The sequence below is a fragment of the Gavia stellata genome, chromosome 17, assembly GCF_030936135.1.
Source record: "Gavia stellata isolate bGavSte3 chromosome 17, bGavSte3.hap2, whole genome shotgun sequence".
Taxonomy (NCBI): domain Eukaryota; kingdom Metazoa; phylum Chordata; class Aves; order Gaviiformes; family Gaviidae; genus Gavia; species Gavia stellata.
This window is the reverse complement of record NC_082610.1, coordinates 17,200,642-17,448,656: the sequence shown is the minus strand read 5'-3', so window position 1 is coordinate 17,448,656 and position 248,015 is coordinate 17,200,642. Positions and strand designations below refer to the sequence as shown.

General features: G+C 44.3%; 6 protein-coding genes and 2 non-coding genes across 13 annotated transcripts; 1 reads left to right on the top strand and 7 right to left on the bottom strand.

Moving 5' to 3' along the window:
* The first annotated feature begins 12,818 nt into the window (after positions 1 to 12,818).
* SLC22A18 (solute carrier family 22 member 18) lies at positions 12,819 to 76,015 on the top strand. Its single transcript, XM_059825968.1, has 10 exons — positions 12,819 to 13,001; positions 15,048 to 15,145; positions 17,841 to 17,986; positions 18,751 to 18,883; positions 50,105 to 50,220; positions 50,712 to 50,822; positions 56,186 to 56,286; positions 66,109 to 66,210; positions 69,951 to 70,071; positions 75,828 to 76,015. Exons 1-10 carry the CDS (start codon positions 12,819 to 12,821, stop codon positions 76,013 to 76,015), a joined length of 1,299 nt encoding a protein of 432 aa, XP_059681951.1.
* Positions 76,016 to 77,582: 1,567 nt separating this feature from the next.
* Positions 77,583 to 78,987, bottom strand: PHLDA2 (pleckstrin homology like domain family A member 2). The gene is made up of 2 exons (XM_059825996.1): positions 78,558 to 78,987; positions 77,583 to 78,018 (listed from the first exon to the last, which is right to left on the bottom strand). Exon 1 carries the CDS (start codon positions 78,980 to 78,982, stop codon positions 78,584 to 78,586), a length of 399 nt encoding a protein of 132 aa, XP_059681979.1. The 5' UTR covers positions 78,983 to 78,987; the 3' UTR covers positions 77,583 to 78,018; positions 78,558 to 78,583.
* Positions 78,988 to 97,081: 18,094 nt separating this feature from the next.
* NAP1L4 (nucleosome assembly protein 1 like 4) lies at positions 97,082 to 125,501 on the bottom strand. 3 transcript variants are annotated; one of them, XM_059825830.1, is made up of 17 exons: positions 125,451 to 125,501; positions 123,644 to 123,684; positions 121,436 to 121,467; positions 120,172 to 120,233; positions 118,514 to 118,613; positions 117,451 to 117,592; positions 117,257 to 117,343; positions 115,575 to 115,700; positions 114,748 to 114,819; positions 110,834 to 110,973; positions 109,159 to 109,304; positions 107,585 to 107,607; positions 106,827 to 106,946; positions 106,503 to 106,532; positions 105,114 to 105,170; positions 103,913 to 103,950; positions 98,304 to 98,341 (listed from the first exon to the last, which is right to left on the bottom strand). In XM_059825830.1, exons 3-16 carry the CDS (start codon positions 121,447 to 121,449, stop codon positions 103,945 to 103,947), a joined length of 1,125 nt encoding a protein of 374 aa, XP_059681813.1. In that variant the 5' UTR covers positions 121,450 to 121,467; positions 123,644 to 123,684; positions 125,451 to 125,501; the 3' UTR covers positions 98,304 to 98,341; positions 103,913 to 103,944. The 3 variants fall into 3 exon arrangements, with proteins under 3 accessions (XP_059681812.1, XP_059681813.1, XP_059681814.1); XM_059825829.1 differs by lacking the exon at positions 103,913 to 103,950 and having other exon boundaries at positions 97,082 to 98,341; XM_059825831.1 differs by lacking the exons at positions 98,304 to 98,341; positions 103,913 to 103,950 and having other exon boundaries at positions 105,130 to 105,191.
* Positions 113,420 to 113,540, bottom strand: LOC132318562 (small nucleolar RNA SNORA54). The gene has a single exon (XR_009484337.1). It is a non-coding gene; the product is annotated as a small nucleolar RNA SNORA54 (small nucleolar RNA).
* Positions 116,908 to 117,036, bottom strand: LOC132318563 (small nucleolar RNA SNORA54). The gene has a single exon (XR_009484338.1). It is a non-coding gene; the product is annotated as a small nucleolar RNA SNORA54 (small nucleolar RNA).
* A 5,739-nt stretch (positions 125,502 to 131,240) lies between the features above and the next one.
* Positions 131,241 to 166,580, bottom strand: CARS1 (cysteinyl-tRNA synthetase 1). 2 transcript variants are annotated; one of them, XM_059825708.1, is made up of 23 exons: positions 166,548 to 166,580; positions 160,318 to 160,563; positions 157,350 to 157,441; positions 156,431 to 156,519; positions 156,023 to 156,119; positions 155,464 to 155,562; positions 154,311 to 154,460; positions 152,948 to 153,088; positions 152,125 to 152,213; positions 150,849 to 150,970; positions 148,869 to 148,981; positions 148,203 to 148,331; positions 147,857 to 147,986; positions 147,430 to 147,533; positions 146,332 to 146,429; positions 144,677 to 144,866; positions 144,104 to 144,172; positions 141,230 to 141,311; positions 137,201 to 137,281; positions 136,747 to 136,814; positions 135,296 to 135,355; positions 134,128 to 134,211; positions 131,241 to 133,059 (listed from the first exon to the last, which is right to left on the bottom strand). In XM_059825708.1, the coding sequence occupies exons 1-23, from the start codon at positions 166,570 to 166,572 to the stop codon at positions 132,925 to 132,927; spliced, it is 2,493 nt and encodes an 830-aa protein (XP_059681691.1). In that variant the 5' UTR covers positions 166,573 to 166,580; the 3' UTR covers positions 131,241 to 132,924. The 2 variants fall into 2 exon arrangements, with proteins under 2 accessions (XP_059681691.1, XP_059681692.1); XM_059825709.1 differs by lacking the exon at positions 160,318 to 160,563 and having other exon boundaries at positions 166,548 to 166,572.
* A 300-nt stretch (positions 166,581 to 166,880) lies between these two features.
* On the bottom strand, positions 166,881 to 177,351 carry LOC104253080 (tumor necrosis factor receptor superfamily member 10A). Its single transcript, XM_059825799.1, has 10 exons — positions 177,320 to 177,351; positions 175,850 to 175,949; positions 174,873 to 175,004; positions 174,559 to 174,670; positions 173,896 to 173,969; positions 173,024 to 173,119; positions 172,003 to 172,037; positions 168,948 to 169,283; positions 168,424 to 168,472; positions 166,881 to 167,616 (listed from the first exon to the last, which is right to left on the bottom strand). Exons 2-10 carry the CDS (start codon positions 175,938 to 175,940, stop codon positions 167,321 to 167,323), a joined length of 1,221 nt encoding a protein of 406 aa, XP_059681782.1. The 5' UTR covers positions 175,941 to 175,949; positions 177,320 to 177,351; the 3' UTR covers positions 166,881 to 167,320.
* Positions 177,352 to 179,926: 2,575 nt separating this feature from the next.
* On the bottom strand, positions 179,927 to 241,064 carry OSBPL5 (oxysterol binding protein like 5). Of its 3 annotated transcripts, XM_009812070.2 has the most exons (22): positions 240,911 to 241,046; positions 234,683 to 234,761; positions 233,968 to 233,971; positions 224,452 to 224,532; positions 223,687 to 223,788; positions 221,909 to 222,112; positions 215,901 to 215,985; positions 207,303 to 207,474; positions 201,902 to 202,121; positions 198,416 to 198,600; positions 196,974 to 197,055; positions 196,246 to 196,344; positions 195,187 to 195,283; positions 194,145 to 194,243; positions 192,800 to 192,897; positions 190,678 to 190,767; positions 187,747 to 187,883; positions 184,857 to 185,042; positions 184,188 to 184,326; positions 182,362 to 182,491; positions 181,594 to 181,696; positions 179,927 to 180,538 (listed from the first exon to the last, which is right to left on the bottom strand). In XM_009812070.2, exons 1-22 carry the CDS (start codon positions 241,044 to 241,046, stop codon positions 180,403 to 180,405), a joined length of 2,664 nt encoding a protein of 887 aa, XP_009810372.2. In that variant the 3' UTR covers positions 179,927 to 180,402. The 3 variants fall into 3 exon arrangements, with proteins under 3 accessions (XP_009810372.2, XP_059681677.1, XP_009810373.2); XM_059825694.1 differs by lacking the exon at positions 233,968 to 233,971 and having other exon boundaries at positions 182,374 to 182,491; positions 234,688 to 234,761; positions 240,911 to 241,064; XM_009812071.2 differs by lacking the exon at positions 221,909 to 222,112.
* Positions 241,065 to 248,015: the final 6,951 nt, after the last annotated feature.

Below are 248,015 nucleotides of genomic sequence, written 5' to 3'. Positions count from 1 at the left end.
GTAAGTGCATCAGGAGCATCTTCGGATGGATCCCAGCGCACGCCTAGAGGAAACAAAACCTAAGAGTAGGGAAAAAACCCCAAACACTAGAAGATGCTGGAAATCTGACCATGAAAGCCACAGACTTGCAAGAAGTGGAGGGTGTCTAAAGGATCCTGCTGATAAAGACCTTAAAAACCGTTTCAGGGGAGAGGAAATGAGTCCAAGTCTTCACTGTCCCAGTCGTGTCCCCCCCCGCCGCCCCGGCCCCCCATTCCGGCGCGCTCCCGTGCTGGCCGGGCCCCGGCGCGGGCAGCCGAGCCGGCCGAAGGCAGCGGGGACCCTTGCCCCCCTCCCCACCCCGGCACGCTTCTGCCCCCCGCCTCTCCTCGGCTCGGGGGGCCGGGCCGGCCGCCCCCCCCGCCGCCGGCTCTGCGGGGGGAACGGGGGGGGGTGCGCGGGGGGCCGGCCGGAGCCGCGGTGCGTCCTCACCCTCCGCCAGCCTCGGCCTGGCTGCAAAATAGCGGAGAAGCAGGGCGTGCCCCCCCCAACCCCGGTTCCCGTGCCCGGCCGCTCCCCCCAAGCGGGGGGCGGACTTGAGGCAGGGCGGTGGCGGCGGAGCTGCGCCTCCCGTGCCCTGTGCGCGGGGCAATGGTGCCCTCTAATGTCGGCCGGGCCCGGCTGAGGCGGGCGCTCGCCCCGCTCCCCCCCCCGCTCGCCCCCGGCAGCGCGGCCTCGCCCCGCCGCCGCCCCGCGGCAGGGGTGGCCTTCCAGCACCGTGTGCCGCCCCCCGGATTTGCAGCCGGTTGCCTTCCCGCAGCTCGGAGCCCCCTGACTCGTTGGCGTGTCCGCCCGTGGGGCAGCTCCGGGGAGGCGGCTCTCCGCAGGCAGCCCTGCGCAGCCCAAGGGAGAGCCGCTCATTGAAACGGGGGGATTTCAAGTCTGCCCGGCGTGCACACTACTTCTAGCGTGCTAAAATACATCGTAGCTAGATTTCACCATCCTCTGGATTTTTCAAGTTGTTCTAAGTCCGAATGATTCCCTGACAAGATTTATGAATAGAAGAATGCATTCACTTTATTCTGTGAAAATTCAGGTTAAGGTCTAGCTTGGCAATCGTCATAGAATGGTTTGGGTTGGAAGGGACCTTGAAGATCATCTAGTTCCACCCCCTGCCATGGGCAGGGACACCTTCCACTGGACCAGGTTGCTCAGAGCCCCATCCAACCTGGCCTTGAACACTGCCAGGGTTGGGTCATCCACAGCTTCTCTGGGCAACCTGTTCCAGTGCCTCACCACCCTCATGGTGAAGAATTTCATCCTTATGTCTAATCTAAATCTACCCTCTTTCAGTTTAAAACCGTTACCCCTCATCCTATCACTGCACGCCCCGATAAAGAGTTCCTCACCATCTTTCCTGTAGGCCCCCTTTAAGTCATGGAGGTCACTATAAGTTCTCCCCAGAGCCTTCTCTTCTCCAGGCTGAACAACCCCAACTCTCTCAGCCCATCCTCACAGGGGAGGCTCTCCAGCCCCCTGAGCATCTTCATGGCCCTCCTCTGGACCCACTCCAACAGCTCCATGTCTTTCCTGTGCTGAGGACCCCGGAGCTGGATGCAGTACTGCAGGTGGGGTCTCACCAGAGCGGAGAAGAAGGGCAGAGTCACCTCCCTCAACCTGCTGGCCACGCTGCTTTTGATGCAGCCCAGGATACTGTTGGCTTTCTGGGCTGCGAGCGCCCATTGCTGGCTCCCCGTGCACAGAGGTGAGACTGACCAGCCTGTAGCTTCCCGGGTCTTCCTTTTCATCCTTTCTAAAAATGGGGGTTATGTTTGCCCTTTTCCAGACACCGGGAACTTCACCAGCCTGCCACAACTTTTCACATACGACGGATCGTGGCTTAGCTTGATGGTAGCTCAGACCCTGGAAGTCCAAGAGATGGAGATGCAGTTGTAGAGGGTGTGGACCTCGAGACACATACCTGGTTTTGTGCAGGGCTGGCGTGCCTTGGGGAGCCCCAGGAGCTTTGTCTCCTCTACATCTTTCTGTGGCTGGTTCCCTCCCTAGGAGCGGGTGGCAAAGTAATACAGTGCTTTGGGATCTGGCTGGTCCTCCCTCGCTCCCCAAGTTGGATTCCCTCTTCTTATTTGCCTCTCCCTCGGGGCTTGCTCCCTCCTTTCCCTGCGATGGGGTGTTGCGATATCATACGATGACGCAGCATGATGAGGTAATTTCTCCCCCCTCCCCACCCCCTGGCTTTCTTGTTTGTATTCTTTAATTAATTTATCTTCTCGCCTACAGCTTTAAATTTGCTTTTAGCGTAGTGCTGTTCTGAGGACACAACACTAAAATTTTATTTGCTTTTAATCTTGAAAAGCAATCATTTTATAATCTCCCTGCTAGATTCAGCATTCATTTTGCTGCAGGCTTTGAATGTGGACCAAACATAACCCAGCCAGTGGTGAACCTGCGAAGGGAGTGGTTCGATGAGCTCCCTTGGGGGAGTCCATCACGTTCGTTTTACAGTCAGTTTAACTGTAATAAGGCTGCCCTGCCCGCAATACGGTATGGATTCCTCCAGAGCAGGGCGCTAATTGTACCTGGATCCAGTAGCACACTGTAAACATGTTTATGTCATGCAGAACAATTAGTTCTGTGACTCATTGCTGGGAGCTCAGCCTATGTTATATATGGCAGCATATATAATACTATATATGTTCCTTTTCCAAGTTAAGTATAGGTGGCCCGTCCACCTGAGTAAAGGCCAGTAATTAGTGTCTTTTAATGAAACAGATGACGCGTCATGATTCCAAGTCCCTTGTCGTCCCCACATACTATCCCCATCCACTGGTGAAATACCACCACATTTGTCAGGCACAATTTGCCCTTGGAGCCATGCTCTCTTCATGGAGTCTCATTGCTTTCTAGGTCAAATGCACTTGCTTTGCAGATGGGAGAATGGCTTTTTTCCTAACCGCCAGCCTGCACATTTCATCTAGAGCCTTTCCTTTTCATGCACCACAACCCTTAAGCCAGGTTTTCCGCTGACCTGTCCCTGCAGTCCTGACGAGGTCCTCAGCCCCTCTGCAGTCCTGCGGCTTCCGAGGGTGCCTCCGGTGGGATTCCAGGCGGTTGTCGCTTCACCTGTGCAGAGACGGCTGAATTTGGCAAATTATTTCATTGCTGAGGCTCAGGAGGAATACAACCCAGCACTCCCCTGGCTGTGCTGGGCAATAAATAAAAGGAATAAATCCTTATTGTTTCATCTTGAAGATAACGAGGAGAGAGCCTGGGCAGAGCTGCTGAGTAGATTGGTGTCAGTTTTAATAGGAGTCTCCAGGACCCAGCCAACATAGGAAGCCAGGGGGAATTTCTTCCTAGCACCCCTCCCTGGGGCAGTTTGACAGGGATAACCCCATTGCTGTCTGGTAGGGCATTAGTAAAATGAGCTGGAATAGATCCCTTTTTCTGGTGGCGCTTTTTCTCTTTCTTTGTTTCAAATATCCTAATTATTTGCAAAATCCTTAAATCCAGTCTCTGCTTTGGCAGGACCGGTTCTCAACCAGTTTGGATTGAAAATTTGCAAGACTTGCTTGATCTCTGGAAAAGCCAGATGATGGATCCTGGTTTTAGTGCATGGAGACTTTGATGTAGGGAGTTGTGTGTTCCAGAAGTGGACCACATAAACCGGGGAGCAGAGCTCCAAGTGAGCTCTTCTTGGGTTATTTTCACCCTCTCCAGAGTGTGAAAAGATTAACGAATGCCAAATGATACTGACAGTGGCAAGTCCGGCCCAAGACCATGCAGGCATTGCTGTTTTATGCCAGCCTTGCATTTGGCCTTAGGAATGGCCTAGAATTGGCAGCAATATCAAAGCAAAAAGCTTCAAAACCAAATATTGTGACAGAAAATGTTTAGCACATCCTGGTCACAGCCATCACCCTGCCCTCCCGTGAGCAGCAGCCCGCTCTGGTTTGGGCTGGCAAACTCTTCTCCTTTGGCAGGTTTAGAAGCGCTAATTCCCTCTCTGTGCTCTTTCCAGGGCATAAACGCTTTTGCCACTCCTTGCGGAAGAGCCTGGGTCTCTCCTTCTCCGGTGGCAAGTCCACGGCAAGTGTTAATACCTTTGCCAAATGACAAAGAGTCAGGGGCGTTGTAAGCCTGCAATCATTTTGGGGACAAGCTTTAAAAATGATTTTAAAATATTTTTTAAAAATATATAGCTCTTAGGGATTTTCTTTTAGGAAAACTTCTGTGTGCCACTCATGTCCCACTTTAAATTGCTCCTGATGCCAGAGCTGGACCCTAACAGTGTGCAAAGTTTGCTCTGACTCTTTACAGAGAGAAAAATTTTGTTCATAGCTCCTGGTGTTTTTCCAAAGTAAGTCTGAAGAATTGTTGTAAGCAATGAGCTTTCAAGAGAGCGCTTTAAAGACACAGTTGAGCAGCTTTGGGGTTTTTTTTTGTGTGTCAGATATACCTGCAACATGTTAGGAACACATCCTCATCCTTTGCTCTGAAGAAATGCCGTGCCTATAGAGATTGAACTGGAAAGAAGAGAAGCGAAAGGTACCATGCAGGTGCTGGCCTCTTAACAGCGACGTTTCACATGTATTTGAAGTGGGACTTAACTTGTATACACAATAGATTGACTGTAGGGATGTGTCTTCTAAACTTTTCCACCTCTTATCTATCTGTCCGTGCTAGAGTTGTATTCAGTGTTCCACACTGGTTTAACTGAATTACCTTGAAAATTTTCCCCAGACTGCTGTGAAGATACTTGATCTCCCACTCGAGAGCCATCGGTGGGTCCCCTCTACAACCTCAGCGTTAAGGAGCCCACGAGGAAATTCCATCTCCAGCAAAAGAGGTTTGATTTCTTTTTGTCTCAGGCGAATTCAAGTGGAGGGTGGATGGGAAGGGCAGGAGGAAGCAGTGAAGGGTCTCCAAAGCCTTCTGGTGGTTTGAACAAAAAACCAGCAGTCTTGGGACTGTCATCCGTCTTGTATTCCTGACTAAAATCAAGATTGTAATCGTTCTCCCCAGGTAGACCTGGCTACAGCCTTTATCACCGATGCAGGCAATGCAGACCTGGCTGGTGGAGCGAATACTGCTGAGGGCTAGTGTCTCCTAGAGCTTTAAAAACTGTTTTTCCAAGGTGAGTTGGATGACGGGCAGGAGTATGCGCTCTGTTCTGACTTGCAACTGTGCGAACTCGGGGGTTTGCTCTGATCGTACAAATCTCATTCAAGACTTCAGCTGAAATCAAGTGGTGTTTGTTAGAAGAAAAAAAACAAAGACCTTGGGTGAGCTTTGAAAGGCGTTCAGAGTCCAGGTATATCAAGAGGTGTCCAGCCACCTTTGGGATTTCGTCACCACTGAGCTGCTGATAAATGCAGCCCTGCGTGACTATCTGCAACGTAGGGTTGTCTCCCATTCATGTAGCGGCTGGAGCCGGCTGGGCACGGGGGCAGCCGTCCCTTTCCCTCCACATCCCGTGTTGGCTCCACGCAGGTCCCAAGTCCACGTGGAGAAACCAGCCAGCCGAATGGAGCAAGGCTGGGAGGGAGGGTACCTGCGTCTCCCCCGGCCCTGAGCAGATGAAGATTTGTCTGAGGATGTAACACAGACCCTCCTCTGTGCGGGGAAGCGTGGCTGGAATGTGCAAGGTTTTACAGACACATGCTTTGCCCTTCTCTAATTGCTTTATGCAGAAACATACATTAGCAGAAACACTGAATACACATCCGTATTTTGTTTGTGCTGTGTATAGCTTGGTCGGAAGGCTAACCGACAGAGAGATTCTTGTTACATTGTGTTGCTGGTGGTCTCCTGAATGCTCAAGAGTTATAAATCAGGCAATTGTTTGATTCTGACACAGGAAAATGTTTTGGTAAATGCAGGAGGCTCAAGACTAGCTGAAAATGTCTGGGGCTCCCATTGTGTGCAGAAAGTAATGTGTGCAGAGGAAATCTGCAGCATTCCTATGGCAAACCACAACAAGAAGCTCCATACAGCCCCAATCAGTTACAATTCTCATATAAATTATAATGGCTTAAATGTTATTTAAATGATAAACAGCTTTTGCATTCCAGACATTGCTGCGATTCCAGAAGGTGGCTGTATAATACCAGCTGAATGAAATATTGCATCTTGCAGGCGAAGTATGAGGCTTTATTTGTGTGTGTGTGTAGCCATTTTTGTCACGTCTAGCATATTCTTTGGCTATAAATGTTGGACTTCCAATGCACTGTGTGTATCTTGGAGCTGAGGGCTTCATCCATTATCCAGCAATGAGTTGTCTGAAGGTCGGTCACGCCAACATGCCAGTAAGCTGAAGATGCAACCACAGAGGCGGCAGAAGTATCCATCGCTTCTGAGCCGTCACCATCCCTTATTAGCGTGTGCAGTTTTGCCTGGACCCTGCTCAGCAGCAGATGGTATCACCACTCCTTTAATCACAGTTTCCTACATAGATGGCCATGTGACGCTTGCTTAAAACAAGTGTGGCTTGAGCATTAGGAAGAAGAATGGCAAGTCTGGGGGAGATCATCCCTTGCCCAGGAGAGAGCTCACCCAACAGTGCTGGGCTTTCACTGTGGGAAGTCATTTTTTTCTTGCCGGTTCATCAATGTCCTAGCATAGCGGATCACTAGAGGCTCGTGGCATTTGCTGGCTTTTGATGCCTTCACTTGAAGAAGAAGGTCAGAAGCTGCTCTCCAGGCAGCCCAGCAGCCCTTCTCCACCGCGTGGCAGCAGCTCATTGAAACTGGAGGAGTTTCTGTTTGCCCAGGAGAGATTTTGGGGCAGAGGTGGCCCACAGCCGTGGCAGCACCTGGGAGATGACTCCGGAGCTGGTCCTCTGGCTGAGTTGAAATACATCCTAAGCAAGGTGCCACTCGGTGTGAGCAGGCACGAGAGACTCCATCTCCGGCGAGGTCCTGCTGGAGCCAATGAGGCTGGATGGGTACAAAGAACTGAGCTTTTTCTTCCTATTTGGTCATGTTATTCTTGGTGTAACTCTCTTGAATTCAGGCCACGGGATTTTTCCAAAACGCTTTTACAATTGACACAGTCTCTGCCCCATCTGTATATTTTGTTGTCAGATTCCAGCATTGAGAAATGTTCTCTTTTGGTTCAATTTTTCCAGAATATTAGAGAGGAGAAACTGCCCTGTGGTTAAACAATGGGACTTGCATCCAAAGGATGATGGAGGCTGACTCCAGCCTCTTACACAGACTTCTTCTGTGATTTCAGGCGAGTCGTCTTACCCTCTGTCTGTTAGGGTCCCATCTGCAAGACAAGGAGGATCTAATTCTTTTCCCTCAACTGAGTCTCAACCTCTTTTTGTGTTTGCAGGGTACCAAATGGGGCCTCGACATTAGTTAGAGCTTTGGGGCTTTACCATTCAAAAGTTAATAATAACCAGCCATATTTCAGATAAAATGTGATTTGCAGTTTAATATGCTAAGTAACAAAGACTTTACCAAAAGAATGAACAATAGCCTTTTCCATTTCACAAAATAATTTGCCAGGCAGAATAAGCACACCAGCATTTTTATAAAAGCAAATTATAAATAATTGCTTTTTGCAATTTAATACACACGTAGAAAGAGCCAAAAGAGTTCAGCAGCCACCGGGAATCTGATTTCATTGCCGATTTGGACTCTCTCCGTAGTTTTTATGAAAATCCCTGAAGACTGTGCTATTTTGTAAACTAAACATGGCTTTTTTTGCTGGCCATGTGGAGTCTTTTTCCGTTCATTACTGAGCTGCTTTTTTCGTGAACACAATTAGACAAAGGAATAAATCAGTCAACAAACATGGGACATAATTTTGGCAATATCGGGCTGTCTATGCTGTTATTTGCTTAACTGTATAAATCTTTCACCAGACTACAAATGAGACCAGTTCCCTCAGCGTCGGGGTCGGGGGAAGAGAGGGATCGTGCCAGATCCTGTGGATTTGATGGCCTGTGCCGACCATGGCTGGTGTTGAGCCGTCTCCCTCATTATGGCAATTCAGCATTCCCGCTATTGGGAAATCGCTTTGGGATATTTCTTCCTTTTCCTCTCTTGTATTTCAGAGCGTAGAAACATCACCAGGATGATAGCTCCCTGAGGGCTGTGTCTCCGTAAAGGGTTTTTATGTCTCTCCTTGCCCGAATGTCTGCATGCCTCAATGGTTTGGGTGCAGTGTCCTCACAGTGCTCTTGTAAGGAGAGGAAGGTACGCTCATAACTATTCATCCCGCACCTCACGTCCCTCCTGGCACCCCCCAGCATGCAGCCCATAGAAATGACGTTTCTCTTTGCAAGGAGAAATTAAAGCTTTGCTGGACCCAAGAGGCAGCAATTCCCTCCCAGGCATTCCCAGCCAGCTCTCCTGCCTGCCACAGGTATGGGTGCATACCCCCAAAGGCAAGGATTTGTGAGTGATCTGCACTGGAGCAGGATTTGGTTCATCCTACTAGGTTTTTTGCGTAGCTGGAGCAACCTGCCAGCTCACGTTCATAGAGGATTTGAGGCCTGAGAGATGCCCTTCATCGCTGGGCAGCACGTCTGCACTTCTATCCCTCTTCAAGGCTCTTTTGAGGATGTGAAGTTTGTTTTGACCCTCTGCAGACAGGAGAATCCCACCCAGGGTACCTCATGTTGGTACAAATCATATTAAGCTTCCTCTGTGAAAAAATACAAGTTGAGAGAAGAATTTGAGATTTATTTCCCTGCACTTTATCCTTTTTCAACCAACATTTTCAACTTCTGGTATTGCTGTGGGTGGATTTCCCCTCCCCATGCATCTGCACTTTGAGCTGGCCTTGCTTCCTATTTCCAGTAATTTAAGAAAAGATTTCTGCCCAAGTAACATAAACAGTAAGTCTTTATAAATTTTTTTTGTAAAGATGTTCTCAGGTTTCCCACTCTGTTTTTCCAGAGATCACCAGATAAATAGGCCTCAGGAAAGATATACCGGGGAAGGCAACTATAAATACTCCAAAAATGTTGAGAACAAGTGTCAAGACTTAATGCATAGCTAATGGTCTAATCTGCAGTTTCATCACAAGACATTTGTCTCCCTGCTTGCTTTCACTATAGTCTCCCTGGAATATCTGTCCATTTAAAGTTTATTTATCCTACCCAAGAAAATTCATTTCCTGTTCATAACCTATTCCTCCCCAGTTTTTAAATTAATCTTTATTTTTTAAAGATGGCTTGTCAGTGACTGAGCGCTACCTGTGTTGAAGTCTAAAATTGAGCCAGAAGGAGCCTTTAGGTAAAAATTCACCGCCAGCCTATGCCATCTGTCGTTAATGGTGCATTATCGCTGAACTGGCCCCTGGCTGGATGAGTACAAACACAGTGTTCAGCAGGGCATAGCTGGGAACAGAGCTAATCTCCATCATACTTTGGCTCCTGCAGGCGTTTTCAGACAGGCTTCTCACTCAGGGGAGGAGGAGGATCTGGCTGTTTTTCCATCAGTGCTTGTGCTGCCACGTTTAGCCCCTAGATCAACTGATTCATGGGGCGAGATATTAAAAATCAGGCACTGAAAGTCAGGAAAGTCCAAGTTCCTGCATGAAGACCTTGCGGAAGGACGCCAAGGTGATTTGGGGCTGCCAACATCTTGGCCAAATTTGGAGAATACAGCTCATCCCTGCGTCCTTGGGGCCAGGGCAGCATGGACATGGCTTAGCTCATGGCTTGTAAAGGTGGTTTAAAACTGCCACCCCGCTTCCCTTTGTCCTGTCTGTGCCAAAGTGCAGGGATGGGGAGATAAAGATAGTCTCTCCTGCCCAAAATAGTCTCTCCTGCCCAAAGAGACTATTGCTAGAAGAGGATTGCTGAGTTGGGCCCAGAGCACTTTCTTACTTGCAGCCTGATTTGGGATGCTAAGGAGCAGGCTTGGGCACCGACCCGTCAAGAGGCATCCAGTGATGCACAGGAACCAAGTCCGGTGATCGTAGCTCATTCTCCGTGGTCACCTCCACACCAGGCACTGAGTTTAGGTCCCCACTTCTCAGAACTGTGTCTTTTGCCCCAGAGGCTGAAAATTAAACTCCATTTGTTGGGTTTTTGTACTCCGTTTCCCTTGTCAATGCCAGTAAAAAGAAGCTAAATCTGAGTGAGAGCATGTGGCTGGTTAGCTGTCTGCACTGCATGCCCTGAGCAGGATGAGGCTCGTATCTGGTGGAGAGTGGCTCCATCTGCAAGTCATTGCTTCCCTCGGTCGCCTTGCTGGGATCTGTTTTCAGTTGCTGCTGAGACAAATTCACCAGTCAAAATATTGACGCTTTTCAAGTCCAAGTCAGCAAGTTTCCCATAAGCATTGCATTTGCATGAGTTGCTTTTTTGGTTGTCTCAAAACCTCCATAAACAGAGTTCTGTCATTAATTTTACTCTTCTATTCAATGCCGGTAATTTGTGCATTGTGCCTGTCCAGCGCAAACCAGGGAGTGACGATGTTAGTGCTGTGCTGCAGGACGTTCAAAGTGCAGGCAAATCCATTGTTTTGCGCTGAGATGAACCAAATGTTGAGCACTGATCCTTTGCTAAATTGGGATACATGCTGGGTAATCTTCCTTCTTCGGTAACAAATACAACTTCTAGGCCATTGTGACTTGAGTCTGTTTGAGCGCTGGTATCGCTCTAGGAAAGTCATTCTTTAAAGATGCTTTTTTACTCATGCTCTGGCTGAGCTTGCGAAAGGTTGTTTCTGTGCAGCCTCCAGCGACACGGCACCCGCCCCTGGTGAAACGTTAAACCTTTGGTCTTCCCCCTCCTTTGATAGGAGTTAGAGCCTGGCAGCCCTCACCAAATCCCGGGGCGCTACGGCGACGTGTGTTGAATATAAAGGTGTGCCTGGACATCTTACAGTTCCCTCTCCCTGGGCTTGGCTGGAAACCTGGGAGCCCTGACAACCACTCTGGATCCAAACCAGCAAACCTCATTGATGTGTCTGTGTCAGCCTTCACGGCAAGTCAAGACTCCGTGTCTGAACAGAGGTATTACTAAATTAGAGGGACTGGCTGACATGGTCAATGACGGAGCCTCAGGCTGGAAGCTCTGCATGAAACGTGAGAGCTGGATCAACCAAAACCTCCAGGTTTTCAACCAGTTGAAAGTGGTGACAATTTGCCTCAAGCCTGGGGCAGAACACCCACCAGCATCAATGCCGGCTGGAGACCGACGGGACATGTAGCAACCCTAGCGTGAGGACTGCGGGCCATGGCGATGCCGTGTGAGCCAATGGCGCACACTCATCAGCAATAAAGCAAACCATGTAATGGGCCATTTGAGGAGGAACATGGCCAGGATGTCCAGGGAAGTTATTACTCCCCTTTGCTTGGTGCTGGTGAGGCTGACCCAGTGTTGGGCCTCCCAGTTCAAGAGGGTTGTGGACAAACTGGATGGGACGCAGGGGAGGGCTACCAAGAAGGTCAGGGGTCTAGAGTACACCATCTTTGAAAGAGGTGGAGGGAATTTGGCTTGTTCAGCCTGGCAAAGAGGAGGCTGGGGTGATCTAACAGCAGCCTGCAACTACTTGAAGGGCAGCTCCAGAGATGATGCAGCCAGACTCTTCTTGGGAGTGGCAGCTGATACCGTGAGAGACAACAGCCACAAGCTGCAGCTTGAGAAATTCAGGTTGGACATTAGGAAAAACTTCTTCCCAGATACTCAGGGAGGGCACAAATCTCTTTTCTTGGAGATTTTCAAAGCTTGTCTAGAAAAAGCCACAGCTGAGCTGATGTGTTCAAGGGATCTCCTGAAGTCCCTTCCTACCAAAAGTCCTGTGATTCTACAAAATCAGGGCATTGGGATCTCTGCTTTCTTTTTCTCTTTAGAATAAAGATAATGCTCAACCAGACTTCCAGGCTTCAACGAGTAAGAAAACAAACAAACAAACCCCCAAGCAAACAAGCAAGCAGACAAACAAATAAAACCCTAAGTAAACAAGGAAGCAAACAAACAAAACACCCAAAGGACAAGTGAGTCTTGTTTATTTAATTCCCCAGTTTGCAGTCAGCCTCATGATTTGTGTGGATGTAATACTCTTTTTTTTTCTTTCTTTTTTTTTTTTTCTTTTCTTTCTTTCTTTCTTTCCCCCCCCCCCCCAGTGTTTTTGGCATTGGCTGGTAATTTGTAGTCTGAGTGGAGTCACATGTGCCATTTGCTAGCTCAGTCTCTGTAAATATGCAGCACCTGGTGAAGGAGAGAAAGTGGCTTAGAGGTGTTGATGGGAGCAACTCTAACTGCATGTAAGACCTGTGCTTGTTCTAGGATCTGTTTAAATCTACTGCAAGAAGCACGAGGACTTGGAAATAGCTGTTCTGTTGTAAGCTTCACTTGCAACCTCCAAAAATAAAATCAAAGTGCCTTTCATGAAGAACTACAACAATCATGAAGAACTACAACAATCATCTCTTCTGAGCCACCAGAGGCGATAAAAGTGAAAGAAGTGAAACAGTTAAAGAGTTGAAGAGTTTGTCACGTGCTCTTGTTTGGGGCAATGTCCGCTTTCACCCCGCTGGGACTCTTAAGCTGGTCTTTGTTGTGATGGTACTTGAAGCAATAAGCCCACCTAGGACAAGGCTGAAGAAGGAGATCCGTGGTTTGATGCGTGGTTACTTTTGATCCTGCTTGGCAAGTAAGCAAAGAGGAGGAAAAAAAAAAAACCACAAAGAAAGAAAAAACAAATCTCTGGCATGCTGACTCAGCACCTTTCACATTGTAAGCTTTGAACTGTACACACAGCTTCTGCACCTTACCTGTGCTCCATGTTCCCAGCTAGAAAGCACCTTTGTGTCATTTTTCAGCCCGTCAGCCTGCAGTAAGTCATTCCATGAGTGCTGTGAATGCAAAAGCCAGCTCTGGAGGTGAGGAAGAAGCCTTAGGAATGAGGAGCAAGACCCCGGGGGAGAGTGGCCGCTCAGGAGAGGTCAAGAGGGGACAAGTGATCCTTGTGGCCTACCTGATTGCAACCCTAGAGCTGACCTTCCTCTTCATGCAGATGGGAGTCATGCCCGTGAGTATGGGTTTTCCTGCTTCATAGCACATCCTGCCCTCAACACCAGGCTATGTAGTTTTCCAGCAAAGTCAGAAGAGAGTTTCTAGCAGGAGAGAGGAAAGTGTATTCCTTCCTAGCAGGCAAGCTGTGACTGTGTTCAGGGTATGCCCAGGCAGTAGAAACTGTTTTATTAATTGTACCGCAGTAGCAACTATAGCTGTTCCCTGGCCTGATGGCCATGGGTGAAGCTGATACAGTTTATGTCCTCTTGCTTGCACTGAGAGAGTGACCCCACAAGCAGGCAGTAGAAATCAGAGGTTTCAGATCAGAGGTGGGTTTTTCTGAGGGTGTGATAACCCAGCTGTGAGTGGGAATCATTGCTTCTCACTTACTGGACTCTTCTGTCTGGTTTCATAAAATCGTAGAATCATTTATGTTGAAAAAGAGCCTTAAGATCATCGAGTCCAACTGTAAACCTAACACTGCCAAGTCCACCACTAAACCATGTCCCTAAGCACCACATCTGCACAGCTTTTAAATACCTCCAGGGATGGTGACTCAACCACTTCCCTGGGCAGCCTGTTCCAATGCTTGACAACCCTTTCAGTGAAGAAATTTTTCCTAATATCCAGTCTAAACCTCCCCTGGTGTAACTTGAGGCCATTTACTTTTGTTCTATCATTTGTTACTTGGGAGAAGAGACCAACACCCACCTCTCTGCAAACCCATTTCAGGTAGTTGTAGAGAGCGATGAGGTCTCCCCTCAGCCTCCTCCTCTCCAGACTGAACATCCCCAGCTCCCTCAGCCGCTCCTCATCACACTTGTGCTCCAGACCCCTCACCAGCTTCGTCGCCCTTCTCTGGACACGCTCCAGCACCTCAATGTCCTTCTTGGAGTGAGGGGCCCAAAACTGAACACAGCATTCGAGGTGCAGCCTCACCAGCACCGAGTACAGGGGCACGATCACCTCCCTACTCCTGCTGCCACACCATTTCTGATACAGGCCAGGATGCAGTTGGGCTTCTTGGCCACCTGGGCACACCACTGGCTCATCTTCAGCCGTCTGTTGACCAACACCCCCAGGTCCTTCTCTGCTGGGCAGCTTTCCTGCCCTTGTGAGCTCCTGGATCTATGATATGCCTGTCCACCCCTGTCTCTGGTGAGCCCCTGCCTTCTGGGAGATCTCCCCGCTGGTTTTGTGCCTCCAGAGGCAAACTGCTCCCTCCTTCTGGGGCTAAAGCAGCCCGCGGTGCCCTGAGCCTCTAGGCTGAGAGTTTATTTATGGGAGATCAGTGTAGTCGATCACCGATCAATTACAGGGGGTTTGGGGACCTGGGTGCGGAGCATGTACCGGGGAAGTGGGCAAGATTGGGGCACCTCCACACCTTCTGAGAGCTGAACTTGGCTGAGAGTTTTAAACAACCCTTAGCAGGTGGCACAAAACAAAAATACGAATCAGAAATAGCTGTCCCTTGAGGATACAACTTTTAAATAAAAAAAAACCCCAAAGGATTGTGGCTCTTCAAGGTGTGCATCTGTGTTTTTCTGCAAGCTCAGGTTGTGGGTGTACCATCCAGATTATAAGTAAGGGCAGTATTTTGCCATATTGTGCTTGCATTGATTCTGGCTTGCTCAATCAAACAACAGCTCTGAGACCTTACTGCAGTCATCTCCTGATGGCGCTGGGGCTGCCCCGGGTGCGGGGTCTGGAGGCAGGAAGGCTACTTAAAATCCACCTCATCCCCCTTAGCAGTAGCCAAATATGTTCTGTTTTGTTGGACTGCAAAGGTAAAGGGCGGTTCAGATTTGGCACCTGGTGCAAAATCGATGGGTTTGATCACATCCCGGTGACCTTCATTAGTGGATGGTGTGGGATGGAGGCTTTTGGTCTTAATTAAGCAGCCTGTGGCTGACCCAGCGAAGATTTCATCTGTACATATGGGGAACTGAAGGAAGTGTTTGTTTGGAGCTGTAGTCCTCTCCACACAGACGTTAAGCTCTTTGTTCAGAAATACAGCATACTTCATTTCCCCTGACCTGGTGGGTTTTTTTTTCTTTTTTAGTACTTGGCAAAGAGCCTAGGTTTGGATTCAGTGGGGTTTGGCTACCTCCAGACAACCTTTGGTGTCCTCCAGCTTGTGGGAGGTCCCATTTTCGGAAGGTAAGTGAGAACAATTCTCATGACCCTTTTCATAGCTGAAGAAGGCCAGGCATTTTTATACTTTAATAAAAAACCATCTAGTTCTAGTTCATGGTCCTGTTGAAATGTTTGAAGATTTCATAAATGGGCAAGGGGAAAATAAATACTATAATTAGAAATACCGCAACATAGAAGCAGCCTTTATATTAACTTAGCTATGTTTTAATGACACACATTTAAACGTAACAATATACTGGGAACAGGCTTAAACCATCAGAGTCCTCAGAGCCCAGGTCCTAATGGCTTAACCCTGCAAACGTTTTATAGCCATGTGTAACCTTAGAAGTGTCTTGTGACTGGGAAACCTAAAAAAAGAGCATATTTATTGATGTTAAGTAGAGCTGTCAATGAAAATAATTGAGGGTTGAGTTATTTCTACAGCTGAATCTCACTGTATCTACATCAGTGCTTAATAAAAAGCTAGACTTGCATGAATCTTTAAGAACTGGTGCATCTATAAGCTCATCTATCAAAATAAGAGAAGAGTGGAAGACTCAGGTTTTCTGCCTCTCTACCTTATGGGACACACGCTCCTGTTCCTAATGAAATGTTACCGGCCCAAAAAAAATCAAGTGGTGGAGGAATGCATTCCCAAAAAGCAGAAAAAAAATTGAAAGAGCAGTGTAATCCAGTGATAGGAAACTGAAATGAGGCTGAGAAAATCTAGTTTTTCTTCTTAGTCCTGCTACTGATCAACAAAGTAATAAATGGATATGGAGCTGGCGTGTGCCTCGGTTTTTCTGCATGGGATTTACCATTCTGGTAAATGATGTAGATTGTGAGCTCTACAGGATCCTCTGTACATGGTGTGTAGCACTTCAAGGATCTGATCTTTAAAAGCACTTGGACACTACCATAATACACATTTTAAAATTAATAACAGGAACATTAAATTCTCCGGGGCAGCTTGGAAGAAAATATGCTCCTAAGAATGGAGATGGTGCAAAGGGCCCAATTTGAATGCTTTTTCTATTAATATACAAAACTAGAGTAATATTTTGTTTCTGGATCTGGTGCCATCTGAAATCTGGTTTTCCTCTGTGCATGTCATTCACTGATATCCAGAAGAGATGCTGAAGGGAAGGAAAATGGCAAACCACAATCCGGCTGGGTCTGGACTCCCACTGATGTAGATGGGACCGAAGGTGTATATTGCCACATTGAAGCCAAAATTTGCAATGAAGATTTGAGATAAAAAGGATTTTCCTAGATGTGAGGCTGCTTTGACCCTAGTGTGAATGTAGATAAAGACAAAATGGGAATGAAGGTGATAAGAGGGAGAAAAATGTGTTGTTTAGGTCAGTTTTCCTTGTTCTTCTTGCCTGGTGCTGCTAAAGAGCCACGAGAAGATGAAGCACTGAATTTGCTCTTAAGAAACAAAACCATAAAAAGCCCTGGACTATCTAGTTAATTGTGGTCTTTAGGTTACAAACAGCTAATACAAACTTCCCTGGCTTTCACTTAAACAGAGAAGCTTTGACCTGTACCTCTTCCTCAACACCAACCCCTTTAATTACTTATGCTTAACTTTGTAGACCAGTCTTGGCATTTTTTTGCGTTGTTTCTTTTGGTGTAAGCACAACTAATTGCTATGCGAGGTAACATTCATCTGCTAACTGTAGTACGCAACTTCAGTAAAAAGAAGGAGGGAGGAATTGGAGTGAAAAACTTTATCTAAGGTCTGTTTTGTGGTCATCTTAGTCCCAATTGCTCTGTGGTCCCAATCCTTTCTGTGGTACTCTTGGACTTTGTCCAACTTAGATTTTTAAAGTATCTTGGAGTTGAATAAAACCTGACCCAAAACCTCATCTGGCTGGTTTGGTTTTTTTCCTCAAATAGAAGCAAATTTGAGTCACTATTGTGAAGTCTTTATTGAACCTAAATAGAAAGCTATCTATTTATTTTCTTTAAGTGGTGCTGAATGAGAAATGTTGCTTTGAACATCCTCTGGAAAGACATTGGAATAACTTCTATTGCCATTGAACCTGAACTAAAAAATTAACTAGCCTGATTCTCTGGTCTGAACCAACTCTAAGAGTTGCAAAGTAAAATTTGAGGGTGCTTTGTGCTCTGAAGTGATAATATTGAATGAGTTGCTGAGCTGCTGTAACTGCTTCTGCCTGTGGCTGGTCTTCAGCAGCTCAGAGGTAAATCACTTTTATTCATTGAAACGCCAGTGGAAGGGACTTAAGCAAGCACATGTTATCTTGTGCTTGCACAAGGGGTCTGGAGACAGGCCGAGCGGTGGCCGCTGTCTGCGCCTTCCCCTGTTACACCAAAGTGTCAGTGCCCGCGTTCCCAGGTGGGCAGCTGGTGCTTCGGCACCGGTCCTTGCGCTCCTCCTCCAGGCAAGGCTTCCAGTTCTGGGGGGCTTGTTTTGGGGTATTTTTTGGGGGGTTGGTTATTTTTTTTTTTGCAAGGCAAAGTTTTGTATTGCCAGTAGTCAGCAATGAAGAGAGGTTACCCAGCGAGCTGAGTTCCTCTGAATATCTAGCTCTCTTTTGGGAACAGAGCACTTCTGAGAATCTGATCAGCGCTTCCCATGGTGGATAAATGAGAGTGAGATGACCGCGCAGCTCCGTCCATCTGGGTGCATCACGCTTGTAATGACCTGCACGGTCCCACTTCTGACAACCTTGTACCATTTCTGTACCAGGCTTGCAGATCAATTTGGCACCCGGGCCGCCTTAATTCTCTCCTGTGTGTCTGGAAGTGCCTTCTTCCTGCTCACGTCTGCCTCCACCAGCATCCCCCTCCTCTTTCTCTCCAGGCTGCCAGCAGTGTTCATGCACGGGCTACCAGGTAAGGTCGGTCAGGGCTGAGTGACTTTCCAAATTGCTTTTATTGTGTGATTCCTCTCTTCTTCCTCATGTTGCCGGGTGTCAACAGGCTCAACAGCACGAAGGAAAGCAGGAGGAATACTTGGTGGTTATCAGGGGTGAAACAGTGAGAACATGAAGCAGCCAGGTGTATTGGTTATGAAAAGCAGGGCTTGTAGCCTGTAGACCCAGGTCCGTTCTCCTGTATGATCTTGAGCAAATTGACTGGGCTTCACCATTCAGATGCGGGCGATGAATATTTGCTGGCAGTAGTGCTATCCCAAACTTCTCAGCTGCCTTCTTGTAAGCACAATATTTTATAGGAGAGCTTTTCCCTTTCTCCTGGTAAAATGAGCATATTAGTCAAAACGAAACGTGGTTACAAAAATAGCTTCCATTACTCACCAAGCTGTTCTGCTTTAGCTGGCCTTTCCTAGATGTTTCTAGTAAAAACCATACAACAACCTTTAGCTCCTAGAAGTCCGTGTAACTCATGCAAGAGGACTCAAGTTGATAGGGTGTTAAGCCTCTTCCCGCCACTTGAAGTGGTTTATTTGAGTGGTTTGAGTGTTTTGTTTCCTATGACTGACGGGCTGAACCAATTCCACTCAGCAGCGTGCACGAGCATTTGCCCCAGGGGTTGTAAGGACTGTTTTTGTGGCAGGCACTGTTTCTGTGCCCTAAAAATTTACACCCGCTGCTCAGACCCTGTGGCAAGCTGCTTTCAAGGGATTTGTTTCCCTGCAGGTGCTCAGAAGGTTATTACTGACCTGACTACTCCTTCCCAACGCGCTGATGCTTTGGGGAAGCTGGGTCTTTGCTTTGGAATAGGCATCATCATCGGCTCTGCCCTGGGAGGTGTCCTCTCCACCAAATTTGGGTGAGTGGTCCACTTGTTCTGTGTCGGCTTTGTTGCAACCATTGAGGGAGCTGCTAAGGGGTAATTCGCTTCCCGCCCAGCTTTTGATGATATCTTACTGCTGGTGGCAGTAGAGGATCGTACCAGAACTCAAAATTTTGCTTTCTATACTGCTACAAAGAACTACTCCCACTGTTTTTAAGGGGACCTTGTTGAAAATCTCGTATGTCTACTTAAATTGATTTAAAAGCAAGTTGAAGTGAGAAATTGGAGTCTGTCTGTCTCTCAGTTGTCTTCTCTTTGCAGCTGAGTGCGCTGAAAAGCAGCCCATATTGCATCACTTTTAAGAAACAGTGTTGAACAGCTGAGGAACGGAAATCGGGAGCAGTGTGAAGCTCGTGGGGAAATTGGTGTGCTTGGGGGATCCTTAATGTAGAGAAAGACCTCGGGAAAGGGGAAAGCAAACTTGGGACAGCGGGGGAAAAGAGTGAGGAGGTCTGGCCCTGTCACGGCAAGATGAAGCACATGCTTGCCGCTTCCCTCTTTGCTTTCCACAGCCTGGCACGTTGTAGCAGGCTGCCACCTTCTCCTGTGTGCTGCGATAGGAAAGAAATGCCTGATTTCACTGTATTTACCAGTCTCTGCTCGCTATTAGCAAAAGAAGCTCAAAGGTGTGGTGTGTCAGGGAGCTTTGCAGGCAGGGAAGTGCACGTGGCTGTGATCTTCCTGGAAGATTCCCCAACATTTCTCCGCTGGGGGAAGAAAAAAAATCCCTTGTGAACTTTTGAGCGTTTATTTTGCTCTACTTCTTTTATTATGAAAATATTATTCTATTATTCTTTTATTCTATTATTATTCTATTATTCTTTTATTCTATTATTATTCTATTATTATTTATTATACTTGCTTCTACAGATTCAGGTTAGCATAACTTTTTTCAACCTTTGTGAGCATTATAGCTGCTCTACAGCATAGGGTAGAGGTTAAAAATCATTAGGGGAAGCTCTGGTTTTTGGGAATTGGGCTTGTCCCAAAGGGATTGGTGTCGCTGGCAAGCGTCAGTGTCTGCCGGGTGTCACCATCAGCCTGCCCGCCAGCGCTGCCTGCAGCCGCCTCTCACCCTCACAGCGACCCACGGCCGCCTCACCAGCGTGGGTCCCACCTCCCCTCATTTGTACAGCAATGCTAACTCATCAAAAATCAATTTTCATGAACTTCAGGAAGTGAAGTCAAATGTCATTGATTTTTTTCATCATCCTTTTCCCAGTGCTGTAAGCACTGCGGACTGTATATGGTGCTATGTCACCTGGGCGTTTTGCACAGGGCGCGTTCAGTTGCAGTGTTGGGCATCGTGCGTTGGTCTCTGAACCCTGTTGTGTGTCCACATGCATTCAGGTGCTGCTTTGCATCTCAAATTTTTGCAAAGGTTAATTGAGTAGAAGACTTTACCCTTGCTGCCTTAGGGAGTTGCCCCTGAAGACTCTGTTTGCTGCTGTACCTTGGTAGGGTTGGGCCAAATTAATTGCTGCAGACAGTCTCAGGAGTTTTCTTCCTCTTGCTTGAAACCTGAAAAGGTTTTCCTTAATTCTTTTGGGGTTGGTGCCTGTTCTGCGTTGGCCAATTGACACAAGGCTGGCTAGGAGAATTCATTTTGTAGTTGTTAAATGGTTACGTAAAATGAAAATTGGGGATGTACCTAATATTAACTAATTCAGGTTTTAAAAGTATTTATAGGTGTTGATGGTTGAGTGGGGTTTTAATAAGTATTATTTTTAATCAAATATGGTGATTATATGCCTTCTGTGTGTTAACTGTCTGAAAGTAAAGGTCACCTCAGTTCTCAGCTTAATCTTTGGTTATATGCCCATATTTAAACATCAACATTCAAGTAGCGTTGTTATCCAGCAAAAATTTATGGGGTTTTACTTTCCAGTGTGTGCATCAGTCGCTGGTTTATAGAAAAAATCAGCAGTGGGAGAGAATTCCCTGTTTCAGTTAATTAGAGACACTTGAATGCAGTCCGGCTTTTGGATGTCAGGGCTTGGTGCTGTCAGACAACGGGGTGCTTCCAGGCTCCCCAGCTGGCTGCGTATTTTGAAAGCTGCTGGCCCTTACGTTTTGTGCCTGCAACAGAATGCTGAGAAAAGTGAATGTTGCCCTGAATTGCTGGAAAGTAAGGGACCTGTACCCCAAAAGCTGCGTAGCTTTTGGCTTTCCCATGGCAGCGGGCTGTTTCCCGTGCACCCGGCGGAGGGCAGCTTCGGCTCGCGGTTCGCCTGCTGCCGCCGGAGCACCCCAGGGCGCCGGTTTGGGGGCTGCTCCTGCCGCCCCATAGCAGGACTGGGCGAAGCAGCCTGTCTGCTGGCAGCGTTTGGGTTTCTCCACGAGGATCTGTGCATCCCCCTGGAAGTATGGCAGGAGTTCTCGTTAACAAGGGATAAAGCCCAGCGCGCTGGCAGGACCCTTTGACCACCCTGATGTGCAGAGAGTTGATTTGATTTTATAAGCAGCAGCTCCAGGCTGAAGGACTGCCCAGGGAGGCCACTCTGGGCATTTGGTAGCCACCTTTGCCGCAGCCAAATCCCACCTTTGCTCTGACACCGTGCTTAGCTCCTCTGCCAGATTTCAGCGCAAGGATTAGAGGAGCAATCTACCGATTTTTAGCGTTTTGGCTGATACTGGTAGTGAGCGGGAATTCAGCCCTGTGAGCAGGGGAAGACAGTTCTGTGCCACAAAAGAGCCCCCGGAGCATCCCCAGTGCCCCTGGCTGCGTCTGCAGCAGTGCCCTGGGGGGAAAGGAGTGGGTTTCGCATTATGGACCTACCTGAGGCTCCCTGGCCCTGTTGCCGTATCCCACAGACTGGCTGTTAATCATCCCTCCCTGTTTCCCACATTTGTGCAGGAAGGCTCCAGCTGTGCTTGGAGCTGCGTAATTGCTTCCATTTTTTTCACAGAAGAATGACACAATCTCCTTCCTTTGAAAATAAGCATTTCTGCCATGTCATGGAAGAGCAAAGCTGGAGATTTCTGTCCACTCTACATTCTTCGCTCTCCCTCACCACAAAGCTGGCCAGCGTTCCCCGTCTGTTGTTGACAGCATTATTCATATGTTAGCAGTGGTTTGTTTACAAGAGAGGGGGTAGAAATCAGTCTCAGTTCCTCAGCTGATGTCATTTTGGTATTATTCCACTGTATTGTATTTACCATTGATGTACTTGACCTAAAGAGCTGGTCTGTTGTTGTTTTCATTGTTGGAATAATATTTGTCAACTCATATTTATTAAGGGAGCCCCAGGGAAGCTTAATGGCTTGTTCTGATTTGCAAAAGATTTTTTGGATGTCAGACTCTCACCTCTGCACCTAAGCTGCAGCCACGAGCTCCAGCCCTTCCTCTTCCTCTCTCTGAAGCACTACACTTTTCCCCCATGTTTTCCAAAACTTTAAATGAAGCTGTAGCAAAGGAATTGTGACTTTTAGTCAGACCTGGACATGTTTCATCTGTGAAAATCAAGGAGCTGCTTGCCAGCTGGCTTCAAACTACCGAATTTAATTGCTGGAGACCTTGCTCTTAATATATTGCCCACTCACCTCTGTACAAACAGTGTGTACAGCTGTGAAGAACATGCTTTCTACGGGCAGGGTGAGGTCAGGCAAATTTACACTACCTGAGGATTGGGTATAAGCCAATTTATTAACGCATCAGTTGTCATCTTAACCATTTGGGAAGTGTTTTCATGTTTGTATGCTTTTTTTTTTTTAATTGGTGTTTTCTGGTCATTGATCAGTTGGATTGGGATTGTGGATATAAAATACCTAGCTTGAAAATAACTCCTGTAGTTCAGTCGAGGTCTCCGGGTTCTTGGAGAGCCTGCAAACTCCATCACACTCATCCATAGAAGGTGACTAAGAAAAGGAGCTCTGGTTGCTCCCTGCACATGTTCCCCCCCTCCCTGTACACTTACTGGAAAGCTGTTAGGGGACCCCGGGCTGCAGGTGAGTGTGTACCCCCGGAGAGAAGTGATACAGTATTTGTAGTAGGCTTTTGTGGCAGCGCTGTGGGCGAAGGGTGAAAGTAGAAGGCTGGATTAGTCTTCAAAAGTGGAAAGATGAGCCTAGGTAGGTAATTACAGAGATTTCATCCTTTCTTCTGGGACTATGATTAATTGCATTTGGCTTCTTTCTTCTTTCTTTCTAACAAGGACATACAGAAGCTTTGCTGCATGACCCAAGATTTGTTTGCTTTCTATGGACAAGGAGAGGTTTCTTCATTTTAGTGACTCAGCTGTAGGCTTAAATCTCTTGGAGCAATTATTCTTTTGAACTTGGGATTTTCCTGGCCAAACCCCTTTGGTCTCTTATTTAATATTATTACAGCAGGCTTTGGGGATAGTGTTGTTTTTTTTTTTTCCCTGGCTGTGCTATTATCCTTCTTCCTCAAGGGGAAAAGAAGGAGCTTGTTCGCCCGGAGTAGGGAATTGCGTTTCTTTTCAATAACCCATTTGAACAATGTCCTCTGGCAGGGAATTTCTCATCGCTTCGTGGCAGAGTGGAAAGACCGTGGGTGTTGAAAGGGCTGAAGGTTGGGAGCTGGGAAGGCGGGTGGGAACATGGCAAAGGGTGAGAGGGTTGCGCTGCGTTTCAGGACAAAGCAGGGCATTCTGCTGCTGGGAGCTGCTTCTGCTCACTTCCAGTAGAAACCGTGGTATTTCTCTGCCTGGGATGATGTCAATTGACGAAGCAGCATGGATCGGTGACGCTTGTACAGGCATTGCTTTGTCCTTTGTATCAAGGGACTTTGGGGAGAGGGAGGTGGTGTCTGTTTGTCAGCAAGTCATCCACGAGCTGCAACATGGTCTGTCACCGTCGGTCGAGCTCTGTGGTGCCTTGGGAGAGCTGAGGAGGGAATAGTGAATGGGCTGTTTGTCAAGGAGCTGATGGTTTGGGGAAGGCGCAGAGGACCTCATTTGTGGCCTTCTGTGAAAACCAAAAAACCAAAACAAAACAGGATCCAGGGATTCTTCTTCTCATTTACTCTGCATGACAACAATCTTAGTTTTGGAAGCCATGGTCCCAAAGATTGTCTGTAAGGTCTATGTTAACTGGGTCTGGGTAGAGGATCATGTACATCATCCCTCCACAACTTGTTGGTTCAGAGTTCAGGTCTAGAGCAGTTTTCTCCTGTCTGCTATTCCCTTGTTTAACCTATTCTTGAACCAAGAAATGCCTCAGTGCACTTTGGGTGGAGTTCACCTAATCGTAGACATCTACATCTGGAGACAGCTATGCCTAGATTTGCTGTTCAGACTCTGTGTGGTTGAGGGAAGCACAGGCACTTCTACAGCACCATTTACCTCCTCATGAAGTGGGGAACAGACTGCTTAACAAGCTTTCTGCTTGCTCAACACCTGAGTCCCAAAACACTAGCTCTTGCCATCAGCACGTTGTGCCTGTGGTCACAGTCCTGGAGTTTGATGCTGGATCGTGAATGTACCAGAAGTCGCCAGGACACAGGTCCTGAGCAGTTTCCCCTGTTTGTGCTGCCTTCATGCAACAGACAGGTCTGCACTAAGCTCATTCCCAGCCCTTCCTTCCTGCACACATCTACCCCACCTACTACTTCTAGGCCACCAATTGTAGATTTGGGTCCACTGGCTTTCTCCCGTTTACCCATTGGAAGACCACACTGACACTGCAAAGGTGCCCTCGTTCCCTCTTTGCAGACCTTCAGTAAACCTGCCTCTTCCATCCTCTCCCTACAACCCCCGGTCTGAACTTCCATGGAGAGAGGCATGATGATGGGGCAGAGAGCTCCTCTTTGGTCCTTCACCCACAGGTGGGGCCCTTTCCCAAGGGAGGAAGAGTGGGGTTCAGGGCAGGAGCCAGCAGCTCATGGGAGGGAGAGCCCATGCCTTGTGGCTGCCCTCAAGGGTGTGGGGTATGGTTGAGGAGGGCTGGGCTTGAGTTCAGCTAACGGGGTGCTGGTTGGCAGCCCCTTCCTCAGCCTCGTCAGGAGCTCCCCATTTTCCTTCAAAACCCTCATTCCCACTTAGCTTTCTGCAGGGATTTGGTGGGAGGGCTGTGAGTGCGGCTGTGCCAGCTCACAGGGGATGTCCACCTGCCCGTTCTCCCCACAGCACCCTCCTTTCTCCTGGGCATCTCTGCCCTTTTGGGTTAGCTGCTTCATCTTCCCAGGGAAACCACGATGACAAGGTATTAAAAAAAAAATAAAGAAAGGGAGAAAGTCTCCAGAACTTCCTTGCGTGGCTGCTTTGTGCTGCTTAGACAGAAAGCTGAGGTTTGGGTGCTGTGGGGAATTGACTTGCACCAGAGCCACGGGAAGAGGGACTGCTGGCATGGTTTGCCTGGTGTCCCTCCATGGGTTGACAGCAGTTACCCCAGCAGACAGACAGTTAGGAAATAAAGGTGGTGGTGGGGAAATATCTGTGGTGGAGCTAAGGAAATTTCCCCGCTGCCTTCTCCAGCTTTCATCGCGCCTGTGCGCCGGGGGAGGCTGCCCTGCCTCGCCGCCCCGTGCCCGAGTCAGAAAGCGAAGGGGCGGCGGGTGAGCGAAACCCTGTTTTGCGCACGTGGTGGCTAGATCGCAATCAAAAGCGCGTGTGTTTGTGAAGTTACCTCTGCTAAACAATTATGGCTGTTTGAACACCGCTCCCCTCGGCCAATGCTTTGCAAGCGCTGGGTTTCTGTGCCGCGCGGTGCCTCGCCTGCTCGGCTGTTAGCTGTGTTCCTGCAAGGTTGTGTAGAGATGGTGGCTGATTTTTCTTGTCAAGCCTGGCTTAACAGCCCCAAGAAATAAGTGTAAAAAAATGGAAAAAAAAACCGAAAAAACCCCAACAACTCTAAACCTGGGATTTTATGGAAAGGCACAATATATTTTGGGTCTGGCCTCGCTAGCAGAGGCAGCATCGGAGGGCTGAACATGACCCTCGCTATGCAGGTTGCACAATAAGGCAGCGTCTCCTTATGACTCACTGGAGCTTCATCTGCTCTTCCCACTCCTGGAATGTTTCACAACTGGGCAGCAAATCCAGCAGTATCACTGGGGATCAGAATTCAGGGAAATACTGTTTTCTTTGTTAACAGAAAATAGAAAGCACAGAATAGGTTGTGGTTAAGTCCCTGAATTGGGATTTGGGACTTGGCTCTGCTGCAGTTTTCCTGTGATGCGAGTGAGTTGTCCCGTCCCACTGCACTGGTGTTCCTCATGCATAATATGGGGCAATGAGATGGTTTTTCCTTCTCTCTCCCAATACATTTACAATATTGCTATTTAGATTATACAGCCTTTGGGATGCAGACTCTCTATCACAAGGTGTGCTCACGCAAATATCTACTACCTTGAGGGAACGCATCCAGCTTTTCCTGGATGAACCCTCTTCTTCATCCCCTGGTGTCCTGGGCAGGCAGAGTCTTTGTAAGCCCAGCTACCATCCCATTTGTTTGGCTTGTTTCTTTTTTTTAAAATTGTTTATAAAAAGCAAGTGTCAGCTTTTTGCTGTTTCAGAAAAGCAGCAGAAAAAACCGAGCTCAGCCAGCCGTAGAGCTCACGGGTGGGGGGGTCCCAGAGGTTGGGGGCTGAAGCGCGGGGCTGCAGAGCTGAGCCCAGCAAGAGCTAGCAGAGGGACCTGGAGGGCAACATGGGGTGGCACAATCTCCCTCCGTTTGCGCCTGCACATGTTCGTATGGACAGCTATCTATCTCCTTTACATCTCCTAATCCTTTCAATTCAAAGGGTCACGCTTACGTTTTGTTCTCATCTGCTTTGGTGGTGAGCTCAGGGCAGGAAGGATTTGGTGCTTGTGTGGGAAGGTCTGTCAGACAAGGGAGGGAGGGAATGTCGGGATGAACGGAAATGTGCGGATTTGGCATGTGAAGGGTGGACTGGGAGGAGTTAGGGCTTGGGGAGCTGAGGAGTGAAGCTCTGCAGGAGAAAGGCTTAGTGCTTTTACATGTATTGGGTCATCTGGGGCAGTACGTTTGGGGCATCGAGGGGCTTGGGCTGGAAGGAAGTCCTATTTCCAAAATGGACCTTCATTTGTCATGGGAGAGGAAAGGGAAAAGCCCACCCACAGCTGCTGCTTTCCCCCGTTTTCCTCCTGCCTGAAATACGGCTGCTGTAAAGGATGGGTGGAAAAGCAGCCGTTTTGGAGGAGTTTGGGCTTGGGTATTAAACCCTGCCTGGTGCCTCTCTTGGCCATTGCTGCCGGATGGATGGGACGAGCAGGACCTGCCGGGCGGATGGGGACATGCGACACCCCCTTGTCACGGGGTGCCGGTTCACCGTGGCCCTGGGTGAAGGCCAGGCTGCTCGGATGGGGTGCTCAGAGGGAAATAAAAAGGGTGTGAACTTTGCATGAACTACACCAGCTTCCGCGGCCCCACCCGGGTTTTTGTTTCCTTGCAGTCTCTGAATGAAACCCGGCTCACAGCCACTCCACCAGCTGGCAAGAGCCAAAGGTATGTGAAGCATCCCAGCAGTGAACGCAGCCAGAGGGCAAAGGACTTTCTGAATGGCCATCTCCAGGCTAACCCCAGCGTTGTTGGGGCTTGTCTCTTCAACCTGGCAAATCATTGGTTATCACAGCCAAGGGAGAAGGTATTTCCAGCATCGGAAACTCTCTGTAGCGTTCAGATTGCAAGCTCCCGACCGCTCGGGCTGCGCCCTGTTCTGTGCCAAGTGGTGCAGCGAATGCCTTTAAGCACCACTGGCAAGCAGGGATGCTGATCCGAGAGGAGGGCAATGCTAATGGTGTGCTCTGAGAGGCCCGACACCATGGTGAGGGTCTACCAGTGCACGGGGCATTGCACTGTGTGTTGAGCCAGCAGTGGGTCTGTGCCATCGCACACGCAGAAGCACCCCCAGTTTGCCCAGCTGGTGTTTGCAGGAGGCAGGGCAACATGCCCTATAGGGTCGTATCCCATGTTGGGGGATATGGAGCAGCAGCTTTGCAGGAGTAGCATATTTCATTGGAATCAACTATTGCTTGGGAGGTGGCTTGGGTGGCCTGGGAGAGACACAGACCCGATACGCTCATTAGAATAATTTGCTTTGCTTTCCGAACGCGTAAGGGGCTCCGCTCTGCTCTCCAACTGTCCTCTAAAGCAGAAGCACAACGATCAGACTTTCCAGAAATGACTGTGATTTTCTTTCGGTCTCCCAGTTGGGGATGTCTAACGTGGATTTTCAGAGGATAGGAATTTAGCACTTTTAGAAATCTGGTCCATTTAAGGTAGTTCAAGATATGAAAACTTTGAATATTTTTGAGCATCGGAGGTTTTCTTGTTTACTTGTTGTTACAGCAATTGTTGCTTCGATTTTAATTTATTTTTCTTGGTGGAGAGGGGATTATACATCTAATCCTTTGTGGTCTGTATGCGGTATTAGCTTTCTCAGTCTCACTAAATGTTCCTTTATTTCATTATATTCTAGGCTGAAACTTTTGGACTAATTACTTATTGACAAAACTTCACTGTGAATCCTTCTGAAATCTGCACCATCTTTATTTTTATGGGATTCGGTTCATTTCTCTTTTATGCCCAGGTCTGTGTTCTGAGAAGTATTGAAGTCATTGGAAGTGTTTCCTTTGAGTTTGATTTTAAATCAAGCTCCGGGTAAAGAAATTTGTAGAGGAAGGAAGGAAACCTCCAGAAACCTAAAAGATTCCTGCAGGATATTTCTTCAAAAAACCACAAATAATTAGAAATACCCTTGGAAAATCCATCTGGGGAGCATCTGAGCAATGCTTATGGGAGGCCAGAGTCTTAAATGCTGTTCTCAGACTTTAAAAAAAGGGGAGATGAAAGACAGTAATGGTTATTAAAGCTGAGGGTGCTCACGCGTCAGATGTTTACTTCCTGCAGAAGCTTAGAGAGGCTCTTCCCAGCTAGAAAGCTGTATAACAGATTATCTGTATTGTGTGTGACGGGTTTCCTCCCCTCCTCTTTCTGACTGTCCAGACACAGTTGGATATGAGACAGATGAGGGATCGATTCTTCTGGCTGATGTTTTCCGGTGTAGTCCTGGATGTTTCCCAGTCTTCCAGGAATTACTTTTCATGGCAGAAAGAGACCTACTTCTAGGTGGACCTATTGATGTTTAGAAAAGAAATTTTGAAACCATTTCTTGAAGAACTCCTTTAGGGTAACTGGAGGAGCCTGTGGTTGGTGACACCAGGCTCACGCCTCGCACTACACCCACGTGTGTTCTCATTGCATGCGATTACACGGTCTGGGATGTCTAATTGCCTGATTGTAATCTGTCCACCCTACAAAAAGTTGCGTCATTTTGATTTTGCCTGGGTGGTGTGTGGCAAGCACTCTTCAGGTGGAGTCTCTTGGCCCTTGAAGGATTCATAAAGTTTTTCCTGTGCTTTTGTATAAAGCCTGATTATTATTTTTTTAGTTATTTTATTTCTTGAGGATGGAGGTTCAGCAGTGCCAGGGAAGAATTTGCGATAGCTAGGAAAGTACATCCGTGGCACAAATCTGCTCTGAATAGCAGTGGAGCTAAATTGTTCAAGAAGTTTCCAGAACAAAAACGCTGCCCTGACTATTACAGCATCCAATGTGAGCAAATCCCATTTGCCCTTCTCCAGCTGTGCCAATTCATCCCATTCCGTGCTGGTGAGAGGCCGGGTGCCCACCAGGAAAGGGAAAGCAATCAAGAGCCATGTGCATTAGTCACCTACCTCAGCCTAACAGGACCCAAGGTCAGATGATGCAAAAATGACTGCCAAATACCTACCAGGAATAATCCAGCTGGGAGATAAGGCCTGGCCTATCTGCAGGTCTGCCCTGAGAGGGGGACGCGGCAGCGGGCTCGGCGCCGGGCGGTGGCGGCAGCCGGTGAGAGGGGAAGCGCAGGAATGCAAACGGCATGCCGTAACGGGGCAATGAAGCTGTCTGATGGCACGCCCGGGTACTCTTTTATTGTGGACAAGGATCTATTTCTGGGCTTTGGAAATGAGCCATCCAAAAGTAAACGTTTAGTCAGCTTTGCAAGCTGTCTGAAATGCATGACGTGCCTGTGACAGGGCAGTTTTATGGGGATGGGGCTGACTTTTCTTTGCCAAATGTGATTCTGCTATAAAGAAAATCTACATTCAAAAGAGACGGTAAAGTGTGGGTGAAGTTTAGTTTTCTGTCCTAGAGAGCTGAGCTGTGAGGGAGAAAAGGGAGTCTGCCACTTCTGCAAGGATTCACAAAGGGCATGGAGGGCTCTCCCCGCCATGGAGGTTGTGCCCTTCAAAACAAGCCCTGACTCTGCAGCTTTGGCACAAAACTGAGGATCGCTGTCAGTATTTGGCTTGCAGGCATGAGTGGAGCCACTTGACTTTGTGTTGGGGCAGGAGCTGCAGCTGTAGCCTGCCAGGGCAGGGGGAAGGCGGTGCAGTGAAACGTAGGGCTCGGTCACAGTGGTGGGGATGCCGTGGTCGCTGGAGCAGATGGGGACGTGCCGTCAGACACCCAACAGGCATCTCCACCTTGAGTCAGTGAGCCAGGGGCATGCTGCCAAGCAACAGCTAGCTCTGGAGTGGGGCAGAATGGGCGCCCAGCGGGGCACTGGGCGGCGTGGGGTGAGAGGGACAGAGGGCACCCGCAGCCGAGCGCAATGGCTTGGCCAAAACCTGGTTGAGCGTAGAAAGCCAGATCTCCAGGCTTTGGCTGGTGGAGACCTGCCGCTCAGACTGTGCGATGGTTGGGTCTGGGTTTTAGTTCGTTTGGGAGAGGAGCAAGTTACAAAATGAGGATCTGGGTTCAGGTTACAATTCTGCTCCCCAGGGCTATTCCAGGTGTTCAAATATGAACCTTTGGCCCAGGCCCATCTCTAATTAGGCGTATTCTTTAAAAGTATTTTCCTTCCTCGGCTCCTGTGCTCTTGGCTTGTCTCCACTAGCCCTCTTTGCTGTGCTAGAGCACAGTTTGCTGGGTATATATTAATTGAACTGTTTACACACCTGGTTTCCTGCAAGAATAGACACCTAGCTCCTTCTTTTGAAAAGTCTAGCCCAGAGGCTGTAAACAGGAATTGTGCTATGTCTGGAAAAGCTGAACTGCTGCTTATCTGCACTCCCTCGGGCTGTGGGAGCAGCAGCAGCTGCAGACATGGGTCAGTTGAGCATGGAAACCAGCTTGCACACTCTTCCCACCAGTCCTGTCCTCCTGCCTGGCTCAGGCCCTCCAGCAGCTGAGGAGCCACCTTCTCCACAGGGCTATTCCCTTTTATTGTGATGGTGACAGAACGGGCCCCGCATTTGGGTCAGCTCAGATGCGTATTTTGCCTCGTGTATGAAAGCTGCGGGTGTCATCCTGGAGTTATGCCCTATGCAGAACTGCTCATGGGACCTTTCCTCTCTTCTCATGGCTTTACCTTCCAAGGTTAGTTTCTGTCCAAGCTCCCCAAAAGCAATGCTGGGTCTGTCACCCCTTATATACTCTTCTAATCATGGCTGAGGGGTATCTTTCATAACCTGTTGTGTGGCTCAAAGAATGATTGTGGAAAGAAAAGGTTGTTAAGGCTGTGTGGTGCAGATCAGATGAAACGGTCCCTCGTGGTGTCTTTGGGCTTAAAACATATAAGCATAAACGAGTGCCATTGCACAATTTTGATTTCAAGGTATAGGAGGAGGAGAAAGGCAGCACAAAGTTACTTGGCTGATACTGTCAAGGATTTCTTCTTCTGAGCCAGGTAGAATTGGAAAACGCCACAGAGCTTCCTCAGGCACTAAACCAGACCTTCAGACTCTGCTGGGGAGTCCCCCTTCACATCAGTGTGCACTCTGTACTGCCTTAAAATACACTGACTTTGTGGACATGCTATCAGCTTCTGAATCCCACTTTGCAGCTGTTGTTTTACTGGGTGACATTGAGTTTTACTTTGCTCCTTCATTTCTTTGCTGAACATTAGTTGAATTTCATCTGGAAGATACCGGCTAACCTCTGTGTAAGGCCATGAGTTGGGAGGGTTGGTGTACTGTGCTGTTGGTGGTCCACAGGCTATGGAGTGTGGTGCTGATGTGCTGGGCCTTGGCATCTTTAACCTTCTGTACTTCTTGAGGTTTCCGAAGCACTGTGGGTGACGGCTGCTGGAGGAGTCCCCCCAAGGCAGACCCTTGGGAAGGGGCATGTAGATGCCGGGGCTGGGAATAGGGAACAGGAAATCAGATGCACTTCAGGGCAAAATTTGCTATCCAAATTCCAGTCCAGCTAGGAACGGAAAGTGCTGCTGTTCCCAAAGCACTGGGCTGGACTGGGATTACTCCAACAAGCCCCCAAAGGGGACACAAAGACATCTAGTAGGGTATGAAAGAAGGCATGATAATTAGCTTTCGGGTGCTCATGCCATGGGAGAACTCCAGCAACTCTGTCCAGGACCGGCACAGCTCCTGATCACCCAGCAAGCAGTGACTTTGTCGTTGAACTTTATGTTGGCGTTGATTCCTGTTTGGCTGCTGAGTGTTGGTTATATGCCATAAGTGTTACGAGCTGTAAGGGCTGGGAAGTCTCGGCTCTGGAAAGAGGCCTGGAAGGACGAAGGCGGCAGGTGCTTTCGTCCAGCTTGCGTCAAAACCCTTCATGGAGGAAGAGGAGAGGGCTTACACTATCACCCTGCCTCCCTGTTCCTCCTGCGTAATTGTGCCCCTCTGCCAAAAAAAGAAATTGGGGCTTTTGCTAGAAACCAGTGGCTAGCTGGATCCAGCATGAAGCGGCATGACCATTCGTGCTGCACTCTGTGCTCCTGCTAATGGTATCAAATCAAGCAGGAAATTATTTTTGGAGCAGCGAAGCATGTTGAAACCCAACAGAAGGCAGCTGTTTGCGTAACCGGAGTTGTGGGAGAGCTGCCTCCCTTGTTGCCAAGCGCTTGACTTCCTATGCTGGTGAGAAACGTTTTCCCGCTCCCGGCGGCGTGAGCAAATCCCCTTAGGCTTGGGAGGCTGGGTTTGGTCCAGCATCCGTCATTCCTGTAGTGTCTGCTTCGTGGCTCTGAAAGTCCCCAGACACTTTTGCACGGGGGTCTGAACTACCTGATTCTGACTCCTCAGATCACCGCTCAGCCCTCTCCTTAAAAACAAATGACCTGCAAAATTAAAGGGGTTTGTTCAGAGTTTCAAATGCATTTCGGTTAACTCTCAGCAGAGGTCCACATCTGGCAAACAGCCCACGCTGGAAGTGAAACATTAGTTCTGCCTCAGTCGGAGCATCTGTGCCGTGTTTTTACACTCCGGCTGGGTTTCTAGCCCCGCTTCGGTGCCCCGGCGGTACCCGCAGTGCTTGGGCTGCCTTTGCAAGGGTGCGTCCTGGCATGCAGCTCCTCTGGCTGCGATTCAGCAGCTCCTTTTCAATTTGGCTCTTTCAGCAGCTCCCAACTGTCTAATAGGGGCTTGGTTTTTTTGTTTTTTTGTTTTTTTTTTTTTTTTTTTTTTTGAGGGTGAGTCTTGGCATGCTGCTGCTTTTTCACTTCCTGGCAATACTGTTTGAACCTCTTCTTCCCACTCCATTGCTGCACGCTGGTGTCCAGGCACTGGCCTTGCTTCTTGGAGGTGGCTCCATCCATATGCTGATGGAGCTCCTATGCAAACAGGTTTGTCTCCCCGGGTTCTGCTTGGCTCTTTAACCCCTCATCCCAGAGCAGAAATAAATCCCTTCAGTCCTACAGCAAAACGTCACGCCCCATAAAATAGCGTTGTTAACGTGGGTCATAGGATTGCGTTAGCCAGAAAGAATGAGATAAAGCCATGGCTGCAGAGACGGCAATTGGCCTGCTGCAGATGGGGCTTAAATTCCTGCCCCCGAAATGTGATGCTTTGGCATAGAAGGGAAGGACCAAGGCAACACTGAGAGGTTTCCGAAGCTGCCATGGGGGTATAAAGCCTTTTTTGTTTGCAGGCTTATTATGTCATCCCTTGGTCATGCAAACGTCGCCCCAGAAGAAAGACTTTTTCACATTACTCCCTTGTTCTGGAAAAGTCCCTCCCTGATTATTCATGACTGCTGACTCCTTCGGCCATGTGCCCCTTTCCTCAGGGCTGTAGGGTGGAAAGAAATTCCCTGATGAAAGGCAGGAAAAAATCCAGTGCACCTGGACTGAGTCAGTCTGAAGTATTTACAGCTTTCCAGTTGGGCAATTAGGTTTTCAGGCAGTCCAGTTATGGTTAGAAAAGTTGTCTGTCCTGTGCCGTTTGTCACCGTTACACGAATGTACGTCGGCAATGAGACCCCAGAGCTGGGGTGGTGAGCAGGGTGATTTCCATACTCTATAAAAGTCTTGGTGAAGTCGATTAAATATTGATTTTTAAAAAAGCTGTTGTTTCACTTTATAGTAACCTTTCAACGTAAGCGCTTGATGGTTTCTGGGCAGTTTGGTAACAGATGATGGAGCCTTCTATTTCTGCCTGTCCCATCCATGTCTAGGATCGCAGCTGTCAAATATTTCACTGTCTAGGGCTGTTTGGTGTCTCATGGTTTTAGTTGCAAATCCAATTATTTTCCCCTTGCCAGTTAATTGCTACCTGTTGGTGTCGTTATGCCCTGTGCCTTGGGTTTTGCTTCACTTGATTTGGGAGGGAGACAGGACAGGGTGGGTGTGCCCTCGGAGACCTCCCAGGTCCGTCCCGAGCGTGCCCCCTGCCCAGCCTTTCAGCTCGATTTCTTTCCTTCCTCACGCTAAGCTGACCCTCCTTTGGCCTACGTCTTTTGTGCCCAAATGAGGGGTTAAAGGAAAGTGGTGGAAACGCCCTGTTTGGTGGCTGCTTTAACAGGTCCATCACGCTTTGCATGCTCTGAAGCCATCCTATGGTCTACCGTGCTTCTGCCCAAATTTCTTGGGACCTAAACGGAAGCATTTATGATGTTGTACCCCCAAAAGGGACTCATATTTCCTGATAATAAAATACTATCCATCCCATAAAATGAAGTTAGTATGAGCCTTAGAGGCTAATATTCCTGCAATGCAAAGGAAGGAAGCAGCTGCAGAGTTTGAGGAGCAGTATATTAAATTAATCTCAGTTTGAAACCACTAAGGTAAGTCCCATTTCCTCAGATGAATGCCATAGTTATGTTTGAAGCAGTGCCTCTATTTCTCTGCTGATATTTTACCGAAGGGTAGCTGTAGGGAAGGGTTTAATTTCTTTTGTCGCCTTATCTCTGGGAACCATTTCAGTTCCGTTTCAGTGACGTTCCTGCAAAGCATAAGACTAAAAAGGGGTTTATTGTCTCTTTGAACTGCCTTTTGCTCTGAGGAATGAGGATATAATTGTAACGTAGGAAGTACAAACTGAACATGTTCAGGCTTGTCCTGCCTGATCTTTCCCCATTTCTTTTCTTCTCTTTTTTTTTTTTTTTCTTCCCCTTGCAGCTAGCACTCATGATTGGGATTTTCCAACCGATAAAGTCTTGGCTAGCCTAGGGGCTAATACGCTCTTAGCTAAACGAGCTCTGGACGGCTGATGTGCGGTTTCTTTTGATGCCAGCCAAGACCAGGGTTCGCCACTTTATTCGTGTTCGCCACCAGAGCATCAATCTCTCACTGTTCGTGTCTGCGGGATGAGTGCAGAGGGAGTCTCGGGCAGATGGCTTTCATATTCCCCCTGGGATAATTTTTTCCACATGTTTAGTGATCTTTCAGTACTCTCTTCTCTTTTTTGGTCATGTTTGGATTTTATGAGAAATAGGTCTGCGGAAGAAATTAAAGGCAAATGTTAACCGGACTTAAAGCAACCCAAAAAGAACATCCCTAAAGCCTTCAAATGCTGTGGTGTTTTGCTTTTAGGAAATCTCATTATTAGTGTAGTTGAAATACAGGCTTTGTTGGCTGTATCTGTAAATATATAAGTTGTGCTTAGTTTGTCTCATTCAGTAAAAAATTGCCTTTGTCTGAGGCTAGTTTAACTACTAGCCTTGGTCTGAAGCAGGGACTAAAGATAAAGGTGTTGGTACTGAACCCATGCCATCTTTTTTCCTCAACTGCTGCTTCCTGATGACTTCTAAAGAGAAATGTATTTCAAGTCCTTTCCTGCTGTTAATCCATATTGCTGTTCCATGGCTGGGCTCTTTCTACTGGGTGCTGCCGTTTTGGTGGGTTTTGGCAGCCGTTGTATCTATGCTGCTGATGTTGGGCCTGATCCTGTAAACCATTTTCAGCCTTTACTGACTTGGCATCTTTTTCATGATGCTCCCAGTTGATCTTTTCCAACCCCTTTTCCATTATGCCCCTGGTGCAGGCAGGATTGCAGCATTTCTCAGTCATTCCTCAGGATCTGCATGGCTTGTTTTACTTTGACCCTGTGGTTTTTACTCAGTCCTTCCTCAGACAAGTTTCCACTGACTCAAATTTGTGCTTTAATTGAGTCAGGGCTCCAGGATGCATCCCCGGGGCGAAGTCTGTTTCTGGGGCAGCTGGTTCCCGTGGAGCTGAGCCGGCTGACACCGGCGCGTGATGGCAAGGCTCCTCGGGAGGAATTCTTGAAACAGTAATAGGGATGTCGCACACTTCCAAAATCCACGTAGGTGTGCTTCTCCCACCAATGGTGCTGTAATACGCAGTGCTGGAGTTGCGTTGTCAGGGTGCTTGCAAGACGCAGCGAGTTGTGGGTTCCCACTGCATCAGTGTTGTGGCTGGGGCAGCAGAAAAAGCTTTTGGGGGATCCAGGGAATAGAAAGAGGAGAGGAAAAGTGTGGTCCACTGGTCAGAGGACTAAACTTGCGTGTGAGAGACCTGATTTTTAAGGCTTTTTTTCCACCATGATCTTTATGGGACCTTACCGGGGCACTTAGGTTTTCTGTGATTCGTTTCTCTGTGAGTACATACAGGGTGTTTGCACCACCATCACCCACGTGGGGTTGTTATGAAGATAAATAGTGAGATTTAAAGTGTGAATTTTTCAGCTGCCACTGCATTAGGTCTGTCCGTGTATGTAAGAAAGGAAAACTTTATATAAAGGCTATTATGAGGACCGATGTGGATCCAGGTCTGGAGAGCCTTGTACTTTGGACACCCCAGTGTTTCCTTGGTCCTGTACAGATGTACATGCAATAGGCTTGGGAGCACTTTGAAGTCCATGTTTTCATGTTTTCCCCCTGCTGAAAATAGAATTGAATTGAACCGAAAACACACAATTCTTTTTCATTGTGCACTGAAAAGAAAAAAAACACAACAACCTGCCAGTCACCCCAAAAGGTAAATAATTTCTTCAGCAACCAGTTTGTTTATGTGGACATATTTAGTGCACTGAAAGCAGCCAGCTTCTGCAAGGCTTCAGGATATCACAAGTGTCAGTCTAAAATCATTGTCGCTGCTGGCCACTAAAGAACACAGCCCGGTGCTGCCTTGAGTTACCTGGTTGTAGCATCTACACTTGTACAATACAGGTGTTCCCTAAGATGTCCTGCCAAAGAAGTGTGTGGCCTCTGGCTCTTGCAACACCAGATGGCTTGAAATGTAAGTCTTCTAGGTACAGCAAACCCCAAGCGTGCAGCGGGCCAGCGCTTCGCTCATTGGAGCTACCAAAATATGTAATCGGAGGTTTCCAAACTCCTCTGCAGACAGCTGGCTGCTCACACACTGCTCACCCCTCCTTGTTTCCAGCTGCTAATTTGCAATTAAACGCAACTAAAAATACAGTAAACGCTCTGCTCGCAATTTTCCGTGCGAGTCCGTCAGGTACCTTGCAGTTGCCGTCATTTGGCGGTGAATGGAGCAGGGTTCTGCCGTAAGCGTGTGGCTGGGTGGAGAGGCTGCCCATGAGGCTGCCTAAGATGTGGTTCCCAGCGAGTGCTCCTGTAAATACCAGTTCAGCATAATGCAGCTGATACCAACTGGCATCCCTGTAGGTGGTCTCAGTAGTGGGGCCAAGATGAAACGTGGTGCGGAGAATGAACGAAGCGCTTTTTCTCCCTAAGGGGAGTGCCTCCAACTGAGAGCAAAGGTGTGTTAGGCGGAGCTTGAAATGCAACCACTGCATCAGGTCTGCAGGTAAGGGATGTTCTCGTTCGGGGCTTTGGCAATGCTGGAATCACTGACATATGAAAGATGCATAGAAGACCCTGCAATTACATTTGACTGGTATGAAGTACATTAAATCTGTTTTCAATTCATTGCTCCAAAAAGTGCAAGCAACTTCAGTTAATATTGAATGTGCTTTTTAACCCAAACAAATTATTTTCTACTATGCTAAGCAAAGTAGTTGAAAATACATCATTCAGTGCAAAGTTTCTTAGCTGTTCCTCAGCTAGCGTTTGTCCTACAACCTGTGTAGGGGAGAAAACTACTACAATTTGCAAATATGAAGCACAGAACAACATCCTTTCTGAATATATTCAACATGCAGAAAACGTTGTCATTATGGGGTGAGGGAAACCAAATACTTAATTGGGGGAGTTCAGTACATATAGTAACAGTGAGACCACTCCTGGTTTAAGCGTAGGAAGCCTGCCCAAGCAAGCAAACTGTGCACCTTTAATTAATGGTTTCGCCCATTATTGAAATGGAGTGACTCACTCTTCTCATGCGGATGCCTCCTTCTGGGGTCACACTCTTCATGAAATCAAATCAGCTGCGCCACAGCCCTCAGGCTCCGTCTTTGCTGGAGAAAGGCTTGTTTTCAAGGGGTCTGTTGTGCAACAGGCTGGAAAGCCTTCCACCTGACATGTGAAATGTTTTATCTGTGACTTTTGGGTATTAGCGTTCCAACATTGCTTCCTGTACAAAATTAGCCCTAACGTGTCCTATTTCATTAAATGGTCTTACTAGACAAAAGGCGCTGGTGCCCTTGATGCAGCACAGCAAGATTTTTCACACCTCGAGGTAGGAGGTGTTGGCTGCCACTACTTGTTCCAAGGCAAGATCAGTCTGTGCCGTACCTCTGGTAGGATGCTACGTTTACAGTTACTTACCTCAAGGTAAAGAAGTAACTTGTTTTGCCAGGGATTACGTAGCTTAAAAATGTCATTCACGTGAACACTGTTCTGGTAAGAGACGAAATTTAAGTGTCAGACTTGGCTAGTCAATGACTTCGCTATTTACCTCATTAGCCTTTGGGTGTGGTGTGTAGAGGGAGCCCTTCCTTTTGCATGACACGAGCATTGCTCTCTCAGATCGTTGCAGTAGCCTCGCCAGTGCCCTACTTGCAAAAGGGATTGGCAGAGGAAGAAGCTCGAGTCCTTTGGTGGGCCAATGCCGGGACACCTCCAAGCATTGGCAAAACATGTAGTTGCCTGTGGCGTTGGACTGTCCGCCCACAGTCCTGTCGTCTACTTGCCTGTGCCAGAGTGGCGAGAAGGCATGTTCACTGAGAAAAGCCAGAGCATCTGGTGTCTGGGTCTGGTTTTGGAATGTGGGAGAGGTACTCTTGCAAGTAGCAGTCACCGCCTGTCTTCTTAGTGCCAGCAAAGGCAGTGGTCCTGGCTTGCCAGAGCTTTCTTTGTGCTTTCTTTCCCAGCCAAATCCTACCCCTTCCCCTCGCAGGAACTACCCAGACCCCACCCCTCATCCTTGGGCAGCAAAATTCAGCTCTGCCCACGCGTTGCTTTGAGCCAGCTCTGAGTAAGCGAGTGCATCACGATTGGTGAGAGGTAACAACTCTAGCCGATGCCAAATTTGTGGATCCTCCAAAGCCACTGCCGTGAGCCAAGACCTGACGTGCCGGGAGTGTAGCCCAGGTTACTATAGCAAATCCTCAACAGTTTCCTGCCCAGCTGAGTCTTTTGGAGGCTGAAGCGTTGTAACCTCATAAAAGCTAAAAAAAATCTTGAACTCATTCAAAGATCATTTCACACCACCTACAGTACTCTATGAAGTCAGACATGCTGTAACATATGATTAACGATGCGTTCGGTGGTGAATCACCAGGTAGTCTAGCAAGCACTGCGCACCTTCTAACCAGTCTGTGCATGGGAGTCCTTACCCAGCGACACACCCAAACTGAGCGTTTTAGTAATTTACCACATTCTGAGCTTAGAAGAGCAGTTTTTGTTGCTTAATTAAAAAAAAAAAAAAAGAAAAATAATTACTTAAAGGTTTTGCCACCTGTTAGGGAACGAACCTCCACCATGAAGAAGAAGAAGGTGGCGGACACCCCAAATAACTATTCTTACTTTGTATGGTTGGAGTATCCAAGAAAAAGACTGGGAAAAATCCGTGTTTAAGAGATGGGGGATTGCATCTTTCTGTTATATTAAACAGTCACTTGATAAGATACATGAATATTTCTTGGACTGAAATGTAGCATTACCCTTTCCCAGCTGACTGTCCCAAGTGCAAAGTGAGAGCTGTGGATATTCTTATTTATTATCTGGAATGTTTAAGGACTGTAGGAAAAAAGTAGCATTTTCCAGGGAATGAGCAAAAATGAGCCTGTCTGGTTTGCGAGATGGTGGTGGGAGACACGGGTTTGATTCCTGCTGCGGAGGAGGAAATGACCCTTGTGTCTCAAGGTATCCTTTCACCAATAAAAATCATAGTAAGAAGCCTAGGGAAGAGAAAGAGTGGGACAAACTTGCACAATACCTCACCAATTACTTCTCCAGCCTCCGACTCTTTTCAACTCAGGGGATTTCCTGACATGAATGAATGTGGTTCGTGACTCTTTAGTAACCTTCAAGAGATCGTTCTTCCAAGTGCTTGCCCAGCCTCTCCTTGTGCCTGTCTAAACCTTTTGCTTCCACAACACCAGTAGCAACAAACTCCGCTGATCTTCTACATGGTGTGGGAAGAGTTAGGCCTTTCTCTTTGTTTTGAACCAGTCTCCGACAGCTTCATTTGGTGCTTCCCAGTTCTTGTGGTGGAAATGACCATGCTAGTCACTTCCTAGCCCCCTGCTCCAAGTCCCTCACAAACTTGTGGACCTTTATTAGATGTCCCTTGGACATCTCCTTCCTGCAGTGAAGATTCTCAGCCTCCTCAGGCATAAAACCAGTCGCCATGAATTGTTCTTGTTGCCATCCTCTGAGCCTCTCCCACTTCTTAGATACCTTTTGGAGAGGAGGAGACCAGGACTGCTTGCAGTATTCAAAGTATTGGTGAACCAGGAGTTTATACAGTGGTCTAATGAGGTTCTCTTCTCTGTTCGCTTGCTGTTTTTTTCACGGTAATCCCTAATGCTTGATCAGCTGAGCACTGAGTCGATGGTCTTGTGGAATAGTCTATGATAGACCAAAGGTCTCACTCCTGCGTAATAATAAGCAGTTCAGAAACCATCATTTCATATGTGAATTTAAGACTTGTTTTCCCTGCATGCCTCACTTTTAAATTTGATCTGCACTGACTTTCAGCTGCCACGTTATTTCCCAATTCCTCAGCCCTGTAAGGGCCGTATGCAATTCCCCAGTGACTGCTCTTTTCCCCAGTACTCTTTTAGTTGCATGTCCTCAGCAAACTTTCTTACCTCATTGCTGCTCCAGATCATTCACAGATAGATTGAACAGCACATGTCCCAGCCTCACGGGTGGGATGCCTCTGTTGTGAGAACTGACCACTTACACCTACTTTCTGATGCCTATCTTGACCTGCCCCAGCTCATCCAGTATTAGCAGCACTGGGATCAAAGCCAAATGTTGCAAGCCCCCGTTCAGGGTGTGCAGCTCATACCTGGTCCTTGTCTAGACTCCTCCATTTCTAGACGTACAGGGTGATACCGCAGAGCGTGAGGCAAGCAATGCCTTAGCCAGCCAGCTGGCTAAAATCTTTTGCGGAGTGCAGCTTATTCCCCCATTTGTTATAAATGCATGTAAATGTGCAGGTGCTCGGCGCACCGAGATGCCAGTGGGACTGTCTACGCCATGCAATAGGGAAAAGCAATAATCACACATACAAGTGCAAGCTTTGAATTAGAAAAGTGCAGTATTTTGTAATAGGGTGTTTCACCAGAAAAGAGCGCACAAGAATGAATGACACTCGAAATTAGTGGCAGGTTATGGGCAAAGCTTGCAAATCCGCCCACATCTTATTGAAGCGTAACTGATATGCCTCTTCTGGCAATTAGCTGGGTTCCTCGGAAGAGCGCTGCGTTGGATCAGGCAGCAGGATGGGCTGGCACAGGCAAGCTGCTCCAGCTGCCTGGGAATTAGCATCCTACCGCAACCGTCCCCTTCACGCCCCGGCGGCGGGACCTGCCGTGCTTCAGCTGGGGCTGTGGTAGGGGCCGGTCAGTTTGAGCTGCTTTGCGTTGCTGGGGTTTTCTCGGCAGCAGGCGCTCGCAGGGGACAGATAGCCTTTCTGCTGCGAACCTGATTGACAGCCAGCCTTATCCGTTCACAAAGAGCACCGCTTACATAGGGAGCTCTGCCAAAGGAGGATTTTCCCTGTGGAAGAAGCCCAAGTGTTTTTATTCAATGCCCTGCACTAACCTAAAGTGTTTTTTCTGCAAGGTTGAGTGTCACGTCCCACCAGCAACCCTCCTTACGCTGGGTCAGTGACACACACAGGAGTGAATGTCCCTTAAGGGAAGTTAAGCCACGGGTAGCTCCGATGACTTTGGGGATGGCTATGAACTCCCGGCCCCATCCCACGCCTGCTGTCCCCAAGCACACAGCAGCTCTGACGTGCCTTTGCCGTTTCACTCCTGGCTCTTTGCCCTGCTAATGCACCAGTGCCACTCTTCAGCACCCCTGCCTCGCCCAGTTCTGATGGAAACGGGTGCTGCAGGATGCCCATACCCGCCTGCATCTTTTTTTCCTTTCCCACCACCCGGATTTTTCCACACGTGGCTGCCACTAGAAATAAGCAGTTGAATGAGCACTTGTTTCCGGGTGACTCATTCTCGCCCTGTGAGGGACACTGTGGAGGGCGCGGACACAAACTCTCACCACCTTCTTGGACAGCCTGCAATGATGTCAAGTTCACCGGAGTGAAAACAGAGCCTCCTGCTCTCCCCGAAGCAGCAGCAGCCAACTTCTGCTGCTCCTCATCTGAAACGTGTGGCAAAAAAGGACACCCTGGTCATGGTTTCCAGTTGCATCAGGGCAGTGAACTCCCTCCTCTTCCTGCTGATGCATGGGTGAGGGTGGGTATCTGCGCAGGTGTTACATTCTGTCTCTAGAGAAATCCCAGGCTCCCAATGAAATAATGGGAAAATTGCAACCAAAGGAGTCCCCCTGAGGGGCTACAGTGAAATATGGGTGATTTATCCCAGGTGATCTCTCCTACCTCTTGTGAAGTACCTTCTACCTGACCACGAGGAAGCAAGTGAGAAAGGGCATCTTTCTCCAGCACATGTCCCTTGGAGGCTGTGTTTGTTCCCACTTGGGATTTAACACTCCTTCAGCTGGCATTAACCTGCGCTCCTCGCTTCGCATACTGTTTTCATGTGGGCATTTGCTTCGACAGGAGAGCCGGGGGAAAAGACTCGTGCCATGCTTCTTCATGCCTTTGTGTGACGTTTTTTCCATGAGGACAGGGAGTAGGAGCTGTGGAAAGGAAGGTTTGGGGTTTTTTTTTTGTTTTCCTCTCAAAGGCACGGATAATGTGCTGGGTGGTACTGGCTGCCCTTCACTGGCAGGGCTGCCTTGAAGCCTGCTGAGCACTGGGTTGTCTACGGTTATTTGTGTTATTGCGCCGTTTCTTGCCCTGGGCTGTGGAAGCCGGGCTATCACTGTACATTTGCATGAACGTCCTAGGAAATGTGTGAATTTTTTTGAGGCTCAGATCTATTTTTGATTGAGGCTTTTGTGGTTTTGTTTCTTTAAGCAGCTTTGGTGAAATTTTGTGCTTGCTTTTTTTTGTCTTTAGAAGGAATCTCAACAACATAGAGCAAACCATGATGGGTGAAAGATGAAATACATTCAGCAAGCATTGCCAAGGCAGTAAAACAAAGTTCCTTGAATGAAACCATCAACTAATTTACGATAAGTTATGCACTAAGCTTATGTATCATTAAATTATCAGGAGCACGGTGGCCACTGCTCACTTTCTTACGGACCCAAAGCTGTTTACTGGAGAGCATGGTTTGGTGCCATGTTTTCACCTGAGCTTTTTTTTTTCACCCCAGTTTTTTGCTTTTCTTTTCTTTTTAACTCACCAGCTGTTTTTCACCCATAGCTGCCCCTCTAAGGGTGTGAGTGGATGAGTGGATAGTGTGGCCAGACTGCAATCAAAGAAATATTTTGAGAGTCCTTTCAGAGCTCCTTAAGGAATCTGGGCCGGCTGTGAATGCCGGCTTTATGCAGTGCTGTTTTGAAGTAGGAGTGAGTCACTAAAAAACAATTTGTGCTCTCTCCATGTTCAACTTTGACTTTATTAAGAAAAAGAGAAAGAAAACAAACACAATCCCATTCACTGGCGAAATACACATTGATCCTTTAATCCCCAGGGAATCGTTGGGAACTGCTTCCTCCTCGAAAGAATCGCTGTATTGACGCAATGTTTAATTGTGCAATTACACACGCGCGTTTTTCTCCTGGGCTTTGCAGAGCAGGGCTCTGTGGCTGGAATGCTAATCAGAAAGCGATTGATACCGTCTCGCGGCACACACAGCCTGAATGCAGCCTCCCGGCTGGCAGCAACCCTTAGGTACCTTCCTGGGTCTGTCCCAGCCTTTTCAGGCAGGAAACCAAAGATGGGAATCACAGCCCAGCAAGGTCAGAGCAAGGGCTGGAATTTGGGCTGGAGCCCAAAACTGTGTCCCGTATTGGTTTGTTGTAGCCTTCCATGGTGGGTGCGGGAGGCTCCGGAGCCCACCCCTCCTCGGCAGTGCTGGGGGCTGCGGCTGGCAGGTACCAGTGGGGACTCTGTTCAAACACCCTCATCTACAAGCTGAAAATATTACCTGCCTGCAAATGCCTGGTCAGTGGCCTTCCTCCTGCTCCTGTGCCACTGCCAGATCTCCACATGGTGCACACGCCTTTGTGGGATTGAATTGTTCATGGAAGTTTTGCTTCAAAGCTACTGGGAAATGCTCTGCATATGTATTTGTACGTACATATCTATGTATATACACCCACACATACTTGGTTGGCCAGGTCCGTTTTCCAAGGTCTGTGTTTGCTATAAACTCCACCAGATTTTTCTGATGCTTCACATGTGCCACTTCTGACTTCAGGGGCATGCGACACTTGGGGCAAGAGCTGCAAAACATCCCTTGCAGGAGCTGGGGAGCTTCTGGGAGCCCTTGCTGTCCCCTGTGTGACTGCCTCACGTCTTGGTTCAGAAACTGAACCCTGATTGCGCTCATTTGCCTCATTCTAATTGACCCTGATGGGAGCGGGTTGCGAAGGAACGTAGAGCGTGTCCTCGCTTCGCCTCACCTGGGAAGCGTGGTGCACATCGGGGTTTAGGGTTACCTGCAAGTAAATAGAGAGGCTGGTTAAGCGTTAGATGGGAAGAAATGCAACCCTCCTCCAGCTGGCTTTGAATGCTAGTATTTTCTTTGGGTTTAATCTGTTTACCATCACATTACTATTAATGGTTTCTTCATCAATTCTGCTTTCTCAGCAGCATTAAGGATGGAGTTTCCAGATGGGCAATCCTAGCTGTCAGCCACTTGTCCCTTATCCATGGCCACAGGCTACCAAGTGAGCCTTGTACCTGGCCACACCATCAGTCCTGTGGCAAGTGTGCCCTGGGCTCACCATCCCGCCTTTTGAAACCCTTTAAAACTCTTTTAAAGGATGCTTTTAATGCATCTACCACACTTGCCTAATGGTCTCAGGAAAATGTATAGAAAAAGCTTTTGTTATGTTGTTAAGCAGCGTTTGGCTAATGTTATGGGCTCCTGGCCTCCAGGTCCCGCTGCTCATGTTTTCTTATTTCTCTGAAAGCTTTAAGTCAGGGCAAGCTGAGGCTGCTCCTGTTGGCAAAAACTAGCAACTAGTCCTCCTCCTCCTCCGAGTTCGGCTGTTTGCTCTCTGCAGACGATTGCTCTGCGCCCTCCTGGCAGCAGGACCTTGGGGCATGGCAGTCCCATGCAGGACAGGGCAATGCATTTTGTTCCTCCCTTTCACAGCAAGGCTGAAAACACGCGAAGAAGAGTGGGCAGCTGTGGTCTTAGCTGACAGCCTGAGAGGAGCTTTGCTAGCGGAAAAGCCCAGGGAACAGCAAGGAAGGCTGCTGGCAAAAGTCAGCAAGGGACTCTCTCCAGATGCAAGAGAAGCAAAGGAATTATAAGTAACATGCTGAAGTATGCAGATAAAGTTTCCCAAGTTATTTTGACCATAAAGCCCAGGACTGTAAAGGCTCTTAACCTCTATTAATCAGCAAGAAGCTGGAAGAGGCCGCACAATGATCTCAGCTGCCGAAGCTGCTGCGCCCTTTTGCTCCCTTTAATTTAATTTTATTAGTCCTGCCCGCGTCCTTTGTTCTTCCGCCCCGCTCAGGAAATCTGCTGCTGGTTTTGGCAGGGCTCGCTCTGGCTCCACATGGCTGGTTTGCGGGCAGCCAGGAGGGACGAGAGGGAGGGCAGGAAGGGGAAGAGGATGGGAAAACGTCCCACAGGAGCAACCTGCTTAATGTGCCTCATTTGTCTTAATAGTGCCACCGCATCCCTTCCTGGTGAAACTTCCTCCTGATAAGACAAACAGGCAAAATTGAATGCAGAAGGACTCCCACTGATTTCAGCAGAGATGAGATTTCGTGCTTAAATCTTAAAAGAAAGAAAAGACCAGTGCCCACGAGCCAGGTCTTGTGCAGCAGGAGCTGCCAAGCCAGCGATTGTTCCTACCGCCAGCCTTCGGCTACGCTGAGGGGTCTGGGTGTCTCGCCTTCAGCTTAGCTGTTCTCGTTTGTACCACTTGTTCGTCATCAGACTGGTAAGAAATACGAGCAACAGCTTAGCCCTGGGTCCTCTATTTGCTTAGCGTGCAGAAAAGGGTCCAACGAGCACAGCGGAGGGATTATCAGTGCTACCCCCGGCTGTTTTCTCAGCTGGTGGCAATAGCATCACCGTACCGCTTGCCAAAAGCCCTGTTCCTCAGGGCTGTCGTGGGGTGCAAACCCTCCCCTGCCATCCTGCTGCTGCTGGACGCTTCCAAAGCATCACCGCCTCCTTCCCACCCACCTCGGCAGGGCTGCAGCTCCCCTCCCAGCAGCACCCAGCGGGGTGGGTAGAGTATTCCCTGGTGCCGGTGACATGGAGCAGCTCTGGCTGAGGAGCCAGCAGCATCACTGTAACTTCACCACTTTCCCCAGCAAATGCGTTGGCCTCCGGTCTCCTGTTCAGCATCGTTGCAAGAATACTGTCAGCTCAACCTGGTGGCGTTTGTCTTCCCTGCTGCCAGAAATAATGATACAGCACGCGCACACTGGTTTTAGCACTCATGTCCCTTTACATGACAGCATGAATATTTCTGTGTCTTCATATAAGAGGGAGCGATGCTGTCTACAGTCCCTCACCTACCCAAGCCCCACAGCAAACATACTGGGGAGTTCAGAGGTGATGATGTGTCAGGGCTTCAGGAAAGCTGCCCTGTGCTGCTGCTTTGTAAAACAGTTGCCTTTCACTGCAGGAGCAGGAGGATGCGTCCCACTGATCCCGTACCGGAGGGGTGGACCAGGAGGTGTCATCACGCGTCATTCATGGGTTGTAACGGAAACATCAGAAAAAAAGAAACGAAGATGCATCAGAAAAAAAGAAACGAAGATGCATCAGAAAAAAGATGAATGACCTGCTGTGTTGATACGGCATTTTTTATGACCCTTGGCTTTACTTCATCTTTCTTAAACAAGCAAACAAACAAATGCGAAAGGTGGTTTCCTGGACACGGATGTGTTATCTCCAATTCCAGAGTTTGTCCCTGCCGTGTAGGACAAAATAGCGGAGCAGCTAACCCAAGGGTGTACCTTCATCACCTTTCCATCAACAAATGATAATGCTTAATACGTGGAAAAAGATGAAGCACTTACAGGAAGCTGTGGCTAAGAAGAGGGGTTTTCAGATGACTTTGAGTGCTTCAGGCTTGTCTGGGAAATGTGATTTTGAGCTCTATATTTTACTGGCTTTCTCTGACTTCAGAGTCCAGCTGTAAAAATGCCACAAATCCATTAAGGGAAGCCCAGGTTTCTCCCAAATATGTAAAATGTCAAGGTTGTCCTCGCCCTTTCACAGCAATGAATTATCAGTGGTACGCTTGCAGTGAAGTAGTACATCATTTGCTTACTAGTTTTATAGGGGGATCCTTCCCTCTTTGCTTGCTGTAATTCTTCTTGGATCCGAAGAGTAAAACATATTTACGTTGGCGTGTGGGAGTTTGGAAAACCTTAGGAAAAGATAGGACTGGAAAGGAAGTTTTTCTGTCCAAGGAAAATTTTTGTGATGCTTTTTTTCCGTATCAGAATGAAAGCTTGAAATACAGAAATCCCAAAAAGCATGGAGTTGATTTCAAAAGATTGGGAACTGTTTGGCAGATAATTTAAAATCAGAAAGTGGCAATCTGCTGCACTAAAAATAAAAAATAACTATCCAGTAAATGACTAATTTTGTGGTCCAGGGGAATTAGCGGAACAGCTTGGCGGATGGAAGGCAGCAGGTCTAAATTACTGCACTAAGTCCATTCACAGGAAGATATTATCTGACTTTGTTGTTATTAATAATAATTAATGAGAATTAAAATACCCAGCTGGGATTTTTGCCGTTGCGGGAATACATGTGTATATATATGTACTTGCTCTTTGATGCTTTTCTTAGTTGTTTGCATCTCAATCCTTGACTGTCTTGCTCTGGGACTTTAATAATACTCTAGAAATTATTCAGACCGCACCTTTGTCTAGCACAGAGGAAACTTGAGGCTTTTACAATTAGTGCTGCTGGTTATTCCACAAAAAAACACATGCCATGGTCTGACAAGGAAAGCAGCAGTAAAAATTCAGGCAACAAGCAGACCTTTGTCAGCAGGCTCGCAGGGAGCCTTGGTTGGTGGCTCGCAGCTCGCTTTTGCATGCTGGTTTTGCAGCACAGGTTGCTGGGGACGCAGGGACAGCGCGGTCTCCTCCGAGCCTGCAAGGACTCGCACGGCTCCAAAGCCTTCTCTGGTGAAATCCAGGCATTGTTTTGCTGAAGTCCAAGGTGCTTTAATTTCGATGCCTCGAAGAGACGGTGATGGTCACTTAGTCTTGTCCTCTCCGTGACACCAGCCTTTGGCGTTTCTGCTGGGCATTGCCACCCCAACCCTGCGTCCTGCGGTAGGTTTTAAGCACACGTTTTATGAAACTCTTCGACTAACAGGGTTCCGATGGTGGGGAAGACTTTTAATGAGCTCATTTAGTGGATAATTGCCCTCACTGTTAAAGACAAAACATGTTTCTTGCTTTGTTTTCAGCTCAACTCTCCTGAGTTTCAGTCTTCCAGCCCTGGACTTTGTTCCACCTGTGTCTGGCAGAGTTAAAAGCCTTCAGAGCCTGCAATCTTCCCACATGCCCTTAAAGCCTAGGAGGAGTCATTTCCTAATCTTCTCTTTTAAGATGACAGTGATAATTGAGGACTTATTATTGAGTCTATTGACTTTAAGTGGTTTGTGTTTGGGTTTTTTAGATAAGTTGTAATTGTTCCTTTTTATCATTGTAAAACTACTGTTAATAATTGCTCTTCACTGGGTCTACACCTAAGGATGTGGCCCCACTTCTGTTAAAGATCCAACATTTGGGGCTCTGATAGGCAGTTGAAGGGGTTGCTGATTTGGTTTTGGGCACCTTTGGAGAAAAGTAGGTGCATCAATCAAAGTGCTGTTTGTAAATCGTGTTTGTTATTTTGAGCAGCTCCTTTTCAAGTGGCGTTGTATCTCCGGTGGTTTCAGTTCTGTTTGTAGACGGGACTGTATTCTACCAGCCCTCATCATCTTGAGTACTTTCTTCGCTTCCCTTAACTTCATTTGATTTTGCTGAGAAATTTCAAGGAGTGAGATGATGCTTAGACGAATGAAACTGGGGATTAGATGGGCGATTAGATGGATCCTAACAAGCAGTTGCTCTGCTTTCCGTGGAAAGATTTCTCAGCTTTATTAAACTAAGAGGGGCTCTTTTCCCCTGACCCTTACAGATTTAGAAGCATTGTATTATATATACACTCTATTATTAATACAAATTATAAACTATCTTGATGGCAATAGCCATCTTCTGGTGAAATTTCAAACCGTGGTCATACCCAAAGCCCCCATGAAAGGATGTGAGCTCTTTTATAGCCTTATGTATTGCCACTTCAAGGGGATTGTTCCTCATCCAAGTGCCCAAGCCATTGCAGGCCAGAGGTATAAATGTCTTGTTTATGCTATTTATCCACTTACCTGTGTTTTTTCTGTTTGCAGCATTTTTGTTCCTACGTATGTTGGGCTGGTGGGAAATCTCATAAATACCATGATAGCAATGGTTTGGATCCCTTTGCAGGCTAAACCGAAGTCAGACCATCGTGTGATGGAGCACAGTAAGTATTTAGTGTTTCTGATAAATAGCAGATGAATAGGGACAGGGGACTGACATGCTGTAAGGACTCTGCTAAAGGACTTGGGATTGCATTTAAGGGCAAAAAGGTGCCAAGCTTGAAAGCTTAGGCACTTTAATGCCTAAGCTGTGCTTGTGGAAGAATATTATTCCCTACCTCCTGACCACTCTTCTGTGCAGAATTACAGGCTTCCAGCCCAGTGCTCGCCACACATCTCAGAAAAGGTGAACGTGGACCCATTGCTGGGGGCTAGTTTGGCCCGGCATGAGAGGCAGTCCCGGGGGTCCCTGGGTCCTCCGCACGCAGACCCAGCACCAGCTCCCAGCCTCCTGCCGTCAGCCCAGGACTGGTGCTGCAGGGACTCGCCTTTTTGGAAAGGCGGTGATGAACCTAAGCAGACGGTCTCAAAGTTTCTTGCTTCCTGCCTCTAACCTATATAAATAGAGTATTAATCAATATGTCATCTTCTGTAGGCACATCACAGTCTGGCAGCTTGTTTAGCATCAGAGAAATCCTACGCCTGATGAAGTTTCCAGGAGTAATGGAAGTTTTCATAGTGAAGGTCTTTGCTGGACTTCCCATAGGTAAATCTCACCCATTTCCCATGATTGCTGATGTATTTAAAATAAGAGGACACACACTGTAGACCAGGCTTGTCTCTAGTTACTGAAAGCACGTTGCATTTGATCACAGAGCAGTGAGGATTCAGCTCCTAACTCGATGCTGGATGCTTTCAAATGCTCTCAGCTACATAGGGTCAAAAACCTGGGACGTAATGTAAAACAGACTATTTGCCACAGGCTGCTTCTGCGACTTTTGGCAAATCACTTAATCTCTCTACCCCATCCCCCTGGCTGTAAATGGTTTTTTCCTCTTGTCTGTCATTTCTATTTTGGCTGTAACCTCTTCAGAGCAGAGGAAAATTGTTTGTACTCTGCCAGAAACACTGAGGTCCTTCCTGATTTTACTTAATGATTTTAAGGGGTATGTGTACCCTAACCTTTTTCCCAACACCTAAAAACTATTGCCAGATGAGAGGCTGTGGCTGCTCTAACTGTTGGCTGCATGCAGGGGAACCACAGCATGTTTCTTCCCTTGCACGCTGATGGTGGTGCTTGTTCTTCTCTTCTTTATATATTCTGCTTGGGTTTTTTGTGTCATGGTAGGAACCTGCTGCTACCTCAAACCCATCCCAAACCTGCCTGTTTCCCTCTCCCTTTGAGTCGGTCGGTCCTGGCATAGTCCACATCTCCTGATTTGCCTGGTTGTATGTATCCTTGGTCACAATTTAATAATCTTTAATTTTGCCTACCCTCCAGCTTCTTTCCCCCACCGCTTGTCTCGAGAGAAGCCAGCATGTCAGCCTTGTTAGTGGCAGTGTAAGGAAAGGGTGATGTTCTCTGCCCTTCCACACCGAGAGCCTTCACAGCTCTTTTCCCAGTCAAACCTAAAAGGGCAGTTTCTCTTGATTGCAGTTTCAAGGATTGAATTTTGTACACATCAAAACATGCGCACATCATGCATCTCAACAAACTAAGGCAATTCCCTTCCGAACAAGGACCCTAAGAGAGGATTTAAGGTACCTTAGCTATTATACTTTGCATCTTTTCCTAATTCGTCTGTGTCTGGAGAAGCCCTTGAAGTTTAAATAACATGAAACATAATTTACAAATTAAATTCTAATTTGTAAACTGTAAATTCAGTTTACAAATGAGAGTAGATTTGGCTGCGGAGAATGGCTGAATTGGAAGAGGATGGCGTTTCTGGGCTTGGCCAGGTTCGTCTGTGGTTCCTTGCTAAGGCTCTGGGGGAACAAGTCCAACTGGAGCTGTAGAAGACCATGCAGGGAAGTAAAGGACTTCTGATTTTGTTTTTCTTTTTCTCTTTTTGTGCGTAGCTGGCATTGGCCGAGATCATTAATGCCAGTTGGTCCTACCACCACCGCTGGAGACAAGGATGCAGTCTCGATGGACTGGCGGATTGCCCTAATAGTGCACTTTTTAGGGTCTTCTGAAATGAAACTTTTAAAAAGGTGTTTTTGAAAGTGTTTATAAAATGACAGCGTTTCACAGAACGAGATAGTCAAGTGATGTTTTAAGAGGGTTTTCTTTGCTGATTCTGGCTCATTTCTCAGCTTAAAGTAGCATTCATTTCTCTCCTTAAAAATGCCATCCTGAGACCGCATCCATATGCAATCTGCACGGGAACTTCCTGCGGGCTCTCCTTTCTCCAAAGGCGGGGTGAGATGCACTTTGTTTTAGTCATCCCTGCTGAAATGCAAATTCCTCCCTGTTGCAGAAGACGTTCTTCTTTTACCGTTGCACAGCAAAAACGCTCACCCAACCAAAATAAACACCTCCTGCCCAAAACTGCAAGGGAACTTCTAGGCAAAGCGGATGGAGACAGTGAAGCTGAGAGTTAAGGCAGGACGTGGGCTGACCGTGCCACTGAAATGGCTGGGAGTATTTTGGTGAGAGTAGGAATGGGTTCATCTGAGGCACTCCTGCTACAAGTATAGTGCTTGTACTACAGTGAGGAGGGATCAAAATCCTAGTGACTTCTCTTTGTGGGTCTCTTTTCAGGTTACTGACCATACGATGGCAGCTGAAAGGGGATTTGGCCATCACCTACTTCTCTGCAGCTCAAAGCTGGAGGCTGAGCTCCTCACGAGCTCATTTACCTTTCATCTCCCGGCTGCAACTGTATAATTAATTAGATCGCCCAAATTACAGACCGTTCTCTATTTACTTTGTAAACAAGTTTGTGATATACACAGAAGAAAATCTTCTGTTCCTTATGGATCTCATTGTTGTCTAAAATTAACTTGTTTAAGACCGAAAGAGCCTCCCCAGTAGGGCTGCAGGGCTGGGAACCTCCTCCCTGTGTTGCATAAAAGCAGAGACATAGGCTGTGTGCCTCTTGCAGGAGGGTAGCTGCCAGGGGATGGATGGATGGATGGATGGATGGATGGATGGATGGATGGGCGGGCAGCAGACTGCTCCAGCACGGCCAAATTACATCCTCAACTGACCTGGGACAAGCAAATCTCATTGCATTGCAGTAGATAAGAGATAGAAAAGAAAACACGAAGATAAAAATGTCAAACATACCTCTTTCTGACCAGAAATCACCAGGGCCTTGAAAATACTGATAAATAGCTGCTTGTATGAACCTTTGGCTGCCTAATCCCTTTGGAAAACTTGGTTCAGCACCAGCATCCCATTTTTAAAGGGACTGTCTTTCACACGCAGAGCAGGACTTTGCAGTGGGCCCTGGGGCTCTGCATCCCATTGCGTTTGCAATCCAGCGTGGGAGCGCTGAGACGGCTCCCAGAGGCCGTGCTCGCCTTTTCACACCGGCTCTTGGTAAGGATTGCTAAGCTGGCCCTCCCAAAGCCACGGGCTGCTTTTAGAAATGTCATGTCTTTTTTCTTTTGAAAATACAGTTTGCACTCCTCTGTCTCCCTGGTGCTTTTCCTCCTCTTTATCGCATCTCACAAACCATGTACCTGCCTTCTGCTCCATAACCCTAGTTACTCATCCCTCTGGTGCCAGGTTTTCTAAGGAGTTCACCCCTTCTTTAGACCCGCCTCCAAAAAAGGCGAGGTTTTTGAGGATATTTTTTGTTATTTTCCTTTTTTTTTCCCTGAGCCTCACAGTGTGGATTGAAGCTTCTTCCCGCAGCTTCTGTGTGGGGTTTTGGTGTCCCCAGAAGAGCCCTCCCCGGGGGTACGTCACTCTGTGCTCAGCCGACCTGCAGCCTGCCCAGGTGGGACCTGCTGAGGTCTTTGTAAGAAATGCTTGTGCATGTTCAGATGAGCAGAAAATCTTTTGAGTTCAATCCCTCCGGGTTTCGCCAAGAAATATGTTGCCAGTGGGAGACACCCCCTTAGCTGTGGAAAGCGGAGGGAGCAGGGGGGTCTCCCTTGTCCAGGTAGCTTGAAGTGACCATGCGGGCAGGGGGAGGTGACACCCCTCTAAAGAAAAGACCTTTGCGTCTCCAAGGGAGCCGTGTGATGTGTAATGCTAATTAAAGAGCACAGCCTAGCCCCCTGCTCCGAAAGAAATCAGCTCGTTTGGAGGAGAAAGATCCAGATCTGCCTTAACTTGGGGAGGGACTTCAAAGGGGAGAGGAGCTGTAGAAGCTGGCGCGTGGTACCAGGAAGAAGCGTCAGGTATGTAGGAAGGTCGAACCCCTCCTAGGTGGTACCTGCAGCGGGGTAGCAGGATGAAGGGCGAGCACCCGCTTCGATCTAATCTTCCTGCAAGTGAAACGAACTGTGGTTTTTCTTTCATTTCTTCACGTGTGCCTGTTATAAACATGTGCAACTCTGTTGCTCGGTTTGGGTGTTGTGAGTAAATACTGTTATTTGCATGTTACCTTAAGCTGGCTTGAGCTAAGGGTGATTTCAAAGTAACTGGATAATGACGGGGTGCTCTCCATGGAGGGGTGTGGTGAAGCCACAAATCTTCATAAGCCCCAGCTCCCCGGCACCTTCTCCAAATATCCAGAGAGCAGGAGAGCGGGGTGCCCTTCCTGCCCCCCATCCCTCTCCCCCAGTGCCACGGGACCAGCTGGGGTGCAGCTATCCCCATTAAGGGGGGAAGAGGTGTCTCCAGTGGGGTTCAGGAAGGCTTTGTGGCAGGTCCTGGGGAGGGAGGGTGGTGGTCCCCCCAGGCAAAGGCTTGGGTTGCTTGGAGGGAGGTCCTTGTTGCTGCAGGTGCTCCGCTGGTAGCAGCGCCGTCGGGCTGCTGGATGTGGTGGGGTTGCGCTGGTTTGTTAGGGTGCGAGTCCTTCATGGCATTTAATCAGCAGTTTGGGATCGCTCTCCTCACGCTTCCGGGAAATGCTAGCAAATCCTTCCCGTGGCACAGGGTTAGTGACTCACTTTGCCAGGCCACAAGCTCTCTTCTCAGTCCTCACACGTTGCCTCCTGGGGTCTGTTTTCTTCAGGAAAGGGAGGACCGCAGCTCCCTGTTTACCCAGTCTTTCTACCTCGGAGGATCCTACGAGGAGGGGCAGGACCCCTAAAGGTCATCTGCTTTCTTCTCCTCTCCCCAGCAGGATCAGCGCTCTCCGATGGACACGTTGTGGGGATGTTCACACACAGAGAGCCCCAGTTTCCTACTGTCTTGGTCCATCTGAGGTGCAGAAGACATTAGGCGAGGCAACAGCCTCCTACCCCATACCAGCTCTTTGAGAACAATGTTTTGTCATAATGTTTTTGATGGCTCTTTGTGTACCATGGGAGCGTGTGTATGCATGTCTGTTTGTGTATGTTTGGCATTGGGGGAAACACACACTATTGTATTTTCATGTGAGATTAAGTGAGTGGGCATTTTCCATTATGCAGCCCAGAAATTGCCTTAATTGAATAGCAGACCCAGCCTGTGCTGTTTCTCTCCGTATTTTTCCCAACTGCCTGTGCTGACACTGCTTTCGGTCCAGGAGAGCAAGGGATTTCAGATGCCACCGACGTCACTGCCGAGGTGCGCAGTGAAATGCTGTGTTTAGGCTGATGTCACTGAGTTGTTTCCCAGGCAGTGTTCCCCATGGTGAAAATCTAGAGTTAGGCAAAAGGGGTGAGGAATCCAATCAGATTATTTTTATGGTTACAGTCTTGTCTGAACAAATGTTTTCTCACTGCCTTAATGGTTAGTTTGGCTTCAGTGATAAAAATATTTACCAGTTTATAATAAACAGCTGAATCTACAGCCTACATAGTCACATTATTTTAAAGATGAAAGTAAGGGGGATAAAAAAGTTAACATTTAAAGATGAAATTACTACACTGACTTTGAATAGGATTCTGCTCATGTTTACATCCAGTCCCAGTAACCCCAGGGAGAGCTACTGACTCATACTGGAGGTGACTGGGAGCAGGGTCTTGGCCACTATATGCAGTGCAAGTATATTGATGTATGCTTTTCACTAACTCTCCCTCTAGGTTTGTTCCTGATTATGTTTTCCATCATCTCTATGGATTTCTTTGGCTTGGAAGCAGTGGAGTCTGGATACCTGATGTCATATTTGGGTGTCCTCCAAATGGTAAGTGAAGTGGAAGTCCCCCTCTTGCCACACTGCTATCTAATTTGCTACCTTTTTGACACATGCTCTCTCAAATCCAGGCATAATATTGACGGGCAAATCCTACCTCTGCCGTGTGGCACTTGGCTTCAAAAACTAGAAGTGACTCCAAATTTATTCTGTTTCTTGGAATGGGAAGAAATCAGAGCAAGCAGTGTCCTGAGAGCTGTCTTCCCCTTGTCCCTCTTTGCAGCTCTTTAAGCTGTGGAGCTAAAATTTCCTTGGACTGACATGTTGTCCTGGTTTTTGTAACAAAACTTACATTGAAGCTAAAGTGCCTTGACTAAGGTTTTCACTGGTGCAGGTTAACTGATTTACATTTACTAGTAGCACCCTGTAAATTTATGTAAGCGGCCGGTCTTACTGGCGTTTTCACAGATGCCTTCAGTGTTGCGGAAGGACTCATTTCTGCCACGTGGAAACAAGCACAGCAAGTTTATAATTTAAAAAAAAAAAACAATTAAGGATGGGCAGTGGTATGTGATTAGGAGACTTGCAAAATGGGTAAAAGGGAAAAGTCGGCTGAATTAGGCAGTAGCAGGGCCAAAAAAATAAGATGCTGTGTTATAGCAGAATTTTCCTTTTGGAGGAAGAGGAAGAGGCTAATCATTTTGCTGAAAGAGCAACAGATGGTTATAGGCAAGCCTCAAGGTAGGAATGCACGTTAGGCAATATCCTGAAGGAGGGTGGTCTTGTTATTAAATCCGCCTTCATTTCCTGGGCATCGCCACAGAGTCCCTGTGGGATCTGGAGGAGGTTCACATCTGGGAAATGGCAGCTTTAGTTCCTTCCCTTGTGATTTGGATTTGGCATAGTGTTACCAGTCGCTTGGGCTCTGCCCTTGTCTCGCCAGCTCTGGGTGCCTTGGTCACCAGCCGACGAGCATGGCCATACATCAGCAAGTGGAGTCTGCAGAGTAAACCGGCTGGAGCTGAGGAGCTGGTGCCTTTGCCATGTCCATTCTGGGAGGGTGGCTTTGGACCAGCTGTCACTCAGTCCCGTGAGCTCAACGTCTGCTACCAGCTGGATGCACCCTCCCATCCAGTCTCGTCGGAAAGAAAACCAGTTTGCTGCTCCACAGCATGGAAACAGCGTGACAAGTAGGGTGATCAGCAGCTGCTTTCCAAAGCATGCATCTGATCCAGACTTCACTGCTAACAGAGGCTTTCCCTACATTACTCTTTGTATGCCCCTCCTAGAGCAGGATCTGCGGGAATCACTTGGGTTTCAGAGGGGGTGGGTGCTCTCTGCTGTCTTCTTCCCCATTTGAATGTAGAGGGACTTCCCAACAGCTATGCTCTTACCTTAGACCTATCATCAGTTAAATCCCTGTTACATACGTCTACACTGAAATAAAATTTGGGGTTGCAGCATGGATACGGTGTGCTGGTTTCGAGCCGGCTAATGTGGGCAGCAATAGCACAGAAGGTAAAACCAGCACTTGTACAGCCGGGGCGGGAGTGGCTTCGCGTTGCTAGATGGAGCTTGGACACTGCTGTTAGGCCCAGGATATCTGTCTTCAGGACACTGCTGTTAAGTCTGGGATATCTGTCTCTCTTCAGTGCTATTGTTTCCCAGGTTACTTTGGTTGAAACTACTGGAGATAAGATTACCTGTGCTGCCATGCCGGTGCACCCTATGTATAGATACAGCCCTGGAAGATACAGGAATCACAGCGTTCACTCTGCCTCCTAACGAATAATCAGATGTCAGTGCTAACCAGGGACCTGCCCCTTCCCACAGTCACAGGGTTTCATCCTGCAGAGGCCAATCAGAGCTATTACCACGCTCTAATCCCACAGTGGCCTACGGGCTCAGGTGCAGCATCTGCTTTGCTGGGGAGTCTTTGCCTCGGGATGTTTGGCACAGAAACTAGCTTTTGTCAACCAGGCAGTTTTCTTTCATCTATCCGTGCAGCTTCTGTCCATGTTGCTACGTATATTCTACAGCACATGACTCTGGACATCAGAAATATAGGAGGAGTGAAGCGGTCATAGAGCACAAACTTCTCTTTTTCATGATGCCGCGTTGGGGTTTGCTGTCAGAACACCAAAAAGGAAGGGGAAACAAATGCTTTATTTTTTTTAATAGCTCAGGACATCTGATTCCTGGTGGCAGCAAAGCCGGCTTGCCCGAGAGCTTGCAAAGCACTGCTTTCTGCTTTGTTGCTTGTTCTTTCTACTTCATCACTGGCAGTTCCAAGCTCTGCTCTGGTTTATGCAGGACCAGATCCTCAACTGGTCCAAACGATGCTCTCACCATCTGCCTTTTAAATTATTGTGAAACATTAGAATTTGTGTCTTTACTTTCAAATCAAGTCTCTGGCTGGAACCGCCTAAGGGTGTCTCTTGCAGATAGTGACCGGATTAATATTTTACGGCTGCTTGCTGTTGGGGTTCCTCCAGTGGAAGATGTACGCAGGGAATGCAATGTCTGCCGGCTCTGTCCTGCCGAGCCCCAGAGCTGCTTGTGTGCCTTCCTCTTCCCTCAGCTGGCATTTCAGATGCATTTGTTTCTGTTGTACAGTGAATTGATACTGCTGGAGATATAAATGCAGATTAAGGTGCAAGCAAATTCCACCAGTCTGGATGGGTGAACGGTGATTAATATCTGCTGACTGGCTTTCCCACTTCACTGAGTAAATTATAGCTTTATTCATAAGGAATATAATGCCCTTTTCAATGAATTTCATCAACCAGATCCTCAGCTTTGATTTCTCATTCCTTAGTTTGCCTTTCCATAAAATATTGGGGTTTTTTTCGCATTCTCCTGCACTTGCCCTGAGCCCCCCTCTTTGCATCCCTCCCTGCACCTGAAAATGGGTCACGTTTAAGGACTTTTACAGATGGGAGCAGATGTCACAGAGATAAAGGGAAAAATAAAAATCGAGCCATGTCCTGTTTATTTTAAACCTCGCTGTAGACATTAAACACAGTGCCTGGGCGGTTGCACAGCACAGCCAGCTGATATGCCCAGTGCAGTGTCCCAGTGCTCCCAGTGCTCCCAGTACACGTTGTATGCACCAAGCAGCTTCAGAGGTGCACAGCAAGCAAGGCTTAGCTGAGCCCTTTGCTCAGCTCTTTCCCAAAAGTCACGCACCAAGAAAAGTATTGCCCAGTCTGCCTATTCTTGCCAACTTTCAGTAGTATTGTTGCTTTGTGTTATCATAGTTCCTTTTTTTTTTAATGGGATCTTCTAAAAACAAACTTCTTCCTCTAGCACAGAAGGTGATGCTGCAGCCTCCTTTCCCAGCCCGATCAGTAATCCCAGAAGGACTTGAATAGCGATGGTCTCTTCCCGCTTTCCTCTCTTGCCCCAAGGACATTATGCTCCAATTGCTTAACCTAATTTTTCAGCTTCTCAGCCTCATTTAACCTACTGTGGTGAGAAGCGGCCAATGCACTGTAAACATCTCTGTTTCTTACTGTTCCTCCCATTCAAGCCAGCTGCAGAGTGCCTGGAGATTTTAAATGGCTTTGGGTCAGTCCACATAATTTTCAGTAGGCAACTCAAGTACTTTGTCATCAGTATCTCAAACACCTCTTTGCGTGGAGAGATCAGCACAGAAACACTGACCCTGCGGGAGGCAAGGCATGTGCCACCTTTGCAGACGGAGGATATCAGTGACCAGCCCAGCTAATTCAGGCAGCCCTCCTGAGGGATCCCAGCTGGAGCTCCTCAGCCTCATCTCATCGTGCTTGGTTCCATCTTGTCACTTTATGACCCCGCAGGACCCCAACATATGGGGGATTGCCCTGTGCCCAGCCTGAGAGGATCCCTGCAGGTTTGGAAGGCAGATTTGGGGCTGGTTTTTGGAGCCTGGGAGCCTCATGGTCTTTGGCTGGCCACTCCCCAGAGCACCTCTCTTGGTTGCTGCCTTGCTGAGCATCAGCTCCGTCCACATGGGAACGGTTCATGGCACTTGCCAGCAGTGAAGTGGCTCAGCTGGTGATGGTGGTGGGTTTTGTCCTCACAACGCCGTGCATGTAGCACCAATGACCACCGCTCATGGCATGGGGCATCCTTGGCACCCTCTTCCCTTCGCCAAGTTGGCTGCCCGCAGCATGGTCACCCTTTACCCCAGCGCTGGTAGTACATCTCCTTGCTGCCGCTTGCTGCGTGGAGGGACGTAGGTTGCCTTGCTGCTGCTCCTAGCCTGTGTCCTGGAGACCTGTGGCCCAAAGTAATATGTCTGCTGATGTATTGTTGTAAAAGTTCCCATGGGAGTACCTGTACGCGGGAAATGGGGGCTTCCCGGCTGTCTGGAAGCTCCTGGCGCCATTTTACTGTTTGTCGTTAGACAAAGAGCATCATCTAGTAGCAGAGGCTATTCGAAAGTGTGGGGCAGGCTTAAGCGCAGTGGGGGTGGGAAGGAGACTCAATTCTGGGTCAGGACAGAGCCAAACGAGGTCAGAGAAGGGTGTGTGGGAAGGCAGTGTCATAGCATTGGGACAAAGAGCTGTCATGAAGAAACAAAATCGTTGCTTAGAAAATAGAGTATCACCGAGGCTGGAGCGGGCTGATGGGGAGGTGAAAATAGCAAGTGGGGGGTAATTCGAGCAATCCAGGGCTCTGCAGTGATACTTGAAGCATCCTGATAGTGTGGGGCTGTCTGATGAGCTGGGACTGTGCCAGCCTAATTCAAGGAGGAGGAGTCGGGTGGGAGATAACGAAATGAGGAGGGGAAGGCAGACAGCGGGAGGGGTACCTCTGCGCCGGGTGTCTTGCGTGGCAGAGATTCCCTTGCTCATGATATGTTTGAAGCATTTTTGTCTGATTGCCGGTGGGTCTCCAGGCAAGCGGTGTGATGGCCCGTCAGGGACGCAATCCCGCTGTCCTCCGGGGCTGGGCTTCCAGAGTCCTCTCATCTCAGAAGCCATGCGAACGAAATTTCCCTCAGAGTGAATGCCTGGGAGTGTGAGATGCCATTCTGTCTCCCTCCAGAGAATAATTAATTTCATAATAATTTAAAATAATTTAACTTTGCATAATGGGCAGAAGCAGGCCTAGACTCCAGGGTTTTTTTGGAGTTGCGAGTGCAATAGCATGGAGAACTTCCAGGCATAGTATCTGTCTTGGAAAATGCTGCCGGAGGATTAGGCAAGCGAAATACCTGGAGTCCCTGGTTGATATCTAAAGTCACATCTGATGCTTAGATTTCAAACCGTGGGAGGGGCTGGGGGGAGCTTTCCTTTAAGAACTTTTTCTCCAAAAAACCAAAGCAAAACGCACCAAACAGAAAATCTGGGTGGGACAAAGGGGTAGATATTTATTACCCTGAGGATCAAGAAATCATAAGACATCTGTTGTATTTACTGTGTTTAAATTTGTATTGTTATACAAACTCCACCTCTAGCTGTGCAGTTTCTGGAGGGACAAGTTGGTACGGAGTGATCCTGAAAAGATGAGAGAGATTCCTGGAGGAGAGATTTACATTGCGTATTATCTTATCACCAGTCTGTCCCTCTTTCTTTTTTTTTTTTTTTCCCCTGCACAGCAAAAGAGATGATTAAAGAGCCGGGGATTTAATTACAGCCAGGTATGCCTAAGGGGAAAACCCACTCGGTGAAAGGACCTTGCAACAACAAACAGAAAGTTCTCCAGTTTCCTGGCTTTGAAGGATTTAAATCTGTGGAGGGGGGCTGGTTGGAGGGGGAAAGAAAGGCTGGAGTTTGCAAAACACACGGTCCTCTTCCCCCGTTCAACAAAGTGCTGCCTTCAGCAGTTTGGTCCTCACCGTCAGCTCTCCTTCCAAACCCACCACCCTCCTGCTCCTCTGCAAGACCTGAACTACTTCTCAAGCGCTTTCTGGCATCGCCGTGTCAGTAAAACAACTCCCTTTTCCCCCACCCAAGGTTTTGCACCACCTTCAGCCAGTGCAGAAAAGCCTCCGTATTTTTGTTGCCCGCTGCGGTCTGCCCCAGCCGGTGCCCACCCGCGCGTCCCACCCCAGCCCGCGCTGCGCCGGCCCTGGGAACTGCCAGCCGGGCACGATTTCAAAGGCGAAAGATACGGGTCCAGTGCGTGGGAGGCTGCCTCTGATGTGACTCATGCTATCTGCGCTAGGGATGGGGCCCTGCATCTTCTCTGCTAGGCTGTACCAGCTTATCTGGCCTGCTGCGCCTGCCTCTCCGACCTTCTCGCATCTTCTCATTTCCAGGCTGTTGGGTGAAAGGGAATTTGTTTTGTTGCTGGGCTCTGTCAAGCTTTCGATGGATGCTGGTGGAAGAGTCTGTAGAAACAGTCCTGTGTCCGCTGAGCGCGGAGGACCAGCCGAGCATCTGTGCAACAGCTCTAGCCTCCACCGGTGATGTTAGTTACTTTGCAGGTGCCAGTCCTGCTCGGCAGCGGCTCCACGCAGCAAGGCTAGTGCTTCACCGTTCAAAAGTCTTCCAAAAACTAGCACCTCAAACAGCAGCAATCTCTTCCATCCTGCAAGGGATTTCTGAAATTTGTTAATGAGGTTAACAATAAAATGGGCAATTGGCTCTTCAGAGCAAATGGGAGCTGCTGTCTTCCCAGAAATCAAATGTGGTGATAGAGGTAAAGAGTATTTTTCTATGCGATCAGCTGAACTAGTGTAATGAATCCCCAGTTTGGTGAACCCAGCATAACGACAAGAAGAGATTTGGCTGTTCTTATGCATTTATTGGGAGACTTATTTGCCTTCAAAGAAGGAGGGGGGGGAAGGAAAAAAAGATGAGTTGGTTTATCCTGTGACATGTGTACACAGCCACGGGCAGTGCCTGTTATTTCACTTGCAAACAATTTCCTCTCTCTTTTGTTTATTGATGACAGAAGGCATTCCAGCCAGGTACACTGGCTCTTCCCCGACTTCAAAGGAGGTCAGGTTACAAAGGCAAGTACCATCCAGGCAAAATTAAATGCAGGAGGGGAAGGCCCATCGCAGTCGATCTCAATGGGAGGTTGCATGCAAGGGAGAAGCCCAGAACGCGTCAGCAGGAATAAAAATAAGGATAAATCCCATTGCTGCCTCTTCGGTGCCACCAGGGCTTATCCATGGGAGTGATGACGGCCAAATCATCCGGGATGCCCCCGCTACCTCCTGGCAACAGCAGCACACGTCCAAAACCTTACATGGGAGAGTGCACATGAACCACCTTTTGCTTCCTCCTTCCCAAATGTGCCTGTGCAGGCGGCTGCTGCTCATGCAAACCAGGGGACTGCGCGCCCAGGGAAAATTGCAGGCTGGAAGTAATGGGTTTTCAGGTCTCAATTCAGACTGGAAGTGAGGCTGGAGCTCCTGGTGACTGGAAGCATTATCCAGCACCTAAATCAAGGCACTGGTGTTTGATAGTGTCCAAAATTAGGGTGATGGGCCTTGCCTGCCTGTGGCTCACGGCTGGATCGGCAGCGACCTTGCTGGGGAGGGAGTCCGGCAGCCCACATAACCAGTGGGGAGGCCACAGTCTGTATAATCCAAGGATGGCTGCTCAATCCCAAAGGGAAAGCAGGTGACTTGGATTGATGCTTGCTCTTGGAAAAAGTCCCAGCACCACGCTCAGCAGTGGTGTTCTACCTCGTGCTCATATTGCCCCAGTCTGAGTGATGGGGAAGCCCGTGCTGAATGCCAGCCTTAGCACAAGGACCATCCTCCTGTCCCGCTCACTCTGGGGACAGCCCTGGTGGCCTCCAGTTTGCCCATCTCCAGGTCCTGCCTGCTTTGCTGCAGCAGGGCTTGTTCCCCATGCTCAGGTGCTCATGTGTAGTGATGGAGACGTTTTGGGTACTCCACTCCCATGGCCATTAGACCGGGCTGCTCTGGGATGTCGCCGATGACCTACCCCAATGACTCAAGGAAGGGCAGGAACCAGGCTGCACCACACAGCGTATCCCGATTAAATATGCCATTCAAGTCCAGGCAAATCGAGAAACGTTTCCTTTCCTCCCATGGCTCAGCAGAGCCGAACTGGGGTTCAGGTGATGCCACCGCTGAGTCAAGCCATGCCCTGCGACAGGGCTCAGCCCCTGTTCCACGTGACTCAGCACAGCCCCGTCCGGGGTGAGCCGGCGGGAGGGACTGGGAAGTTGCAAAAAGTTAATGACGATTCTTCATTTTAGGAGCACTCAGCTTAATGAAGCGTTACTCAGCGGCTCCTCCACCCACCCTCCGAGTAGGAGCCGCCGGGGCTGGTATCAGCCTCCTCCTCCCGTGTCCGTGGCAGGGCTGTCAGCTGGGATGACTCAGGTCACCCCATGCATCGTCCGAGCATCGCACCGCAGCAGGTCCACCAGTGTCCCCGAGGCCACTCAGCGGGTGACACGACCCGGGAGAGACACGCAGGGCCCATGCCACTGTCACACAGCAGCCGGCCACACGTGAGCCGAGCTCTCAAGCCCTGCCTGAGGGTTAGGATGGGGACAAAAAGGAGGCAAGAAAAGCGTTTACTGGGAACCAAAATGTCTGCTTGGCGTGTTGTGCCCTCGTGTCAAAAACAGCTTGTGCTCTGAAGCAACGTGAAGAGTTGAATTTTTTATGTTTTTTCTATTAAGTTGTAGCTTGTTGGAAATATATTCAATTTGTAGCTATTGTTCTTCATGTCAACTTTATTTTATTTTCACACTATTACTACTTACTTTTTGCTTTTTTATTTTATTTTAATAATTAAATCACTTTTTCTGCATTGCTTGTCATAGATTAATGTTTCCTTTCTTTTTAATACCTCTCTTATTCATTGTGCACTCATTTCCTTTCAGTTGAGTTTGAGTTTCACCCTCAGGACTAGCACAGCAAGGTTAAGCATTGCGTAGCATCGTTCCAGGTCCAAGCAGAGCACTTGGACTTGAGGGTTTTCTCTGAGCTGGACTGCCATTGAAATGAAACCATCGCACCAAACAAAGCATTTTGAGCGAGAACTCTTCGTTCAAGTCACGGAGAGGGGGGTTCACTTGGATCAAACAAACTCTTTCAAGGCAGGGAAAACTTGGTAGATTCCTATCTGTCCCTCCCCTGAAACACAGTCGGTCAGGGTTTGTTTTCAAAATGATGTCTTCCAGTCTCTGTCCTCTCATGTCCGCTTGGGCCAGCCTCACGTGAAGTATGGGAGATGCCAAACAGAGAAATAAAAGAGGGAACCTTTGCTCTGCAAAGTGCTGGAAAAGCCAAATACTTCCTGGGATTTAAATTTTTTTGCTCCTCCTTCCCTCCCCCTCTCCCCCAGTTTTTATTTAAAATCTGTAAAACCAGTTCCCCGTCCTCACTTCTGTGCATACTGCTGGGGCTGGGTATTAGCATCTCTGTCGTACTTGTTTCCTGTCTAAAAACGATGAACCACCCAATTTGTATATTTATAGTTTACAATAAGGGCAAAAGAAGGTACAGAAAAGGAGGCATTTCCCTCCTCTGCATACAAATGTACGGTTTTGCTTTGGGAGGACTTGCCAAGAATGAAGACCTTAGTATTAATTGTATTTCACAAAAACATCACAAGTTAGTTAGAAAAATTCATTTGTATCTGCAAGCGTCTTTAGAAAGTTTCAATCACCACTGGTGAATAGGCAGTGATGGTTAACTCAAGCGTGCACCCGGAGTAAAGCTGATGGGATGGACCTATCTCTAGGAGGCAAAATGCTTGAAATAATGGATTGTGTCTTCCAGCCATTTGCCGTGACAGTGAGGTCCCTTTTTCTCCAAAAAAAAAAAGCAGAGGAATAACCCATTTGCTGCCTTTCCTTTGCTTGAAGCACTGTAGCAGTTCTCTTTTGAGCTTGTTTAAATTGTTACACATCGGGCTTAACGGTGCTCCTGTACTTCTTTCCCAGGTTGTCCAGGGTCTGGTTGTTGGAAAACTCACTAACCATTGCACGGAGAGGACCCTGCTCAGGCTCAGTGTCTTCGTCTTTGCCGGTGTGGGCCTAGGCATGGTAAGGCTCGGCGTGACATCATCCATGGTGCCTTTTAATAACACAGTGGCACGAGGTCTGTGAGACCTGGCTGCAAGCTCTGCCCCTTGAAATGCCACCACCAGCTTTGCTGGGTCATCCTCGGGGCGGGGGGGGAACCAGCTCTCCTGGGCCACGCTCAGCGTAAGCACCGCGCCAAATAACGATAAAAAGCCGCATGAGTAATAGTTACAGGGATTTAAAAAAAAACTAATCTCGCACAGAAACTCGTTAAGTCCCTCCTGAGTCATTGGATTTACATAGAAATCCTGCCCTTGGTCTTGTCAGCGACTGCATTTCCTGAACTACCCAGAAAGTAAATGAAGATTATGGGGGGGAAAATCATTGCGGTTGTACGCTGCTGCAAGGCAGCAGAGGTTGTGTGCTCTTTTTGTGGGGCTTTATTTTATTTTTGCCTAATTTCACCAAGCTGAGAGTATTTGGGGAAGGAGGTAGCAAGGCAGTAATTTCTGACTGATGTTACCCATGGCCGGTTGTGTCTGCATGGGCGACCATCAATGCCGATCTCAAATGGTAATTGAAAACCAAGTTGACGTAGGCAGCTCTGCCGGTAATCGTGTTTGCTCAGATAAGCCACGCTCGGGGACCTGATAGCTCTGCCCAGGCGATGGGGACGGAGGAAGGGTGCGCACTGATGGGCCCAAAGGACAGCCAAGCTGCGTCAGCCTTTTGACGTTCCCTGCAGGATTTGGCCTCGAGCCTTGCTACCAGGGTGCCGGTGCTCCCGCCGGCACAGGTAGGATGGTTGCCATTCCCACAATCACACCGTAGCCATGGGGAGGTCAGGGCCAAATCCTGGAGGGTATTGAGGCTCGTGGTTCCCAGATGAGATGAGGCACCTACGCACCTTTGCTAATCTGAGGCTAAATCGCATGTCCGAGATGAGGCTGGGAAGGGAGGATGGATGCAGACAAAGGGTTGGCTCTGCACATGGAGCACGGTCCCGCTCTCTGGGATTTTGGGGCTCGCGGAGATGCTGCTGGGTGGTGGGATGCTTGGGAAGGGTCCCTCCCAGCTGGTGTTGCGTGGTTTTGGATGGCATCAATGTGCCACCTTAGCATGAGACATCTGCACAGGGCTTGGTGTTCCTGAGCATGGCCTGGGAACGGCTTTGAAGGTCTCGACGCTGTTTTTTGGTCATGGGTGGGAGCAATTAGGTGGGACCAAGGTGGACCTGGCCCATCTGGAGACCTGAGCACCCCTAACTGGGCACAGGGCAGGGTGCTGCTGGGGCTGGCTCCCCGTGCCAAAGCCCAGTACCACAGCAATAGGCAGAGGAGCAACCATGGAGTAAATGGCTTTTGTGCACCACGGTCTCACTGAGGGGGAAGGCTGGAGGTGGCTGGAGGTAGGAGAGAAAGCCTCGATGGCAGTGGAGGGGCACATGGGGCGGCATGGCTTGCAGCGGCTAATGCCCCAGCGTGGGGAGGCTCATGGCGGCTGTGCGGGGAAGGGAAATCGCTGCTGGAAGTTCATTTTAGAGTTGGCGATTACGCCAAGCCCGGAGGGCTGTGGACATCCTGACAGCACGGGCCTGGGGACAAGGGTCAGCAGTGACTTCCCACGAGAACTATTCATAGGCAAACGCAGCTGCGATCCTCCGCACCGGGGATGCCTTATTAAAAAGCGCTCTGTTCGAGCGGCTGCCGAGAAAACATCCGTTTCTGGGGTGGCTTTCCGTCTTGGTGGGGATGAGTGCCGTCACAGCAACAGGCCCCAAATGCAGAGATTAATGCCTGAAGCTTTTAATCCTGCACAGCCACCGGTGGAGGAGCATCCCGCCCGCTGTGCCCTTGCTGCATCTGGCCTTCAAAGGAAACAGATCCCCTCCCCAAAGGGTGGAAGCAAGGAGAAAAGCTAGCTGTTCATAAAAGACACTCTGAAACCCATCTTCATATCGCCAGGAGGTGGGCTGAAGTGTTTTTGGGAGGCGGGCACCAGCGGCAGCAGACAGAGAGACAGACAGTGGTGCAGCTGGGAAGAGGCTGCAGGATGTTCCCAGCAATCGGCAGCTGGAGAAGGGAAGGGGTGGGCTGCGAGCTTGGCAATAACACCTGGAAAAGGAGAGGAGGGGAGAGCCGGTGTCTGATCTGCAGATGCAAGCGGGGAGCGCGTGGGCAGGGGTGTAGGAGGGCTTGGCGGTTGCGACGGGGAAGTTTTTCTCTTTGTCTGAAGGCACGGCTGTGCCTCGTCCTGCCTTGCTGCCTGCATTTCCCAGGCATTTGCTTTTTGAGCCTGTCTGCTGAAACTCCTGGTTTGCCTCTCTCACCTGAAATGCCTTCAGATCTGCTCAGGTCAAAAAGACTGCTGCCTGCCCGGCTGAGGAGCAGCAGAGACTGGGCTCTGCCTGGCCCCATCCTTTCCGAGCCCCAGGGGAGCGAGGAACCATTTCCCCTGGTTTTACAGGAGGCACAGAGGTGGCTCAGCTCTTTTCTGCCCACTTGCTTCAGCCCATGAGGGAATTCCTACAAGGCAGGGGGGGGTTAAAGCTGTTTTTTCCTATGAGCTCTGCAATGTTGTCCTGCAATGACATTTGCCCTAGCAAGGAATTATTCTCCCTCCGTTTGAATGTTTATGTACCAAATACCTGTTCCTCTGTCTTTGTTCTCCGATTCCTTAATCAGAAGTGCCTAGATCTTAACCAAAACGTAGGCAAAGAGCCCCTCCAAGGAAAGAAACCTGGCTGTGTGTGAGTCTAGAAGGAAACTCGGAATAAACCTCAGTATTTCCAAGTCATTAGTGAGCAATGTCTCTGGGCTTCTCCATCTTCTGTAGCCAAGAGGCAGGGACCAGATCTTAGGAGAGAGAACTCCAGAGAATGAAACTTCTGGCTAAACCAGCGACAGAAATGTTTTCCAGCCGCAATAACACACCTCGAGACATGGGTGAGGGCAGGAGACTTGCAAGAAGGGGGGAATTTCCTTTCCATGCCCCAGAGAAATCCATTCATTTGACCAGCCTCTTGTGAGTGAGCCGAGAGCCGCTCTAGCCCCACGGCTTAGGGAGCCTCACCACTTTTGTTTCAGTATTAAACAGCTGGAGGGATGTCTCCGCTAAGAATATGTGCAATAACAAAATCATTACTCTCCCTAATTATGCTCGCTAATGTGCACTTACGGCCAGAAGACCTATTCCAGATTACTGAATTTGGTGACTTTATTAGCAAGGAAGCAGCAGAACAGGATTAGAAATCCCAAAGGTACGGCGTTACATAATGCACTGTGCTCATTTATTTTGACAAGCTCAGTTTAGTTTTAATTATTTATGATAATGAACTGAAATGCCTTCTCTAGGCTGTTTTGTATAAGTAATGGAGGCTTCCTGAAGTACACCACATGCCTTTGCTGTTCAACGTTTCCTCGGGAGTTGGACAAGAGACAGAAGACAGGGGGAAGGGTGCGGGGACGTCACTAATTCCCTGATGCTAAAAATACCCACAGCAGTGCCGGAGAAACGTGCTGCTGCATTGTAGGGTATCGTTTGCTACTTGCACTGCATGCTTGGAATAATTTGCTACAGACAAATGGTGGGCTCTGAAAGACCCTGCAATGGCCAAAGACGCACCATCGTGTATCAGTTGTGGCTCCCACAATTTTCCTGTCATGAGTTTGGCTCGTGATGTTTTTCTAGGATGTTTCTTGCCCCAAAGTCACGACTTGTGCTCTTTAATGATCCATGGTCCATTTTGTCCTGTTCCTTAGGCCCTGATGAGGACTGTGTGGCACTACTGCATCGTTGCTGTGCCGCTGGTGTTTGCCTTCAGCACACTGGGCACCATCACCGACAGCATCCTCACCAAGGCCGTCCCCTCCTCCGACACTGGTAAGACTCATCAAAAAAGATCAAACCAGTCTTTTCTTGTTTTTGAGTCACAGAATCACAGAATCACTAAGGTTGGAAAAGACCTGTAAGATCATCAAGTCCAACCATCAACCCAACCCCACCATGCCCACTAAACCATGTCCTACAATGCCTCGTCCACACGTTCCTTGAACACCTCCAGTGATGGTGACTCCACCACTTCCCTGGGCAGCCTGTTCCAGTGTCTCACCACTCTCTCAGTAAAAGAAATTTTTTCTAATATCCAGCCTGAACCTCCCCTGGCGCAACTTGAGGCCATTTCCTCTTGTCCTGTCACTTGTCAGTTGGGAGAAGAGGCCAACACCCACCTCACCACAACCCCCTTTCAGGTAATTGTAGAGAGCGATGAGGTCTCCCCTCAGCCTCCTCTTCTCCAGACTGAACAACCCCAGCTCCCTCAGCCGTTCCTCATCAGACTTGTGCTCCAGACCCCTCACCAGCTCCGTCGCCCTTCTCTGGACACGCTCCAGCACCTCAATGTCCTTCTTGGAGTGAGGGGCCCAAAACTGAACACAGGATTTGAGGTGCGGCCTCACCAGCGCTGAGTACAGGGGCACGATCACCTCCCTACTCCTGCTGCCACACTATTTCTGATACAGACCAGGATGCCGTTGGCCTTCTTGGCCACCTGGGCACACCGCTGGCTCATCTTCAGCCGGCTGTCGACCAGCACCCCCAGGTCCTTTTCTGCGGGGGAGCTTTCCAGCCACTCGTCCCCAAGCCTGTAGCGTTGCATGGGGTCCATCAGGTGCTTCCCAGCTCACACCGCTGCTATCGAGTGCTGGGCCACATTCATGGTGAATGCCCAATTTCCCAGCAAATCTGACTTGGCATTGTGTGCAGTGGGTGTCAGCAGAGCGGATGAACAGGGACCGGTGGGGCTAATACAGGATGAGCTTGACCAACACTGAGCAAGCATCCTGTGACCCAGTGCTCCCAGTCCTGTGCCACCTGCTGACTTCCATAGTGCCAGATGCAGTAAGGGAAGCCTCTCTGAAACTCTCCTTTCCATGTGAACCCAAGATATATTCAAGAAAAAAAACCCCAAAAGCTGCTTTTCCACCATGAGGGTGACGGAGCAGACTGTTCATTCACGCCTTTTAACTTACGGCATCTCAGGAGGGTATTCTGGATCGCTCTTTGGAAATATGTTTTGCCTGATGCAGTAATTGTCCCCCTCTCTCCATTTTGGCCATGTTTCAGTCAAAGAGTTACTGTATTTCTCAATACAAGGGGGCTGAAATGCAGCGCTAGACATACAAATCTTTATACCCGGGTTTTTTTCTTCTGTCGAAGAAGGAAACATGTCTACGTTACTGTCATGGGAGCTTTGCTGAGTTTGTCCCAGGATGGAGCTGGCTTAACCCGGTTTGGCGTCTTTTGCTCAAGCTCTTTCAGAGTTTGCTCCCCAGTCCACGTTCACCAGGTACCCGAGAGTTCCTCTGCTCTAGCTGAGCCTTTCTGGGATGCCAGCCTGTACCCTTCATCTTCCCTAGCAGCCGTCTGAGCAGATACCTCTGCACAGACCCTACCGAGAATGGGAGTTATGGTTCACACAGCCCACTAGTGAAGTTTATAAATCACTTTTGAGATGCTTCTGGATGAAGGGCTTTTCTAAATGTCACTTCAGTAGTTTATTTGCAGAACTGACCACTGCACCTCCTACAAAGCCTGGGAGCTTGCAATTTCCGAGTGCGGTACGTCTGCCTGGGACGACCACTTAGTTCCCAAGGAGATGAGGACTGGGGATGTCCCAGCCCCTGCACTCGGATGAGAAGAAAATCTGCTGTTTCATAAGTTGGAGCAATGTTTGTGCGAGGAGGGAGAGCCAGGGGGGAAGGGCACCAAGCGGCTTTGGGACGTACAGCCAAGCTGGAATTCATCCAGGCTCTTCTCAAAGGGGCTTTGTGAGAAAAACCAGAGCGTTGCTTGGCTTTTAAAACCCGGAGGCAAGCTTCGGTCAAAGAGGAAAATGCGTTTAGTTGCCTCACCCTGCTCCTCGCTGGCGTATGTTGTAAGGTCAGCTTGCGCCTCGGCGGGACAGACGGCCTCCGCATGGCAGGGCAGGATGGCAGGGCGGGACGGAGGCAGCCCACGGAGCGGCGTGGACAGTCAGGAGGGGGTCGTGGGACATCAGGAGAGCCACGGGCTATCCAGGGCTGTCTTCTGCCCGTCCACCCTGGGCTGATGCCGTGCCAAGGGCTACTACAAATTGCAGGTTATGGCTGACTCGAAACTGGGCGTGCCAAGGAGGGATGCTGCTGGCACGGAGGATGGTGGCGCTGGGGGAAAACCTTGTCTCCACCGCTCCTCCCTGGCCCTCGCCTTTCAAACGCTGCTTCCTCCTTGCAACGTTTTCGAGGGAAGAGGCATCTGATGGTTTTCTGCTTGTTTTGGACGCACCCGGGCAGGGGCCGGGGCGAAGGCAGGAATGCCTGACACAGCAGAGCCGTGTCCCGGCGAGCTGCCTCTCCGCAGCAGCTGTGGCAGTGACGGCGTGGGTGTCTCGCAGAGAAATGCGGCTATTAAAACGCCTGCCATCTGTCTCTGGCCGTGGGTGGCACCCCGCAACGGCTGCTCCACCCGTACAGCAGCTAAAAGGCCGCTCCTTCCTATGCAAGCCCGAGACTGGCTCTGCAAAGCGAGCATTTTGGGGGCGCGTTAGAAATCCCCGCTTTTCTAAGAGCGTGGAAATCTGGCTGTATGAAAAAGCTCGCTGTTGCCACGTCAAAAACCTGAGCGCCAGCTTGCAACGACTTTTAGTTAATGCAAGGAAATCACACATTGCGAATTTGCCTTTGGAACCACCGCTTTTGAGCCCTGCTGCTGTCTTTTCCTGATTTTTTCACTAGCCTGGGGCCGGCAGAGCCCGTGGAGGGTTTTTTTTGGGGCCAGGGAAAGGCTTTCCGAGGAGCTGGAGGTTGGGCTGAGCTCAGGTGTCCGTCTCATTGCGGGGCTGGAACGGATGGGGCGTTGCAGGATGATAACCTGTCCGCCCTTACTAGACACTGAGTCACTCATCCTTGCCTTTTAAATAGGTGTCTCAGAAAGGGACCAGCGGGACGTAGGATGGCACCATCCCTTGCACCCATCATCCTGCTTTCAGGACCGATCCAAGATCACTTCCTACCGAGGCTGATGAGTTTACCACTTGCTCTTTGCTTATGGCTGGGGCTTTGCACTGAAGGGAAGAGAGCGGAAATGATTTCATTCATTTCCCTTTGATATTTTTTTTCCCCTCCCCTCATCTTCAAAGGCAGGAAGAGAAAATTCTGTCCCACGTGCAGTTCAGCTGGGCGCGCGAGCTGGTGGGAGGGCAGCCCCGAGTCCAAGGGGGACTTGCATCCGCACAAGCACTCCTTGTCAACCCCGGTCCCTCCTCAAGAATGGAGGTCTTGTTTCTGCGCAGAGCCCCCCGCCCTCGGGGGAGAGAGGGAGGAAGCCCACCAGAGCCTCCCTGCATAACGGGCCCACGTTTCATGATTTTATTTGCATGTCAGACACGAGACTTTAGGAGGAGAGCTTGCAGCCAGGCAGGGCTCAGCACATTGAACCCCCCAGATTTGCTCGGGCTGTTCTGGTTTGAAGGCGGCCGCTGGCGGCGATGACCTAATTGTTAAATTAGGGCCCCGCGATTGCCCCGCGGGTGCAAGGCTGATCTGGGCCAGCACCATCATCTGAGTGCGGCAACAGGATGTGAGCTGGAAAGGAGGGCGAGCCGGGACACCCCGGCACAGCGGAGGGTGGGAGGAGGGACAGAGCCGCCCGGCTTGGGGAGCCTCCAGCACCCAACCCTGAAACCTGTGGGAGGAGAGGAGGGCTGGACAAGGAGAGGAGGACGGGCTCCCGCCCGGGACAGGTCATGCAGCTATGCGAAAAGGGGGAAAAAGCTGGGGAGGTAGAAAAATTGGCAGGGAAGGTTCAGAAAGTGGGATAGCTGTGAGGAAGAAGGTGAGCATGTGTGTTGGCAGAGCTGTGCAAAGCGACACAGGAATTTTTCTGCTGACACGGTGACTTGTCCCAGATAAAGGTCTTGCCCTAAATGAGATCCATGACATGCGCAGCTTTGCAGCAGAGCTAGGGCCCTGCTACAGGGCCGAGATTTACAACGTCCCAAAGCTCGAGGGCATCTGACACGAGGGATCTAATTTAAGCCCATTAAGTAGAAATTATCTTTCTCAGCAACATGTTGGAGAAGTGTAGAGGGAGAGCCTGGCCTTTTTAAGAGGATGGATTTCTGCCCCAGAAAAAAAAAAAAAGGAAAGGAAAAAAAGTGCCTCCTCAATCATAAGAGCCAGTTTGGCAATTGTACGTAGTAATTAGTTTAATTCAAATACCTAGAGGGGAAAAAATAATTGCAAAACCTGCCCAGAAAGTTTGGTGGTTGTGGGATGGTTCCCATTGGCAAAGGGTCAAGGCGAGGTCCCACCCATCGCCTTTGTGTTCCCATGCGCGGGAGGAGCGCTCGGCAGCGCTTCCTGGGAGATTTCCCTCTCCGCATGGCTACGCCCAGGGCTCGGGCTCATTGCACAAGTATTTTAAGCATGCTGATAAAAGCCCAGCAGTCGCTGGCCGGCATTACACGAACACCTGGCTGCCTCTTCTCTCTCGGAGCCAGGGATCATTTCCCCATGGCTGCCCATGTTAAATATCGCACTCGGCTCCACATCTTCTTAGATGCGGGGCAGCATCCTCCTCATCCTTCCCAGATGCTGCTGGCCTTGTGCAGCAACAATGCCTCAACACATGTCTTGGTGGAAAATTGATGCCAACAGCCCAAATAATCATACTGACATTAAAAAAAATAATTGCGAACATCATTTTAGAGCAGGGCACAAGTTTCTTGCCTACACTGCCAGCTTGCCCTTCCTCCCAGTGTTGGGGCTAATGAGTTTCTGGCCGGCCAGGTATTTTCTGCTCCCCTGAGCGTGATAGCCATCCTGCACGAAGACCGCAGGGCAAAAAGCATGCTGGGTGCTTGGGGGCAATCCTTGTGTCCCATCGGACGTCCTGGCCGGCTGTCTGCGTGTGGAAAAAAACCTGCCTTTGCCAAACTGGAGGTGCTTCCCCGTCCGCTGGGATCCTGTTAACGATGCAAATGGGAGAGCTGCTGGAGGGGGAACCGGCCCAGCCGGGCGAAGGGCTCGCATTTCCATCCAAATTGAAATATCCGTTCTTTTTGCAAGGGGGGTGGGGGAGTATCTCAAGGGGATTCAGTCTTTATCTGTGGTTTTATTTATTTATTCTTAAACACCTAGTTAGACCTAAGCCTTTCGCTCCTGCTGAGCCTCGAGAGCTGTTCCTCTGTCCCACGTTAGAGAAGAAATGGCAATAGCAGCTCATGTGGGACAGGGCCCTCTCGGGTAATTATGACATTGGAACAATCTGTGTGATTTGCTTGGAAGTCCTGAACATGACCCTAGAAATTACGTCTCCATCCCTTACCCCATGCAGTAGTTACCAGCCTGTTGAGTGCTCAGTAAAGAGCTGAGCTGGCTCGTGGTAGAAACTAGTCCCCATGCCTCCAGGAGTCCTGAGCCTTAGCGAACCCTAATTGGACCTCAATAAATTCATGCAAGAGATTATTTGAAGTGATTTGCTACTACCGTGGGGGAACGCCATCAGGGATGGAGAGGATCCCACACGCTCTTCTCCACTTTTCCATCCCAAGACTTGCCCTCACCCTGATGTCTGCGTGTCTCTGCCATCTCTCCTAGGTACTATGCTCGGGATTTGCGCCTCAGTGCAGCCCTTGACCCGGACGGTGGGCCCAACCATCGGTGGAGTTTTATACAAGCAATTTGGAGTCTCCTCCTTCGGCTATTTACAGTTAATTGTCAATACAGGTTTGTTTGCTTACCTCTTAAAGAGTAAAATCCCACTGAGAGAGGTGAAAAGTCAATAATTCAGTTGCAAGGAAGTAACCCCCTTACTTTTTCCATAGAAATAAAGATGGTCTCGAGTTTTATTTTTGATTTCATAAACATGGAATAAAACCTTTTGAACAATACCTTGCCTTTCATCAACATTTGCATCTAGCGTAGGGGACAGATCGGTTTGCAAAGGCCTTGGAGCCACGCTGGAGCAGCTGGCGGCCGCAGGATCCCGGGAGTTATCGGGTTCCTCCCCGCAGCAGTGGCTGTCATTGCAGGCAATAGCTCCAGATCCTCAGCTGTTGTCAGTCAGCATTCCTGCTTGGATTCACCGCAACTAAGGGGATTCGGAGCCAGTGCCTCTGCTCTGTTTTGGCCTTTTATTTCAGCCCCTGCAATGACACCAAGAAAAATCGAGGTAAAACACATCTGCTTTGGAGTGTCATTTTGCTGCATTAATTGCACCTCTGGCATTCCTGTGCTAGAGGGGGATCGAGGCCAAAGGCTTTCGAATACTGTGGCAAAGGTTTGCTACATCTGCAGCTCAAGCATGTGCAACCCTGCCTCTGCACGAGCCCGGCGGGCGGCGGCGCGGCTGCCAGCAGCGTGCAAGGAGGATACAAAGACACAACATAGCACGCTGCAGTGCCGGAGTCTCCCTGCTGCTTCCAGAAACGGGGGCCAACCCTCTTTCCAGGCTTCCCCCCCCCCGTACTGAGTCTCTCTTGCTCTTACTACAGGCTACTTAAAATTACATACTTTGCAACTTCCTCTAGTACAAAGTCTCTGCAAGAATTGCACTGATACTGGGAGGGGAAATTACCTGATTGATGATTACCAAGTTTGGAGCATTAGTAGCGAGTACTTTGCCTGCTAAGCTCATAGTCCTGACTGCCGGAGCTGAGTCATGTGCTGCAGCATTGCTCTCGAGGAAGCCCAGGTTAGTTAGTGATACTTGAGCCTCACAAGATAAAACTTCAGTAGTTTTATCCAAAAAAAAAAAAGCTGCTTTTTTTCCCTCCAAGCTTCTTGGTCTGGGTGCTATCAGAAGAATACCATCTCCGTTCTTCCCAGTTATCCTGTAGAAAATGAACTCAAGCTAGAGACTGCAGAGGTGGAGGAAGAAGAGAGAGCGAGGAGTTCAGCTTGCTTTGTTACAAAGCTGAAGAATCCCATGGAGCGTTGGCGCTGTGTTATTCCGAAATCAGGAATGCAGTTTTCTGCCTTAGCACAGCACTAAGCTATGGGGGCCGGGGGAAGGACGCGAGACGTTAACAGCGTTTTATTGTCGCAGGGAGCTCTTGTGCCTTCTGTAGCCACCATTACTCAATTATATGGGAAAGCGCTTCAAAAACGGTACTTGTCCAGGTAGTGGTAAGCTTTTCTATTATTTCCACCACTGACCAGAATGGGACCTCAACACACTTTCCCTCCCTGGTCGGGAGACGAGGTCAAACACAAATGGGTTATCTGGGCTTTCTCCACCTCCCACTGCCCAGTCCAGGGCACCAAAAAGCTGAGCTTACCCACTCTTTTTAAGCCACTACACCACTGCCCGCTCCACAAACATGCGTCAACAAAAGTTACTGCAGCCCAGAGTGTAGTAATAAAAAGGGAACATTTCAAGTAATTTATTTGGAATGGACATATTAATGCAAAAGCAATATTAAGACCAGTAACTGCTGAAAGACATTCATCAAAATAAATACAAATATAGATACTACAAATAATTTAAATTGTGTTTAACACCACCAGTCAGTGTTGAATCTTCCTTGCGTCTCATAAATAGAAGATAATCGTTCGCAAAGCTGTGCCACTCAAAACACGTGGACGCTTCACTAGAAGTCCTTTACGAAAGTCTTTGGTTTTTCTTTAAATGCATCTCAGGCAAAGCTCAGGGCTCTTTGCTCAGCAGCCTCAACGGGCTCGGAGAAAACCAAGCTGCTTCCAGCTCTCTTCTTCGCTTTCCTTCATTGGTACCCTGTCCCATTTCAGTCCAAGACACTTGATCTGGTTTATCATCCAGTGGTATACTCTAAAGGCAGCAAGAGAAAGCAGGTTAGTTAAATGAACAGGACAGCGGGGCAGGAGAAAAGGGGGGGCTTTAAAGCGAGAGAAGCGCTCAGCATTTATTTTTGCCGATATTGTCTTTTTAGCAAATTCTGTAAGGAAAGCACTGCCAAGTGCCGCTCCGATTTCCTCCCCAATAGTCGCAATTCTCAGCGCCCTGCATAACCCCGACTCCCACCAGAAATTCCCAGTGCCACATCAGGAAAGGGGGTGCGAGCCCCAAAACTCCTGCGCTGAAGTGGCCAAGCAGTGCGCCCCGGTTTCAGGGTGCGGCCAGGCACCCTCGTGGGCCAGCAGCGAGCCGGACAGCCGGCGGCGGTGGGTGCCGGGGGTCCCTCTGGCAAAAAAAAAAAAGGGGGTGAGCGGTGCAGGGGGAGCCCCCGCTGCCCGTCCCCGTCTGATTTCCCAAAGCAGGTGGCGGGGGTGGTGGTGGGAATAATACAGAAAAAAGTGAAAAATGGGAAGCCCAGGCCGGAGCGGGTTAGGGGCCAAGGAGGGGCTCACCTGGGGCCGGGGAGGGCGGCGGTGGCTCAGGGCGCCCGGGCCAGCCGCCGCTCCTGGGTGCCCGCCGCCTGCTCCATCTCTTGGCGGCTCTTGAAGTCCTGGATGGCCCGCTTGTTCTGGAAGTCGATGAGGGCCATGGTGATGGAGGCGTTCCAGCAGCTCTGGTCCGGGCACCGAAAGTCAATCTCCTTGCGGTCCTTGGTGACGATGGTGAAGTAGATGTACTTGCCCGTGCGCTCCACGCAGTCCACCTTGAGGATGGAGCCGAAGCCCAGCTCCTTGCCCTTGGCCCGCTTGTGCCCGTCGGGGAAGAGGCTGAGGCTGTCCTTGGTCAGCACCACCAGCTTCTTCTTCCACAGCTGGAAAAGGCTGTCGCTCCGCTTCTCCAGCTCGCCCTCGCGGATCACCTCGGCTTGCATCTTCATCCTCCCTCCCCGGCGGCTGCGGCTCCGGCTCCGGCCCCAGCCCCGGCTCCGGCCCCAGCCCCGGCCCCGGCCCCGGCTCCGGCTGTGGCTCCGGCTGCGGCCCCGGCTCCGGCTCCGGCTCCGGCTCGGGCGGCGCTGACCGAGCCCCGCCGCGCTGGGAACAATTTATTGCAATGAATCAGCGCCGGGCGCCTTCCGGTGCCTCCCCCGGGGAGCCCGGCCCGCCGCCCCCTCGCCGCCCCGCCTCCCGCCCGCCCCCCCGGGCCGCGCTCCCCGCCCGCCGCCTCCCCTCGGCGCTGGGCTGCGGGGAGGGGGCGGCGGCGGGGGGTCCCCCGGGAGCAAAGGGAGGGTGCTGGGTGCTGCCCCGCCCGGGCGGGCGGCCTGGGTGTGGGCAGGTGGGTGCTCCCCCGAGGGCCCCATCTCTGTTGCCACCGTGGGCAGGAGGACAGCGGCCGCCCCAGGAGGGGACCCCAATTCTGCCCCCCCCGCCCGCCCCCGTGTGTTCCCTCTGCCCAGCAGGGATAGCCCCCCCGGTGAGGATGGGGCCGCTGCGACCTGATGCACCCCCATCTCGCCCCTCTGAGCACTCCCTGCCCCATCTCAGGTCCACCCTGGGGCACGCGACGCCCCCAAAACCACATCCCTGTGGTCCTGGGCCCGGGCTTCTCTGCCGCATTGGGTCCGCCCTGGCACCATCTCCACCCGGCACAGAGGGGCCTGACCCCCGCCTGTGGCAGGCACTGCCGTCACCCACGGGCACCCCATGGGCACCTGGCTTGAGCCCCAGCCCCTGGTCACCCCAAGAGGCTCAGCCAGGGCCTGGCCAAGCCCACCAGCCTCATTTGAGGCCCCGCATCCAGCCAGCTCTGCACCATCACCATCAGCCCTTCCTGCATCCTTTCCTCAGGCCGGTTTTGCATTAACGCTGCTCACCCTTAAATTTTTTGTTGTCCCCTGTAATCACCGGATTTATCCCATTTTCTTCCCCCCAGCCCACTCCCCCCTCCCAGGAAAGGCACTACAGTTCGTTATAGTCTGGCCAGTGCTCAGCGCCACGGGGAAATCAGTAAAGGCTGTGGCGGCTGGAAGTGATATTTAAGAAGCACATGCAAGCCTGCAGTCCCTTCCTCCTGCGTACCATTCACTTTGTCTCCCTTTTACGATAGTTGACACAAGGCTGATCCAGCTTCCGAGCCGCTGCCTCGACACTGCAGCCAAGGGCAGGGCTGCTGCGCTTAATGGACTTACTCACGCCGTTTCCAAAGCAGTATTTGCTCAGCTACATACGTTGCGCAGCATCACCCTTTGGACTTTGAGCCCTATTCCCCTCCATCATCTTTCTTGAATGACCGACACCTCTGTAGGTGGTTGTAAGCCAAACCCCAGAGGTGAGTTTACAAAGTGAGGCCTGGCCCCTTTGAAGAGCTTGGCGGCGTTCCCAGGGACTCCGGCAGGGTCAGGAGCCCATTCCCGGGAACAAATCAGAGCTACAGCCAAACCCATTTCCGCTGCAAATCACTCATCGGCTGGAGTATACGGCCGCGCTTTGATAATTCACGGCAGCGTGCACATCTGTGGGGAGGGCCAGAAGAAAGGTGGGGTCTGCGCAACGCTCTCGGGGTTGATGAAGGAGCCAGGAATGGTTTGCCTGAGCCCCTCGGGGTGGGCTGGGCTGGGGGAGGCTCTGGGAAGACCATGCTGGCCATCGCTGCTTCTGGGGTGGGGAAGCGGCCGCAGACCATACGCGTGAAGAGCTGCAGGCTTTCCCCTGAAAGCCAACACTATAGCTCAATTTGTAGTGTGATTTAGTTTGCTTTGATTGACTAACCATCAGGCTGCACATCTACATTTTCTGGACAAATGCTGGTCTGCTCGGTAAACCAGCAAGTTCCTGCCCAAAAGGCCCCATAAGAATAAGGGAGCTGGAGCCAGCCAGGAGCAGAGCTGGATCTTAAGCAGAAATCGTTATGATATTTTTAATTGGGCTCCAAAATACAACAGGGAGTCGTCTTTGTGCACAGGAAATGGGACACCACTTCAAAAAGACAAAAAAACAAGGCAGCAAGTCAGGAGCATACAAGGAACATCTGGAGGACGGCTCCCGGTGTGGAAAGGCTGCAGGACTTGGCATGTTTGTGCACACCTTGCTTCAAAAGGTCCGGTAAAAAAAACTGAATTTGCTTTTAAATGAAACTCGCATCTGTGGATGCGGGGTCAGCAGCCCGCTTTGGTCTCTGTCTTTCCCCTTTTGCTTTCATCTGAGTGATTCTTCTTATGCGTTTATCCATCATTTTGAAAAATTCAAAGCCTCACCCAGCTGTCACCTCAGTCAACTTGTCATAGCACTGGCCAAATTAGACAACTGATAGAAAAATAAAAGATTAATAGGAAAAAAATGTGAAAAAATAGCTCACGGTGTCAAAAAGGTAGGTTCTTGCAGAACCGGCACCCTAGTTTCCCATGCATGTCCATTGTAAGAGCTCTCCACTTTTTAACATAGTATGGGCTTGTTAAGTGGACAACCACATAAAAGGAAAGTCCAGTGCATTAAAATACCATAATTTTAGGTCTCTGGCATTGTCACCATGCAAAAATTCCATAAAATAGGTCTTAAAGTGTATTTACCTTTACTGAGACAGACAGGAAAGCAAAGGTGATTCTAACTGAACCCAGCCTGGGCAGCGAAGTCGAATCATTGGAAATCTCCTACAGGAACACGTCTCGGGAGAGAACGGAGGGCTTTGAGGAGCTCAGAGCAATCTGACCTGGGAAACGTGGCAGTTGCTTACAAGTAAGTAGTGCAGCCCTAATCCTAGTGTATATTGTGGTATCTGGTCAGTACTGTTACAAGTGTATAGCACTAGCTTTGCTTGGAAAAAGAAAAAATATCTATATTGCCTTATATTTTAAATAATAAGGGTTAATAGCTTAGATGAGGAGCTGACAAGGTGAAGGAGTTGATAGCAGAGCGCTAATTTCATCTCCAGTGCTCGGGGAGAGGGGAAGGGATGCGATGCAGCCCTGCACTGTACCCTGGCACCGAAGCTTAGGACTTGTTAGGACAGCTTGGGACGAGTGTCGCAGGGCGGTTTGAGTATGTGGAGGCAGTGGGTGGCTTTGCTAATTAAGGGCCACGACCCAGCTTTAGCTAACAGGAGCTCTGGGCGATTGCAGTTCGGGAGACTGCTGCTGTCTCTGTCCGAGCCTGGGCTGGTGGCTGGGAGAAACCTGTTGCTGCCTTTAGTTTAGGTTTAGTTTAGTTTGGTTTATTCATGTTCCCAAACACAGCGGTGAGAGCAAGAGAAGAGATTTTTTTTCTTGCAACCCAGGACATCACCAAGCCTGTGCCTCGGCAGTGCGTGACCTCCAAATACAACTACAGCGGCTGCCGTTAAAAAAGGTCGTCAGGCACCAGCCCTTCGTTACCCGCCCTGTACACAAGAAATCTGCAGGATTTTGAAAATTTAGGAATTTGTCTCTCTTCTTAGAAAGAGTGAAAAAATACCACGGTGTTAACCAGCGGGAGGCAATGGGAAATGCGCTGGCATTCATTCACTGGAGCCTCGTCCCACGTGGCTGTCTCCCTCTTCCCGCGCTCACCAGGGATGCTGGTACCACCCTTCGCTTCGCCCCAAAGCAATTTCTATTCTAGTAAGGGCATTTTTAAAAGCCTATGTGGCAATTCGGCACAAAAGCGTGGCTTCAGCCCTCTCCCAGGTGAAGGGAATAGCATTGGGTCGCTGGTGAGGGGGATACTTGTACGTGCATGTGTGTGTGTGTTGTGTATAGGGATTTTTTTACGGGTGTGGGATGGAGCGGCCACGCTCAGCCAGCTGGATGGGCTGGGGTGCCAGCTTTTGCAGGCTGGGTCACTGGCTCTGCCACAGCACATGTCCCTCAAGTGAGTGCCTGCTCCGGAGAAGGGATTTGTTCATCATTTTAGAGTCTGAGGCGTCATGTACCCTGCTGCTGGCAACGTCGGGTTGCCTTAGCTACGTGAGTCATGGTAACACAGCACAGCAGACACGCAGGCGCTGCCGGGAGGACCCCACGGTCTGAGGTCAAGGCTGAGGACGGGTTGGGCTCACACGGAGGAAAAATGCAAAAAAATGGGGTTTTGACAATTTACCTCCTCTGCAGCTCTCCCCACGTGCCCGTCGGTGGGACCTGCTAGCTTTTCTGCAGAATTTAGCAATGCATTTAGCCTGCCGAGGTCTCCGGCTGGCCCTGACATTGCATCTCCCTCCCAAGAGATGCAGGAGCTCATGCTGCAGCTATCAGCCATCACAGCGTACCGGCATTCCCGCTGCTGTCATGTTTTTATTCCCGTGGTCACTCTGTAATCCCAGAGACATGCTTCTCCTCTCTGAGGGGTCTGTCCCTCGAGAAGGACCCCTAATTTCACTGGCGTTACGCCAGCGTCTCAGCAGCAGGGGAAAGTGGAGACTCAAGGCTGTGTAACTTCTTTTATTATAATGATTTAAACACGACATCTGTAGGGAAAAAAGCTGGTTTGCAGGATTGGCATTGTAATCCTGTCAGCTGAAGTCAATTAGTAACAGAGAAACATATGCTCTTGCATTGTAAACTGTTGCCCTCCAAGTTCCTATTAGGGCGTAGCTGTATCCGCAGGCATCAGTACAGTGACCACCGGGTCTCCTAGGAAACTTGTGCTCAAAAACCCCTGGACAGCCGTAAGCTAAGGGTGTGGGTTGCTGCTGTGGAAAGGTTGTGAGGAGCAGCAGTTTTTTCACGCTTTTATTTCCATTTTTTCACATTTTCATACTCCTTAAAATTTGGGGTGTGTTTTTTTTTAATTAGACTATTCCAGAATATCTCCGGGAAGTTTTTGGTTATAGCTCCTTATTATTCTCCTCCTTCAGAAATGTCCTGGGACAAACCGGTGCCATTGGGTCCCCCCAAACCCCACTGGGTGCTGGTCCCTTCTGCAGGCAGGACCTGCTGGAGGGACGTGGAGCCCATCAGGGGCAGCTGCCCAAGATGGAGACACCCTATGAGGGGGCTCAATCTCGCTTTGGGGGTGTTCAGGTCTTTCCATGAGCACAGAGGGAGCTCAGGTACTTCACTCCAAGATGGCCAAGTTCGGGTGAAGAAGTTCTCTTAGGGGCAGCTCACTTAGAAAGGTCTCAGCCAGGGAGACGAAGGCCACCATGGCTGTTTGTTTAATGATGACAGCAAATGAAACGCAGCAAGGCCGGAGCTTTTGGGTTAATTTAAACAAGGGCACCAGCGGAAGCATCTTTGCTCAAGCTGTGAGAATTTTTTTTGCACTGTACGCAAGCCATGCATTAATCAGCAATATCACGTAGCTCCGCTTGCTCAATTTACTAATATTTATCTGACTAAGACTCTTTTTTTCCTAAGCAGCTTGAAATGCCTCATCCCACTGACTCAGTGTGTTACCATTACATGTTGTAAACTGCCGCAGACAGTCATGGAGCAGGCGTGAGGGGCTGGGGAAAAAAGATGTCATTTCCAGTAAGCCTGTCCTTGGTTGTGCTCTGAAGGAGACAGCCAAATAAGGGTGGGTATGTGCCAACTCAAACCTGCTTAGGAGGACTTCAGGCACTGAACTTCAATACTGGGATTACAAATCGGAGCGGCGGGGGGGGCGTGTTTTGTGCCGTCTCTCCCCAGCAGCCTGGACATGACCGTGTGTGTAGCATGTTCCCCTCTCTTGGACATTGTGTAGGGGTTTGGTTTGGTTACCAAAAAAAAAAAAAGGAAAACAGAGGCTTGTGTTATCTGGTCTCTTGAGCTGTTGGTCACGCAGTTCCCTGCTCCGGTCCCCCACCTAATACACGTACCTTTCAGCCTCGCAGCCCAACTTCAAGCCCATATGGCAGAATCACAACGGGTGGAGAGTTGCTGCAAGTTCCGTGCGTAGCTGGGCACGGCGCGGCTCCCCGCTCCCCGGATACATCCTCACGCAGGCAAGGAGGGTGTTGACCCAACAGGTTGGGTTTGGTCCAGGGCTGCTGTCTAAACGCCGGCAGACCTGGATTTAGCCCATTCTCACAATCGCCTTCACGAAGCGGCTTGCTGAGCATCACAGGGGGATCCACGAATACCTTGAGACTTATGTCAGCGGGGAGGAGAGAGGCCTATTGCATGGCTGCCGTGGGACCCATGGTGACTCAGTACTTCCCCTTTAATAAAGACTTCTGCCGAGAGCATGGGAAGACCAGTGGCTTGCCAAGCGCTGCCCTGAACTATGCGGTTATTTACTGGCCCCTTTGAACACCATGAACGTTTTTTCATGTCTAATGATCTCAGGAGATGGTTTAGGGCACAGCTCATAATTTTAAAATGATGGGACATCTCCCCTCCAAAGTCTTCGATTTCCCAAACCAAGTCTGTGCAAGATAAATATTTGGGATATCTTTATTTTGTGTCTGAGACCTCAGCCCTGACTGACGCTGCTATGCTCTTTGCATGTGAGGTCTCCACTGATTACAGCTCATGCCATTCAGCCTGACATTGCCTGTCTGCTACCAGCCAGCCTTTTATTACCCTGGTGTGCTACAGCAATACATTTACCGGAGATTACGAAGGGCCAGGCCTTGTAGTAATATGCTGACACCCCACGCCGAACTGAAGGTCACCACTCCAAATAACCCGCCCTTTCGAAATCTGCAGAGACCAGTAAAGTGGCTGTTAACCATCTTTTCCCATTTTTATCTAGGTGTGGAGACTCCGGTGGGTCCAGCACTGACAAGCGTGTATGAGCGGGATGTCCTGCGTCACATCCAAGCGCATCGCTGGGCTGCGCTGCCTGGTGTCGGTGTGGCACGTGGCCCGGCCGCCCGGCCCGGCTGTCCCGCCGGCGGATGGCTGAGCTCCCTGCTTGGCGCATCCTCCGGGCCCTGCTTTCTGCTTTTCTCCTTTTTTTTTTTTTTTAACTACCAGTGTGTAAACTTCAAGGGTAAACACTGAAAGGTGTCGAAGGACGGCCCAACCACAACATCAACAAACTTGAGGGAGTCTGGGGGGGACGACAGTGATGAGGTCATAGTACTGTCCAGATTTGGGATGTTCCTTGTCTCCAGCACATCGTTCCCAGCAGTGGCCAGGGCCGGGCTGCGGGGAAGGGCTGGAAGGGGAAGAGCATCCTTTCCCTCCTGGGCAGCCAGCGTGTGCGAGAGGACATGGGTTAGCGCTGCTGTCGTGTTTCACATCATCCTTTGGCCGCCAGTTTTTCTTTCTGAAGCCGGGACACTGCACTGCGGCAGGCATGAAGGGTATTTGGCACCGGCTGTCCTCTCCTGAGGCTTTCCGCCTCCTTGCTAATGTCCCCACTGCCATGAACTTTACCCGCTATGATTTCCCTGCTGCTCCCTCCCAAACCCGCACCCACGGCCAGCTCTCCGCCCGTGCAGCCAGCGGGAGCTGAGGATGCCACGTTGCCTCACTGGCAGTGCCCAGGAAAACTGGAGGGAAACGGGTGACTGATATGGTGGATTAAAAAAGAAAATAATAATAAAGGTCTCCATGCTTCGGCTTCAGGTGCTTCAATGAGACCTCTAAAACTATGGGACAAAAAGGAGAAGGGGAATCAGCAATATGTATTTTTCCAGTTTTGGTTGACTTTCCCAAATCTAACCTGTCACCGATTTATTTCCCCACTCCAGCCACCAAATAAAAGGGAATGGGGTGAGTTCAACAGCCCCGAGCCATAGAATTTGGTCTGTATAAACTCCAGGTGCCACCCAATTTGTACCTGTCCTTTGCCTTTTGGGTCATATGGCGGAGGATAACGGCAGCCCGCTTGCTCCGTGGTGCCCAAACTAATATTTGCTGATGGGGCTAACATGTAAAAGCCAAACTTTCTTTTTTTCCTGCCTGTTACTCAGACTGCCTCATATTCGAACACCCTGCCTCACCTTAGCAAATATTTGCAATAAATAGCTCAGGGCATGTCACAGCCTTGGGTCCTGGAGACGAGCCCAGCTCTCCTGCCGTAACTCGGGCTGGGTGGGGAAAGCAGCGAGCATCAATGACGCCGTTATTCTCCTCCTGACGGTCCCCGAGCCGATCGGCTGAACCAGGACATGGGAAAGGGAAATCATAAGTCATACAAAGCTGAGCATTTGATTTTTTTCCACTCTGTTAAAGAAACCACTGTTTGGTGGCAGGGAGAAACGGATTTGCAGAAACCTCTGTGTGTTTTGTGCAGAGAGCAAAAGCCGGCACTTTTGGCGATGGGCACGAGCCTGGTGGCCCGGTGGTCCGGTGGCCTGGTGGCCCAGTGGCCAAGGGGCAGCCTGTGCCGGTGCTGCTGGAGGCACCGGTGACCGCAGCCTTTACGAGTGGAAAAAAAGATGAAGCGAGAAAGTTTGTGATAAAGCAGGGAGGCAGTTATGGGGAGGAAATGAGGGCGCTTGGCACGTAACCTTGGCCAGGCTCTGCTCCCCGGGGAACGAGCCAAAAATAAATTTCCCGGGAGGCAGGGCAGCCAGCGCCCAGGTTGAAGTCCCTGCGTGCCGTGGGGGTGGGAAGCAGCCACGGCACCCACGGGGGATCCGAGGGGGCAGAGACGTATTGCCCTGCTGAAGGCATCCCGCTGCTTTACTGGGGGCGGCTTTCTCCCCCCTTCCCGGGGGATTCCTTGGGAGCCTGGCACCCACACTTCCCCCTTCGCGTGCCCTCCGTCGGCTCAGTGGGCATCCAGCCCGGTGCCTGGTACAGCTGCGGAGGAAAAGTTATTGTCATTGAGCTGAAAACACAGAAAGCTGTGTAATAGCTTAAAACACGGAAACCCCCTTAATGTGGCACAATTTCTGAGTGCTCACTGGGCCAAATGTCCTAAAAGTATAGCTATTAACCCCAAATTACTGGTGTCCTTTAGAAGAGGGTTCCCTTCTGCGAGCAAAGACAGGTAGCACTGACTGGCATTTACCACCCCGGGATGGGTTTATCTGAGCTTTTCTGGAGCTGTTGTAACCAGAGGGGTTGCTACAGCAGGGATAAAATGCTTTAAATTCCTAATTTCTCAATCTATTGGATATTTGAAGTATTAAGTCCTGCTGGCTGGCTGGCCTTCGGAGCTGGGAAATAACCTGCAAACGGAGGAAAATGAGTTAAATGGCTTGGCAGGCAGCCAGGATGACTAAGTCATTCTTCCAGCCTTACTGGAGCAGGAGTCAAAGTCACAGAGCTGGACACATTTCCCATAATTGGAAACCCTTGGTCAGAACTGCGGGATACGGGGCTGCAGCAAAAGCGGTGCTGGGCTCCGAGCGGCTGGTGGGGCCACGGGCAGGGCAGCTCCGGAAGGGAGATGCATGTCTGTGAGTGTGCGTGCTTTGCAAAAAAGAAAGCAATGAACAGAAATAGCACATCATGCATTTGGGCAAAATAGCGGCAAACAAGGCTGGAGTTTACGACATGGACACTGCCAGCCCGGTTTCATTCCCAAGGTCTTTCTAAAAGCCTCTTTGGGCTTGCACAGGGACCTCTCAATCCTTAACTTTTCTTACAAGACCCTGAGGTGCGAAGCTATGTGATAGCAGGAGGAGAAATGTTTGATTTCAGTGAGTCCACCTCCTTTCTTCCTTCTCCTCCTCCGGCCACGGAGGAGGGATGCGGCAGCGCCTGCTGTTTGCCCAGCCGTTGCCGGGATCGCTCATTCCTTTCCCTTCTGGATGGGACTTGTCTGCAGCCACTCCAGCAGTGCGTGACAATAACCAAGCACCCCGTGGGGAGCCGTGCGGCTGCTTCACCACCCACGACTTCTTTAACTGCCGTATCGGCGCCGCTCGGCTCACGACACCACCAAAAATCGTCATCATCATCGGATGCTGCTGGGAAACGGGCAATGGAAGAAGAAAACCAGGCGGTCACTCCCGGCATCCCCCGGGCTGGTCCCCTGGGCAGCGGTCTCCCCGGCGCTGGGATTTTTGGCTCCGGCTGCCCTCTGAGCACATTTCTTCGCCGCACGCCCAGCCCACAGCCCGCAGCCCGGCCTGTCCCGTGGCTGATAAGAGAAGGAGCTTGACCTTTACCTTTGGTGACTCATGGCTGCTCCTGCTTCACCTGTGCGTCAAGGGCTGGTTGCCTCCTCCATGGGAAAGCTCCTAAGTGTTGACCAGGGGCAGGAGGAGGACAACCACACCTGCACCCAGAAATCCCCTTTAGCCATGGTCATTCAATCGCTTATCGCCCTGCGGTGCCTCGCTCGCTGCTTCTGCTGCTCCTCTCACGGCGTAAAGCAAGGCTGTAACGGTAGTGCCGTGGGAGAGTTTGCTTTACCCCTGCTCAGAACTGAATGGCAATTGCATTGGCATGATAATGAATTAAAAATAAAAATCCTCTCTTATTTATGCCGCAGGCCATCACCAGCTCACCAAGGTCTTGGGTGGTCAAAGCCATCGCGTCTTTCCCAACCCCTGAAAGGCATCTCTGGGTGTCCCGGTGCCGCGGGGCAGCTCATCCCCATGCTGCCCCCAGTTTGGGAATGGGGACACCTGGACACGCCACCTGGCCGTGTGGTGCTGGGGACTTTGGGTGTTTGCCAGTGGAGGGAAAGGAGGTCCCCAGGTCGGGGTGGGATGCTTGGGCGCACCACGGCCCTGTGGGATGTGTGGGGTGCTGTGTTGCTGCAGAGGAGAAACACCCTCCCAGGCGTGGAGTGTGCCCCGTGAGTCGCCGCCCCACACTGCCACCATGATGGGCAGTGGTGGGAGATTTTTGTGTTTCCTCCCAGGTTTCTTACAGCCATGTCTTCTCCTGAAGGCTATATATTTCTGTGTACATACACATTGCGGATGCGCAGAGACCGGCGCTGTGCACATGGGGTACCAAGGCAGGAGCCCGGGACCCCCTTGCCTACCCTTAGCTACACCAGCACGCCAGCCACAGGTGATGGCCATGCACAGATGAGGATGAGGATGAGGATGAGGATGAGGATGAGGATGAGGATGAGGATGAGGATGATGAGGGGGCTGCCCTGAAGGAAGGGCAGCTGCTTAGCACCGCTGACACACAGCACCCTGCTCCCCAGCCTGAAATGCAGGAGGGTGGTTGTATTTTCATTCCCCACAAGTGGTTGCTACAAGTCATCTTGAATCGTAAGGGATTTCTCATCTGACAGCAATGAGGGGAGAAGAGGGGAAAAAGGCTTTAACCTGGTGAGAAAGCTGGGAAGCGGGATGGGGATTCAGTCGTCCCCACGGGAGTGGAACTGCATTTCTCCGGGAGATCAACAGGTTGTGGGACGCTGCAAAAATGTCCCCTCTGCAAAGCCAGGCCGTGATCCATGATTGCTGCTGGCATCCAGGACGATGAGCCTCTGTCGAGCATCTGGGACCCCGGGGCAAAGGGAGCGGGAAGGCAGGGAGGAGGTTTGTGTTCGTGGGGGCTTTGGGGAGCCTGGAGCGGGATCTCAGCCCCGGCCTTCGAAGGGAGGAGGCTGCTGGCTCGGCACTGACTGATGGACCCGACCCAGCTCTTGGATGTTGCTCCCATCTGGGCGTTTAAAAAAGCAGGTTTCACTTCTCCCTGGTTAAAGGCGCCCTTGTTCTCCCATCCGGCGCAGGGCTGGGGCGGCCGGCCGGCAGCGGCGGGTGACTCAGCTCACCCACGCAGCAGCCTGCCATCCAGCCTGGCTACGTTTGCCGAGCAGGTGAATCAATATTGCACAGAAAGACCTTGGACCTTGACTTCTTTCCCTTTCCCCCCCCTTTTTTTTTCCCCTTCCCCTCCCTGGGGCCGCACTCCCTTGAGCGGCACCGGCCGGGCGGCAGCCCCGGCTCCCTGCCTGCCCAAGGCCGGGGCTCTGCGGGGTGGCCACGCGTTGGCCATCCAACGCCCGGCCGGCAGCTCGGTGGTCCCGGGGCCGCCTGCCCCTGTGAGCCGAGGGCAAGCCCAGCGGCGCCGGCCAGGGGCGGAGGAAACGCCGAGGGTGTGGTGCAGCCACAAAGCCGCCGGCTTTTTTTGTAATATTTTTTTTTCTCTCTGGCAGGAGGAAATTGTAAAGCAATTACGTTTCATTGAAACCTGAGGAGGACGGACAGTCCAGCGCACCGGACCCAGTCAAGGCCAAAGCTCTGGCCTCCCGGCTGCCAGAGAGCAATAAAACGCAGAGGCATCGTGGGACTAAGCCAGCAGTTCGGCCCCTGCAATTATCACTCTTTCCCAAGGGAGATTTCTACCACGTGCTGCCATTTTTCCCTCCCTGGTCATGCGTTAGGACAGACAGACAAGGTGGTGCCTACAGGAAAAGTGCACACGTGGGCTGGATGGGTTAGTCCCACCTTGGTGCTTGCTGTGTGGGGTCATGGGGAGGCTGTCTCTATCAGAGCACGGCTGCCTACTGCTTGGCATAAAATAAAATAGAATAGAATAGAATAGAATAAAATAAAATAAAATAAAATAAAATAAAATAAAATAAAATAAAACAAAACAAAGTAAAATAAAATGAAATAAAACAAAGTAAAATAAAATGAAATAATTACTTTTTGAGGTCCTAATTGAGGCTCTGCTTTTGCTTTCAGACACTCATCCCACCCCAGCAGCTTGTCCTCTATCAACAACCACCCAGTATTTTATCCAGGAGGCGTTTCTGGCTGGTGCAGTGTGTGGGGAGGGCTCGGTTTGGCTTCGGAGGGTTTTTTGGGTTTGGGGTATTTTTAAGCTGTTCGTTGCCCCTTTGATGTGCTGGCTCCAACACCAAAAAAAAGCCTATTGCAGCTTGCCTGGGGGTGCCGGGGCGGGATCCGAAAGTGCCGGCAGCGTGGCTGGGAGGCTGTCGGCTTCGATCTGGTCCCACCAGTCACCCCAGAGCTGCTTGCAAAGCCCTGTCCACCCTGGGGGGTGACAGGGGAACCCCCCCAAACCCTGTTGCACACCATGCCCAGAGATCTCCCATGGTGCTACAGACACGCTCGAAGGGGGCCGGTCCCCCCCTCCCCTGCACCGCCATCCCCTTTAATTAAAAACTGAAATCGTGTAATTGCCTCTTCATTAAAGCCAATTAAAACCCGGCTGACGAGGGAGGAGGTGGCACATTTTGCAACTCGCCGTGGAGATGAGAAAGCGCGCACCGCAATTACGGTGTCTGTTTGCTTTGCCTTCACCCAACGTCTTAATCAGGGCTGGCTTTGAAATCAGACCCCGGGTGAAACGGCGCTGGCGGGTTCCTCGCGCCCAGCAAACCCCGCGTACTGGTCGGGCCGGGTGCTGGGAGAGGCCGCTGCGCATCGCGGTGGGAAAGGGAGGCCAAGCTGCCTCCTCTTCTTCCTCCTCCTCCTCCTCCTCCTCCTCCTCCTGCCCTGCACCGGCAGACTGGGCCACGTGCGGAGGAGGGATGCTCGGGGGGATGAGGGATGGAGAACAAGACTCCCCCATGCCCGGCTGAGGAGCCCCCGGCGCCAGGGGCTTGCTGGGCCAGTGCCTGCAGCTCTGCCTTTCACTCTCCATCGTTCAGGGGTCCATCCCCCCTTCTCCTTGGCCAGCAGATCCCGACACAAGACAAGCCATCTCTGGGACTGCAGGAGTTTCCAGCCGGAGCACCTCTACCAAGTCTACAAGCGCAGAGCCGAATACACAGCAGCAGCGGCGGCGCTGCTCGAGATGCCGGCTCAGTGATTTACTCTCTTGCTGCCCGGCTTTGAAACGCCTGAGCAAGCAGCCCTTGCGAACGCTTTGTTGCACACACCGCACTTGCCTACGTTTTGACCTGAACCGTGCTTATTAACCTCTTTTTTTTTTTTTTTGGTATAATAACAGTCCAGCGTTCTTTGTAGGCGATCTTTCTTCAAAGATCTCCTTTTTGATCTTTTCATAGGCTAAGCAACAATTCATCCTATATAAATCTCAGATTGAAAGTACATAATTTGTTTTTCCCTGCTTTTTTGAAGCGGTAAGAGATGAAACGGCTTAGGGGAATGTCAGCAGCAGTTATATCTTAATTGGTTTTTCTCTGCATCAAACTGCCTTGAACTATTCACTTGTGTGCAGGAGCTCTACGTGACCTTTACAGCAAGTGCTTTAACTCCCCTAACAAGTTATATCCCATCGCTGACTTCAGGAGTTTGCTTTGGTAGTGGCTCTGGTACTAATTTTGTACCCAACCCTCCTTCTCTCACGCTCTTTCTGTCCAGGAAAATCAAAGAGTTTCAAATGTGCCTTAAGTCAGGAGCGTGAAAAGGAAGAAGGAAGACTAGATAATCGGGTGAAGTAAAAAATAATATAAAAAAAGGAAAAAAACCCAAACACCTCCTAAGTGTGACCTTACCACTGTAGGCCCAGTAGATGTTAATGCTAAAACACCGAGGCACGTTCCTCCTTTACCCCTAACAGGTGGACAAGCACTGACTCAGCCACCGGCGGGGTGAATTTGCTTTGCGAAAAGATCAGTTTAACAGCTCACAAAGAATATTTGCAGGGTGCAAAGACTGTTTGCATCGGTGACAGACCAATAGTCCTTCTTTTCCAGCACTATCCTACGTTCTTTGGTTTTTGCCCCAAGTAGGGGCAAATTATTATTTTGTGGGTTGTTTTTTTTTTTTTTTGCCCCCTTTGGGTTATGTTGCATAATGAATTAATTCATTTCCGTACCGTCTCCCTTCTCTTCAGCCCTTTTCTTAAGCTGGGATGGGTCTGGTTTCGGTTATGTTTAACTTGCAGATGCTGGGGGCAAGCAGTGAGGCAGGGGCGAGTCAACAAGCGGCCACTGCACCACTGACGACGGCTCCTTTGGGAACGGAAAATTTGCTAGGAGGGGTTTTCTTTTTTTGCAGCGCAGGACTGTTACCAGGAAGGCTCGTAGGAGCTGGGAGGCTGCGCAGAGCCGCGCCGGCAATTGGAGCGCTCGCTCGCCGGGTTGTGTTAGCCCGGTTTGGCATCCCCACGAGGTGTCCGGATTCCCACGGTAAAAAACGGAGGGTAAGGCAGCTTGTGCAAGAGGCGAGCGCGCTGCTGGGTGGAGCGCGCATTTTTGCTTGTGTAATGGTGAGGTGAACAAGCAGAGAGGAAAGCCGGTCTGGAAACAAAAGCTGGCACTTGGCAAACAGCTCAGCCTTCATTCACATGATGCTTCATTAACAGCGCACAGGCTTGGATTTTTATTTTTTTTAATTTTTTCTATCCTTTTTTTTTTTTTTTTTTGACGCTTGGCAAACCTGAGTGACTTACAGTGTTTATTATTTGGCTTCCTGGTCCTGGCCCACGAGAGGCTGGAGGTATTTAGGACAGCAGTATGAGCATATGGAAAAAAAATAACTCTGCCTGTTATTAGCGTAATGACTGTAAACTGTTTGGCAAAGGCAGGATGAAGGTTCGTCCATGCGCAGGTCACAGCTATGGCGACAGAGCTGTTCGCATACCGATTATAGTGAAAAACATGGGCAGCAAAGGTAAAAACTGTGAGGGCTTCAGCTTCAGGGGAGAAGTCCTGAACAGTTATATTGACCCAAGATCAACGCCTCCCAGACTTCATTTGGGAAATAATAGATACTTAGCCGTAGGAAGAGGCAGAGGGTAAAGAAGCATGAATGCAGCACTTTATTTTTTTGTTTACTCATTGCCATTTACAACAGGCTATCGAGAGGTGATTTGCAGGAGCCCAAAGTAAACTTCTTCATGCTTTTCCAAAAGCCACATATTGGCGGACATGAAGAGCCACGGGACCAGGTGAAGTTTAGCGAATCCAAGGCTTTGGGGCACATAAGGTGTGCTCCAGCAGTGGGAGAAGCAAGTCTCCCATCTAGCTTGCATAGTCCCCTACTTGCGCTTATAGGCTCAACTAGAAAGGATGTTTCTTCCGTTTTCTGGCTGAGCTATAATTGCTCCCAAAAGGGCTCAAGCTAGGATGTTTCAGAAGGTGGTGCAAATTTCAAGCGCAAGTTCATAAGGTTGTAACGTCAGGCAGCCGGGGCATGTCTCACATCTTAAACTCGCCTCCCGAACCACTGAGCACGCAAAGAGCGAGCGATTTCCTCGTGCCGTAGCTAGTCCGACCTCTTTTTGCGCGCTCCTCTCCAGCGTGGGCCTCCTGCGGACCGCGCTGTGCTGAGCTGGCTTCCTTGGCGAGACCTCATTTGCTTGAGGAACTGCCGTCAAGGCAGCATTTAACTGAGGATGAATTTATTACGAGTCTCCTTTATTTTGAAACAGGAAAAGCCTGTTTAATGAGGAGAGTGGAAACACGCAGAGAACATTTTAATTTTTCCAGCTACCACAAATCCTAACCAGATAGCAAACCCCAGATAACTGATATTGGACCGAAAGCCTACAGCTCTCGGTTATCCCAAATACCAAGCTCCCATGAAGGTACCTTAACGCTGTGCAAAAGGCTCCTGAGAAACCACAGCCCGTCCCCAATTTTCAGCTGGAAGCAGCATATTTGCCATTTGTTTCTGTATCAGATAGGGGTAGTACCTCCAAGGCTTTCTTCCTAGACAACCGAGGAGCTGAGAAGCTGTTAATCACGCTGCAGCCCGAGTAGGCGACACGCCAAATTAATCTCGCTTGGACCACTTCCAGCTGCTTCAGCTTTCAGACCCAGAAATGGAGCTTTTTTTTTTTCCCCTCAGATGAGAAGCTACCGACATGAAGACTGCATCAAAAGAGCGTGTTCCCACAGATGAAACTTCACAGTTTCTTTTAGCAGGTTGCTGTGATGGTAATCAGGCATGTATGCATGTAGAGTCACTTCTCTGGAATCACCTCACCATTTTTAAAACTTCCCACTTTCATTTTGCATAGGGCCCCCAATTTATTTGTCCTAAGACATGGTCTTCAGAAAACACCAATATTGACCTTTTTAAGTTTCTTTTCCAACAGTTAATCGCTCTTACCTCCTTTTTGCACACCCACACTCCCTCTATTTACCATCCAGACTGTATTTGCCAAGCCGTGACATTCTGACAACCCACCCATCAGTTCTTGATACTCTTTTTCTGCTGAAGGAATGAGCTGAGCTGTTGAAGTACCTGTTCGTTACTTTTCCTGTAGATAAAGTCTATAAATGACCATCTGAAAGCAGAGAAGAGTCCTTGAAACGCTCATCTCTGCTGTTATCAGCTCCATCTGTAATGGCAAGAGCACAGCTTGGTTTTGACAAGATCTGTTTTCTGTGTCAACTGGAGTTAACTCTGCTTTAACGAACCCAAGCTCAGCATTCCCATCGCTTTCCCGAGGATGAACATCTCGCCAGGCAGCTTCCTTACCCACCCATCTCATTTGCGCTCCCCGAATGCTGGCACATTTGCTCTCAGAGTTCTGGAATTTCCCGTTTTGTCAAAATTAAAGTTAGCCTTTCAGGATTCATGCACATAAATTACTTCGGTGTGCTAATTTGCAGATGTTTATCTCCAGGTAGCAGCACTCCTCTTTAACCATGTAATGTAAAGTACTTCTTTAGGATGGTGAAACTACTATTCCATTTCTTTTGATATAAAAAGAAAAAAAAATAAGCCGGTCAAATAGCTCTATTTGATGTGCCTGACATCACTGATGCTGTTCTGTTATTAGCCAGTTTGCATGTGTGCAAACTCCGTTTGTTATTCCTCCCCTTGTGAGACATGCCTTTATGCTCTTCTCTGTGCCTGCCACAGTGCACTACAGTCTAATGACTGGTTACAAAAACTTTGTATTTAAATGAAAGTCCAGAACCTATTCCTGCCTTAACACTGTAACATGTCACCTGAGCATTAGTGCCACGCATTTTCTGACTGCAAGGTATTGATGGGGGAATATCTTAACACGTCATAAACCAGCTGATGTCCCCCAGCACCTTATTTAGTCCGTGACCAAATTGCATAGAACACAGGGAATCTTTAACAATGACGTTGCCCCCAAAAAACCCAAATCCCACAAACCATTCCAGACTGTTTACTTGCAAATTGAGCAAGTTTGTTCTGATTTACATCAAAGAACTCTATAATGCCATATTCACAAGGGCTCATTTTCTTTGGCTTTTGACAACAAAGGAATCTAGCAGGATGTTCCGACAAGAGCTGTTCGAGGCCAAGCAGCCAGCACAGCCCTTGTTAAACACTTCACCGTTCACTACCAGAAGTCAAAGGGATATTCACTTAACCTAGGAAGCATTATGGACCAGACAGGCACCAACGATCATGTTTCACAACTTTAATAGAATATTCTATCTATTCTGTACAAATTGAAAACACCGTATTAAGTTACAAATGTGTAAGGTAAGGCTGGAGCACTCTACATGCCTGGTCACAGTGTTGATACAGCTGCTATTCAACTGCTGCCAGAGGTTGGCAATGGATGCTGAAACTAGAAACGTGTACCTGGAGTGCCACACAGCAACAAAAGGTCATTTTGAAGACTTCAGAGCTTTAAATAAAACAAACTGTGGAATGGAATAATTTCAGTGTTGCAAGTAAGACACCAAAGCTTCAGATTTATTGAACTGAATTTTGATAAACTTCCGTGTTCATAGTGAACGGTCCTTCCATGCTGGACACTAAGCAGTAAGACTACTGGAAATTTTCTGGTTCTTTGGCTGCAACCCACTTCCATCAACAGCAACAGTTTGGCCTTTGCTTTTTGATCTTCATCCAGAAGAGTTGTCATTTTGATGTGAGTTCGTTTCTTCTGTCTAGACTACTACATTGAGACCAATTCAAATTATTTGTTTTACAAGTACCCATATTGTATGCAAAAGAGGAAAAAGATTTTCAAGTATATTAAAAACTATTAAAAAGCACTAATTCTGTCAAAGTACTTACAAACATGAATAAATAAATAGTAAGATGAACAACTAAGTCTCAAATATGACACCCCCTTCAATTGGTTTTACTGAGATAATAAATATGACATTTAAAGCTGCTCAAGCACTAGTTCAATTTGTAGATTGCAAGAAACATTAAAAAAGGGGGGAGGGAACTAGCAAAAAAGTCATATTGCTCTATCTGTTTCAGCTACCATACATGAAATCCATTTACTTTAGCCTCTCAGCACATTGCTATTCCACAATTTTCAATGTTCAACAAGAAAATGGATAATCCTCACTTGGTAGTCTGGACTATTCCCCCATGCCTAGGGCAAAAGGCTCTAAAGGCCTACTGACATACTTAGCTACAGTGTACCAACGGCTGTAGAGTGTGCTTTATTTAAACCTCCTATTTCCCAAATGCATTGAAGTTGCCACTGTACATGTTAAGCAATAAAGAAAAGTTAGTGAAAATCATGCATTTTTAAACAAATTAATTTTAAGCATTGTTAATAAGATTGTGCTGCAGCAATGGAATATCCTGAACTGCAGGCCAGGTATCCAAATATTTGTTACAAGTTGTTCAAATGTCACTTCCAAGTGGTATTTCCTTATTACTGTTGTTTGCATTCAGCAGGTTGGCTGGAATCTTTCTGTATAAAGGGAAAAAGAAAAAAACTGTTAAAAATCAAAATGGCATACAAGAAAATACTTCAACAAATAAAAGAAGTTGGCTATGCTGTTTTGAATTAGCTAGAGATATCATTAGCATGTACAAAAAAGCTACATGTAAACTCAAGCTAGATGATAAAGGTCTGAACAGCAGCCACCGTATTTATTGGGTGTGTCCCCCCCCAACTGCTTGGTACCCCATAATATATTTAATCTACATTTGTGTTCTTTACACTCCATCCAGTAGGCCAAGGTTCAAACAAACAAGAAAGCAAAACACCTTCTACTCCCCCCAACCAGAGGCTCAATTTGACTTTCAGTGCCTACTAAGCAGTTTAACAATAAACTGCCACCTCCTCAGTAACTCTGAGGAGGGAGGAAGGCAGGGAAGGTAGGCTGCTTATTCTGCAGCACGTCCGAGTTTTTTCTTAGAAGCCTTGCCCTTTCTGCTAAGGTGATAAAAATGTAATTAATGTGTTGATTTCTTCTAGGTTCTGCATCACCAGCAGGTAACTATTCAACAGTTTAACACTGGGCAAGAAGTCCACATGTTAATTTGAGTATGTAAAAGTAGAAACACCTTCATTAAGTAGTAAAACAACTTCCCCTATGGCAAAAGGAAGTGTATTTGGGAAGGAGAACAAGTACTCAAACAGCTCAGAACTTCACATTTTACACTGCACTTGTTTTTTGTTATAAAATCAAATTCTTAGAAAGCAGGAGAATTTATTCGGTGTTATTTCCTGTTTGCTTCTCCCTTTACCATTCTTAACATAGTTTATTATAAACAAATAGCAGTCACAGAAACCTGCTGAATTCTAGTAAAGAAAAATACGGGTATAAAACATGACCCCTTGAATGTCATTGACCACAAAGTAAAATGTTTCTTAGTAACTATCCTAAAGAAGAGCTTTATGTGTTGTAAAAGAAGCAAACATGCAAGAGTTCATTATACATCACGGGACCAAGAGCTAAGACAACTTACGCATTCTGCCTGTAGTGAGGAAGGACAGGTGCAACTAAGATTCCTTATCATAAATTATCTTAAGCCCTTGATAATCTGCACTAAGCTCAGACTATTTTTCTCTTCCTCACCTAAACTGCTCTAGGGTTATAGCGGTCACTATCATTCCCACTGGAAGTCTGGATTAAAGCCAAACACTGTCTCATCTGCACAGATATGCCAAGGACCTTTCACACTTCTTCCTTGTGGTTCTCCTCCCCAGCACATCTGGCTAACTTAACTTTGTACTCTCTCATCTGCCTGGCCTTCCAAATAACACTGATATGAATTAATTTTCACTGATCTGGGACTAAATGCAGCACGAATTCCCTCTTGAAAAGGGGATATGTTTACACAGAACACAAATTAGCATTCCCTCTTAAAAAATAAATAAATGAATCTGACTGCCACTGGTAATATGTTGCATGCTATTCCTTTTCATTTAGAGGCAGGCAAAAACAGGCAACACTTATCAAAAAGCTTTCCAAAAGTATCTATTTTTCTTATAGCCTTTGTATTTGAACATGGTCAGAGTCGTGCACACCATCACTTGCCCTCCCCCATGCATTCTGGATAATAGCCATAATCAAGTCACAAACAGTTATTAGGAAGTACTTAAAAATCTTTCCATCTCCCTCCTTCCTTCCTATTCACCTGTTCTATTTATATCAGACACACTTAAGTTGACCACTGCAACCATTTCAGCTGAATTTTAATTAGTTATCAACCAACCCACTTATATTTTCTAAACTTCATTATCTTTTATTTATACTTGTCTTTATTTCTGTAAACATTTGAATCATATTATTGCATATAACCTTTATCCTGTAAAAACTGAGTCACAGGGATTACAAAGTTCCTTAAGGACCTTTCAGTGGTGATTACTGCTCTGAGGCAAAAAATACAGTTTAAGGGGTTCTCGGATATAAGTCAGTTGTTGGAGAATTTTGAGAGAAATACTGCTATTTTTAGCTTACAGTTGAGGGCATATCTATCTTGACCATATATATGAAAATGCTTAAGCAGGGCATAAGTAATACAGCAGTATCTCAGACCCAGACTCCAACACAATCAATTTTCTTCCACCATTTCAATAGCACAGCACTTGCTCCTGCTGAGCAAGCCAGCACGTGAGCTCCATATTGCCTTCAGTTACCCGTCAGCCTCACATAAAGCATCTCGCAGTCTAATCCCGAGATGACAACGGCACAGGTAGACGACTACAATTTTCTTTAACTTACAGCTGTCTCATCAGGCACACGCATGTTGAAACTTATCTTTGGCCTCTAATGGCTCCCGCAAGACTAGGGACCAGACCCCAAGCTGCAGGTGTGATCGAGATACTACATCCATACTCCCGCAGGCAAGGCTATTAAGCTGAGCCTGCTCTTCCGGCACTGCCCAGGCTGTTGGTGACACTTGGTCAGCCAACCACTGCCAATCCATTTATTTGCCTTAGACAGACCCTGTGCTATTTTTCTCCCCGTTCTAGCAAGATTTCCATTCATGCTGTATTTCCCTAAATTAACTTCCCAAGATATCTTAGAAATGTTGTTGAAGTACATCAGCCAGGCAATAAAGACCAAACAGAGACTTTAACTGGCAAAGATAAGGAGGAATTGCATCTTATTTTAAAATAAACTTAGCAGCAAACACATGTACTGAAGTTCACTACCAGCGCTGTACAGAGACAAGTAAGAATTCTTGTCATAAAGAGATTTTCTATAGCAGTCATGAACAATGACTTAAGTTCATATGAAAAGTGGTAGAATTTTTTATTTTTACATCTTTTAATATTTACTTATTCTGCGCAAGGAGTTTAAACTATTCTGGGCTTTTTGATTCCAGTTTGAGACGCTGTGCCAATGGAGATATATAAGCTAAATGAGACTCCCACCTGTTTTTTTTCCTAACAAGCATTTTTGCCACTACCTTTTATTTATTGCATCACTTGTTCAGAATTTAAAAAAATACTCTTGCTACAATGGGCATGAACATTTTTCTTCTGGCATTTGACTACCCAGGAGAACAATGCAAGAAACTTGAGCTAATTAGCTTACGTACAGACCACTTGCTCAGACATCAGCAATTACATCAGCTAAACTGCATCAGCTGCTTATAGACACAGAAGACATGCATCAAATTTCAAGAGGGAATTTCACCTAAAATTTGCAGGCTCATAGGGCTAAAATGGAGAAGAAAAGCAGGTCTGAAGTAATATTGCTTTCATGACTTTCATAGACACAGCCCACCAGCCAATTAATCTGGTGTCCTAGAGGATGGGGGCAAAGTATCCATGCCATTTATCTTAGCAATTTAATCCTTTCAAACCAGATCTTTTTCACATAAAGTTACTGCTGAAAAAGACACTGAATTTCTATTAATCTTCAATGTTTAAACAAATTAGGCAGGACACATTCCTAGGTGATTCAAAGAGCAATCGAGCCTTTACCTCCTTACTTTTACAAATCACTTTTTGGGAAGCTTCCCATCCACTGAAGAAGCACAGGCAAGCCAGTCAAGATCCCACCTGACTCTCAAACAGACTTTGCTGCCAACAGTGGGATCAATGCAGGCAGCAGGCATTAAAGCTGATGTCCTTTCCAGCAGAGGAGGAAGAAAGCCTTTCAATATTTCAGATGTCCTACCATGAAATAGTCCAGTTAGGGGTCCTAAAGCTAAACCTTATCTTTGTTCATTTTCTAATCTATGTTATTGAATGAGAAAAAGCAAAGATATCAAATACATACACAGGAAGTAAACCCAGAGCTAACTGGAGCTAAGCAAGCAAGCGGTCCAAACTGCCTCCTCCACAACTGTACAGAACGCTTCAAATGTTCTGAATATGAATTTGCTGCTAACAGGCCCTTCTGCCACTTTTACTTAAAAGATAGACTAAGCACCTTGAAGCATGTGCAGTCTCTCCCCACAGCAGCTTTTTAGTTCATAATTCAAAACAGCATTCTATATTACATTGTCAGCTACTTCTCTTTTCAAGCTTAGCGTCAGTAATGTGAAATAAAGGCAGCTAAAGGGACAGGGCATGCAAGCACACAGAAAAACTTACTAGACAAAACAAGCTACATTATCTGTTTTTGTAGCATCTTCTGAAGCTACTTCCAATGCCACAACTTATCTCTTACACAAAGCACTGATGTTATATATAATGACCAGGTTCTAACTGAACTGAAACGTACTTGAAACTGACAGGAGTGAGAGGAAGGAAGGATGAAAAGTTAACAAAACAGAAAGCGTTGACATTTATGTAGCAAATGTAGTATGACAGTAAAGGAGGAGGTAATATGGAAATGACTGAAGAGGAGAAATTGGATTTGAAAGGAAAACTATTCTATACATAAGAAAAGCCGCGGGTGGGGGGGAACTGAAAGGCAAAGAGGGGCAGGGGACAGGGAGAAACAGGACCAGAAAATGGGATGGACAGAAGAAGGAATGGAAAACAGGATCAAGGGGGGTATGAGTCTTAAAAGACAAAACCCAGAATTCCAAGTTGACCTGAAAAACTGAAGCCAGTGGCTGACAATGTTTAATTGTAAGAAAGAGAGACAGCCGTGTAACAGACTGCAGCAGGACGACACACAAGCTGTTGTGACAAATGGATGTTCTACAATTGCAGGTGAATAAACAGTGCAAGTATGTTGAGGCAGGGTGGCTGGCTTCTCGAAGCATATCAGATTGGAAATAAAATAAAAAAAACAAAACCAAAACACAGCTCAATTTTGAATATAACAAAGGCAAAGAAGGGCATTATCTATGCAGAGAGGGAATGAGTTGAAAAGATTACAGCTTCTCCTAAGTAGCCAAAGGGAAAAAAAAAAAAAAAAAGAGATACAAGTCTAAAATACAGGAGAAAAAAGTATGGAGCCTGTTGCAGGCATTGTTCTCTATGAGGCATGGGATGAAAGGTGAAAGATGACAGCATACCATAGAAGGAACTTTTTTTTTCCTTTTAAATAAAGAAATAGATGAGCAGGCGAGCAATACCTGTTCAGAATGATGAGCTCAAGAAAAGGCCTCTAAGAGTGACTGACTGCCTTTGTCAGGCAGCATAGAACAGGAATAATGTTGGAGAAGACATACTAAGCAAGCTGATGACTTACAAGAGTTCAAGAAGAGTAGAGAAGATATTTAAGAAATAATTTGCAAGTATACTAGAAACAGTAAAGAGACACAACATCAAATCAGAAGCAAGGAAAAGATAAAGTCTGACAAGTCTCAGTATCTTCTATCATGTGTATATAAAATACAATTTGACTGCTACAAGGGCAAAGCAGAAGTTGTGCCAGGAAGGCAGAGAGGTCATTCTGAAAATTCTCATTTAATTACAGGATTTAAAGGCATTCATTTCCATACACATTTTTTTCTATTTTTTACTAAAAAATCCTGAACTCTGAAGTCACTACTCCCCCATTTCTTTTCCCCACACAAGGAAAAAACAAGAAACAAAACAGAAAACCCTAGAAAGCAAACCACATTGCATGGCTACAAATGGGACTCTTGGAAGTTAGGTATGAATGGAATTCCACCTTACCTAGAAATGTATGAATGATAAACAGACTTAAATTACACCTAAATGGGAAAAAATTGAAAGGAACTGTCAGCATGAATGAAAAGTGAAATGTACAAAATAATACAGGAGGCAACAACTATAACCTTCCAAGATACCTTAAGCTTTTTTCTACAGAATACCAAATCCTTTAAAAGGATATTCAATACTTAACAAAAACATACTTCAACTCAGAACTAACATTTTGTTTCTCAGCTGTCCCACTTTTTCCCATTACAGGTGCACCACTGCATTTTGATCCTGCAGCACACTCATTTCTGCCACTCTAGTCCCATTTGATCAATCTTTCCACAAGACAGACTTTCTTTAGTATACAGGATTTCTCATTAAAGAAAAAACAAGCTCAATTCTTGATACGGTGACAAAAAGCATTTACTAGTGATATGATGATGTATACAAAACTCTGTGTCAGAAGAGTGACTTGTTAAGCTGCTGTTACGACTTTCATCCAAAGATCAAGCAGTTTTGCATGCCTTTCACTTTTTCATCTGTGTCTTAATAAAAAATTAAAAGCTGATGTTTTAAGAACTAAATGAACACAAGTCTGTCATCAGTGCCCCAGCTTCACTAAATGTAAGCGTTAACTTTACCGTGACTGAAGGACTGAAAAATACCTATTCAGAAGAAACACTAACCCTTAAGGCTGAATTTTAAACCAGGTCTTATAAAGTTTAAAATTCAAAGTTGGGGACTAACTTTTTTGATTTCTAGCTGAGTACAGACATGTGGAGTCTAACCTGCAGCCATCAGGACAACCAAAAAGAACAATTTAAGAAAAAGAAAATAGACAAACAAGCTAGTTGAGACTTGTCAGACTCATTCTAAGTTGAAGTCCAGCCACAGAATATTTGAAATAAGACCTTTCTAAGAGAAAAATATGTATCATTATACAGAGATACCATTAAGAAGTAAAGGCACACAGTTTGGAAATTATCTTTTTCTTGGTGCAGGTTGGAAGACAAAACCTACATTTTCTCAATTTATGGAAACATTAAATTTTCTTTTAAGAACAATTTGAGTGCTGAAGAAGATGAAAACATCGCAGTCAGAAGCTAGCGTGGTTTTTTGTTTTTAATTTATTAATATTTTAAAAAACTATTATAGCCTTAGTTACACTGTTCATGATTATAGTCTGCATTATGACTAAGCACGCAAAAATCCTTACCTTAGGATCACTCTCTGCATCTTCCTCCTCTTCTCCCTCCTCTTCCCCCTCCAACTCCTATGACAAAATAGAGATAAACTAACAGAAATTAAAACAGGTTAAAAGTGCAACTTTTTGTAATGGAGAAAAAACAAAATAGCAAATTATATCACCACTATATTTGAGTGTTTCAGATGTCAACGTTAAAACTACTTGGGCTGACTTAAAAGAATTCAGCATCTTCAAAATCTTAAAGCAAAATCTTTAGAAGAAGAGTTAAAACATAGATTTAAAAGATTCAGCATGGCTTAAGGCAACCTTCCTGCATAAGGTGCTGCAGCCTCCCAGCAATTTTTTTTAACTTCTACCTGACCTATTATTTGGAATTTTATAGTTCTGGTAATCAGTATATATACACACACAATTTTGTTCTTTGTTTTGACCTCCTTCAAAAGAGTCTCTATTTATTTGGATTACTGTGGACAGGCTACACATTCTTGCACATGATTTTGAAGTATTTTCACACTCTGTTGTACACACACCTACATCCAAGTAGTAACATCTGGCATTGGAGACAGAATAAAAATACACATACACTTCTATCAAGATCCAGCTTAAAAAAACAGAAGTAAGAAAATGTTTAGTCACTCAAAAGCCTAAGCCCAGAAGTCTGTATTGCAACTTGCAAAGAGAGAAAAAAGACTGCATGCTGAAGGCTGCCAGCTCATGTCAGACCACCAGCTCAGTAACTTCTGATGTACTCTACTACGCTGAGCTTGATGACAGCCAGGTATGTACTTTTAACCAATTAGCAAGAACACCACAGTAAAAGCAGTAAAATAAAAACACAATTACCTGTAAAGGATGTTAGTTCATTTAAGTGTGGTATCATTCAGTGGTTTTGTGCAAAGCCTTGCACACTATGTTTGTATTCATACAACACTACTGTAAATGGACCAGAGCTCTTGGTATACTAGAAATTCCAGCCGAAATTAAGCCTTTATCCTGAGCAGTTGCTCGCTCTCCCGTTTTTACTTTACATTTAGCAAGGCCCAGTATTCAAGCTTATGACAACTAAAAGCTGATGGCTGAATTCCACCTACTGCCTAAGTTAACAGACATTTAAAAATAAGACTGAAGGTTCTTATCATGCAGCACTCAAGAAAAAAGCTCATCTGTAATTGACTCATGTCAGAAAGCAGCTTTTAAAATACTAGAAAAAAATGGGATAAATGTTCTTGCAGAAAGTACTGTTGTGAAGAAGAAAAACAGCCATAGATTTTGTAAGTCAGGAAGGCTGAACTCTTTTAGAAAGTATCATACACATGAGCATTTATGAACAACTATTTTCTGCTCCATATAGGACAGTAGGTAATTAGTTATCTAGAAAAGATACAGTATGCATCTCACCTCCTCTTCACCTTCTTCACCTTCTTCAAACTGAAAAACAAACCCAAGGTTTTATTAGCTCTGTTAATATTTGCTAGACCTATTTCTGCAGAAGATTTTATGCATATTAAAAACACAGTAACTGAAACTAAGCCCCTTCCAGAAGCAAGGATTAACAACTCATAGCAAGCTGAATCATTCTTTCCTATTCCCAAGTAACAGGAATCTCTTCAGGTTTTTGTTATTCTCATACAATTAATACTACATACTAGTCTAATCAGAAAAGAAAGAAAATGTTTCTATCTACATGGTGACTAATAAACAAAATGCTGATAGCATACATACGTTATCATCATCCTCAATAGCTTCCCCAGTGAAATAAAGCACAGCACGAGGGACTATCCTTTCACGGAAGAAGTGTCCAATTTCAAAATCTGCTGCTAAAGTAAACTCTGAATCTTCATCCTGTAAAGCAAGTCAGTTTGACTTTTCTACTAAAAATGCGATGTGCTACAGAGGAGCAAACAAAAGTATTTCAATGTTACAGGTTTGAGAAACACACTGTTATCAACACCAACCTTCAGGTCGCATGTACTTTCAGTACACTTAACTTTGTAACAATAAAAGAAATATTGCAAGTCGAAATCCAGACTTGCAGAATCGAGATTTATTTTAAAAGTTTCCTGCTTTCTACATACAGGCTACTGGCCTGCTGAAACACCTTCTATTAAAAAGGCTCATACAGACTTCACTGGTTCTGACATCTGACATTACAGAATTGTTCAGACTGCTTCAGATCCATTTTTTAAAAAATCAGACACCAGCCACGCAGTAGTGCTGAATGGCTAGAGAAAATGACCTCTTCTCAACAGTGATCATTATAGATGTATCGGATCAGCAAAATGTGTAGCAGCAAAATGTCAATGGATTACTTGGAGAAGTCAACAGTATATTTTATCAAGATGGCAAAACTTTGGCAAAAGCAACAATAACAATAAAAATACCCAGAACTTAATAAAAGAACCTGAGTAGTCACTATAGAGATGTTTAGCAAAAAAGATATGGCAAAGAGCAATTGTGCCATTTCAGAAATCTAAACTTACCAATGACTCTCCATCACCGGATACTGCAAAAAGAAAAAGAGTGTAAATTTAAGAAAAGTTTGTATAGTCTAGCCCACTTCAATATTCAAGATGACAAAACACAGTATAAATAAAGACCTTGTCATACCAGAAAACACTGGGGTTTATAAAGTCTTCAGAAGCTAACTATTAAACTTTTAAAGACAATTCCGATTTATCCTAAATTAAACCCACAGAAATTGCACTTGCAAGAATTTTATGTGCTGTAATAAGAGCATCAAAGCTGCCATTTTAGCACGCAGTTCACATTTCTCCCCTCAAAGAACAACACGTTTTGTTTCTATATTAATGCTGTAATTACAATAGCTTTATTTTGCTAGAGCACTACAAACCCTCTCCTCTCCCCAAACACAGATGCTACCAAGTAGATTAACATTTTGTCATGAATTTGCAAAGCATTGTTGAAAAGAGGCCTGTTACTCTAACCAGTAAGGAACAAGGTGGGGTCTTTTGTTTGCTTGTTTAGGAAAAAAAAAACCAACAAAGAAAACCCCATACAAACAGATTTCCCTTCTCTACTTGGGTGCCATGGTACTGCGATCCTACTGTGAAAGTGATAATTTGGCTCAATCTGTTCTCAAGTTGAAAATGCAACTATCAACTGTCAGCAGACGTCATAGTCTTATCTTTCTTATACGGCTGCCTCCAGAGTACATCCTTTAATTACTTCAAAAAAACCCAAGGTAAAACCATTATGAGACAAACAAATCTCCATCCCTTTCTGAAAGCAGCAACTACTTGAAATTAAAAAAAATTAATGAACTTGTTTAAGTTAAAGGACATTTCTGCACCAAACTCCAACTTTGGAAATACTTATCACTTGTTTCTTATCCCCATGTACACAGGGATTTGCAGTGGTATTTAGAAGGGACAGGTAGTTCATAATAGCCCACGACTGAATCAAGAACTAATGTCCATTTTGTTCAGTACATCTCTGAAGTCCAAAGTAAACTGCTTCTTCCATCCACGTTTGGGAAAAAAAAAAAAAAGAGTACAATGGGAGATGTATCAAGAAGAAATAATGTTGTTAAAATTGTTTTAAATATGTGAGTACACATCTAACGTTAGATAACTAGGAAAATTAGGAAGGTATGTATGGAGCATTAGGGATCACTAATCACAGAAGAAACCACAGGAAGTTCCATCACTTAACACAAAGGTTTAAATGAAACCAATATACTAGAACGTGACCAACACTGGAAGATATTTCCTTCACACATTAAAGACCTCAAATAGATGCACGGAGCCATCCTGTGGTAAAACAAGTCAACTTCTTTAGGAGACTCTACATAAGACTCTCTCCAGACTACAAATCCTGTTTACACAGCACACCTAATGGCCAAATTCTACAGAATCATGTCAGAACAAAATGATCTGTTTGGATGGACTGCAGTTTGCTATCTTCCTCTAGTAAGAAGAAAGTATAAAATGCAGCAGCATAAATGGTTTGTAGGTTTAAGCTGTATAAATACAAATACATATAATTAAAACACAACATATTTTAAGAATCCTAAATTCTCATTTTCCAAGCTTACCTTTTATTGGGCTGAAGAAGTTAAAAAAAGAATCATTAGGTACTTGTTTAGTAATTGTTCGAACTGTGCCTCGACCCTTGTGCTTCTGTTTTTTCTTGATTGTTTTAACTGTAACATTTTTTCCCTTCTTCCAGTCAATAGTACACCTAGAGACAACATGTGGGAAACAACATTTTAACACAAGGCATCAGTGAAAATAGGGAACTGAGCATTAGAGCAACAAACATCACAGCAAAGATGGCTTATCATTCTCTAGATAAAACTAGCTTTACACACACTGGCAACTGAATCTACTTGTCAAGATGTCAAGTAGATGCATAGTAGTGCTAGAGACTATGTGTATGTTGGATATATCAAGTATTTCCTTAAATGAAAAAGCTAAATAGTTTGTCTTCGCAGAGTAATCACTGCCCCCACCCCACCCATACTTTAATACCTCTTTGCTCCAACTGTTGGAGTTTTGTAACCAAGGACATGATTAAGCTATTCCAGAAAAATCTCAACAGCTGAGAATTATTCTTCCAACAGTCGGACCAACAGAAAACAATACTTTACATCCTCTCACTACAGGCCAAGGCAGCGTCCAGTTACCTTGGAGATAAATGCAAAAGGAGTGGCCAGGCAGAGGCACATTTTACCTCTCCAAAGAGCAGTGCCCAGACCGATTTGGCAGTCAAGCACAGCAAGCTAGGAAGAGCTTACTTTTCAGTTCCTTTCTGCTACTGTGCTAACTGACACTTTTATATCAATTAAAAATCTTCTTAACTAACCCTTTCTTAAATGTTAGTTTAAAACAACAAAAAAAAACCCAAAACCACAAAAACACCCCTCCCATCAAAACCCAAACACACATCCTTCAAGGGAAAAAAAAAAGGCAAACAAAAAATAACAGACAAAACAGCAAGGAAGCAAAATAAAATCAGGTACAAAAGTATTTTTTAGTTGTGTCAGCTCTGCTCTGGTATGGCACTGAACATCAGTTATAGAGCAGAGATCACTGATGGGAAGAGAAAGTGTTAGGTTAGATGGAATGATCCTTTACCCAGAGAAAAACTCTAATGTGGTGTCCAACTCACTAGACTTCCAGAACAGAGATGAGAATACACCATCCCACAGTCAGTTTCTGAACACATTTTGCAAAAAAAAAAAAAAAAAAAAAAATCACTGCATTAGCCACAACTGCCAGAACCAAACTGCGTGGCCAGTATGTTCCAGCCTCAAAACAGGCTGAAAGAACAGATCATACATATGACCAATTCCTGCCAGATTCAAAAGTACTGCTAGAATAAAAATTGCTGAGGAGATGAGCAAGAGTCCAAGAGCGTCTAAGGCTACTTATCAGACTGAGGATGGGGGGGTCTATGAAATGTAATGATTAAAATTAATTTACCCCGCTATCTGGAAATAAAAGGCTTGTTACCTCATTAGTAATCTATTAAACTTGAAAGGTGTAATATTTAAAATGCACACTATGTTAAAACATATTTATATCTATGTATCTGTTACTTCTGCATGCTGAGGCTAAGATCATCATCCCTACAAACTCTCCCAGTTTTTAAGTCAGCAAAAGCTTTATTTTATCTTCATTAATTATTATCACAGTAAGAGAAAACAGCATCTAGAAAATACAGACTATTACTTCAGAGGGTTTTTTTGAATTTCAGGTTTTCCTTACCCCTCACAATCAACTATTTCAGGTCCTTCAAATGAAAAGGGATCTGTCTTGTCTGGCTCCGACTTCATCTTGTATGTTTTTGTCAGGACTGAATTAGAAAAGTAGTCGTTGGGCCCAAAGTGGAACTCTAATGAGAAAGACTGGAAGAAAGTTCCATTACAATTTTATGTTACCACTAATTTTTATCTTTGAAGCAGTGCATCAGCAGAATTACCATTAATCAAACCCTGAATACAGTAAAAAATAAGAATTTGATGGCAAATATATCTTTCAAACTACAGCAGAAGCAGGAAATTAAGAATGTCAACCAATTCTGAACATGCAGGAAGCTAGAACAACCTTGGCTAGTATTAACATTCACATTATAATCAGGTAATTACTACATTTCATTCACCTTTACGTATATAATTGCTATTTTAAAAGCAACCTTAGAAATAAAGTACTTTCGAGAAAAGCCTTGGTTTCATTTTCTATGGAAGCCTAGTCATCAACCTTTGACTAGGGATGAAGAAGTTGCTATTCTGATGTCAGAATGACTTCAGAATAACACCATCAGGTTCTGTTACTCCCCTGACTCGGATCATTAAATGTCATAATCTTGAGAGACTAAAACAGACTTTGCTTCCAATTAAAAAAAAATTAGATTGCAGGAGTCTGTATTTAAACAGTGCACTCCACCATGAACCAGAGGGTTTTTTTTCATTTGATAATAGAAAATCCTGCAAAAGAACACCGACTTCATAAACTGAAGCCTGAGATTACACAGGTCTTAACAGATTACAGCCTGAAGCAGGTGTTTCTGCTTATGTTTGAGCCTCCTGTGGCACCTGAAAGTTGTTTGCAGAAATTCAGTTTCTTACATGGAGAACAAAAGGCTCCGGTTATGGAAAACTGCAGCACACACAATGCATCAATTTTCAAATCTGTAAAGCTTTCAAAAACTGCTTGCACAATGCTATATATATATGCCCACTTCGCACTCAGGATCAACTACGAACTATTTAAAAGTAAAACAAAACACAAACTGCCTTGGAACTGGGGAAACAATAAAGGTTTTCAGCAGCATTGCTTTAGTTACTTGAAGGGGGGAAAAAAGTCTGCAGGTCATTTCAACACAGAAGGGTTGAAAGTCAAAACCCGCAACATCATCGTGTCTACTGCACAGCCACAGTATGCCTAACAGTTACCTTAAAATATTTTATTTACTCCCCCAGCAATATGCCATAAGAACTAGACTTAGTGTGCATACAAAACAGATTAGATAATTGCAAAAAACACTAGGCTTGAATATATTTTCCCAGGCACTCTTCAGACTCAGGCCAGAAAATCATCTGTTATCACCCAAGTCTGCCTTGCCATCCTCTCTTTTTGAAGGCCCACCATGTGCAGACGGGATGCATAATGCTGGGGACAACAGCATATTCAAAGACATTTATCCCTCACTCATCTCCCACAGACCCCTTAGTCTTTCTAAGATCCCATGAATCTCTTCACGTAATTGAAATCTGGAAAGACAGCGGTCAAGGAGTTATGAAGACTAGCGGCAACAGCAGCCTTCCCAACTCACATGCTCACAGTTTAAGGAAAGGAAGCCACTGGGAACCACATGTGCACTGGAATATCTGTGTTGGCTTCACGTAGTCTATTTCACCTTTACTTCCATTTTAAAGCAATTCGAGACAGCTAGTATGGTTTGGAGGGTGTCTTCAGCTAAGGCAAATCTCTCTCTGGCAAACATGCTCAGGGGAAGAGTTATAAACTTAGCTAATCCACCACCAGTGACTAACACTCGTACTCAAATAATCCCACAAACCATCACTGGGATTATAAATAGGTAACCAGTGGCACTACCCAGCATGCAGGATCCCAAGGACTAGCAAGACAAAAACATCTGCAGAGACTGCACTTCAGTATTTCGTGCTATACCTGCTAATTAGGAGACAATAAGAAGAAGCTTCAAGTTTCACATTCTATTTAAAGCATTGTAATAACTTTTCCAGTAGTCTTTATTTGGACATCTTCGCTTTTGATATCAGCTTACCTTTCTAGCATGTATTTCTGGATCTTCCCTGTAGTATGAGATGTTCTCATGAAGTTCAAAAAAGAGAACTTCCCTATTTTAAGCTACTTACTTAAGTTATAACCAGATGCATCATCCAGGTCTGAATTTGCTAGTTAAATATCCTGATGTCCAAATAAATACATAAGTAGAAATTATATTTATACAAACATATGTAAGTTTATTCATACGATTATAAATTAATAAGAGCAAAAAGTAAGGGAATCACTTATATTTTATGCGGATAAAAGTTTATATATACAGGCTATAACAAACAGAACTTTGAAGCACCATTACTGTAGCCAGGTAAATCTACTTTTGGAGGACCGTAACTACAGTTAATCACTTTGGTCAATGGTAAATCAGAGAATTCCTAACTATTACGTATTTCTTTTAGCGGCAAAACCTAATCCCCAGCAGAATTATTGTTATTTATGCACCAATTTTCAACAGTCAAGAGAATTTCAGACAAGACAGTCACATATAACTGGATAGCACGTTTCACTCAAGCAGTCAGGAATGCATCCTTTTGTCTCCAAATACAGAAGGGACATGGAATTTGTCAGCCTTCCATTACTGGATTTCATGTAGCACTGGAATGGAACCCATTCACAGAAATATGCTGTCAAGAGGTTACGAACAGTGCAAGACAAGATAAACCTATTGATGTTTTAAGAGCAGTTCTTCAACTTGAAGTACTGTAAAACAAAGCTGAATGAGAACACAAAAATGCTGTAGGCAAAACCAACTATTCCCAAATCAGTCAAATGCCACCGAATAGATAAGCTTCAAGATTAAAACCACCAACTTCTTAGAATACTTCACTTTGTGCTTAAACAATTCATTTTCTTCATAAAACTCATATCCTCTCCTTCAGCCCTAGCAATATTTAGGAACTTCATTCCTAATTTTTCCTCTGTCCATACTAGTTCTCTTGCCGATTATCAGCTCAAGTGTTTTGATACTAATAGGAGAAAGACAATGACGACTAAAGAATTTTGCCTCAGATGTTATTAACCTTTAAAAGGTATTTTGAGAAAGTCCTTCCACCTTTCTTACATGAATCCTCAATGAAGTATTTCTTGCATTTATTTTAGACTTTGTCAGAAGACTGTAACTCCATAAGACAAAATAAAAAATACCAAATGTAAGGAAAAAGCCACAAGGATGAAGTTTAAAGAAAGGATGTGTAGGCTCAAATCCCGTCCTTCTTTCTCCCTGCTGCCCCCTCAAAACAAGTTCAAGTGTAGTCTGCATGAATTAAATAAGCAACAGAACAACTTATTTTTAACAAACACAGTATCTGTTTCTCAAGAAAACAACTTCCAAAAAAAAAAAGGCAAAGTTCTACTTTAAAAATTACGCATTAGGTACAATTTTAAAAGACCATCTAATATATTTCTCTATCCTTTTCAATAGGCACAGTATCCATCATAATTGTTTTTGATTAATATTACTGAGTCACATCTCTTCTTTTGATGAAATAGTCAATATAGAAGGTAGCACCCAGAATTTTTTCCACAACTCATTTTCAAACCAAAAGCAGCCATGTAACTTTACTAGTAAGAGTAGCTAATTTGGAATTTGAGACAAGAAAAAAAGTGAAAACTAAACAGTATTGAGCCAGAATTTTAATCTGGAAACTACAATGACGTCAGAGTTGTCCAGGCTAAGGAATAATGAGCAAAGGGTCAGGAAAGCTGTAGATAAATCTTTAAAAGGCAAAGCATGAAGATAATAGCCTAGAAAGAAACCCCACACACACACTCCAGCCAAAGAGAATGGAATGAAAACTTTGAAATGCTGTTCACTTCATTACTACAATCTTCATGAGAAACAATCAGAGAAAACTCACCATAGGCTGTCCGGGTTCAGAAAACTTAACTTTAATGTCCTGCAGATATTTCAAGATTGGTTCATCATATTCCTCAGAAGGAAAAAAAAAGAAAAAAGAAATTCCTATTCAGCAGACAATATTTAGAAGAACAAAATTTTAACCTAGCTTGCCTGTTCAACCTGTTCTTAAGAAAGAACCAGACCTTGTAATTATTCAACAATTTCAGCTAAAGTTCAGATTTGGATCCAAATTTCTTAATTGTAGTTGCAAATACCACGTACCAAATTCTAAATCATTAGGCCTCGTCTTCACTAAATACAGCTGCTACCATGCTAGGCTGAATGAACATTACTGAAAATAATTTCATTCAGGATCTTTATTGCCGGTGAGATTCACAGAAAGATATGCTTCAGGGAATTCTTCCTTAGAAGCATTAAAAGCAATTAATATAATTGAGGGCAAAACTACATAAGCTATTTAATACAAATTCAACCAATCCATGGATATGCTTATCATATCCTTGCAAAAATAATCCTTTATGGACTAAATGAACAAAACTACAGGGGAACAGCTGTTGTAAGCAGTACATAAACTTGCATTTTCGTATCTACAAAGGTTGTTACAACATCATTTCTTAAACAATCCACATAGTGTTTAGCAGTTTGGGTCAGCTGTTCTGCCTGTCCATCATCAGCCTTTCAAGCACCTTCAGGAATATTAGGGATTCTGAAGACTCAAAGATTTGGTCTCCCACACACATTCTAGAAGCACTCACTATTAATCAGAAAAAGTAGCAATGCATTTGACACATGACAGAAGTTATTCTTTTCAGAGGAGAAACTTACTTGTACTAATTCACTTAGCATATCTACGTTCCTAAAGATAGTAAACCAGAAGTCTGGAATTCCTTTGACATTTGTCTCTTCGGCTTCTGCTTTTTCTTCTATTACCACTACGTTTTTCAGGTCTCCCTGTGAAACAAATACAGAAACATTTAAGAAATTAAATCACAACTTCTTAATATATTTAATGAACAGACGTAGACATACAAAACATTTGCCATCTCTGAAGCTGTGTTTAAGGAACATTTAAAATTTACACTGTTTTTTCTCTGTAAATGAAGTTAAGAGACACAAGGTTTATTTACACAACTAAAAACATATATACATTTAATTCAGATTTTTCAACTCACTTGGAATTCTTCTGTACAAAAACTAAACAGACCAAGTGACAGTTTCATTGACTTGGCAAACAGAAATATCTTTCTACAAACAAAAAAAATATAAATACATTTATTTTTCTATCATCTCATTCCTATAGCTTCTTGTGCCATTTACAGTGTTTCATCTAAAAATTTAAAATTTAACTTTGCCCTCTGAAATACTGTTTTAGCTTCCCAAATTTGCAGAATACTTGGTAAAGTTGGTTTTCATGGTTATTTCTCATTACCACACTGTCTTCAATTATTAATCTTTTGTGATACAGGATTCCCTACACATAACTGATGTCAAATGTTATAAAAAAGAAGAATGACTAAGTCACTTCTTCATCCCAAAAAAACAGGAAATTCACAGTCTGAATTAGTTGTGCTGCACCTTTCCTTTTACACCACTAGATAGCAGCAAATATATAAGATCTTCTGAACAGCAACCACTTGGGTTATGACTAGCCAAAAATATGAAGCAGCAGTTTCTTTGCCATCTGGACATGTTTCTGATCTTATAATTGCATGGAATATGGCTTGTCAATGCTGTATTTACACAAAGCCTAACAAACCTTTTTTTGCTTATGCACATGGAGTACTGTGTCATGCTAAGTCTCATGAGATCAGTAAAAACAAAGAGAACAATTCGCTTTGTATACAGAACAGTGTCCAAAGGAAACTGAAGGAAAAGGGGCCAAGGGAAACATGCAAAGAAAACCTGACCGAATGGCAGACACAGCATTGAAAGCAGGTCACTTCTTTGAGGAAAAGCAGCAAGCCACGAGTATACATCTCCAAAAATGAAGACAGGAGAGTCAGAGGCAGCCTACAGATTATATTATCCCTCCTAAATCTAGATAGCTCTTACTCAATAGACAAGTAGGAATCCACTAGCCAGGACACATTTTATTAGGCCGATTCCATTTTATGACTAGGTGACATGTCTAATCCGTATCTATGGATATGAAAGCTAATTATGTCCCCCAAAATAAAGGGGACAGGCAAACAAAACAGCCAGCCTTCTATTATCTTGGGGTATCATGTAGCACTGGAATGGAACCCATTATCAGAAAGATACTGTTAACAGGTTACGAACAGTGCAAACAAAGGCAACTTTTCAATTCATTCAAGTTACAATTTTGAAAAAAGGCTAAACTAAAAGTTTAAAAGCTTTCACTGGACATAACAGTGTATTCATCACAAGAGCACATTACTGATAAAACCTTTATTTCCAAAAGATGAGCCTTTCAATGGAAAACACTGTACAGCAATTAATTCTGACAATCCAATATATCTCTAATTCATTACCCGGCTTGTACTCACAGCTAGTTTTTCTTCTTCCTCATTTTCACTGTGCCATTCTGACTCTGCATCTGTGGGTTCGGCTTCCCCATTAATAAACTCTCTTCTCTGTGTTAGAAAAATCAAGAATGTCATTGAAGATACAAAATTACATATATGCAAACAGAACTGACTCAGCTAGAAGGAGACAGAGATTATGTACATAGTCTTCCCACCTTATCAAAAAGGGGTTGATAGAGTGCTGCATATTTTCTCTCTAAATCATGTACTTCTTCATAGAATTTAGCTTCTATATGGGCACATTTCACCTGGAGCTGTTTCAAGGCATCAATTCTTCTTTTCACTGCTTTTGGTAAACTAAAAACCAAACAATTCTTTAAGGTTAAAAGTTAGTTGCCTCAGCATTATTTAACATATCACTGTGAAATAGGCTGCTTAAAACTAAATGCAATTTTTAAATAAAAGGCTAATGTCAAATATACATACTGCTTCAAAACCTATTTCAAAAAGTTGAAAGAATCCTCTCCTACCCAAGTTGTTCTCAAAGGTGTTATCTTCTGTTCCATTCCCTGGGGCCACCACCCTCCCCGTGTAGTTCAGAGATCTGAAATTAATACCTTCATTTACACCTAAACTTTGAGACTAGAGTTGTACTGATCCATCTGTGAAAAATAAGAACTGTGCATTCTACAGGGGAAAATTTTGATTCATGGGTCATACTCAGAAAAGTACATATTGCCCACCCGTACTTTAAATTATTAAGCTAACTTTTTATAGCATTCTTTTTTTTTTTTAAAAAAAGAGGTCTACCAGCTATTCCCAGTCAAGAAATAAAAGCACAAATATCTACTACAGGCAAAATTTTAAAGTTTAAGTCTACTCTACAGTTAATATAAAACTAAGCTTCAAACTAGGGTTTTACAGGTCCTGAACTTTCCACTACATCCTGGACAGCAATTTTATATAAATCATCATTCAATGCAGCACATGCCCTGACAGGATAAGGGTCACAGAAGGAAACAAGGGGAGGGGAGTAATTTCTAACCAAAATAATAATAGTCAAGAAAAATACTGAACTGGACAAAATTTTGTTTGCAATTTTGTGTAAGTAAACTAAAACTTGACTCTTCTTTTCAGAAGTAGGCCACTATGAATCAGGGATTAAGTCAACCATTTTTCTTTATGAATCATTTGTTCTAATTTCCTACCTTAATTATACAGTAATAAGGTTCTATTATGCTTTTAGCTTTCAAGAATTTTATTATGCCCTGTACTTACGTTTCAATGTAACTTGAAGGAGTAAGCGCCGTGTTGTCAAGACGTTCCTGTAGAGCTGCCAGAACTTGTGGATTTTGCATCACTTGGTCTGCTAGCTTTTCTATGAAGACAGAAAACCACTTCTAAAACAAATTTGAATATATTTATAGCGCTTTTGTCATACTGTATGTCTTAGAGCAGTCACAGTAAAAACACTCACTATTTTCCAGATCTCAAATAGCACCACTATAGTTAACTAGTAACTCAAGCAAAATTACTTCAGGATCAGATTTCAGAAAGATAAAATTGGATAATGATAGAAAATGCACCTTTCTCTTCACAAATATATCAAATCTTTGCTTTTAGAAGCAAGCAGTACATTGATGACATAAAAGGGAAGACGGGAAACTTGCTTATGTACGAAAGCGCAAAATAGGAGTTTCTCTATTCTCCCTCTATAGTAGCTGTAGCTTATAAGCCACATATACATTTGCAAGAGAAGAACCACTGAATTATACTTCCAAGACATTTGTAAAAGTGTTTTCCAGTTAGTGTGACTCATGAAAACAACTGACGAAAACGCTGTCTACTGTACAACAAAGCAGCATAGCACTATGACCACTTCCTTGACAACTCTCATTTTTTACTTCAAGATACATTTACAGTCTGTAAGACTCCTCAAACAGCCGCCACAACAGTTCACGGATGACTATTTTTATGGGAGGTCAGACCTAAAATGCTTCTGGGCAGGAGTTAAAAATCCTTACCAATAACTGCGCCAGTAAGGCGGTCATAGTGGGAAGACATTTGCTTTTCAAATCTTTCCATGCTTTCTCACTGCTTTTCTCTCCAGACATTAAAAAACAATAAGTAGCATAGCACACACTAACTTGCTGAAGCTTTTATATAGGTGGGTTTGTGTGTTGTTTGGGTGGGTTTTTTTTCCTGCTTGGTTTTTCTTAATCCAACTTGACTACAAGAATTATCCAGTGGCGTCTACCAGTTTATCTGTGATTTCCAACCGTCAGTCACAAAGGCCTTCTTAAAAAAAAAAAAGTGGTGAGACCTAAAGAACATTCAGTGACCACATATGCGAAACATATTTCACTATAACTTACAAATTTGAGCATTCAGGTTAATAACAATGGAACCGTAGCTTTTTCCACACAGAGAAGTATTAATTTGAAAAACATTATTCAGCAGTTATCTGTAGACTTTCCAAATGAAGAATAAAAACCTCAAGAGGATGTATTGTAAAGATGCATTTTCCTACCAACAAGATAGATAGTAAAGAACTAGCATGCATACATACAGGACAGCTCATTTTAATAATTAGGCTGATAAAGATTACATGTTGTTCAAAGCTAGTCTATGCAGGCCTTATTGCAACTGTCTAGTGGGTTATTTCATGCAATAGTGACACATCCTAGTCAGAACATATGCAAAAATACTTTCACTCTTACGAAAATATAGCCTTTATCTTGCTCTTGCCCGCAATAAACATGGAAAACATCAGAAGTGAACAGTTAGCCTAGAAACCATTGCTTTGCTTTCCACAGTGAACACATCTGTAGTTTTGACTGTAGAGGTTTTGGAACTGTATACAAAGAAGCTTCAATACACAAGACAATAAGCTTATTCCACCTCTGTAATGTTACCTACTACTATGTATTTCTTACCTTTTTTGTCGCTTGCATTTTTAGCGGCGTCCACCGAATCTGAAGCAGTATCTTCTGTTTTACTAAAAGAATTAAAAATGTAACATATTAAAAAGGCATCACTTCATAAAAATGTGAACATTTAAGAACAAAAGTATTCTGAATTTTCAGTGTATACCACAGGACAAGTTTTATAAACTAGTATCCCACTAGAAGACATGTATTTATGTCTTCAAGCTTCTTAAAACTTAAAAAGTTTGGATATGAAACTAGTTATCCTAAGATGAACAGGATGCAAAACAAGAGAAACCCACACGAAACCCCAAAACAAAACACAAAAACCCCAAAACCACTGACAAATAAATTCATCTCATTAAGAGAATAGCTGGCCTTTCATCTGTACTGGGTCACTCTGGACAGGAAAATGTTATTACTCACAAGTGAAAAATACAAGACACTCTTTTAGTGTAAGCGATGAAGAAAAACATAAGAAAGGATACACTTAAGAAAGGAAGATAAACAAGAGATCAAAGCTCTTTCTTTTGAATTTCTACATCAAGTTGGTTTGATTAACAGTAAAACGATTCACTTCTACTCTAAAAAGAGATGTCCCTGTCCTCCCCATCTCCCTGCCGCAGTGTCTTCCATCACACTTCCTGTGCTGGAGAAAGAGAGGGCCCAGAATGAGTCAAGAGCCAGCAAGCATTCCCTGTGTTCCTGCCAGCTTATAGGTCACAAAATACAGATTGGGTATTGCTGAAATTAACCTTAACTCAGATACAAAAGGAGAAACGATATCACATACACAAATGGGTATTACTAGTTACCAGATAGACTAGCTTATCCAGCTTACCCTGGTGCACTGCAAGCCTTGAAAGACCAACATGATTTACACCAGTTTAACACCACCATTATTTGTTCCAAAAACACTGTAAAAACTACAAAATAAAACAGGGCCTTTTGCATGCTTAAATCATACAGATCAGAGAAACACTGAGGATCAGTGTTCTCTTCAAGTCTTTAGAGCATTTCAGTATGAACACTGAAAACTGAATCAAGACAACATAAACTATGTTAATCCAAGAACAGAGTAATTCTGTATCCAATACACAATCTCAGCTTCTCCTGTACCAAATAAGTGTTTTGACCTTGCCGTAAGGAAACACAGTCTAGTTAGAGAAAATATTACCATTTTATTCTTATCCAAGTTTGGTAATCCATTTTTCATAGGTGAAAAATACTCTCCCAGAGAAAGACAAGATTTCAAGAAAACATTCCAACTTACCTGTTATCTGCCATCTGTGTGCCTGTATCCACCTGCAAGTTGAAAAACAGTGTTTAAAAATATTTTAATGGTAATTTGTTTACCTCAACAGAAGATGAAAATAGAACAGGTCATTGTTTAAAACCTCAATATAAATTAACAGCTGCTGGTTTTGCTAAGAAATTCATCATGCATAATCTCTTGCAGCAAAGTGAATAGCTCCCCTAATACCCAATCCAAACTGGAACTTGCTCATACTTTTTAAACAGGCTGTTAGATGGTTTCATTTAACCCTTTTAAACTTTTTTTTTCTGTTAAGTATTCCAGATGTTGATCTACTTCTACCAGATCATAAGTCTTCAGTCTGAAGACAAGTGTCATAGTTTCCTAGACTAGCTTTGCATTCTATTAAAAACAAATATCAGGCCAAAGAGGAAGACATAAATATATTATTTTCTAATTCCTTGACAATATCACAGTAAATAATGAAATTTTAATCTCTGGATATACTACATTACTATGCCTGATGTGAAAACAATGAAAGTTCAAATTAATTACAACAACTTCAGAATTTTCTTATGTCACAGGAGCAGAAAAAAATACACCTCACTTGTCTGTCTAATCAGGGCTATTTTTGTGAACAGCTGCTTCTGCTGCACTATACTGAATGACAACCTAAACCTGCTGCTAGATAAAGAGAAGCAAAAGGCTATAGGAAAGAAAATTATTTACCAAGAGAAAGGTACAAAGGCAGAATCCCCTATACAAAGATTTGTCTTGAATTTATTTATCGGGAGTGAGAAAACAAAGAGGAAACATAGAAGTTGAAGTCTTGGTATTAGCAATGATTGGAACCAAGTTTAGCACAGGTACCCCAACCCCCAAGATCTAAATTAGCTCTCCTGAGAAACGAGAGGGAGACACATTGCCTAACTTATTTTGCTGTTATTTCTTTACTGGGGTGAAATATCCAAGCCTGTACATCTATTTTAGTAATACAGGTTGGGGTTTTTCCCCCCCCCCCCATTCTAAGCAGTTCATCACAAATCCAAGTAATCACTACATACCATACAGAAGCATAGGTGGTATTTTCCACCATCAAGCCTTCAAGAAAGCAGGTATTAGTCTGCAAGTCAAATTTAGAATAAAAAGTACCTTCCACCATTCATGAGAGTTGACAGGTCTGTTTCTTAGATTCTATAAAGACCAAGGAGGCTGATCTTTAGCCCAGCTTCCAATACATGGCTACCAAAGAAGAACCTAAGTGCTAACAACATCTTGAGCGGCAGCCAGAGCAGGGGACCCAGAGATAGCATGCACTCTCCCATCTGGAAAATGCTGATTCCTGCTCTAAGCTAGAAAAGCAACACTTTCACAGCCACTTAAATAGAGTTGAAAAGCTTTGTTCATTTACGAAAGTACTAAGAGTATACTTTAGACTATTCCACAGGAAGTAAAGGTGCTTAACATTTACCAAAAAAGCACATGAGCCCACCCTATAGATTAAGTCCAGGAACAAACAAAAGGGGCTTCACGTAGGCTAGGTGTGTTTCAGCAACTCAGGCAAATTTATTTGCCAACACTTACTCTTGCCTTAAACATAATAAGAGAAAGTGGCAATGCCAGCAACCATCCACTAGAGCAAAACAGAAGAATTTTACTATCTTACAGCTGAAGAAATAAAGGAGCATACACGAGTCTTTCCTTCCATAGCAGACAGAAAGCAGGGGAAAAAAAAGATATGATTAAAAAGGTAAGACATAGCAAATTGACCTAATATCAGAGCTTAGCCAACAAGTTACATGATCCTAGTCACTATTAGAGGAAGCAATAGTAAGCAACTAAAAATGCAGACTCGCGTTACTTAAAAATTAGCCCCGAAGACTCGTCTCTTCCAACCTAGGCCCAATGACAGAGCTAATGGAAAAAATCCACTCCACATACAAATTCTTCTGCTCAGTTTTTTGTGCAGTATTTCCTGCAGGGAACTACTTCTCAACCCTGCTGAGGGAAGACAAGATTCTCATTCCATCCTCATTTGTGTTTGGAAAACATGGAATAAAGTTCCCATAACTTGAATAATTTTTAAATAGCAGTTGAATTAATCTCCACTGGAACAGACATGAATTGGGCATGTTCTGACACAAGCCATTCACCTAAGTAACACGAAACAACAACAACAAAAAAGAAGAAAAAAAAAAGACACCATTCCCTGGTGCAAATACATACTTGAAGTCTTCTTTCGCTCCTCTAAATTTTTCCTTCGGTAACTAAAAAGCAGAAAGAAGTATATAAATAAATAATGAGAAGAAGCTTTCTTACAAAACAGCTTGTGATTCCCAGTTGCATTACAGTTGTCTTCTAATGACCTAACTGCCGCAGAGTTACTGACAAAAACGTTCAGTAAAAGCTGGTGAGAGCAAGGTGATTTTAGAGAGACAAAGTTAAATGCACACCTAGTTGATAGCATACAGTAGCAAAGCACTGAGCCTTCACATTTATTGCCTTAGTTATTTTCCAAGCAAGTGAGCTCAGTTTACAGACAATTAAAACATGAAAAAGCTATCAGAACTCCAAGAAAAGAATAGTGTAAGGTATTGTTATTATCACTACCACCACCAACAAGAGGCCAAACTCATCTCTTATTTCTTCTGAACAGTTCACTGTTTCCAAATAACTAATGCAGACCCGAAGCTTTGGGGAAAGAGGGGACTACATCAACCCCTTGTCCCACAAAGCAGGCTGCTGCAATTTGTCTAGCACAGATGTCACACACGACTAGTCACTTAAAACAGCAAGAAACTGTTATCTCGATGCACACTAAGATAGCAGAAGTTCTGTACATTTAATGGCAAGACATATTCATAAATACAAGCGTACACAGAATAAATTTTCTCTGCTAAAAAAGCCTACGTCTTGCTGTACAAACCTTCTAAGCACAACTAGAATACGAAGCAGCAAACTAATGGGCTCCTGAACTCACAGGAAGACTTCTACCCGCAACTGTTACTGTTTTTGTAACTACAACAAATCAGAAGGGAAAGTTATGACTTCCGTTTTAGAGCTGCTGGGATGCAACGCTGTGGGAAGCCACAAACATACTAGTCTGATACTTTTTGTAAGGGAAGTCAAAAGCAATAATGAAAAAATAGTCAAGAGGAAGAAACTCATTAACCTGTTCCACAAGCCTGGAACACGAGCAATACTTAAATTCACCTTGAAAGTTTTCTTGAGGGAACACTATTTTGGTTAGAAATGACTTAATAAAAAAATTTGCCTAGTGATCCTGGTTTCACCTATAACTTACACGCTTGCTTCTCTACCTTCTTATTTTGAAGCCTTGCAGGCAGATGTTACAGGAACGAAGTCAGACAAATCCTACAAACGCTGGTATTATATGCAATAAGCAATCGTAGCAGCAGCAGCAAAAATTTTAAACAGGCCCTCACTTGGGAGACGGTGACCTCGAAATGAAAAACTGAGCCCCCAAAATCCCACACCACGCTGCGGGAACACAAGATCGTGGATGAGGTCAAACGAAAGAACCGCGCCTGACCTAAGCGGCTAAGGGCTTGACTCAACCCGAGCACCGCCGGGTGAGAGACTGAGAAACTGCTCACCACAAACAACAGCCCTCCCACCCTCTTCCTCCCCCACTTCCCCCGGGAGGGCGGGGGAAGGGAGGGCTCACTGCCAGGCTCCCCAGGGCGGGCGAGAGCGGCCATGCATGTGGCCGGAACGGCTCCGTCCCCCCTCCACCAGACTCAGAGCGACGCAGACTCCCCCTTCTCTCGGTCCAAACTTCTCAAGCCAGCCTTAAAATGGTGCCTGACCGGGCCGGGCCCGCCCCTCTCCGCCAGGCGGCTCCAGGCGGCCCCCGCCGCCACCGAGCTCCACCCCGGAGCAGGCCCTAACGGCCGCCGCACGCGCGCCCCATCCCCGCGCTGCGGTCGCGGCGGCCAGCTCGGACCCCCCGCTAGCCCCACCGCCCCCCCAAGGCCGGGAGCCCAGCGCTGCGGCCCGGCCGCGCCCTCACCTGCCCGCGCCCCGCGTCCCGCGTCCCCTCGCGCCCGCAGAGGCAGCAGCGCCAGCCGCTTGACTCCTCGCAGGCTCCCTCGGGCTGCGCCGCCGCCAAGAAAGCCCCCTCCCATTGGCCGAAGCGCGGGCGCCTCCCTCAGCAAAGACGCCGCCGATTGGCCCTGGCAGCGCCACCGCTGCCGCGCCGCACGCGGGCCATGTTGACTATCCGACGGCGCGGCGCTCAGCCAATCAGAGAGCGAGAGCGGATCGGGGTGGGGGGGCCGCTGAGGGATGTGCGAGCGGGGCTGGCGGCGCGCGGGGAGAGCGCGTGATGCGGGGCGCGGCGGGGGGAGGCGTGCTCGTGCCTGCGTCCTCAAAGTGACTGCGCGAGGGGGGTGGGCGACAATATGGCGGCGGGTGCCTGGTGGTCGTTGGGCGTCGGAGGGCCGCGCTCTCGAAACGCGCTGGGAAAGGCAGGGGCAGGCCCGGCCCGGGCGGAGCGGGTGACCTCCCGCTGTCCGTGCTGCGGCGCCCCGGGTGTCCTTTAACCACTGCGGCCGCGCCGTGGCTCCCGCGGTGTGCTCGAGGCCGGGCCTGGGGCGGGGAGCGAGCTCCGGCCGTCCTGGCGGCCGCGGCAGGGCGGGGCTGAGGGCCGCGGATGGGCGCCCGGGAGCTGCCGGCTCGGTGCGCGGTGCGGTTGGGAGGAGGAGGCGGCGGCGGGCTGAACGCGCGTTTGGGATGCCGGGGAGCGATGACTGCTGCATCTCTAACCTGCAGGCAGTCTACATCTGCCTTGCCTTCGGTTTGGCGTTAAGATAATCCGTGCGGTTCCGAGGCGTCCTGTGGCTGGCTGTTAAAATGCGGTGCTGCTTTCCGGTTTCTTCGGCAGCAAAGACAGACTTGGCAATGCCTGTCTTCTGCTCAGTCACCTGCCTGCACCGCAAGGTTTACTGTCCTAGCGGATACACATAGGTGTGTTTGAGGGGTTGCATTTTAACTAGATTAATAATGTGACCACGGTTTTAAGAACCTCTCTGTATATCACTTGCATGGATAAGACTGAACTTTAAAAGTTGAAAGATAAAGAGCTGAGTGCTTCCTATTTTAAAAAAGCGCCCTTTTTGATGTTTCAGATGGAGCACCTTTTTGAAAATGCAGATGTTGGCCTTCCCAGCAGTTTCCTAGTCTAGATATGGATGTATTTTCCTCTTCTCTAGGAAAGGAAAAAAAAACCCAAAACCCCAAAAAAACCTTAACAGCCTGTCTTCTGTTTGTGTGGCTATTTGTAAGCAGCAGATGCTGTGTAGTGTGGTGTTAGGAACAGTGCAGTTTCAGCATCTGAAGCCACTTAAGAGTCTTAGTATTTCACTCACTAGGAAAAACCTCTAACCCTTGATTGTGTCAGTGGATTCCCTTGTTCCATAAAAGGTTTTTTGCATGTCTGGAACTTAGTCTTGGATTTCAGTAGTTAGCAACTAGGGTTTATCATCACAATCCTTTTACAGGTAAAAGTAAAATTTGGAAATTATGAGACCAATATCTTATTAACAACTAATCAATACATTAATGTTGTATTAATTCAGTTGTAGGAACTTAGTGACAACAATAACTAAGGAATTGTTAGTTAAATAGGTACCAGTACTGTAATTAAAGAATAACATAATTCTGAATTACATTTAGACAGCTAAAGAAGTGCAGGAATGTTGTAGAGTCAGTTGCACAAATATATTTGGTGGGCCTGAGGACATGCTCAATGGAAGGTTCTTCCACTTCTTTTCTTTGCTTCCAACTCCCTTTATGTTTCTCCAAACCAGTCCTTTTTCTGACATCAGCAGGTTAATGGCCTCCTCATACTTCCATGAATTCTTATTTTGGGACAACTTTATTCATGATAGTGGCTACACTTAATTCTCAGCCTTCCAAAGAAGAGCATAATGAACTCTGAAAGAAGGATTTATCTGAAGGTATTCCTACTCTGCTCCTACTTCTTGCTGCTGGTTCATAGCTGTCAAGTATTCTTTTTGGCTTTTTCTGTCAATATCCATTTTGTTAAAAGCTGTTTCTCCTTTCCACCCAGAAGACGTTTGGAGTACAAGCTCCAAACTTCGTCTCCTACAAAGATTGAGGAGTTTTTGCTTAGGTATGTGATCTAGCTGCACCTTTCTGCTGTTGCAGGAATATACTGCAGCCCTGTTCAGATTATTTGTTGCACTACTGCATCTTCTGTGGCATGTGTCGAGTGTGCCCCTCTGCACTAGTTGCTATCTTGTTCATGCAGTTCTCATAAATGCTGCAAACCCTGAATTAAATTAAAATTAGGATGGTCTTGTAAAAGTAGATTTGGTTTCTTCTGGACCAATTACTAAAGCCTTGAAACAGGTCATAGTGCTGGAAGTGTTTGGCTCTCTTCCTCCACTCATGGATACCGAAGTAAATACACATTTAAATTACCTTACATCCTTGGATTTTTAGTGCCCCTCTCCAAAGGCATTAATCTCCCATGATCAATGAGGGATTTTTGCTGACTGTTGTCTAACCTCTCGTAGCACAGTGGTGGACTTTAGGACTGTGGATAAGGCACAATCTGTGGAGTCATCTTGCTGTCAGGTGCTCCTACCCTGCAGAGAGCTGCAAAAAGATACTTGCTGAATCACCCTGGCTTGATTTAAACACCCAGCCTAGCATACAAGAGAGCTTGGAGAACCAAAACTGAGAGAAGGGATTGTGGCAGAGCTGCTGAACAGATGCACTAGACGCTGGAGAGAAAGCTTAGGCTAGGATCTGTAACTGGCATGAAAATGTCTGCGTCTTCTGCCCTTGGGTGGGTATTAATGGAAACTGTTCTCACTTAGTGAGATGCCGGACATTCACAGCCTAATTTGAGAGATAAGACTTACTTCTCAATGACTTTTTCTGGAGGGGGAAGAAGAACTTTGATCATGGCTAAGTGGAGTCTTGGTACTAAATAGCTAATGTGCTTCTTAATTAATTTGTTCTGTTTCAGGAGACATGTTAAGTATTGTGCATGTGGTACAGTGTCCTGTATAGAAATTGTCCTGTGAAATCAGAGAGAAGAGTAAAAGTTCCTTTCCATATTTGTATGGTAGAAATTGTGTAATTAAAGAGGGAGCTAAAGTTGGTCCAACAGGTACCACCACCTGAAAATGTTAGCTTGAAATATAGAAAAAGAAGCTGAAGGTATGTACTGTATGTGGCAGAGATTTGCTTATTTGCACATTTAAAATGCATCAGTGGTTTCCTGGAACAGCAGACATCAAATGCAAACATTAGGGTAAAGAGGTCAAAGAGAGTATCATAAATGTAATTAGGCACTCATTAGTTTAAAGTCTTTGAAAAAGATTGGTGGCAACAAGACCAGATTGAACAATTCACGGATTTTTCTACCAGTATCTGAACAAACTGACTGATGGAGGAACTTGTTCTCTTTAGTGGAACAGTATTCACAGTTGATGTTAATGTGAATATTCACATTAGAAAGGCTGAAAGGCACGCTCTGAGCAAAAGACACAAACAAAATTTGCTGCTGCCAAGTTTGGCCTTCAGCCAAGGGTGCAATTAAAAACAGAAACGCCACACTTTACCTTGCCTTGCCATCTCTGAATAAATCCTGTAATATGTGGGAAATAAAAAGCTTCATGTTGTACAGACCAACTCAATGTCTTGTTCCAGAAAATTAAAAAATGCCAAGATTTTGCTGTGGGGATTTTCATAATGCTTAGAAAATCACATTCCAGACTGGCTACCCTGAGCATGTGCATGCATACATGCACATTTTAAAATAAAAAAAATTAAAATACTGGGGAGTCTGTCCTCTCCCATTTGCTTGCTGAGAGAGACAGGTAACTAAGACACTGAATGCAGACCATTGCTGTTGGATTTTCTTCTCCTGGTTGCTGGGTCACTCTCACTAGGCAAGTGCAGTGGTATTTACTTAAGTGCCACTGTGATGGATTGCCAGGGAAGAGGTATTGTGCTGTCCGTTTCAGCGATCACACAGCACAATCGGCACACCTTCACTGACAAAGTCATCTTAAACAGTGTGCGTCCAAGCTTGGCTGCAGCATTCTTTGTTTGCTAGCAAGTTTTCCTTCACCATGACTTTATGCATATGTTATTTTTTCCAGAATTGTGGCTGCAGAGAGGATAAAAGTAACTGATCTGTAGTAGCTCTGGAGCTAACAAGCTCCAAATTCTAGGAGGCTAAGTCTATTTTTCTGACTCTTTGCCAAGGTCATTGTTTTTATTATCCTGCTGCTTTTGGGGAAAAAAAGTAACTCAAAATATGATTCTATTTGGAGAGAATTAATTAACTTGCTGTTTGTGTATCAAGGAGAAATATTTTAGCAGCTTCTTTAGAGGTGGAGTTGCCAATTTGTGTGCTTTTTTTTTTTAATAGAAAATACTTAGGCCTGTCAGCTAACTCACAGATGCTTCGTGAAGCAGACATTTTCCTTGACGACAATGCTGACTTCTAAGGACAGCTGAAACAGATAGGAAGAGAAAGTTATAACTGGAAGACCAGTTCAAGTATGGGAAGAAAAGTTCAAGTATGGGAAGGTTTTGAGGGCTTTATGGCTGGAGGAGTCAAGTGACAAGCTTGCTTGAAGAAGGCAACTTTGAAAATGCATGAACTAGATGATAGCTACATACTCTCCCCAGCTTTTTATAGTGCTTTGCTGTGTGGAAGAACAATGATCATCCAAGACACAAGGTGAGCCTGAAGAGGAGAGATTTCAAAGGCTCTGATCCTTATGATGTCTATGAAAAGAATCCCACTGATTTTAGGAGACTTTTGATTGTGTTCAAAGAGAATTCAAAGACAGGAATGTTGTTTCTGCTGTAGCAGAAGAGAAAGAGGACTTCAACAGCCCTGATGTTTTGGGTAAGGATTCTTTCAAGTCATCTTATAGTTTAAAACAATCAAATTGACAATCAGACAAAACACAGAAATGGCAAGCATGAGCTAAATAATTTTGGAGGTAGAATAAGACCTTAATGGGGCAGTAAATACAGCAGAGACCCTTATCTGACATGACTATGAATTTAAAAAAAATACTGAACGAGGAAGCAGTATGTGCATGTGGGAAGCATACAGAAAAAAATGGAAGATAACCTTTTGAGAACATGAGTCTGAAATGCTCCTAAGATCTATGCAAGGAGAGTTGTCCCAGAAACAAAATGAAGCATTTGGGAAGGGAAAAGGACATTTTAAAAAAAAATTCATCTACCTTGATGTCACAGATAAACCATGGAATTGTATGAGGTTCTACTAAAAACATAGCAGGAAGAGAAAAACCAGTGTGTGGGGGTGAAAGCCAAGATGTTATCATGGAGATGTCTTAAAGAAACTAGAACGCAGGACAGCCATGGATTAACAGCGTCTTCCCCACAGTTACATACTAACTAGCGTTAAGGAAGTGCTAACTCAGATCACCAAAAATTCTGTAAGCAAATTACTGTCACTATTTGACATTAAGCAGTAACTTCAGAAGCAGTTTATGTTCAGGAAAGTAGTTAAGTCTATGCTGTGGTTAGAAATTATTCAGGTCTAGGATTCCTAGTAAAGTTTGCAGAGCTAGCCCTGGAATCTGTCTAGGACTGCAGGGAGTTCGGAATTGGAGTGCCTTAGTTGGCTGAGAAGCAGCATCTTATGACTGCAGCCTAGGCACATCCCATCCCTTCAGGGATATCCTGAGTGCACATGTGTCTTGGGGGAGCAGGCTGGGAAGAAAATGATAAGCTGATAATGTTGAAGGGGGTTAGAATCTCGAATGGTGTAAAAAATGCAACTGATCCTCTTCTGTTCACAGACTAAAGGATGGAGAAGTTGCCCTTGTGGCTGTGGCTGGCTGTTTGAAGTACCACTGTGCAGCTTAAACATGCATTTATACAATTAATTAGAAATTAGCAGAATGATCAAATACTGAATGCAAAATGAATTAAATTAGTAATAGCAAGCTAAAGGAAAAGCTCTGTAAACCACATTTCAAAAAGATGGTTGTGGAATAAAGATAAGCACTCTATGTTCTTCACACTATACAAAGGTCGCGTACAACTTGTACTTCACAACAGATTTTTATTTTCTGCGTACAAGATGCATGTGCTTTACTGACCTTAGCATTACGTATGTTTTCAAAGGCAAATATAGACAAACTAGAAAAAAAGCCTACTAGACCTCTCTGTTACTCCAAATATGTTCATTCCTCAGAAGGAGGAATATAAATAAAAAAGTATAAAAGATAAAGCCAAGATGTTTTAACTCTTAATTAAGGAAAGGAACATAGCCTAATGGTTATAGCATAAACATAACAGTTGAGAGAACAGAGGTGTCACAGTATGACCTCCTGCAAGTCACCTTGAGGCTTAAGAATACTTGATGAATACAGCTCTGCATATTGGACACTTAGCTGTTAAATGCAGTTGTGAAGTAGGTGAGATATTTTTTAGGATTTCATGTAGTAGCTACTGCCAGTGAAATGCATTATTAGGCAACAGAAAACTGTCCTTGCAAACATAATGTGACCATACTGCATCAGAAAGATTATTAATTTGGGGTTAACTTGTCATGTTAAAAACATCAGTCTTGAATAACAAACAATGTGTAGCTGTATTTCCTAATTGCAGACCAATCCACAAACTGTATCTCAGTAAGAAACCCGCTGTTAATTTCTCTTGGCTCTGAACAGGTAATTAGGTCCTGAGTATTTTGGGTAATCAGGTACTTTGGCAGCACTCCTGTTTCCTTGGAGGGGTAGCTCAAGAAGGCACCACCCTCCTCCATTAGCCCTTCATGTCTTCCCCACCTGTTTGTTCAATGCAGGTGCATTTGCCTTGTGCTTACCCACTTGATTACAACTGCAGGTTGAGCAAAGACGATCATCTGTTCCCTTTTGCAACAAAGGGACTGTTAGCTTCTACTATGCAAAGTGTTCTGGGTATACTTATGAGAGTTTTTAATAACAGCAGCTATAGAGTAAGTATCATAGTGGAACTACCCAGTTTTTCCTGCTTATGTAAAGATACTAAAGTCATCTGGAAAATACTGTTCTTGCTGTGGGACAGATTACTCAGCTCCCATTTAGTAGTAAATTTTGCTGACTGTGACATATTCCAGAATGCAAGCTACAGTGGGTTTTAGATAGAGATCAGTATGCAGGACAAATTAACCAAAGCCGGGACAGCTATAATAAACAAGAATCCTTATGTGGATTTGCTGACTGAGCAGCACCTTCCCAAATAGCACTGGCAACCATTCAACCTGCTACTGTTGTTGCGAAGAAACTTCTTACAGGTTGGCTTTTTTTAAGAATGGATTTTTATTGACTTTCCAGATGACATTATTAATCCACGTAAACAGGATTTTTACTTTGCACATAATAGAAAGTGTAAACAGAAATTTGAGCATCGGTATATGCTCATTTCTTCAATGGTGACCCAGCACTCGCCTTCTAAAAAAAGTCCTGTTGTTTTCAATTTGCACTTCCATTCTGAACCATTTGTAGATACTCCTTGTATAGCTTTTCTTGGGTTTCATAAAGTTTCTTTAGCTTCTTAATTTGTCCTTTGCTGAGTTCTTTGCCTTCTGTATCATGGGTGGGAAATCCCTGAAATATTAAAAAAAATATATATATTTTTAAGGTAAATTCATGGACTGCTTTTGCTCCGTATGGAATTGCTTTAATAAGATAGGGGGATAATGTCATAATGACAAGCTGTCAGGATGGGGTGCATCTTGGCTAATACTAGTCACCCAGAAGTTTGACAACTAACTTCGCCTATTTTTGTGTGTTCCCTTCCTAGTTAATGAAGGGGCAAAGGGTGTATTTATTTTCTGTCCTGTACTAAGGGAAGCTTAGACAACTAACTTCTAGATGGTTATAGTTAAGAGAATAATGACTAATCCCTGAACAGATGGTTAAGAGACTACTTTTAATCATACTAGCATATTGAATCCAAAGCTTAAAGCAAAAGCAGTAAGAGATTTGTGTTCTCGATGGAGAAAGTATGATCAGAGTTTTTACGGACGTTCTCCTTGGCTTGCAGGGGTATTTTCCAGTATTTACACTCTCCACTCTTACTTGCCCCTGAGGGCCTGAATTTTTGCAGGTTAAGAGGACAGGCAAAAGCAGGATCAATGTCCCGGATCAAGTAGTGCTTTATGTTTTCCAAGTAACACCTTTTATCCTCAAGGGGAGCAATCAAGAGCAAAGTTAGCCGTACAGCCCTTTCAGAGATCCTTTGCCAGAAGACAGCAAAACAGTGGGCAGAACCAAAAAGGAAGCACAAGACCGCTCTGAAAAACATCAGTTCTGGGAGAGTTTGGGAGTTTGTACTTGCAACAGGGTAATAAATTTGTGAACAAACATCATACATGTTCCTACCCACAAAATCTACAGGGAATTTTGCTCTGCAGTGAGGGGGGCCAAAGGAGACTAATGCACAATGAAAATACCTTTGAAATGATGGCTAACAGTTAGAGAACCTTGCTCCCCAATGCAATATGTATGTACCATAAAATTAATATATCTCCTTTTCTTCCTCTCCTTCCCTCCTCCCGCTATCTTAATAGCACCACCCTGGAGGTTTTGGAACAAGAACAGCTACATATACACAACTGAGTATGTACAACTGGGGAAGGAAAACCACTCCCTATCTAAAGAAAAGTCTCTTACATTTTCATCAAACATGGAATATTTGTCATGTTCTGATTTAAACATTTCATGTGGTGGAATCTTCATTTTTGCCAGTTTCACTGCCTGTAATACAAAACGTGCATTAACTGCATTAGCATCACGGTTAATTACTGACAACCTCTCACCTATGCAAAAGGAAAAGTAGACTATAATTTGCAAATCAAAGAGCATTTAATTCACAATTGTTTATCATGTGAAAAGAAACTTTCAGTGAGTAACAACTCAATAAATCTTAGCTGTGCTTGTCCAGGGGAAAAAAATATGTTTTTCCAGCTGACAAGCACATATTTCTATGCAGGTCATAGCAGGATCAGGATGCAAGTAATTGCACTGAAAATATACCGAACATTCACTTACCTATAAACAGGCACATCTCAGAATCCTTTCCAAGTAATTTATGCCTAATGCAAGGGAATCACCTTTTTGAAAGAATGCAAAAAGCTACTTGGAATTTGTGGATTATAAATGCTATTTATGTGGTTTTCTCTCTGTACATGGTGCTCTCTAAAAGTTTACTTCCTCTTTTAACCCAGGAATACGTTTCCTGTACTGTTACAGAGTCATCAGCATGGCAGACAATCTTTTCTTCCTATGAGTTCATCTCCTCTGGCTGTCTACTCCTCATCCAAAGCCTAAAACCTCTCAGCTATCTCAATTCCAACTGTAGAGATAAAATGTGTTTTTACAAAGCACTATATTTCAGATTTCAATTGTAGGGAATAGGTGGATTCTTAAAGAGGAAAAAAACCCCTGTTTTCACACATAACCTACAACACTGAAAAGGGAAGAAAATAGTAAATGACACGAGTAAAATCTTCTCTAACAGGCATGTAAGATACTACTTTGGCAATTAAGGAGGTAATACTGTCTATAGACTGAAATATGTGCTACAAGATCTTCTAAGAAGCTTTTGCAGCTTTTGCAGTTGTGTTTTCAAATGTGGCTTCTCTGTAATAGGAGCTGAATATTCAAATCCGAACTGCAAGCCAAAGTCATTCTGAGCAGGAAACTGCAGACAAAAAACAGTAAATGGAGGCCCAGTTAAGGCCGGGCAGAGAGCCTGTGTTCTAATGTAATCTTTCCTGCACGTGACTATTGCTGCTAACACTTTTCTTCAAAACCAGATTAAAAGGATCTGAACACTTACTTCCTGCTCTTGTTTTTTCCTGGCTGCTTCTTCTTTCTTCCTTTTTTTCTCTTCTTCAATCTGCGAAAGGCAATGTTTATGAGTAAAAGGTAACTACTTCATTTGGTTGTTTTCTAAAAATCTGAGCCAGCTAGCTCCCCTAGATGTCTAATTACAGACAGAACTGGCAGCATGACCTGCAGCAGAAACACCAAGCCTTATAATTAGGATTGTCTGATACTTCCCACTGTATGGCTTTGATTCATTTGCTTTTATTCACAGTTAAACCAGTTTTAACTGTTCAGAATGCATTTTGCATGCAAAATGTATACATATGAAAGAATACCTACAAAGCCTGCAAAAGAAATGGTCCTGCCATTTCACAGGGAAAAATGTTTTGCAAATGACTTTAAAAAAAGACCATATTTTGTTCATATTTTGAGCTCTTGCCTCAAACTGTGAAGACATTAGCGTTTCTTAAGAAGCAGTTGTATCCCTTGATGTTCCTAGGGAAACAACTCTCCAAATTTAGCCAACTTCTAAAACTTAAAAAAAAATTAAATATCTCATCTTGCACTTGCTTAGGAGAGACCTATCAGTTCTCCAAGGGTTCTGCCAGTACTGAACGTAATACTGTTTGCAGGGAAAATGTACTCTAGCTGCAGGTCCCACCCAGCAGCTATATACAAACTGCCTTCAAATGTCTTTTTGATGAAAGCATCTGGAATTGGCTGAAACTACATTTTACTTCTCCCTTTTCTAAAAAACATCTACGTGAAAGGAGAAATGTTGGAAAGTCTTCCAAACTTCCAAAGGTCTTCTTTCTAGTCATGAGGGAATTTTATTATTTGTTAAAACTGAAGAACGGCATATGAAGTATTGCTTTCAAATGTTACAAAGTCAAATATTAATGCTAGCAAGTGCCAAAAGGAAGGTTTCTGTACAGACCTTGTGCATGTGAATGAGGATTCACAATCTTTATATAGTAACCTGTGAATTCTTGCCCCCACACCCTGAATATTTCACTCATCCATACTACATTAATTAAGGTTTAGCCAGTGCATTTTGTTCTCACATATCAGATAAATGCAGTCTAGTTCTGTGGAAAATGTCAACTTCATATGTACAGACAAAAGAAGTCCAATTTAACTTCTCATTGGAATCGTTCTTCCAGAGAGGTAAGACAGTACGCATGCAATGCTCAACATCCCTTAATTATATGAAGATCTTAAAAAACAAACAAATAAAAAACCTTAGAGATATTCATTAGGTCCCATATAAAATTTTCAAGAAGTTACTGTTTCAAAAATTCTTTTCCTGAACACCACTCAAATTTTAGTATCAATTCTCTTTTTTTCCTTTGTTGCTAGTCTGTTAAGATTTTTCTTACAGGTTATCAAAGAAATGTAGAAGTATCCACAGCTTACACATTACTTTACATTTACAAAATATAGAATGCTTAAAATAATAACCTTTTTCTTTTCTTCTCTTTCTTTCAATAATGTGTCCTTATCCACCAACTTAACCACAGTTGGAAGTCCTAAGAAGCAAAACCAGAAGAATGAGTTTCCAGTGCTTGCATAGTCAAAAAGAAATGTATTTATCATATGATAACTCTTTTCTTTTTGCAAGCTGAAAGCACATACAACTGAGTAACTACTCAAAAGTGACTAATAAATTAGGTGCTATATAAAAAGGTCAAAAAGATTGCAATGTGCATTTTTATATTCTATACATATATTGCAATATATAGTTTTGTAATATATATTAATACATCAGAAATATGACATGCTATAGCTTTGCAGTCCTTGCATTTGTTGGATTATTACCGATTAGTCTTGACAGGTTGTTTTCCCACTTCTTGTGAAAATAGTAAGATTATAAAAACATCTACCTACAAAAGTTGCAAGACATATAATTGGGTACCTTCATGATCTTCAAATCGAACACCAAGTTCAGGAAGGATGTCATCTCGAAGAGCATCACTCAACTGCAGCACTTCAGTTACTACAGAACATGAAAAATACTTCAAGTGAGGTAAGATTTGGTGAAAGTATACTTCTGTCCTGCTACATAGTTATTTAAATACAATTAAGAAATTGCCACTCTCTCACACAGGCCAGAGAAAGTTCTTTTGTTTTAAAGCAATAAACCTTTTAAGTTCTGCCTTCTTTCAACTACACAGAGAAGCAGCACGTTTCTTTGCGGGGACTTGAAATTCATAAATCTCACCCAAGATACCCGCATTGTTCCTGAAGGGGAACAGAAAGAAAATCCAAGGCAATTCAGGAACAATGCAACAATTCTGCCAGGGTATAGTGGAAGGGTATATGACTCGGGAAGATCCTAATGGTTGCTGTAGGATTTCCAATAAGAAGGGTTAAGAACCCTATTTTAGAAAAATCACAAATTAACATATCCTGTGCTACAACTCTCAGCTAGTTAAACGTAAGAAGTAAGAGGGGTGTCAAAGGTAATAGTTCTGGCAGTAGAAGCTGCCATCCAGACACTGTACTAAACACTGCACGTATCAGTAGATACAAGTACCATCCCTGAGCCTTCATCTCTTCCATAGTTCTCAGAGCCTCAGCTGAAGAGTGAACAGAGCACTGACTATCCTTATCCCATAAAAAGGAACAGCCACCCTATTTCATTGCATGGTAGTGTTCTGCGACTCTTTGTATAGGAAAGCACTGCATTTTATAGAAGCTCTTTTGTCTGCCATGAACTAAGTCGTTACTTTTCTTGATCCAGAGCAGTTACACACAGTGAACCACATTCATGTTCGATGCAACTCTAAAGAAGCCATTAAGATAAACAAGGGATAAGATTACCTCACTGGCTGTTAACACTAAAAGGTGTTGACTCTAACCTAGGCAAAAGAATTACATTCTTGGTACGACGTGTATCTCGTACACCTACTGCTTATTCAATAAAACAATGTCTGCTCAGTTATAAATATTTACATATCTGAAATCATGAATTATTGAAAGTTTAAGAAGAAGAAATCCATCAAGGTAGAGAATAATGAGAAATGTATAAGAAAACATGTATTATTTATGAAAGGACACATCTTCTGATCAATCCTCTGTCATCCAGAGGAGTCAGCACTGTGCTTCTTAGGGCTGAAATGTGCCTGTTCTTCGCATGTGGTTCCTCCAGAGCAAAGATGTTTAGGGATTGGGTAGGGGGTTGTTTATGTGCTGCCCCAAGATATAAACCTTTATCCTCACTGAGGACAGTGATCAGGAAACCAGTGGGATAGTACCTTATCACCAGTGCCCATGAACACCCTGGCAGCTAGGCACTCCTTGAGCCTGTGACTATTTCCCAGACCTCTTCTCACATTGTCTTTGAATTTCAAGCCTTGAATTTCAAGCCTTTGAATTTCAAGCCTTGAATGTGAAAGAGATGTTGTGCTATTGTGAATAAGAATGCTGTAATGGGGAGGAAAAGGAGGACCTTGAGAATGCTGGATGTTAAGACTGGCAGCAAAAGACAAGAGCAGGCACGGTTACAATGAACAGGTTTGTCCCAATTCTGGTCAACTCATGATACATTAGAAAGAGGGCAGAGGGTTTCCCACTGTGTCACAGAAGCAGCTTAAAGCAAGATACCACATGGCACCAGCACCCATGGCAGGAAATGAAGATGCAGGTGGAGTTCAGTCATGGACACCTTTACCACAGAGTAGTCAATTTAAGGTAAGTAACCAACAACAACTGCTCCTTTTGAACATCTGAATGACAATTCATTACTAATGAGAATTCTTCCCAAGCATCGAGGGCTGCACTAGAGCACAGATCTGCTCCACTGTGCATCCTTGCAGAGACAACTCTATGGGGTCTTTGCAGTTGGTCAAGTACTCAAGTAAAACGTCAGGATGCGCAATATAGAGATGCTCTGACCAACCAATCGCTGATGTCTTTTGCAGAGGTTTTCTGCATTTCGTCCCCTTGTACAGCTAGCACAGTGTTTTCCTTTTTCTGTTTACCATCATTGTTAGATATGTTCACAAATTAAGTCAAGACTCAACTGCAAATGATCAGTGCAAGTCTCCAGTTTGCACACTAATAAGCTCATAAAATAGAGAATTAATTTGATGGGATATGTTTGAATGTTAGCCATCCTAGATGATGGTAAAATTTTTGTAGAGTATGTACATTTTGATTCTTGGCGAAAACCAAAGTTTTACAAATGGCTATTCTGTGAAATGTTTTGTAAATACAGATACATTTTTAAAGTTATATGTATATGGATGGGGACATTTGTATTACTCTGCAGGTTTTACAGAAGCAGCATACTTTTTATTTAACCTCTAAGAATACTTAAAGCAATACAGATCATGTTAATTACTATTTAACACCATCCTGCCAGCATTGGGCTATGATGGGGAAACTCCCTTCACTTAGAACCACATAGAGGCAATATCCCCAGCCATTAATCAGAACAACTTTTACAGTAATTTAACACTTCCTGCAAGCAAGAATTTAATGGCTACAGGGAAACAAATCAATAGCATGGCAGTGCAGGTCCTGCCAACCACCACTCAGCTTCCATATATCAAATACTCTAATGAAAGGTGCCTCCCTAGTCAAACTGCAGAGTGCTCTGTACCCCAACCAAACAGCAACTAGATTCAACTTTACTCTTACTGCCCAATTTATTTCAGGCAAAAAATCAATACCTTCAAAGTAAGAAACTCAAGTGCCAGTAAGCAGTCTAGTGCTCAGTATGTTCTAAAAATGATCTACAAGAAGCCCCGTGATATTTAAACCTTACCACTGTTAAGAGTGAAGATCGGTTTAGCTCAACCATCAGAAAGCAAAGAAAAAAAAAAAAGTCTCATATAAAATGAGTATTTATGTTAAATATTGAAAGACCAAAGGTCACATTTTTGGCTGAGGATATACACACAAATTTCTTGAATGAATTCAAGTTACAGAAAATATTTTCTGTTGGAATGAATAAGCCTATTTCTCAGCATCAATTAGGCCTATAGGCATTTGACAGTAATAGCTGAGCAGACACATTAACAAATACAGTTTTGTGCTTTTAAAGTAAACTTATTAGTCCTTAGAAGAACTCAAAACAGTAGCAGAATTAGTGTTCAGATTCTTTGCCAGCTGAATAGGTTATCAACCAGACACTACAAGTAATTTCATATTTCTGTGTAATAGATGGGTTATTTATATATGTTTTACATATAAAAAATGCCCTATTTTGCTTTCAAGTACAAATCTCAGTGTAAAAAAAAATTTAAGAAAAGGAAGAATCAAATAGATATTGAAGACGTGTAAAATTCCACAGGGAACAGCAGAAAATAGTAAGAGCTCCATTAGGCACTAATCAACCAGTAAAATCAAAGAGGGCTTAATGGAACAACCTTTTTAACACTATATAGTTCTGCTGCCAACACAAACACCATGATCAAAGCTTTTCAGAGAGGGAAGAAAAAGCACCCAAAACAACTTCTAGCAAACTCCCAAATGAATTTTCCAAAGAGAGCACTCAATTACCATCAGGGGAGCTACAATTTCAGCCATGCTAACAAATAAGAACAAACATCTCAGGCTATTTAAACACAGTATCATTGTGTAGCAATCTACACTTTTAAGAGAAGGCAAGCTCCCTGGGGGAAGAGATCATGGGTACTTTCATACCTAGAAAGCAGGGAGTGCCCTTATCTAGAGAAACAACAGCTCGTCCTGATCATTCCAAAACTTTTAGATTCTTTAGGAAATTAAAATAAAATTAGTTAAGCAGCCTGTAAAAGATTCCCAAATTAAAGAGACAGGTAGCAGAGATGCAAATATTCAAACCACCTCTGATTTAAAGATGCCTTACTTTTATTCTCTAAGCAGAAAGACTGTATCAGCCGGCTCACCCCCCCAATTTGATTCCTACGACCTCTGAGTCTTACATGCAACAATACAGGAAAAAGTTAACTCTCACCTTTCTTCTCTCTGGCAATTTGTCGAACTCCTTCTCTGAACTCGGAAAGAACTTGTAGGTATGGCATCACTGTAGATTCAGTCTGCAGGATAATTATTTCTACAGTTAGCTAATCATCATTTAGATATAAAACATGTCCTTACCCACCTCATACTTATGTGCTGTTGGATGGAACTTGACCCTCAGGGCAGATCTGTGTCAATAAAAATTGTCATTGCTCTATTGATGTCAAAGGATAGACAATTATTTGTATTAGCTATCAATTTTCCTTCTGTACAGATAAAATCAACTTGTGAAGTTCTGCCTCTCCCCATTCCTTTTTCATCTCCTTTCAGTTACAGATACATCAGTTCCACAGTCCAGCTAACTATAATGCACTACAGGGATAAAAACAGCACCCAGACGAATTTGCCCCTTCATGTTTTGTGTTATCTTACTTAGGTCCAACTGCTTGTCAGCCATAATACCAGGTGAAACTGATGTTATGACTTACTTTCATTAGAACATAGGTCTGTTCCTCAGGTGTTAGCTTATGCTAATTGTGTTTATTTCCAATACAGTGCAGTTGCCTGTATTCCTCACACAACTCCCTCTCCCACAAGAAGTGGGGAGAGATTGCTGTTGAATTGTTTCAGGTGTAAGTAAATGCTGGTCATGAAACCTCAAAACAAAAAGTCCTGAGAATCCTGCTCTCAATGGTAGTGAATAGCAACAGCAAGCAGTTAGTGAACAGCAGTGAACAATTACAAAAACAACTACAGATCAGTGCTGTCTGCCAACACTTCTCTGGAATCCGAAGAGCAGAAGCCAGGCACACAGGGGACTGCTTAAATTAAAAGTTTCATTACTTTGGAGGGTGGGGAAGAGAGAGAAAAAAATGCACTCTTATTTCCCCTACAGTTTCCACGTGTCTTTCCCATCTGTTAAATCTCCATGACAAATTTCTGTGCAATTAAAGACGATAGTCTGTTATGATCTAAAAGTGCCGATATGAAAGGAGCTGAGGGGCTCCATTAAAACTTTTCATAAATGTGAATACTATGCCATCAGCTTCACCATTGCTGACAGGTTTGGCAGGAAGAACAGACTCTGGAAAGTGAGCAACAGTTACATCTCCACTACCGCCTCTACACTGGAACTAGCTCAACATGCAAATGAAGTGGTGTCAGGAAAGCATGCACTGTCACTACTTTATCAGTCTTTTAAAGATAAAAGATTTTTCTTTCCAGAATAACTAACTTGACAGCAATGCTTAATTCATTTGGAAAATGAGACTATGGAACCTGAGGTTTTCTGACTTCAAATCTCTTCCATCCCCTTTCAAGTAAATTACTGAACCACAGTAATTAAGCTAGTTGTTCTTTCAGAGCTTTGAAGAGGATTATGCCTTTTTTTGAAATAGTGACTCTATTGGTTCCTTCATCTCCCATTTAGACAAAAAAACCCAAATAGCCCTGATCCACAGGCTTCTGTAATTAATAAGATGTTTTCCAGCCTTGAACGTTCACCTGGTAATTTTTGTTAAGAAAAATAAGTTTCTGCATGGAAGACTGAAAGAGGGTATAATAGTTAATGAAACAGCCAAAATATTTATGATATTATGCCTATTTATATCATAATGCTTAAAACCAGTAATGTTCTACATGATAAAAGCAGAAGCTTCTTGTGTGTAACAGGTGTTAGCACAGGATTCTTTCTGCACAAGATTATTCTGGCTCTACTACCCTTGGCAACGTTACCTTAAAGGAGTGAAAGGGCTTAGCTTCTTGTTCCAAGCTATTGCCAGTCCTTCCATACAGCATATCTGCTGTAAACACTGCCTGAACAAAGTGCTAAATACGAATTTAATTTTCATTTTCCCTAAAAAGGTAGGTTTTAAGGTGCTGCCTTTCTGCTGAAATTCCAAATAATTCTGAGCTAAATTAAAATTCACTATTGATAGGTTTTGGTATGGAATACTGACCATCTTCCTTATTATCCTTGTTATATCATTACTGGACATTTCCACAGCACAGTAATGTAAGTATTTGCATGGGCAATTATCAGATGAGTGTTCACTCACATTCTTCAACCACAGCCAGCTTTCCTCTTCCTTTGATGAATAAGAAGTTTAGCTTTTTTGTTTACACCACAAATGTTTTAATTATTCCTTCTAAGGAGGAACAGAAAAACATATTTTTCTGCATTCAAAGGTGTGACCATACTTGAAAAACAGCACTGATTTGTTCATGTCAATTTTTTCGCGTTAATAAAGACAGCAAAGTTGATAGATTTCATATGGAGTTATTTCTCCTGTCTGCACAACGAAACATTACTGTTATTACAGGGCCCATCAGCACTGTCATTGGGTATCTCCTAAGTATTTCCAGAAAAATTCTACATCACAGTGTAACTGCTGGGTGACCAAAGCAAAACAGCCTTCAAAAGCCAGATAAAAACTGTGGGTACAAATGAGATCAGAAAAAGAGATTGAAATGCGGATAAAACTCCGTCTGCCTCCAGGCTGGTTTTTGGTGTACCACAAGGAAGTTTAATCAGTATAATTGTATTTTTGAAACTACTTAACATACAAATACTTGTATTGAGTCTTTAGACTGTAGCATGTGCTGTCTGCAGTTAACATGTGGTTTCTTAAACAGACTCATCATTCAGAAGACAAGATAATTCTTTTTCTGGTTGCTATACAATTTGTCTGTCATTAAGTCAAACAAACCTATAAAAAAACCCCAACTCTCATAAAAGAAAAATCCTGCTGCCTAAGCCAATTAATTACTTCAGATTCAAATGCTATAAGCAGAAAGCATGTAATTCGGCTACATATCAGTAATGTAATCACAGAGTAATTTTGTATAGTGTACTTTGTCCTTCACTTACATTTATGTTTTGACTATTCCCTCCAACAGGAAAACCAATTGCGTCATCACTTTCTATGGCACCAAAAATCTGGTCAAGGGGAAAAAAAAAAGAAAAAAGAAAAGAAAAGATTGTATACATCAAGTCACAGGTATGTGAAAACTAAGCAAAATCACATGTACTATGGTTTTGAAGCCACCTAGTTCTCATTTAACCCACAATATAAGAAGATGTTTTGGTTTTTAATTGATAAAGCTTACTAAGCATTTGCTTTCAGGTTTAGCTTTAAAGCTGTCAGATTTGACATTCTAACTTCATATTTTTTCTACAGTCTAATTGTCCTTGCATGTATTAGGGGCTCTCCACTATTCAACAAAACATTAGCTGAAGTTATAATGTAACATAAAGGACTCCAAATTGTTCCTGCTCCAGCACACACTGCAATTTGGGGTTGTTTTGGTTGGCATGTGTGTGCAAGAGCTCTAGTTTCCTAAAAGATTTAAACAAAGACTGTACGGATCCCTACTTACTTGAAAAATACAACAGTTACAATTGCACAGTGCAATAGCAACGTTACTACTTGCTATTACATACCTTCAGCATTTGAGTGAGATAGGAACTGATGTTTTCTAAAAGAAGTCTGTTTGGCATTTGTCTGGAAGATTTCTTTGCAGCAATATAGGAGTTACTCTGACTGACTAATGAACGCATTTCTTCTAAGACAGAGCGAGTGTCAATATTGTCACACAGTGCTTCATGAATTGCTGCCTTCTTGTCGTAAAAACTAAGAAGAAAAAAATTTTTTTACTATTGATGTCAAAAGTATCTGCAACCTACTCTGAAGAACTTCTGTTAGAAGAGTAAGGGGACCTAAAAGTGAGACAATCTTTTCTTGGTCACAGTTTATATTTGAAGGAAAAACAGATGAGCGAGAAAAAGGCATTATCATGATGCTGCTGTTTTGCTGCTATGGACAAAGGCAGGCAGGATAATCTAACTGGCAACAACTATCCAAACAAATTACATCTAACACTTTTTCAGCAACTGGCCTTTTCATACCAGTTTTTAAAAGCAGTATAAATGCTTATTTAGTATCTTCTTGTGCTTGGTATTATTTTTTTTTTATTGCTCTCCTATCCCTATGTACCAGCCAAGTACTCTGTTTAGTAACTTTCCAGCAAGAAACACAAATTTGGAAGTTAATTTACCAAAAAGTGAAGTGTTATAAAGCTGTTACCAGCAGATACAAGGAATAAATTCATGTAAACCTTTGTAATGTTCATGAATAGACATAATAAGTAATATAGTATATTAAGTACCATTTCATCATGCAAGGGGTACTACTGTTTCACACAACATTCTCTTTTCTCTGTAAAAAGTATGAGAAGTGGTAGAGAAAGGAGACAAAACCAAATATCCATGAAGCATATCTTCTGTTCCTCCCACTCCTTTGTCCCTTCCCTCTGACCTCTCTATTACTTACTATCTTCCCCCTTTTTTAACAAGAGGGTTATCTCTACCAACCTCAAGTTGAAGACGAAATTTTCAGAGGACATCACTAAACAGAAGCATCTGCACTTGGTCCTTCAATAGTCAACCTTTCTGTCCACAACAGTGAACTGAACTAGGAACAATTTTAGTACTGCAACATAAGATGCTTCTATTTTAAATTTCACTCATAATAGAAGTCATATAGGAAGCTGTTCATATTACAAACAGTAATGTAGTTTTGTTATAAAAGTGAAAGACTGCAATATTGGTATCACTGTCTCAGTACCACATTTTCAAACATTGGCACTCTGATCTTTTGTGCTTTTAGTCAGGTCATCTAACTTCTGTTTGTCTCAGTTTGCTCACTGCACTTTGAAATGTGTAAAATACTGTTTTTCCAGTTGTAACCACTGTGTATTATTGGTCACTTCTCAGAAAGAAGGACAGCATTTCAAGTAGTGAAGAAAATGACAGCTCTCTAACAAAAAAGTTCTCTTTCCCTTCACAAACAGGGCGATGAGGCATGCCAGTGTACTTAACATAAACAAGAGGGAAATTAACAATTTCATCTATACTTCATAAAGCTGTTGCACGGTTAAATTCACTAGCTTGTATAGAGTTGGGGTACTCAGTGGAAATGCTAGAGACTTATAAATAGCACTATATACATAGTAAGTCATTTTGCAAGGAAAAAACCACAAAAACATGTAACTACACAATGGCTATTCACAGAGAAGAAGTAGGAATGCTCCACTCACTTTTTGTTCAGCTCTGCTTCCTGATTTTCCCATTTCTGAAACTGGCCTGTCACATCAGTGGGAGCTCGAAGAATATCCTTCACATTTAAAAAGAACTCCTATAAAAGAAGAATATAGCTAAAAATCAGTTTAAATTATACACAACCAATATTTACTATGAAAAGGCATTATTTCTTAAGTAGCCTCCTAAAGTTTATGGTTTCAACACTGTTTCAGCCAGGATCTACTGAATGTCTGTCAAAACAAGGAAACCCACACATTTTGCATAACTGCAAATCACAGTTCGACTGTAATAAAGTTCTATCTCTTGGCTCTGCCACTGCATGATACACTATGATACTCTAACACCAAGCTGCTCAAATACAATACCATTTTAAAAAAGTTTAGGCAGGAGCTCTTATGGCATATTTTTAAGTGTGTTGCTAGCAATGGAAGCTGAAGAATAAAAATGGCTTTATAGCAAGGGCATCCAGCTTGGTGAAAAGTCATTTTCACTTACCCTGTGGCCCAAACCAAACATTTTACATAAAAAGCAGAATAGCTTCAGCTGGAGAGACCAAGATCAATGATCTCAAAATGCCATACAGCCTCCTTGTAGGAAACGTGTGTTTAAATCAGGGCTCCAAACTAAGCAAGGAAAGGAACTATGCCTGACGCCTCACGTATGCCTACAAGGCATAGAGGCAAATCTCAATGTAAGCGGTGAGGAGACAAGGTAGGAATGATACTCCCTCTTCCCCTTCGGCTATATTTGTGTAAAGGCTGATCTCGTAGACATGTTATGAGAGTGTCTGTTGGACTGAGTCCTATAAGCAAGCTGAAGTGAGGAACTAATCTTGCGTGTAAGTGCCAAGCTGCTCAGAGATGTCAAAACTTGGAGAGAGCACCCAGCTGCAGAGAGATGTAGCTATCTGTGGAATTTGCATGACTTGAATGTTCAATGGTAGCTAAACAAATACTGTGACATCCCACCTAATGAATTTAGAAGGCAAACTCAGACTGTGGATATGGCCTATATATCCTTGGGTTCTACTCCTTGAAACACATGTGACAACACAAAGCTTAGAGAGCTGGAGGAGGAACGGAAAGCGTACTTACATTCATAAACTTCTCATACTGAATAGCTGACTCCATGGTATTATTTGAATAATCTAGTGTATCCTTCCAAGAGTGCATGAGGAAAGCCAACCGTAACTGCCGTGCTGTTAGGAGTTTCAAAAATAAACAAGGAAAATAATCATAATCTAAAGCATTTTTATGGCCTCCAATACTGCAGTGGCTAAGAACATAATTTTTAATATTCTTACTACCCATACATCTATCAAAAAAGCAAGAACACTATTATCTGTACAGATAATACCAACAAGGAACAGAAGAACAAGGAAGCTTTTCTAAAGTTAGTGAAGAAGAAAGACACGTGAAGTTAGCCATTTTTGGAAACTCCATTATGTGCCTGAATAACAAAATTACCACAGTCACCACTCAAAGTACATCAAAAGCATTCAAACTCCAAAGTCATTTTTACCTGTATGTTTCTTCAGTGCATCTTTTATGGTAATGAAATTCTTCAAAGATTTGGACATTTTACAGCCAGCAATTGTTAAGTGGCCAGTATGCAGAAAATACCGAACCCAGTGATCGTTTTCAAAGTATGCCTGCAGCAAAACCAAAAAAACCCCAAAGACCCAACACTGTTTACATATATACCATGAAGTAGGATAATTTAAGAATAAAATCCTGAGAACAAAAGGTTATGCTTATACAAAACACACATAAAGTTTTAAAAATTAATTGATGGATTTGTGTTAAGTTGCAGTCAAACCAAAGCATGTTACTTTTTCACTGCAGAAACTGAAGGCCAGTTCATTCACCTCAGACTGTGCCAGTTCATTGTCATGGTGGGGAAATCGGAGATCAAACCCTCCTCCATGAATATCCATCGACTCTCCTAGAATGGATCCAGCCATTGCTGAACATTCAATGTGCCAACCTGGACGACCCTGTTAAGAAAAAGACATTACCTCGCTATTACCTCTCCTGCCTATGCATCATTCCCTCATTGGTCTGCCCTAAGCAGTTACACACCTGAGGAAGTGAGATACAGTGTTACCAAAAAAAAAAGATTCTCAGTCTCAGCTGCATGGAAGTGTATTGTTGGATTTAAAGATCAAACATAGCATATACATCTGTGATGCCTTCATTATGCTGCTTATTCTTCTTTTAAAAATTACATTAATATTTTTGATCACAAGGAAAAATAGGATATAGAAATTACTGCAGATAAAGCCTGTAGATAAATAGAGGACAAATGACCAGTAACAGCCATCATGAGCCTGCATGCAGACTTCTGTTTAACAAGTATCCAACAGATTGATACACTTCTAAAATATTAAATGAACATAGCAACAGAATCTACAAACAAATATACAAGATCTCCATAATCTATACATTATTAATATGAGATGAGGCAAAGTATTTGTGTAACATGCTATTTAATAAGGTGTAGAAGAGCTAAATCCTGATTATAACGTCCTTACCTTTCCCCACGGAGAGTCCCATGAGGGCTCTCCTGGCTTGGAGGATTTCCACAAAGCAAAATCATTTGGAGAATGCTTCTCACTTAAGCGATCAGCTGAGATGCTCAGATCACCTTTCAAAAGAGAAGATGTAAATATATACATTTTATTTAAACACCAGCACTATTGATTTTTGGCCTCGCTGTACCCCAAATCAAGTGAATTTAAAAAAAAAATTAAAAAAAAGAGAAAATAAAAACACTCAGCCCTCAAATTCCTCATAATTAACCTTGATAATCCTTTGGGGTTTTGATTAATGTTTGGTTGACAGGAAATCTGACAAGTATCAGCTGCACTGCTTTCTACATTTTGACATGAGATTCATCTACATTCTCTCTGCAGGCACAATTCCAGTATTGCAGTTAGAGAAAAAGAAATATAGAAATAAAAAACCCTATACTCATCGACAAGTAAGACTGCAAAATCAATTCACTCCAAAGTTAGAAGGATCCAAATTAAGACTAGGATTGTCCTAATCTGCACACACAATGTGATCATAGGATATTTCTTCCACCCCTAATCTCAGTTGCTGCACAGAATGGCTGGTAGTTGTTCAATAGCTATGTTTACTGTTCTGTTACCATCACGGATGTGTTATGCATTATTTGCTGTTAGCTCCTTATGATCATTTGGGTGGTACGCTCATTGTAACATCTTTAAAACACAGGGAATTTACCATTTCTGCAGTACTGTCCAAGAGTAAAAGTGGTTAACAATACCACCTACCACATAAGAATCCAAGACATATTAAAGACAAATTGTCAAGGTTAAACTTGTTAAACTTGTCAATTAATTTTGATGTATAGGTTGAGATACCTGCAATCTCAATTGTTTCGAATATCTAACATTAGATACTTTAAATATAAAAGTATTATGCTTCTATTTACATTAATAGCAACTTTCAAAGCTTAGCATTTCTGCTGCCTGTAATAGTAAATATGACATTATCTGTCAGGGTAAGGACAATCATCACAAATGAGTCAAAGCAGCTAGGCTGACAAGCAATAACTTGACATATGCATACTCTGGGTTAGTTACATTAAGCACTCAGCATCTGTTCCTATTTGCAAAAGGACACAACATTTCAACAAAAGTGACTAGTTACGTCGTGGAAATGATACATTCATGTTACCACAAAGATGGTGGTTTAAGCTAGCACCTTTTATTTCACACAGATTTCAGCTATAAGGGTTTGAATTAAGAAGAAACAAAAAAAATCATATCCATTTTAAGCTGCAACTCGCAGATATTGTTAGTTTCAAATCTAGTATGAGTGCCCTAATTTCACCTGCTATAAGTGTTATATAAAAATCTTTTCATATTCTTCTGATAGACTTTGTGGATGATTTGCTAATAAAACTGTGCAACCTTAGGAGCAGATAACTAGTAAGTCTGGTTTATTGAGCATTTTAAGCTACTCCTCTGCTATGGCTCAACTCAGATAAATCTGTATTTGGACGTAGTTCAACGCAACAAGGTTTACAATGTAAAAAGATATGAAAGAGGAACGCAAATATTTGTCATGAAATGACCACAGCCTGATGTGGAGAGCTTTCATGGGGCATGTGGAAGACCCAGCTTCAAGTCTTTGCTCCTCTACTTTGAAACAGATGAACAGCCAAGTAACTGGGCTATAGTCAAATGACTGAGCTAGTCATGATTCTGACCAAAAAACCAAACCACAAACAAAGAAAAAAACAACCCAAAAACATCCTAGAATGAATAATGTTTCGTGGTATTTTCCAATTAAAAACTTTCAGGAAAGTGCTGGCTCAAGCTACAAAACTTTGGAAAAGAAATCTATTGGTAAAGGAAGTGCAGCACGTAAACCATGCAACTCTGACAGTAACTTTGATCCAAACTTCAGTGAAATCAATTGAAGAGATCAACACATCATCAGTTTCTTCAACAACTTAAGCAAATGTTATTTCCCCTTTTTACCTTCACCCTCTTGAAGTGCTTTTTGATCACCTACAGCTTCAGGAACCAACTTAGCATAGGAGTGTTTTTCACTGGAATCAAACTTCATAGTATCAAAGTACACAGATCCATTGGACACATACCTGAAAAGTTAAAGATCAATATTTAGCTAACTTTTTAGCAAGACTTAACTGGTTTTTATCCCAAAAATCACTGTCTTAAACTAAAGTTCTCTAGTGAAACCACATACAGTATGGCACTGCTCAGTACTGTAAAGATGACTTAGATGAACCTAAGTTTTAAGGCCTTACCCTGAAGATTTCAGACAAATCATTGAAAGTCATAATAAAATCGATTAAAGGGAAAACAGCTAATATCTTTTGTTAAACTCTGAAGAGGCAAGATGTCAGGTAACAGTCCCAAGAGAAGAAATATCTACAGTACTTCTGGTCCCTTTTAATATTTTGCAATAATATAATATGTTATATCGTGTTTGTTTCACAGTCCATTTTGTCCTCCTTCACTTTGCTAATTTTGTCCCACTACAGCCATAACAAAAACTCTGACACAGAGGTTTGTTTCAGGACCACCAAGAAAGTTGATAATTCAGTGCAAACAGTTTTGAACTGTTCCCCCCTTTTTTGTTGTTTTAAGAAACTTTTTAAATGTAGGTTTTAAAGGAAGAATGAGCAAGAAAAAATATGGCAGTCTGAGCCACAGGTTTTCTTTTTTCACAATAAAAATACATCCATGTTGAAAAATTGAGGCTATTAACAGAAAGAGAACTCAAAAATTTCAGACGGGAATCTATCATGATACTTAGGAACTTCTAAAGTATTAGCTTGATTTTCACCAATATTAGACAATGGCAGAAAACCAGTTCACAACTACTTTTTATTTTTTAACTTATGTTATTTACAACTGATTTCTAGCCATCTACTCAGGCATCCAGTTTTGAAACCCCTTGCTGAAGGCCAGGAGTCAAATACAGTTCAAGTGAATCGGACTTTGACTATTTTAATGAACGAGGATTTCAGCCTATAAATTTAATAATCTAACTTCTCTCTTCGTAAGACATCATAAGAAGTATAGAATAGCACGTATTCATCAGGTGAGAAATAATGGGTCTTTTGCAAAGGAACCTGAAGTTTCTTTATTTGATGAAACACTACTTCTGGAAAAGACTACTATTGCATGTGAAAACATAGAAAACAGTTCACAGTTAAGTGTTGAAAGCAATCATTCTAGCTCCGATACAGTATAAGCGCATGACAAAAGCATCCAGTATCAAACTTACCCATAACCATTATCCACAATCTTTTTCACAAAATCCACGATTTCTGGCACATATTCACTAACCCGCGTTAAAACATCTGGAGGTAAAACCTATAGATAGAAAGTAGAATTTTATATTTTTTATATCTAGAAATATTTATACATATGCAAATATGCACTAACTATATATATTATACATTGGTCAAAAATTGGCTCAAAAGGAAGTGACAGTAGAATCGAAGACTCCTATTTCAAGCTTTCTGCTCTGAAACAATGTGCTGTAGCCATTTTTTCCTCAGCCTTTAATCCACTTACTGCGCTTCTGACAGAACAGGCAATAAGTCCCTCTGATCTGCAGGTAAATAAATAAACCTTCACTGATCTGAACCATTGCATATGACATGGCATTTCACCTGTAACAGACAAATCTGTCCTTGATTGTTATCATCACATAATTCTTAGTGGCTGAAGACTGATAAGTAGTCAGTCTAAATGCTGAGGTTGGCCAGGCTCTCTTGGGCAGCTAACAGACTCTATCTCAAATTTCTGGATCAGTTTACAATTATCAGCCCATGTTACACCAAGGGGAAGGGATGGAGTGCACACATCAGACTTGATCACCAGTTAACCGGCTCTGGTAACATGCACAATGGATTTAAGATTGTTGGGATGGAAACAGAAGAGGTGCTAATTTAATAGCTACCTATTCACATTAAAGGAAATGCTTTATCAGTAAGGTTGAAATATGAGGTTTTTGAAAGCTATTAAAGGAGCTAAATTGTATTCTGGGTATTATGGGGCATGGCACATACACTTTTAGAACAGAAAACAATTTGTTTACTTACATTGAGTGCTTCCATATCTTTATGAAATTCCCCTTCCCAGAATTTGGGGAGCTTTGAGAATATGGAATTGTCAGTCACCTGGCTGCCAAATTTTGTGTCCAACCAGTCAGACAGCAAATCTTTGGCTTCTTCCAACAGTATCTATAAAACAATAATCATAAGTGCAACTGATCAAAGACTTGCCCTGTTTAAACTCTGCAGAAAGATCTTACCCTGAACAGAGAGGTCTGCTTAAGGAAAAAGACACTTGGCTATGAATACCGAGTAATCTGTGCTTCTACCAGGTTTTTATCATATTGCCCTTCATAAATACGGATGAAACAAACAGAGGAAGGAAGAGAAACTGGTAAGTGATATCTGTTTTGATATCAATCACTTAAATAGGCACATGGAATTTACGCTGTAAACACCGGATGGGACCTGCAGTTATACCACATCATCTGTTCCCCCCATTACTACTGGATAATCCTAACAGAAGCCTTACTATGCACATTGCTAAAAAGTGTTTGAAAGCCTAATTTGAACATCAGCAAGGATACGTTTCAGTCTTATATTAAAAAATTACTTTTTTTTTTACAATAGGATATAGCCCAGAAGGTGCGATTGCTTAGATTTTAGTTGTTTTGAAAATACTGTTAGGTCAGTATACACTTCTATAAAGGTACTTGCTATTAGAATAGTCGGACCTTTTTTTAAAAGATAATTTAGAGAGAGTGTCTCCTCAAGAAGGGAGCACATACCTTATGCTTCCTACAGTGATTATCACAAATAATCTGAAAGCAAGAAAAGATGAAAGTGGAAGACAGTAATTATATTGACTGACTTGGTTAGTGGGACAGTACCAAAGCCCAATAAAGTCAACAGGATTATTGTCACTAAATGTAATGGTCTTTGGATAAAAATTATCCTGAGCATAATTTTTGGGATGTATTTTCTCCTCTGATCAGAGACAGAAACACTTGTGTAGAAAACTGCCACCAGTACTGGAATGGTATAAATGCATGTTCAGTAACTTATACTGAAACTAATTCATAAAGACAAAAAAGTCAAAGCGAAAGTCTAAATATATGCAAGAGAAAAATCCCCGCTGGAAAGGTAAAAATAAGTGAGTAATTATCACAGTGGGAGGGGAAAAAAAAAAAGTCATAGATAAAAACTGCATCCAAAAATTATATAGTTGAATTCACGGATCAAATTTTCTGTATTGAATGCAAAGTACTAAAAAGTCCTCAGGCCCACCATTCCTCTTTTTAGGAACAAAAATTTCCATAATGTTTCAGGGAATTACTACAAGCTAAGTATTATTTTTAAACCCCCTAACAATTATAAGCCAAATATAATTTAAAAACAAGCTCAAACTAACCTCATGACATCTGTTGATCTCTTCTGCAGGGAGTTTTGCTTGCACAGCTTCTTGTAGAGGGTCAAAAGCAGACTTCACTGCATTTTGAATTCTTTCCAACATTTGCTTTTTATCTGGATCTGTTGTCTCATTTAATTTAACTGAAAAGAGCTACAATTAAAAAAAAATTAGAAAGCAACTTGCAGTACAGTAGCACTATCTTCCATACACAATATACTATCTTAGCCACATAGTACCTTGCCAGTGATGAATGTATTATTATACATTATGCCACATAAAAAGCTTTGATATCAAACTACTGAAACATACTCCTCATCAGAATTAAAGGTGAAGTCAAAAGAATTTAGTTCACATCCAAATTCAGTTTTTCAGAAAGACTTCATAAATTACTAAACATCATCATTTCTGTTGTTTAGTAATTTTCATTTTCTATGCAGTTGATCACCTTAATTACACAGTTGATTATCACAAATTTGAAAAGGAGAAGCTGTAATGTGAAACATAGGGAGATTAAATGCTATGCTTAGAGAGTGTGTCAGGCAATGATAGTTGGGCAAAATTTCCAGGCCTCCTATTCCCAGGCCTGTATTCAATTCATTAGACTGATAATCTCCTTGTGATCTGTAGTTCCAAAAATGACCAGAGAATCACCTTTCCCCACCTTCAGTCCAACACACACAATTTATTAAAACCCTAAAGCTTTGGAGACTTTTTGCACTTTCCAAGGCCATCAATGGTACAAAAGAGAAATCTCACAAGCTTTAAAAGATTATGGACATACTACCATTTAAAAACTATTTTAAAGGGTTATTTTTAAAGTTTGAATTCTAACACACAAACATCCAAATGCTTTTTGAGCTTTTTCCCCAATACCCCAACAACAATATACATGCACTCACAAACAAGTTCTATGGACACAAACATCAGGCATGTCTTTTACACGGATAGTTCTTGTCAATTCTAAAACAATGGAAAATCAAAGTGATGTGCAGTTCCAGTAACATTTCTAATTTGTGTGGTACCAGTTCAATAGAATAACTGAAACAAGCAGAAAGTTTAAGGAGGTAGCAAAGTCAGAAGCATTTTTTAGATGCTTTGCTGCATTATTGAGTAAGAACCTAAGACACTAGCAGGGACTAAATACCACGCCCACCTCTGAGGCAGTTTTAACATCTTCAAGTAGCTGATCTGGTGCTGATTTATTCTCTCTATACCGTTCAAAAAGGTAATTTTGTCTTGCTCTCTTGATGATCTACAAAGCAGAAACATGAAAATATTTTTGTGAAGCAACATATAGTTATACAAAGCGCAAATAAAATCTAGCACATACCAAAGGCATTTCAGAATCCCTATAAATTTAACAAGCTACAAAAATTACATGCAGTAATACAAATTAGAGACACCATACATAGTTAAACAGCTACTCAACAGAGTTCATTAAGTATCTCAACAGGCAAATAAAATAAGTTATCTTTGTAAAATGCTTAGTCTTCCTTATTTATGACAACACAGATTCATATACAAGAATATGGGCTTTGCTGCCATAGAAATGCTACAAAACTGAGAAAGACTAATGACTTTGTGTAAAAAATGTAAGTTTAAGTTAATAAATGTAAGATTTATCTTGGCTTATCAAATGGCAATTACATATGACTCTCTGACTTCCATGCTCAAAGTACAGTATTTTAGATTGCAATTTAAAAAGACCTTACCTTATCATCAATATCTGTAATATTCATGCAATAGAAAATGTCGTATTTAAAATAATCCCTCAAGATTCTTCTCAGGATATCAAATGAGATGTATGACCTAAAACCATAGAAGATATAGGGGTGTTTTTAGTGAACGTCTCAAGTCTGTTTCTATTCTATGCACAAACTACTTTAATCTCACAGTCAATAATTTCACAGCAGTTTTAATTTTCCCTCATCTACCAGTAAATTTTTAATCACACAATGACATAATATTATAACATGCTTTTACTCTTAAATCTCAAGTGTTGAGTCTAATGAGACTATTTTCTAGTAATACGCTCATCTAAATAAAGTACCTTTTTCTAGTAATCTTTTGCTTCCAATAGACACTGTTACTACCTATATGAAAATAAGGAACTGCAGTACCTGGCATGTCCCATGTGAGAAGCGTCATAAACTGTTGGACCACAGCAGTACCACAAGACCTTTTTTCCATTCTGAGGCTGAAATATTTCCTTAATTGAAAGGGAAAGTACAGTGACCAGAAGAAATTGAAGACATGATCTCAGGCCAGTAACACCACATTTGGAGATTAGAACGTGAAAATATGGATTATAATTATGAAAAAGGAATAGTTGTTCCACTCCCAGTTTTACCATAAGATCACCACTGGCTTTATCACGTAAAAGAGATAACAGGGTGTGGCTGCTTATGTTACCTGCACTTTCATCAATCAAGATATCAGATTACAAAGATTTGGACTAGGCAGGGCATTATTTGTAAAAGGGAAGATCAGGCTTTCTTTTGCACTGAAAATTTTTACAGAGTATAATAATTTCACACACACTTTGATATTACATCCCATATAACATTAGTATTCTCAATATTTCCTCTCTTTCCCAAAGGACCTTCAAACATGACCACAAGAAGTTTTACCAGTTTATATTACAATAATACAATTGGTGAATCTTTTTTTTTTTTGCACAGACAAAGTCTAAAGAAAGAAACTGTGATTTTATTCTGTTCACATTGCCTATACTTATGTGTATTACAGTAGAACCTCTGGCTATTTTGCATGATGATAACTGGCAATTGGGAACTATATATTATGCAATACACACATACACACACTTCTAGTATATGTATATTTATGGTGTATATTATAACACTTGCACAGCGAACACACTTGACTGACACAGCATCTCTGGCACGTGCTTGTTAACATTCCACAAAATACCACCCAGAAACCTGTCTACTGATAGGGTGTACACTTAAGAAACAAACATTTGATGACTCCTCTATTTGTGTTTCTATCAAAATCTCCACTTTTCTTTCATTTACTCACCTTATTGCGAGTCAGGCTGTTGTAGAGGCAGAGCCTAGAATGTTTTGTCCCTTCAGGGGGAGACCAGGGGGGCTGCACACGCTTGCCTTTACCTAGGGGAAAAAACAGTATAAAGAGAACTGAAAAGACACTTTCCACAAACAGATTTGCAGTATAATATTTTCTCCTTATCACATCACTAAGTTATTTCAAAAGAAAAAAAAATATGTAATTAGACAAAGCAGCTCCAATCCTAGTAATCCAACTACTTTTGTTAGAGTTTCCTACAAAGCCACTAAACCCAAAGTAAATTATTTCAATCTAGTTTATTTTCTACTCCCTGACTTGCCATTCCTATTAACTTTTGATCCAAGTAACAGGAAGGAAGAGGGTATAAAAGTAAGAGCATGCAATTCAGTTAAAGGATTAACAAGAGCTTTGAAATTTAATGAATTATTAATAAAGTGTTACGGCAGTCCTGGGCTTTCTGCAACGCCACTGATTTTACCGTGACGGCGTATCACAGACCTCATACAGAATTTGCAAAAAATCTCCAGAGACCAGGGTTAGTCTCCAGAGCTAATATTGACAGAATATGTGTACTCAGGGTGAGAGGGAAGGGAGACAGAAAGGTTTAGAAAGAACCTCAGCTTTTTATCATACATTGTTGCTATGTACACAAGGCATTTTTGAACACGCTCATTTACCATAAATATGCTCCAATTCAGCAAGAGGCTAAATTTTGCCATTAAAGAGAGTAGACAAAACCCAGGGTAATATTAGTGACAATATTCTTGCATTTGTTTTCTTTTAAATTTTTAAGAAGCACCATAGTTGTTAGACTCATGGTTTTTTCAAACAAAAGTATGAGTATGTCATCTGTTGAAGAGCTGCAGTTTGCTATGCACAGGGCTGCTTACAGCTGTAATGATGTTAAACTAATTATCCCATTAACTAGGAATGAAAGCAAACCAGGAAATTCAAAAATACAGCAAGGTTGCCAGCTTAATACACACAGCACTGTCTTCAGGAATTCTCATGGTATGCATTTTAACTCCAATTAAAATATACAAACTATTTGTTTTGACAACAAAATTGCCTTTCTGATCCTGTGTCTCAGGGTGCTCTTCATTAGCTCTGTTTCCCTGACATCTTTGTATGAATATTTTGGCTGAAAACCTTCAAGTAATGTAAACATTCATGGTATAAAAAATTTAATCTCTTCCTCATCTTCCTTTTTTGAATAACTGCCTAAATAAGAAAAAAAGATATTAACTGTAGTACTCTGTCTCACAAATGGACTCCATTTAATCTCCATGTTATGTATCCATGGAAATACACGTTTATTCTAAACATTTCATTGTATGAGGTACTCCTTAACAGAATACCTGAAGTTCAAGAGCAGTCTATCCGTAACACAGACCATATACCGAGGTATGGATTTGTTTACTCTTTGATTTACAAAGATTACGCCGGCATGCTTAATTGCGGCTAACGTCTCCCTCAGGGAAGGAAACCTATGTGGGTTAGTCTAATAAAAGATAAATCTGTAAAGCTTTCTTTACTTACAACCACACTAAACAGAAGAAAAAACCCAGATACTGCACCCTAAAGTTCTCAGCTTATGAGTTAGGCGTCACGTTATATCCACTACGTGGACACCAAGGGCAAAGTAAAAGGCATACTGTTTAGTCTGTTCAAATATGTCTCTGCCAGCTATAGTCTTCCCCCCGGTTGAACTGAAGTTCATTTGCTCTAATCCACCCCTGGAGCTCTCTGACACACCCAAAAAAACATCAATAAAATATCCAAGGTCTCAGAAGCATGGCAGATTCACATGTCATTTTCATAGTGAACACTGCAGAACACCATTTCAGGACTTCTGATACATATGGACAGATCATTACGATAATAAGACATAACCCTTCAGAAAGAGAGACTTAACATTAAAGATTTCATGGACAGGAAAACAGAAACCTTTCCTCTCATTGCTCCACCCTGATACACGAAAGTCTGCAGACAAATTGTAGTTAGTGGCATTAAACCTGCTATCAGAGCCAGCGGTACAGCTGAGATCCCTTCACTGCTGAAAGTAAATCAATAACCAGCACAAACGCATGCAGGCACACACATATACAGAGAATCTACTGGCAGCAGTCTGATTTTAACTGCTGGTCTGCTAGGAATTGAGAACACATATGATGAGAGGTTGTGCGAAGATGGCATTGGAGTAATATTAGTCAACAACCATCAGCAAAAATGACAGACATTATGCATTCATTTGTAGTTATTGCAAGCACTATACAACAGCTCTGTGTTATTATTATTAATTACTTCATGACTCCCTGAGCAAGGATGTCACTATAAAGCAATTAAATTAGACTAGCTCATTGGAAAACAACTCAGGAGAGTGATGCAGCTCCCAAAAATGCCAGCACCCATGCTTACACAATGACCTAGATTAACCAGTTAGTATTTCCTCAAATCGTCAGCAATGCCTAAATCACCAGGGTTAAAAAACAACCCCAAACATTCTTTTTGAAATTCAGTGTTAATAACAATCATAACAGGCAGTATTTAGTTTACTTCATTATGAATTTGTGTATTATACAACAACTATTTAGTTACCCTTGCGGGGAAGTAGACTGAGCAAATCCTGATATTTTAGGGAACAAGCCAAAACCCACATATTCTTTTACAATCCAGTGGCTAGCTTTTTAAAGAAAATACACATAATCAAGTTCTGTACACTGAGGAATTTTAAAATCAAAGAAATGTGGAAACAGAGCTTTAACATTCAAATAGGTCAGGATCTATCAATTACGCAGTAACTGTATGCAAGAATTTCATGACCTTGAATACAAGTTGATATGGTAAATTTCAAAGCGTGCAAGAGAGTACAAAAGCAAACTTCTAGGAATTCTCAGCAATAAAAACCAATACAATGTCAGCTAGTCTATAACCTGCCCACCAGTTTCATATTACTCACTTGTTTGAAGTTTACAAGGCTCATTTTTTTCACTGCTGCCATCATAGATTGCTTCTATGTGTCTGTACCACCGGACAACATGGATATACTGGTCAACAGGTGGCCCCGAAAACTTTCTGAATACCTCCACATCTGCATGTGAAAATGTGAACCCCTGGATATAACTACGAGTGCTCAGGTACTCGTTCAAAGCCTTCACCCTGGCTTCCTCTTCACTAATGCTCAGAATAAAACTGTAGCTGGAAGCTGTAAAGAGAGGCACAGGACATTTGGTCAGCATTAAAAGAAGGAGATCCCATGACCAAAATATATCCTTATACTAATACATCTCCCCCTCTAAATTAGCTCTGGCAACTGACAAGAAATTTGAGAAAAATATACTTAATACAAGCTACTGAATAACTATATATTTCCTATGAATAGGATTATGTTCATGCTGTGACAAGTTTTTTGGTGACATCTTTACAAAGAGTAATAAGGACAAAAGCACAAGTCCTTTGCATGAAGAAATATAATCTACCTGAAATTGGAGAAAATTCTTCACACATAGCAAACCTAATCAGCCACTCTTTTCCATGCTGCTAAAACACTCATATTGCAAATATTTAATATGATTCATTTTATACACTGTGGATAGGCTGTGAATACATCTACAGAAGTTGAGCATATCCTTAAATCTTTGCAGCACTGGTGCCCACATGCAAGCTCCCAGAATGATGCTCAGTTACTCCTACTTGCACTAACAACTCAAACCTTAAGCTGTTGCTGTATATTTCCATACTTCTCCTATACCACTTTCTCTCCTCAGACATGTGAATAATATTTAAAATTAGTAAGATCTACACAAATGAACAGAAAGGATGTTAGATCATGCTCTTCCCTCATGATTTTTTAATTCCATTATTTATTTGGTATACAGGCAAAGCACGTTCAATTATATCTCATCTTTACAAACGCATGGACAAGAAGGAAGCAGCGGAAGGGTTCTGTGACTTGGTGGGGATGCTCACAGTAACAGCAAGCCCTGTGCAAGTCAGCGGGCACAAAGCACTGTGGAGGTTACAACATCTGGGCTAGCGCTGATGTTAGGTAAACCTAGCATTCACATTTTCCTGCAAAGATTTCCACGTTTGTAACTCCGTTCGTGTTCAAAGTACCTGTATAAACATTAAGGCGATATCCTGCTTAGGTAGTCAGCCAAGAAGGTAATTTAAAATGTAGTCAAGGTCATAGCGCAATAAAGTGAGAGAGGAAGTATGAGAACACCTGACCCAGCTCCCAAACCCCGAGAGAGACCACTGCCACAAGGGTTGCTTCTCACACTAGTACAAACATCTTCTGCACGGGTAGTTCCCAAAGCGTTGGAGGTGCTCATAGACCAATGCTGTCGGAAAGGGAAGGATGAAAGGAGATGGGGAAGCGATGGCTAGGAGAGGATGTGAAGAACTGCAGAACTGAAAAGTTTTTCCAAATATCATCAGTTAAGACCCTATGAGCAGCTCACTTCAGATGTGGAAATCAATTATTAAAATATTCCACAGGAACTCAGGATGACAGGAAAATGGCAGCTAGATACCAAGTATGTTTGTGTTTGACTCTTCCGAGTATAAGTGAGATATAGTGCCACACCAGCAGAACTAATAAAAAAGATCAGTGGTTAAAAAAAAAACAACAAAAAACCCCATCAAAGGTAACAAAAGATATTTAAAATCCATACAAAATAGCAGAGTCAGATTCATGTAAATTTTCACTCCTTCTCAAGGGCTATCTATGTAATTGTTCAGTATAAATAAGGAATAACAAGTAAATAATGGTTCATAACTAGACCTTACTGGCTTGCCTTACCCAGCTGAATGGGATTCAGCTTCAGCTCACATAGTTAATTTTACTATAAACTTTTCAGGCTCCTAAATATTTACTGATGTTTATCATCATAGAACTTCACATGTTTATACACATGCAATAGTTTGAAATAGTTATGTTCATTAACTATGGAAACCTAAGACATGTCTTCCTTGAATGTGAATTTTGTATCCATGAATCATATGAGGGAGAAAGCAAAAAAAAACCAAAAAAAAGAAAGTATTACAGGAATGATCTGCGTAGAATATCTCAAAGAAAAGATCTTTAAAGATCTATTGCAAGGAAAGCAACACTCAATTTGCAAAGTATTATTAGAGTTATTATGACCATTATTCACACACCAGGCTGCTAATGGGAAGCAACTCAGTGTATCTGTAACAATATAAGTGCTTTCCAACCACATCTGTAAACCAATCTAAAAGGGAAGTTGCACAAACTTACACACAAATACAACAAAGATGACAGAACTCGTACAAGCTAATTTTGCTGAGCAGAGATGGCAAATACTGCCTGTGAATGTCGGTACCAGGTCAGCCCTGATAGGCAGAACAGCCAAAATTACTTTGAACAATCTTGGCACACACATTAATACTCGAAATTATAAAGTTTGACGTTATGTCTAGTTGCAAGAACAACAGCAGACTTGAAAGTGTAACACATCAAAGAAACCAGTTAGCCCAGGGGACCTAACAGGAGGATGTGTTTATGTTGAGACTGATCACTGACTCAAATTCAGCCCAAACTCAGGTCCATGACTGCACACCACAGCGAGTGCAGTACAGCATGAACACACCTGAGCAGCTATGGACTGTGTTTCTCGGGGCGCAGCAGCAGCTCAGCCACAGCAGTCTCCAGCTCCCATCAGGCTCACTGTACCAGTACGAGTTTCCCACATTGGTTTCACAGGCTATGCTGAGCTCCAAACTTCCTTTTCTAGACTGATGGCTACTTTTCAAACCATGACAGCTAGCTTTAAGCTAGCACAGGTGTGTTCTACTCTCTGCTGCAGTCAGATGCAGAGACACAAGCAAATTTGCTGTGTTTGAGAGAGTGCTGAGTGATCAGTGCAATTCTGAAACACCTCTGAGCATCCTATTTCAGTACATACGGGACAGTATCATTCCCACTTCTGGCATTCTTGTGAGTGGCTCCAAACTGGACTGAACTAACAAAACAAAAGCTCTTCTCCTGAAGCACAGGCTGCTTTCCTGGGAAGAAAGAATGAATATGATAACACTGTCTTTTGGAAGGCAGTATACCAGAGGACCATTTCTTTTCAAGCAAAAGAAATCAGTGAAAACTATCTTTACATAAAAGTCTGTTCCAATTTCATTTACATCGCTACTAAAAACAAGAGCAGCAAATCTACTGAATCTTGTTTTTCTGTGATTTACATCCTGCACCCTCAGTTCCCACCCCAGTCAGTGTCTCACAATGCCTTTATTTCATCACACATTCCCACTGAAATATTTCCTAGCACCTCCTGACTGCTTCACCCCCTCTCCCCACACACTTCAGTATCCCCATTCTCTCATACAGCTCCAACCCATCTTTGCTCAGTCTGCCAACTGTGTGCAAGAGGTAGCCCACTGTCAAATGTAATTAACACCAATCAATGGATTCAAAAACTATTGGGGAAGAAGGGTCAGTGGACACATATAGGTCTGAGCTGCTTTAACCCTGTTGCTTTAGGAAACCAGGCTAAGAAACAGCACTTCTCTCTGACTGCAATTTTTTTCCCCTCCCAAAACAAGAATTACAGTTGCTACTACTCAGTTGCATTAGAAAGTGTCTTCTTTACAACAGAAACGCAGTATTACAGAGCTATTGCATAACACTGAATGTTAAGTCATGTGAATGGAATGATCCGTAGACATCTAATCATATCACTCAAGAGCAACTCCGTTCAGAAAAAAAGCACTGAGCACGAGTATTGGAGAGGTTGCAAAATAACCCTGAAAAATCGTAAGAATGAACGTTAATAATGTAACGCTTCCCCCGCATTAAAAAGTTGTTTCAAAAATATTCCACTGCAGATATTAATACAGTTCTCATATAATAATTGCCGGTGTACGATCTCTTTGGGCAATGGCATTGTCACACATTCTTCTTTCCATGCATGGAGTGCTTCGGACACTACTAAAGGACACTGGGAATTTGTCTGCAAGACTGCAGCAACACACAGACTCAAAGGCATAAGATCGCTTGTACATTTTATTTGCACATAACATACCTTTTGAAGTTTGATCAAGATGTGTAACCCACACAATACCAAATTTGATGGAAATTTTTCACTTTTATTAACTTGAAAATTAAAACCTCTGTTCTTTGAAGGTGTTGACAGCAAAGTAAATACAGAAAAGCCATAAAGTAGGCAGTAAGCTAGCTGACACAAACCCAGGGAGTTACTTTGCTTCAGGGAAAAATTAGGTTTCCTGGGCTTCCCTGAACCTGCTAACCTTGTCAGTCATGATTAGATGACAACTGAAATGTTCTGGGATTTCTGCAGAGGCATTCTCGGAGAAGAAATCTTAGACATTTCTGAATATTTTAGAATGTCATTTCTCTTCCAACTTGGCTTTCACAGATTTAAAACAACTCATAAAAGATAAGTGTAACATGCCTCATTATTAATATGGCTCCAAATTGGCCATTTATCATTCCAGCTGGCCACTCTGGTAGCTTTGGAAAGAAGTCCAACTATCTGCTCAGCCGAGGCAAATTATCCTGTTCCATAAAAATTTCAGAAGAACTGAACCAATGCAGCTATCTCATCTATGCAAGACACAGCATACACACAGAGAGACAAAGAGACAAAGGACTTTTCAAGACTCACACGCGAGGATCAATAAGCTTTTAGCAGAGCAGGGAGTTTTAAGATGGGAGTATCCCACCAAGGAAGAGGTTGTCAGTCCTGTTCACTTTAGCCCTGCGAGTTCCACTTCCACTTTTCCTGAACTGAAACTAAATGTAACAATCACAAATTAAGTAAAAAGCAAATACTGTTTGTCCATTAATAAACTTTAAGTGCTCCTGAACTGAGTCTTTGGTGGGGTTTCCCCCTGCCCCACCTTAACTAAGATACTGAAAACACATCTGAAAAAGCCACTCCCTTGACAAGAATAAATGTTTCTGGACTCCCTTACATAGGAATGTTACTTGTGATACGCAAAGAGGAAAGTAACTTTCCGTAACGCAGAAAAAGGGGCAAATCTTTGAATCTACAGATCCTTAACTGGAATGACAGAAATTTCCAACCCCTTACATACCATAATGGTATTTCATACTTGTATGACTGGTATTCCAAGTTTCCATTTGCTACAGTAGTGCCAAAAATTACAGGACTACCCTGGCCCTCCTTCCATATGGAAGAGCATAGTATAACCCATCATTAAAACATGACCACAAAAAAAAGTCCGGAAAAGTCAAAAAGTTCAGACATGAGTTCAAGGGAGAACACAGATGACTGGGAAAGACAGTAGGGGAGACAGAGGCAGGTGAAAGACAGCAGACGATGCAGTGATAAGCACACAACTGACTGAGCGGTCTGGCAGCCACCTAACTTCTCTTCGAACCCATCAAGCTGGAGAACAGCTGAGTCCAAACTTCAGTACTGAGAAGCTCCAAGTTTTTTCCACAAATCACCGTGTGTCATCATTAACCTTTACATTACAGGTGAGGCACGACGTGGGATTGCCTCCCATGGTCTTGCAAGGCACCGGAGGTCCTCTGATCCATAGGCACCAGTGTGAGAGGTGTAACCGGCACCTATAGATCCACGTTTCCCACTGCTCCATACGCGTACAGATCCAGGCACAAGCTACACTTTGAACTCCTCGCTCCTTATATCCCGAAGTGGCATCAGGAGCCGCTTACGTGTCACCCACCACCGAGGGACACAGGTGACTTCCCCAGGGACACCGACCTGACAGCGGGTGCGAGGGGCCCATGTCACACGTTGCCTCGGCCCCAAGCACGTCGTGATAGTTGATGGCTGCCTGACTCACACCTCAGGGGCCTGCGGCGGCGGGGTCCCCCCAACGCACCCCTTTGGGGTGCGTTGGGGGGACCCCGCCGCCGCAGGCCCCTGCTTTGGGGGGACCCCGCCGCCGCAGGCCCCTGGGGCGCGTTGAGGAGACCGCCAGGGCGACGCCTCAACGCCCCCCAGCCGCCATTTCCCGCCCCGACGCCTCAGCCGCCCTGACAGGGCGGTAAGTCGGCGGCCCCCCTCCGCCTGACGTCACGGCGCCCACCTGACACCGTGACAGCGGCAGTGCCGTGACACCAACCCCCGCCGAGCCGTGACAACCCCCCAGGACCCCCCGCCTAGCCTCGTCGGGCCTCCGCAGCGCCGGTCGCCGACCTACCCTGCTCGGCGGCGGCCGCTGCCATCCTGCTGCCTCCTCCCCTCGCTCGCGAGCTGATGCAACAGCGTGCCCGGAAGCGTCGCGTGGCCCCGCCCCGCTCCGCCCGCCTCTACGCTACTTCCGACGGGCGCCCGGCGTCACCACGGCAACGGGGGAAGCACTGCCCCCCCCCCCCCCGCGCCCACAGCGCTTTCCCGCCCACAGCGCTTTCCCGCCCATCGGGCGGCCGTCGCGCGGCCGCGCTCTCCTTCAGTGTTTCCCACAGGCGGGCGGCCCCTCACACCACCGCCCACCCTCAAGAGAAGAAGGTCCAACGCCAACTTCTGGCTCAACCGGGCGTTTATTGCTGTGCTTCAAACATAACAGTCCTGGGCATACCAACACAAAGCAAAACGCAGCCCTTTCAGAAAACCGAAGCATTGCAATCCCCTCAAGAACAGGTGCCGCCTCCTCTTCGTTCCCACCGCCTGGGCTCCCACAGCACGGTCCTGCCTGACGGGAAGGGAAGCGGGAGCTGGAGCTCCTTGCTCTCAAGCTGGCCTCCGGCGCCCGAGTTTAATATCGTACAACTCAAAGGACCTTAGTGAACGTCACAACCGGAGTCCGTGTTAACACCGACGGCGTTAAACCACTTCCAGTTCCCCGCGTGGCGGTGAAGAGGGTATCAAGTCCACGCCATCACTTTTACTAGCAGTTTGGCGACGTCCTCATTTACAGGAAGTTTGTAGACATATATATGTACATAAGAGCACTGTCAAAGTTCATTGTAAACGTTAATCTGTAGCTTCTAATTTACTTATAATGTTATTACTTTTTAAAGTGTTCAATACGTTATCATAAGCCTTGGTATCTAGACACCTTAACCCATCCAGTAACTTAATAATAGATTGTTTCTCTCCCAGTGTGTTTTTCCAGGTGAGAAGCATCTGATAAGATTGCTCTTCTATATCATTAGGAAAGTCATAAATAATTTTAACAATATCATTTTCCTGCAGATGAGTTCTCATAAGCTGCTTCCATTTTTTCGGTGGTACTTCATTTATAAAGGCCCAAAAGCTATCTCTCAGTTCTGAAACGAAAAAAAAATAAAAAATAAAAATCACACAACACACATCAGCTTAGGTTTTAAAATTCAGATTTTTTTTTCATAGCCAATGTACATACTTTCCCATTATTTTTCAGCCAGTACATGCACAGACCGAACAGCAGCAACAAAGTCAGATTTGGCACCTGAGCAGCAGCAGGACAAATGGGTTTCCTATTGAATGATCTTGACAGAAGCTAAAGGTATCAGTCTACATATCTCAAAAGTAGTATCTTAAGATGAGACACCATTCAGTAAAGGTGGTTTTGAGGAAGGTTTCATTGGCCTGCATGTCTTCATTTAAGCTTAACAGGACTACTCAACAGTACGCTTTAACCACTTTGCTGTGCTACTGTGAATAAGTTTGCCACGCCAAGACCAGCATAAGCAAAACCTGTCGTTTGGACATCCAGCACATCCACTTGCTGGGTACAGGTAGATGTACGGGGATTCCATGTGGTCTTCCATGTGAGCGGACATTTGACAGAAAGATCTCCTGCTCTGACCTACACCTCACTCATCAAGGCAGAGTATGCTGCTGCAACACAGACTTGTTTAAAACATACATACTCCTGTGCAGGAAAGCCACACTTTAAAGTAGAACAATTTGCCACAGGGATTACAACTTCTCCTAAATGTAGTAATAATCCTGTTTCAGCACATTTTACAATAAACTGAAAGCCTTAGAGCTCTAAGCAATATTCATTAGCCCCCCTACACTATTCCTTACGGAGACTGAAGTCAACAGGAAAAAAACAAATTCCAAGTACCACCAATTTATGGAATACTTACCTTTTTGAGAGAGATCTTTAACAACTATATGACACTTTGGTTCTTGTACCTGTAATACAAAGTTGGACTGTTACTCCAACATATCAGAGCGCTTCACTCATGATTATTCCTGAGCTACTTGATAGCTTGCTTCCACAGCACACGCGCCAGTAAGGGGGAAGGGGGCAGATTTCACAGCACAGCTCAAAGTATTTGAGTAAAGAAAATCACATGCTGAAACAGCCACGATACTAGCTCTGAAGTGAAGCAACAAGGCGATTTGCTGCTGTTGCAAAAGAATAGCTTCTGTGTAAATATTGAACTGGGAGATGAGAGAGGCTGAGCAGATTAAATGAGGGACTGAAGTTTGCTTTCCCAAGACATCCCTTTCCATACTTTCTATTACATCTTTAAGGCAAAGCCACCTCTTCCCTATCGTTCTGTCTGCAAACGGCATCTATTACTCAAGGAATAGTTAAGAACCGAACCGAAATTACACGTGTATCAGAGAAAATATGATGATAATTTCACACGCATACACTTACCATACCATTTGCTGGCATCCTACCACCTGGTACATTAGACAGGGCATTCTGATGAAAAGCAGGATTCTGCCCAGCTTTTGCTAGTAGCGAAGACTCAGCAATCCTCCTCCAGCACCTTTTCATGCGGCGCCTCCAGCCCCCACGCAGGATGGTGCCCCGCTCAGGAAGCGCAACGCTGTTTTCCTCTGGTGATGTGTTTTTTACTTCCAAGTTAATGCTGGTTTTTGCTTGGCCCTCTTGGCTCTCATCAGAGTTCTCACCCTCTGGGTTAGCTGAGTTATTTGCAGGTGTCTCCACTTCTAGTAAAATGCAGCTTTCAGTACTGCTCTCAGACTCCTGTAAAGAATAAGAATGTATTTTAAGAGATGTTTCATAGGTAGGCCTTCAAGGACAGTCTGGAGGAAGAAAGCAGAATACTTGAAGTCACCAGGTATCAGAGAAGTAATAGGAGAGCTGCTAATTTGGCAAAGTTATAGCCTTTATAGACTTGGACTTCAAATGGTTTCAGAGCCTGAACTCTCCACTTCGCTGCCTGTTTTGCTCCCACTGTACTGTGGGGTAAGGCTCACAGGCTACTTCCACAACAAATGCAGGAAGCTTTTCCTAATGTTTTCACTGGCATGAACTGCTGCTCACTCCTCTCTGGGTACAGAAGGTATGCACCCCTCATGAGGCAGGAGGAAATTAAATTGCCTTGCTGCACCTGAGCTGACTTAACAGCAAGAGGGGCCTCAAGCCTATCAAGGCTGGTGCTCTCAGAGCTTTTGCCAAGCTGATAATAGCCTATCAGCTCCATGTAAGTGCACTAGCTTGGGCTTTTTTTTTGGCTGGATTAGTTTTTCTGGCAGATTCACAAACTAGAATCAGTTGAAAGAAGCCAGTAAGCACCAGTGCATATTGCAGAGCTTTTACGAGGGGACAAAGAAGGCAAGCAAGTAAGGAGAGCTGCATCCTTTTTAGCATTGTCAATACATTAAACAAGCATATGCTAGGGAGCATAGCTCCAACTCATCAAGAACAGTACAAGTACAAAGCAGATCAGCATCTATCTAGCATATCAGCTAGTGGTAAAACTGGGAAGCTTTAAGATTTTTTTTTTTTAAAGGTGGAAAATGAGGGCAAGGAGTGACTGTTTTTCCAACAAGACTCATGTTTGTTGAGGTACAGTTCCCCCATGAGCATAAGCCAGTGTGATTTCTGCTTGCACAAGGTCAGTGACCCAGCTGTGACACCACGATGTGACCAACATGCATAAGTGGGGATGTGAGGGGAACCACCCCAGGCATCACACATGTAGTTGTACATCATTGTCGTTGAATCCACTTTCTGTTTAAGGGTGCAAACAGGTTAAACAAGTTGATCCTATTTATACAGACTAGTTCTTAAATAAGTAACCAAGCAACTGAAGGTACACAGCACAGCTGACTAATAGCTGCTGCTCTATTTTGCAATGAAATAAAGTATCAGCAGTATTTTATTTTTTTTACAGCAGTATAAATCCACTGGTACTTTGGGAAGGACAGTATGTTGGTGCCAAAATGCCTGGTCTGAGGACTGCATCAGTGTAACCCTCCACAGCAACTAAGCTTTTTGTTACAGTAGCATGAACACCAAGTGCACAGACATTGCAACTCAGGTCTGTGACAACCATTAGGTCAGAGCTAAGTCTCACCATGCACCTATTTGCAATTGCATTATTCTGCTACCATTTTATTCAAGTTAAAGAGATGTTGTATTTGCCTATTGCTATGCTACAGCACTTTGACCATGTTTTCTGTCATGTTTCTTCATCAGCTTCTACGAATACACGATGCACTGCGAATCTGGCCAGGGCGCGGGGGGAGACACAACCCAACAAAAACCCACGGGTGATTCACATATTTGAGCCACTTATGGACCTTAAAAAAAGAGAAGAGTTTAAGGTGATGTTTTTAACAGATCTTTCAATTCTGTTTCTTCAGTCTTCAAGTATGTGTGACATAATTAAGATGCATTTAGTTACTTGAAATGTCTAAAATGTCTAACCAGTAAGATCAGACAAGAGCTCATGCACCTGGTGAGTAGTGCGTGTATTGGGTGAGGGCCAAGAAAGGCAGCAGAGAGAAGGTGCTGTACACGTGCTATGAGAGGAATCTGGATGCTTTTCTTTAGATCCTCATCAAGATAAAACATTTGTTTTACAGCTTGGTGTTACACATCATTAACTACACTAGCAAAGACTGAGCTCATTTTTGCCTTGCCATGCTGTTAGGAGTGTAGCTTCTAAATAGAGAAGCTAAAGCTAGACTAGCTAAGTACAAGCTAGTCTTGTATTTATCTTGCAGAATGCTAGACTAGCAATAATTCTTAGACTGAAACAGTAAGGTTCTGAAATAGTGTTTGATTACAGGAGGCCAGGGTGAACCTAGCTTTAGAGTAGAACATATGCCAGCAGCCAGCCTTAGCTTGGTAAACCCTATTCAGGGATGTACTTCTGAACTCTATGCTCTGAGCCCTGAACCCCTCATCTTATAGGACTGTCTAGAACCAAAAAGTTAGACTGCCAGGTCCTGGTCCGCAGCTTGTGACATGAGCCCAAAGGTAGGAAGACTCACTCACTTTGCTGGATCAAGAGAGGTTAAGTCTTATGAACAAATAATGTTGTAGTCAAAATGCAAGGGAAGTTAGAACACCACCGCGCAGGCAAGTGATAGCTGACATTGTCTGGGGAATACACCCATGAAGCAACAAAGAACTAATTGGCTCAAGGCATCACTTGGAGAGAGTCTGAAGTGAAAGCTTGTACTTAGCCTAATTTTTTTTCCACTTTCAAAACATCCTGGCCACAGGATCTGGAATGTTTCCAAGGGAAGTACTGGAAAGGCCAACTGCAGTGGACACATGCAGCTAATGAATGCATCAGGCCCTTGCTAACATCTGGCCCTGTATGAAACACAACTTGTTGCATCACAGGAACACATCCTACCAGAGGTCTACAGTGAGACAAAAATTGAGAGTTGTGCACAGTTAAGCTGCACAAAACTGAGATGAAACCCTCAATCCATCATATACTTACCAGACCTTTCTCTGCATCTTTATCAGTTGAAGCAGCTGGAAAACAAGATAAATGTCTAAGAAACTTTTAGGAATTGCAGCAGCTTGAACACAGCTGAATTCACACAAGATTTATATGCAGTAGACACATTCATAACACAAACCAAAGCTCTAATACAAGCCATTTATTTTTCCTTGACCTATCATACATTTCATGAGAGTACTACCCTTAGCTTCCATCCACCAACCCCCTGTGCCTTCATACAGGGAATGAAGAGTCCCACTTAGTAAAATACAGAGCACAAGAGGCAGTTTGGCTTTTAAGCCGCTCTTTCAACCACTCTCCCCCCAGCTTATGCTTCTTCGCATTTTTGCGGGCTATTGCAATACAAAAAGAGAAGGTAGAAATTGTCTTTACTGCAATACAATCAGCAAGACATGATTTGAACAAAGTTAACATTCAAAAATCAGAATAATTTTCAACATTATTCTAATTAAACTAGTTGCAAAACCACTTTAATACACAGCAGTGGGAAGAAAAGTTTCCTCAAGAAAACATCTCTATTTCCACTGAAAAGATAAAATGAATTCACACAGGACTTCTGAACCTAACATTCATGTTAAGGGGCTCAAATGATGAAAGGGTAACAATTTGTAGAAAAAACAGAGTGGATGAAAGTCATTAATGATCTAATTAGTTGCTACTTCTTGCCCCATACATCTGAGCTCATGCACAGATGTTTCTCACTCTTTGCCAATACAATGCAAGTAGATAGGAAAAGTCCTTTTAAGGGCCCTACGCTCATCTTGCTTTGAACAAGGCAGCTGTCAGCAAAGTAGGAAAGCTCACAATTAAAGTTGACACATTTTATTTACCGAACAAAACTAGTCTCCATTATGCAGGAGTTGCTTAATTGAATCAAATACTAAATGAGCTAGAGCTTAAACAAAGTCCCCTACAAGGTAACACAAAAAACAGGGATAGCCCTAGTGCATGCTTTGCCTAGTTCTGGGAAGTTCATGGATAGTAATCAAGCAGTTACCTTTATCACTCTTCAGCTTTCTAATTACAAAGAGCAGCAACAAACCACCACCAACCACCAAAATAATCACAATAATCCAAACAAGAGCTGTGCTTCCTGCAAAGGAAAAAGGAATAAAATTAGTACTGAAGCAGTCCCTGAAGAAGACATTCTGAAATGCAAGTCTCCCCCACTGTCCTAGAGAACAACCTAAGCTCAACACTAGTACAATGACCCAGCTAGCTTGTCCTGGAAAAGGCACTGGGACTACCAGCTAACCTGAACGTGCAAATACTCATTCGCACTGCACATCGTTATCCCAAAGGCAGCAGGGGATTCTGTACAGAGCTGCAATACAGCTTCTACAAGGCTTTCTGAAGAGGCATTTAAGAAAAGAGGGAAACAAGTATGCAAAAGATCACAGCAAGCTTCAGGTGCTGTAGCACTGATAGCGTCAGTTCCTTCTTTCTCCAGCCTGGTAGAATTTTTTTTTGGTTGATGGTTGGACTTGATGATCTTACAGGTCTTTTCCAACCTTGGTGATTCTGTAATTTATCTAAAAGCAGAAGAGAAAGCTACTCCATACACAGCTTCTCGGACATAGAAGACATGAAAGAAATCTTTGCACTATCCATAACTTTCAACAGCATCACTGTTGCAACTCTGAAAACCCTGGCAATACACATAGTTTTTCCACCGAGTGAAACTTAAGGTGGTTTGTCACTCCAACCCCTTTGAGAACTTGTATCTAGTAATTAATTCCCAGACCAAAATACAGAAGCTCTTAAACATGTTATAGTAGTTCAGAGTAGTCTGTAAAACAGTGATTTGGTGTTTTAAGCCTGGAGCCACAGACCCAACAGACCAAGCCAAGTGGTATTTGTGTACCAAACCTTGATCGGTTAAGCCACACCCTAGGTCCATAGTAGCACTGCAATTCTGCACAATTTCTTTCCCTTCCGGACACCTGAAGTGGATGGCAACACAGGGTTGTATCAGCATCTCCAGAGCAATATGCAGCTCTGCCCAGGCCTGATTTGTTTCAGGCAGAGCTTAGAGACATGAACAGAACATGCATAAACAGATAACTTTGTTAGAAGTGCATCTTTAAACAACCCAAGATTAAACAGAAGCAAAGCAGACAAAGCTCATGTGTGTTAACCTTTAAGTGGCAGGGGAAAAAACTCCACAGAGCAGATGCATTATTCATGAACTGTTAGTTTCCTTCAACAGGTGGTTCACCTCCCAAAATTTTGGGTTGGCTGCTACAAAGCTCATTCAAATATGTATATGGGGAAGTACTATAATCTGAAGGCATGAAGAGTGTAAGCTTACAGCCATAAGCAACAAGCACAACAATACCAAAATCCGTATCTTTCTAGGTCTCAACCTCACGTAGTTTGACACCTAAAGTTTAAATGCATGAATAATGCCATTTGGCTTCAGGACAATTATTTACAGCCTAATTACATGTGTTAGGTATTGGCACAGATGGGGCCACAGCTCTAACATTCCCTAGAAGGAAATCAGTCACTTACATTCATTGTCAAACTTACATTGTACTGCATCTCTGACATATTTCACAGCCCTCCGCAGGACAGAAATACCCTTGTTTGCATTGGCATTCAGTATCATGCATCAGAGTACAGGGTCTCAAAGTTATCTGATCTAAAAATAAAATGTAAGTTACAAAATAAATATAAAAGTTGTGACTCTCTACAACTGTGCAAAAGTTATACTCAGGCCATAAAGGCAATTTATTTATAATTTCAGTATTCTCAATGACAGGAAGTGCAAAAAACCAGAGGACCAGGCTTTCCACATTAAAGAGGGGAGAGGGTTAAGGTTTCATCAAAATTGTGCTCGGTACCCTCTTTGCACTGTCTGCACAACAAGCATCCTTCCAAGCCGTTCTCATAGGCAGTATAACCCTCTCCTTCGGTGCAAGGGACACATCTTCCTCTCACATGGGGAGCACTGCAGTGCTGAGCAACATAAGTACCTGTGGAAGAGGAGAACCGGCAGCAGTCTCGAGGGGTCATTTAACAGGCAGAGGACCGTAACAGGATGTTACAACACAAAGCCATTTTTGGTGAAAGTTCGACCCCTCCTTGCAAGTGAACGGCGCGCCACGTGAGCCGAGTAGCGCGGCAGGGTCAGGAGGCCTGTTCACAGCCTGCTGCTTGGACAGGGAGTGGTGGCAAACGAGGCATCCAGCCAGGCCTCTGCCGCGACACACCGGGGACAAGGATGACTCACTGCAGTGGCTTGGAGTCACGGACGTGGCTGGCATCATCTCCTCTGAAGGGGCATGGTGGGCACAGGGAGAATTACTCTTAAGAACCCCTCTTCTCCTTAGACTGGATTATCTTTAACTACCCCAATAGCCCTCCGATACTATCTAAGGGCAGGGTGCTTCTTGGCACAAAGCTTGTTAACTCTGCACATGTTGAGCAGGGAGGGGAGAGCAAAGGCAAACCAAAGTTTTACCTACAGATACAGAAATATCAGAATTCCCCTAGGCCTGTTCTTTGTGCTAACAGAATTTTTAGGTTTTTTTTTAAAAAAAAAAACAAAACCACACACATCACCCGACTTCAAACACTTCATCCTCAACAGCAGGCAGAGGTTTCCTGGCTTGCTGCCACGGCACCTCTCCCGGTCATCGCTTATTGTGGGAGGGCTCTTGCTTCAAAATGGAGCCTAGCCTTAACAGCACCAAGAAGCCACCACAGCCCCAACTGGGCTTACACTTTCACCGGATGCAATGAAAAACCCGTAGTGACGCAGTCATCTCCATGGGGAAAAAAACATGGCCATTACCAGCATAACTGCCTGAAGTCTTACCTGCTGGACAAAATACACAGCAGCGACCTTCATGTAAGTATTCTCCCTTCCTGCAGTCCTCTGCTCCGGTTCCAGGCATCATCATCATCATCAGTGTAACCTACAGCAGAGACAAACAGGTGTTGGAGTGATTCACCCTCCCAGGACACGATAACCATCTCTGGGAGATGTTCCTGTAAAGACTTGAAAACACATTCAGAAGTTCATGGGAAGCCACAAAGGAAACCCAAACTAATTTCTGCAAAGTGTGCCGCTCGCAGCAGTAATTACAATCACAAAGCCAGGGTTAGAGCAGCACCATGCAGCAGGTGATGGGTTTTAGGCAGCTATTGCCCCAGATCCCTGCCTCCATTTTAAGCTTCTATTTTCTTTTTACCACTTCAGTGCAGCTGAACTTCAGAGGCTGAGGTTTCTGCCTTGTGTAAAGGATTCACTTCACCCTCCTCCCATCTTTTTAATTCAGGAGAGCCCGTGTTAGTCTTCCTCCAGCAAAATGGAGGAAACGCCCCAGAGATCCTATCCAACATTTCTGGCTGGCTCTGTAATCTTCATCAGAAGGCAAGTAGTTGAGTCATTAACAAAAATAACTTACTGTAGCCACAGCAGCATTAGGGTTTTGGTTTTTGGTTTGTTGTTGTTTTTTTTTTTAAAAAAGAACCCTGTGGGGCACAGACCCCCCGAGGCACCGGGCCGTCAGGACCCCCGCAGTGGGAGGCCGGGTGCTTCGCGGGGCGGCCAGCGGGGAGCTCGGACGCCGCGGGTTTCGGGCCACCGAGGTACATCCCTCGCTTAGAACACCGAGGGTAAGGGGTGAAACGGAGGCAGGAGGAGGGGGAAGGACGGCCGCGGAGCTCCCCGGCGCTAATTGCCATCAGCCGCCAATTTCTACGCCGAAACCGAGAGTCCCGGCTCCCGCAGCCCCGCTCTTCCAACTCCCTCCCCGGGGGACTGTCTTCCCCACATTCGCGTAGTTTAGAAAACCACCAATTTCACAAGTAGATAAGGTGAGGACTATTAAAGAGCTCGCTCCCGGCTTGTAATTTTCCTTCTCCCGAGGAAGCGAGTGGGTGGCAGCGACCGCGCTAGGGAGAGACTCGGGAGAGCCGCCACCTGGCCCAGCCCCGCCGGGGACCCCCCGCAGGCCGGGAGAGAGCCTAGGGCTGGGCTCACCCCACGGCCCCGCGCTCCCTTAGCCGCCTTCCGTTTAGGAGAGCTGCGTTAACCCGGGATTCCCGAAACTTCAGCAAGGCGAAATAAAAGTTGACGGAAGTTACTCAAGTCTCTTGAGGAAGAGGAGGGCAGAAAACCCCGCAAGGCTCCTCCACACTAGACTCGGAGAAAGGCTTTTTGCCTCTCAAAAGGAGGGGACTGGGGGCTGGCTGCGGCCAGGCGGAGGACGAGCCCCTGCCCTCAAACAGCGGCCCCGGCCCGAGGGTGCGGTACCTTTCCCCCCCTGCCCCCGACACTCACCAGCAGCAGCCCCACCGCCCCTCCGGCTCCCATAGCAGCGCCCGGCGCAGCCCCGCTGCGCTCTCCACTCCTCTGGGCACGCTCCCGGTGCGGCGCCTCCGCCGCTTTATCCGGCCCCGGGGCGGGCCGCGGCCGCCCCCCGCCCCCGGGCTTCAGAGAGGTGGGACGAGCGGGGAGCCTGTGCCCCAGCTGTGCGCTGCCCGCCCACCGCAGTCCGGGAAAGTCCGCCTCGAGCGCCAGGACGTGCCCCGGTACCAGGCTTTGCACCTATGAGGAGCAGGAGGAAACCACGTTAGGAAATGGCCCGATTCGTGTCTCTCCACCCAAAGCTCACACGTTGCTGCTGAAGGGCTGCTCTCTGATCACGAAAAGGAAGGGCGAAAGGTGGAAGGAGCATTTTTCCAAAAACGCACAAACTGGGTGCATAACTGGGTTTTCTAAAGCCCTGAAAGGGCTCTCAACTTTTCCACCAGCAGTTACTCCTCCTAGAAGAACAGCAAGGTTTCTGGCCGTGATTTTGCTCAGGAAGACCTTTCATCCTCCACGCGCACATAACTGGCATGTAGGAACATTCACCTCCAGATGTTGAAACTGGATTAAAATTAATGGCACAAGGATTTATAGGTTGTTCCTTTTTGGATTATTTTTTAATCCCCTGCGGCAGCAGCAGTAAATGTTGGAAACTCCTCCTGTGCTGATGTATAATTAGTTTATGTAGGTTAATAGTTTCTTTCATTGAGCTGCTCCTCTCCCTGTAACAGCATTTGTTTTATTTAACTGCAGTAACAAGTCCCAGTGAAATCCCTGTGGGTGCGTAGTTTGGTAAAATGGAAACGATCCAAGGAATTTCAAGCATTTGCTTTACACCTACTGAAGTCTTCCTGTTCAGCACTGCTTTTCTTTGGTTCAGGTGGGTCTGGGCATTTTTTTTTCGTTTTAGTAACTACTTCTCACACCCAGAATACATTTGACCCCAAGAGATGTAAATATCCCTACAGAAGAGGAGAGGCTCCTACCAGTAACTTGAATTCGTGGTCCCACGGGGGGATGTGTGCGGTGGGGACGGCCGTGCCGACAGGCCAGAGGTGTGCTGACTTGCTGACGCATTCAAAGGCAGATTCAGGCAGGACCTCAGCAGAGGTGTTTGCACAGCATTTAGGAGCCAACGCTCTCAAGGTGCATCAGGACCTTGCATAGCCAGGCAGGCGTTATCAGCAGCTGGACGTTCTTTCACGGGCAGAGGCCAGCGGGACACCCTCTCCCAAGGCTTGCACTGCCTGTGGCACGGGTCCGATGTCCTCAGAAAGGAGTGACTAGGATGATGTCCTTCAAAAAGGCACCCGATCTGGATTGATAATCTTGACATTTTTCAAGGATGATTCCTCAAGGATGAAGAATCCTTTGGTTTTCTGGAGACTTTTGCTAATAATGAAATCACTCTCGCCCTTTATTTTTTGTGATGTTTCTTGAACGTCGGCTTCCGGATGCCAGCTCTTATCCTGTCTGTTCATGTCAGAGAGTTGGTTCTCTCCATGGAACTATCTATCATCAAGTTACCTCCTTAATATAAAGGTTTTCTAAGTCCAAGACAAGTCTGTGCATTTACATGTACGACAGTGAAAATCAAGGCAACCGCTTTTCTTCCTATTTTGAGGAAGTTGCTACAATTAGAAGACACGGATAATTTCAGCCAGAGGGGTATCGAAATGCTATTGCTGTTCTGACTTACGGCCTACATCTGAGATGCCTTATGGCCTTCTCCCGTAGCTTTTCCTCTAAAAAGCATGGCCTAAGAGTTGTTTACTTGTAAAATGCTATAAAACACAAAACCAAGTTCAAACACACAAATAATTTCTCAGATAGATAGACTGCCACCAAAAGTTGTGTGTAGTTTTATTTCAACATATCAAGCACAAACAGGTTTCCCCTAACTGGGGAATATGACGAGGAATGTACTTAAAAATTTGGAAACATTTACATTGAAAGATTGCCCAGACTGGCACCACCACTAAGTATTTTAAGGCTGTATATATAGCAGTACTTACCACTTGGAACTACTTCAGGCCAGAAAAGAAAGGCTTAGTATTGTCTGCAGTCTACAGAAAATATTGCAAATCTTTAAAAAATGGTGTAAAAGAGGAAGACTATTAACAGAGTTGAACAATACAGTGGCAAAACTCTTCCTCCTTCCTGACCTTTGACAATAAATGTGCCTACGACCGAACACACGTACACCTATAGCGCTCCCGTCCTTCTCACCTATCCTGGGGCAGTGGATTCCTCTCTACAATGCTAGTCTGTGATATTATAAAACAGCCATATAGCAAATAATAACAATAATAATAAGTGACCAGGTTTTACGAACAGGCGTGTCTGACGTTACACTCGATGGGCCCCGTGGTCCAGCACACCAGGCAGCTCCATAAGCAAATGTGGAGCTGTCACTGAATGCTTCCCATTCCCCAAAGAGGAATGGCTCTAGGAAATTGTGCATATTTACAGTTCCCGTGGAATGGAAAATAAAACACATCCTGAGGTCCCATTCTGTGTGTGCCAACAAAAAAGATCATGACTTAATATCCCGGGGGTGGATTTTTTTGGACCAAGTGTGCTCCCTCCCATAATTAAAGGCAGCTGGACAGGCACCGTGGACATCAGCTCTTCACAGTTCCCCAGCTGCACTCCCTCACTCGTAGAGCTATGAACCAGGCCGGTGTCACCTTTCCAAAATGCTGGGGTGTTTACCATTTTGGGGGTACCAATACTGCTGGGTAATTATTAATTGCATCAGAAAATGACAAGACATAGAAAACAAATTGCACAATTAAAGCTACATTTGGCTTCAGCATTAAGGCCCGTACAGGTTAAGAGGTCCTTGAAGATGTACATGTAAAAGGCAAAAATGACATAATCTGCAGGAACAAAGTTTTGCAGGTTCCCAGGTCCCTTTTTAACCTCATTTTTCAACTTTCTTCCACTTCTGCTGCGTTGGTTCTAAAGTGCTTTGGTGCCTCGCTGGGCTCCTTGCGTGAGTGGCCCCCTCCTGCAGCTGGTAATCATTATTGCTGCCAAACTTAGTGATTTTATTTGAAGACATAATTAATGAATAGTTGACACGTAAGAAAGATGCAGAGGAGAAACCAACAGCGAGAGTCCAGGAGGAAGCTTTCAGAAGAGACCTTCCTGTGGAAGGACTTTTTGTTCAGAGCACTGAGGTTTCTGGAAAAGAAAGCAGTCTGTTTATTCGGGTGTCGTAGGGAGGTGTGCATTCACACGTGTGCGCGTACCCAGCGCTTCCACACCAGGAGGGATCCCTGTACTTCAGAGACACCTTCACGGGTGCAGCACTGTGCCCCACAGGCTTCACCTCCCCTCTTTTTAACAGACAGATAAGTACTTCTGGCTGCTCCAGATTCAGGCAGAGCACACTGCTTGGCGTGAGAAGGTGTAAGGGCACAAACCCCAAGAAATCTCTTCATCCAGCACCCACTCACAAACCTCTGCCCTAACCTTCCCAAATACAAGAACTTGCCCTGGACACCCCCAAGAGCAGCAGAGAAAAGCTAAAGCCGTATCACCGATGGTTCCGGCATCCAGAAACAGTGGGCCTCGCGCGTGATCCCACCCCACCAAAGCCTCGGGCGGGCTGGGTAATACTCCTCATGCAGAGGGGAATCAGCAGGGCTCCCTGGAGCAGATGTAGCAGTTAATACCTCCCCTGCCCTCCCCAGAGGAGCCTGTGGTGCAAAGCCCTTTGCCAGCAGTAGCTTAAGCAGGCGTGCTCAGACAGCGACTAGCATTTTATACAAAACCCAGGAATTTAGTGCTTTTCACCTATGGAGCACAGTTTTTAGACCACACTCCTGCATCTCGGCAGCAAACTGAGCAAATTCGCAACATCCATGATGAGGAGAGAGACCCCCCCACACACACACCTTCTTGCCTAGCAGAGATTTATTTATAGCCAGGACCCGGCCCAGCCCCGCCCAGCTTCTGCAGCTGTTTTGCAGCTGGGCATGCCAAGAGGTGCTTAAAGTGCTGAGGTGATGGTTTTTGCCCCATAAAGAGAGTCATAAGAGGAAGAGATTTCCGCGCTGTTTCAAGTAGGGGGTGGCTTTGCCTTTCCGGTGTGTTAATAGGTTACTTATTGAAACAGTTGTTACCTGCACCCCTGCAGCTGATAAGGACGCTCCAAAGGGGCAGTGGAGGAGTTAAATGCCACAGGTTATTTTTAGCCCATTAAGATCATTGATTTGATGAGAGAAAATGGTTACCTGTGTATGTCCTGTTGGGCTCTCTGTAGGGATAAGACAGCTGAATGAATTTCCTTCAGGTGATTCATTTCTTTCCCGCACTGAGCGCACAGGCTTTCAAACCCTGCAGCAAAGTACGAAGGACGTGATGTTTTGCATCACCATCTCTGGTGGTGGTGATGAAACACAAACCAAGTTCACCCAGCAAGTGGCTGGCCGTGGTCAAATTGTCACAGCTGGGGGGACACTCTCAGGAGGAAACGTGGGGAGAAGGAGATAGGGGACATAATCTTCCACCCCAAAGACACAGGTCAATGCAACAGGTCCTGTGACACTGGCCTGGGGCTCCTTCTTGGCTCTTAGGAAACAATTTTTGCATCATCCTCCCCAGCTGAGGGGAGGGGAATGGAGTGCTCACACCTGCCCCCATCTCTGAAACATTCAAGGTCACCTCCAACAAAGGCTGAGGAAAGGGAATAGGAAACGAAGCCTCTTTCCTATTTGTCGATTGGAATGTCAGTGTATTTTTCCAGCGTGTCCATGCCAGCTTGTACCTATTGGAATTTCAGTGTGTTTTTCCAACATGTTTGTGCCAGGAGTTGGGAAGCACTTGTGGGCATGGATAGCACGAGGCAGAAAGAGAAGCAGAAGTATGTACAGAGCAGAACATTCTCTGTGTTTGCCTGTGAGCTATGGGCCCGCAGCATTAAGTGGGCTGGGAAATTTCCCAGGGCTGGCTCAAGGAATAAGGTACCAAGGGAAGAACATTAAAGCCTGACCCAGTGATACCCAAATACTTGCCATCATCATCCGAGAGCTCCTGCACCGACTCTGGCGTTGAACAGCTGCTCTCTGTATTCTGGCTGTGGTTGGACGGCTGATCACTGGTTTTGCGGCGCCGGCAGTCTTTGGCAGACCTCTGGATAAAACAGGGATTAAAAGGGACTCGGTCACTGTCAAATCAAAGACTCTTGTGTTTGGCTTTAAACAAAATAATTCGGGCTGCTGGGGAATATCTGTGAGATTGCGAAGTTTGATTGCTCTCTCAGCAACAACTAGTAGTTGGACTCCTGGCAGCTACACACATGCCCTGTAGAGAAGCATTTCCTCAAATGATAACATCCTTAAGACACCCATCCGAATTCTTCTTGTTGTAGCTTTAACTGACACATACTAGCGATGAACGTTATAGTTCTTTTGCTGAGTTGAGTACCCACCAACCAGATACATAACAGAAAATTAAAAGAAGAAAAATTTAGAATCGAATTTCCTGGGGAAGATTTTTCAGAAGGTGCCTGAGGGATTTAAACATCACAGAACTTTTATGCCTAATTTCTTGATGCACTTTGGAAAGTTTCTCCCTACCTCTCAGATGGGTATACCAAACACATTGATTCAAACTTCTCACGGGAGGGTCTGAAAAGCAGTTATGAACCTCAACTTCCTCATTGTTTCCGAGACATTCAGGTTTGGGGCATTATAAAAGAAAAGTCTATGCATATAATAAGATACAACTTCATCAGTGTAATACGTGTTATATCTAGCTAGTTCAGCAGTTCTCCATTTACAAAGCATTTTATGAATGACATAAATTACTCTGAAGATGAATGCAATGAAATAAGAAAGTATCATCTCTGTTTAAGGGAAAGGATGGAGAGAGGTTTCTTGTCTTGTCTAGGAGGAAGTAAGTGACAAGGCAGATAGCAAAGACCAAAACTGAAGTTGCAGGATCTCAGTTGTGTACTCCAAAACTACAGGAAGTTTTCCGCTTTGGGAACACTTAACAGTGAAGTTGAGCTCAGTCATGTGCAAAACCCAGTATAAGAGTCACTGTCACTAACACTGGCTGGAAGAAAAATGCCGAAATGGATAGGATGTGTCAACCAAGTGATACAGAGACATAACTATCTGCTTTTAATCACTTGAATATTGTTTCTTGTTTATTCTTTCTAAAACTCACTTACCAAGGCTGGCGCCTGTAATGTCTGTTAAGGGTTAAGTTTATCAGGGACTGGTATTTGTCAAGAACTACTTGCTGAACAAAGGGAGTGATAACAGGAGCTGCAAGGTTAGTCTGACCACAGAACTAACTAGAACTTGTTAAAAACTGCTGAAATCAACAAGTAAGAAGAGAGCATGCGTAAAAGACTAAAGTTCATCTAGAGGACAGAAGAGGAAGATAAGACCCCTGAAGAAGTAAAAGACCACCAGAGACAGATCTGAGCCTGTGCAGTTTCTGAAGCAACTCTGCCCCCAACTTATACATAAGTATTATGAAACCCTATGAATATGTATGCTTTAGTGTAATAAATATCCAACTACTTGCCAAAACGGTGTGCAAGCTTTGAGGAGAAATCCCCTTGCACCCGGCGCTGTAATAAACATGCCTGCTTTATAACTCTTTGTGTGTTGTAAAGTTTGTTTCCGTGCGTCACAAGAATTGTAATTATTTGGAGTTAATGATGGTATAATATTGCAGGTCTAGAGTCGTAAGCTGTATTTACCCAAAACAAACCTTTCAGCCTATGCTGTGCTTACACAAAAATGCTGCAGAAAAGGGCTGCGTATCTAAACAACCGTAAAGAATATTATATTGCCCAAAACAGGCTTTTTACCTTGTGCCGTGTAATTTGATTGTTTATGCATGTTGTTTTGTGGTTTGACATCCTTGTGGATAAGTGTCTTTCCATGGTCTGAAGTATCCCATTCTTCTCAAATTGGGCAATGTCGTTCAAAGGATCCCAAGGTCTTAAACTGTTGAGACCAAAGGAAAAAACATCAGAAAAGCAAGAATCCCACACCAGGTGTGTTAAGAGCAACATGCTACTTCCACATGCATCAGGGCAGGCATTAATCCCTGACAGTAACCAGAGTTTCCACAGATGCAGCGTGAGGAGTAACACATACTTCCCTCTACATTCACAGCTCCTAGCAATAAATGAGGGGGGTTCAGTCTCCTTCTTGCCAGGGGAGGAGAGCACAGTTGTCAACTCTGCTTGCACAGTGCAGAAAATCTCTGCTAAGTGATTCTGCACTCGACTGCAACAATAGGTATCTGTACCAATGTCATAGCAGATTTTCTACTGCCAAGCCCTCATTTCCAGCTACGCCCAATTAGTATCAGGAATATGTATTCTAATCGTGACATGGAGCTCAGAAAGAGCAAGCCCAGGGCATAGTTTGGGGAATGGCAGGACCCGAATTATAAGTCTGTAACCTTGCTTGCATCCCTGGGGACTCAAGCAGAGCGAGGTCTGTTCATAACCCCCAACACGACCACTCACTCCTCATATTTGTAGTGCCATTCATTAGTCGTGGCATCGTGCTGGAAGAGCAGTGGTTTCCATTCTGTGCCGTTCTCTCTCCGCTCCCGGGCGGCATTCCTCTGCTCCTCTTCCAGCACAAATTTTTCCTGCGTCGCCTTGTGTTGATCGCCTTTGTTTATTGCACTGGTAACGTGCTGCCAAAGCCTAGAAAAAAACAGGGAAGAAAGTTAAACCACCTTAAAACCAACAATACATTTTGCCAGCTGGAACCTTAGAGCAGACACTTTTCTGACCTATTGATAGTCCAGAGGAACTGTAACAGCGTTGCTCAGCCTCAGTTTGGCTTGCAAATTAAAGGAACGTTATGAGAATGGCAACACTGAATGCTGTATACAATGATCTACTGAAGAACCGGGGAACTTTCCCTTAGAGAACACCACCTAACAATATTCACTAAAATCTTCAGTGCTGACTGTGTGAGTTATAAGATAGTTATGCTCAACTCATTGAGGTCTGAGGCCGCTTTAGAGGTGATTGATGTATAATGGAGAATCTGTTGTCTTCCTTGCCCTTTCGTTTATGTTTAGGAGCCTTTGTGTTAATGTCTATCCCTGAAACAAAGGCCTTATATTTAAAGTTTAGAAGCATTGGAAAACGAATTCATGTGCAAGGCTTGCAGCTGCACATGCAATGTCATACAACTATATAGGATTAGCAACCAGATGTGCAGGAAGCTGATTCAATCTGCAAGAAAAAGACATGTACTTGTGCTCACAAACTGCAAACACGAGCACAGGCTTTCACTCGCACTTGTTTTCAGCTGCCAAAAGAGATGTGATCTGTCATATGATGTCTCACTGAGCCTCTGCCCGGAGGAGAGGATCTGCCTTTTATGGGAGAAAAATCATTACCTTTTTTTTTCTATAGCCAAGCTATGATGGGCCCCTCCACAGTTCCTCTAATCAGAGCATTCTAACCTTCATTTCAGATTGGAAATATATCTGAGACTAGCAGCTAGCCCTCCCAAAACATTACCGAGTGGTTTAGCGGTTTGAATAGGCACTGGAGATCCAGGCTGTTCCAGTATTCCCAAAACACCAGTCCTCCATTTAGAAGATGACTACATTACTGCATTTAATTTGGAGCTTGCTGTGAAGCTCTTAATTTAAAAAGGAAACTGATGCTTTCATTATATTTCTATCACCATACGATAACACAACACTTCCAAAAGAGCAGCCATTTAGATAATTAACTGAAGGCAGAGGAACACTTTCCTGTCCTTTTTGACACGTCACTCCCATTTTCCTGTGTATGAATCTTTTCTCCCACAAACAAAGGGAGGAAACTCAATTCAAACTCAAAGTGATGGGGGTGGGGGAGGGAGGAGTGAAAATAACGGCCGGCCTGAGAAAACACTGCGGTGGTGTCAAGAGTCAGTCCTAAGGAATGCGGTGGGGTAAAAAGCGAGTGTTCAAGTTCTAATAACCTCAGAGGGACACGCAGAAAATTGTTTGACAAGGGCAAATTACTCCATCAAGAGCTGCATGTGTCAGACAATGAGACCCTCCATGGCGAGCTGCATAATGGTACGAGCTACAGAGACTCGCCAGCGTTTGCGAAAATAGGTGATTTTCAGCACTGCAGGAAAGACTAAGTCATTCAGGCAGAACATAACCTGGATTAGATGGTAACTTATTCATGCAACTGTCAGCATAATAAGGAGCTCGGTGGAATGTCTGTGAGGGATCTCTAGAATTCTTCCTTTTGCCTCCTTCCCCTGGATGCATGTATCATTACTCTCTGATGTAGCAAAGGGAGTCAGCTCTGGCAGTACCCTGGTAAACACAGAAACGGAGATTCCTCGTCTGCAAGACTGAGATTTCTCTTCTGCTTTAAAAGAATCTTCTTCAGAAGAAGAAATGTGAGAAATGTGCTGCGGTCTGCTCTGCTCTGTGACAAGGGCAATTGCACGACTGTAAGTTACAAATATAGACTTTATTGCCCATAACATCCACTGCTGTCCAGAACAAACTAAATGTTCAAGTGTTTTTATTTTCGTGCAATCCCTTTCTTTACCTGTAAAAAGGGGAATCTTCTTAGTGATGTGATGCAACACCACAACTAGATGCCCACAGGGAAGTGGCCAATGTCATGCAGAGCCAGGCAGCAAACTCCTTGGAATGTTAGCTGGTATTGGCTGACCATACTGGTGAGGTGGCAGGTCTAGTTGGCTTGAAGCCAGCACCACATGATGCTGCTGTAGCTGTTCTTGCTCAAGAACTGGCTCGGGGATGCTTATTGCACCACGCAGTCATTCCTTCCATTTCCTAAATCATGTGCCAGGACTATATTTTTAGGTAATCTAAATCACCCTAAAAAAACTGGTGCAGACTTCATTGGAGATCTCAGCTGAGATTATGAGGCAGGGTTAAACATCTGTTTAATTACATTCTCTCACAAAATCCTGTTATGTGGTTCAAACTACTGCTCTGCTCATGCCAGTACTTCCCACATGATTCCTGCATCTAGTTTAAGAGCCTGTGGTTGAAACAACCCTTCTTAATAAGACATCTGACCCCAGATTGCCATCTTGCCCTTCCATAAAATGTTCCAGCAGTTACAGAGACTCTGTTCATGATCTCTGGAGTTCAGGGAGAGTTGTTATTTCAGCAGATGAAATGTAGCCTCCACTATTTCTCAGCCCAGCTCCCTGGTTATTTCAGAGCTATACTTCATGGAAATACTCCAGAGTTAACAGACTGGAAAAAAACAGGTAAATGGCTGGGTAATACGTGCAGGCAAAGTGGGTCACTGCCTTTCCAGGACTGTGCTGAGGAATTGGAGCCTTCTGATCAGAGCCCTGCTTCCAGCGGGGAGGCGGCAGCGAGACGTTCCCAGAGCTCCTTACCTCTCCGACTCAAAGTCCGTCTGCTCCTCAAAAAGAACAATATGGCGCTTCAGTCTCTGCCTTCGTACTTCACTGGTCGGGTTCCAGAACATGTCTGCGTTCCCGTTTTTCAACTCATTTATATGCACTTCCCCATCCTGAGAAGGAAAATTAAGTGAAAAGGTTAATGACAATCAGAAACACAAGGCAGAAAATAATCCTGACAAATGGAAGCTGCTTCCAGATGATGATCAGCGACAGGGCTTGGTTAGAAGGCTTCTTTCCTCCTATACCCCATTAAATCTCACTGAACACTTCCTGAAAGTTTCTAAAATGGGTAAGGCGAGGCATTCCTGGAAACAGTGGCTGAATTAATCAGAGAAGAATTGGAAAGGGACCTGGTCTCTTTTGTTAGTCTTGTCCCCAGACGAGGGTACCCACAGAAGCCTTAAGATACTCTTCTTTCCCCCCTGTTCCCCCCAGGTACCACCCAGCACATATAAACAAGATCCCTAGCTCCTTTTCCAGTCTTCTATTCCTCAATGCTGAAATCTCACTCGGAGCCTACTGAAATACCATCTTCTCTAGAAAGGAGAGCTAAAGTTGAGATCCTCTTCCACATTTTTTTTCAGTTTAGCCAGGTTTTTCTGTTATTGCCCCGACTTTCATTTAGCACTTCAAAATGCCAGGGGTCTTTCATCCTTATTCCTTGCCAATTTACTTGGCAACCAACTATTAAGCAGCACTTCTCTGATCTGAGGCTGGCTAGACAATATTGCTGTGTCCCTGCTTAACTAAGCTGCTTCCCAGCCTTGCTCACAGACGCAGAAATGCCACGGAGCCAGACGGGGTAGTTTACAGAGCATATAGTGAACAGCACGACGCTGCCTGCAAGTGGAATAAATCAGACGATTACAGCTGCTGAACAGCATGTGCATTGGTGCCATTCAGCTGCCTGCACATGGCATGAGTATCATGCAAACCTTATTTAGGTCATGGCTATTGGCTTTGCCTGTCGCTGCCTAATTTCTTTGCATCCCAGCTGCTGCATTTCTTCCTTTGCCACGGTCCCTTGATGTGTGTCTCAAAGTACACTTCCCACATCTTCAGCTGTGAAACTCCTTCAACCCTGGGGGACTCTCATCCCTCCTCAAAGTCCCCCTCAGGACTTCCTCTGCCATGTCCTGAGGGCCCAGTTCCAGGACAGATCTCAGGTCCCTAAGAGCCCCCCAGCTGTGGATGGGAGAAGGCAGGCAGGCATTACCAAACATCACTACATGCATCTCTAAGGGGCATGTATAAAGCCCTCAGCTGATGCTTTGATCCTGGGGCTGAAAAGCATTGGGATTTGCTTCCCTTCTTTATTCAGGTGGATTTTCAGGTCCTGAGACAGAGAATTAGCCTTTCAGCTGTGAGGGTTTCTGTCAGGAAACCAGACGGTGTCAGAGAAAAGCCTGCAGAGCTCAGGAGAGCAGGCCAATACTCTCAGCAGGGAGGGAAGAGAACAAACAACATCCCTACGGCTACACAGCAGCTACTCTATTCACAGCGTGCAACTGCAAACAGCGGCTTATGGAGCCACCCTTTCAAAGCCATTTAACTTCTTTTATACATCATTCTAATTTTGTGCACCACAAACAACCAGCACAAAGAACAAGGGAGGAATAAATTATTTTCAGGCTGATAAAATTCAAACACAGAAGGCTGGAAGCTGAGCAGCATGCAACCATGTGGCACGGCACCCCAGGGGAGCCACTCGATTACATGCTCTCACGGATGGTGTTCACAGGACCCACCGCAGACGAGGTACTCCACAGTCCAGCACAATTCACAATTGCCAAGGCTCATCCTACAGGAAAGGGAGCTCAGAATGGAAAAGCTACCCAGGCAGAGGGAGCCAATCTCCTTGTATACACCTAGCAAGGGCAAATCTCCCCATTTCAAAATTGTCATTAGCTCTTTATGCAAAAAGACAGATTGCCTGAGGGGAGGAGTCCAATACCAAAGGCTACACTGTGGTTAGGACCTCACTATAGAAAGGGCTTTATCCAGGCACATTTCACCCGACCTACTTTAAATACTTCCTTTAGGATGAGACAAATCTTGTCTCAGGAGTGACAATTTCTAGGGACTGGAAAGGGAGCACAGGTCAACTATAACGAAGACGTAGATGTCGAAATGTAGCTGAGATAAATACCTAAGTGTCCAGCCCAAAGCCAGGGCTCACTGCTTTTGCTGCGGTTACCAGGAGTTCCCAACCAAAACTCCAATCTAGATCCTTCACCATGCAACTTTATTCTTGCTGGATTTTGGCTTAAGGATGCCTTTGAGTGATTCACTTGTGGATACCAGGTGTGCAAAGGTGCTAGCTGCTCTGCTGACTATTCTGAGCTGCCCATACAGACAGACCCTCACGGAATCTGTCTCTTGGTCCTTCATCTCATGAACAGAGGAGTAACCATCTTCTCTCATAAAGGTTTGCTGTGAAAATAACGAATTTAAAACCCCGTGAAGTTCTTCCCTGATACTGCCATAGCTGGGAAAGTATTAAACACAAGACAAAAGGAAGCCTCATGATTTTCACAATCACACATAAGACACACTATGTCTCCTGCCATCGGTGCTTATCCTAAGCCCAGGACCCTAAATACAGAGCCACTGGCTTCGATGGAAACACACCTCACCAGTCCCAGCTTTGGCCCAGGCCCTGGGAGTGCAAGTGTTACTCGCACTGCAGGTGGATGGGACTATGAAAGCGTAACCGACCTTGAGAGGTGTGGCCCGGAAAGCTCTGTTCCCTGCGCTCCCTGGGGATGGCGGGAAGAGGCAGGACACAGGCCCTCCACAGCCCCTGCTCCAACGCAGGCAGCCTGCCAAGGGCTGCCAGCCCTCCCACGCACCCTGCTGCCACGCGCACTTAAACTGTCAGCAACTTCGATTATCGTATGTTACCCAGTGTCCATTGAGACTTGCTAACACTTCTTCTCCTGATTTAATCTTCCCCGAGATTTGATTAATGCTTGCGCTGCCACCGAAGAAGGGCTGTCAGGGGAGAATAGAAATAGAAAATATGATCAGTCTAGTGAGAGCTGGAAGGGAGCCAAACACAGTGATGCAGCAGGAAGGAAGGCAAGTGCAACCTGCTTGATTTCCACTATTTCTGGGGAAAGGCAGAATTAATTCTAACATGGATTTTGACTGTCTAGCATTGTGCCCTCCTCCTTTTGTCTGTAATACCAAAATCACTGTAGGAGCTGCAGGAAGGGAGATAAGCCTTCAGGTGCATTCACATTCAGCAGTGCAAGGCTTCGCCTTCATTGCAAATACAGTTATTGTCAGCTAGACGTCGGAATAAGTGTCTGTGGGCAAGTTTTTCCCATTGTCTGGAATGACTTTACAGTTTTCACCCTTATACTTGCAGCCTTGTCCAAAGAACAGGAGCAGCACTAATGCAGTTGGTGACTTTTCCTGCTTATGGGACAGCAACAGCAGTGTGGCACTGCTGATGGCTGCATCCAGCGTGAAGAAGCTCTTGTCAGCAGCAAACAAAATAAGAAAAAGGGTATTTCCAGAGTCAAAGAAAAGATTCTCAGAACAATGGAAAATTCCCCTCACCTCCTGCCTGCCAAACACAGGAAACAGCAGTGATAGAGTGACCAGCTCTTCCATTCACACCGCACAACATTTCTTCAGACATTTTAGCAGCTACTTTCCAATAACGTTTGTGCAGAGGAAATTTTTTTTTTAATAACAATATAAAACCTAATTTCCCACGACACCCATGGAAAAAAAAAGTATCTCAAGAATCAATATATGCAATCCAGCAGAGAATTGGTACATATCCAAATTAATAACAAAGTTATGGGGTTTACCTTTAACTTCACACAATTCTACTAAAAAGGGTGGCTACGAAATATTCAAATCAGAGCATGTAATAAGCCGCAGGGACCTTTCTGAGTCATGTTTGGACTAAGCGTATTCTTTTCAAGCCAAAAAAGAAGGGTCTGCATTTTAACCTCTGAAGTGTTTGTAGGTTTGAGATGACACTGACCGAAGTCAGGGAAATACTCCATTGGCCTCAACACAGTACGTCAGGCCTATGGGAAGAACAGGCTTTAAAGGCAAGTATAAGCAAATATCATGGGGCAACAGTTCACTTTGTAAGGGCAAATAAAGACAGAAAATTATTATTGCCCCCAGAAAAACGCAGTCTGCAGAAGACTCCCCTAACTCCAGTAATCTCTCAGATTTATGTTGGCTAAGGCTGCAACTCTGAAGTCCCGCAGGTTCTCAGTTCTCCATCTTTCATTTTATGCCCAGGCAAGAAATTGTTTGTTGGAACAGAAAAGAAATGGATGCTCCTTAAAAAGCAACTTAACTGTCCACGAAAAGTTACAGGTCATCAATTTCCCTCCCAGATTTTAACACATATAACTACAGGAATGCTCACAGATGTCTCCATTTTATCTGCATACCATAAATTTGCATCACCAGGCTTTCTAGGGGAGGGAACTGCTACAGGAACAAGTCAGTACACAGCAACGACAGTGCAGCTTGTCAATGGGATAGCCACTCAAAATCATCTGCCTGAAAATGGGCTCTTACCCTACCATCAAGGCAAGGTCCTGTAGCCTTGAGAAACACAAGGTACAGTCACTGTAATACCTGCAAGGTAAGAGGACATATGTGATGGCTACTGGAGAGCTACACTGAGGATCCACATCCTAACTTGCCTCAAAGTAGTTTGTACACCTCGTTGTATTTTGCAAGCAAAAATAATTGTACCTTCCTAAACCGAAGCCACACTGTCATTGCCATCATTTCAGACAGAGTCTGGCCAGTAGCCAGCTGGCTGGCAGTGAACAAGTCATGTGTACAGCTCAGGCTTCCTGGGTTCAATGAGTTGCACTAGGCAAAACTGACTGCAGGACGATGCCTCCTCCAGGCAGGCCACCCCGTGGTGCATGCATACATTGCTGGGACAGAAATGATCTGGTGTGCATGGTCAAAGCTTGCCTGGAGCGCAGGGGCAAGCCTGAGACCCATTCAAAATGGGGGCCACAATGTCTCTTACCTTTAGCTTGAATTCCAGTTCTGCCCTGTGGTTAGTTTTCTCACAGTCAATGGTAACTTTCCCTCCAAGCTCCATTGTCATGGTACCGTATAAAAGTCCTGAAATGGAAAAAAGAGACTTAAGAGAGGCCCCGATGGAAGCAATCTGCTTTCTCAACTCAAACTGGCTCTTGCTGACATGCTGTGAAATTCGCTACTTGGCTTAAAGTTTTGAAAAGACAGAAACCAAAGTTTCTAGGAAATGGCTCTTTACTATAAGCATGAAGAATCCTCCCCTGAGTCCATATTCCCATTTATTACACCACAGCTAGGAAATAGCTTGACTCACAGGTGCTGATAGTACACCTGTGGCCAGCTGAAAGTGGGAACGGAAGACTAAGGAAAGTTGTGCCCAGCAACTTCATTTATACTAGTGCTTAACCAGACCCAGTCGCTTCTCACAGGATGGACGGGGCAGAGAGGAGCTGTAACAGGATTCAGCACAATCTGGGAGACTAGCGGTCATGTAGGGGACTCCTTTTTACACATGCTTACCATTTGCTGAATAGGTAATTTGCAGAAAATGAAAAATTGACAAGAAAAAGATTTATGCACAGGAATAGTTCACAGAGGGCGTGATTTAAAGAAGCGACTGCTTTCAGGTAGCTAGACCCTCCATAAATATTAACTTACAGGTCAACATGCCCAAATACAAAATATTCAAAAACCAAAATTGGATCAAACTGCTGCAGGAGTGATTTTATCACTGTGGTTGAAATGCCACCGACATTTAGCTTCCTAAGGGGAAATGCAAAGTTACAGCAGTGAATCAGCAGCCATCCCCTGGCCTCAGCGCACATTCAGCTCAGCAGAGCAAAGCCACACAGTAACAGGCATCAGCCTCACTGAGGCAGCTCCTACACTGAGGAATATCATGATTAGAATAACAAAGAAATCACAAGAGAAGTCAGGAATTTCCTTTATTCTCAAAAAGCCAGAAAATATATTAAACAATTTCAGTGTTAACATTAAAAAAACTTGTTATCCACAGAAGCTCAGAAATGGACTCTTACTCTTTCCATCTTCACTTTACCTGCAGTGCATATAATGCAGTATTTTTTTGTTTCCACACAATGTTAAAACTAACTTAGAGATCTTAATTCTGTCCTCAGCTCTGCACTGACAAATTAAAAAGTCTTCTGCTGAGCACTATGACTCATGTGTGGAGCAACTGCTCCCTGGAATTACCAGTCCCTGCCGTGCCACGTATTCGAGAGGGAATAAGGGAGCCAGTGCAAAAGTTAGTCAGTAAGATACCATTATATTATTCTTTCTGTTTGCTCCCTATTTGAACAGTCATAACTTACCTTTACAGTGGGCGTATGGCATAGTAATTATATAATCTTCGCCCCTGTTTAGAAACATAAGCTTTGCTTTCCCATCCAACAGTGCAGAAAGTGAGTTCCCTAGAATTTAAAAGAACAAATTTATATATATTAAAAAATGCACGTTATACTTGGTCACTCATTCTACTTTAGAAAAACATTTCCATTTAAATGTAGGTCACTAATGAAAGAAGAGATATGAAATGCTAATAATTCAGGACCCTGCAAATCATTTACTGTCGGAGCCAGGCAGTTCTAATAAACTCTCTGCTGTACGGCTCATATTTGCTCTGGCATTTAGCCCCTGTTGCAGAAAGGGCAGTAGATTAAATAAGTCATTAGTGGGATGCAGAAAGCAGTTCCAATGCTTAGAAGTTTTTCGGGTCCTTCTGTTCTCACAACTTTTCTGATTGTGTATGATGCCAAATAACAAATAAAATCGCCAGAAGGACAGCAATGAATATTTACAAGTGTTTCAGCAAATACATTTACCAGAGGATAGTACTTAAGAGGTGTTTGCCTAAACAAAACACCTATTTCAAATAGCAACACTGTTTCAGAGCCTGCAGTTGTGCTGTCTCCATTGAGATTAAAAGATTTGAGGACATTTTGAAGCTCCAGGGTTCAAGAAATCTGTGAGCTAGATAAATGGTTACATTTCTACAGAGACTTTTCCAAAAGTCAGTTGGATGATCAGACAGGTAGAAAATGACTCATCCGTGAGCATATGCAAAGTAGTCTGACAACCAATTGCCCATACATTCTCGTGAACGTTTGCTTTCTGAAAACCAGGGTTTTAAAGCTCTCAATTTTTCTGATTTTTAACAGCAGTGTGATCTCCCACTGAAGTGGTGGAAATGGGGAAAACCCAGGAGAGCCAAGACAAGGAATGAGGGTGTCCTGGTGGTAGATCTCTTAGGCATTTCTTTGTTCTTAACTCTCAACACACTCAGGAGGGATTCAAAAACAAACCAAAACCAGTGCCACAATGTCACCTGGAAGATGCCTAGGCTTAATGCCTTACCGTAAAACTTGGACCTAGCTAGAATGCTGCCAGTAATGCAGAATCCATCCTTCCTATTGCTGACATGAAAAGCTGACACTGGTGGATGGTGGGAGACCTGGAAGAAAAATAGGCACAGGTCATTTCCAGCGGTCTTTACAGGCTAAGCAGAGTGGTGGGTGCATACACAGCCTCACACGGTGTTACACATGCTCTAGGGAAAGTGCAAGACGGAGGCCGCAGGACTGAGCAGAGTCCTCTAAGCCCCATCCTTACCATTAACCTCAATGTTAAAGGAGGAAACATTATATGTGAGACCATTATATATGAGAACATTATATATGTAAACCTTCTCCCCCACCCCGTATTTTCTTGTCCTGGTGCATTTGAGATCACTTTAGGCCAACAGGTACACTGTCAGATTTTCAACACAATAAATGACAGTGCAGAACTTTTTGGCAGCATCTGAATAACCTCCATAAAATGGATGCAGTGGCTGAAATAAACCAAAACAAAATAAAAATTCTCTGATTAAATAGGAAAAAAATGTATGTGAAACAGGGAGTCCCTGTATCAAAGTCCACATCGTCTTCAGATCCCTTTAACACTGTAAATCTCTAAATTTTGTCAGGCCAGTTTACTTGTGAGGTGTGCCCTTCATTTATCCCCAAAGACACAGAGATAATTCACTCCTATTTAATCCTCAATTTACTCCTGTTAAAATCATTATAGAAAGTTTAGAAATAAAGGAAGGTAGGATTTGATTATCTGTTTTGTACCCCTTTTGACTGAGGCAACACAAACCACGTTTTATTAGCAGTAAGAAAACAGTAGGGCAGAATCCCATGGAAAAGGTCTTTATTGAAAAGGCTAATTTTATATATGGGAGACCTGCTTGTATAGTCTTGAGTGCCCACCAAAGCTCACATTATCTCTGTAAATCCCACTCTGGATGTTCACACAAAGCTCCAAGTTCCTCTCCTAGGTTGAGATGAGGAGTGTGTTCCTATGGATGGAATGGATGGAGGCACAAGCGGGCTGCTGTTTGCAACACCTGAGCATCCAAATAAAGCAACTTACCTGTTCTGCTATGTAAAATGTGTGACTGTTCGTCTGAGGGTGAAACCAACAGCAGCGAAATGTCTCTCCCAGAATAGGGTTGTATGGCTTTTTTATCCCCTGAAAAACAAAGTAATCAAAACCTGCTACAAATGCAGATTTGCAATCCAACTCTACAGACATGGCCACAAAACAACATAATAATTTCCTCCCTGATTTTTTAAACTAAGTCAATCGCAAGAATCAAAACTGAAGAACTGGTTACATATATCCTCCCAATCTGATCTTTTAATCTGAGCCATGGATTCATCTGCTATTCTCACCAACTTAATCTTCGATACTGCCTGATCAAAGCTCTACAAGATGATCATACTTTATTATTTCTACTACTATATGCAGCAGGTGCATACTGATATGGAAACATGGACCTATGGTACAAATAGGTCTGAAAAGAGAAAGGAGATCTGCTTTCAGTGAGGGGAAGAATCTTGCATCCGAGGACACGTTACTTGTTGATGACTAGTTTTGCCTTCTAACTGTCCGGTGCAAAGGCTCTGAGGTTGATCAACACTATTTTGCACTCAATAGCTACTCCAAAACCAAATGCAACTTCAGTTTTAAAAATAATGGTCAAAATCTTCTGAACAATAGAAGAGGTAAAGTGTCAAAGGAAAAGCGGTAAAGAAAAACACAACCGTAGCAGAAGATTTCAATGCCTGTTACAACCCCAACTTCATGCATTCTTTTACCTTTGGCTTCTTATAGAAGCCGGACAGATACCACCTCAAAACTTGTTTCATTCGACTGTATGGATCATCTTCAAGGACAGCCCTGCAGGACAGAACATAAAATGCTCTTTATACTGTTAACACATCACATTCATTCCATAGCAGTACAATAACATTAATTTCAATAGTATTTCCCCAGTACTAAAGGGAAGTAACTCCTGTGCTGCTGCCAGTGAAAAAGGTGTCTGCTAGCAGAAATAATTTTTTTTTAGTAAGGTACATCGTACAACACACACATAAACTCTTAAAAAAGTGGCACCCCTTGCCCTGCACTCCTGAAAAAAGCCTAAGAAAATGTCTGGAGCGTATCAGGTTTGATTGGACATTCAAGTATGTTAATGCAGGACTGCCCCTCACACTACAGCTAACTGTACAGTGTGAATCATAAAAACAGTAATACTTACGCCACCAAAATCAAAGACAATTCTATTTTTCTCTCGTTTTCCTCATTTCCCTTTTCCTTAAAAGATCCTTAAAGCTGATGTGCTACGTGGCCTCTTTCAGTTCTTTGAGATTTCATACAATAATTTAGGTTTAATTTAAACAATAGAATTCCTGGTATTTCCAACCATTTAGTCAGATCTGAAAATCAACCTGGATAAGTTCTTGCAAAATCCATTTAGAAGGATCATCCCTACCACAAAGAGGTTTATTTATTAAAACCTCCAAACCTCTTGAAGTTTTCTCAGATCTCAGCACTGAGGAGAACCATTTCCTTAACTTCAGATTTTACAAATACCACAAACAAGGCTTGAAAATACCATGATTCTAAAATTACCCAGAGTCAGTGGAATAAACATGAGTAACTAGTGTTGCTATTTGAATATTGCATACACCGGTTTTAAAATACACCAGGCATATCTCCTTGAGAAGGCTGGTTCTATCTGCAAGCATAACATCTTCTATTTTCTACTCTGCTGCTCCCAGCAGGTCTCTCTCATCAATGGTGTTAAAAGATGTTTCTTATTTGTTTATCAACCAACATAATTATATTGCTTTTGGGGCAGAAGTGCCTGCCAATTCTGTTTGCTCTCTGTCCTATTCCCCTCTGTACACGAGTACACCAGAAGGTGGCACAGCTCTCTTGGGAGATGCTCAAAGGCATGAGCTCAATCCCCATCCGTTCCAGCCAACGCTGGCAAACATGTGCATGTGCAAGGGTAGTTTTGTCTGAAGTTTAACGGTTTTCCTTGCTTCCTTGCCCCTCAATGGCAGCAGTCCATCTTTAAAAGGTCACTGCAGCTGGCACCTGGCTTGATTTACGTTGAATCCAGTGACCTGGGTATTATTTGAGGGCCTTTCAAGCATACAAATGCATCCCAGCCAGCACCAAGCTAACGCCGTAACACATTTTCACAAATATAAGAAAAGTGCCCACGTCAGGCACACTGCGTGCTGCTTACTGGGAAAGCAGGTCAGCATGGTAGTAGTAATCAGAGAGCTTGTTAAGGAACGAGCGTGGCTCCAGGATGAAGGTGGGCAGCACCACCCGTGACAGGTCCATGCCGGGCCGCAGCTGCTTCAGCAGGATCCACATCAGGCTTTTGTTCTCCTCAGAGATGGTTTCTGTTTGAGACGATTCACCTGTCTACGATGGGAAAAGGGAAGTTCAGGGCAGAAACAGGAAAACCGTTTCTTGAGGGTGCATTTACCTGGAGGGTCCAAGCTCACCCAGGCACACCTGGCCCTGGCACAAGGGTGAATGCTCAGCTACACCACCACAAAGAGACATCAGCTCTGTCTCAGAAGGGAATCCCCAAAGCACTAAAGTGAGTGGTACAGAAAGCCCTGGGCCTCTGCGAGAGCTAACACGAGGCAGGGAGCACACCTCTGCTGTGCACCTTCCTGAGCCACTGCCTCCACACACCTCCGGTCTGTGATGGGCCAACCTGGACCAACATTAACCAAGGGGACTCTGCACTGCCGTCCCTCAGGAGGTGAGGACATGCCCATGGCTGTTACCGCATCACTGCGGCCTGGTGGGATGCATACATGAAGCTCCTCTCAGTCCCATTCTCAGCAAACAAAAGACTGTAAGATTTACTATTATACATGTAGAAAAATTTAGGAGATAAATGAGTAATCAAGAAAGAGTGGAAGCAGTCCTCCAAGTTCAAAATAAGATGAACTGACAGTGTAGGTACGGTAAAGGCCCCACTGCCAGGCGACGTGCGCAAAAGGTACAGCACCCCCCAACGCTGCTCAGTGCCCTCTGCAGCAGAAGTGTAAGTAATGGTAAAAAAGCCAGGGATTATGTTGTGGTTTCAGCTATAACTGTGTAGTTCCTCTGCATTCAGTGGGGCTACATGAGGTTTAACATGGGAGAATGGGCCTTCCAAGCCACTGGAGAAAGAAAATTAAACTAAATTTTCAAACATGAATGTCATTTTAACGCATCCCTAGGCATCATAATTTAACAATGAAAGAGAACACTTAGGCTTTCTACTGGTTTTCGGCAAGAGATTTCTGTGAGAAAAAGGGCACAGATCCACTTCTGGAACGCCCTTTTGTTTGGGAGAGGACAAATAGCATAACCCAACAGGATATGCAGATGGTGTAAATCACTAAACACTCATTTTCACCACCTGAGCAGCCCCAGCAGCACCTTTTTGGCTCCCAATCAGCCCTTTTACTAGTCATGCAGAAACACACTAAGCCCAGCTTGCAGACTGAGGGGAATTTCAGATTGAGGAACAATAAAGCTCTTTTCATTTCATTGCTTTTCCGTTATCATACCATTGTTCTCGTGACAATCTGATGCAATACACAGCTTGAACCTCCAAGAAGAAATGGAAACCATTAACGGACGTAATACCATAGCATCAGCTAGGGCTTACAATACATATGGGTCTGTCAGAACTTTCATTATTTATCCAGGTTCTCAAGTATGTGTGTTATCGACAATATAAATTAATGCCATGTTGAAATTGCTGTACAAGTGTTACTCAGAATCAATCACTCGAGAAGGGATGGATGAAAAGGGAAGGAGAAGAAGGTGCAAGAGGATGAGAACAACTTCAAGTCATTTCTGGTTTGCTTTCCCCTCAAATATATCACCCTCGATAACTCTTTTTATAACTTGTTAAAACTAAAAGCTTGGGAAAAAAAGGTTTTTTGGTTATCAGTCTACCCACCGAGGAGGTGTCTTTTTTATATTCTAGACCAACTTTTGCAATCTCAAATTCCTTCTGACACTGGTCTCTGCTTTCACATTCCTACTGCAAACAAGGCAAAGCTGGAACGTCAGATGCACAAGCACGTGCCTTTCAAACACATACAGATGCACATACATACGTGCACACCTTTCAAATGAGCTTTCAAAGCCAAGCTGAAAATTTAACAGTGATAGTTTGCATCTGTGACCTTTGTCCTGCCAAATCTGAACTGTACACACAGACTGAGGGGCAGCAGTTTCAGTTTAAGATGACAGTTAATGTTGTTAGTTGGCATGTGTTTACCTTGATACATCTCCGCCCATTGCTGATAGCAAACTACGTCATTGCATACAACCTACTTTTCCTTATGTTACTGTCACCAGCAGGATAAGACTCAACAACCAGACCTATCTGTGTGTCCCAGGTGACGACAGCCCCATCTCTTGGCCAATAACAGGAATGTAATAAAACACCTAATGGTCAAGGCTACATGGCAATTTTTTGAAAGTCCACTGGATGTGTCCTCTGCCTGAGCAGCCACACTATGGTTAGCCTTGTTTTACGCTACGCAAAGTGTCACTCTACAGCAGAAATTTAGTGCTTTCCATTTGGTTTGTACTGCAATTTTTTTTTATTTTGATGTAAAACCGCAGAGATCTCTCACTCTCACACACCCACATAAACACATCAGCGCTGCCTGTAAGGCTCATTCAAACACCAAAGTATCAGCCTGCCCTACCAAGACTTCTAGGACAAGTTTGTCACGTGGCAAAAGGTCATTTCAGAATAAGCAGCTGATAGAAATTAAGTTTGCCTTCATTTTGCTGTTGCTTAGTTGCTCAGCTATATTCAAAATCCCCCGTTTGGACCCAGTTACCATTTGCTGTGTGTCTGGTGTGGATTTGAGGGGAGAGATGCACAAAAGGGGAGTTGTATTTTTTTTTGGTCTCTGTAGACGACAGTTCCGTTTGCAAGCACAATTTCTACAGCAGGGATTTGCACCTCACACCTGACATCTGAAATGGCAGCAGATACATGCAAGAAAGAAACAGCTTTCTAGCAAAGTGGTTTTCTTTGAAGCACCAACAAGACTTCAGCTTCCTTGTTCGAAGCAATAGCCAACACACTCGGCTCCCCCAGCTCTCTACCGCTGCCTTCCTCAGAAGTGTCACAGTGACATCCAGCTAACAAAGGCTCTTCTATGGAACAGAAACGCACCCTCCTGCTGTTAAATGACATGAGAAATGGCTTTCCTACAAGAAACTGTCATTTAGGAATCAAGTGGCTCAAATGCTCCATTAGGACATGCAAAAAGGATGTTCCATGCATAATGAAAAAAGGGAAGTATCATATTTTGTATCACGCAAGGACTGAGCATCCTAATTGGCCAGGACACATGCCCAGAATAATAATTCCCCCTCCCGCTGGCTCCACAAAGCGCTGTGCCAATGCTATGCAGCTCTTTAATGCAATAACTGGTTAAAGCAATCGCTGATGCTGGAAACATGCCAAAGCACAGTAGCGGAGCTGCTGTTCATAATGCATAATTATTAGAGCACATGATAATTCAACATAATTTAGCAGAAAGCTGTGCATTGCTTTATCTGTAAAACACTGGAACGCACAAAGCTGGTTCTTAACTGCCATATATCTAAAAGACTGAATGACAAATACCATGAACAGAGACATTTTAACAGAAACAGGCAGTGATTAAAATATTTTTTTTTCTTTTACCTCCCCGAATTCCTCATAGATCTGTTCAATATAAGTTGTCCCCTTCCTTCCCGGAGAGACCTCTCCATGGATTTCTGACTGATCACTCTCGCTTTCATTTGTCTTCCGGCTGTTCTCATGCATTTCATTCTCTGACTCTTCTACGTTGTCTCTCTCAGACTTGTCCGAAAAAGCATCATTTTCCAAATGGTGGTGATTCTCCAGGGCTGATTCATTCAAACTGCAACACACAGTTCATTACTTGCTTCAATTTGATTTACAAAGCCAGATTACTTAAGGCCTTTTAGATGAGGTAAAAACACCCCCTAGGACTCAATATAGGGTGTGCAGCCCAGGAGAGTATAAGACATTGATTTCCTGAATAGCAGGGTTTTTATCACGGAAACAGTGAGATATTTTACATCAAAATTCTCCCCTCCAAATCGCACTTTGCAAAATCTGCCACAGAGCTCCACTTACCCATCCTCACGCAGAATTGCTGCTCGCTCCGGATGGGAGCCCACATACCGGAGGGATGCAGAGCACACACTAACAACTGTACACTGCTGATTAGAGAACTGAAGTGTCAATCAGGAGAGATTTCTCCCTTTACAGAAGCAAATCAGTGGATTGCAGCATATGGGAAAAATATGACATTATGGGATATATTTTCTTTTCGGTACTACTGCTGCTTTATTTCAACAGGTGGTGGTCCTAAGTCAGCCCTACACTAGAAAAGGCAAATTTAAAAATCACTAGAAGCAAGTATTTTCACACACACACATACATATACCCAAACTAACCTGAGGAATGTGCTTTCCCCAGGTAATGCTGTGTGGCGGAACTCAGTTGAAAGCATGGGCTGGACAATTACATGAAGTATACCCAGATTATAACAGATCTGAGAGAAAGTGTAGGAGGTGTAGCAAGTTCATGCTCAGTGATCCAGGCTTTAGAGAATGAGGAGAAAGCCAAAAATTCTCTCACAAGTAGCCTATAGCATCTCCATTTGAAAAAGCAGAAGCACTTCATATGACAGATGGCAAACACGATTAGATGGGCCAGAGGTCAGATGCTGAAAAGTATTCACTAAATGCCCATTTTTTTTCAAGTGATATTTAGCATGGGCTTCAGTTTTCCCTATTCATACATGTCTTAGCACACACATCACCTCTTTCACGGCCTAGCCTAGCTCTCAGGTGCTGACCTTCTCAGCTTGACCTGCCTCTGAAAATTTCTTACCCAAGTCCTCACGCAAAATTGTTCTTGGATAGAGCAATAAGAAAAGATTTCCAGCTATACAAGGAGTTTCAGAGGATCTAAACAGGCCCTGGATCTTGAAGAGTTTTGTTACCTCCTGTAGTCCATCTCAAAGCAAGATTTCTATCCTCAGTACATGGGAATGTGCTGCCAAGCTTGAAGTCTCTCCATGATGGGCCTTCTCTCAGGCCATTCTGGGCGCGTCCCAATTTGATTATAGATTAATGCTGAAAGTTCCCATTCTTTGTTCTCCCTCTCTTTTTTTTTGTTTTTTAAAAAGATAATTAGGTATTGCTAGTTAGAGACAGATTAAAAAAAAACAACAGAAGAGTCAGAACACAGAACTGGCATCAGCTTTTCAGGAGATCTCAACTTCCAACAATGCGCTGAAATAAGCTCATGATTTTTAACATGCCAAGCAAGCCACATTGTGACAGTCACAGCTCAGTTTCTGGAAAAGCTCAGTTTCTAGAGTTCTTTTGAAAGTGTTGTCTACAGCTTTCTGTGCCTTTAGAAAATCTTCCCTCCATTTGTATATATATGTATGTACGTATGTATGTCTATGTGTGTATATATATAAACTACAAGGTTTTTTAATTTACAGTGTTACTGTAAAATAAAACTAAGACCATAAATCAGAGAGTCAATGACCATTATACTCTAGCGCTATTAATTTGCTATTAGACATTACGTGTCTTCATCGTTCTAGTGCCAGGATGTTACTTCTTTTTTTTTAGCTATCAACCGCCAAGTGTCATGACTGATAACCAAATACACTGGAAGCATAAAGCATAGCACATACATGAGTTTAAGATAATAAAGGAGAAAAATGGTGAGGAAAGAGCTGCCTAGAGAGATTATCCCATGATTCCTCAGCACAGATACTTCCTGGATGGTAGGTCCAGGAAGTTATTAGTTATTAGTTGCTGATTGTTTAAAGACCTAATTTATTTCTTAATTTTTCAATGATCAAGTAAATATGTGAGTGTTTGTCTGTGGTGGCTACGCTCCCTTGCCTAGCGGAAGTTTTCTCCATGGGGTAAAAATGCTTGAAAGAATAGTTCATTAGAAGGCTTATGGTTCATGGCTGAGAAGTAGCACTTGTTCCTATTTCACATTTGTAAGAAGAGCAAGTGTTTTTCAGTGTCACCGGCCTCACATTTGGGAAATATTTGAAGTTTCAGTGGAGCAAACGACTCTTTTCTTAGATTCCTCTGCCCCCCCCCCATTATTTTTTAAGGATTTCAGATTTAGTCCAAGAGGGAATTAAATTCACATGAAATCCCACTCAACTGTGCACTAATTACCCATCAGCCACAAACAAGACAAGACTTAACACATCCAGAGCCAAGGAGCCTTTCTGGGGAACCAAAGGGAAAGCAGATGCTCCTTATTCTGAGGAACACATTTGACGTGTTGAGGTGGAGCCAGGCTCTTCTATTCCTCCAAACAGAATCATCATTGAATATGTACGATATGCTAAAAACAAAAGCCATGCCATGAGCTTGAACTAAAATCAACGAAAAGAATTCCCAGAGGCTTCCAATGGGATTTGGACCAGGCTTTAAAAGCTGGGAGAAAGTAACTATGCTAAAAGTCAACACTGGATTTCCACCATGAACATTGGTGGAATGTTCCACCACACATGACATTTTTCACGGCTAATTTACTATTTCAGCATCTTGGAGCTGTCTTATACCAGTGCTTTATTCTCTAGGGGCATTCCTGGAAACTTCAGTCAGCGACCAGGACTTCTTTGGGTTTAATACCGCTCTTCTACACAAGCCAAAATAAACCTTTGGCTCTTGTCAAGCAAGTAAACCAGCCAGATTCCTGGAGTTGCTGGAGATAAGACATGGAAGCCATAAGAAATACAACTTCATATTAAAGAGTGCCTGGTGCCCTAAAGGCCTCTTGTCTAAAATCACGGATTTACACAGTACTTTAGCCTTTGAATCACTTGCATAGTTCTCTCCCTCTCATTTTTATACACTGCTAAAGACACGGATTTTAAAATCACTGCATAATCTTGACTTCTTTCCCAGAAGGAAAGGAGCAAAGCAGCCAGCAGACAAATGCAACTTTGGCTGAAGGGAAGATTCGCCTTTGCCAACTCCCTTGGGTTTTGTTCTCCCTATAATATCCATCATCTCCCTTTTCTTTTTCTTTTCTTGACAGAGTAGTTTGGCTAATTTGAAGATAGAGTTAAATGTAATTAACTGGCCCCCTAACAACAGCGTGCCAATTTAATTGGTAAGATTCCCTGTAGGGAAGGCATTTAATTAGAATGATTGAATCCCTATGAGGAAGCCACTGTCAATGGCAAACCAAAAACCCCTTTGCTCAGCACTTGCAGTTTTGGTTTTGCGTTCTCCCTTGTTTAACTGTTCTTTATTCCTCCAGGGATGACAGCAAGTTGTCCCCCTGTCCTGTAACCATCAAACTCCCCTGGGTTTTAAGCACTGGGGAAAGTCTGGGTACACATTAAAACCAGTGGTAGGACTCAGAAAGGAGAGTGTATTTTCAAGATGCCCAGATGCTGAACACCCAGCTTGAACCAGACTCAGCTAAAATCTGAGCCTGTCAGAAGAATCTGGTTCCAGTTGTGGGTACTCTGTCCTGCTGAAAACTCTGCCACATGTGCAACTGCTGAGCTCCATAATTCAGGAGGGCTTTTAATATTGAACAACTAAGAGGTGAAACAAAGGCGTCACTTAAGCATTATATTTTGAACAAATACTTCAATACATTTTAACTCTATCTTCTGCACTTCCTTACAGTAGCCATGGGTTTCCCTGAATGTTCTCAGTGCCACAGGCTCCATTTTAATATTGGATTTCTGTACACACATCCATCAGCTGAAAAACAAGCCCACTGCATTCCTGGATTCATTACCACAGCGAGCACAGTCCTAAGAGCCTCTCTCTTAGGCAGAAAGAAGAAAGTAAAGTATTATGAAAGAAGCCCAAGAACAATAGAAGTATTTGCACAAGTACTAGGGCACATGCCCTGGTAACACTTCAGATTTCCTTCTCTTCTCCCATTGCTCTTCAATGAAGCTTTTCCAGAAACTCTAGCTAAAAACCCAAACAGCAGGACTGGAGAACACATGCTGGGAATACCAGAGCTTTTCAGAGCAAAGGGCAGACCAAAATGCTGCCATCCCTTTGGTCCCATGGGACCAGAGATACCTCCACACTCTGAAGAGGACTCAGATCCCTGCTGTTATAACAGAGCCTAAGAAAACCACTTGAAGGTGAGGTCCCACTATGCAAGGCATCATCTTTGCAGACTGCAAGAATTGTTACCCTAAAAGCTGTGTAACCAGTGATGCATTGCTCTGAGGCCTAAGAGTTAAAGTCGTATCAGCAGAACTAGAAATAGACACTACATCTCCCAGTTCCCGCTCCAAGGGCCAAGTGTCTATACCAGAGGGATTTTTGAGGTTGCCTATTTAGCTATAAGCAACAGATAAGGCCTGGGGTTTTTTAATGCTTACAGAGCTTTGATGTGAGTTGTTCCAAAATGCTGCAGTAATACTAGGAATATGAATAGAAAGAAGGCTGTGGGGACTTTTTTCCTTTATGTAAAAATTTATCTGATGCATCAAGGAGGAAATTGGAAACCACTCAAAACCCCTGTAGAGAAAGAAAGTAATTATAAAACTAAGGATGCAGTCTGTGCACTCTGCTGACTATGACACAGTATTATAAGCAAAGAGAACACATTATTAAAAAATAGATCAGACTCCAAACCATATGCGCTAGCCGACAGACAGACATTATTAGCGATTGTGTCTGTGTAACCACAGGTCTACTCTACTAGCTAGATTCTGCAGTCTTTACTCAGGCAAGCCATTTTTCACGTCAGCATCTCCAGACAGCATTTTGGCCCAAGCGGGGGACGGAATAAAATTGTTCATGTACACATGAACATAGCTAAGATTCCCCCCAGCCCGTGTGCTCAAGCATTAGGTGACAACAAACCCCATATGCACCAAACCTGTATATCAGTGATGGATGCAGCAGAAGAACATACAGGCTGGCTTTTAAACAGGTCTCCTTAGTGGACTCTGGCTAGATTATGCTAAAGTTAAAAGAATGCCCAAGTTTGAGCCATGCAACATCTCTCTGTGCATTAAGAAGTCATAGCCCCATCTTACTGGAAGAACTCCTGCTCTGAGATAGTGCTTGTGTGCAAGAGGTGGTTGAGCCCTGCATGTGCAGAATCGCTTGAGCAGTTCATTTCTCCATCCTTTCCCTGCTTGGAGGCACTGAGCCGGAAGAGGCTGGAGCAACGCAGGGCAAGTTCCAAAGCATCCAGCCAGCATCGGCCTGTGAAAACAAGAGGAATTATTTAAGCACAGGAGAGTAAATAAGACAATTCATGCATTGCTTCGCAAAAGCTTCTTGCCTGGGAGTAAAGCTCATTGTAATTCAGGAAGTCACTGTGTACAATAATGTATTTTTCATATATATCGTCCCTAGGTTATCTTGCCAGAAATGGTGTGATTTAGTGGCTGCATGAGTGATATGTCTGCACAGGTAATACAGTGGGAAGCTCACCCCAAGTCCCCCCCTTCCCTAAGACCATTGCTTCCTCTGATCTCCCGCAACCTCTTCACATTCCCTTTTGCCCCTTTCTGATTTTGTCCGAGATGCAGGAAATGTGTACATGCACGATGCTTTCAAAACACCTAGCAGCTCATGTCTGCAAGTAATACTTCCCAAAAAGACATTCAGCATTTGGCACCCCCACCACACACGCTACCCAAAGGCAGGGAGATACCGAGGCACTGCACTGCGCAGGAGAGGCCCCTGCTTGGTATGGGATCTCTGAACTACAAGCCGGCTTGGCGGTCCCAAGCAGGGTGTAGTGCTGCAGTAACAATCATGCCGAACAAGAGCCAGGATGATCAATACTTGCCAGAGTGATTAAGACTAGAGGGAGTTGCTTGTCAGGCTGTTTATTTTTCCTCTTTCTCTGTATTTTTTTCCCTTTTCTCCATTCCTTCTCCCTGCCCAGTCCATCAGATAATCTGGGTGGAGCATCAGTTTTTCTTATCTTGCCACAAAAAAATCTTTACCTGAAGCTCTACTTTGCAAATACCAGAAACTGTAAGCGTGGCACAGAGACGAGACAAACTGCAGTTCCTATGCACAGCCTCACTGGATTTTCTTAAGCCCTGCATAGGTCCCACAGGCAGGCAGAAAATGAAAAGCACGGGAATCCAAACTGACCCTTGGCTCCTTTTACAATGATCATTACAAGTCTACAAAGCTGTGTGTTAGTGTTAAAGCCCAACCACGACAATGCTGGAGTCGCTGTATTCTTGTAAGCACCTGAAAATAGCCTGCTTCTGTAGTGCAGTCATTAATGAGGCCAGGACATCTGCAAATTGGCTGAACATTCAAGAATTAAAGTATCAAGAGAGTTATCCTCTAATTTCAAGCATGTAAAACAGAGCTCTTTATTACACTCCTCAGAATATATTTTGCAATAATTAGAAGTATGCTTGAGAGGCAGTGAAGAAAACAAAAGGATTTTGCCCTAGCCATGGCAAGCGCTGCAAACAGGTTTTCCCTGGACCATGTTCATTCTTAGATCCCATTTGTGAAATGTTTCCATTACATTCAATTCTATCACACACTTAGCATCAAGCATATACATAAATCTCACTGGGATCCTGCTTGTTCTCTTGGGCAGAATGCCTATCAACTTCAATATGTCCAAAATTTGGCTCTATTAGAAGATTAACGAGAGTTTAAAAAGAAATCCAGATCATATATATATAAAGAAATGTTGATAAATTTGAGTGGTTTTCAGTGCTTGCTTTGATACAAAGCTGCAACCAGTAAAAGAGAGAAAAAAAACCCAAAAGTTTGAAGAATTGCACTTGAACACTGAGCCACAAACACCACAGAGCCCAGTCATTTATTCTAATTTTATCCCATAAATTCCTTCAGCATCAGCTTATGATTTAATAATAAAATCACACATAATGGTTAATAAAAGATTAGGAAGGTTGAAAGCTGTTGAAATAGATTTCACACTATTTTGTATTTAGCAAATATTCTTGCATTAAGGCTTTACACGCAGAGATTTATTCCCTTCTCGCCATGCGGAGGATTTGCATGGATAACCCATTAGAGTTAATGGCTGTGCTGAGCACAAATCCACTTCCTCCTACATAACCCCTCTCCCCCAAATCCACCAAGATGAAAACCCGTTTCAGGCTATTCCATACAAGGGAGCACACTCCTGCTTAGGCTCACCTCCGTTGACTTTCCTCTCTCTTTACCTTTGCTTTTCTTTTCCAGTTCCGCAGAGTAAGGACTGCATGATTTGACGTTTGGAAATGCTGCATATGTCAAGATATTTTTATATTCGATGGACTTGTAAAATCAGGTGCTTTGATAGGCAGCTTGATTTGTAGCAGCATGAGCACTTTGGAGCAGCAATGGAGGTCAGCTCCTCAGTGCCCTGCAGCACTCACATACAGACATTGTCTTATGACGGTTACGGCAATGCAATGGCTACGTTTACGCCTTCTAATGAGGGCGGCAAGGGTGACCCCAAAGTCTCCCTCAACCAGCTCCCATACTGTGCCCCTGCAGCCCACCGCTCCCTGGGGCTGTAGCGGAGCAGGCCACGCTGGCCACGACCCCACAGGCAGCTCTCTTACCCCCCAACTGCCACCGCCACAGGGATTCACTAGTAATAACATGAGCTTACAGGGTTGGTCAAACCTTTGGGGTCCACCATATTACCAGAGGAAATTTCTACATAACATATCTAGGCTTTTTATCTCTTTAGATAACTCTCTGGAAGGGGTTATGAGTAACTTGAATCTTTTTTGAAGCTTTCATTTTAATATTCCAAGGCAGAGACACAAAGCTTTAGAGGAACTTGCTGTGCATTAGCAGTCAGCATTACTTGTGCCCCCCAGAACACAGAAACGGCATCAGTGTACACCCTTGTATTCATTTCTAACAGAAATTGAATTCAAGGGATGCACAGCATCCCCAAACTAAGAAACGGGCCTTCAGCCATCAGGTGGTGCTGTGAATCCAAACAAATACATGCCACAAAACCAGATGTAAAATACGGGATTTCCTCTGCAAATGAAAAGGCTACATTCTCTGCCCGTCAACGGTGTGATAATTGTAGCATACCACTGTAAAATCGTACCCTCTCAATTTCAGGGATTGCACACAAGATAAACCTGTTTCATTGCTAGAGGCCTACCTGAAATGTTTTTACATTTGAGTGATCTTGCTATTGAGTAATAGTCGTCTTTATTGTGAAAACGATACAGAAAATACTAGCATTTGCATTACTTAATTGCTTACGCAACAAGTCTACTCACTCCCTCAGGAACTGCAGAAGGGGAAAAAAGTATGTGGTCACATAATTAAAGGCTGTCATCTATAGTCACAGTAGTCTGCATGAAGGCTTCATGGTTACCTTAATTCTCACATTTTCTAATTTTGAATGGTTGACTCAAGTCGGGTTTTTTGTATGCAAGGCCATCAGAGAAGGATGAAAAATGTGGGTTCTTCAGAGAGGAATGGCAGCCCAATATGATGCAAATAAAGGAAGCAAAAAAGAGCTGCGAAAGAGTTACACTGGTATTCCTTTAGAAGGTTTGAGGTTTTTAAAGCTGCAATGTAAAACACTGCAATCGATTATCAGTTACCATTTTCCACAAATTGTGGCTTAAAACAAGCATATGTTTAAATTCTGAAGGAAAGCTCAAGAACATATTGTCAGCCTATGACAGAATCTCCCCATAGGCTTTTAAGCTCTTTTTATATCAAATGAAAAAAAAAAAAAAAAGCAGGCAGTATGCTATTCAGCTTTGAAATTCTTTACAGTCACCATCATTTCACCTAGAACAACTCATAATTTGACGTGCCAAGTCTATCTGCCACATTTTGCAAGAGCTGATCACAGAGGAGCCAGCCAATATTGTCTCAGCACTGACCAATAACAAAAATCTGCTTGAGATGGAATCACATCATCTCACACCAAAATCTCAGCCCAGGACTATACTTTTTTCCATTGCATTCTTGTAGCTACATAACGGCTGGGATGAATCTCTTGCTGATTAAGACTTCAAAAGCCTCACACCTAGTAACCATACATTCCTCCAGAGAGGCATCACTAAGGGAATGTTATTCTTCTTGAATTATTAAAGTCACCCAGCTTTTGACCTCATGCCTCACACTTACAAGATAGATGCTTTTAAAAATCAACCTGAAGTAGACTGTCACCTGGAAACGATGAATTCTTGCTCAAGTGCACACAAATCACGAATGATGAGGAAGAAGCTGATTTGGTTCAGTCAGTGAACATTAAGGTCATTGTATTCAGCTGACTGCTTATTTTGCTGTACCACTTGGGTGCCTGCGTGCATGATTTCTTACACTTTGGCTGTCAAGCCCCAAGGATGCAATCCCTCAACTAGTTGCAGGTGCAATTTATGTACCAAGCTAAATGAAGTCTGGTTGCAAATGCTTGAATTTTAAACTGCTGTGAAAGGTCTTTAGGAATATGAAGGGCAGACGTAAAGCCAAGAAGGTAACTTCTATTTTTTCCAGTATTGCCAGGATCCAGTGATATATTTCATTGTGAACTTGGTTTCAAATTGCAGTCTTCTTCCTGGTTCCTTGCTTCTGTGCGTGACCCTTATTTCAATAATCTAATTTCCCCCCCAGATCTGAGCATCCATTTTGGGGGAAGGGCCAGATGCCTAGCAAAGAAACAACAACACGGCAAGCCAGACCATCAGGCTTTCCACACAACTCCATCCACATCAGGCAATGGAGACTACCCAAAGCATGCCTGAAGGAGGGGACAGACATAAGGAACACAATGTAAGTGTGGTTTGTTAAGCCTTTAACCCTTGGTGATCTGCCACTTTGAATTCCCCTAGTAACCCCTTCGGTGGCCGTGCCTGTGGCAAGGTGGAGATCTGCACTGTAAGATTTAAGCAGATGGCTCAAAGTGTCTAGGAGGTCTGGGGCACTGGTTTGGAGATCTAAGGGGCAGCCCCAGAATGGTCTGGGCAGGAAGCTCGGGACAGGTTTAAACTACTAATTTTAAGCCACTCATCGGCATAAATCTGAAATGCATACACAGTCACTGGTTTGGAAAAAGCAATTTTCTTTTCTGAAACTGGCAAGAAAGAAAGACCCTATGTTTGTACAGGTTGAGCCCTGTAGGCTGACATGACCTTCCAGATGTCTTTAAAACACATCACAAAGCAGACTGCTGCTGCGGTCTGTGAATGTGAAATCTACTGTAGCTTGGCAGTGGATCTGCAGGCTGTCCAGAAGTCAGGACCTTAAATCCTACCAACAGTCTGTCACAGATGGCACGGCAGAGGGGAAAAAGGGGATTCTGAAATGCTGAGAGAAAAAGTAGGGCATGTAGCTGCTGATCATGATATAGTTCCCTGGATAGCAGAATTGTACATCTAACATATGCTGCAATTCAATATTCCCCAGCGAGTCAGAGGCCTCCACGAATTACTGTTAAATTTACCAAATGCTCTGCAGTTCATTTTCCACCAGTAACATGGGAGACTGCATTAAGAAGAACACGGTCAGGACACCTCCTCAGAGATGCTGTAGATTCACACAATATTGTATCTACGGAGGAGACACAAACGTACTACAAATACACGCTAACATTATGCAAGGGAACAGATTCCACCTGCCCCATTTGTGTCAGCTAGCTTAGCTCATTTTACCTTAATCCCCTGTCTTCTTGACCATAACTGCATCCTCTCTACCTGTCCAGTGCATTAAAGAAATGACACAAACTCAGGTAACACCCTCTTGGAGATGCCTCTTTACAACAGGTAAAGCTATATAACAGTCTACAACCACTTCAGTAGTGTCATCTGGGCTTAAAATCAAATTGTATTAATTGCAAATTAAAAGCCTTAATTTGCTGCAGTTTACACAGATTTCTTTAAATGTAACAGTTTCTATTCCTTGTGACCTTGTCTGCATACATTTTACACCACCTACTGACGTTAATACCATTTCCAAGTCACTCATCTCTGAGTGTGACACCCATGTGTTTGGCCATTTGTCAGCACGTCTACACCGCTCAACGGAGCGGATACCCCCAGACTGCTCCCACAAAGGCTAACTAATTAACAAAAGGAGCATAGCTCAGTTACCATGCCAGGACAGCTCTTGTGTTTGGGAGGGAGGCTAGCCTGAGTGTACGAGCTGTTCTTCCCTCTTGTCTGCAGATTCACATCCTTCCCTTCCTGCACAAGGTACAGCCACTGCTCACAGCTCACTGACTGTGAAGTCAAATACTCTCATTCAGCTGCAAATTACACCATTTTTCATGCTAGTATTTCTGGTGCAATATTATATCAAATTTTTTGTGAAGTCCACTGCTACACGGACAGATCCCAACGCTTCGCTTCAAATCAGCTGTCACGGTCACCTCCTCAGATTCTCAGGATCCACCAGACATAATGTGGGCGCTCCAAACCTGTGCAGGTGCTCTAGGGCATTGCTAATGCTGTTCAAGGGCATATATTATTTTATCCTTAACCAAAGGCCGCCCCTAGTTATTTTCTATGTACACGTTTACGATATTGGATTGAGAGGTATCTCAGTTCCTCCTCCTTCCCTTGATCACATTAGCTTTCCATCTAACCTTAAGACCCTACTGTAGAGAAGCAGCAAAGTAAAGGAAAATCATACTAAATCCTAAAGTAACTCTACTTTGATCTGCCTGGCCTCTGCATGCTTCCCAGGAATCTTGGCCAATACCTTGGCTTTAAAAATAGGTTCCAGTAACTCACTATTTTAAGCTCTTATGATACCAGAGACATGGGCAGAAAACTTCCCACAGGCATTAAAATATTGAAAATTCTCATGTGCCAGATATGGTCCCTTTTGTGCTTTCTCAGCATGTGGTGTATGACCCAGACAGAGGGATCACAGCTAGAAAAGTCTTACCTCCGATGATCTCTTTGGAGCTATTGCTAGTTTGGGAGCCTTTATGGGTAAGGTTAGTTAGAACAAATCTAAAGCTATTCTAACTCCACATAACTGGCCTATGGCAGTTGTAAAAAGAGAGAGTAGAAGTTCAGCCACAGGTCTCGTTGCCAGGCTGGCGTTAAGGCTTAATCATTAAGTTTCCACCAGAATGAAAGTTTTCATTTAGAAGACAGCTGAAATGCCAGAAAAAAGTACTTTATGAGACAGCAATTTGTCTTGAACACATACAATGACCACATTGGTCCCTTTGCACATTTTCTAATTAAGTTAATGGAAAGTAAAGTTACATGGATCTCTAAGGAAATAATAATTTAGAAAATCTGGACAGTTGTTGAAGCTATTTGGTTGCCTAAGAACTCTGTGGGACTGTTCCATATATCTATTCTGCAGGCTGTCTGTATAAACAGGGTTTGAAATGCCTGTAATTTAGCAGCTCTACCCCAACAACACTTTTTTTCCCAGGAGACTATTGTATCAATGTATCTGTTTCTAGACAGGTGATATTGGAGTCGGGTTGGAATCCTGTATTCCTTTACACAAATAAGCTGTACTGTTCCTACTGTTCCATAAGCTACAAAAGCATAATATTCAAAGAAATAGTTGTTCTTCTATGGCTCTGTACAAGTTCCACTTGTTTTCATATAATTTCACTACATTGGCACCTGCAAGCACCTTTCAGTGTTGAGATGGTATCCCTCACTATGAACAGCCCTCTTTGCATGGTACTGGGAAGAATAGCGCACCAAGCCTGTAATGAAAGAAGGTTTCCTCCTATTCTAAGTGCTGTGTCAAAGGTGCATTTGTCATTGTCCCATTTCCAGCCTTTAGGAATATGTAAAACTTAAATCACTGGACCAGAAGGACACTGCTTTCAAAGCCCACTGTGCTCGATAAAAAAATCCTTGTGTCCTTAAAGTTACTCTAGATGAGACCCAAAGGAGCACATGGACTACATGAGCACCCTTGGTGGGGTAGGTGAAAAATATCCATAAAATAACAGCCTGGGTTAATTTGCTATGGCAAAAAAAAATTACAGTAGTCTGAAGGTCAAATGGAATGAAAACATGTTTTTAATCTTCTTATCTACTTATAAATCACTGATATTTTAGGTCCGCTAAAGTAATTTATAGAGATTTTCACATAGCAAGCTGGCATGCCTGTTGTATATTGACCTAAATTTACCTTCCATAATTTTGTGAATTCCCATAATGGTATTTTACATGTGGAGACACCAGCATCTGGGCCTGCTATACCGTAAACCATGGTACAGCAAGTTTACAGGTGAATTCTGGTGATTGAGAGACATCTATCAACAGTTCTTCAATATTACCGTGCCATTTTCCTCCAACAGATCCCTACCTAGTGTAAGACATAGGTAGATAACCCACTAAAGTCTCTGCTGAACTGAGGAAACAGTTAAGCCCTGCTCTCATCCCAATTTTGGGATCAACTCCTTTCATCCTTTAGTATATACTGACTTAGTTTTTTCCCCAGCTGCAAGCCTAGGTCCTTCTTCCATACACATGACCAGAAAGGTTCACTGAGGAATATGAAATGTGCCTGTTGTCTGCTTGACCTATTCTGACCATTGCTAACGAACATCATCTCAAGCTGGGTGAGCCTCCATTTTTTCCTTTATATACTAATTTTTTTTGCATCTACCTATTTTCTTAACTAGCACGGAGTATGAAATCTGGAGAAAGCAAACAAAGACCAACACTTACCATCTGATTCAGAGGCTGCTCTGAAAATCAAGTAGCTGCTGGGAAGAGGCTGAGTGATCGAACCAACATTTTCTCCCTTTGGGCCCTGGAAATGCACACAGACAAAAAGACGTAAGGCACAGAAGATACAATAGACCATTCAACATCTTTCTACCCTTCCTGGGCAGAATGTGTATGTTTGTGATAGGAAAGAAGAAAGGAGCAGATGGAGTAATTTAGAGAGACTCATTAGTAATCACGATATTGCTGCTGCAGCTCCAAAGCAGTAGTGAGCTCTGATGTAAACGGGGCTTGGTCTAACCTATGCTCAGCCCAAAACCTACTCTGTTTATTCAGATCCTCAGGAATGGAAGAATCTCACTCCTGTTGCTTGGGACAGAAACAGTCAAATATTTGCTATTAGCCATCTTTGAGCAACACCTGAACGGACTGTTCCATGCGGTGCACATCAAGCCTGTCTGCAGCCTGACACACTAGCAATGAAACACCCTTTATGTGTCACCATAACAGTGGCAGAGCCCACACCCTGTGCTGTGAGCACCTCTAGCAGAGAGATGATGGCAGCTTTTCTGGAAGGAAACAAAGGGGAAACTCCATCCCACAAACCTGTCTGTGGGAAAGGAGGAGACAGGGAAAACCACAGGCTGAGGACCAAAGGTCTCCCAGCATGGGCACGTGCTGCTGGGTTGCAGACCTTCATCTCTACATCCAGACGCTTTAAGAACCTTTATGCCATGGTGCCTGGGGTGGCGGCCACTTCAGGCTTTAACAAAACCAAGCTTTGTTTGTTTATGTTGCCTTTAGTTTAGAAGCTGTGGCAAAAATATTATAGTGTCTTGTAAACATGCTGCCACAATCCCTTCAGCATGACCCTCCAGGAATTATTCCCAGGGAGGCAGAGTCCATCTTGGATTAGGCACTTCTTTGAGCAGAACCACAGGCTCCCATCTTGATCTCCTCCCTGTTTTTTCCTGTCTTGGGCTCCAGAAGCTGCTAAGAAAAAGCAGTTCCTGTACTTAGTGAGCTCAGCTTTATACTCTGCATGGTATGGACTTTATGCCATGACCTGGCTGAAATAAATAGGAGTCCCTCCTCCTCCCTTGCATTTCCAAAATGACCCAGCCTACTTCAGTTCCTTCTCTTCTTCACTTTGTAACAAACAACATGAAAGCAGATCCTTTTTCAAATATGCAGCCATCATGTCAGAAATAAATGCAGAGCAGAAAACATCACCAATGCTCGCATGACCACTATGCCAACTGCAGGGTGGAACAAGCAGTTTTCTCCAGGATGCTCATATAGAGATTTCCTTGAGTTTGTAGAGAATACAACACAATGCTGAAAATCTGTAGGCAAATTTTTGCAGTTTGAGTAAGACTCTCCTCCCTTACATGGGCCTTTATAGTATCCCATCCTGCTCCTTGAAAGAAGGACTGCTCCCTAACGTTAGTTTGTAAGCAGGGAAACTGTGACTGCTACTGAAAACTGCTCCTGTATACAAGTGTCTGGCAGCTAAATGGTGGCTTTATCTGGATTTTTGTTTTTGAGTTCCACTCAGAAAACCAAAATTTGCAAAGAATGAAGAGTGCAAGCATAGGACAAGCATCAAATTGTATCTGAGTCTATGCCACGAAGATGCAGTGCTGACAAGACAACAGTCTCCAGTCTAGCTTCTTGTCTTCACATCTGCAGGGTTATTGTGCTGCCAGGAGAAATCGGGATCCTCGTTACTCGCTTCTTTTTCCCCTCCCCTCTCCCACAAGAGGTTCACAAAATTAAGACTGTTTAAAGGCTTAATAGTCAGGACTGGCAAAGTTGAAATTTGATTAGTAAACCAGAGCAGAGCAGCTTAAGACATTACTAGTGACATTAATGCAATCAGGCATCATTCCCAACAGCATTTTTCCTTTCAGTAGCTTGCAGCCGAGCAGGGTGTTCAAGAACTGTTGATAACACCATTACTTGTGTTTTCAGGGCAGAGGTTGATATTTGCTCTGTTGGAGGAAAAACCCCACAACCAAACAGTACGGATCCAGAGAACCATTATTAAAAAAAACAGGGGGAGAAGGGAAGGAGGGGATAACACAAGGTTTTAACAGACATTTAGGCATGTGGATAAACACAAGAAGTAACCAGGTCACTCTGTCAAGGAAACGTATTCAATAGTGAGGCATGCTTATACATGGAGGGGGCTGTTTCCCACAGAAAGAAGAGGAGAAGAAGAAAAGAAAGGAGGCCATAAAAATAAAGTCAACATCTCCACAGAGAAAATGAGGTTCTGTATCTGCATGGCAGAGTTGATGCTTTCTGGCTCCCAGCCTTTGAGCATCATGCCTGTCTGAAGTCTAAGACACCCAAGACAATGACCACCTCTCACTAGAAGTGAATGTTATCCCTGCCACACTAGGACCCAGAGCTCAGCTGCAGCCTCTAGACAGTACAAATAAGACAGGATCATCTTCAGATCATTCCTGTCTTTACATTGGATTTGAGACTCAAAAGGCATTATCAAACAGGGGTTGATTAGGCTTTGAAAAATGGATTGGACTTACACTGTTTTAGATAGTATGACAAGACATCTAGTCTTGGAAAGCCATAAAACAAAGCTTAAAAAAGGGGAAGAAATCCTTTTCATTAACCGTGCTGTGAATAACTGTAAGCAGAAGATGAAACTGCATTGTATTATGGAGTAGAACAAACAACTGTAAAAGCAGCAGCACAAGCCCATTACTAGAACTTTTTTCTTTAAAGGCATGACTCAAAAGTTCTTAAAATCAACAAAATTCGAATTATATGTATTCCCAGATTCAGTGGGTCTGACCCCAACTCATTTAGCACTCTAAATAAATATCAGAACAAGCTGCAGTCAATAAAAGCCTTCCCACACCACGCTGTTCAGCTAGCTTCTCAGCAAGCTCACAGGGAAATACGAACTAGTCCAGGACATTTTTTTGCGACAGCCAGGCAAACTCTGCCAGCTGATAGCCCTACGCTCCCTCTGCGAAGCAAGAGGACAGACACCCACACCCTCACATTAATTACTAGGTTGGCATTCCCCAGTCTCCTGCAGTCATCTCGGCAAAAAGTCTCTTCCCTGAAGCAGCGTGGGATTAAACTGCCTTCACACGATGGACCAAGTGCCTCTGTGACAGTATTCGGTGCATGCGGGGGAAGCTTTTCTTACTGCTGCTTGTGCTGCTGACTGATTTTGAGACCTTGGAGGTTTTGGCCTTGGTTTACAAAGGCCTGGGCAAAGCTAAAGGTAAAAGGTCTAATCCATTTGCACTGTGAAGGAGTTTCAGGCTAAAACTCTCAAAAAGCCAGGGAAACAGTGTAGAATAAAGGACTCTCTCCCCTCAGCAATATGCTTCTAAGATAGCTCTAGGCACCAGAGAGCTTTGTAGGAAAAACAGTTCCCTGGGCATATATTTAGCTTTCAACTATAAGCAATGGTCTTACATCTTACCTACTTATCATTTGAATGGCTCCCCAAAATTTCATCCTGCTCTAACTGAAGTTAAATGCCTGCACATCAAATTTAATTGGCTAGCACAACTATAAATGTCTAGGGCAGTGCTTGAACCAGACATTTATTCCAAGGCTGAACCCCGCAGTTAGTTCCAAACGTTTGCTGAGCAGCCAGGCCAACAAGTACAAAAGTGCTCATTAATTACCCTGAGTTAGCTGGAAGTCCACTGATGTGAGTCAAAACTGGACCATCAACTCTAGTCTGGGAATTCCTTGAAAATTTCACAAACCACTTTAGGCAAAAGTGAAAGTTGTTCAGCCAGATCCTATCTCTATCGTGATGGACAGTAAGTCGGACTTCTTGCTTAAGCTCGGGCTAATCCATATTTAATGAGAAATAGGCTTTCTTTGCACAGTTATACATAACCGATTTAGGTCAGCCAATTCTACTCCAGTTGCTTTAAAAGAAGGCCATGAAATTACATAAAACAAACCAGTATTTTTAGCATTTTCAGCCTCAAACTGTTGTCAGAGTGCAGACAGCTTCTTTGACATCAAGCAGTTCACTGTTGGATTTCTTCTTGATGTGTATTTTGGTGTTCACCTTGTGGCTGAAAGCATCCATCACACATAACAATCCAAGCTGAACTCAGGTTTCAGGAAATATCCTACTATGCAGCTCAAATGTAGCTTTCTAAGTATCTGTCTCAAGTGACTTAGAATATTACTTTGACTTTAAAATTCAAATCTCCTGGGACTTCCTCTAGTACACAAACGTTTTCAGAGATATATTCCCTTCATATTTAATATCTTAATGCCTATTTCTGTCACATATTTTCGCAAGAGACACAAGAATTAGATATATATATACACATGCACAAATACATATATATATATTTTGATAAAAACTCCTCTTCCTTTTGGATGATTCATATCAAGGGAAGAGCATTCTAGCATAACACTTCAGATCTGTCAGCAACACTACTTTTCAGTACCTGACTGGCACTTTTGATTCTACTTTTTCGCTACCTCTCCTGACTGTGCTTTTCAGAAGAATTCAGTTGACCTGTCAAGTCACAAAGAATTTTTTTGTTGATGGACAGCAAATGATCGACAGCCACCTTGGGTGCATGCTCTGAATTAAAAAAGCATCAAAACTCTCAAAACTGAATAAGAAGCAAGGTAGCAATGAAACCTTTAGGACTTAAAGCAAAAGCAATGCATCTAGGCACAGATCAGAGCTGAGCTACTGTCAGAAAACAGCAGCTCTTACTCCTGGTTGTAGAGGTTAATTTTAATTCTCTCCTCCTACCTTATTAAAAATTGCAAGACTTTTTATAGTGATTGTATAGCTGTGTTTAAAACTATTCAATTAACTGCAGGGATGAGCAGGAGCGAGGCTGCTTGATCTGCTCCCACAGGGTTTCCCCTCCATTTTGTCAGACCTTTTGATGCCAATGACAAATGCCTTCATCACTCTCGCGTGAGTCTTTCCAAGTAGATTTACTCTGCTGACCACCTTGCTGCGAAGCAGTAGCTTGTCATGCCTTGCTTACAGTGGTGATGTCTCCTAGAGAATTTATGTCTGCAATAACTCTGCTGAGTCACTGTTTGTAATGGGGAAACAAGAGTTCAAGAAGAATTAAGTTTTGTGTTCAGCGTATCCAACAGATGTTGCTCTCAGTGCCTCTCAGGAGGTACTGGGATCCTTCTCTTTGCTCACAGGCATTAGATAATTTTTTCCTTTTTGCCTATTCTTAAAGGAAGGAAGAAAAAGAAATGCAGCTCTTTAAAATTTGCAGGGAGTTATTTTAAGAAGCGTGAGAAGCTATTAATCATTTGTGTTACGGGGAGATCCAGAGGTCACTGCAGCAGCTACTGTGTGTACAGGAAGAGACTGTCTAAGCCTGTGAGTAACAACATACTGAAGAACAACTCAAAGTGAAGGAGAGAAAACCTTGCTATTTCCATTTCAAAGAAGAGAAAATTAAGGCAACCTATCCAAAGTCACACTTTTGTGGAATAGTCAAGACTTGAGCAGACCACTGAGATCCAAGTCCATCGCAAACAAACCCAAACCTCAGAGGCATTAGAAAAAAAAAGTCAAATTATTAATCTGTTTTTTGTCACTTTGCCAGCCCTCTTCCAGTGCTGCGGAAAGCATTTGGTGCTTTGTGTGTCCTTGTTTTGGGGAAGTCAGTTAATTGGGTCTATTCCTCATTTCTTTTTAAAGATGTAGGCCATGGCTTAATATAGCTTCTAGGTATTGATCTTTTTTCCTGCACTAAGATGTTTCCCCTTTCCTCGGTATATGCATGCATCTATACACCAAGAATGACACATTTGTATAACTAATCACAATGCACCACATTCCTATCATGAGCAACCTTTGGTGTCTTTAATCTTTTTATGTAGTCAATTCGCCATCACTAACAGCAACTGAATAACTGCAAAGCTAGATAATATCAGTGCTAGATAATACTAGTGCTCAGACACTTTGGTGAACTAGAAGAGGTTGTTCCACTCATCAGGTTTGTTACCTTTACAGCCCAGATTGATTGATCCAAAGGATGAAAAAGTTTAAAACAGAAGCCATCCTTTTTGGAGGGTCTCTCGATCAGCTCACAAGAATGGAGCAAGATTGTCCCAACCCACTGTCCGATCTTTGGTGTCTTATAAATCAGCAGCACTCCTGGTTTCAGAACACACCACAGCTTGGTCCAGCTCTTCAGAGTTCCACGAATCTGGAGGGAAGCAGGGAGAGAACAGAAAGTTGCATTTATGTTGCTCCTTAAAAGAAAACCAGCATTCATTCAGTATTTATACAGTATTTCCAGTATGTGTTTCTCCCAAGGCCTCACTACAAACACTTCCTTAGATACACTGCATTACCTGAACAATCTCAGGGATCTCATGGCAAAATCCCAGACATTGTAAATCTGCCTATCAGAATCTAGTCTTCATATTTTTGTTACTGGCTTAGTGTTAGCAGCTTGCTTAATTTTTTAGGCAACCAGCACTGCTGGCCCATGTGAGAGTGATTTGTTAATAATCATGGAGGACACACCATGACTTACAAGTAATTTTAATAGTGTTCTGCAGAACAGAGCTATTAATGGGTTTTGTCAAATACCCCATTTTTAAAAGCACCTTCTCCATCTGGTTTACTTCTCTGTCAAGATCAGTGCACACTCTCTTTTGTATAGAAGGCATTAAATCTGATAGCGTAGATTAAATATAACAGCTTTAAGAATGGGGAAGTTCTCAGTAAGGTTAGATTTTGCCTAAGGTATTCTTGTCTTCAATGTACATAGGCCAAACCTCAAGTCTTATGTCAGTGTTCTGGTTTTGTGGCCCAACATCATTTGTTGCTGAACCAGAAATTTCCAGCCACAGCAAACATGCAACAGCTATTTTGTATTTTAAAAAAATCTCAATATTTATCTAGCATCAACACTAAATACTATGGAAACATTTTATTGCCAATCTAATTTCTCAAATAAACTATATGCATCTCACTTTTCTGGCCTCTAATACTGATCGTAAAACAATGTTGGAGGTTTTTCACACTGGTCAAATGCGATCGTATTGTTTCATGAAATCCCTAAGTCACTTTTTTTTTTTTTTTATAACAAGAGCTATGTGTTTGGTGATGTTTGGAAATTAAGTTTTGCCATTATAAAAGGGGCAACCAATTTACTATTAGTGAAGAAGACTAAATGGCCCCAAATGAAGAAAAAAACAGTGGTCAAAGGTAACATCTCTCAATGTCAATCCAAATTTATTTTGCCACATACAACGTTTCAGGATTTCAATGAGAAGCTGTCACTAGTTGAGTCTTTGCACAAGGAGAAATTACAGTTGTCATCAGGTCCGACATGTTTCGTTCTGTGCTGTGACAACATAAAATCCAACTGTGAATAGAACAAGCTGTATCTGCCCATTTCCAGGCTGTTACTCTGTTTATGCCCTCTTCAGTACAAAACCACATCTATGGGAAGAGGCCAGCAGACTTTTTCAAAGAGGAAGAAAGAAAGAAACATAATCACTTCCTTTTGTACTATGCACTTTTTGAGACCTTGTTGCTACTTAAGGACATGGAATAGATGGACTGAGTTAGGTTAAGATGGAAAGTAAATATTTCCCATAACTCCACTTTTATAGCAGTTATTTAAGTACAGCTTTACAGCAACTTCAACTCAAAATTATTCAGTCTTCCTTCACTCAAAAAAGTGCTAGTGCAGAAGTCTCAGACACATCAAGTACTCCTCACTTATTTTTTCCTACATCCTCAGAAGCAATGGTCTGTATTAAATACCTTCAGCCAGTCTGCTGTGATCACTACACTGGGATCCTTTAGAGCACTGAAGAGTTGTTTGGTAGCTCTTTTCTTCTCCTGTCTGTAATTTTTTTTTTGTACCTGGTTGAGAACAGAGAAAATATAGCAGCTGTAATCATGGCTTCTTTTGGGGAGGAAAGAACATAATGCATTAAGGACAGCTATGTATAGCACAGTTAGAACTTGACCCAGCACGGGTTCCCCAGAAATGAGCGCAAGGAAGAACAAAAACATAACAAGCTAGCAGGCATTTTCTCTGCTCCTGAAGTTCCACTAAACGTAATCTAATTTGGTTTTTCTTTGGGGGGAGTGGAAAAAGACTGAATACCTAGTCCTCCCCACTCCTCAAATTAAAGAGATTAAATCTAATTTCACCCAAACCAAATTATTTATACTTCTGGTTTGGTAGACAAGTGTTCAAGCAATAATTTGCTCAGATTGCCCAGGCATATCCCTCCTAACAAGACCAATGAAGGATTACAATCCTCTTGAGGTGCCTAATGGCTCTGGAACATATGAACAGAGTGAAATAATTACACTGATCTGTTCTGCTTGCAGTATATAATCTAATGCCATATATAAAGCCTGTATATGCCCTTGGCCTATAATGACTCCTGCAAGAGTCGAAGGCTTCTCTAGGTCTTGGGAAGTGACTCAGAGTAGTTCCCAATGGTTTGTTTGGAAGGTACTACTTGTTTTGTAAAAGAAAGTCAGCTGATGCTGACTTGGCTGCTTTGCACATACCTTCAGTGTTTCCTTCTTCGTGAATTTGGCTGTGGGAGACACACATTCTTTGTCAGACCCGTTGCAAAGCTTATATTCAATCTAAAAAAAGAGGGAGAGAGGAAATAGGAATGTGTTAATGTGAAGATGTTCAAGTTATGCTCTAATGAAGAGTCATTTATCTCTTCCAGGAATCCATGAAAAACCTGATTGCAGACTTCAGCAGCAGAACACTAGGCAGGCTCAGAAATCACGTATTTGCAGTGCACTCCAAAATTCCTTCTTATACTCATAGTAAGTTGGAAATGTCCCCACCAAATTTTCTTCATATGTCTCCCATACAGACATTAATCTCGGTAAAATAAAAAACCCAAACCAAACCAAACCAAAAACCCTATTCTTATTCCTAACTTTGAAAACTGCTCGTCTCTTTTCAGATCTGAAAGTGTTTCAATTACTGGAATAAAAATTATGGGGAAGCTGGTATATATCTTTCAGAACTAGACACGATATTGGCAATGACTGTTACCCTAGCTGAAATGTCCAGAAATGTGAGTGGGCAAGAAATTACCTAATCATGTTACAGATAATACAGGAAATAATCATCATCTTGGCCTTGTGAAGTGAGGCACAAAATATACAGTCACTTCAAATCATGTTTGATAGTGTCAGTGCTGTTTAAATTCATTTTCAGAGGCTGCAGACTGATCTTATAATCGTGCTGATGGACTGAAAAGATGCTTTACTTTTGTTAGACATGGGCGCTATATTACTGTTCCCAAAATAATGCACGCTTAGAGAGTATAGCGCTCTGGAGCCCAGCTCACGATGAGGACCCCTACTTGGATAGCTACTGTCAGCAAATTGTCCAAAACTTGGGGAGGGTTAGTGGCGTGAGAATTATGGTACAGTCTGGACTCTGCTACTTTTTATGTGACCGTGGGGAAGTTACTTTCTCCTTCTGTACCTCTTTTCCTTCCAACCTTTCATGTGACTGATGCATTCAGACTGTTATCTTTTGGGGTCAGGCACTGTCTCTCCCACTTATGCATGGCAGTTTTATAAAAAAGCTCAGCCCTTAGCCACCCTGATTTAATGGGTATGACACAAAAATGAGCTGTACTAAGGAAAAAAAGTATCAAATATAGTTCCCATTTATAAACTCACTGCTACGATGTGAAACAAACCCACTGGGCTCTCAAACTTTCTCTCCTGTATGTTATGAGTTGATGTAACCATTTTACAGCACCTTCAGTTCTGAGAGACCCACGTTCTTTTTCCCTCCCAGTGACACAGAAACCTCTCTGGCTACTCCACAGCCAGGAACCATGCTGAACGTTAGTGTGAGCAGGAAAATACTTAATGACAGCCAGATCAGTCCTTTTCACATTACTTAGACAAAAACACACAAATGCATGACCAGCAAACAGGCCATCAGCTATGCCTGGGAGACTGGCAGAAGCAAAAATGGGAGACAAGGGTGCACGCTCAACTGAGCAAAACTCTTTCTGGATGATGCAGGATTAGAAATTCGGGGCAGAAGGTGCAATTTACAACAGAGCCAGGGTCACTGTAGAACCTATTACTTGTTCTGACATACCCTTACAGTAGTCTTTCACTAAAAACAAAAGTACACTTGACACTTGAGAATAGAGAAATGAAAACTCTGTGATGGCGCATAAAGACCAGTGAAGACCCTGATCTGACTGTCCAGTTCACAGGTCAACTTGTCGTTGGATCCACTCAAAGAAAATGCCAGCTCTGGACCCCTGCAAACTATTCAATATTTGTCATTTTTGTTTTAATAGAAAGCTAAGCCTGCCTCCTCCACCTGCAATGCAGTCTCTGATGCATATTTTGTATTTCTGCACATGGGACTTCACTGTAAAACCACAAGATTAACAGTGGGGACCACTGCACAGATACGATGTCTGAGCAGAGAATTGTGCCCACAGGGTCTTTGTCACATTTCAAATGGCAGTGGTAGACGTTTGGGAGACATGCTCTAAGTTTTTCTTTATGAGGAAGCATTTCTAAGTGTTTAAGTGTCTCTGAGCAAGAATCCTTTGGAATTATTAGATTATGCCTTCATGATTTGAGACATGTGTCCTCTGAAACGGGTCAGAAGAATTCTCCCCCTTTCTCCCAAATAGCAGGGAGAATGTCCTGTCCTTGAGATACAACTATAAGCCAACTGTTTAATTGGTACTTTCACTCCCTCCAGCCTGAGAGATCGGATGCAGAGAGAAACACTGCGTACTATTCCTCATTAGCCACCCTGAGAAGCAGAAAAAGCACAGATGTCCCTGGGATTCTAGGAAATCCTGCTCAGGTGTCTGCAAAGCATAAGGGTATAATGAATGCTTTTTGCTTAACTAATTAATAGAAGCTACAGTCACTTGTTGTCTAGACAATTACATATTAGCACTTATAAAAAGAATAAAATCGTGGCCCCTAAGCTCACTTGGCTTGAGGAAATTTACTTGAAGATGAATACAGAAAGGCTTCCAACAACCGCCGCAAACCATGCAAACCTGAGCCCTAAACCCGCTGCTCATGGGGAACTGGCATTAACACAGACAGAGGCACTTTCACTGCTCTGCCAACCGCACCTGCCTCCTCCTCCGAATCTCTCTGGGTCACGCTAAAAATAGAGTTAACCAACCACAAGACTTCAAACCCGGGACATTTACATGGAAAGACATTGATTCTGCCTCTTCAGGAGAGCTGACTCGTAGCGCCGTGACCAGGGACACTGCACACCCGACTCCAGACAATACTGCTATGCATGTTATAAAGCCGCAGCACACAACAACGGATGAAGGGATAATCTCCCCTTACACCACCATAGCCTTCAGGAGCTCAATAAATACAGTGAAACTTGCCTGAAATCATTACAAACCAGTCTTTCACTTGGTCAAAACAGCTGGATTAACAGCCTTGGAGGCTGCTGCAGTGGGCTGCTGAACCACTGTGCTGCTTCCTTCAGGCACTGCCTCCCCCATGTCTGAGCTGTGCCCAGACATGCTGAATTTGCCAACCTTGCCTGTAAAGGGAAACACGATCACAGGGATGGAGGACACTAAGACAGGCTTAAGAATGGATGAGAAAGAAGCAGTAGCGTAAGTCCCTCACTGCCTGCGTAAGAATTTCTAGGCATGGGAAAACAAAATATCTGTGCTGCCATGTCCCCAAAACTGTGACATACCAGCTGTGTGACCAATAGCACAGCTCCCCAAGATGGTTGTAAAATGACCCATCTTAATGAAGAGAGAGAAATTTTTACTAAAAACAAGCCATGGTTTTAACTAGGAGCCATGGACAAGCTTTCAGATGTGCCTGACCTGGGACTTCTGTTTTTGGAAACTTGACGCTGTTCCCCAGTTACTTTTTCAACAAGGCAAACTGATCGCTTCTCCCGGCTGACTTTGCTTCTTGTTATGCTTATGAGGATGGACCATCACAGATCCTAAGTAGTTTGTTGGCAGGTGATCTCCAGGTCTACACAGTGAAAAGCATTGCATTTCTGGGTTTAAAGTTCCTGCCTTTTCACAGGAAAGGTGGGATCTAAGGCCCCAGGACTGCATACCATAGGCCCCCAGGTTGCTGATAGCAACATAAAGTTTCTCCAGGTTCAAGCTGCTAAGTGATGTAAAGTAATATGATTTCATGTTTTTACATTAATCTGTCTTAATAGTTTTGATTGTACCTCGTGGCGTATATAAGATTCAGTAAATCCAGGCCATTGGCTCCAAAGATCCCTAAGACACAGCAGGGCCTTACACCACTAAGACACGTCAAGAGCATTTCATGGTGTTCTTCTATTGCCCTGCCTTTCTCAGCCTGGCAGAAAACTAAGAGAAGCCATTTGTCATCACAGCAAATCTTTCAAGGACACTAGGATAACACTTGTGCAGGATATCAGAATTTGGCCCCCTCTCTCTGCAGCAACACGTGAACAATATTAACCAGAGATGAAATTTTGTACAATGGGAGGGTAGGGAATTGGTGTCCTTTTTAAAATTAAAAAAACACTGGAATATTCTAATAAGAAAGCAATAGGTATGTTTTCCATACACCGGTTCTCATAATTACAAGGAGGGAACACCTTATAAGGGTGGGAGGGAATCTGCCAATAACTTTTACCAGGGCATGCAGCACCACTTGCAGGGGTAGGAAACTGTTGTCCCTCTTTAGTTCTCTAACCAGATCTGTCCTTTCCAGGACTGAGTGATGACCTTGCTGGCTGATGACGGGCTGTACTGTACTCAGAGACATACTTTTTATCCCTGTTAAGTTTCTGTTCCCTTTCATCTCAGTCATGTAGCTCTGGAGATCCACTGCTGATTGTTAGCAGTTATCACAATACTCTTACATGTCTGCCAGGCTTTGTAAGAGAGCAAACAGGGTCCTCACAATAGTGCTATTCTGTGACTTCATTTCCAAGAGGAACCAAATCATTTCACAGAAAAACAGTCTGTGATTGACTCCGGTGTGGGGGATGCCAGCCCATCAGCATGCCGGGTCTTGGATAACAGCAAGAGGAATATCCTGTTGTTTAGCGCAAGCCATCCTTGCTGCACGGGATGAACACAAAAAATGTGTAATGAGAGACAAATTATTCCAAGTCAGAAACATTTAAACAAAGTAATTGTCAAGCTTTGGTCTGCGTGTTAACAGCAGTGACAGCTTACAAGTCGCTCTTTTTTCTTCTTTGCATCCAAGTGAGAGAAAGACAAAGTCAGATGGGAATTTGAAGGAAGAACAAAAGTAGCTGGGGTCATAAGTTATGTTTCATAAAAGCAAAAATAGTCATCACATGGGAGACAGATCCTTGCTCACGTGTAATTTCTCCAGTATCTTTTCCACATATAATTGCTACAGATCTGTATCACTGCAGAAATAAAAGAAACAAAAGTTCCTGAAGTAGTATAAACACTATGGAAAAGCTGGGTTTAACATTAGAAGTGAAGAGCTTCTTGTTACTGATGCGTATATTCACAGATATCTCAACCACACTTAAACAATTTTGTTTTCAATTTACTATAAGCAGTTCTTTTTCCAAACTTTTTTATTTTGTTGTGAATTAACAGCTCATCCAAAGCACAGAAGAGTCAGTGAAATGATTCTTACTGACAAACAAGCTTTGCATTAGGAAAGGTTACCCTTCAATTAATATGCTGCTTTACAGCAAGTTGAATAATTTTCACCTAAAACTTTCTAGTTTGCAAAAAAACCCAAACCTCTTATTTCAACAATGTTACAAAGGCACAGCAACTGTGTTTACAACACGGAAAAAGCACAATGATTAGCACAAATTGAAAAGCCTGTACAAATAAATAGCAGACATGACAGCAATATCTGGGGAAAATCATTGGCGAAATTCAGCTATCCAAGCAACTCCAAATATCAAGTTATACTATTGTTTAGTGGAATGCTTTTCTCCATTGCATCAGATTATAGTAATTAAAGAAAAAGTCACAGACCTGATGGGATTTCTACATGATCATTTAAGTGTGCTTTTCATGGGAAGAACGTTCTATAGGTTTAGAATATTTAAAGAACGTTTTAGGTGAGATGGGAAGTTGCACACTGAGAAAGAGGCTGTTTCACGAGTGATACAGTTGTAGTGCTAAGCAGGAATCTGAAGCAAAGCTTTGCTTTCCCCTCTAGCTATAGGTACAGGTTTTGTTCCTAGGCTGAGTTTAAACAAACTAGGAGAGTGAGTAATGAAAAACAATTGGACTTTAGGCTTAAAATATGCTTTGCTAAATTGTTTAATAAATCATCTCAATTTTAGCACCTCCATTCACCCTCATCTCCCCCATCAGAAACACTGGAGTAAGGAATTATGATCACCAGCAAGCCAAGGTGACATGACAGGACTGCTGTGGCTTACTCAAAGTTAGCAACTTTGAAACTTAATTTCTGTAAGTGAACAGTTACTACTGTCTATGTTGTCCTCTGTGAGGCACCTGGGAGTTTCAGGGCTTGTATGCACCTACATAAGTTAGGGATGCTCCATGTTTTCTACCTCTCAGTGCAAAATCCCACCCCTCTTCCATGCCATTTTCCCAGGCTACTCCAGGCTACATCTCTGCCCACTTGAAATCAGCTGCAAAGCCCTCTGTGGACAGCAGTGATTACCCTAAAATGCTGCGCACGGAATTGAAGAAGCAAGGTGTACCTGAGTCAGGGCACAGGAATTGATAGAGAAAACTAGCTCCAAAATAATTCCATCCACAACATCGACAGCATAAAGTATGGTAATGAAAAGCCACCAAGGGTGCAGTTAAGCATAACACCACCTGGAAGGGCCAGGTTCTCCTATAAAGCTGTGTTTAGCACACACAAGGGGACGTTTCACTCCCCTGCAACACCTGGATCTCTCTGACAACCGGTTCCTCGGTTTGCCAGCTAAGGGAGAACAGAGGGAAAGGTACCCTTGCAGGTTACCTGAGTTGTGAATGATCTTTTATGATAGTCCCAAATGTAACCATGGCTGGCATTAACTCAGAGGTTAAGATGGATCTAGATGGATGAGCTTGAGACAGCATGGGAGTTGTAGCTTAAATCTCAAGTGATCAGTATGAGCTGTTCCAAACTACTTTGCAGCTAAAATAAATTTCTAGCAGCCACTTAGATTCATATTTCAGATTATAAATCACACAATAAAGACTTGAACAATTCAAGCATGTGGAAAAACTCATTCACGATGAACAAAGCAATCTAAGCTTTGCCCTCCCGTGTCTCATATAACTGTGCGCACAAAAGCCACACTCCTACAATGTGATAATTTTAGACTTCATTGTGGCATTAGTGGGGGACTGAGAAGAGTGAAGTACCACTGAGCACCAGCTTAAAGATTTTTTTTACTATCCCTTAAAATACACTTCAATTCTTTGTGGGCTCTGCATGCATATCAAGAGACCCCAGCTGCTCTCCAGCCGTAGAATAAATAGGTAAGCATAGGAAAGGAAGAAAGAGAAAATGCAACACTGCATACTGCAATAAAAAGTGCCTTAAAGGACGCTAACAATGCTGAAATGAGGCACAAAATGAGAGAAAGGCATCTCCTGCCACTATCAGGCACGTGCTAACTGTACTACCTGGCTGCAGAGACAAGCTTGACGCTTAGAGATAGTTCTGCGATACTTTCACACTCCACTACGAGTACTGGTCCCAGAAAACAAGGCTAAAGGGCTCTAAAAAAGAGAGAAACTAATATGAGAAACAATGTGAAATAAATAAGCTAATTTTTTTTTCCCCTTGAAAAAGGAGATGAAGGAGACTCCACTTGAAAAATGAAATAGGAGGAAATATGCTGCAGGAAAGTTAGCAATGTAATATGTAGCTGAACTGTGCCTTAAAATTGTTTTAATAAAATTTGGGGTGGGAAGCCACAATCAGAAATACCTATGGCTAAGAACTGCACAAACACACTGAAAGCAAATGTTCCAGCATCAATTATTTTACTGTCTGTACAGACAGGACAATCGGGACACTGTCTCAGACATAGACTAGCAGTCCATCTACGAGCCCAAGCACAGGATAGTGTGGTTGCAATTAAATGGCTTCACAGCTCACAAGTTCACAGACTTTTAAAGGGGTTTTATGGGATATTCTGCTCGGTGTCTGCTAACGTGGGAAACCTGCAGCCTGCTCCATCACACAGTGTGGATATGGCCCAAGTGAATGATATGTAGAACCGTTTCCACCTCGCTGATGAAGATGTGAAACAGAAGTGCAATTCATCTGCCTGGGGAAATGCAGGGACTCCAAGTCAGAGCTGGGAATTCAAGGTCCCCTAAGCCCCAGTCCAGGGACCAAATCGCTCGACTGGCTTTCCTTTCCTTCCCGTTTCCGGGTGAGAGAGTCAATGTGGTGTGGTACACCAAAATAGCGCTGCTGAAGGAACACTGATTTCCAACAAGGTTTGTTATATCCACAGTGCCAAAAAAAGGGTAAGTATTCATGGCACGGATCTGTTACCTAGAACATTTACTTTTGAATCCATTAATTAAACCTGCCCACCCTACGGTTTGGTTTCTAAAAATTATTCCCCCCCTGCTATCAGGAGTCTAAACATGACACAATTAGCACACACTCTTTCCTTTGGTACAAGTAGGTGGAATCGCTATTTATTTTTAAACTGAAATACTGTGACAGATTCCTGCTTACAGTTCTGGACACCTGACAGTAAGGTTTCATGTCATAGTCTTAGAGCTGAGTGGATGTGAAAAATGAAGTATTAAGCAAACTGGCTACCAGTTTGCCTAAATTTTTAAGGTACAAGACATTTCACAACAGGGACTCCCTACTGTCACTGACACTGCAAAGCAAGACCGAAGGAAAGCCACGTGGCTGGAGAAGAACAAGGTACTGTACAACACTGCAAGGTGAAGCAGAGTGAAGTGAGAATGACAGGCACTACAGCCCAGGTCCAGTGAGGTGGAAAGTCTCTGAATCAAACATCCTGTGTCTAAACAGAACATTCAGGCAGTTAAGAAAAGCTCTGGCCCATTCAGTAGCCAAAGCAATTGCCTGCAACACTGCAAGTGAGTAGGCAGGTTGAAGCTTGGTGTTTTGGGGTCCTCATATCTGGTTTTAGTCCCTTGGTGTTTCAGAGGAATTTTGACTATTGTAAAACTAAAGTCTTCGGTTGGCGAAAGCAGAGCTCGCGTTCAGGTTCAGACCCCCATCTGTTTTGAATCACAAACCTGATGCAGTTGTTTTGCGGTGTGCATTTTCTCTTATCTCTCCTTAACAACTGCTCTTGACACTGTCAAGGAGAGACCCACCAACACCTCCCAGGTGCACACAAAGCATGGCAGAAATCTAGGTGGGCACCCACATCTTCCAAGGGTGCCTCTCCTTTCAAAAACACACCTATAGGAGACTAAACAGCAAGGCAGGCCCTGAGGCTGGGAAAACACAGCTGGGCCATGCTCTCACATGGATACCTCTCAAAAATACATTCCTACTCTTGCGTTCATCCTGCATCTCAGAAACCAAGCTCCCTTTCAGACAGCATTTTAGTGCTCTGGGTTGTCTTGTCCAGAAAAAGTCCTTCTTTACACTCCTAAGTCACTGGGAATTTAACACCACTCCTTGTAAGGTGTGCAAAACATCTGGCTTTAAAACAAAGCCCTGGATGCAGTTACCTGGTCCTTGGGCTTCTCTACTGCCAGGATAAGTGGGAGGCTGGGTTCGCATGAGGAACCTGCCTGAAAAAGCAAGGTCAGTTTGCAGCTTGCCAGGTTCCAGCAATAGCAGAGGGCATGTACAGGAGCCCTTGTTGCATACTCCCAAAGCTCCTCTCATCACCGTCTCCCTGTGCTGACCTCTGCTAGGGCATCCCAGCAAGCTCCAGGCAAGCACAGACAAATGTGTTTGAAGATACAGAGCCTATTTTCATGTATTATAAGAAATTACTTGTCTGCAGCTGCTTCCTTCATGTTATATTTTCATTTCAGCTGGTGTCATTTGCATTTTATAGCTTCACAGTTGAATAAATTTAGTTAAAAATTTATTAACAGGCCTGGCTTCTATTTCTAGTTACCCTCCAGAAACATGTTAGGGAGCTGCAGCCAAAAAAGCCCCTACATGAATCTCAAAGACAAATCTAATTTATAAGGTTGATTCCATCCCTACAGGAAATCAAACCCAGGCACTCAGTAACTCTAGATGTAGAGCCAGGTTTTGAACACCCAGACCCAGAGTCTTTAGATCCAGTTTTACCTCTCCATAACAGGCTGGATGGAAATGTTGTGTTCAGGAAATGTTGGTTAGTTTGCGTTTCTCTCCTGTTACATCAGTTCACAGAGCTCTCTCCCAGGATCTCGACTCATAGGTTCAGATGCTATGCACTACACTAAATATTACAGCTTTCTCTTCCAAAACAATTAAGGTTTATGATTGCCTTGCTGATCAGGAACAGCAGGAGACATCTCTGCTGACAAAATCAACCTTTCAACCGTAATTATTCATATCTAATTACACTGCCAAATGAGGCCCAAATAAACAGGGTTCATCTGCAGTAGGTGCTATCAAGTCAGAGAAAGTGTGGGCTTCTTCATTATCCCAACCATGCAAAAATACTCATTTTCTTTCTCTCAAAACATGCATACACAGTTCCTGCAGGAACAGAGGGAGAGCCTTTCTCAATGACTTTAAAAAAAAGAAAGTAAGAATGATGAATAACAGCCTGAGAAGAAAAGGAAGCAAGACTAGGGATGGATCCTTATCCCACAGTACCTTACTAATGGAGTTTGGAGTCTGTGGTGTCTCATCCTTCAGTGCTGTCGGGCTGTTTCTTTCCACATCTTTTCCTGCAACAAATAAACGTGATTCAGAAACAGCGAAAATCTGTGCAAAACTGTGGCTACTCATGACGTTAGAAAGGCTACTGCTAACAGCAAGCAAGAGAAGCTGTCATTAGCAGGAGCAGGCACACCAGGATCACAGAGAGTGATCTTGCAGAGCTTGAAATAGCCTGGATCCACATTCTTGGGCTGTGCAACAAGTACTGCTTAAAAGTTAGGTCTGAAAACACCATGGTAAACCAACATGATGGTTGCAAAGTCCAGCATATGAAGGCTGGTAAAAAACAGAAATAAAGTTGCTTATGAATCCTTAAACAGCTCCCTTCTGTGTCTGCATAATGATGCAGTCTTTAATTACATTACCACAGTGTGTTCTTTTCTTACATACCCCATGCCTCATTCAATGCAAATAATAAATGGAATTCAGTTAATAAGCAGCTATTTAATACATCATCCTCCTTGGTCAGTATCTGGGAACTATACACAGATGCACTTGATAGCATGCCATAATAACCATGATCATAAAATGTTACAGAAGACAGAACAGCATCTAGACATAATTAGTAAAACAAAATAAAAAAAAAACCTGCAGAAGATCAATGTCTTCTGACCAAGTTATTTGTTAAAATAAGAAACATTTTCAATAAACAAGTAGTATTTATGAACACTATGACATTTTCCAATCATTGTAGAGATATATTTCCATTACCCAAATATACCAAACTTGTAGCACATTATACACATTACATACTAGTATGACTGTGTGTAGTCCTAGTCCAAGCAATAAAATGTAACGATATATTCTGTTCTTTTTGCCAACTGTAATCATGTCCTTACAGTAAAAGAAAGCATAGAGCTTCTATTAAAAAAAGCCAAAAACCAGCATCTGATGAGACTAGCTTTTTAGTGCCAAGACAGTCATTGTTATCCAATGTAGTTATGCAATGTAGTTTTCTTCTCAAACTTGTTAGCAATCAGAGCTTCAGAATACTGGACGCAGTAAAGAACCACTGAGACAGTGAAACATAATCCATTTGTAGCACACTGCAGACATGGGAACTGTTAAAAATGTTTTTAAACATTGTGTGGACCAGTCTTGGAAACACCACCAAATCCAAAACCAGCACGGGAAAATCCTGATTCTCTTGAAGTCAGCAGAAGTTGTCACAGATGTGTCAGAAGCTATAATGTCTCCTGGAGTTTTTAGAGCAGCCATTTAAGAATCTAAGCACTGTTAGAAAGCCAGCGACAGAAGCCCACTAAAAAACAAATATCCTCACAGCAATGTTCTGCACTTCCATCATGGGACATGTGAGATAAGAAGCATGTCCCATTATAATCAGAACTGCAACTGTGCTACAGGGTTTCACTGGTAAAGAGATGGGACAAAACGCATGCCCTTTTTACAGGCATTAAAAGGCAGTTTGGTGTATCAACTCTTAAATTTAAGAAAAGGCTTTGTGGGACATCTGTCCCTAGAAGGTGTCTGACTTTCCACATGGTGACTAAGGGGTGGGGTGGGGGTTCAGATGTGTTTCTCATGCCGTGGCACAGTGCTGCGCTGTGCCACATGCACGCAGCCATGCTGATGCAGAAAGCAAACACTTCCAAGCCTGGGAGAAGAGGGACAGCACGTGCGCTGCTCACATGGGGAACTGAAGCAGAGGAAGGACCTATGCAGTCACATAGGAAGGCGGTGCAACAACAGGGAACCTATATCTTAACCTAGTTTCTTAACTGTTACTCCTCCCCTGGAAACACCGAGCCCTAGATAACACACTCAGAAACCTAATGCCAGCGGGCAGGAGAAAATCCCAAATGGCCAGATATTTGCCAGTCCCCTTGTGCTACCATGACAAGTGGGATGGCCATAAGCACTGCTGTGCATAGATTTCTGTACTCTTTCTTTCTCTGATGGTGCTTTCCTCTCTATAGCCCCCACTCTCCCCGACAGCGGCAAAGGAGGTTGGAATAAACTCACAAAGCCATGTAGCTGCTGCATGTGTTTCCCATGAAGAGTTTTTTCTGTGCACGTATGGGAAAGTAACATATGGTCTAAAAGTTCAAGTAAAGTTAATGGGAATCAGCTGCTGCCTGCTGTGAGGGAACGGCGTCTATTAGCATAACAGAATTCACATCCATTCTTCATTATGTCTCATTTCTTAAAGAAAGCTTGAGTCCAAGCTGGTATCCATACAGAAAGCTGGGACGTGAGAGATTTCTGCCTTCTCTCAGTTAAAAGGGTTTGCACCTGAACAATGAGATTTTTGCTGCTCCCGAGGTTCTGGACCATCCTGCTCACAGAGTATTATGAAAAATGGCAATGTGCAACTGTTCACTCTTACCATATCATTTACAAGGATTCATAAGATATGTTTATGGAGCAGCATATACTGGTTTCTTATGCCAAACTCATTAAGCCTATTGGCACTTGTGAGGGAAAGGCTGGTTTTCAGAGGAGAGCTATCTTCGCTGTCTGTCTCAAGCAGTCTTGCTGCAGCTGTGCGGAAGGAGAGAGCCAGCCCTTGTTTGGAAAGCAAACTTCATTGAAATGATGCGCAAGTTTCTGAAAAACCCGCACACATAGTTAAGTGCACAGTAAGCCCAAAAGCAAGAGTCCCACCCAGAGCACAACAGACATAGCTCGCCATAGCCGAGAAAATAAATAGGAAACCACATACAAACATAAAAGAAGCTAAATATTAACTGGCTATAGAAGCTGAAGTTCTAATCTCCCTGATCAAGAAAACATAATGCCCACAACAGAAATAGAGCTGAATCTCTCCTGACTTAAAGTGCTGGCTGCTAGCAGGGCATGCAAAGCAGGGTCCTCCACAAAGTAGCTCAAAAGTTTTGCACCAAATAACGAAAAAGATTTTGGGAAGGGAATCAGTGGCGCTAATGGAAACAGCCTTCACCACACCGTGAAGAAAACTGCCAACACTCCAGTCTTGCAGCTACAGAGCTGAATTACTGATACCTTCTTTTATCCCATTACTGTCATGCACAGGAAAAATAAATATTTAGTTCCTTTCCAGAACAGTAACTATTCCTTTTTTTTCATTTTCTGCTGGACATCAATCCTACAGGTGCATTTACCTTTCCCCTTTATAAGGGGAATGATATAAGAATGATACAGCAAGCATGACTGATCAATAGTAACAGGAAGCAAAATTACAGGGTTGTTGAGGAATTCATGATTAGCTCCATGCAGCATGAACTATTCTTTTATAAGCTTTCTGATAAAGTATCTGGATAACTACAAGAGGAAATACAGGCTCTGATGTGTGGCAAAACTATCGTGAATAAAACCTGTTACTGCTGTAAGTATCAGCCACATGGCCCAATGTGTACACCAGATTGAAACTTGGTTCTGTGTATCTATCACAGTATAATTCCCATATTCATGAAAGTGCATCTCTTAGGATGCAGATAAGCTAATCTAAATTTTTATTTAAAGGCACTGTGTGATCTCACAGCCTAGTCAAAAAGAGAGGTTCTCTAAAAGTTCTTTTCGCTACTCCCCCAATAAATTTCCTGCCGTCTGAAAGAGAAAATAGAGAAAGATTCTCTCTCCTCATTGCTAAGTGAAAGACAGACATGGGCAAGGAACATGAATTCTTTCTAGTCTGTGAACTTCCTATTAAAAAAAAAGTCTTCCTCAAATTTCTTTCAGTTAGGAGAATCATTAGCACTTTTGTATGCAAGCAAGAGGCAAAAAGTCCGAAGTGTTATTTCAGATAGTGCCCTCTGCATTTCCCATATGTTTCCTTTAAAAAAAAATCCTGTCATTGAACTGAATCTTCATAGCGTAGCTTGCCTGAGGTGTAAAGTCTGTCACTGCCTTCTCACTGAATTATTTACTTGCACACCTTCGCTGTTGGAGGGCTAATCCTAGGTGTTGGCACTGTGAGACCTGCAGCTCCAGACGCCTCAAAACCCATCAAATTCCTGGCAGGAAATCACTGGGCTTTGCTGCCCATGCTGCCCGCAGCACCCACCCAACACGACCAGCCCAGGGTCCTCGTAAAGAAAATCTGCTGGGGTCAGGCATCAAAACACGGACCACTGGAAAAGCCTCAAGAACTGAAAGTTCATGTAAAACAACAGAGAAAAATGGGGCATAGTGAAATACTGCATGCAGCTTATGGACATAGACCTGTGGCTTATCTACGGTGACAGCAGGACCCTTCAGAGGGAAGGGAGAAGGTGGGGGGAAGCACACGAGGGTCAGAAGAAAACGAGGGAGAAACAGCAGCAAAGGAATGAAAGGAGAGCCCGCCACGGGAAGTGGCAACTGAACGTGAAGAATGACAGTTACTTCTTACGGGAAATGTGAGGAAAACAAAGAGACAAGGCAGCTCTGTGGGGACCAGGAAAGAAATGAAAGGAGTGAAAAAAAATGTAAGGATAGACAAAACCCCAGACTCTCTTCAAAAAATCCCCTGGCTGAAGCAGCAACTTCTGTTTGTTTAAAAGGGATATTCTCTCCTTTACAAACTCTCTGGCCTACGCTCGTCCTTTGCAACACAGAGGGCTACAGCCCTCGCTGACGCCACTGCTGGAGGTTACTTGGGAGAACTGTGCAGCAGAACAAAAGCTCCAGCGTGGCTCAAGGCACTTGTTCTGCTGAGCCCAGCAAAGGCCGTTTGGTCCAGCTGCCAGCAGGGATATCAAGGAGAAACAAAGTGATGGGGGAAGCTGAGGAAGAGACAAACTCTTCCAGCTACCTCCTCCACACTGAAACCCTCAACTTTCCCCGGTTTCTGGAAGCTCACAGCACTGAAATACCTCTGTGAGGAAGTCAGTAACTTTTTTAGCACTGAAAATGCTAGTAAGAACTGAAGAATGGGCAAACCCTAAGCTACTGGCAAACCCTAAGCCCTGGCTCTCCATCTCCCCAAAGCAAGAGGAAGTGACTACAGCCTGAAAAATCAGCCCTTCAGCTCCCAAGGATAGCAGAAGTGAAACAGCTATTTACTTCCCACACATTTGTACAGACTGTACTTCTGGGCAGCTAGCTGTTCAGAAGTCCCTACAGGTTTGAAATGTATGAGATTTTAGGTGTCCCATTTAAAGTTGTTTTCAATTTGATTACCAAAAGGTTGTTGAAGCTTCCAGCGACCTCAGTGACAGCCAGGATTAGTCAGCACTGCTGAAAATAGGCTTCTCATTGCCTTGAAGCAGACACCCACAAATAGAAATACCTGCAAAATCAGAGGCCATTGAAACGTTTGCACTTCAAGACAATTAGCTCAGGAAACCCAGACCTGGTTTTGCTCTACATCCGTAAAGCCCAGAGAGTCTGTCGGGTGTTACATCGATATGAAGATTGAAACCTTTTGACAGATGCTACGTTCTTTCTCTAGATATCGGTGTTTTGAGAGCTCACGAAGGTGCTGCGAGGTTTGATTATTTAGCACTGACATGGCAGCTGCAAATGACAGCTCTACAAACTTGTGACTGTTCCCTGAAGCACTTGTTTACAGACTGGAACGGAAGCATTGTTTGCAGACTGCAGTCAAGGAAAGACTTGAATGTTTATTGTAAGCAACAAATTCTGAAACAATAAAATGAGCTCTATTTCCTTCAAAAAGGGTTCTAGGAAATTCAAAGCAAAAAAGATGTAAAGAGAACGCTTAAAGCCAGTCTGCCATTCACTGCAACCTGTCAAGATTCCCGGTACTTGTAGTGCTTGTAGATATTTACAGAACATTAACCACAGAAAGCCTGCTCTTGTAGTATTTGTCCTGGGCTCTAAATCTGAACAGGGAAACCTGCCATGAAACATCTGCAAATGGGGCCAGTAAATCTTAAATGAGTCCAACGCTTAGTGTAAAACACATCAAGTGTCTCAAAGTGGAAGCTCCCAAAAACATCAGTCATTTTTGAAATGTGAGGCCATGCAGCATTCAAACGGTTACGAACCCCAACTCTAATGCCCTCCATTCCCACTTAACGCCATGGCAATGAAAGACAATAGCATCATGAAAGCAGCACTGTCTGGGTTCCAGTAATACCTGTGCTGCAACAGCTTCTCTCTCTCCTTCACATTAACTTGTTTCTCTTTGTTTCCTGGCAGTGTGCTAAAATATCTACTTGCAGTCAAGCACCTGAGACACGCTACTTTCTGCACTGACACACCAGAAACCAACCTGGGCTGAGTGGGTAGATGTCATTGTCGGCCCCGAAGAACAGATTGCGCGTTAGCTTGCGAGGATCAACCTTCTGAGGGGTGGACGAGGCTGGACAGAGGGAGAACCTGCGACGAAGAAAGTTCTCCTCCTTCATGGCATGAGCTGTGGGGGTTTTCTGAAAAGGAAAGATAGAAATAACAGTTCATTTCAAGACACAGGAAATCAAAGTTTCACACCCAGACGACTCCGCTGCTTCAAAGCCGCCTAATCCTATGTAGTGTGCCAGATCTTTTTATAGAGTGCCAGAAAGCTATGCAGAAAAAGAAAGAAAGTGATATTAGTTTGAAGCTACAATTACTGATTTGCTGACTCTCAGTATTTGCAGACTCCAGGGAAGCAGGACACTGCTTCTTGGTGACTCCAGGCAGTAGAACACCCTCCTAACTACAAGGATTTATCTAGGAAAATAGCTACTTACTGGGTCTATCCAGTGCACAGCGCCTAAAACTCACTTTTTATTTTTTTAAGGTTTTGGAGTCTGTTTCATAAATGTAACTCTGTTGGTGTCAGCAGAGTTAACACCATCTCTGCAAAAATCAACATTTAATCTGAGCTGCATGGAGGAAGACCATGCTGCATTGGCTGCAGAGGGCCACAAGCGGAGGTAACGCCATTGTCACTCCCGCCCTTATTTCCAATTACAGCACATATAAATAATTTTGGTTTTCTTTGAAATGGCATTTAGATCAGCCTTGCAGTTTGATCAATAAGATAAACCTTGCTAAAGGGTAAAGAACAGCATTTGTCTCCCCAAAAGCTGCCCTGCAGCCCCATACAAGAGCCTGGTGGTACTGTGCTCTTTACCACCACTTGGCTAATGCATTAGACTACCCTGGCTGGAATTAAAGGTCTCTTTTATACCGATCCAACAAGCAGTTCTTTCTTACCCATTACAAACAGATATTACGACTGTCTCCTTCCTGAGTTACAAGCTTTATTCTCTCCCCATGTGCAGCCAGAAGCAGGGCTCTTGCTAGCAGTAAGAAGCGTTAACCCAGCCTTTGGGTTAACCACGAGGTCTGCTGCTTCTCCGGGGGACAGTTACTGTGGTAAGAAAAACCCTTTAGGATGGTACATGTTTCCTGAAAAGAGCCTCCAAGTTTTCCCATCTCTTTTAGGCTGCTAGGAGAGCAAAAGGGAAAAAGTTGCCCAGAGTCGCAGTGCAGTTCGGGAGGGCAGTACCAGCATGCACGTAAGGTGACCTGTGAGGCACTAGGTGAAAAATTGGCTGATTAAGGGCTAGAACATCCTGCCCTGCCCTTCCTGCTCCCAGTACCACCCCAGTGCTTGCACTGGCCTAAACACCCCAATTTAATGGGGAAGCCTCAGGGGCCTCTTGGTCCTCAGCCTTCACAACCGAGACACTGCACGGGGGCTATGCCACAAACGTGTCCCAGTGTGAAAAACTCCCCTCCTGTGTTTTACCTGAGCACTGTCCGTCCACCTGCTCTGCTAATCCCTGTAAAAGCCAGTCCCAATGTTTCAGGATTTGCAATTTTTTTTAATTTATTACACAGCAGGCTGCATCAACTTTATAAACTAGCTGTGATTTACAAGGCGAGAGAGAATCTGCTCCTTCTTTCCCGCAAGAGACAGCCTCAGTGCCCAAGAGCTTAATTTGATCTAAACCAGTCTGGAGCCCAACAATGGCCTTGGCTTACCAAAACCACTCAGAGCAGCAGCTCTTTCTGAATCCAGCTCACCGTGCTGGGATGGGTGAGCCATCAGACATGAAGGTCTGCAACATCCAAAAAGGGGCTAATGGCTAGCAGCCAGGGCTAGCCCAAAAATGGGACCCCCCCAAGGCCACGCAGCTGCAATTTGAAGGGGATGTGTGTCCCCTGCTTGGCCCACATCATCCGCAGAGGATGAATTAAGGTCTGCACACAACGTTCCCTAAAAGCCCTATGCTTTTTCACGTCCCCCCCCTTCCTACTTGAATGCCAGGACACCGTGCGCTGGATGGGGCTGCCACGGACCCACCCTTCGCACAGCAATTCGTGCGTGTTTCAGGCCAGTGACGTGTGATGACAGCCAAGTGAAATGAGGTGGCTGCACTCACTGCTGCCCTGACTCCTGGTGATTCAACTGCCCGGCAAAACCCCCCTGCAAACATACACCTGGGCTCAAAAAGTCCCCAGGTTCCCATTGCGGCCAATGGCATCTCCAAAGCAGCAGGTAACTTAGCTACCTAACATTTGGCAATGTAAATAACCCTTTTTTTGCATAGATACTCTTGATTGCATACAGCTGGGTAGGGAAAAGATGCAAAATTAAAGCTAACTTTAAAAGAAGAAAGACAGAGGACGAAAATGTAGCTAGTTACGTGTCTGAAAGCAAAATATTTAAAAATAATCCAGGTCTAAATAGCTGGGTTTGGAATGCTAACACTGAGCTATTTTCTGCCCTTGTTCCCAGAAAGGCTGTCTCAAGTCTCCGCCTCTGGAACTGCTTGTAAGCAGCTTGGAGCAAAAGCAGATCTGTGGGATATCCTCCCCAAAAAGCAGTGACCTGGCAAGGCCGAGCTGATCGTGCAGGAAGGCATTCAGAAGTCCCAGGTCCATCCAGTGGAGAACAAGCTGGGGAACAAGTTACAAACCTAAAACGTCCGTCCATCCAGCTCTTTTGCCCTGCTCTCGTGGTGGAGACTCTTCTTGACAGATGCATTCAGCATCATTTTGTCTCAGCAATACCGCAAGCCACATCAGTGGAGAGCTGCCAGCCAGCTCACACTGATGTCGGTGGCAAAACCCCTCCAGACACTGGAGCAAGAGCAGGCTGTATACCCAGTCGAACATACCAGAACACAATTTCTTTCAACTGCCGCTATATTTACTATGCAGAGCGACCAATGCGCTAATGTTTCCCTCACCTATTATGTCATACTATTCAATCAAGGGATAATTGACAGAATTACTGTGCTGATGCTCTCTTGTTCCCACACTTATTTAAGCCACAGGCTTGACAGCAAGAAATCTGGATGCCTTGTTCAACTGGGAACAGTCACTGGGCAATAACAAAGGAAAAGACTTTTCTCAAGTCCGTATTTTGCTCTGGCTGTTCTCTTACATATCTCAATACAAACTTGTGGCAGCAGCTCATCTCTTTTTGACCACAAAGATCAATTTCAGTAAGTTCCTCTTAACATGGTCCTTTTTGGCAGAAGGCCTCCAGTGACCGAAGCTCCCCAAGAAGCAGCAGCAGTGATGTATCTGTCTGTCAGCCACACATACACAACCAAGCAACACGCCATGTCACCAACATCCCAGCCTGTTTTTCAAAGATCGTCTAACATTGCATTGCTCCAGCTCATGGGCACAGATCCTTCCTACATTTTACTCTCATCCAGACAGGCTCTTACGCCATCCACATTTTCAGGGGCTTCACTCCAACTAGAAGCTGACAGCAGAGCCTCTCCTTCAGTGTGCTATATGGTGGGAGCACAGTTCAACTTACTTTTCCTTTATTTTGGGTAAAAGAGAAGAATTGTTGGCCTGCAGTTCATTCCCTGAGATAGCACCATCTTAGAGTACCATGATATTTTTTCAGAGAAAGGCTGAGACACACAGACTCAGCCTACAAGATTTTACCTCGTTATGTAGTGCAAAGTGCCACACAAAATCATAGAAAAGGACTTTTTTTGTATTTTGGGTTTTTTTAATACATCAGACACTTTTTTCCTTGGTGGGAGAAAATGTAGTTCACACTATTAAGATTCTATAATACACCTGAAACATTTGGCTTGGTTTCCAAAAGATATCTCTGTGTGTGTCTGCATCTGTATCTATCCTGTTTTATCCTCCCTCCCTCCCAATGCCTTTTGTACCATCGGCAAAAGTCAAGGACATCCAACAGGTGTTGGAAAACTTGAAAATATTGGCTTCTTAAAAGTTATGTGAAAATCGATGGCTAAAGAAAGGAGGGAAACTGTATTGTTGTTCTCTGAAAGAAGGGCAATACCATGAATCCAGCTATTACCAAACATCAGCCACAAATCCATAAAAAAATGAGGCTTCATTAGCTCACTTACTCAGAGAGCTACTTCTTATATCTGTCCATAACGGTCTGCCTGCCCAAGCTGGCTTCAAATTACATAAAGCTAGTGAGAATTGTAGGGGATGCTGAACAGTAGATGCCAGGGGCAATTTTCCAAAGGGATGTAACAGCAAGGTGGGAGGTGTGTTCAGCGTTTTTCACAACAGAGTTCTTTAGACACGTAAATAATCCAGCCTCTGCCCAGAATCACCTGTCTGAGACAGGAGGGTGTGAAGGGTTCCAACAATATAGCCTTGAACTAAATCTACTTTTATACCATTGATGCATGATTATTTAGAAAAGATACAAAATTTTACAGGTGATGAAGTATCTGATAAGAAATAAGCAACCATAGAAGATACATTTCTAGACATGAGTGCTTTTTAGCCTCAAATCTTGCATAGCATTGTTGTTCTGAAACCCAAATCTACTTCTAAATCAGTATGTTGGAGGTTGCTTCAGGATATGGCAGATGCTTCACAGAAACTAGTTTTGCGGGGGCTCGGGGAATAGAGAAAAGGTAACAAATCAAAATTGGGCCAGAATTGCAGAAGGCCAAAAATTGCCATTATGTTACCAAATCACTTATGTAATGCAAGGAAACAAATTTCACCCACTGCTCCTGCGTTCCCTCCAAATCTGGCAGATGAGATGGAGAATTGTCTAAGAAAGACATCATGTCTTGATTTGAAGACGTGAACTGATGCAGAATCCATAAGCTCTCTTAGGAAGCTAACCTCATTGCAAAAAATCTTCACTCTAGCTCTTGCATGAATTTATCTGGTTGTTAGTCTTGATAGACTAAAGCACCCTGAAGTCTGCAGCTCAGGTCATTTCTGGCCTTCTATTCTGTGCTCTTGATCATAAAAATGAAGGAAAGGTAATACAGAGAGTATTGACAGAGCCACTAAAGACAGTATTTTTCAGGATAGCCCCTTTTGCGTTGACAGCTCTCTCAGCAGTAATGGGCTATTAAATGTGGGCTATTCGCTGAAGCTTAAATAGGAATAAATAATTCAGCAGCAAGAAATAAACTTCTTGCTAACCCTGTCTTTGAGACCACTTTATCTTTTAAAAACGAAAAATACAGCAGATGAAAAGTCTGCGTCAAACACCCATGAAACACAGGGTAATGAACATGGAGAGCTTAACAGGGTGCAATTGCCTAATGGGACTTTCACTCCCAGGCGGCTTCAGAACAGCCAACGAAAGAGCAATGGGGCAAGAATAAAAGTTATTTTATCAGCAAGCCTTGTGGCTGCCATTGAAGCAAATGGGAACTGCCAGTGCTCTCCTCTTCTGGCACCGGCCCCATTTTGGGTGAAGGCAGCGACTAATACATTTACAAATGATCACTGCTGGTGCAGAGATGCCTTTCACACGCCTGCTCTGCATTTTGTGCCTTTTGTGCTTGCTGGGATGAGAGTGGCAGCTTTCAGCATCGGGCCCAAGGCTTTTGGGGATGGAATTTTCCTGGCTCCATCTTCAAATTTTCTAAGTTCCTGATATATAATTGCCACACAGCTAAACACTGTGCAGACATTATACTGCCCCTACCCTCTGCAAACTGGTGGGTAGGCTGGTTTGCTTACTCTCATTTCCAGCATTTTAAAATAGATTGGAAATATGCACATCTCTATAAATAGTTAATTAGGGGTTTCACATGGTCAAGAAGGCTGTGCTAGTTAGAGGGGGGCTCTTAATTTATTCAAGGCTTGTTTCAAACAACCTTTTCTTTTTCTGGTCACTAAATATTTCCCAGAAATCAAATTAAACTGTATTTTGTATTCACAGCAGTCATTCACTCCAGAATCTGCATCAATAAGGAAAATTAAATCTTAAGGTACTGACATTTCCTGATTCAATTAACCCTGAAGAGGTAAAAATTTCATGAATGAAAAGAGAAGGCAAATTGTTAGCAGATATATCTCTAGCAATTCCAGTCCTAAGTATTCACAAGGTAAAACAGCAGCACAGAGCATCAGCAAGGGTAAATTATTAGTTCAGTGGTGCACTGGTGATTTACAACAGCTGAAGAACAACAATCAATTCAGAAAGTCTGTGAAATCTGTTTCTGGAAGATATTCCTAAAAGACCTACTTATAAGATAGGTAATTGGACAACCAACCCCCTACTAACAGTTAAATAAAACCTGATACAGTGAAAAATGCCTGCTCAGGCAGTTTTTTCTCTACCTAATCCATGTTTTTTGGTTAGGGATATGGCAAAACACACATATTACATCTGACACTGAATGTTTTGGGCTGTCATGCTGTTAGCTGGAACCTGAAGGAACAAAGCTTCACAGTAAGTGTCACTTATTCCCCAGAATTATTGGGGTCAGCTGTTTCTCTGCGGTGCTGGCAAGAGGAGCTTTCCTCACCAGTGGTGGTCCCCCGGTATGTTCCTCCTAGACCATGTCCTGCTCTGCTGGTTCCCAAACCAGCCCCAGCAGCTTGATGGAGTCCCACTCCTTCAATCCTTCAGGTGCTCCAGGTGAATACACTGAAATGCTGGTATAGCAGGAGCGCTCCGATTTTAAGGACTGCCATACCCTCTGCTGCATGCCATATCGCTCAGCTTGACAAGCAGTCCAGGCTAGAAAATAAAATAATGCGCGTTGCTGAAGACACCCATTTGCAACAAAGGAACCAAGTTACAGAAAGCTAAAGCTACAGACGGCCTAATTAAGATTATATACAACAGGAAGGATTTCTCTCAGCTTATTCAGCAAGCTCAGGAGTGTGGCTAGATCATCCCTACAACCTAACCTGAAGCTCACATGACCTACAGAGTCCTTCAAGCTGCCTCTCTCGTGCTGTTTTTGTGGAAGATGCCTACCACAGCCACTCCCCAGCAATCTGCTCTTGCTCTCTCCGAGAATGGAAGAACAACCTCTTTCTATCACCTTCTGCTTCTCTGCCTGCCTTTTCCTGCACTGGGCAGTGAAGATTACGTAGTAATCAGGAGACAAAACTATTTCCTCCCTTAATTCTCTGTAAGATGTCTTGATTAATGTTTCCTTTGT

What these genes read in the sequence shown, in the direction of transcription:
- PHLDA2 (XM_059825996.1), bottom strand. Translation starts at nt 78,982, where the DNA reads ATGAAGATGCAAGCCGAGGTGATCCGCGAGGGCGAGCTGGAGAAGCGG.
- OSBPL5 (XM_009812070.2), bottom strand. Translation starts at nt 241,046, where the DNA reads ATGAAGGAGGAGAACTTTCTTCGTCGCAGGTTCTCCCTCTGTCCAGCC. An exon ending in GCTTCTATAAGAAGCCAAAG is followed by an intron (nt 196,345 to 196,973) that starts GTAAAAGAATGC and finishes TTTGTTTTTCAG; the next exon opens with GGGATAAAAAAGCCATACAA. An exon ending in GCCCAACAGGACATACACAG is followed by an intron (nt 180,539 to 181,593) that starts GTAACCATTTTC and finishes TTTCTTTTCCAG; the next exon opens with AAACCTCAGTGCTCTGAACA.
- LOC104253080 (XM_059825799.1), bottom strand. Translation starts at nt 175,940, where the DNA reads ATGATGATGATGATGCCTGGAACCGGAGCAGAGGACTGCAGGAAGGGA. An exon ending in CTGTGTATTTTGTCCAGCAG is followed by an intron (nt 175,005 to 175,849) that starts GTAAGACTTCAG and finishes CCTCTTCCACAG; the next exon opens with GTACTTATGTTGCTCAGCAC. An exon ending in AAGATGCAGAGAAAGGTCTG is followed by an intron (nt 169,284 to 172,002) that starts GTAAGTATATGA and finishes TATTCTTTACAG; the next exon opens with GAGTCTGAGAGCAGTACTGA.
- NAP1L4 (XM_059825829.1), bottom strand. An exon ending in ATCAACCCCTTTTTGATAAG is followed by an intron (nt 117,344 to 117,450) that starts GTGGGAAGACTA and finishes TTTCTAACACAG; the next exon opens with AGAAGAGAGTTTATTAATGG. An exon ending in GAAATAGTTGATTGTGAGGG is followed by an intron (nt 109,305 to 110,833) that starts GTAAGGAAAACC and finishes TGTTGTCTCTAG; the next exon opens with GTGTACTATTGACTGGAAGA.
- CARS1 (XM_059825708.1), bottom strand. Translation starts at nt 166,572, where the DNA reads ATGGCAGCGGCCGCCGCCGAGCAGG. An exon ending in AGCGGCCGCCGCCGAGCAGG is followed by an intron (nt 160,564 to 166,547) that starts GTAGGTCGGCGA and finishes CTCTCTTTACAG; the next exon opens with CTTCCAGCTACAGTTTTATT. An exon ending in AATTGCCAGAGAGAAGAAAG is followed by an intron (nt 137,282 to 141,229) that starts GTGAGAGTTAAC and finishes CATGTTCTGTAG; the next exon opens with TAACTGAAGTGCTGCAGTTG.
- SLC22A18 (XM_059825968.1), top strand. Translation starts at nt 12,819, where the DNA reads ATGAGTGCTGTGAATGCAAAAGCCAGCTCTGGAGGTGAGGAAGAAGCC. An exon ending in ATTTGGGTGTCCTCCAAATG is followed by an intron (nt 56,287 to 66,108) that starts GTAAGTGAAGTG and finishes CTTCTTTCCCAG; the next exon opens with GTTGTCCAGGGTCTGGTTGT. An exon ending in CCGGTGTGGGCCTAGGCATG is followed by an intron (nt 66,211 to 69,950) that starts GTAAGGCTCGGC and finishes CCTGTTCCTTAG; the next exon opens with GCCCTGATGAGGACTGTGTG.